The 288,358-nt window shown below is 43.4% G+C and overlaps 3 protein-coding genes and 1 long non-coding RNA gene across 4 annotated transcripts; all 4 read left to right on the top strand.

The window, feature by feature from the left end:
- Positions 1–20,312: 20,312 nt before the first annotated feature.
- Positions 20,313–80,445, top strand: LOC143785928 (uromodulin-like). The gene is made up of 18 exons (XM_077275072.1): positions 20,313–20,464; positions 20,555–20,584; positions 21,435–21,479; positions 23,086–23,241; positions 25,172–25,410; positions 26,899–27,021; positions 28,168–28,345; positions 28,425–28,562; positions 31,851–31,865; positions 31,994–32,794; positions 33,767–33,871; positions 70,150–70,358; positions 71,282–71,439; positions 71,667–71,912; positions 74,014–74,176; positions 74,296–74,374; positions 76,979–77,011; positions 79,137–80,445. Exons 1-18 carry the CDS (start codon positions 20,413–20,415, stop codon positions 79,202–79,204), a joined length of 2,838 nt encoding a protein of 945 aa, XP_077131187.1. The 5' UTR covers positions 20,313–20,412; the 3' UTR covers positions 79,205–80,445.
- Positions 80,446–104,430: 23,985 nt separating this feature from the next.
- Positions 104,431–145,061, top strand: LOC143785930 (pancreatic secretory granule membrane major glycoprotein GP2-like). Its single transcript, XM_077275074.1, has 16 exons — positions 104,431–104,472; positions 117,536–117,691; positions 120,815–121,053; positions 122,008–122,130; positions 124,468–124,645; positions 126,878–127,015; positions 128,817–128,831; positions 128,989–129,780; positions 131,802–131,906; positions 133,732–133,940; positions 135,176–135,333; positions 136,667–136,912; positions 141,290–141,452; positions 141,564–141,642; positions 142,106–142,141; positions 144,540–145,061. The coding sequence occupies exons 2-16, from the start codon at positions 117,577–117,579 to the stop codon at positions 144,605–144,607; spliced, it is 2,664 nt and encodes an 887-aa protein (XP_077131189.1). The 5' UTR covers positions 104,431–104,472; positions 117,536–117,576; the 3' UTR covers positions 144,608–145,061.
- Positions 145,062–176,922: 31,861 nt separating this feature from the next.
- On the top strand, positions 176,923–263,693 carry LOC143786238 (uromodulin-like). The gene is made up of 13 exons (XM_077275514.1): positions 176,923–177,075; positions 178,162–178,400; positions 178,964–179,086; positions 180,682–180,859; positions 196,590–196,727; positions 200,666–200,680; positions 200,836–201,636; positions 229,524–229,628; positions 237,340–237,548; positions 238,212–238,369; positions 262,088–262,333; positions 263,453–263,615; positions 263,670–263,693. Exons 1-13 carry the CDS (start codon positions 176,961–176,963, stop codon positions 263,691–263,693), a joined length of 2,514 nt encoding a protein of 837 aa, XP_077131629.1. The 5' UTR covers positions 176,923–176,960.
- Positions 263,694–263,737: 44 nt separating this feature from the next.
- Positions 263,738–268,224, top strand: LOC143785933 (uncharacterized). The gene is made up of 3 exons (XR_013218160.1): positions 263,738–263,816; positions 265,401–265,436; positions 268,019–268,224. It is a non-coding gene; the product is annotated as an uncharacterized LOC143785933 (long non-coding RNA).
- The last annotated feature ends 20,134 nt before the right edge of the window (positions 268,225–288,358 follow it).

The following is a 288,358-nucleotide window of genomic DNA, read 5'->3' as shown; positions in this document are numbered from 1 at the left end:
GGAGAGTAATATTGCCCTTTCAGCTTGTGTGCCAGTCTTCACTCCTGGGTGTGCCACCTCTGTCCCTCTCATTCAGTGGGCCATAGAAAGCCTTGTTTTTTTTTTTTTTAATATTATTTGGTTTCTAAAGTCTCCCTGAAAATAAAAAAAAAAATACATAAAAAAACAGTGGGAGAGTAATATTGCCATTTCAGCTTGTGTGCCAGTCTTGACTCCTGGGTGTGCCACCTCTGTCCCTCTCATTCAGTGGGCCATAGAAAGCCTTGTTTTTTTGTTTTTTTTTAATATTATTTGGTTTCTAAAGTCTCCCTGCAAATAAAAAAAAAATACATAAAAAAACAGTGGGAGAGTAATATTGCCATTTCAGCTTGTGTGCCAGTCTTGACTCCTGGGTGTGCCACCTCTGTCCCTCTCATTCAGTGGGCCATAGAAAGCCTTGTTTTTTTTTTTTTTTTTTTTAATATTATTTGGTTTCTAAAGTCTCCCTGAAAATAAAAAAAAAATACATAAAAAAACAGTGGGAGAGTAATATTGCCATTTCAGCTTGTGTGCCAGTCTTGACTCCTGGGTGTGCCACCTCTGTCCCTCTCATTCAGTGGGCCATAGAAAGCCTTGTTTTTTTGTTTTTTTTTTAATATTATTTGGTTTCTAAAGTCTCCCTGAAAATAAAAAAAAAATACATAAAAAAACAGTGGGAGAGTAATATTGCCATTTCAGCTTGTGTGCCAGTCTTGACTCCTGGGTGTGCCACCTCTGTCCCTCTCATTCAGTGGGCCATAGAAAGCCTTGTTTTTTTGTTTTTTTTTAATATTATTTGGTTTCTAAAGTCTCCCTGAAAATAAAAAAAAAAATACCTAAAAAAACAGTGGGAGAGTAATATTGCCCTTTCAGCTTGTGTGCCAGTCTTCACTCCTGGGTGTGCCACCTCTGTCCCTCTCATTCAGTGGGCCATAGAAAGCCTTGTTTTTTTGTTTTTTTTTTAATATTATTTGGTTTCTAAAGTCTCCCTGAAAATAAAAAAAAAAATACATAAAAAACAGTGGGAGAGTAATATTGCCATTTCAGCTTGTGTGCCAGTCTTGACTCCTGGGTGTGCCACCTCTGTCCCTCTCATTCAGTGGGCCATAGAAAGCCTTGTTTTTTTGTTTTTTTTTTAATATTATTTGGTTTCTAAAGTCTCCCTGAAAATAAAAAAAAAATACATAAAAAAACAGTGGGAGAGTAATATTGCCATTTCAGCTTGTGTGCCAGTCTTGACTCCTGGGTGTGCCACCTCTCTCTCTAATTGTGGGCCATAGAAAGCCTTTTTATTTTTTTCCTTCATTTGTGTTTTAAAATCAACCTCAACACAAAAACACTACATCAATCAGTGGGAGAAAAATATTGGCCTCAGTCAGGGCTTGTGTGCCACTCCTGTGCGTGCCATCTCTCATTCAGTGGGCCATAGAAAGCCTTGTTTTTTTTTTTTTTTTTTAATATTATTTGGTTTCTAAAGTCTCCCTGAAAATAAAAAAAAAAATACCTAAAAAAACAGTGGGAGAGTAATATTGCCCTTTCAGCTTGTGTGCCAGTCTTCACTCCTGGGTGTGCCACCTCTGTCCCTCTCATTCAGTGGGCCATAGAAAGCCTTGTTTTTTTTTTTTTTAATATTATTTGGTTTCTAAAGTCTCCCTGAAAATAAAAAAAAAAATACATAAAAAAACAGTGGGAGAGTAATATTGCCATTTCAGCTTGTGTGCCAGTCTTGACTCCTGGGTGTGCCACCTCTGTCCCTCTCATTCAGTGGGCCATAGAAAGCCTTGTTTTTTTGTTTTTTTTTTAATATTATTTGGTTTCTAAAGTCTCCCTGAAAATAAAAAAAAAATACATAAAAAAACAGTGGGAGAGTAATATTGCCATTTCAGCTTGTGTGCCAGTCTTGACTCCTGGGTGTGCCACCTCTGTCCCTCTCATTCAGTGGGCCATAGAAAGCCTTGTTTTTTTGTTTTTTTTTAATATTATTTGGTTTCTAAAGTCTCCCTGAAAATAAAAAAAAAATACATAAAAAAACAGTGGGAGAGTAATATTGCCATTTCAGCTTGTGTGCCAGTCTTGACTCCTGGGTGTGCCACCTCTGTCCCTCTCATTCAGTGGGCCATAGAAAGCCTTGTTTTTTTTTTTTTTTTTTAATATTATTTGGTTTCTAAAGTCTCCCTGAAAATAAAAAAAAAAATACCTAAAAAAACAGTGGGAGAGTAATATTGCCCTTTCAGCTTGTGTGCCAGTCTTCACTCCTGGGTGTGCCACCTCTGTCCCTCTCATTCAGTGGGCCATAGAAAGCCTTGTTTTTTTGTTTTTTTTTTAATATTATTTGGTTTCTAAAGTCTCCCTGAAAATAAAAAAAAAATACATAAAAAAACAGTGGGAGAGTAATATTGCCATTTCAGTTTGTGTGCCAGTCTTGACTCCTGGGTGTGCCACCTCTCTCTCTAATTGTGGGCCATAGAAAGCCTTTTTATTTTTTTCCTTCATTTGTGTTTTAAAATCAACCTCAACACAAAAACACTACATCAATCAGTGGGAGAAAAATATTGGCCTCAGTCAGGGCTTGTGTGCCACTCCTGTGCGTGCCATCTCTCATTCAGTGGGCCATAGAAAGCCTTGTTTTTATTTTTTTTTTTTAATATTATTTGGTTTCTAAAGTCTCCCTGAAAATAAAAAAAAAAATACCTAAAAAAACAGTGGGAGAGTAATATTGCCCTTTCAGCTTGTGTGCCAGTCTTCACTCCTGGGTGTGCCACCTCTGTCCCTCTCATTCAGTGGGCCATAGAAAGCCTTGTTTTTTTTTTTTTTAATATTATTTGGTTTCTAAAGTCTCCCTGAAAATAAAAAAAAAAATACATAAAAAAACAGTGGGAGAGTAATATTGCCATTTCAGCTTGTGTGCCAGTCTTGACTCCTGGGTGTGCCACCTCTGTCCCTCTCATTCAGTGGGCCATAGAAAGCCTTGTTTTTTTGTTTTTTTTTTAATATTATTTGGTTTCTAAAGTCTCCCTGAAAATAAAAAAAAAATACATAAAAAAACAGTGGGAGAGTAATATTGCCATTTCAGCTTGTGTGCCAGTCTTGACTCCTGGGTGTGCCACCTCTGTCCCTCTCATTCAGTGGGCCATAGAAAGCCTTGTTTTTTTTTGTTTTTTTTTTAATATTATTTGGTTTCTAAAGTCTCACAGAGAAAAAAAAATAAATAAATTAGGTGGGAGATTAATATTGACATTAGTGCTTGAGTGACAGTCCTGCGTGTGTGTCATCTCTGTGATTTGGTGTCACAGAAAACAGAGTGTGTAACATTGTGCCTGATTTTCCTTGTGGTCTCACCAACCTGTTAAGGGATATTGAAATCATACTGAAGTTATAGCTCACCGTGTAAGTTGTTTGACAGCAACAAATAAAGTTAGTTTGGTTACGATTTTTAAACAATGAGGAAGTCTGGTGCAAGAGGTCGTCGTGGGCGTTCATTGTCAGCTGGTAATGATGGTAGTGGTAGTGGAGCATCAGGTGGTCGTGGGGATAAAAATATTCCACCTAAGTCTGGAGTTGTGGAGCCAGTTTCGTCGTCAGGCTACACAAGGCCTCGAACGCTCTCTTTTCTGGGAGTAGGAAAACCGCTTTTAAAGGCGGAGCAGCAACAGCAAGTTTTGGCTTACATTGCAGACTCAGCCTCTAGCTCTTTTGCCTCCTCTTCCGAAACTGGTAAATGTAAAAGCAGCACGTCGCTTGTGGATGTTCACGGTCAGGGACAAGTCGCTTCCTTGTCCTCCTCAGCAAAAACTACAACAAGAGAGAAGGATGCAGCAGGCGACACAACGGGTCACTCCATGGAGCTCTTTACACATACCGTCCCTGGCTTAGAAAGTGAAACATTTAACAGGCCATGCCCATTACAAGTAGATTCTGACATGGAGTGCACTGATGCACAGCCACAGCCAGAGTACTATGCTGCTCCTTTGACTCAGACCACCACATTGCCCTCTCAGGGTACAGATCCACAATCAGACCCTGATGAGACTATGTTGCCCCGCCACGAACGCTATACCACCGACCGACACAGTGACACAGACGAAGTTGCACACGAGCTCGAAGAGGAGGTAATAGATGACCCAGTTATTGACCCCGATTGGCAGCCATTGGGGGAACAGGGTGCAGGCGGCAGTAGTTCAGAAGCGGAGGTGGAGGAGGGGCCGCAGCAGGCATCAACATCGCAACAGGTTCCATCTGCCGGGCCCGTATCTGGCCCAAAACGCGTGTCAAAGCCAAAACCTGTTGGAGGACAGCGTGGCCATCCGGTTAAAGCTCAGTCTGCAATCCCTGAAAAGGGATCCGAGTCTAGGAAGAGTGCAGTCTGGCATTTTTTTAAACAACATCCAACTGATCAGCGCAAAGTCATCTGTCAAAAATGTTCAACTAGCTTAAGCAGAGGTCAGAATCTGAAAAGTCTAAATACTAGTTGCATGCATAGACACTTAACCACCATGCATTTTCAAGCCTGGACTAACTACCAAACGTCCCTTAAGGTTGTAGCACCCTCGGCCAATGAAGCTAGTCAGCAACGCAACATCCCTTCCGTCACTGTAAGGCCACCATTTTCCGCACCACCGGCAGTATCTGTGCAGGTTTCTTTGCCAGCCAAAAGCAGTCAGGGTCAGGGAATCACCAGTTTAGTAGGAGGAAATATTGCATCTAGGGCACCGGCGGAAACAATACCGTCTCCAACCGTCTCTCAGTCTGCCATGTACACCGGCACACCCGAAAGTTCCACGATCTCCTGCTCTCCAGTCCAGCTCACCCTACATGAGACTCTGGTTAGAAAAAGGAAGTACTTATCCTCGCATCCGCGTACACAGGGTTTTAACGCCCACATAGCTAGACTAATCTCGTTAGAGATGATGCCCTACCGTTTAGTTGAAAGCGAAGCTTTTAAAGCCCTGATGGAGTACGCTGAACCACGATACGAGCTACCTAGTCGACACTTTTTTTCCAGAAAAGCCATCCCAGCCCTGCACCAGCATGTTAAACAGCGCATCGTCCATGCACTTAGGCAATCTGTGAGTACAAAGGTGCACCTGACTACAGATGCATGGACCAGTAGGCATGGCCAGGGACGTTATGTGTCCATCACGGCACACTGGGTGAATGTGGTGGATGCAGGGTCCACAGGCGACATCAATTTAGGGACAGTTGTGCCTAGCCCACGGTCTAGGAAACAGTTGGCTGTAGGCGTTCGCACCCCCTCCTCCTCCTCCTCGTCCTCCTGCAGAAGCTACAGCTCTTCCACAGAACGCAGTCGGCCAACCACTCCATCGGCAGATGACACTGTTGCACACCAGTTGTCCCATTATGGGCCAGCTACTGCCAAGCGTCAGCAGGCTGTATTGGCTATGAAGTGTTTGGGCGACAACAGACACACCGCGGAAGTTCTGTCCGAGTTCTTGCAACAAGAAACGCAGTCGTGGCTGGGCACAGTAGATCTTGAGGCAGGCAAGGTAGTGAGTGATAACGGAAGGAATTTCATGGCTGCCATCTCCCTTTCCCAACTGAAACACATTCCTTGCCTGGCTCACACCTTAAACCTGGTGGTGCAGTGCTTATTGAAAACTTATCCTGGGTTCTCCGACCTGCTCCTCAAAGTGCGTGCACTTTGCTCACATATCCGACGTTCGCCTGTACACGCCAGCCGTATGCAGACCTATCAGCGGTCTTTGAACCTTCCCCAGCATCGCCTAATCATAGACGTTGCAACAAGGTGGAACTCAACACTGCACATGCTTCAGAGACTGTGCGAACAGAGGCGTGCTGTTATTTATTTGTGGGAGGATACACGGGCAGGCAGTAGGATGGCAGACATGGAGTTGTCAGGTGTGCAGTGGTCGAAGATACAAGACATGTGTCAAGTCCTTCAGTGTTTTGAGGAATGCACACGGCTGGTTAGTGCAGACAACGCCGTAATAAGCATGAGCATCCCCCTAATGCGTCTGCTGATGCAAAGTTTGACGCACATAAAGGAGCAGGCGTCTGCACCAGAGGAAGAGGGAAGCCTTGATGACAGTCAGCCATTGTCTGGTCAGGGCAGTGTACAGGACGAGGTAGCGGGCGAAGAGGAGGTGGAGGACGAGGAGGATGATGGGGATGAGTATATTTTTAATGCGGAAACTTTCACGGGGGCACAGGAAATTGGTTGCGTGTCACGGCCGGGTTCTGGTTTTTTGAGGGACACAAGTGACGTAGATTTGCCTGCAACTGCCCCTCAACCAATCACAACCGGAGATTTGACAACTGGAACTTTGGCCCACATGGCGGATTATGCCTTACGTATCCTAAAAAGGGACACACGCATTACGAAAATGATGAACGATGACGATTACTGGTTGGCCTGCCTCCTTGATCCACGCTATAAAGGCAAATTGCAAAATATTATGCCACATGACAACTTGGAACTAATATTAGCAACCAAACAATCAACTCTTGTTGACCGTTTGCTTCAGGCATTCCCAGCACACAGCGCACGTGATCGTTCTCACACGAGCTCCAGGGGGCAGCAGACTAGGAGTGTTAGGGGTGCACACATCAGAAGTGGCGTTGGACAGAGGGGTTTTCTGACCAGGTTGTGGAGTGATTTTGCTATGACCGCAGACAGGACAGGTACTGCTGCATCAATTGAAAGTGACAGGAGACAACATTTGTCCAGTATGGTTACTAACTATTTTTCATCCCTTATCGATGTTCTCCCTCAACCGTCATTCCCATTTGATTACTGGGCCTCCAAATTAGACACCTGGCCAGAATTGGCAGAATATGCATTGCAGGAGCTTGCTTGCCCGGCAGCAAGTGTCCTATCAGAAAGAGTATTCAGTGCTGCAGGGTCAATATTAACCGAAAAAAGGACTCGTCTGGCTACCCAAAATGTTGACGATCTAACATTCATTAAAATGAACCACAACTGGATTTCAAAATCTTTTGCCCCACCTTGCCCGGCCGACACCTAGCTTTCCTATGAAAAGCTCTTGCCTGTGAATTACTTTTCTAATGTCTAATTTGCTGCTGCAGATTGTACAGCATACGACATGTTTACACCTCCCTAAATGGCCAAACTCCCCACACGGGGCCGTGGTATCGCGACTTGGCGCAAGCACCCGTGAGACTGCTGTTTGTCTGAAGAGGTGGGTGTGCTCGCTTTTGGTTGACGGCATTGCTACTGGGTCCCTCATAGTACAATGTAGTGTCTCTGGCGGTGGTGGTGCGCACCCAACGTCAGACACACCGTTGTAACATGAGTGGCCCTGGGGCGGTCCCGCCGGCCTCAAGAGAGTTCCCCCCTACCCCAGCTCAAACTGGGCTCTACCACGTGCAAAATTATGTCGCACAGCTCCACCAATCTTTAGTCTATTCGCTGACATCATTCAATGTCTGGCACTGACAATACAAATTTGTAGACATCTATGATGCAACTTAAAGTAGTCTGTGTCTGTGTCCTATATTGGCACCATTAAATAGTTACTGCCAAATTACTATGTCAGAAACACAGCAGATGAGCCCACCCCTGTACCTAAGTATGCCACCTTTTTTTTTGTTTTGGTTGTTTTGCGAGACATTAACATCTATTTATATTTTGGGAGTACTGGGACAGACACTCCTTGCACTACTCCTCCACTCAGCACCAAGCTGCCTGCCCGTGTATCCATGTAACCGCTGTAAAACTGCCATGAGCCTATTGTTTGTTATTTTAGGCCTTTGAAGCCTTTCTGCGCTCCCTCCTTCCACTAGTCCTCCACTGACCAGACCACTGCTGCCCGTGTACCCCTGGAACCAATTTTAAAGTGCCTACAGCCAGCCCATTTTATTGTGTTAGGCCTTCGAAGCCTGTCTGCGGTCCCTCCTTCCACTAGGCCTCCACTGACCAGACCACTGCTGCCCGTGTACCCCTGGAACCAATTTTAAAGTGCCTACAGCCAGCCCATTTTATTGTGTTAGGCCTTCGAAGCCTGTCTGCGGTCCCTCCTTCCACTAGGCCTCCACTGACCAGACCACTGCTGCCCGTGTACCCCTGGAACCAATTTTAAAGTGCCTACAGCCAGCCCATTTTATTGTGTTAGGCCTTCGAAGCCTGTCTGCGGTCCATACTTTAAATACTCCTCCACTCACCACCAAGCTGCCTGCCCGTGTATCCATGTAACCGCTGTAAAACTGCCATGAGCCTATTGTTTGTTATTTTAGGCCTTTGAAGCCTTTCTGCGCTCCCTCCTTCCACTAGTCCTCCACTGACCAGACCACTGCTGCCCGTGTACCCCTGGAACCAATTATAAAGTGCCTACAGCCAGCCCATTTTATTATGTTAGGCCTTTGAAGCCTGTCTGCGGTCCCTACTTTAAATACTCCTCCACTCACCACCAAGCTGCCTGCCCGTGTATCCATGTAACCGCTGTAAAACTGCCATGAGCCTATTGTTTGTTATTTTAGGCCTTTGATAGCCTGTCTGCGGTCCCTACTCCTCCACTGACCACCAAGCTGCCTGCCCGTGTATCCATGTAACCGCTGTAAAACTGCCATGAGCCTATTGTTTGTTATTTTAGGCCTTTGAAGCCTTTCTGCGCTCCCTCCTTCCACTAGTCCTCCACTGACCAGACCACTGCTGCCCGTGTACCCCTGGAACCAATTTTAAAGTGCCTACAGCCAGCCCATTTTATTGTGTTAGGCCTTCGAAGCCTGTCTGCGGTCCCTCCTTCCACTAGGCCTCCACTGACCAGACCACTGCTGCCCGTGTACCCCTGGAACCAATTTTAAAGTGCCTACAGCCAGCCCATTTTATTGTGTTAGGCCTTCGAAGCCTGTCTGCGGTCCATACTTTAAATACTCCTCCACTCACCACCAAGCTGCCTGCCCGTGTATCCATGTAACCGCTGTAAAACTGCCATGAGCCTATTGTTTGTTATTTTAGGCCTTTGATAGCCTTTCTGCGGTCCCTACTCCTCCACTGACCACCAAGCTGCCTGCCCGTGTATCCATGTAACCGCTGTAAAACTGCCATGAGCCTATTGTTTGTTATTTTAGGCCTTTGAAGCCTTTCTGCGCTCCCTCCTTCCACTAGTCCTCCACTGACCAGACCACTGCTGCCCGTGTACCCCTGGAACCAATTTTAAAGTGCCTACAGCCAGCCCATTTTATTGTGTTAGGCCTTCGAAGCCTGTCTGCGGTCCATACTTCCACTAGGCCTCCACTGACCAGACCACTGCTGCCCGTGTACCCCTGGAACCAATTTTAAAGTGCCTACAGCCAGCCCATTTTATTGTGTTAGGCCTTCGAAGCCTGTCTGCGGTCCCTCCTTCCACTAGGCCTCCACTGACCAGACCACTGCTGCCCGTGTACCCCTGGAACCAATTTTAAAGTGCCTACAGCCAGCCCATTTTATTGTGTTAGGCCTTCGAAGCCTGTCTGCGGTCCATACTTTAAATACTCCTCCACTCACCACCAAGCTGCCTGCCCGTGTATCCATGTAACCGCTGTAAAACTGCCATGAGCCTATTGTTTGTTATTTTAGGCCTTTGATAGCCTGTCTGCGGTCCCTACTCCTCCACTCAGCACCAAGCTGCCTGCCCGTGTATCCATGTAACCGCTGTAAAACTGCCATGAGCCTATTGTTTGTTATTTTAGGCCTTTGAAGCCTTTCTGCGCTCCCTCCTTCCACTAGTCCTCCACTGACCAGACCACTGCTGCCCGTGTACCCCTGGAACCAATTTTAAAGTGCCTACAGCCAGCCCATTTTATTGTGTTAGGCCTTCGAAGCCTGTCTGCGGTCCATACTTTAAATACTCCTCCACTCACCACCAAGCTGCCTGCCCGTGTATCCATGTAACCGCTGTAAAACTGCCATGAGCCTATTGTTTGTTATTTTAGGCCTTTGAAGCCTTTCTGCGCTCCCTCCTTCCACTAGTCCTCCACTGACCAGACCACTGCTGCCCGTGTACCCCTGGAACCAATTATAAAGTGCCTACAGCCAGCCCATTTTATTATGTTAGGCCTTTGAAGCCTGTCTGCGGTCCCTACTTTAAATACTCCTCCACTCACCACCAAGCTGCCTGCCCGTGTATCCATGTAACCGATTTCAAACTGCCATGACTGCCTACTGTTTGTTATTTTAGGCCTTTGTGAGCCTGTCTGCGGCCCCTACTTGCAATACTCCTCCACTGACCACACCAATGCTGCCCGTGTACCCCTGGAACCTATTTAAAAGTTCATAGAGCCTAGTTATATATTTTATTTACTATTAATAAGGCCATGATGGACTACGCTGTACCACGCTACAAGCTAACCAGTCGACACTTCTTTTGCGAGAAAAGCCATCCCAACCCTCCACCAGCTTGTAGAAGACCGCATTGTCCATGCACTCTGGCAATCTGTGAGTACAAAGGTGCACCTGACAACAGACGCATGGACCTGTAGGCATGGCCACGGAAGATTACGTGTCCATTACGGCACAATGGGTTAATGTGTTGGATGCATGGTCCACAGAGGACAGCCTACTAAGTATGTCTGCAGTCCATAATTCAAATTGTCCTCCACTGTCTAAATCGGAGCTTCCACCTTCTGGCTTTCGGCCTATAGTATCAGAAATTAAACTGCATTTGGCCTTCAACTTTGGTTACGGCCTACTAACGGCTTCTGCCCCTCCCTGGTGTTGCCCACAACTAAATAAAGCTGAGCTTCAACCTTCCGGCTCTCATTAAGTGGTTTTGAAAAAACAAAATGGTGGATAGGGCCTACTAACGGCTTCTTCCCCTCCCTGGTGTTGCCCTCAACTAAATAAAGCTGAGCTTCAACCTTCCGGCTCTCATTAAGTGGTTTTGAAAAAACAAAATGGTGGATAGGGCCTACTAACGGCTTCTGCCCCTCCCTGGTGTTGCCCTCAACTAAATAAAGCTGAGCTTCAACCTTCCGGCTCTCATTAAGTGGTTTTGAAAAAACAAAATGGTGGATAGGGCCTACTAACGACTTCTGCCCCTCCCTGGTGTTGCCCTCAACTAAATAAAGCTGAGCTTCAACCTTCCGGCTCTCATTAAGTGGTTTTGAAAAAACAAAATGGTGGATAGGGCCTACTAACGGCTTCTGCCCCTCCCTGGTGTTGCCCACAACTAAATAAAGCTGAGCTTCAACCTTCCGGCTCTCATTAAGTGGTTTTGAAAAAACAAAATGGTGGATAGGGCCTACTAACGGCTTCTGCCCCTCCCTGGTGTTGCCCTCAACTAAATAAAGCTGAGCTTCAACCTTCCGGCTCTCATTAAGTGGTTTTGAAAAAACAAAATGGTGGATAGGGCCTACTAACGGCTTCTTCCCCTCCCTGGTGTTGCCCTCAACTAAATAAAGCTGAGCTTCAACCTTCCGGCTCTCATTAAGTGGTTTTGAAAAAACAAAATGGTGGATAGGGCCTACTAACGGCTTCTTCCCCTCCCTGGTGTTGCCCTCAACTAAATAAAGCTGAGCTTCAACCTTCCGGCTCTCATTAAGTGGTTTTGAAAAAACAAAATGGTGGATAGGGCCTACTAACGGCTTCTGCCCCTCCCTGGTGTTGCCCTCAACTAAATAAAGCTGAGCTTCAACCTTCCGGCTCTCATTAAGTGGTTTTGAAAAAACAAAATGGTGGATAGGGCCTACTAACGACTTCTGCCCCTCCCTGGTGTTGCCCTCAACTAAATAAAGCTGAGCTTCAACCTTCCGGCTCTCATTAAGTGGTTTTGAAAAAACAAAATGGTGGATAGGGCCTACTAACGACTTCTGCCCCTCCCTGGTGTTGCCCTCAACTAAATAAAGCTGAGCTTCAACCTTCCGGCTCTCATTAAGTGGTTTTGAAAAAACAAAATGGTGGATAGGGCCTACTAACGGCTTCTGCCCCTCCCTGGTGTTGCCCACAACTAAATAAAGCTGAGCTTCAACCTTCCGGCTCTCATTAAGTGGTTTTGAAAAAACAAAATGGTGGATAGGGCCTACTAACGGCTTCTGCCCCTCCCTGGTGTTGCCCTCAACTAAATAAAGCTGAGCTTCAACCTTCCGGCTCTCATTAAGTGGTTTTGAAAAAACAAAATGGTGGATAGGGCCTACTAACGGCTTCTTCCCCTCCCTGGTGTTGCCCTCAACTAAATAAAGCTGAGCTTCAACCTTCCGGCTCTCATTAAGTGGTTTTGAAAAAACAAAATGGTGGATAGGGCCTACTAACGGCCTCTGCCCCTCCCTGGTGTTGCCCTCAACTAAATAAAGCTGAGCTTCAACCTTCCGGCTCTCATTAAGTGGTTTTGAAAAAACAAAATGGTGGATAGGGCCTACTAACGACTTCTGCCCCTCCCTGGTGTTGCCCTCAACTAAATAAAGCTGAGCTTCAACCTTCCGGCTCTCATTAAGTGGTTTTGAAAAAACAAAATGGTGGATAGGGCCTACTAACGGCTTCTGCCCCTCCCTGGTGTTGCCCACAACTAAATAAAGCTGAGCTTCAACCTTCCGGCTCTCATTAAGTGGTTTTGAAAAAACAAAATGGTGGATAGGGCCTACTAACGGCTTCTGCCCCTCCCTGGTGTTGCCCTCAACTAAATAAAGCTGAGCTTCAACCTTCCGGCTCTCATTAAGTGGTTTTGAAAAAACAAAATGGTGGATAGGGCCTACTAACGGCTTCTTCCCCTCCCTGGTGTTGCCCTCAACTAAATAAAGCTGAGCTTCAACCTTCCGGCTCTCATTAAGTGGTTTTGAAAAAACAAAATGGTGGATAGGGCCTACTAACGGCTTCTGCCCCTCCCTGGTGTTGCCCTCAACTAAATAAAGCTGAGCTTCAACCTTCCGGCTCTCATTAAGTGGTTTTGAAAAAACAAAATGGTGGATAGGGCCTACTAACGACTTCTGCCCCTCCCTGGTGTTGCCCTCAACTAAATAAAGCTGAGCTTCAACCTTCCGGCTCTCATTAAGTGGTTTTGAAAAAACAAAATGGTGGATAGGGCCTACTAACGGCTTCTGCCCCTCCCTGGTGTTGCCCACAACTAAATAAAGCTGAGCTTCAACCTTCCGGCTCTCATTAAGTGGTTTTGAAAAAACAAAATGGTGGATAGGGCCTACTAACGGCTTCTGCCCCTCCCTGGTGTTGCCCTCAACTAAATAAAGCTGAGCTTCAACCTTCCGGCTCTCATTAAGTGGTTTTGAAAAAACAAAATGGTGGATAGGGCCTACTAACGGCTTCTGCCCCTCCCTGGTGTTGCCCACAACTAAATAAAGCTGAGCTTCAACCTTCCGGCTCTCATTAAGTGGTTTTGAAAAAACAAAATGGTGGTTAGGGCCTACTAACGGCTTCTGCCCCTCCCTGGTGTTGTCCTCAACTGAACAAAGCTGAGCTTCCACATTCTGCCTTTCGCCCTATACTATCAGATATTAAACTGCATTTGGCCTACTAGTGTGGTTAGGCCCTTGAAACAGTGTCTGCTGCTCTTGGGTTTGCTACTCCACTGAACAAAGCAATGCCGCCTGTTTAGTCCTGTTACCAATTTTGAACTGCATTTAGCCTACTTTATTCTTTGGCCCTATATCTGTTTCCTCCTCATCCTGCCCATTGCCCAGCCACTGCTAAATGAGTCTGCTGGTACATTGACCTAGACCACTACATTCCCCTTGTACTCTACACAGCCAGAATCTGACCCTGCTGAAAGTAAGGTTCCCCTTCTCGCATGTTATACCACCTTACACAGGGACAAAGAGGAAGGTGCAGATGAAAGTGCAGGTTCCTTCATCAGGTGGGGGGGGCATACTCGTTGGCGACGTCACTGGCACAGGGCCCCTCAGAGTACGCAAAAGTGTCGCTGCTGGTGGGAGGCGCCCCCGCCATGCAAACACACCGCCGTACTTTGAGGGGCCCTGTGCCAGTGCCAATGCGAACGAGTGGGCCCCCCCCTGCTTGCTCAGGATCACAGCACTTGCAACGTTTAAATACTTACCTTTCCCTGCAACACCGCCGTGACGTAGTCCGCATTTCCTGGGCCCACGAAAAAATTGAGCCAGCCCTACTCCCCCCACAACTTTTGCCAAATGACCCCCAATTCCCTATGCCCAACTATTATTATAAAGTTAATTACGATTGGCAAGCTTCAGAAACAAGAATGGATGTTTTTGGCATTAAAATGGGCACTGTAGGTGTTTTCCTGGCCTCCACTCACTGCCGACTATGCTTCCCCATTGACTTGCATTGGGTTTCGTGTTTCGGTCGATCCCCGACTTTTAGCGATAATCGGCCGACTGCACTCGACTCGACTCTGGACAAAATCGGGTTTCCCAAAACCCTACTCGATCTTAAAAAAATGAAAGTCGCTCAACCCTAGTAACAACAAATACTTGAGAGTAGCTAAACATTTTATAGCATCACACAAAGGTGATTTAAAAAGTTTAATCTGTCATGGGATAGAAAGGTTACATGTCTAGAGGGAGGTCTAGCACCTAGCTCAGCAAAGGGGTCAAGCCTCAAAAGGCTGTGAGTGACAAATTTCACATAGTTAGCCAGCTAAGCTTAGAACAAAAGCCTTGCTTGCAAAATAGAAACCATGGGGTCTAACTGCTTTGCTGAGGCAGCAATGAATTTATAAGGAGAATATGGACTTATCATACAGTATATCCTGGTCACAGACCAGTTACATTTTTGAGATCTCTAGACTGGACCAAACACCTTACAGGGTCTTGATTCGTTCTAACATAGCAGTGTGGGTAGATACTTAAAATGGCTTGCAGAAGCCAGAAAGCAAAGCTATGTTTGGTTTCAACGTTTAGCATCAAAATCACGTCCCTAAGATCATATGCAACACCCGCTAGGGCCGTGGGGTACTCAGAATCGGGTCGCAGGCTCTTAAAGGGGTGGTCAAGGCAGCGGTGACCCGGTCCGTGGCCCTGGGTGAGCAATAAAAGTGATGAGGGGAATGGGAATAAAGTTTGTATAGGGAAAGGGGGATTGTTCGTGACGTCACCTGTGGTGTTCGGCCATAAATGGCTGACGCTGCTTAAGGAGACCGCTGGGGCTGATGGTGATGCAGCTGGGATAATTCTGCTCCCCACAGGTGGAGCGGGGCCCCAGGGCTACCGTTGCAGTTCTTTAAGGGAATTGTGGACGTGGGGTGCAGGACTGAGGGTGCCGGAATAACTAGAGGACACAAGGGTTGCAGTTTCTTTACCTTTAATCCCAGATTGAAGGTGCAGTCCAGGGCACAAGTCACAGCTGGTGATGGAGATTCAGGCAGACTAGAATCAATTCATAGTCCCCCTAGCCAGGTGGGGTAGGAGGCCTTCCTACTGCCCTGTTCTCTGGGTGCTTGGTGCTTTTAGTTTTCCTCAAGTCACTCTCTCAGTCTGTCCACTAAGTGAAACACTACCTGCATGGCAGGCAGCTTTAGCCTGTTTCAGGTGTCACTCCCTCGTGGTGACTCCGGGCTCTCTTATGCTGCTGTGCCTTCGGGTGTCAGCTGGGGCCAGGAGACCTGCAATCTCCTGTCCTCCGGATTTGATTGTGGGGCCTGAAGTTCCCTCACAAACATGGACTCCGGTGTCCAATCTTCGGCGCTTAGTCCTGGGGTGAGCTCAGTCGCAGCTCCTATCCCCAGATTCTCCTCACTTCTTGCCTCTTCCTCTTTCACTGTCTGTTCTCTCACACTGAAATGACAAACCCCACCTCAAGGCCAGAATTTATAGGGAAGTTCACTTAAAACAGGTGTTAGAGCTCCCTCTTCTGGTCTGGAGTCAGGAAAGGTGTTGTATGCTGATTATTTTAACTGCTAAGGGGATCCCTCCTGCTTCCAGGCATGGCATCACCCCCCCTGAGGAAGGCAATGCCACTGTGGCAACCGGACTCCTGGGGTGCCACACATCCATTAAGGAGTTATGACCCATCTTCGGTTTTGGAGTTTTTAGCTGCTAGGGGCAAGGGGAGGCAATTTAGGTTCAGACCAGAGGACAGGAGGGGAATGACCCAAAGGGCATAAAGGCTAGTGTAAGGCCATGTGGGCTCTCTGTCTGTTATGCTTGCGGTTCGCTTCCAGGTGGAAGCCATGTCAAGTAATGTGCTGTGAAGGACCTAGGAGCCAGCTGGCAGCTCATGACCCTGCGATAAAGTGCACATATGTTCTATCATCAAAACGGTAATTGATATGATCCATCTGCTTATATCTTTTGTGTTACCACTATTTGTATTTGCATATCTGACCATTGTATATGTATAAGCATCGAGTATATAGCATATGGTCTAGAGTGCACTTAAGGCAATTAAATATTATAATTTAGCTTTGAGCTGCTCTTTTATCTCCATCCACGAATCCACACGTCTGTTTCTCGGTTTAACTTTCCATGCTACCGGTGCTAATTTCTGGCCAGATAGAATCCTGTTAACGGACCACAATTATATCTAACGAGGAATTAGTGGCAGTCCTACGGGGCTGATCAGGCACTGTTTCTCTACTGGTGCAAGTGAAAGGGGCCTCTCAGCCTGTCAGGGTTGTGAGCGAGTGTGGCGCCATCTCAGAGACGGCGTGTGCCACATCCTCTCACTCACCATGCCTTCCTGGGCCCGTGTTGACAGGGGGGTCTCTGTAAAACTGTGCAAAGCTGACCTTACGTGTCCCCAGGGAGTGCGGAGCATCACATTGGCGAAAGTGGGGAGACCGCATTACATAATCCCTATGACGTAATAGTGATGTCAGGCGGGGTGGCGCAGTGCAGGTTCATTACAAGGGGATAGTACTAGTTTTTTTTTGGAGTAACCCTTTAATCCCTTCACAACATGTGCCATATATATGGCACATGTCATCTCTCCCCCTTTGATGCAGGCTCAGACGCTGGGCCCGCATCTTCCTGCACTTGACAGCTGATCTGATCTGATCATCTGTCATGTGCCCCTAACAGCTTCGGGTGGGATCGCGATCCACCTGCAGCTGTTAACATGGTGAATGCTACTGTCAACCTCTGACAGTGGCATTTAATATGCATACGTCATTAGCTCCACCCATCGACCCCTGTCACATGGTTGCGGGGTGCCAATTGGGTGGCATGACAACCCGGGGTCTGCAGGCGACCTCTATGGTTGTTATAGCCAATCTCATAGCAGATAAGTGTTTCTGCTACATATAGCTGAAGTCCTGCTATGTGTAGCACAAGCAATCAGACGATCGCAGCTTCAAGTCTCCCATGGAGACTATTCAAGGCAGTAAAATGTGAAAAAACGTTTTTTAAACTATTACATTTAAAAAAATATATATAAAAGTTCAAATCAATCATTTTTTGCCCTATTCAAAATAAAACAATGAAAAAATTACAAAAATACACATACTTGGTATCACCACATTCAGAAACGACCGATCTATCAAAATATAAAAATAATTAATTTGATCAGTAAATGGCTTAGGAAAAAAAAAATCAAAACTCCAGTATTAAGTTTTTTTGGTCGCCTCAACATTTAAATAAAATGCAATAACAGATGATCAAAACATCGTATCTACCTCAAAATGGTATTGATATAAATGCAAGCCCGGCACACAAAAAATAACTCATCACCCAGCCCCAGATCTAAAAAAATGGAGACCCTGCATATCTCGGAAAATGGCAACATTTTTTTTTAACAAAGCTTGGATTTTTTTTTTTCACCACTTAAATAAAAAAGAACCTATACACGTTTGGTGTTTATGAACTCGTAATAACCTGGAGAATCATAATTGCTGATCACTTTTAGCATTTAGTGAACATGCTAAAAAACAAAAACAAAAAACATTTGTGGAATTGTACTATTTTTGCAATTTTAACGCACTTGGAATTTTTTTTAACGTTTTCCAGTACATTATATGGTAAAATCAGTGGTGTCATTCAAAAGTACAACTCATCTAGTAAAAACAAGCCCTCACATAGCCATATTGACAAACAAATATAAGACTTAAAGCTCTGGGAAGAAGGGGAGCAAAAAATCAAAACGCAAAAATGGAAAATGGCCCAGGGGTGAAGGGGTTAATATACTTTGCCAGCCAAGCCAGTTTCCTTAAAACTATCTCTCATTTTTGTAAGGCTCCTTTATATTGGGAATAGGGATGCAATAATTGTATGTAGCATCTGTAACTGATGCAATAATTCATTGAAATCATTTATGTGATATGGAACAAAATACAGCCACGATGAATAAAGTCTACTGGGTAAATCGGACATTGTTCCTCGACAATTTTGGTCACGTAGATGGTGCACTAATTTGCCTCCTTAGCACTTGACGTATTGTTGACTGTATCTATGGACTGGACACAAATAGAACTGTCCAGGAAGCTGAATAGTCTCAGAGATTAACTGCCAGAATTTCCACATGCTGACGGGAGTATTAACTCAAGCTGAGTCATGCTCAGACTTCTTTTACCTGGGGCTATGATTATATCTATCATATATCTGTATGTAAATACATTGGCAAGAACAAAGAGGCAGGTTGGCATTCTCCCTGGTATCCCTTCACATCACTCCTGTAAGGCTACTTTCACGCTAGCGTTGTTTGCTGTACGCCGGAATGCGTCGTTTTGGAGAAAAAACGCATCCTGCAAAGTTGCCCGCAGGATGCGTTTTTTTTCCATAGGCTTGCATTAGCGACGTATGGTCACACGTCGCATCCGTCGTGCGACGGATGCGTCGTGTTTTGGTGGACCGTCGGCACAAAAAAACGTTACATGTCACTTTTTTGTGCGTCGTGTCCGCCATTTCTGACTGCGCATGCGCGGCCGGAACTCCGCCCCCTCCTCCCCGGACATTACAATGGGGCAGCGGATGCGTTGAAAAACTGCATCCGCTGCCCCCGTTGTTCCTAATTAACACACTGTCCGTCGGTACGTTGGGCCGACGGTTTGCGACGGCCCGTACCGACGAACTAGTGTGAAAGTAGCCTAAGTCGAATATATGCCAAACCTCCCAACATCTATGTATTGTATGTAGCGTGGATGGTATTATAAGTTAAAATGGTGGTCTGAAGTCCAAAGTAATTTTCCTCCTAATACCCTATCCATTCAGTGCCATAAGTTAAACTATTTTCTAATATACTCAAATTAAAAATTCCCTATCCTTCCCTAACTACAAAATCTAACTGCTTTTCTCTTTCTTTTTCTCACTTGATTTTTGATGATTCTTCATTTGATAATCCTAGTGTAGGCTGGGATACTCAAATAAAGCGTAATTAGTGGAGAGAGACTGTCCTGTCGCTAAAACAAAGCATGATCAGTGACGCTTATTTCAGGGGCTGGGCTAGTCTCTGCAAGCTGTACACAGTACAATGCGCACAATGGCAGTGCACTCTCCTTCTGGCTCAGATCAGCGATAGCGAGCCAGCAACACAGCAGTGTCACAATTCCCCCTTTACAGAGACTAGGTCCACCCGTGCAAGTGACATCACTGATCTCTGCATGCTGGGTATTCCGACATCGTGCTCTGTTGCAGGCTTGCTACTGCTGATCTGAGCCTGCAAGAGAGCACACTGCCATTGCACAGCACATAGGGATGAGCACAGTCCCTGAAACAAGCATTACTGATGACATTTTGTTTCATGGAGGGAGCTGGGCTTGCAGCAATGACCACAGCCTCTGCCCCGATGTCTCTTCATTTGAGTATCTCACCAGGCATAAAAAAGGAAGTGAAAAAAGAAAAATAGAAAAGCAGTTAGTGTAGTTAGGGGACAAGATAGGTGTTAACTTGATGTAGATCTTCACTATTGGATCATCTAATGATCCCACGCAAGTGCCTCATCAGTGCCCTGTTTGAATTAAATAATGGTCCTGCATGAGCCCCACTGCTTCATTCATTTCTGATGGCTCAGATAGTTTTGAGCTAAATTCAGGAGACCTGTAGACAATAAATGGAATGGTAGGATGCATACTGGGATTAATGAGGGGTCCTCTGGCACGACTCAATTCCATCTTGAACCTACTTCTAAACATGACTTTCACACTGTGAAATCCAAGGAGAACATACAGTAAGTGAACAAAAGAGTGAGTGACACTGAAGTCAACATTATTAATCAGGAAGTTGTCAGAGCTACAGGACAAAAGCAGCCGTTGGCTTATCACTTTGTAAAGCATTTGGAGAATGCATATTAGTTCAAGAAAACTATTTATTATTGGCACTAAAAGCACTGATGTCTTTGATTCAAATTCTTGGGTGGACACTAATTCAAAAGACAATATTATCATAGGGAAATTAGGACACAAGGAAATGGATGTAAAAAAATATGATTGATATCTGTCTTCGGACTGTTCACTCCCTTTCTAAACTTTATAAAACCAGGGCAAGAGACATCTTCCATAGAGTAGACCTCACGGGACCTATCAAGAAACTATCAATTGTTCATGACAGTCACTGGATAATATAATCATGTATCCACTTTATCTGACCTTCATTTTTCTACTCGCGAGAGGATCAATAGGTGGGTGGAAAATATGGAATTAATTGTTGGTGTCTCAAAAATCGTTATGATACATCTTCTCTGCTGAACTTTATTTTTCACCCTTTCCAGGAGACGCTACATCAACAACATTCTCGTACAGTAAGTGTACAATCTGTAGAACAGATCTTCGAAAAAACTGCACAGAAAAAAAATGTTCATGTCTTGATAATCTTATAAACGTGCTCCTATAATGGCTGTGTCTGTACAGGAACATGGTCAGCACATACCACAGCTGCTGGCCATGCGAGGAATAATAAGTGATTATGCAGAAGACATAGCAGTGACTTGTAGCTGCTGCTTTCTGAGAGGTAAAACTTTTTTTTTGCTGCCTGTTTTATCACAGGAGGGAGTTTTGCCTCAACTCCAACCCTCTGAGCTCATCATCTGGCTGCCACTGATTTAATTTATGATGAGCTCAGAGAGCTGGTGCCATGGCAGAAACTTACACCTGTCATAAAACAGGCAGGGAAATGTTTAACCTCATGGAATAATCAGTTGTGATCCCATGCTGACTTGTCTGTATACTCTCTTTTTCTTCCTCCCCTGCCCAGTAGATGTGGTATGATTAGACCATGTTCCAGCATGGTCAGACACCGCCATTACACAGTACACAGCAGGGGCAGATTTATAAGATTATCTCAGCACAGGAACATTTTTTTTAACACATGTAATTGTAGAACTTATTATTATTCCAAGATCTATTGATTAAAATGTTCTTTTGCTAGTGGAACATCCTCTTTAATAATACCTGCGTCTTATGCAACAAAAGCTTTGAACTCCTCATGCACCACTTCTGATTAAGACAGCTACTTCGTCTCTCTAAGTAGCTACCTCCATAGATAGATTCATACCCCACATGTATATCGATAGATTTGTGTGTATCCTTGAGATTATGTATATATTTGCTTATACATGGTAATAACAATCATCATTTTTAATAAATTTACAGCTACTGACATTACAGATGGTGAAAAACATTGTTCTTCCCAAACCGGTAAGAATTGGACAGAATTGCATTAAAGTATTTGTGGGTTCACAAAATAAGACAACTTATTAGAGAGGGAGGTAGAGAGACAGGGAAAGGGGTAAAAAGAGAGAGAGGTGGAGAAAGAGGGAGAGAGAAGGAGGAGAGGGATGGAAAGAGGGAGGGAGAAGGGGAGGTAGGGGAACAGAGAGAGTGTGGAGGACAGGGAGAGAGGGAGAGAGATGGGGAAAAAGAGAGAGAGGTGGAGATAGAGGGAGAGAGAAGGAGGAGAGGGATAGAAAGAGGGAGGGAGAAGGGGAGGTAGGGGAACAGAGAGAGTGTGGAGGACAGGGCGAGAGGGAGAGAGATGGGGAAAAAGAGAGAGAGGTGGAGATAGAGGGAGAGAGAAGGAGGAGAGGGATAGAAAGAGGGAGGGAGAAGGGGAGGTAGGGGAACAGAGAGAGTGTGGAGGACAGGGAGAGAGGGAGAGAGATGGGGAAAAAGAGAGAGAGGTGGAGATAGAGGGAGAGAGAAGGAGGAGAGGGATAGAAAGAGGGAGGGAGAAGGGGAGGTAGGGGAACAGAGAGAGTGTGGAGGACAGGGAGAGAGGGAGAGAGATGGGGAAAAAGAGAGAGGGGTAAGAAAGAGGGAGAGAGGAGGAGACAGTTGGGGAGAGGGAGAGGGGCAGAGATAAGAAGAGGGAAAGGGTGAAACGGAGATATGGAGAGGGTCAGGAAAAGGGAGAGGGAGATACTGTGTATTGAGTACTGGTGATAACTTCAAATTCTGCTTCAAGCATATGGAAATCAATCAGTTAAGGAAACCCCCAAACAGAACGACACTCTATATATGACTAACAATAAAGTGGATGTCGTTGAGTTGACATGAATTTGCCAATTTTATTTATTCAACGTTTCCCTCCTATAGAATCTCAGAGTGCAGCTTTATTTTGTTAGTCATATGCAGAGTGGCTCTGTTACCTTGCACCTGTTCACATTTGTCTTTCTTTTTGGTAGTGATGATCAGTTTTTGATACTTACTACATGTAACACCCAGGAATATGGTCAGTGGTTTCTTGTCATCTTGAGTTCTTTACTGTTATGCCTTAATTCTTGAGCTTTTGAAAACAGTTCACTTTGTTTGCCAGTTGAGTCCCGAATTCTGATGACCTTGTGGGCTAAGTAAGAAAGATTATTTTCACTCCTGATGATGAGGATAGAGAGTTCATTACTGCCCAGAAGGATTTTTTTTTTCCTTTTACTATAGAAAATACTGTTAAGAAGGTGGAATGTTTATTATTTGCTGCTATGAATTCATCACTTACATTTAGAACAATGAACTAAACTAAAATTGTAACTAATAACGAGCAATTCCTAACCTTTGTTGTAAAACAATAGCCGTCACAAGAAAATACGGAAACTTTCCAACCTAGAGATGCGGAATAATACAACATATTGTACAATACACTTCACTATAGTATTATCAGATTATTATTCTTTTGGATTTCATGAAAATAGACTTCACAAGGCTAGCAATAGTTTTAAGTAATATTAAAGGGAACACTTCCAAGAGCCCCTGATCTATAGGATGTCGCTTGGTGTATGAAGTCACTATTATATTCTTTTATTTCCTCCAGAATCATCATCCCTGACTTACCTGGTGGACACCACAGGGTCGATGTATGATGATTTCATAGAGCTGAAGGCTGTAAATAGTTGGCTCCTGGACCGGGTGACCGCCCGATTCCCTTGCGGTGTTCGCCAATATACCATGGTGGAGTTTAATGATCCAAGTATGTTACCATGACTGTAATTGGGCTTACAATGCAATACTGGATTTACAAGCACTTTTTATACTATGAATTGAATATTTGCAGGTTGTTATCATTACTTTATTAAAAAAGTTAATTCAAAATGTTTAGAGCATTCTTACAGTATACATTGTAGTACTTTTGAAACAATATAGGAAAATTCCACAAAACTGCACAGTACATTTACCAAAAATTATTAATTTCCATACATGAGAATCTTCTAAGTATAGAGATGAAAGACCATTGATACAGTATTAATAAAAGTGCAGAGAGAGAAAGCACAAAAATTAAAAGTATCTTTGCATTTTATCACTCCTACAGTGGTGTGAAAAGATATTTGCCCCCTTCCTGATTTCTTATTCTTTTGCATGTTTGTCACACTTAAATGTTTCGGGTCACCAAGCAAAATTAGATATTAGACAAAGATAACCCAAGTAATAAAAAAATGCAGTTTATAACTGAAGGTCTTTATTATTAACCCATTACTTGCCAAATTAAAATTTTTACAAGTACGGATTTTTCAGAAAAGGGCATCCTGATATTCAATTAAAAATGACAATGACATGATTTCCTATTTTGAAAACATTCATTTTACAAACACAACACGTAAAATTGGACCTAATTATAAAAATTATAAAATATTAGTTGCTAGAAGCTAAAGATTAGGCGTCAAAAAAAGGACATTGGTAGATAATGGGTTTTAAGGGTAAAAGAAATAGAGCTTTATAGCTTTATAGAGAATTTGCTTACAGAGGACCTGTCAGCAGGATTTTGCTAAGTAAAGTCATATTGGTGGTGTAATACTGATTAAAATGATACCTACGATGAAGAAATCTATTTGGAGGTTTTTGTGCAATCTTTTTGTGAAGTTTTCATTTAACGATATATTTGTGCATCGGGGTGGGTTTGTGCGCAGGGTCTTTTCTCATTGCTCTGGTGACTTATTCATCGTCCTGCTTGAATGACAGGTCATTGATCCATCAGTCTCCTATTTCAACATTTTACCGTCACAGTACTTGTTGTGTTCTTTAAAAAATCATTGTCTTCAACAAAATGGTACACACAGTGTTCGTGCTGAAGAGAAGACATGTATTGACTCAAAAACATCTAATTAGTGAAGGCAGTGGACGGCGCATGCGCAGATTAAGATCAAGGAGGATAACTTGGAGCTACGACCACGCATGCGCCACAACGCCATTTATTTTGAGACAATGGTTTTTTTTTAGGGGCCAAGACCTCAGCAATTATTATGCTGGTGTGATATTTGAAATAAGAGGCAGTTCACCAATGGATCTGACCTGTTATTCAGTCAGGAGGATGAATTAGGGACCAGAGCACAAAGAAAACACAATTTGTTATTTCAAGAACCGTTGGTGTATAGTCCTAAACCACCAAACTAGTATTGAGCATCTGTAGAGCTCCCAGTCCTATCTGTTTTTTGTACAATATTTCTTTAAGTGACAAATGACCATTAAATTGATCCGGTCACATTGTGCATGGAATCCGATCTGTAGACAGCACGGTATACAGTAGAGAAGAAAAAGCTGATTGTTTTTTATTTATTTCTGTCTAAATTGTATTTTATTCATTTAAATCCCTGGTGCTTGTATATATAGGAGTCCAGTGGGCGGTCCTTCTCAAAGATTGACAGCTATGTGCAGGCACTGTTATACAGGGAAGACTGTCAATCTGTGAATAGGACCGCCCACTGGAATCCTATTCATACAAAACACACATGGTATTTCAATGAATATTTTTGGGAAACTTTTCATAGGAAATATATATTTATCTCCAGCCTATTGATCAGATAGCAATTTCCAATCACATGTTCCCTTTAATTATGACAGAGACCAACTTGTAAGAAGCTGGGAAACTTCTTTAATAATATTATTTTTCCTCATTTATGTTGCAGCTGTTGGGCCGGTGAGGATAACATCGTCCAAGGATGAGTTTAATTATTTTTTCAACAGTCTGGTGGCCAACGGAGGTGGTGATTGTCCAGAGTTGGCCATGCGGGGACTTCAACTAGCATTGCAAAACTCCCCACCCAACTCTTTCATCCTGGTACTAACAGATGCATCTGCTTTGGATTACTGGGATACGGCCCTGGTAAACAATATCTACTCACTAATAGCATCGACGCAATCCCAGGTATGAAAAATAGAGGAATAATAATATAGTTATCAGATGTTGATGATAATGAAATTAACGGATCATTATAAATAAAAAAAATGGCAATCCCTCCTTAGATAGATTTGTATTCGGTTATGTGCAGTAAGGGATGTTCAAAATCACCCGCAGTATTACTTGCTTATGCTTTTCTTTCCCTTATAAAGGGAATCACATATTGAACATGGTATCTGATCTGCAGGTGGGATGCTATAGAGCAGGAGGAGCTTATATACATTTTTATGTTACTACTATGCAGGAGTCAAGTGGGCGGTCCTATTTAGTGATTGACAATCTTCCCTGTATGAATGTTCATGAAGATATCTGTCAATTACTGAGTAGGACCGCCCACTGTAACGCTATGCATGCAAACTCTCGCACTCTGTTGTCGGATTACATGGGGCCAGGGGCTCCTTCCCTGTCCCTAATGTTAGGGGCTCTTTAGCTATCCCTGCTCCCAGGTTTACTTCTGATGGTGAAGACGCCGGGGCCACATACCTTGCTGAACTCCTCAATAAGCTCTATATCTGTCCCCCTTCCCCACCCAAGGAAGTGGGGAATAATAATGTATGTATATACACAAACCAGACTAACAAGGGATGACATACAGGGATAAATGAAAATACCAATCAAACAAATATTCACTCACGGACAAAAGAGAGGAATATTGGGGAGAAAAGGAAGGAAAACTAGGAAAGGATGAGAATTTGCACAAAGTCGAAACACTAAGCAACAATCACAGATCAACACTCCAAACACCTCTACCAACAACCAACACCTCCACTCCACAACAGGCATTACAAGAATGCACTTCTATCAGAAACCTGTACAATTTAATATGAAGGATAAATGCTTCTATTCAATGCAGGCGTATGTGAAATCAGACGCTGCTGTCTTCTGTCCCCTCTCTGTAGTGGTAAAACTGTGACACAAACACTAGCGATTTCAATAAATAAATGCAAGTTATGCAATATTTTTTTTTTCCAACAAAATTATATTTATTTCTGCTCAGCTTCTCCTTTATTCTGTGCTGTCCACAGATCGGGCAGCATGTATAATAGGGCAGGTTCCTATTATTTTACCCTAGGTAGGCAGACTGTACCTAGTATGAGGTTGTGCTGTGTGCTTCGATGAATCAGTGTACTCCCCCAATTATTCCTCTCACAGCATGAGCACAGCCCTACTTATTTCAGTTGCAATACCACATTGAACCCATTTACAGGAGTGTTTTTGTTTCTAGTAGAAATCTTCTTTGTTTTTCTAATTTAGTGCAAGTCGTGGTGAGAAAAGGCAAGTGTAACCTTGAATGGCTGGGCATGGATTGCCTTTGTTGCCAAGTGATCCCTGTACATCGGTGGCAAATATATTTGAAGATCATATTTTTTAGACGTTGAGGAAATGAATAAAATCAGTTACAAATAATAGAATCTCTAATGAATAATTTTACTTTATTATTATATTTCCTTTCAGATTTACTTCCTTATAACCGGCCTCTGCGGAAGCATATATGATGCAGATTTCATTGTCTATCGAAATATCGCTGCTGCCAGCTTCGGACATGTTTTTCAAGTTTCTCTTTCAGACCTGAATAAAGTAAATGACTTTTTATAAGTTATATTCTGTCTAGATCATGTGTTGTATTCTACATTCCCTTAAAAGTTATCAGTCCCAATCAGTCATTTCCTTTGCCTTTCATTTTTCATTTTACATTTTAATTTTTCATTTTACATTTTCATTTTTCATTTTTCATTTTACATTTTCATTTATGTGCTCGCCTGTTTTTTTTTCTTCTTTTTTGCTTTGTGGGTAGACTTTAGCGATTTCACATGTTTTTGCCGGATTCATCAATTGCGACTTTTTATAAAGTTTCACAATTTGATGCAGCGCCACTCCAGTTCCCCCCCGATGGAATTTTGAGTATGGCAGTATTTTGCGGCATTTTTGCCCATTTTGCAAAACGTATGACTTTTGGCACCAAAAACTATTCTTCATTCCCATGAGTATTGATTCATGCTGTTGATTTGTCAGCACCATACAGGGAGAAGTGCATGTACTCAGAGAAAATTACATACATACACGATTCATCAGCACACTGCGATTAATAAATACACGAACACCACTATTGCTGTAAAAGTTAATAACGTAAGGTACTTAGTGTTTTTTGATCAAAGGGCACAAAAGCCGTGCAACCGTATCTAGGTATACCTAAACATGGATGCTCCCTATCACTTATTTCCTATCTCATTAACTTGAGGAAGACTCATTTAGAGTCGAAACATTGCTGCCTGTTTCTTGCAATGGACTATTGTATTGGATGGCTGCGCTACACCCTTTTTCTATACATGAGTTTGGGACTTATTGTTCTCAGCCTGACATCACATGTACTCCATTTTGATATTTGGCTGCCTGGCTTCTGTCGTTTGGACAGGATTACACAGTGCTGCTTTTTTATTGTTTACTAATGTCCTACCTCTTCATGTGCCAAACAAGGCCCCATCTGAATTGGGGAAGCGAAAGGAAACCAAACCAGTCATTGCTTGCAATTATATCCTTGTCTCACGAAGATGGGTGGGTAAAAGTGCTGAACCCGGTAGGGCCCCGCCAATGTTTTTTTTGGTGTTATTTTACCTAAGATGTGGACAACCAATTTAAGAAAAATCCTTCTGGTCTTATGCCCAACCTGGTTTGGTGGAGCTGCCTGTTATAAACACTTTGAACTATAATGTTCTTCATTTTTAGGTCTTTAAATACTTGGACTTCACACTTTCAAGGCCATCAAACAGCTCGGTGCGGCTCTTCTCTGGGGAGTATAGTGAAGGATATAATTCTACAAACTTTGCCGTAGAAGACAATTATACGGCCCTAGTGATAACCACAGATGGGGTGATCTATTCCATACAAGTATTGGGGCCTGACTGTAGGTACCATAATTACAGACATAATATGAACCTCACTCACTTGATGTATAGTTATATATCTATTTCTCTTTTCTGTAGCTCTTGAACTTCCACTAAAACAGATAGTATCAGAACTTTGGGGCTCAATGTATTTGCTGAAAAACCCAGGAAATGGAGTATGGACCATAGTGATATATGCAGGAAGTCGATATTCTTTACGAGTGGAGGGGTTCACAGGTAATTTACTATTGGCAATCGTTGTCTATTCAAACTTTATCAACTGGTGTAATATTTCAGGTGCCGGATGCCTGCCGTGTAGTGTTGATATGCAAAGGTATCGGTATCGGATTGGATCGGCCGATACCCAAAAAATATCGGATATCGCCGATACTGATACCCGATACCAATGCATATCAATGGGACACAAAATATCGGAATGGTTCCCAGGGTCTGAAGGAGAGGAAACTCTCCTTCAGGCCCTGGGATCCATATTCATGTATAAAATAAAGAATAAAAATAAAAAATATTGATATACTCACCCCTCGGACGGCCCCTGGCTCTCACCGGTCCAAGCGTCTGCCTCCGTTCCTAAGAATGCAGAGTGAAGGACCTTCGATGACGTCGCGGCTTGTGATTGGTCGCGTGACCGCTCATGAGACCGCTCACGCGACCAATCACAAGCCGTGACGTCATCGCAGGTCCTGTACACTCACTGCATTCTTAGGAACGGAGGCTGCCGGTTACATCGCTAAGGTCCAGGGTCCGCCGGAGGGGTGAGTATATCCATATTTTTTATTTTTATTCTTTATTTTTAACATGAATATGGATCCCAGGGCCTGAAGGAGAGTCTCCTCTCCTCCAGACCCTGGGAACCATACACTGGGAACTTCCGATTCCGATTTCCGATATCACAAAAATATCGGAACTCGGTATCGGAATTCCGATACTGCAAATATCGGCCGATACCCGATATTTGCAGTATCGGAATGCTCAACACTACTGCCGTGTGGTCGATCCATGAGCGGAAATGATTCCTATCTCAGTATTTAACAATTACATTATACAAAGAAAACTAGAGAGAATATTGATATTTACCTATATAATATTTTGGATTTTTTTGTAACCCACCAATCTACAATTTAACAGATGGCTTAATAATATAATAATGATAATTTTATTTATATAGCGCCAACATATTCCACAATTAAGCGGAGACATGTACAGACAATAAAGACATCACAAAGTAACACATAGTTCAACAGTTACCGGAGAAATGAGGACCCGACACACTATAAATTTAATTACATGTATATATACTGTACCTGCCATCCAACCAATCACACTCATCTTTTACATTCATCCATTACTTAGACATATATCAGTACATTAATAGGGATGTTATTATTATTATTATATTACTAGGGATGAATTATATTATACAATACAATCTATACTCGTTCAATACATACAGTCCCAGAAACAAAACACACATATACTGTATATATCAGGGGCAGATGTAGACTGAAGGAGGCCCGTGTGCAAGAACAATATGTGGGACCTTTGGAGTCTATGTCCGTTGCGATTATATATATATATATATATATATATATATATATATATAGCACATGAGGACTGCATTACAGCTCCACGACAGGGCATACTTTTCTTTAATGGGACCTTAAAACTAATACTTACTAAGTAAATAGGTAAATAGAAACCAACTCAGGTTTAGGCGTATTGAAGCAGAGTATTCCATAGGACCAAAAATGTAGAAGTAGAAGTGAAAAAAAATTCCAACTTCATGAAATGCTAAATTTTATTAGAAAATAGGTTTGCGGGATTTCATATCACGATAGACATTGGAACTTATGCTGCAATCTTTATCAAAGTCTTTGATAAAGAACACAGCATGCGTTCAAAACACGTTGCTTGTGTCTATCGTGACATGGAATCCTGTAAACGTATTTTCTAATAAAATTTCTCATTTCATGAAGCTGGATATTTTTTCACTAACACTTATTAAACATGCCTCTCAATGTATAATTGGGGGAGAAAGGTTGACCTTGATGGACCTGAGTATTTTTTCTACCTATGTAACTATGTAAAAATTGAGCAGTTTGGACTGTTGGTCTGAAATTAGAAGAAAACAATCTTTGAAACTGATTCATCCTTGAATTTGCATCTTTCATCCGGAATAAAATCTAATACTAACTTTTATGTTTGTTCAATATTTTAATTTGCACCTTTTTTCATCTTTGGTTTCATCTGTTTGTATTTTTTGTCCCGACATTGTGGATGTGTTTTTTTAATCTAGATGTTGTAATTTAATTTGTAATTTTTTTAAATATCGCAAATTATTTGAACAATTGTACTCCAGTTCTATATAAAGTGCTTGTGATTACCAGTGCATTTAATAAAATGGCACAATCTCACCCAATTGTCATCTCCTGATTCTCCAAGGGTTCATATGGCGTCAGGATGTGTGAGACCAAAATATAGAAGGAGGACGGGGGGGGGGGGGGAGAATTTGGGGCCTACTTTCCCTGTCGTGCCCTCTGCAAAAGACTCCCGCCCATTTTATTAAACGCACTGGTAATCACGAGCACTTTATTTCTTGACTGTTAATGGTTTTAGGTATACATATTAAATGTTAAGTTTTAAATAGTTTAGTAGCTGGCTATGCTGTATTGCGTAGAATCATGTAACGTTTTGCTCTAAAAAGGGGCAAAAAAAGTTAAAAGACAAGAAAAAAAGAGCATGTTTACTTTTGCACAAAATTCATTAAAACACGTGAGTCATTTTAAAGAATTTGGCACAAAAAATATCACGAGACAAAAATGAAAATTTACTCAAAATCAAAATTGAGCATTTTGTTATGTTTTTGACTGCGGACGTTTTTTGAGTGCTTTAACAGCATTTATTACTGGTGTTTTTTGGATTCTTTTAACTTGATTCAACAATGAAGACGTTGCTGCCAGTTTTTACATCAAAAACACTTGTAAAATGCCTGAAAGATGTGTCTAAACAAAAATGTTTTTAGCCTTCCTATTGACTGATATTAAAAAATATAATATATAGAGCACCTGCAGAGCAGAAGTTGCCTGAAAAATGGTCAGATCACTTTTTTCAATCACTAGAAAACCTGAAGTGGTTAAAAGACGCCTAAAATTAGAAGTCATTGAAATGTATTTGTTCATTATTTTTAGCATCCATGTAATGCTTTTTCAGGTGGTTTTCAGAGCAAAATCCACCTGAAAAAGATGTTGCATGCACAAATCCTTAGGATAAAACATTGAAAGCTTATTTATTTATTTTTTTAAGGGTTTGTATACTGGAGGCTAGACATGGCTGGCCTTTCACTCTTCGTACATGCACGCTTTGTGCTCTTTCAGATGTAGTTGGAATGTTTAATTTGCCATTTATACAGATATAGACTGGGAAGTCCATAAAATTGTCAAGAACGTTCTCACTTTTGATAATATGATCAGTTTACTTAGTTAACATTGTTCTTTTGTTCTTTTTCAGCTGTGAATATTTCATGTAAGTATCCCATTAATTTACCATGGTGGGGGGGGGGAGGATTATAGGAGGAGATGGGTATTCTAGATATTTCTTTTTGGTGTTTACCTATAGAGTAAAAAAAAATCCTTAATTTCTTTTTATAACAGCTGCAGAGAATTGTTCCAAATGTCACCCAAATGCTACTTGTGAAGAATATTTTGACTACGTGCAATGTAACTGCAAGGACGGATTCATTGGAGATGGTTTCACCTGTTCTGACATAGATGAATGTGCCTACTCCTGGTCAAATAATTGCTCTTATGGCATATGCCAAAATACCTTTGGCTCCTACATTTGTGTTTGTGCAAGTGGTTTCAATTACAGCTCAATGGGCTACTGTGTTGATATAGATGAATGTGCCAGTCCAGAACTAAATCGTTGTAATTCTTCTGCATCATGTATTAACTACTACGGCTCCTATTCCTGTGTCTGCCCATACGGGTATTTCGGTGATGGTTTCCATTGCGAAGTTGATGAATGCAAAAATGGAGTTTGCGGCCTGGGGACTGAGTGCATAAAATCTCTCGGGTCTTACCACTGCTCTGATCCATGTTCAGACCACACTGTTCTCGATGAGCCCTGGAGAAGTACAACCAATATGTACGATTACCGGTATAACTGTGACAATTACAAAAGCGGATGGTATCGCTTTATTGGCAGTGGAGGTGTTCGCTTGCCAGAAAGTTGTGCCCCAGAATATGGTTGTGGTACCCTTGCCGGAATGTGGTTGAATGGCAAACATCCAATGCAAAGTGATGGAACTGTGAATCGCACTGTTTGTGCTAGCTGGAGTGGATACTGCTGTTTATGGTCATCATCTGTCCAGATAAAAGCCTGTCCTGGAGGATACCATGTATATAAACTGGAAGGAACCCCAAATGGCTATTGCCTTTTATCCTATTGTACAGGTATTTAATTTAAAGTACATTGCTATTTGTATTAAAAATCCTTAAAACTCTGACTGACTACACATGGGATTGTAAGATGATTTGCTGACTTTACACACCAATTTTATTTTTTTAGGAAGCAAAGATATGGGGATTAGGTGCTAAGATGCTCACACTGGTGAGATAATGGTTACAACCCCACCAGCCCCACCTCTGATTGGAAAGTCTGCCCCCAATACTATTGGAAATGCTCTCCGACCCCCCCCCCCAAAAAAAAAAAAAAAAAAAAACACTAGCAAACCAAATCTCCCAAGGGCCAGGAGTCCTGGAAATCTGGGACAGTTGGCAACTATGGTTGCAGCTGATTTTATTGTCCTAGTTCTGATTCTTGGAATGCTCCTATAAAATACAAAGAATGTTGGATATCGATGCACTAGAAGGGACCAGTTATTATAGGGACTAGCCCAAACAGACGTGGCCATTTAATAAGACATGAACAGCTGTTGTCAAGCAGAATTTGTATTAGATGAAAAGATTTGTCTACTTTTTCTTCAAGACACAGTGCTCCACTTTTATCTATAGGCTATCTCTGGGATTGAAGCTTTGGGCTACTTAAAGTGATGGAGCAGTAGACAAGTTCAATGGAAAAGATTGACACTGGTTCTGGGAAACAAGAAAATCTTTTCCCCCTATAGATTTGGAATTGAATGTAGTACAATGATACCACACTTTCGCACAATTAAGGACTTTGCTGCTTGGGATATTTTCACTTGTTTGATGTTGATGGATTTTATTGGGATCATGAATTATTACCACATTATTGAGTGAATGGTAACAAACAAGCGCCATAAATTATAGCTATGTTGCTAATGGGAATCACTGTAATATCTAAACATATAAGATTTTCTGTAAAAGGCACATGCAATGCAGTCATTGACGCTTTGATGGTCTATCTGATAATAACACACATAATTTTCCTTTTCTTATTATCAGATCCTTCCACAACAAATAACACAAATACCTGTGCAGCAGATGAAGATTGGAAAATGAAAGATGGCGTTTATGGGTGTCACTGCAAAAGCCAATATGAAGTCGCTGGTATGTTTGTTATAGAGAATATGATACATGTGCTTCATAGATAAACAGTAGGATGAGAAAACACCAAGTGTTTCATATAATTGACACATTATCACAAATCCAAAAATGTAAAAGGTTATTGAAATATTAATGTTTTAATAGACGTGCATCTAATACTATCTAATGATTTACTCATTTCAAAAATTCCCCATACAAGATTAACTGACATTGTCACCAACCAATATATAATTTCATGACAAGCCAATCAATATCCCAATAGCAGGAAAATAACATTCAGTGTATCACTCCTGTAATATCAACCTTCAAAAGAGTATGTATACCACCGGTAATATACAAGCAGTATGAGCAAAGGAAATATCATATTAGAGTGAGAGGTGGATGGTACAAGTCACAGTTCAAAAAAGAAGGTTTTTCTACATGATAACTATATACAATGTATACTATTGTATGAAAAATCCCACCTTGTTTCTTCAACTCTTCTCATAGTATTGGTCCATCCCTAATCTTCAGCTATATCCCTACTTCTCTCTGGAAGCATTCATATACACTGTGTGCAGAATTATTAGGCAAGTTATATTTTAGAGGATTATTTTTATTATTGATCAACAACTATGTTCTCAATCAGCCCAAAAGACTCATAAATATCAAAGCTTAATATTTTTGGAAGTTGGAGTGGGTTTTTTTTAGATTTGGCTATCTTAGGAGGATATCTGTTTGTGCAGGTAACTATTACTGTGCAGAATTATTAGGCAACGTAATAAAAACCAAATATATTCCCATCTCACTTGTTTATTTTCACCAGGTAAACCAATATAACTGCACAAAATTTAGAAATAAACATTTCTGACATGCAAAAACAAAACTCCAAAAAATTTGTGACCAATAAAGCCCCCTTTCTTTATGATGACACTCAGCAGCCTTCCATCCATAGATTGTCAGTTGCTTGATCTGTTTACGAACATTGCGTGCAGCAGCCACCACAGCCTCCCAGACACTGTTCCGAGAGGTGGACTGTTTCCCTCCCTGTAGATCTCACATTTTATGAGGGACCACAGGTTCTCTATGGGGTTCAAATCAGATGAGCAAGGGGGCAATGTCATTATTTTTTCTTCTTTGAGACCTTTACTGGCCAGTCACGCTGTGGAGTAGTTGGAGGCATGTGATGGAGCATTGTCCTGCATGAAAATCATGTTTTTCTTGAACGATACCGACTTCTTCCTGTACCACTGCTTGAAGAAGTTGTCTTCCAGAAACTGGCAGTAGGTCTGGGAGTTGAGCTTCACTCCATCCTCAACCCAAAAAGGTCCCACAAGTTCCTCTTTGATGATACCAGCCCATACTAGTACCCCACCTCCACCTTGCTGGCGTCTGAGTCGGAGTGGAGCTCTCTGCCCTTTACTGATCCAGCCTCTGGCCCATCCATCTGACCCATCAAGAGTCACTCTCATTTCATCAATCCATAAAACCTTTGAAAAGTCAGTCTTAAGATATTTCTTGGCCCAGTCTTGACATTTTATCTTATGTTTCATGTTCAAAGGTGGTCGTTTTTCCAGCTTTCCTTACCTTGGCCATGTCCCTGAGTATCGCACACCTTGTGCTTTTTGTTACTCCAGTAACGTTGCAGCTCTGAAATATGGCAAAACTGGTGGCAAATGGCATCTTGGCAGCTTCACGATTTTCCTCAATTCATGGGCAGTTATTTTGCACCTTTTTTGCCCAACACGCTTCCTTTGACCCTGTTGTCTATTTGCCATGAAACACTTGATTGTTCGGTGATCAAGCTTCAAAAGTTTGGCAATTTCAAGACTGCTGCATCCCTCTGCAAGAAATCTCACAATTTTGGACTTTTCAGAGCCCGTCAAATCTCTCTCTTCTGACCCATTTTGTCAAAGGAAAGGAAGTTGCCTAATAATTAAGCACACCTTATATAGGGTTTTGATGTCATTAGACAACACCCCTCCTCATTACAGAGATGCACATCACCTGATTTACTTAATTGGTAGTTGGCTCTCAAGCCTGAACAGCTTGGAGTAGGACAACATGTATAAAAAGTATCACGTGATCAAAATGCAACTTGCCTAATAATTCTGCACACAGTGTATGTACAAGGACTTGTCACTATTAGGGTTGAGCGACCTTTAGTTTTTTAGGGTCGAGTCGGGTTTTGTGAAACCCGACTGTCTTACAAGTCGAGTCGAGTGAAATCGGCCGACCACCGTGAAAAGTCGGGTTTCGGCCGAAACACGAAACCCAATGAAGGAATTTAAATTTTTCTCTCTCTCTCTCTCTCTCTCTCTCGTCCCAGCACAGAAAATTTCGTATTGCACATTCCAAATCCCTGCTGCGCACAAGCGATAACATGACGATAGGCGTTCACTCCCCTAAGACCTATGTCATCACTCTGCCCACGCTCATTCATTGGCTGAAAAAATGGCGCTAAACGCGTCATACGAAACGCGACTTTGGCGCCAAGATCGCGTACCGCATGGCCGACCCCACACAGGGATCAGGTCGGGTTTCATGAGACGCCGACTTTGCCAAAAGTCGGCGACTTATGAAAATGCACGACCCGTTTCGCTCAACCCTAGTCACTATCTTTAAATCTGTTATTTTGTATCTGGTTTCAATATTGCTATATATACACTGCTCAAAAAAATAAAGGGAACAATTAAACAACAGAATATAACTCCAAGTAAATCAAACTTCTGTGAAATCAAACTGTCCACTTAGGAATAGTGTTGAGCATTCCGATACCGCAAGTATCGGGTATCGGCCGATACTTGCGGTATCGGAATTCCGATACCGAGTTCTGATACTTTTGTGGTATCAGAAATCGGAATCGGAAGTTCCCAGTGTATGGTTCCCAGGGTCTGGAGGAGAGGAGACTCTCCTTCAGGCCCTGGGATCCATATTCATGTAAAAAATAAAGAATTAAAATAAAAAATATGGATATACTCACCCCTCCGGTGGCCCCTGGACCTTACCGATTGTAACCGGCAGCCTCCGTTCACCGGATGGGTGAGTATATCCATATTTTTTATTTTAATTCTTTATTTTTTACATGAATATGGATCCCAGGGCCTGAACGAGAGTTTCCTCTCCTTCAGACCCTGGGAACCATCCAGGATACCTTCCGATACTTGAGTCCCATTAACTTGTATTGGTATCGGGTATCGGTATCGGCGATATCCGATATTTTTCGGGTATCGGCCGATACTATCCGATACCGATACTTTCAAGTATCGGAAGGTATCGCTCAACACTGTTGTGAAATTGGATTTTGGGCTCCCCCGGTGGCCACTGGTGGAATTGAACTGGTGTGCATCATCCCCTCTGTTCACCTGTTTCCATCAGGATGTGGGAGTCGCTATTTAACCTTGCTCCTCTGTCACTTCCATGCCGGTCAACATTGTAATCAGAAGCCTTTCTGTGCATGTTCCTGCTACTAGACAACTCCCAGCTAAGTTGGACTTTAGTCCTCGTTTGTTTTTGCATTTTGTTCCAGTTCACAGCTGTAGTTTCGTTTCTGTGTCTGGAAAGCTCTTGTGATCTGAAATTGCCACTCTGATGTTATGAGTTAATACTAGAGTCTTAAAGTAATTTCAGGATGGTATTTTGATAGGGTTTTCAGCTGACCATGAAAGTGCCCTTTCTGTCTTCCTGCTATCTAGTAAGCGGACCTCAATTTTGCTAAACCTATTTTCATACTACGTTTGTCATTTCATCTAAAATCACCGCCAATATATGTGGGGGCCTCTGTCTGCCTATCGGGGAAATTTCTCTAGAGGTGAGCCAGGACTATATTTTCCTCTGCCAGGATTAGTTAGTCCTCCGGCCGGCGCTGGGCGTCTAGGGATAAAAACGTAGGCAACGCTACCCGGCTACTGTTAGTTGTGCGGCAGGTTTAGTTCATGGTCAGTTTAGTTTCCATCCTTCCAAGAGCTAGTACTTATGTTTGCTGGGCTATGTTCTCTTGCCATTGAGAACCATAACAGTTTGACCGGCCCAAAAGGGTTAAATTAATTGACAGAGAAAGGAGAGAAAAGAGAAGTCTGCTGAAGATTTTTTTTTTTTTTTTTTTCCCTTCCCTTCAGTTCTGAGTGTGTTTGTAATTGAATCTCTTGCAAGTCTGCCTATATTGCAGCCTTTCTCTCTCTCTCTCTCCTTCTAATCCTGGAATGGCTCTGTGTTCACCTGTTTAAAATGGATATTCAGAGTTTAGCTGCAGGTTTGAATAATCTCACCACGAAAGTTCAAAATTTACAAGATTTTGTTGTTCATGTTCCTATATCTGAACCTAGTATTCCTTTGCCTGAATTTTTCTCGGGGAATAGATCTTGCTTTCAAAATTTCAAAAATAATTGCAAGTTGTTTTTGTCCCTGAAATCTCGCTCTGCTGGAGATCCTGCTCAGCAGGTCAGGATTGTGATTTCCTTGCTCCGGGGCGACCCTCAGGATTGGGCTTTTGCATTGGCTCCAGGGGATCCTGCGTTGCTCAATGTGGATGCGTTTTTTCTGGCCTTGGGGTTGCTTTATGAGGAACCTCAGTTAGAGCTTCAGGCGGAAAAGGCCTTGATGTCCCTATCTCAGGGGCAAGACGAAGCTGAAATATACTGCCAGAAATTCCGTAAATGGGCTGTGCTTACTCAGTGGAATGAGTGCGCCATGGCGGCGAATTTCAGAGAGGGTCTCTCTGATGCCATTAAGGATGTTATGGTGGGGTTCCCTGTGCCTGCGGGTCTGAATGAGTCCATGACAATGGCTATCCAGATCGATAGGCGTCTGCGGGAGCGCAAACCTGTGCACCATTTGGCGGTGTCTACTGAGAAGACGCCAGAGAATATGCAATGTGATAGAATTCTGTCCAGAAGTGAACGGCAGAATTTAAGACGAAAAAATGGGTTGTGCTTCTATTGCGGTGATTCAACTCATGTTATATCAGCATGCTCTAAGCGTACTAAGAAGCTTGATAAGTCTGTTTCAATTGGCACTTTACAGTCTAAGTTTATTCTATCTGTGACCCTGATTTGTTCTTTATCATCTATTACCGCGGATGCCTATGTCGACTCTGGCGCCGCTTTGAGTCTTATGGATTGGTCCTTTGCCAAACGCTGTGGGTATGATTTGGAGCCTCTTGAAACTCCTATACCCCTGAAGGGGATTGACTCCACCCCATTGGCTAGTAATAAACCACAATACTGGACACAAGTAACTATGCGGATTAATCCGGATCATCAGGAGATTATTCGCTTTCTTGTGCTGTATAACCTACATGATGTGTTGGTGCTTGGATTGCCATGGCTGCAATCTCATAACCCAGTCCTTGACTGGAAAGCTATGTCTGTGTTAAGCTGGGGATGTAAGGGGACGCATGGGGACGTACCTGTGGTTTCCATTTCATCATCTATTCCCTCTGAGATTCCTGAATTCTTGACTGAATATCGTGACGTTTTTGAAGAACCTAAGCTTGGTTCATTACCTCCGCACCGGGAGTGCGATTGTGCCATAGATTTGATTCCGGGTAGTAAATACCCTAAGGGTCGTTTATTTAATCTGTCTGTGCCTGAACATGCTGCTATGCGAGAATATATAAAGGAGTCCTTGGAAAAGGGACATATTCGTCCTTCGTCATCTCCCTTAGGAGCCGTTTTTTTCTTTGTGGCTAAGAAAGATGGCTCTTTGAGACCATGTATTGATTATCGGCTTTTGAATAAAATCACGGTTAAATATCAATATCCGTTGCCACTGCTGACTGATTTGTTTGCTCGCATAAAGGGGGCCAAGTGGTTCTCTAAGATAGATCTCCGTGGGGCGTATAATTTGGTGCGAATTAAGCAAGGGGATGAGTGGAAGACCGCATTTAATACGCCCGAGGGCCACTTTGAGTATTTGGTGATGCCTTTTGGTCTTTCAAATGCCCCTTCAGTCTTTCAGTCCTTTATGCATGACATTTTCCGTGATTATTTGGATAAATTTATGATTGTGTATCTGGATGATATTTTGATTTTTTCGGATGACTGGGACTCTCATGTCCAGCAGGTCAGGAGGGTTTTTCAGGTTTTGCGGTCTAATTCCTTGTGTGTGAAGGGTTCTAAGTGCGTTTTTGGGGTTCAAAAGATTTCCTTTTTGGGATATATTTTTTCCCCCTCTTCCATCGAGATGGATCCTGTCAAGGTTCAGGCTATTTGTGATTGGACGCAACCCTCTTCTCTTAAGAGTCTTCAGAAATTTTTGGGCTTTGCTAACTTTTATCGTCGATTTATTGCTGGTTTTTCTGATGTTGTTAAACCATTGACTGATTTGACTAAGAAGGGTGCTGATGTTGCTGATTGGTCCCCTGCTGCTGTGGAGGCCTTTCGGGAGCTTAAGCGCCGCTTTTCTTCCGCCCCTGTGTTGCGTCAGCCTGATGTTGCTCTTCCTTTTCAGGTTGAGGTCGACGCTTCTGAAATCGGAGCTGGGGCAGTTTTGTCGCAGAGAAGTTCTGATTGTTCCGTGATGAAACCTTGTGCCTTTTTCTCGCGTAAATTTTCGCCCGCCGAGCGGAATTATGATGTTGGGAATCGGGAGCTTTTGGCCATGAAGTGGGCTTTTGAGGAGTGGCGTCATTGGCTTGAGGGGGCTAGACATCAGGTGGTGGTATTGACTGACCACAAAAATCTAATTTATCTTGAGTCCGCCAGACGCCTGAATCCTAGACAGGCGCGCTGGTCGTTGTTTTTCTCTCGGTTTAATTTTGTGGTGTCCTACCTGCCGGGTTCTAAGAATGTTAAGGCGGATGCCCTTTCTAGGAGTTTTGAGCCTGACTCCCCTGGTAACTCTGAACCTACAGGTATCCTTAAGGATGGAGTGATATTGTCTGCCGTTTCTCCAGACCTGCGGCGGGCCTTGCAGGAGTTTCAGGCGGATAGACCTGATCGTTGCCCACCTGGTAGACTGTTTGTTCCTGATGATTGGACCAGTAAAGTCATTTCTGAGGTTCATTCTTCTGCGTTGACAGGTCATCCTGGAATCTTTGGTACCAGGGATTTGGTGGCAAGGTCCTTCTGGTGGCCTTCCCTGTCTCGAGATGTGCAAGGCTTTGTGCAGTCTTGTGACGTTTGTGCTCGGGCCAAGCCTTGTTGTTCTCGGGCTAGTGGATTGTTGTTGCCCTTGCCTATCCCGAAGAGGCCCTGGACGCACATCTCGATGGATTTTATTTCGGATCTTCCTGTTTCTCAGAAGATGTCTGTCATCTGGGTGGTGTGTGACCGTTTCTCTAAGATGGTCCATTTGGTTCCCCTGCCTAAGTTGCCTTCTTCTTCCGAGTTGGTTCCTCTGTTTTTTCAAAATGTGGTCCGTTTGCATGGTATTCCGGAGAATATCGTTTCTGACAGAGGAACCCAATTCGTGTCTAGATTTTGGCGAGCATTCTGTGCTAGGATGGGCATAGATTTGTCTTTCTCGTCTGCTTTCCATCCTCAGACAAATGGCCAGACCGAGCGGACGAATCAGACCTTGGAGACATATTTGAGGTGTTTTGTGTCTGCAGATCAGGATGATTGGGTTGCTTTTTTGCCTTTAGCGGAGTTTGCCCTCAATAATCGGGCCAGCTCTGCCACCTTGGTGTCTCCTTTTTTCTGTAATTCGGGGTTTCATCCTCGATTTTCTTCTGGTCAGGTGGCATCTTCGGATTGTCCTGGAGTGGATGCTGTGGTGGAGAGGTTGCATCAGATTTGGGGGCAGGTAGTGGACAATTTGAAGTTGTCCCAGGAGAAGACTCAGCTTTTTGCCAACCGCCGGCGTCGGGTTGGTCCTCGGCTTTGTGTTGGGGACTTGGTGTGGTTGTCTTCTCGTTTTGTCCCTATGAGGGTTTCTTCTCCTAAGTTTAAGCCTCGGTTCATCGGCCCGTACAAGATATTGGAGATTCTTAACCCTGTGTCCTTCCGTTTGGACCTCCCTGCATCTTTTTCTATTCATAATGTTTTTCATCGGTCATTGTTGCGCAGGTATGAGGTACCGGTTGTGCCTTCCGTTGAGCCTCCTGCTCCGGTGTTGGTTGAGGGCGAGTTGGAGTACGTTGTGGAAAAAATCTTGGACTCCCGTGTTTCCAGACGGAAACTCCAGTATCTGGTCAAATGGAAGGGATACGGTCAGGAGGATAATTCTTGGGTGACTGCCTCTGATGTTCATGCCTCCGATCTGGTCCGTGCCTTTCATAGGGCTCATCCTGATCGCCCTGGTGGTTCTGGTGAGGGTTCGGTGCCCCCTCCTTGAGGGGGGGGTACTGTTGTGAAATTGGATTTTGGGCTCCCCCGGTGGCCACTGGTGGAATTGAACTGGTGTGCATCATCCCCTCTGTTCACCTGTTTCCATCAGGATGTGGGAGTCGCTATTTAACCTTGCTCCTCTGTCACTTCCATGCCGGTCAACATTGTAATCAGAAGCCTTTCTGTGCATGTTCCTGCTACTAGACAACTCCCAGCTAAGTTGGACTTTAGTCCTCGTTTGTTTTTGCATTTTGTTCCAGTTCACAGCTGTAGTTTCGTTTCTGTGTCTGGAAAGCTCTTGTGATCTGAAATTGCCACTCTGATGTTATGAGTTAATACTAGAGTCTTAAAGTAATTTCAGGATGGTATTTTGATAGGGTTTTCAGCTGACCATGAAAGTGCCATTTCTGTCTTCCTGCTATCTAGTAAGCGGACCTCAATTTTGCTAAACCTATTTTCATACTACGTTTGTCATTTCATCTAAAATCACCGCCAATATATGTGGGGGCCTCTGTCTGCCTATCGGGGAAATTTCTCTAGAGGTGAGCCAGGACTATATTTTCCTCTGCCAGGATTAGTTAGTCCTCCGGCCGGCGCTGGGCGTCTAGGGATAAAAACGTAGGCAACGCTACCCGGCTACTGTTAGTTGTGCGGCAGGTTTAGTTCATGGTCAGTTTAGTTTCCATCCTTCCAAGAGCTAGTACTTATGTTTGCTGGGCTATGTTCTCTTGCCATTGAGAACCATAACACAACACTACTTAGGAAGCAACACTGATTGACAATCAATTTCACAATTTGTTGTACAAATGGAATAGACAACAGATGGAAATTATTGGCAATTATAAGACAAACTCAATAAAGGAGCGGTTCTTCGGGTGGGTGTTAGGGCTGGCGGAACGCACCGAGTAAATCTAACTATAGTGAAGGTGCGTTCGCAGCCCGAGGTCCACCGTGCAGGAGTGGAACCTGCTGCTAGGTAAAGGCGGCACTATATGGCAGTACTACACCAGAATAGACACAGGTTCCATCACCCGGTCTGTACAGAAGCGAGCTCTGTTGCTTCACAGAGTCGCAGGGAATCAAGGAAATGCTGTGCCCTGTTAGCTGTCACAGGGAGCAGCAAATGAATACTAGTGGGATCCCTGTAATTCACCCCCACTATGCTGGTGCTTGATCCCGCTCGAGCGGGAGTTCCCACCCTACACTGACCGATTGTCACGAGTAAGAGAAGATAGCCGCACAAAGTGCGTACTGCACCACACTGGCGGTCACTGCTGGTTAGACACAGTACAGATCGTGCTCTTGTGCATAGATTAGCCCTGTCAGGCGCTAGTTAACGCCAACATTCGTGAGCATTCAACATCACTAGGAATGGGAATGATTAAGGAGCAATCACCAGGACAGACATACAACCACACACACGATAATAGGTTTATACTAGCGCATGGCCGTGCTGCCATGCGAACCTTTTATAGCTGTAGCTCTCCAGGACCTTCCTAGTGGACCAATAGGAGCTGCTACAGGACCTGAGCGTGTGACTCCCGACCTCCAATGAGAGGTCTTCCCTTGGGCATGCTCAGAAGGAGAAAAGCAGGACTTAGTCCCATGAGCGCCTGCTCGCCGCTGAACAGTACTGGTTATAATGGCAGAACCTGGAAAGCCAGCAGTAACCAAATGCGCAATATCTGTCCGAGCCAGGTGCTGGGACTGACGTCTCTGCAGAGCAGGCTTCACTGCGGCTGGAGGAGAATGAGAGACCGCAGTGGAGGTGGTTCGAGATTTCCCCTGTGCAGCAGCGGGAACTCGACACCTAACAGTGGGGACCACAGACCACATCTCAGTACCAATTGTTTCTGGCTGATGTTTTGGTCACTTTTGAATGTTGGTTGTGCTTTCACACTCGTGGTAGCATGAGACGGACTCTACAACCCCCACAAGTGGCTCAGGTAGTGCAGCTCATCCAGGATGGCACATCAATGTGAGCTGTGACAAGAAGGTTTGCTGTGTCTGTCAGCGTAGTATCCAGAGGCTGGAGGCGCTACCAGGAGACTGGCCAGTACACCAAGAGATGTGGAGGGGGCCTTAGGAGGGCAACAACCCAGCAGCAGGACCGCTACCTCAGGCTTTGTGCAAGGAAGAACAGGAGGAGCACTGCCAGAGCCCTGCAAAATTACCTCCAGCAGACCACAAATGTGCATGTGTCTGCACAAACGGTTAGAAACCGACTCCATGAGGATGGTCTGAGTGCCCCACGTCCACGGATAGAAGTTGTGCTCACAGCCCAACACCATCCAGGAGGCTTGGCATTTGCCACAGAACACCAGGATTGGCAAATTCGTCACTGGAGCCCTGTGCTCTTCACAGATGAAAGCAGGTTCACACTGGGCACATGTGACAGACGTGCAGGGCCGGACTGGGACTAAAATTCAGCCCTGGCATTTGAAGTTACACAGGCCCACTTGTCACATGGTGACTGTATAATATCTTTGTACACTTGTAGGCAGGGCCGGTTTTAGGCAAAGTGGGGCCCTAGGCAAAGTTTAAAATGGGTCCCCAAATGCTAACATATTGCACATCACACAGAAGCCTTTCTGTTGTATTTACGTGCGCTGAGTTCAGGCCGCTAAACGAGTTTGATCGACAATACTGAAGTTGTTCAACGCTTGTTTCCCGGCCTCTTTCCACCAGCTGAGGAATAATGATGAGACAGAACGATCACTAATAGATCACCATACAGTATCATGTTTTCAGCAGCACATCTACAGTTTACACTGGCAATGTGCTGCTGACAACAAGGCTTTTTGTTCCAGCAAAAACAATCCGAATATGCAGCATTTTACTTGTTTAGTAAAATACACCCCATAGTCCTCCATATATTATAATGTGCTCCATAGTCCTCCATATAGTATAATACACTCCCTATAGTCCTCCATATATTAAAATACACTGCTCAGTCCTCCACATAGTATAATACACTCCTCATAGTCCTCCATATAGCATAATACAATCCTCATAGTCCTCCATATAGCATAATACAATCCTCATAGTGCTCCATATAGTATAATGCACCGCCACAGTCATCCATGTAGTACAATTCACTTCCCATAGTATAATGCACCCCATAGTTCTTCATATAGTATAACGTATTCCCCATAGTCCTCGATACAGTATAATGCAGCCCACATATAGTATAATGCAGCCACCCCAGAGTATAATGCAGCCACCCCAGAGTATAATGCAGCCACCCCAGAGTATAATGCAGCCACCCCAGAGTATAATGCAGCCACCCCAGAGTATAATGCAGCCACCCCACAGAGTATAATGCAGCCACCCCAGAGTATGTAACCCCCATAGAATATAATACAGCCCACCTCCCCATAATATATAATGTAGCCCCCCATAGAATATAATGCAGCCCCCCATAGTATATAACGCAGCCTCCCCCATAGAATATAATATACCCCCACAATAGTATATAACACAGCCACATAGTACATAACATGGCCTCCCCCATAGAATATAATATACTCCCCATAGTATATAGCAAAGCCCGCATATTATATAGCACAAACCGCATAGTATACAGCACAGCCTGCATACTATAGCACAGCTCGCGTAGTAGATAACACAGCCCACACAGCAGTATTCAGCACAGACCACACAGTAGTATACAGCACAGCCCACACAGTAGTATACAGCACAGCCCACGTAGAAGTATACAGCACAGTCCACACAGTAGTATACAGCACAGCCCACAGAGTAATATATACAGCACAGCCCACAAAGTAATATATACAGCACAGCCCACAAAGTAATATATACAGCACAGTCCACAGAGAACTATATACAGCACAGCCCACAGAGAACTATATACAGCACAGCCCACAGAGAACTATATACAGCACAGCCCACAGAGAACTATATACAGCACAGCCACAGAGTAACTATATACAGCACAGCCCAGAGTACTATATAAAGCACAGCCCAGAGAGTACTATATACAGCACAGCCCAGAGAGTACTATATACAGCACAGCCCAGAGAGTACTATATACAGCACAGCCCACAGAGTACTATATACAGCACAGCCCACAGAGTACTATATACAGCACAGCCCACAGAGTACTATATACAGCACAGCCCACAGAGTACTATATACAGCACAGCCCACAGAGTACTATATACAGCACAGCCCACAGAGTACTATATACAGCACAGCCCACAGAGAACTATATACAGCACACAGTAGTATACAGCACAGAGCACAGCCCACAGAGAACTATATACAGCCCACAGTAGTATACAGCACAGAGCACAGCCCACAGAGAGCTATATACAGCCCACAGTAGTATACAGCACAGAGCACAGCCCACAGAGAACTATATACAGCCCACAGCAGTATACAGCACAGAGCACAGCCCACAGAGAACTATATACAGCCCACAGCAGTATACAGCACAGAGCACAGCCCACAGAGAACTATATATAGCACAGAGCACACAGTAGTATACAGCACAGAGCACAGCCCACAGAGAGCTATATACAGCTCACAGCAGTATACAGCACAGAGCACAGCCCACAGAGAACTATATACAGCCCACAGTAGTATACAGCACAGAGCACAGCCCACAGAGAACTATATACAGCCCACAGCAGTATACAGCACAGAGCACAGCCCACAGAGAACTATATACAGCCCACAGCAGTATACAGCACAGAGCACAGCCCACAGAGAACTAAATACAGCACAGAGCAGTATACAGCACAGAGCACAGCCCACAGAGAACTATATACAGCCCACAGCAGTATACAGCACAGAGCACAGCCCACAGAGAACTATATACAGCCCACAGCAGTATACAGCACAGAGCACAGCCCACAGAGAACTATATACAGCCCACAGCAGTATACAGCACAGAGCACAGCCCACAGAGAACTATATACAGCCCACAGCAGTATACAGCACAGAGCACAGCCCACAGAGAACTATATATAGCACAGAGCACACAGTAGTATACAGCACAGAGCACAGCCCACAGAGAACTATATACAGCCCACAGCAGTATACAGCACAGAGCACAGCCCACAGAGAACTATATACAGCCCACAGTAGTATACAGCACAGAGCACAGCCCACAGAGAGCTATATACAGCCCACAGCAGTAAACAGCACAGAGCACAGCCCACAGAGAACTATATACAGCCCACAGTAGTATACAGCACAGAGCACAGCCCACAGAGAACTATATACAGCCCACAGCAGTATACAGCACAGAGCACAGCCCACAGAGAACTATATATAGCACAGAGCACACAGTAGTATACAGCACAGAGCACAGCCCACAGAGAGCTATATACAGCTCACAGCAGTATACAGCACAGAGCACAGCCCACAGAGAACTATATACAGCCCACAGTAGTATACAGCACAGAGCACAGCCCACAGAGAACTATATACAGCCCACAGCAGTATACAGCACAGAGCACAGCCCACAGAGAACTATATACAGCCCACAGCAGTATACAGCACAGAGCACAGCCCACAGAGAACTAAATACAGCACAGAGCAGTATACAGCACAGAGCACAGCCCACAGAGAACTATATACAGCCCACAGCAGTATACAGCACAGAACACAGCCCACAGAGAACTATATACAGCCCACAGCAGTATACAGCACAGAGCACAGCCCACAGAGAACTATATACAGCCCACAGCAGTATACAGCACAGAGCACAGCCCACAGAGAACTATATACAGCCCACAGCAGTATACAGCACAGAGCACAGCCCACAGAGAACTATATATAGCACAGAGCACACAGTAGTATACAGCACAGAGCACAGCCCACAGAGAACTATATACAGCCCACAGCAGTATACAGCACAGAGCACAGCCCACAGAGAACTATATACAGCCCACAGTAGTATACAGCACAGAGCACAGCCCACAGAGAGCTATATACAGCCCACAGCAGTATACAGCACAGAGCACAGCCCACAGAGAACTATATACAGCCCACAGTAGTATACAGCACAGAGCACAGCCCACAGAGAACTATATACAGCCCACAGCAGTATACAGCACAGAGCACAGCCCACAGAGAACTATATACAACCCACAGCAGTATACAGCACAGAGCACAGCCCACAGAGAACTATATACAGCCCACAGTAGTATACAGCACAGAGCACAGCCCACAGAGAACTATATACAGCCCACAGCAGTATACAGCACAGAGCACAGCCCACAGAGAACTATATACAGCCCACAGCAGTATACAGCACAGAGCACAGCCCACAGAGAACTATATACAGCCCACAGTAGTATACAGCACAGAGCACAGCCCACAGAGAACTATATACAGCCCACAGCAGTATACAGCACAGAGCACAGCCCACAGAGAACTATATACAGCCCACAGCAGTATACAGCACAGAGCACAGCCCACAGAGAACTATATACAGCCCACAGTAGTATACAGCACAGAGCACAGCCCACAGAGAACTATATACAGCCCACAGCAGTATACAGCACAGAGCACAGCCCACAGAGAACTATATACAGCCCACATCTCTTCTCTTCCTCCCCTCACCTCCTCCGAGAATGGCCCCACAGTCCAGAAAAAAAAACAACTCTCCTCACCTCTCCTCGTGCCCAGCGTTGCTTCCTGGTTCCTGCTCCTGTCTCAGCAGCTGCAGTCTGCCCGGGACACAGCAGGTGCGCGATGATATGACGTCATCGCGCACCCGCAGTGTCAGAGGCAGAGCGGGGAATGATGGGAGAGGAGCGTCTGTAGACGCTCTCTCCTCCATCATTGCATTCAACTGTACCGGCGTCTATACGCCGGTATAGTTGAATGCGACGGCGGGGGCGGCGGATTGAGCGGCCCACCACTGGCACCGGCCCTTCTGGCATTTGCCAGAAGTGCCCTATGGCCAGTCCGGCCCTGCAGACGTGACATAGTCTGGAGACGCCATGGAGACCGATCTGCTGCCTGCAACATCCTTCAGCATGACCGGTTTGGCAGTGGGTCAGTAATGGTGTGGGGTGGCATTTCTTTGGAGGGCCGCACAGCCCTCCATGTGCTCGCCAGAGGTAGCCTGACTGCCATTAGGTACCGAGATGAGATTCTCAGACCCCTTGTGAGACCATATGCTGGTGTGGTTGGTGTTGTAAATTCCGTTCTTGGGCTCCATCCTGTGGTTACGAATGGTATTTTTGGGAGTTCTGCTCTTGGGCTCCCTCTGGTGGTTTCGAGTGGAACTTAGCAGCTGCTTTCACTAATCGGTTCCCTGGCCTTGTTATTTAACTGGGCTTTTGGCTGTAGTTGATGCCAGCTGTCAATGTTTTTCCTGTGGATTCAGTTCTTTCCTGGAAGTTCTCTGTTGGCCAGTTCATTTCAGCTTAAGATAAGTTCTGCTTGTTTTGGGGTGTTTCCCTGCTTATGACCTTCTGTTCAGTTTAAGTTATGTCTCTTTTGTCCAGCTTGTCATTATGAAATATTCCGGCTAGTTGGAAGCTCTGGGGTCGCAGATTTGCCCCTCCACACCGTGAGTCGGTGTGGAGGTTATTTTTGTAAACTCTGCGTGGACATTTCGTTTTTATACTGACCGCACAGTAGCCTTTTCTATCTCTGTCCATTTAGATAGTATTGGCCTCCTTTGCTAAAATCTAGTTTCATTTCTGAGTTTGTCATTTCCCTCTCCACTCACAGTCAATATTTGTGGGGGGCTATCTTCCTTTGGGGGTTTCTCTGAGGTGAGATAGTTTTCCGTTTCCATCTTCAGGGGTAGCTAGTTCTTAGGCTGTGAAGAGGCATCTAGGCAGAGATAGGAACGCTCCACGGCTATTTCTAGTGTTGGTGTTAGGAGTAGGGATTGCGGTCAGTAAAGCTACCACCTCCTCAGAGCTTGTACATTATTTGTTTTACCCACCAGGTCATTTCAGTGCTGCTTCGTAATCACTAGGTCATATCAGTGATTTCTGTCTGTGGAGCTGCCACCTCCTCTGAGCTTGTCCATGATTGGTTTTACCCACCAGGTCATCTCAGTACCGCTCTGTAACCACCAGGTCATAACAGGTTGGTCCTGGGTTCTTCTTAATGCAGGACAATGCCAGACCTCATGTGGTTGGAGTGTGTAAGCAGTTGATGCAAGATGAAGGCATTGAAGCTATGGACTGGCCTGCCCATTCCCCAGACCTGAATCCAATTGAACACATAATGTCTCGCACCATCTACCAAAGTCACGTTGCACCACAGACTGTCGAGGAGTTGGAGGATGCTTTAGTCCAGGTCTGGGAGGAGATCCCCCAGGAGACCATCCGCCTCCACATCAGGAGCAAGCCCAGGTGTTGTAGGGAGATCATACAGGCACGTGAAGACCACACACACTACTGAGCATCATTCCCTTGTCCTGAGGCATTTCCACTGAAGTTGGATCAGCCTGTAACTTCATTTTCCACTTTGATTTTGAGCATCATTCCAACTCCAGACCTCCGTGGGATATTAGTTGTGATTTATGTTGATCATTTTTAGGTTTTATTGTTCTCAACACATTCCACTGTGTAATGAATAAAGATTTACAACTGGAATATTTCATTCAGTGATATCTAGGATGTGGGATTTTAGTGTTCCCTTTATTTTTTTGAGCAGTGTATACTGTGGGTGAAATAAGTGTAAATCTATTTTTTGGAACAATAAGGTTATGAAGGTCTTGAGACAGCTCACTGGTTTTACCCATCATAAGATGTTTCTTGTGTGGCACCTTGGTAATGAGACAGCTTTTTATAGGCCATCAGCTGAATCAGCTGATATTGTATGTCACTAAGTGTCAAGATTGCTTTCTAATTACTGAAAGATTTCAGCTGATGTCATGACTTTCTATTGATTTTTGCACCTCTCTTTCTTCATATGTTCAATACTTTTTCCCTGTGCCATTTCTCATTTTTAAACATAACTTAATTTTTGGTCATTTATGTTTTGATTTCTTTGTGTGGATTGGATGGGTTGTTACAGACATCTGGTGAGAATTTCATGTCAATAGAACTTTTAGAAATATATTTACTTGGTGACTTATTCAATACTTTTTTCACCCACTGTATATTTGTCAAGTGAAAGGTTTTCTTTAATGAATTCATTTTTCATAGGGATCACAGGGTGTCAATACAAGGAAAATGAAGCACTGCATGATTCATGCTAAAATCAAAGGGCTGTCCTTTAATTAATGACTCCAACTTGGAAAAGACAATCCTTCTAAAGTCTTCTTGCCTTCTGAAATGATTTACAGTACATTTATGGCCTTGTGACATGCAGTGGACCTCCTGCTGCAACAGCAGGGAGTTTGATCTTATCCCCGTTATTTAATTCCTTAGATGCTGTGCTAACTGGTTATATAAGGAATATAACTGAGGGAAAGGGCTCCCTTTGTCAACCTATAAGAGTCCCCACAACTTAATTTTAGGGTGCTGACAGGATGCTCGTTGAATAGAGGATGACTGTAAGTGAAATACTGATAGACAGGCATAATACCCTTCACAATGCAAGTACTGCAGTGTATTATCTAAAGATCACATTTTAAAGACTTGTAAAATAATAAACTAAAAAATCTTTTGAGGCCTAATTAAAAAAAGAATAACTATGTAAAATTATTAAAGCTGCTTTCATGCATCTGACCCAGAGGTGTAGCTAGTAGGGTTGAGCGACTTTCATTTTTTTAAGATCGAGTAGGGTTTTGGGAAACCCGATTTTGTCCAGAGTCGAGTCGAGTGCAGTCGGCCGATTATCGCTAAAAGTCGGGGATCGACCGAAACACGAAACCCAATGCAAGTCAATGGGGAAGCATAGTCGGCAGTGAGTGGAGGCCAGGAAAACACCTACAGTGCCCATTTTAATGCCAAAAACATCCATTCTTGTTTCTGAAGCTTGCCAATCTTAATTAACTGTATAATAATAGTTGGGCATAGGGAATTGGGGGAAAGTTGTGGGGGGAGTAGGGCTGGCTCAAGTTTTTCGTGGGCCCAGGAAATGCGGACTACGTCACGGCGGTGTTGCAGGGAAAGGTAAGTATTTAAACGTTGCAAGTGCTGTGATCCTGAGCAAGCAGGGGGGGGGCCCACTCGTTCGCATTGGCACTGGCACAGGGCCCCTCAAAGTACGGCGGTGTGTTTGCATGGCGGGGGCGCCTCCCACCAGCAGCGACACTTTTGCGTACTCTGAGGGGCCCTGTGCCAGTGACGTCGCCAACGAGTATGCCCCCCCACCTGATGAAGGAACCTGCACTTTCATCTGCACCTTCCTCTTTGTCCCTGTGTAAGGTGGTATAACATGCGGGAAGGGGAACCTTACTTTCAGCAGGGTCAGATTCTGGCTGTGTAGAGTACAAGGGGAATGTAGTGGTCTAGGTCAATGTACCAACAGACTCATTTAGCAGTGGCTGGGCAATGGGCAGGATGAGGAGGAAACAGATATAGGGCCAAAGAATAAAGTAGGCTAAATGCAGTTCAAAATTGGTAACAGGACTAAACAGGCGGCATTGCTTTGTTCAGTGGAGTAGCAAACCCAAGAGCAGCAGACACTGTTTCAAGGGCATAACCACACTAGTAGGCCAAATGCAGTTTAATATCTGATAGTATAGGGCGAAAGCCAGAATGTGGAAGCTCAGCTTTGTTCAGTTGAGGACAACACCAGGGAGGGGCAGAAGCCGTTAGTAGGCCCTAACCACCATTTTTTTTTTTAAAAACCACTTAATGAGAGCCGGAAGGTTGAAGCTCAGCTTTATTTAGTTGAGGACAACACCAGGCAGGGGCACACAGACAGACACCTTTAGTAGGCCGGAAAAGCCTATTGCATTTTTTAAAATGGTAATTTGGAGCAGAAGGTTGAAGCTCAGCTTTATTTAGTTGAGGGCAACACCAGGCAGGGGCACACAGACAGACACCTTTAGTAGGCCGGAAAAGCCTATTGCATTTTTTAAAATGGTAATTTGGAGCAGAAGGTTGAAGCTCAGCTTTATTTAGTTGAGGACAACACCAGGCAGGGGCACACAGACAGACACCTTTAGTAGGCCGGAAAAGCCTATTGCATTTTTTAAAATGGTAATTTGGAGCAGAAGGTTGAAGCTCAGCTTTATTTAGTTGAGGGCAACACCAGGCAGGGGCACACAGACAGACACCTTTAGTAGGCCGGAAAAGCCTATTGCATTTTTTAAAATGGTAATTTGGAGCAGAAGGTTGAAGCTCAGCTTTATTTAGTTGAGGACAACACCAGGCAGGGGCACACAGACAGACACCTTTAGTAGGCCGGAAAAGCCTATTGCATTTTTTAAAATGGTAATTTGGAGCAGAAGGTTGAAGCTCAGCTTTATTTAGTTGAGGACAACACCAGGCAGGGGAACACAGACAGACACCTTTAGTAGGCCGGAAAAGCCTATTGCATTTTTTAAAATGGTAATTTGGAGCAGAAGGTTGAAGCTCAGCTTTATTTAGTTGAGGACAACACCAGGCAGGGGAACACAGACAGACACCTTTAGTAGGCCGGAAAAGCCTATTGCATTTTTTAAAATGGTAATTTGGAGCAGAAGGTTGAAGCTCAGCTTTATTTAGTTGAGGGCAACACCAGGGAGGGGCAGAAGCCGTTAGTAGGCCCTAACCACCATTTTTTTTTTAAAAACCACTTAATGAGAGCCGGAAGGTTGAAGCTCAGCTTTATTTAGTTGAGGACAACACCAGGCAGGGGCACACAGATAGACACCTTTAGTAGGCCGGAAAAGCCTATTGCATTTTTTAAAATGGTAATTTGGAGCAGAAGGTTGAAGCTCAGCTTTATTTAGTTGAGGGCAACACCAGGCAGGGGCACACAGACAGACACCTTTAGTAGGCCGGAAAAGCCTATTGCATTTTTTAAAATGGTAATTTGGAGCAGAAGGTTGAAGCTCAGCTTTATTTAGTTGAGGACAACACCAGGCAGGGGAACACAGACAGACACCTTTAGTAGGCCGGAAAAGCCTATTGCATTTTTTAAAATGGTAATTTGGAGCAGAAGGTTGAAGCTCAGCTTTATTTAGTTGAGGGCAACACCAGGCAGGGGCACACAGACAGACACCTTTAGTAGGCCGGAAAAGCCTATTGCATTTTTTAAAATGGTAATTTGGAGCAGAAGGTTGAAGCTCAGCTTTATTTAGTTGAGGACAACACCAGGCAGGGGCACACAGACAGACACCTTTAGTAGGCCGGAAAAGCCTATTGCATTTTTTAAAATGGTAATTTGGAGCAGAAGGTTGACGCTCAGCTTTATTTAGTTGAGGGCAACACCAGGGAGGGGCAGAAGCCGTTAGTAGGCCCTAACCACCATTTTTTTTTTTAAAAACCACTTAATGAGAGCCGGAAGGTTGAAGCTCAGCTTTATTTAGTTGAGGACAACACCAGGCAGGGGCACACAGACAGACACCTTTAGTAGGCCGGAAAAGCCTATTGCATTTTTTAAAATGGTAATTTGGAGCAGAAGGTTGAAGCTCAGCTTTATTTAGTTGAGGGCAACACCAGGCAGGGGCACACAGACAGACACCTTTAGTAGGCCGGAAAAGCCTATTGCATTTTTTAAAATGGTAATTTGGAGCAGAAGGTTGAAGCTCAGCTTTATTTAGTTGAGGACAACACCAGGCAGGGGAACACAGACAGACACCTTTAGTAGGCCGGAAAAGCCTATTGCATTTTTTAAAATGGTAATTTGGAGCAGAAGGTTGAAGCTCAGCTTTATTTAGTTGAGGACAACACCAGGCAGGGGCACACAGACAGACACCTTTAGTAGGCCGGAAAAGCCTATTGCATTTTTTAAAATGGTAATTTGGAGCAGAAGGTTGAAGCTCAGCTTTATTTAGTTGAGGACAACACCAGGCAGGGGCACACAGACAGACACCTTTAGTAGGCCGGAAAAGCCTATTGCATTTTTTAAAATAATAATTTGGAGCAGAAGGTTGAAGCTCAGCTTTATTTAGTTGAGGGCAACACCAGGCAGGGGCACACAGACAGACACCTTTAGTAGGCCGGAAAAGCCTATTGCATTTTTTTAAATGGTAATTTGGAGCAGAAGGTTGAAGCTCAGCTTTATTTAGTTGAGGGCAACACCAGGCAGGGGAACACAGACAGACACCTTTAGTAGGCCGGAAAAGCCTATTGCATTTTTTAAAATGGTAATTTGGAGCAGAAGGTTGAAGCTCAGCTTTATTTAGTTGAGGGCAACACCAGGGAGGGGCAGAAGCCGTTAGTAGGCCCTAACCACCATTTTTTTTTTTAAAAACCACTTAATGAGAGCCGGAAGGTTGAAGCTCAGCTTTATTTAGTTGAGGACAACACCAGGCAGGGGCACACAGACAGACACCTTTAGTAGGCCGGAAAAGCCTATTGCATTTTTTAAAATGGTAATTTGGAGCAGAAGGTTGAAGCTCAGCTTTATTTAGTTGAGGGCAACACCAGGCAGGGGCACACAGACAGACACCTTTAGTAGGCCGGAAAAGCCTATTGCATTTTTTAAAATGGTAATTTGGAGCAGAAGGTTGAAGCTCAGCTTTATTTAGTTGAGGACAACACCAGGCAGGGGAACACAGACAGACACCTTTAGTAGGCCGGAAAAGCCTATTGCATTTTTTAAAATGGTAATTTGGAGCAGAAGGTTGAAGCTCAGCTTTATTTAGTTGAGGGCAACACCAGGCAGGGGCACACAGACAGACACCTTTAGTAGGCCGGAAAAGCCTATTGCATTTTTTAAAATGGTAATTTGGAGCAGAAGGTTGAAGCTCAGCTTTATTTAGTTGAGGACAACACCAGGCAGGGGCACACAGACAGACACCTTTAGTAGGCCGGAAAAGCCTATTGCATTTTTTAAAATGGTAATTTGGAGCAGAAGGTTGAAGCTCAGCTTTATTTAGTTGAGGGCAACACCAGGGAGGGGCAGAAGCCGTTAGTAGGCCCTAACCACCATTTTTTTTTTTAAAAACCACTTAATGAGAGCCGGAAGGTTGAAGCTCAGCTTTATTTAGTTGAGGGCAACACCAGGCAGGGGCACACAGACAGACACCTTTAGTAGGCCGGAAAAGCCTATTGCATTTTTTAAAATGGTAATTTGGAGCAGAAGGTTGAAGCTCAGCTTTATTTAGTTGAGGACAACACCAGGCAGGGGCACACAGACAGACACCTTTAGTAGGCCGGAAAAGCCTATTGCATTTTTTAAAATGGTAATTTGGAGCAGAAGGTTGAAGCTCAGCTTTATTTAGTTGAGGACAACACCAGGCAGGGGAACACAGACAGACACCTTTAGTAGGCCGGAAAAGCCTATTGCATTTTTTAAAATGGTAATTTGGAGCAGAAGGTTGAAGCTCAGCTTTATTTAGTTGAGGACAACACCAGGCAGGGGAACACAGACAGACACCTTTAGTAGGCCGGAAAAGCCTATTGCATTTTTTAAAATGGTAATTTGGAGCAGAAGGTTGAAGCTCAGCTTTATTTAGTTGAGGGCAACACCAGGGAGGGGCAGAAGCCGTTAGTAGGCCCTAACCACCATTTTTTTTTTTAAAAACCACTTAATGAGAGCCGGAAGGTTGAAGCTCAGCTTTATTTAGTTGAGGACAACACCAGGCAGGGACACACAGACAGACACCTTTAGTAGGCCGGAAAAGCCTATTGCATTTTTTAAAATGGTAATTTGGAGCAGAAGGTTGAAGCTCAGCTTTATTTAGTTGAGGGCAACATCAGGCAGGGGCACACAGACAGACACCTTTAGTAGGCCGGAAAAGCCTATTGCATTTTTTAAAATGGTAATTTGGAGCAGAAGGTTGAAGCTCAGCTTTATTTAGTTGAGGACAACACCAGGCAGGGGAACACAGACAGACACCTTTAGTAGGCCGGAAAAGCCTATTGCATTTTTTAAAATGGTAATTTGGAGCAGAAGGTTGAAGCTCAGCTTTATTTAGTTGAGGGCAACACCAGGCAGGGGCACACAGACAGACACCTTTAGTAGGCCGGAAAAGCCTATTGCATTTTTTAAAATGGTAATTTGGAGCAGAAGGTTGAAGCTCAGCTTTATTTAGTTGAGGACAACACCAGGCAGGGGCACACAGACAGACACCTTTAGTAGGCCGGAAAAGCCTATTGCATTTTTTAAAATGGTAATTTGGAGCAGAAGGTTGACGCTCAGCTTTATTTAGTTGAGGGCAACACCAGGGAGGGGCAGAAGCCGTTAGTAGGCCCTAACCACCATTTTTTTTTTTAAAAACCACTTAATGAGAGCCGGAAGGTTGAAGCTCAGCTTTATTTAGTTGAGGACAACACCAGGCAGGGGCACACAAACAGACACCTTTAGTAGGCCGGAAAAGCCTATTGCATTTTTTAAAATGGTAATTTGGAGCAGAAGGTTGAAGCTCAGCTTTATTTAGTTGAGGGCAACACCAGGCAGGGGCACACAGACAGACACCTTTAGTAGGCCGGAAAAGCCTATTGCATTTTTTAAAATGGTAATTTGGAGCAGAAGGTTGAAGCTCAGCTTTATTTAGTTGAGGACAACACCAGGCAGGGGCACACAGACAGACACCTTTAGTAGGCCGGAAAAGCCTATTGCATTTTTTTAAATGGTAATTTGGAGCAGAAGGTTGAAGCTCAGCTTTATTTAGTTGAGGACAACACCAGGCAGGGGAACACAGACAGACACCTTTAGTAGGCCGGAAAAGCCTATTGCATTTTTTAAAATGGTAATTTGGAGCAGAAGGTTGAAGCTCAGCTTTATTTAGTTGAGGACAACACCAGGCAGGGGCACACAGACAGACACCTTTAGTAGGCCGGAAAAGCCTATTGCATTTTTTAAAATGGTAATTTGGAGCAGAAGGTTGAAGCTCAGCTTTATTTAGTTGAGGGCAACACCAGGGAGGGGCAGAAGCCGTTAGTAGGCCCTAACCACCATTTTTTTTTTTAAAAACCACTTAATGAGAGCCGGAAGGTTGAAGCTCAGCTTTATTTAGTTGAGGACAACACCAGGCAGGGGCACACAGACAGACACCTTTAGTAGGCCGGAAAAGCCTATTGCATTTTTTAAAATGGTAATTTGGAGCAGAAGGTTGAAGCTCAGCTTTATTTAGTTGAGGGCAACACCAGGCAGGGGCACACAGACAGACACCTTTAGTAGGCCGGAAAAGCCTATTGCATTTTTTAAAATGGTAATTTGGAGCAGAAGGTTGAAGCTCAGCTTTATTTAGTTGAGGGCAACACCAGGCAGGGGAACACAGACAGACACCTTTAGTAGGCCGGAAAAGCCTATTGCATTTTTTAAAATGGTAATTTGGAGCAGAAGGTTGAAGCTCAGCTTTATTTAGTTGAGGGCAACACCAGGCAGGGGCACACAGACAGACACCTTTAGTAGGCCGGAAAAGCCTATTGCATTTTTTAAAATGGTAATTTGGAGCAGAAGGTTGAAGCTCAGCTTTATTTAGTTGAGGACAACACCAGGCAGGGGCACACAGACAGACACCTTTAGTAGGCCGGAAAAGCCTATTGCATTTTTTAAAATGGTAATTTGGAGCAGAAGGTTGAAGCTCAGCTTTATTTAGTTGAGGACAACACCAGGCAGGGGCACACAGACAGACACCTTTAGTAGGCCGGAAAAGCCTATTGCATTTTTTAAAATGGTAATTTGGAGCAGAAGGTTGAAGCTCAGCTTTATTTAGTTGAGGGCAACACCAGGCAGGGGCACACAGACAGACACCTTTAGTAGGCCGGAAAAGCCTATTGCATTTTTTAAAATGGTAATTTGGAGCAGAAGGTTGAAGCTCAGCTTTATTTAGTTGAGGGCAACACCAGGGAGGGGCAGAAGCCGTTAGTAGGCCCTAACCACCATTTTTTTTTTTAAAAACCACTTAATGAGAGCCGGAAGGTTGAAGCTCAGCTTTATTTAGTTGAGGGCAACACCAGGGAGGGGCAGAAGCCGTTAGTAGGCCCTAACCAAAGTTGAAGGCCAAATGCAGTTTAATTTCTGATACTATAGGCCGAAAGCCAGAAGGTGGAAGCTCCAATTTAGACAGTGGAGGACAATTTGAATTAGGGACTGCAGACAGACTTAGTAGGCTGTCCCCTGTGGACCATGCATCCACCACATTAACCCATTGCGCCGTAATGGACACGTAATCTTCCGTGGCCATGCCTACAGGTCCATGCGTCTGTTGTCAGGTGCACCTTTGTACTCACAGATTGCCAGAGTGCATGGACAATGCGGTCTTCTACATGCTGGTGGAGGGTTGGGATGGCTTTTCTCGCAAAAGAAGTGTCGACTGGTTAGCTTGTAGCGTGGTACAGCGTAGTCCATCATGGCCTTATTAATAGTAAATAAAATATATAACTAGGCTCTATGAACTTTTAAATAGGTTCCAGGGGTACACGGGCAGCATTGGTGTGGTCAGTGGAGGAGTATTGCAAGTAGGGGCTGCAGACAGGCTATCAAAGGCCTAAAATACCAAACAGTAGGCACTCATGGCAGTTTTACATCGGTTACATGGATACACAGGCAGGCACTCCAGGCAGCATTGTGGTCAGTGGAGGAGTATTGCAAGTAGGGGCCGCAGACAGGCTATCAAAGGCCTAAAATAACAAACAGTAGGCAGTCATGGCAGTTTTACATCGGTTACATGGATACACAGGCAGGCACTCCAGGCAGCATTGTGGTCAGTGGAGGAGTATTGCAAGTAGGGGCCGCAGACAGGCTATCAAAGGCCTAAAATAACAAACAGTAGGCAGTCATGGCAGTTTTACATCGGTTACATGGATACACAGGCAGGCACTCCAGGCAGCATTGTGGTCAGTGGAGGAGTATTGCAAGTAGGGGCCGCAGACAGGCTATCAAAGGCCTAAAATAACAAACAGTAGGCAGTCATGGCAGTTTTACATCGGTTACATGGATACACAGGCAGGCACTCCAGGCAGCATTGTGGTCAGTGGAGGAGTATTGCAAGTAGGGGCCGCAGACAGGCTATCAAAGGCCTAAAATAACAAACAGTAGGCAGTCATGGCAGTTTTACATCGGTTACATGGATACACAGGCAGGCACTCCAGGCAGCATTGTGGTCAGTGGAGGAGTATTGCAAGTAGGGGCCGCAGACAGGCTATCAAAGGCCTAAAATAACAAACAGTAGGCAGTCATGGCAGTTTTACATCGGTTACATGGATACACAGGCAGGCACTCCAGGCAGCATTGTGGTCAGTGGAGGAGTATTGCAAGTAGGGGCCGCAGACAGGCTATCAAAGGCCTAAAATAACAAACAGTAGGCAGTCATGGCAGTTTTACATCGGTTACATGGATACACAGGCAGCTAGGTGGTGAGTGGAGGAGTATTTAAATTAAGGACCGCAGACAGGCTATCAAAGGCCTAACATAACAAACAATAGGCTCATGGCAGTTTTACAGCGGTTACATGGATAGACGGGCAGGCAGCTTGGTGGTGAGTGGAGGAGTATTTAAAGTAGGGACCGCAGACAGGCTATCAAAGGCCTAACATAACAAACAATAGGCTCATGGCAGTTTTACAGCGGTTACATGGATACACGGGCAGGCAGCTTGGTGGTGAGTGGAGGAGTATTTAAAGTAGGGACCGCAGACAGGCTTCAAAGGCCTAACATAAGAAAATGGGCTGGCTGTAGGCACTTTATAATTGGTTCCAGGGGTACACGGGCAGCAGTGGTCTGGCCAGTGGAGGACTAGTGGAAGGAGGGACCGCAGACAGGCTTCAAAGGCCTAACATAAAAAAATGGGCTGGCTGTAGGCACTTTATAATTGGTTCCAGGGGTACACGGGCAGCAGTGGTCTGGCCAGTGGAGGACTAGTGGAAGTAGGGACCGCAGACAGGCTTCAAAGGCCTAACATAAGAAAATGGGCTGGCTGTAGGCACTTTATAATTGGTTCCAGGGGTACACGGGCAGCAGTGGTCTGGTCAGTGGAGGACTAGTGGAAGGAGGGACCGCAGACAGGCTTCAAAGGCCTAACATAAAAAAATGGGCTGGCTGTAGGCACTTTATAATTGGTTCCAGGGGTACACGGGCAGCAGTGGTCTGGTCAGTGGAGGACTAGTGGAAGGAGGGACCGCAGACAGGCTTCAAAGGCCTAAAATAACAAACAATAGGCTCATGGCAGTTTTACAGCGGTTACATGGATACACGGGCAGCTTGGTGGTGAGTGGAGGAGTAGTGCAAGGAGTGTCTGTCCCAGTACTCCCAAAATATAAATAGATGTTAATGTCTCGCAAAACAACCAAAACAAAAAAAAAGGTGGCATACTTAGGTACAGGGGTGGGCTCATCTGCTGAGTTTCTGACATAGTAATTTGGCAGTAACTATTTAATGGTGCCAATATAGGACACAGACACAGACTACTTTAAGTTGCATCATAGATGTCTACAAATTTGTATTGTCAGTGCCAGACATTGAATGATGTCAGCGAATAGACTAAAGATTGGTGGAGCTGTGCGACATAATTTTGCACGTGGTAGAGCACATTTTGAGCTGGGGTAGGGGGGAACTCTCTTGAGGCCGGCGGGACCGCCCCAGGGCCCCTCATGTTACAACGGTGTGTCTGACGTTGGGTGCGCACCACCACCGCCAGAGACACTACATTGTACTATGAGGGACCCAGTAGCAATGCCGTCAACCAAAAGCGAGCACACCCACCTCTTCAGACAAACAGCAGTCTCACGGGTGCTTGCGCCAAGTCGCGATACCACGGCCCCGTGTGGGGAGTTTTGCCATTTAGGGAGGTGTAAACATGTCGTATGCTGTACAATCAGCTGCAGCAAATTAGACATTAGAAAAGTAATTCACAGGCAAGAGCTTTTCATAGGAAAGCTAGGTGTCGGCCGGGCAAGGTGGGGCAAAAGATTTCGAAATCCAGTTGTGGTTCATTTTAATGAATGTTAGATCGTCAACATTTTGGGTAGCCAGACGAGTCCTTTTTTCGGTTAATATTGAACCTGCAGCACTGAATACTCTTTCTGATAGGACACTTGCTGCCGGGCAAGCAAGCTCCTGCAATGCATATTCTGCCAATTCTGGCCAGGTGTCTAATTTGGAGGCCCAGTAATCAAATGGGAATGACGGTTGAGGGAGAACATCGATAAGGGATGAAAAATAGTTAGTAACCATACTGGACAAATGTTGTCTCCTGTCACTTTCAATTGATGCAGCAGTACCTGTCCTGTCTGCGGTCATAGCAAAATCACTCCACAACCTGGTCAGAAAACCCCTCTGTCCAACGCCACTTCTGATGTGTGCACCCCTAACACTCCTAGTCTGCTGCCCCCTGGAGCTCGTGTGAGAACGATCACGTGCGCTGTGTGCTGGGAATGCCTGAAGCAAACGGTCAACAAGAGTTGATTGTTTGGTTGCTAATATTAGTTCCAAGTTCTCATGTGGCATAATATTTTGCAATTTGCCTTTATAGCGTGGATCAAGGAGGCAGGCCAACCAGTAATCGTCATCGTTCATCATTTTCGTAATGCGTGTGTCCCTTTTTAGGATACGTAAGGCATAATCCGCCATGTGGGCCAAAGTTCCAGTTGTCAAATCTCCGGTTGTGATTGGTTGAGGGGCAGTTGCAGGCAAATCTACGTCACTTGTGTCCCTCAAAAAACCAGAACCCGGCCGTGACACGCAACCAATTTCCTGTGCCCCCGGGAAAGGTTCGGCATTAAAAATATACTCATCCCCATCATCCTCCTCGTCCTCCACCTCCTCTTCGCCCGCTACCTCGTCCTGTACACTGCCCTGACCAGACAATGGCTGACTGTCATCAAGGCTTTCCTCTTCCTCTGGTGCAGACGCCTGCTCCTTTATGTGCGTCAAACTTTGCATCAGCAGACGCATTAGGGGGATGCTCATGCTTATTACGGCGTTGTCTGCACTAACCAGCCGTGTGCATTCCTCAAAACACTGAAGGACTTGACACATGTCTTGTATCTTAGACCACTGCACACCTGACAACTCCATGTCTGCCATCCTACTGCCTGCCCGTGTATCCTCCCACAAATAAATAACAGCACGCCTCTGTTCGCACAGTCTCTGAAGCATGTGCAGTGTTGAGTTCCACCTTGTTGCAACGTCTATGATTAGGCGATGCTGGGGAAGGTTCAAAGACCGCTGATAGGTCTGCATACGGCTGGCGTGTACAGGCGAACGTCGGATATGTGAGCAAAGTGCACGCACTTTGAGGAGCAGGTCGGAGAACCCAGGATAAGTTTTCAATAAGCACTGCACCACCAGGTTTAAGGTGTGAGCCAGGCAAGGAATGTGTTTCAGTTGGGAAAGGGAGATGGCAGCCATGAAATTCCTTCCGTTATCACTCACTACCTTGCCTGCCTCAAGATCTACTGTGCCCAGCCACGACTGCGTTTCTTGTTGCAAGAACTCGGACAGAACTTCCGCGGTGTGTCTGTTGTCGCCCAAGCACTTCATAGCCAATACAGCCTGCTGACGCTTGGCAGTAGCTGGCCCATAATGGGACAACTGGTGTGCAACAGTGTCATCTGCCGATGGAGTGGTTGGCAGACTGCGTTCTGTGGAAGAGCTGTAGCTTCTGCAGGAGGACGAGGAGGAGGAGGAGGAGGGGGTGCGAACGCCTACAGCCAACTGTTTCCTAGACCGTGGGCTAGGCACAACTGTCCCTAAATTGATGTCGCCTGTGGACCCTGCATCCACCACATTCACCCAGTGTGCCGTGATGGACACATAACGTCCCTGGCCATGCCTACTGGTCCATGCATCTGTAGTCAGGTGCACCTTTGTACTCACAGATTGCCTGAGTGCATGGACGATGCGCTGTTTAACATGCTGGTGCAGGGCTGGGATGGCTTTTCTGGAAAAAAAGTGTCGACTGGGTAGCTCGTATCGTGGTTCAGCGTACTCCATCAGGGCTTTGAAAGCTTCGCTTTCAACTAACCGGTAGGGCATCATCTCTAACGAGATTAGTCTAGCTATGTGGGCGTTAAAACACTGTGTACGCGGATGCGAGGATAAGTACTTCCTTTTTCTAACCAGAGTCTCATGTAGGGTGAGCTGGACTGGAGAGCTGGAGATCGTGGAACTTTCGGGTGTGCCGGTGTACATGGCAGACTGAGAGACGGTTGGAGACGGTATTGTTTCCGCCGGTGCCCTAGATGCAATATTTCCTCCTACAAAACTGGTGATTCCCTGACCCTGACTGCTTTTGGCTGGCAAAGAAACCTGCACAGATACTGCCGGTGGTGCGGAAAATGGTGGCCTTACAGTGACGGAAGGGATGTTGCGTTGCTGACTAGCTTCATTGGCCGAGGGTGCTACAACCTTGAGGGACGTTTGGTAGTTAGTCCAGGCTTGAAAATGCATGGTGGTTAAGTGTCTATGCATGCAACTAGTATTTAGACTTTTCAGATTCTGACCTCTGCTTAAGCTAGTTGAACATTTTTGACAGATGACTTTGCGCTGATCAGTTGGATGTTGTTTAAAAAAATGCCAGACTGCACTCTTCCTAGACTCGGATCCCTTTTCAGGGATTGCAGACTGAGCTTTAACCGGATGGCAACGCTGTGCTCCAACAGGTTTTGGCTTTGACACGCGTTTTGGGCCAGATACGGGCCTGGCAGATGGAACCTGTTGCGATGTTGATGCCTGCTGCGGCCCCTCCTCCACCTCCACTTCTGAACTACTGCCGCCTGCACCCTGTTCCCCCAATGGCTGCCAATCGGGGTCAATAACTGGGTCATCTATTACCTCCTCTTCGAGCTCGTGTGCAACTTCGTCTGTGTCACTGTGTCGGTCGGTGGTATAGCGTTCGTGGCGGGGCAACATAGTCTCATCAGGGTCTGATTGTGGATCTGTACCCTGAGAGGGCAATGTGGTGGTCTGAGTCAAAGGAGCAGCATAGTACTCTGGCTGTGGCTGTGCATCAGTGCACTCCATGTCAGAATATACTTGTAATGGGCATGGCCTGTTAAGTGTTTCACTTTGTAAGCCAGGGACGGTATGTGTAAAGAGCTCCATGGAGTAACCCGTTGTGTCGCCTGCTGCATCCTTCTCTCTTGTTGTAGTTTTTGCTGAGGAGGACAAGGAAGCGACTTGTCCCTGACCGTGAACATCCACAAGTGACGCGCTGCTTTTACATTTACCAGTTTCGGAAGAGGAGGCAAAAGAGCTAGAGGCTGAGTCTGCAATGTAAGCCAAAACTTGCTGTTGCTGCTCCGCCTTTAAAAGCGGTTTTCCTACTCCCAGAAAAGAGAGCGTTCGAGGCCTTGTGTAGCCTGACGACGAAACTGGCTCCACAGCTCCAGACTTAGGTGGAATATTTTTATCCCCACGACCACCTGATGCTCCACTACCACTACCATCATTACCAGCTGACAATGAACGCCCACGACGACCTCTTGCACCAGACTTCCTCGTTGTTTTAAAATCTTAACCAAAGTAACTTTATTTGTTGCTGTCAAACAACTTACACGGTGAGCTATAACTTCAGTATGATTTCAATATCCCTTAACAGGTTGGTGAGACCACAAGGAAAATCAGGCACAATGGTACACACTCTGTTTTCTGTGGCACAAAATCACAGAGATGACACACACGCAGGACTGTCACTCAAGCACTAATGTCAATATTAATCTCCCACCTAATTTATTTTTTTTTTTTTCTCAGGGAGACTTTAGAAACCAAATAATATTAAAAAAAAAAAAAAAAAAAAGGCTTTCTATGGCCCACAATTAGAGAGAGAGAGGTGGCACACCCAGGAGTCAAGACTGGCGCACAAGCTGAAAGGGCAATATTACTCTCCCACTGTTTTTTTAAGTTTTTTTTTTATTTCAGGGAGACTTTAGAAACCAAATAATATTAAAACCCCCCCCCAAAAAAATAGCCTTTCTATGGCCCACTGAATGAGAGAGAGAGGTGGCACACCCAGGAGTCAAGACTGGCACACAAGCTGAAAGGGCAATATTACTCTCCCACGGTTTTTTTATGTTTTTTTTTTTTTTTTCAGGGAGACTTTAGAAACCAAATAATAAGAAAAAAAATAAATAAATAAATAGGCTTTCTATAGCCCACTGAATGAGAGATAGCACACACAGCAGTGGCACACAAGCCCTGACTGAGGCCAAAATTTTTCTCCCACTGATTGATGTAGTGTTTTTGTGTTGAGGTAGATTTTAGAACACAAATCAAGGAAAAAAAAAAAAATGCTTTCTATGGCCCACTGAATGAGAGAGAGGTGGCACACCCAGGAGTCAAGACTGGCACACAAGCTGAAAGGGCAATATTACTCTCCCACTGTTTTTTTATGTATTTTTTTTTTTTTAAGGGAGACTTTAGAAACCCAATAATATTTAAAAAAAAAAATAAATAGGCTTTCTATGGCCCACTGAATGAGAGGGAGAGAGGTGGCACACCCAGGAGTCAAGACTGGCACACAAGCTGAAAGGGCAATATTACTCTCCCACTGTTTTTTTATGTTTTTTTTTTTTTTAAGGGAGACTTTAGAAACCCAATAATATTTAAAAAAAAAAAATAAATAGGCTTTCTATGGCCCACTGAATGAGAGGGAGAGAGGTGGCACACCCAGGAGTCAAGACTGGCACACAAGCTGAAAGGGCAATATTACTCTCCCACTGTTTTTTTATGTTTTTTTTTTTTTTTTCAGGGAGACTTTAGAAACCAAATAATATTAAAAAAACCAAAAAAAAAAAATAGCCTTTCTATGGCCCACTGAATGAGAGAGAGAGGTGGCACACCCAGGAGTCAAGACTGGCACACAAGCTGAAAGGGCAATATTACTCTCCCACTGTTTTTTTATGTATTTTTTGTTTTTTAAGGGAGACTTTAGAAACCCAATAATATTTAAAAAAAATAAATAAATAGGCTTTCTATGGCCCACTGAATGAGAGGGAGAGAGGTGGCACACCCAGGAGTCAAGACTGGCACACAAGCTGAAAGGGCAATATTACTCTCCCACTGTTTTTTTATGTTTTTTTTTTTTTTTCAGGGAGACTTTAGAAACCAAATAATAAGAAAATAAATAAATAAATAAATAGTCTTTCTATAGCCCACTGAATGAGAGATAGCACACACAGCAGTGGCACACAAGCCCTGACTGAGGCCAATATTTTTCTCCCACTGATTGATGTAGTGTTTTTGTGTTGAGGTAGATTTTAGAACACAAATCAAGGAAAAAAAATAAAAATGCTTTCTATGGCCCACTGAATGAGAGAGAGGTGGCACACCCAGGAGTCAAGACTGGCACACAAGCTGAAAGGGCTCTCCCACTGTTTTTTTATGTATTTTTTTTTTTTTAAGGGAGACTTTAGAAACCCAATAATATTTTTTTTAAAAAAATAAATAGGCTTTCTATGGCCCACTGAATGAGAGGGAGAGAGGTGGCACACCCAGGAGTCAAGACTGGCACACAAGCTGAAAGGGCAATATTACTCTCCCACTGTTTTTTTATGTTTTTTTTTTTTTTAAGGGAGACTTTAGAAACCCAATAATATTTTAAAAAAAAATAAATAGGCTTTCTATGGCCCACTGAATGAGAGGGAGAGAGGTGGCACACCCAGGAGTCAAGACTGGCACACAAGCTGAAAGGGCAATATTACTCTCCCACTGTTTTTTTATGTTTTTTTTTTTTTTTCAGGGAGACTTTAGAAACCAAATAATATTAAAAAAACCAAAAAAAAAAATAGCCTTTCTATGGCCCACTGAATGAGAGAGAGAGGTGGCACACCCAGGAGTCAAGACTGGCACACAAGCTGAAAGGGCAATATTACTCTCCCACTGTTTTTTTAGGTATTTTTTTTTTTTCAGGGAGACTTTAGAAACCAAATAATATTAAAAAAAAAAAATAAATAAATAGGCTTTCTATAGCCCACTGAATGAGAGATAGCACACACAGCAGTGGCACACAAGCCCTGACTGAGGCCAATATTTTTCTCCCACTGATTGATGTAGTGTTTTTGTGTTGAGGTAGAATTTAGAACACAAATCACGGAAAAAATAAATAGGCTTTCTATGGCCCACAATTAGAGAGAGGTGGCACACCCAGGAGTCAAGACTGGCACACAAGCTGAAAGGGCAATATTACTCTCCCACTGTTTTTTTAGGTATTTTTTTTTTTTTCAGGGAGACTTTAGAAACCAAATAATATTAAAAAAAATAAATAAATAAATAGGCTTTCTATAGCCCACTGAATGAGAGATAGCACACACAGCAGTGGCACACAAGCCCTGACTGAGGCCAATATTTTTCTCCCACTGATTGATGTAGTGTTTTTGTGTTGAGGTAGAATTTAGAACACAAATCACGGAAAAAATAAATAGGCTTTCTATGGCCCACTCAGTGAGAGATGGCACACACAGGGATGGCACTGTAGCAGAAATGCCAATCTTAATCTCCCACAAAAAAAACAAAAAAAAACCAGGGACTGTCCTACAATTACTATCTCCCTGCAGTAATCTAAGCCAGGTATGGCAGGCAGCAATAGGAGTGGACTGATGCACAAATTAAATAAAAAGTGTGGACAAACAAAAAAGATAGCTGTGCAGAAAGGAAGGAACAAGAGGATATGTGCTTTGAAAAAAGCAGTTGGTTTCCACAGTGGCGTACACACAGCAGTACAGCTATCACGGAGCCTTCTAGGGCAGCCCAATGAGCTACAGCGCTGAGGGGAAAAAAAAAAAAAAATAGCTTCCACAGTCCCTGCACACCGAAGGTGGTGTTGGACAGTGGAAATCGCTGCAGCACAAGCGGTTTGGTGGTTAGTGGACCCTGCCTAACGCTCTCCCTGCTTCTGACGAAGCGGCAGCAACCTCTCCCTAAGCTCAGATCAGCAGCAGTAAGATGGCGGTCGGCGGGAACGCCCCTTTATAGCCCCTGTGACGCCGCAGACAGCAAGCCAATCACTGCAATGCCCTTCTCTAAGATGGTGGGGACCAGGATCTATGTCATCACGCTGCCCACACTCTGCGTTCACCTTCATTGGCTGAGAAATGGCGCTTTTCGCGTCATTGAAACGCGACTTTGGCGCGAAAGTCGCGTACCGCATGGCCGACAAGCATAGGGGTCGGATCGGGTTTCATGAGACGCCGACTTAGCCAAAAGTCGGCGACTTTTGAAAATGATCGACCCGTTTCGCTCAACCCTAGTAGCTAGGGTTTTGTTTCAGGGGGCGAAGCTTCTGAGTGGGCCCCTAACCAAGTAACCTTGATTATAACTGGGTGACACGCTCTAAGGCTATGTGCACACGTATGTGCGTGCGCCGATGCAGTTACAGTAGCGTAGCTCCGGGTGGGCCCCCTCAGAGCGCGGGGCCCAGGGCTATGGCCCCCTCTGCCCCCCCCCCGGTAGCTACACTACTGATCTGACCTCTTTTATGAAAAAAAAATATTTTTTTTATTTTGCAAGTTACACAGTCATTGAAAAAAAAAATTCCAAAATGGTTTGTTTTATTTTTAACAAAAAGGAATATAAATTTATTAAAAATATGTATATACCTCAAAATAGGACAAATGATACAAACAATGCTTATATAGCTCAGTCGATGGAATTATAAAAAGTTACGATTCTCAGAATATAATCTGTAAATTGTATCTCGAAATTGCGGAACTGAAAATTCACACTCATCCTGTTAAAAAACAAATCCTTATTCAGCTACATCAGTAGAAAAATAATGTCTTTAGGAATGTGCTAATAAAAAATACATAATTAATATTTTTTCTGGTACTTTATATTGATGACTTATCTTTATGATTGGTCATCAATATAAAATTTTGGGTGCCCAACTCTCAGGACCTACACCGATCAGCTATAACCTACGGTGATGACCCGTTGTAAATATCATACGGAGTGGAACATTGTGGCTCCATACAAAATACCTCCTAGTCTAGATGACTTTAGGTTATTATCATGTTTGATTAATGAGCCTCATTATGGCCTTGACATAAATACTTTTCATGGCTGAATGTAAAGTAATTAACATTTTTTGTGCTTCATATTGCAGCTCTTGCAGACATCCGTCCTGACCTGACCTGTGATGTCTACGACATGAGAGCTTCCTTTCATAAATGTCAGCTGACGAGCCAGAATATCAATGCCACTAATATTAACCTGAGAGATGCCGGCTGTTTTGGAATTCGTGATGATTCGAGCACAAACACATTTACTGTATCATCTCCACTTCAAGCAGGAGTATGCGGACTTCAGATAACGGTATGTGACAGTCTTTTATCATTATATTCTTTCCACACATTGAGCAGATGGCCCATATTGTATTTATTTTACATGCTTAAAAAGTGCCATGCATTACACAGCGCTTTACAGACTTCATCATCGCTCTCGCCACTGGGGCTCACAAGATACATTTCTGTCACAGTGGCACTGTTTGTGGAACAGCCTACAAGACTTGCTGGTTTCGTATCTTTCTGATCCAGTTGTCTAGCCATCACAATTTTGTCATTGTTGAAATTTCTATTCTGGTCTATTCTTCTTGAAGAACTGACTAATGACTCTCCAATATTTCCCACTCCTTATGAGGTGCCATTGTAGTGATATAATCCATGTTATTTTCTTTACTTGTGTATGGTGGTATTATTATGTCTGGTTAAAGGAACATAATATGAGCCATCACAAAATATTCCTAAAAATTATATTCTCCTCTGCTCATCCGTCGTCTGGTCAGCAGAGGCTCTTCTCTTCGCGAGGCACATCTCTGGGCCTATTCATTTTAGGCTGCGATTTCCAAGAGGAAGAGGTCTAGAGTGAGAAGGCCAAGAGATGTGGCTGGTGGTGGGGGAAAGGGGAGGAAGCTTTGAAGGCTGGACAGTGGCCAGCGAGCATAGGAGGGGCTGAACAGGTGAGTATTATTTTTCTGTTTGTTTTCAACATCTTACCTTTATTTTGCTCTGGAATCTGAGGAAACAACATTGCATAATTAGGGACATTCAATTCGCGAAGAATAACTTCACTGCAATTCTAAATTTCTGAGAAAATCTGCAATATTTGGCGAATTTCAATTTTGTCAGGTCCGCTTATCTCTGGTTGATATTTATGTCTATGTAGTACTTTACTGCTTTGTAAGTCTCTGGTACACTTCATGCAATGGACAAAGTCTTTTTTATCTTATATCTATTTAGAAAAATGCAACTCATGCAATTTACGAGAACACATTGTATCTTACGATGGAATCTTCTGGTATAATTGTCAGAGATGAAGAACTGACTGTGAGAATATATTGTGCTTACGCACTGGACATGATGATCAGTCTGAATTTAGCAGTGAATCCAATATTTAGGTAAATCATTTATTTACATCTTTCCTACATATCCATGGTGTGATCTCTTTGTCGCATGTAAAAAGGGTCACCAGACTGGAGTTTCCCTATGAGCCTTGTTATTTATCATCCATTGGCTAAATGTTTGTCAGTGTGACAGATACTTCACCCAATTTTTTGAATATTGCTTTTTTCGCACTTAGACATGGTAGAACACTACTTACAAATAAGTCTTTTCGTATCTACAGCTCAACGAATATCACTGTTGGAGGGACGGGACAATTCACAGCATACATGGCTCTTTATCAAGACAGCAGCTATATTACTCCATATGAAGGATCACAAGTTGTGCTTCCCGTTAAGTCAATGATGTATGTTGGTGTCTTCGTTCAGGGAGGAGACTATTCTCAGTACAGTCTTGTAATGAAGAACTGTTATGCAACACCTTCAGCAAACTCAGATGATCCCTTGAAGTATTACATCATTAAAGACAGGTACAGACCAATAGTCTCTCAGCTAGTAAGTTCTGAAACTGATTTACAAAGGATTATTTTTATATTACCTGATATAATATTAATGCTATATTGAGTATTATTAAAATTAGAGGGGGGAAAAAGCTGGAAAAGTAAATGGTATATAATATAACCAGCGAGAAAGTAGACCCCTAAAATATAGATTTTAATAATTATCTTTAAAACTAACAATGCTCTAAAAAAAAACACATTCCGAAGTTTAAAAATTATAGAGGTGTAATTATCCATAAGTGGAGCATATCGGACCCATGAAAAATATTTTGGTAGGACATTGGGGAAGGGGGTGGGAACTAATAATTCCCTATCATTTTCTAAAAACCACTCCTACAGTGCTGCGGAGGTTGGCACCCTAACAATTACAATATGGCAAGTGTGTATAAAAAGAGCATGTTAGAGTAGAGAAGCAGAGACTCTCAGAAGCAAAGATTGTCAGAGGTTCCCCAATTTGTGATCAACTGCATCTAAGAACTGCGGAATTATTTCAAAACATTTTCCTCAACATAGGATTGCAAAGACTTTGAACAGCCTACCTTTTACAGTACACAATAGCATTGAAAGGTTAATAAATTCTGTAGAAATTAATGTGCAGAAGGTTAAGGCCGAAGGTCAATATTGGTTGTTTGTGTTCTTCAGGTCCTCAGGCAGCACTGCATCAAAAATTTTCATGATTCAGTTAAGCAAATCACTGCATGGACTGGATATATTCTGGAAGAATACTTCCAGAAATCATTATCTGTAAAAACAGTTCAATTTGTAATCAAGATATGCAACTTAAAGTACTATCATGCAAAAAAGAAGCCATATAATTGTAACTCAGTGTGTAGGAAAGACTGAGTGTAACATGAAGGGAAAAGGGGAAGGGAACCCAACACTTGAGAAGGGGGGAGTGGAGACCCCTAGGCAGAGCTAAGACCACCCTTGTCTGCCCTAACGTCCCTAAATAGGTTCTGCACCTATCGCCGAGCATGATACCTAAACCCTGCCTGACAATATCAGTAAGCCCTGCATAGGGAAGGACAGGATAATCACTATTCAATCCCCACTACAACTAAAAACAGTTTGGATACACAAGCAAGGGGAACACTTAGCTTGAGTAGACTCAGAGAGAAACACAGACATCCTCCAAACAACAAAGATGAAGATAGCCGACTGCTATAGCTAAAAGCCTCAACAGGGAAATGGAAATTGAAATATCACTGGCAACTCCCAGCAGCAAGCTGGGAGTTATAAACACCCTGGTCCAGGTGTGCCAACTAGAGCAAGGAGAAGGTTGCCACTGGGTCATAGAGTCGAAGGACCAGGAAAAAGTCTGAAAAGCAAACTGCTGAGACCATCTGCAGTCAGATGCAGAGCAATGGTCTGCAGCCTTTGACGCACCTGTGATAGTACCCCCCTTCTACAAGGGGTCTCCAGACACTCAGGACAAGGTTTCTTAGGATAAGAGGTGAGGAATGAATGAACCAACTGGAGGGCGTTCACCTCTGATGCAGAAACCCACATCTTCTCCTCTGGACCATAACCCTTCCAGTGCACCAAGTATTGTAGGGAACAACGTTGGAGGTTAGAATCTACAATCCTCAAATTTTGAAACTCTGGGTTTCCATCAACTATTATTAGGGGAGGTGTTAAGGGTGAGGGCTCAATGGGTTCCACATATCTCTTGAGCAAACAACATACGACATACAAATACGTCATGGGTCGTGAAGGGGTTGAAAGCCTTGCTTCGTTACTTAGGAAAGAAGCGCGATACACGTGTGTGCAAATATAGTGTACGGTTTGGCTTTTATCCTAAGTCATGTGGTAAGGCCCTTTAAAGAGTCGATAATGACTTTTAGGATTGCTACTTTCTGTGGTTGGTCCTAGGGTTCCCACTCCTTTCTGAATGTTTGCATTCTCAGGGGAACGTTGCATGGCCTATAAGTCTCCCTATTCTCATGTAGTGTTCTCCACAAGGAGAATCTTCACCTCTTAGAATTATTTAGACATGTAAAAACTTCATACTGACTTTTGTAGATGTTGACTGCATTACTGTAACTTGCGTTTATATTATTTTCCTCTGTAGCTGTCCTAATAAACAAGACTCCACAATCAGTGTACTAGAAAATGGCGTCTCAAGAAAAGGTCGCCTGTCTCTGCAAGTGTTTAAATTTGTTGGCAATTATAACTCTTTCTACGTTCACTGCGCTGTAAGTCTGTGTGACGTCACTGCTGGATCCTGCGCCCCTGTAAGTACGGCTGTGCATTTTGGTGTTTTTTTTACATTATGTTGCTTTATCTCAGTTTATATTTTGTAAGGCTTTACAAAGTACAGTTTTCTTACAATGATATCATTGCTTTATTGCAGTCGTGTTCAGGAATTTCATCCCGAAGTGCAACAACTGAACAAAGCTATATGCTAAACGTTGGTCCAATAGGTATTAAGGGTAAGAATCCTGTTTATATATATATTTTCACAGACTTAATGCATTTAGACCAAATACAATTGTGCAGTGATAACCATTCTAATTATGCTCTCCAGTAATAGAAATAAACCAATAATAAGAATAATAACCATATATTTGCTTATAACGGGTTGCCCGGGACTGATGTATTGATGCCTTATCCGTAGAATAGGTCATCAATATGAGGCTGGTGGGGGTCCAACACCCAGCACCTGCACTGATTATCTGAAATTTTCTCCTGTAGGGAGATGGGCATATTGCCCTTTTCCCTCTTGAAGACACCAATGTTATTGTGATATGTCATATTTAATGACATGTGACTTAATGATTTGTGAAGTTGATGTATTGTAATGTTTTGCACTGTACTGCAAGAAAGCTGAGTTCTGCCTAGCGACAGTGAGTAGGGACAGTTAGAGTTAATGTTTGGGATCAGCCCATAGTGGGAGGGGATAGTGCAAGGGACAGACACAGTTTCCTGCTAGCATATTAGAAAGCGAGCAGAGTGTGCAGACAAAGGACCTAAGGTCTAGTGTGAGCAGTGCCACATGCATTGGGTGTTCTGTGGCAAGAGAGAAAGGAGATCGGGACAGCAATAGCGTGATTTTGAGGAACAGATGGAGAGAGTTAAAGATCGAAGAGAGAAGGTCAGTGCCAGCTCAGAGGCCTGATCAGAGAGCAAAGAAAAAGAAAAATAAGACGTGTGTAGAGGTTTCCTTATATTCATATCCAGATGAAAGCTATAACCAGCCATGAATTGATAAAGCATACATTCTGACCGGACAGGACGGCTCCTATAATCCTTTTGGTCCTACATAATCCAAGGTCTTAGGGTACTGTCACACAGTGCAATTTTCGTCGCTACGACGGCACGATCCGTGACGTCGCAGCGTCGTATGATTATCGCTCCAGCGTCGTAGACTGCGGTCACACTTTGCAATCACGGCGCTGGAGCGACGCCGAAGTCCCCGGGTAACCAGGGTAAACATCGGGTTACTAAGCGCAGGGCCGCGCTTAGTAACCCGATGTTTACCCTGGTTACCAGCGTAAACGTTAAAAAAACAAACAGTACATACTCACATTCCGGTGTCTGTCCCCCGGCGTCTCAGCTTCTCTGCACTGTGTAAGCGCCAGCTGGAAAGCAGAGCGGTGACGTCACCGCTGTGCTCGCTTTCCGGCCGGCAGGCGCTCACAGTGCAGAGAAGCTGAGACGCCGGGGGACAGACACCGGAATCTGAGTATGTACTGTTTGTTTTTTTAACGTTTACGCTGGTAACCAGGGTAAACATCGGGTTACTAAGCACGGCCCTGCGCTTAGTTACCCGATGTTTACCCTGGTTACAAGCGAACACATCGCTGGATCGCTGTCACACACAACGATCCAGCGATGTCAGCGGGTGATCAAGCGACAAAAGAAAGTTCCAAACGATCTGCTACGACGTACGATTCTCAGCGTGATGTCTGATCGCAGTAGCGTGTCAGACACAGCGATATCGTAACGATATCGCTAGAACGTCACGAATCGTGCCGTCGTAGCGATCAAAATTGCACTGTGTGACGGTACCCTACACTAGTCACATCACAACTGTGTACAGAAGATCTGGTGACACTCTATGGGCGGATATGGCCTTGTGATGACTGGTTGAAGACTTTTTATGGGGTGTGTGTGGAGAATGTATAGGGTTAAGGAGATCTGCGGAACAATTCTGTATTTTCAGGTAGCCTTCATTATTACTATCTTTGGTTGTGACGTTCATATAAATTTCATATTAGAAAAAGTAATTTAGAAAAAATTCTTGTAATGTTTATCCAGTCTGATCCCCATTTGGAATTGGGGGAACATATCTGTCCATTTTGAATTGATTGATTCATCCTTTATGTTCTTTTTTTTACTTGCTTCTGCATCTATAGAAGGGTCTAAACAAAGGTATATCAACACCCATTCTCTTAGTTCAAGTCTTTTTCCATCCTCAGGTTGAAATTAACCATCCACTTCAAGAAAGAGCAATTTTCCCCCTTTCCTAACAAGGGTCATTGAAATTATTTTTTATACAAGTGGTTTTAAAGTGCATCTATCAGCAGGATTTAACCACCCCCCAAACTATTCTTGTAGCTCTTTCAAAGACAAGTCCAACAATACTTTTACATGGCCGGTCTGTTCCTCTGGGAAATCAGCGTTCAAATTGAAATGCAAATTAGGATTAGAAGCCTCTGTCACTCCAGCTCTATTCCCGCCCAGGGCCGCCACTTCCTTCTTGACTGAAAGCTCCTTTGCCTGAAGTCACACAGTGGCTGTCAGTCAAGCAGGAGAAGGGTAGCTTTTTATTTTTACTTGGTCATTCAAATAATTTTGCCTTCTTTTTCATGATATGTGAGGTCAAGTTTTTAGGCCCTTTTTATATTTGATTTTTTTTTCTGATATGGTAAAAATGTGACTAAAGTAAATATGCCCGTTTTTCACATTTTTTCACTAACAACAATAATTCAGTTTGGTAGTAGTGGTAATTTAGTAGGCAGTAATAAAGTTCTGTCTTCTGTATAGCCAGTATATGTATATCCTGATTATTCTTCATATGTATTCTTTTACAGATTCTTTAACAACTTCTACTTCCGGCTGCATTGGTAAGTTCGGCATTTATTGGTACATATTCAATCATTAGTGATGTGAAGCAGTGGTGTACTATGGTAATACAGAGATTACTAAATGTTTAATGGTAATGACATCCTGATTTCATGGTGCCTGCCCTTTTCATGTGAAATAATGAAATAAACATTATTATTATTATTATTATTATTATTATTATTATTATTAAATGTGCCGAGATAACAGAAAACGACAAACGACCAGGTTGTCAATTTGATAGACAGACCACCATTGAAAACTTTAGGACCCCTACAATTTGATTGGGACAGTATTTGACTATCTCCAGCTGTAAAACAGATAAATAAATGCACCACTCCAGCATTTTTTCCAGCTCTGGAGTGGCGCTTTAGAGTTAAGTCCCCTGCCCCTTTGTCCTTTGCTCTCCCTACGGGTTCTTCATCGTTTTCCGGCCCCACTCCGGTCCCGCGGTGCCATCTTGTGAGTGCAGCTTCTGATTGGCCGGAAGTCACAAGGTCTTAATACAATATGAGAGACGAAACACGGCTCTCATAGAGATGGATTGAAAAGTGACCTCTGCTCTGCTCCATGAAATACTAGAGCTGCCGACGGGTCACTTTTTGCTGGAGACTGACAGGAGAGACGCTGGGAAGTGATGAAGACGGTGGTAGGTGATTATAAGACAGTGTACAGGGGAATTATGTTTAAAGCACCACCCCAAAGGTGCAATACAAAAAACTGGTGGAGTGGTGTTTTAATGGAGTGATTCTTATTCTGCACCAATCAGACATGGTACTGTGGAGCTTTATTCTCAAGACTGACATCCCAATTATGTGCAAATGATCACCTACGTTAGCTTCATACAATCTCTTTGAGTAATTAATGTCTATTCTTAAATATTTTTTCTACCCATCTGAGAGCAGCATAATGTAGGGACAGGGACCCGGATTCAAGCAATCTTTCACCTACTGGGCCGTTTGCTTTGTTTGCTATGTTTTTTTTAAATTACTATTTTATCTGCTGCAAATCTAGCAGTTCTCTGAATGCTGAGCTCTGTATAACCCCGCCCACACTTCTGATTGGTAGTTTTCTGTGTACACTGTGCATAAGCAGAAAGCAGCCAATCAGTGATGTGGGTGGGGTTATACTGAGCTCATGAATATGGAGGACTACAGGGCAGCAGGTTTACTCGTGCTCTAGTGATAATCTCCTGCTGATAAATCAGTGATTTTTAATCAAAACTACAACAAGCAGCCCAGTAAGAGACACATCGTCGGAATTAAGATGTCTGCCTTTACATATAAGTGATAACAAAATGGTACTTGTCACAATAACTGTCTATCTCAGCTTTAGACCATCCCCACCGAAGCATTAACAAATATTTGATTTACTAGACATTAAACTATGTGTTATAAAATACAATATTTTATGTAATGTTACGGGTTGAGAAATATTTCACAATACAGATTCAAAAAGCATAAAAAAATATTCTCAGCCAGAAGCATTGCTATGCCTACTTCTCCATCAATAATATTGAAAGAATCAAAAAATAGTGGACAAATATGCCATACCACCAAAAGATGAGTACAAAGTACTCACAGACCACTATGACACTGACAATATAAACCTTTGTGAAATTGTTAAAAATAAATAAATGCTTACCCATTCTTAGTTAGAGTGCCACTGCAAGGAACGCCCCGACGCGCGTTTCGCCCACGTGCTTTCTCAAGGGGAGTGTATGAGAAAGCACGAGGGCGAAAGGTTTCCCTAATGTTAAAGTTCTCATCATCCGGGCAACAATATATTAAATGATGACCTTAAATGATGGTTTGTGAGCCGCATATGGGATAAGCACTTTTATAAATATAAATTTACAATGCTTTGTGATAGGTGCTGATAAGTTACCACTGCTATATATGGAATTTTGACTGAGTCTTTTTGAGATCCTCACTTGGTATAATATGTGTTTTAGATGTATTTTCAATAAACTTTATTGATTTTTTATTGTCAGTGTCATAGTGGTCTGTGAGTACTTTGTACTCATCTTTTGGTGGTAGGGTTGAGAAATATTGTATTATTTTGGAAAACACTTTTAAAACTGAATTAATTATTTAAATTCTTTTTCAAAATGTTCTTCTTTTCCAGGTGTTCACGCATCTTCTTCTCTCCTTGGCCTTGTCCTCTTTTTGATGACCCAAGTTTGGTCTCTGTAGACCATCAGTGGAGTGACATCCATATAATCAGTATCTATTATCTTCAGTATATTTATCTCCTATAGTAGTAACTTTATATAACCGCTATGTCTTGTACAGCATGGACTTCATTGTTGTTGATAGTTCGGCTGTATTGGATCATTTGTTGCCAGTTCTTAGAAGCAGATGTAGATGACATCAGAAGCAAAAAATGTCTGGTATAAATAGCTTTACTCATATAATTTATGCAAAATTAGTACTTTTTCCATATATTGTATATTATGCATAATATACGCTATAGTCAGGGGAAGACTATATATCCTGTAATAAAGCATATGGACATCCTTCAAGATCCCTGCTGAGGGCTCTCCTACATGAGCTAGAACAAAGTGATAAAAGATTGGTCAGTAGGTGTCTATTTGTCATGGTGTTGATTGGTCCTGTCTAGCCAGACTCTCTAAAAGAGTTTGCCCTTTACCGGTACATCTCTTGTAGCCCCCCTTGTAAAATAACAAGACCATATATTCACCTCCCATACCATTCCAACATGTCAGTGCCGGGTCCCCAGGGGCTCACATGACATTATTTTGTCCCGCGAGCCGTGGAGTCAATCAATGGCTGCTATTGGCCGTTATACTTTCGTTACTTGTGATTGTCCAAGGTTCACGCCTTCATATAAATCTCAGACCAGAGGAAGTAAAAAATACACAGCAGCCCAATAGTGGCCGAAATACTTTCCCAGCACTTGAGTAGTCAAGTAGAGTCTCCTAATTCTCACCATCACAAGACAAGGCTTCATATATGAAAGTTCTGCAGATGAAAACTAGAGCGATAGTTTGTAGGAACTAATCAATCACTATTTCATTTTCCAAAATGCCCATATCTGCTGTATCTTAGAGGCGTAACATAAGCGATTACTCTACAGTAGACGATCTGTTGTGTCTACTTTTCTCAATTATATCTTGTAAATAGAAATAAAGTCCATGAAGCAAATTATTGAGTTCTGATTCAGTTCATCATCTGTTGATATTCATTTATATAAATAGGCGTCCAGCCTTGCACTGTGCCCCTGGTGACAGCTGCCTTTGTAGACCATATAATCAAGTAACCTGCCGTCATCTGCCACTGGTGGCGAAATCCATCGCAGTAGCTGTCCATCCCTGTTAGCAGTATAAATCTAAGTAAACTGTGGATTATATCATTACAATTGAGCATAGCATAACATAACATTGCATAGCCAATAAATATTTGCAAAAATCAAATGGTTGTTTGTATTTTAATTACACTGACCAGTGCATTTTACAAATAATGTTGATCCAAGGTTTCAACCAATTTGTTATTTTTCAAGAATATCTGTACAAACTGTAGGAAAATGTTATTTATAAAGCGAGACAAAGCATCTGGAGGTATATACAATAAGTGAGCAATATAACCATTATATTCTAAAGCATAAACATATAAGCAATGTGAGGACACAGCATTTGTATCTTAATTAGCAAGATGTCTATTTTCAGCACGCCAGGAAGAATAGACTGTTAACTATATGTTGACTTTTGAATTTATGAGTTTTTTTTCTTTAGTTGGGCAAGATTCTGAAATGCTGACTCTTCTTTAATGCATGGTCATTGAATAATGATGTTAGCTGATATGCTGATTATACATTGTCCAGGCCAGCTAGTTTGTTGACTTTTAAATTAGAGGAGGAAAAACTATGCAAATGGATTAAATAATCAAATATTACGACTTGATCACGTCACAAGTACTAAATTGAAAAGCAATCAGTGGATTATCAGAGAGTATGCGAATCCTGCAAAAGTAAACATCACAATAATAAAAATGAGTTTAATATGAGTGTTGAATAAATCTAACACATGCAATGGTTAGATGATGGACTTTAATGAGAAATGGCATATAGTAATAGAATTGAAAATAGCCATGTACAGTAATAGCAACAGTTACCCATAGAGACAAAGTTAATGTTTGCAGATAGGAATGAAGATCAATTTGTGCAATGTATTTGAAAAGGTGAATGGGCTATACTGTAAAATGGTGAGTGGGGTGGGAAGAATGGCAACATTTTGGCAAAATCTCATGCAGTGCACCAAAATTCTAAAACACAAGCAATGCTAGGAGCAACAGATTCCATTGCGTGCACTTTGTCATAGGTATTTTTGCTTAATTCTGAGCCCCGCACAAGAGGTAAACAGGAGGGACAGGAGCAAAAGGCTCTACAATAGAAGGGCAATCTAAAGGATAACTTATACAGTGACATATAAAAGTTAGGGCACCCCTGGCCAAAATGACTGTTATTGTGAATAGTTAAGCAATTTAAGATAAAATAATCTCTAAAAGGCCTAAAGTTAAAGATAATAGAATTCCTTTGCATTTAGGCAAAACAAATATGTCTTCATCTTTTAAATTGTAAAAGTTACAAAAAGGAAAATGGGCCGATACAAAAGTTTGGGCACCCTGCATGGTTAGTACTTACACAGCACAAAATTTATACCAGATGTCTGGTATTAACACCCGGCACAAACTACAAGTAACACATAATTGATAATAAAATCATTATTTTTTGTTTAGAAAAATCAATTTTAAATATTTTTTTATATAAAATTTAGGATTAGATACTGGAAATAATGGAAGGCTAAAGCTCTAAAATGTTGATAGCAACGAAGGTATACAATAACAGTATGGTCGCGCAATTCAAAACAAAGTGGATAATTAATAGCAGAATAAGAATACAATTGACTGTTAGATCTGAGAAGTTTTTGCATTAAAGATACATTTATGGAATCAATAAAAGAACTGCAAGCTCCTAGTTTTATAAGGCTCTCAATTTCTACTTGTAACGTAAAGTATAGCTAAATGTAATTACTTAATGTTCCCAGCAGATGGCCCTAAACTAATTATAAAATGCTTATGCTTATAAAAACGTGACAGTGGTATGTAAGTTGTTGCCAGGGGGTCACAAGACCCCAGTAGTAACCATCTGACTCCAGCGATGATAATTGTGGGTCTCACAGGCTGAGACAGTGACTCACTAACTGCTCCCATGCACTGCAATACACGAGTACTGCAGTGTATGAGACCAGAAATCACAGTTAAAATAATACCCACAGTGGGACTAAGTTAAAAAAAAAAAAGTGAAAAAACTAAAGTTAAACATGCAAAAAGAGAAAAAAAATACACAAAAAAGGGGACACAAATCACAAAAAAAGTTTTGCCACTCAAAACGCAGTGTTTGTGACAAAATAAAAATTAAGAAAAAACGTACACATAATGTGTATTGCCACATCTACAACGACCTGTTCTATAAAAATGGCACATTATTTATTCCACTTGGGGAACGTCATGAAATTTTTTTAATAAACATGCCAAAAATGTCGCTTTTCCATCATAGTGACTTACAAAAAAGTTAATAAAAAGCGATCAAAAAGTCATATGTTAAAAAAGGCTATAAATGAAGACACCAAACCGTCCTGTAAAAAAAGAAGCCCTAGTGTGGCTCATTCGGCATAAAAATAAAGAAGTTACAGCTCTCAGAATGTGACTATGCAAAAACAAACTCATTTTCGTAAAATATAGTTTTTAGTGTGTAAAAATAGCAAAATATAAAAAAGCTGTATAAATCTGGTACCGCTATAATCATACCGACCCGACAAACAAATCGGTCTGTGTTTCGGCATTTTCCCATCATTTTAGGTTTCTTTTTATTGCACAACTCTGGGCGACCACAGATTTGTCCATGCATAAAAAGATGGATACCTCCGGAGCAGGCACCAAACGGAGTCCAAAGTGTCTCCATCTGCCTCATGGTGGGTAGTTCTGTTTGATGTTTCGTCTGAATCGCATTGTGCAACAAATTTTGGGGTCCATCATCTCCTGTTACCTTTGTAAAAATAACACATTTGGAGCTATAGTAAAATTTTAGTGAAAAAAAATGTAAATATTCATTATATATATATATATATATATTATATTCAATATATTCATTTTTTCCTCCCATATTTAGTTCCTGTGAAGCACCTGAAGGGTTAATAAACTTCTTGAATGAGATTTTGATCACTTTGAGGGGAGTAGTTTTTAAAATGGTGTCACTTTTTGGGGTATTTTCTGTCATATAAACCCCTCAAAGTCACTTCAAATGTGAGGTGGCCCCTAAAAAAGATTTTATAAATTTTACCGGAAAAATGAGAAATTACTGATCAACTTTTAACCCTTTCTAACAAAAAAAGTAAAAAAAAAAAAAGACGCAGATGTAAAGTAGACATGTGGGAAATGGAATTTATTAACTATTTTGTGTAACATAACTCTCTGATTTAAGGGCGTAAGGTTAAAAGTTTGACAATTTGTAAATTTGTAAAATTTTTGCCAAATTTCTGATAATTTCACAAATAAACGCAAGTCATATCAAATAAATGTTACAACTATCATAAAGTACAATATGTCACAAAAAAGAATCTCAGAATCAGTGGGATCCGTTGGAGCGTTCCAGAGATATTACCTCATTAAGTGGCAATGCTCAGATTTAAAAAATTGGCCTGGTGATTAAGGTCAAAATTGCCTTGGTCACTAAGGGGTTTACTCTATTGAGTAGGCAAAGAGACATATTGCTGGGTGAGCTCCCTACACCTCTTTTTTGTGCAGCGTATTATCAAATAGCTATACTTAAAATATATGCCTACTCAATAAATTTTAAAATAATAGCACATATAGGTGACATGCACGAATGCACTTTATACTTATGAAGTTCAAAGATGACGATACTTATGTTTAATCTTTAATCACATTGTTTATCTCGGCATTCTATAGTGATCTTCATTACTTGTGTCAAATAAGTTTTTTGTATAAGCGCAAGCACTTTATACTTAAAAAAGTTTTCTGCCATCTGCTGGCAACATTAAGCAATTACAATTGGCTATACTTTCTGGAGAGTTGCAAGTAGAATTTGAGAGCATTATAAAACTAGGAGCTTCCAGTTCATCTAGTGATTCCATAATTTATCTTTCATGAAAAATAATTCTCAGATCTAACAGTCGATTTTATGCGGAAATTAATTAGCCACTTTGTTGTGAATTGTGCGACCATACTGTTATCATATATCTGCGTTGCTATCACCATTTAGGAGCTTTAGCTTTACATTTTTTCCAGTACCTATTCCTCAATTTTATATATAAAAAAATGTAAATTGATTTTTCTAATTAAAAAATTATAGTTTTACTCTCAATTATTTGTCACTTTTAGTTTTTGCCAGGTGTGAATACCAGACATCTGGTATACGTTTTGTGCTTTATAGCTGAATAAGCAAGTAAAGAGGACAACTAGCTTTATAAGTGGTTAGTACCTACAAGCACCCCCTCTTTGAAAGTATGACAGCTTGTAAACACTTTTTGTAGCCAGTCAAGAGTGTTTCAATTCATGTTTGATCAATTTTCATCAGTTTTTCCTTGGAAAATTCTTCCAGTTCTGTGAGATTCCTTGGTTGTCCTGCATCCTCTGCTATTTTGAGGTCTAGTCAAAGATTTTCAATGATGTTCAGATCAAGGGACTGTGAGGGCCATTGTAAAACCTTCAGCTTGCGCCTTACACATATATAGGGCACCTGTACTGTATTTAGTATGTGAGATGTGAAGGGTCACAATTTTGCAGCCACATAGGAGTACCTGCAAACTTGCAGCATGAGATCAGACAATCCCATAGCTCCCAACCATCCCTCATTGTGCGGGACTGTCCCGGATTTGATGCTTTGCCCCGCAGTCCCGCACGGGACGCTCTGATCCCGCAGACAGCAGGAAATATAATAATTATACAGTATGGAGAACTGTGTGTGGCCATTATACAGTGTGGAGCATCATGTGCGGTCATTATACAGTATGGAGCATCATGTGCGGTCATTATACAATATGGAGCATCATGTGCGGTCATTATACAGTATGGAGCATCATGTGCGGTCATTATACAGTATGGAGCATCATGTGCGGTCATTATACAGTATGGAGCATCATGTGCGGTCATTATACAGTATGGAGCATCATGTGCGGTCATTATACAGTATGGAGCATCATGTGTGGTCATTATACAGTATGGAGCATCATGTGCGGTCATTATACAATATGGAGCATCATGTGCAGTCATTATACAGTATGGAGCATCATGTGTGGCCATTATACAGTATTGCGCATCATGTGTGGCCATTATACAGTATTGAGCATCATGTGTGGCCATTATACAGTATTGAGCATCATGTGTGGCCATTATACGGTATGGAGCACTGTGTGGCCATATTTTTTTGTTTAATTATTGTATATGAAACAGTGTGTTCAGCAGTGCTAAATGGGTGTGGTTGGGACGTGGATATGGGTGTGACTAATCATGAATGGGTGTGGTCAGAGGCGTGGCCTAAAATGTGTCCCTCTTTCCCATCTTCAAAAGTTGGGAGGTATGGACAATTCCTTTAAATAAAGTGCAGCTAGAGCCATGGTTATTCTATGAGGGCTTGCTATACCAAGGCTGTGTTTCCATGGTCATGAAACCTTCCGGATTTGCTGCGGATTGGACGCTGCGTACAGCCGCAGCATCCAATCCACAGCGTCCAGATGTTACATCATAGTGGATGGGATTTTATGAAATCCCGTGTCCACTATGTTTAAAAACACGCAGGTCGCAGACCTGCGTAACCGTACATGCGGCACATTTTTATAGACCGCAGCATGTCTGTTTATCTTGTGAAGACGCTCCGTCTCCACAAGATGAATAACCCAGTCTATGAATACGATGCGGTGATTCCGCCTGTGTTCAATGAACACAGGCAGAATCACCGCACGTACAGCAGGGGGCAGCACTTTTGGTGGAGCGGGGTATTTGCTGCATCCAAAGCGCAGGGAATCCTGAACGTGGAGACATATCCTAACAGCTGTAAATATAATAAGCCCCCTACATCCACCCAGACAACTCCATGAAAAGAAATATAGCAGGCAGGCCCCTACAGCGCCACCCACCCCCACTACCCTAACTCAACTCCCCCCTCTCCCTCTAACATTCACCCCATTCCCACAGTAGCATTACTAACATCATGTGCAGTGTCATTTGTGCTTTAATTTATTTAAAAGAAGTCGAACATTGCACTAATTTCCACAGTCAGCAGCCCTTACATTTATGAAAATGTCCGTCCTTATGACTCCTGTCTCTCTCTCCCGTCCGTCAGTTTGTCCAGGTGGCAGGCCAGGAACTATCTTGGGCTCCTGGCACAATAAGAGATGCTGCTGAGTGCTGACTAGGACCTGAGAACAGCGGACCAATAGGAGCAGCAGACCTGGGGTGGAGGCGGAGCTATCTGCAGCGCTGCCAGCCTGTCAAGATATTATCAGGTGAGCAGCGCTCCAGCTCCAGCCCGCATTGTGCGCTCGCAGTGAGACTCTGCTATTGGCTGCTGTGCAGCGTGCAGAGTCTCCAGCTGAGCAGAGACCAGGCAGCAGTGCGTCGCCATGTCTGGACTGCAGAGAGCCGCGGCCGCTTATTGCTTAACACTGAAGCAGCCGTGGCTCTGGATGGGCGGGTGGGCCCCTCCTGCATCATGTTACAAGGCCCGGGGCGATGCTGCAGCCTGCGCTCCTGCCTTCTCCTGTACTCTGAAACATCAGAGAGCCGCGGCCGCTTATTGCTTAATGACTAAAGCGACCGCGGCTCTGAGTGGGCCCCTCCATGTGACTGGGCCCGGGCCTTCCTTGCCCCCCCCCAGTAGCTACGCTACTGGATGGTCCAACTAAATGCAAACCGGATGGAATAGCATGACGCTGCATGATGCTGTGGTAGCCATGCTGGTTCAGTATGCCTTCAATTTTGAATAAATCCCCAACAGTGTCACCAGCAAAGCACCCCCACACCATCACACCTCCTCCTCCATGCTTCACGGTGGGAACCAGGCATGTAGAGTTCACCTGTTTTTACCATGAAGGCCTGCTGCACAAAGTCTCCTCTTAACAGTTGTTGTAGCGATGTGTCTGCTGCTAGACCTCTGTGTGGCATTGACCTGGTCTCTAATCTGAGCTGCTGTTAACCTGCGATTTCTCTTTTCTCCACTCACACAGAGTGACAGGAGATTTATCGGTTTTGACCGGACAACCAATTTAATGGCAACACAAAGACTTAGAACTTTAAACTATATGACATGAGCTTCCATGACCGATCAGATGTATGCAAGCCTTGTATCTCACAATGCCGAGCAGCAGATTGAGTGGTGTAAAGCCACCGTCACTGGATTCTGGAGCAGTAGGAACATATTCTGAGGAGTGAGGAATCACACCTTTCTGTCAGTCTCATAAATGCATCTGTATTTGATGAATTCCAGGAGAAAACTTCTCTCCTGACTGTACTGTGCCAGCTGTAAAGTTTGGTGGAGGAGGGATAATGCTATGGGCTTGCTTTTCAGGGGTTGGTTTAGGCATCTTAGGTCTTGTGGAAGGAAATCTTACTGGTTTAGCACAGAAGAGATTTTGGACAATTGTAGCCTGGTAAGTTTAATGAAGGTCTTTTTCTCTTTCCCATGACTCTGCCCTAGTGCAAAAAGTAAGGTAATACATGCAGATCGTCGCCGTCCGTCATTTGCTAGAATGGAAGCCTATGGTGCCGGATTACATTTTTTATCTGAGCATGCTCTGACTTTTTATGATCTAATTACCTGGATTAGCTAGTCAGATCCGGCGAAAAAACGGATCCGTTGCATCAGTTTTTCACAATCTGCGACGGATCCGGTTTTTTTCATAATTTGACGGATTGTGACTGATGGCAAAAAACTGATGTGTGAAAGCAGCCTAATTCCCACCGTGCTCCCTCCTATTCTAACTATTTGCTACAATGCCTCCATCTAGTGGCCAACTTGGGGTACTACTCCCCTAACACTATGCGGTCCCGGGGCACTTACTTTCCCTAACAACAGTGGTGCTCATGTGGCATATATATATATATAACAAGAGTAATATGCTTTATGCGTAGCAGTGCTCATTATAAGACACCATGTGTTAGGGGTCGAGTTCCCGCCACTGCACAGGGGAATCTCAAACCATGTCTGCTGCGGTCTCCCATTCTGCATCAGCCACAGTGGAGCCTGCTCAGTGGAGACATCAGTCCCAGCGTCTCACTCAGTCTGATACTGCCCACGGGAGAAACTCTCATTGGAGGTCGGGGGTCACACGCTTAGGCCCTGTAGCAGCTCCCATTGGACCACTAGGAAGGTCCTTGTCTGCTGCAGCTATAAAAGGTTTGCATGGCCGCACGGCCTTGCGCTAGTTGTTATGATCCTTTAGTGGCAGAGGATCACTAATAGACCAGCAAGTGATTTAACTTAGGACAAACTCTAGGGAGATGGTAACTGGACTGATCGCAAACCTGAACCTATCCAACACAACTAGAGGTAGCCGGTGAACGTGCCTAAAAAATTCCTAGACGTCTCGAGCCAGCCTGAGGAACTAGCTACCCCTAAAGAGAAAGAAAGACCTCGCTTGCCTCCAGAGAAATAATCCCCAAAGATATAGAAGCCCCCAACAAATATTAACGGTGAAGTAAGAGGAAGGCACACACATAGGGATGAAATCAGATTCAGCAAAAGAGGCCCACTAGGACTAGAAAGCAGAAAATAGAGCAGGGGTCTATGCGATCAATAAAAAACCCTTACAAAATATCCATCCTGAGATTTCAAGAACCCACGCACCAACTAACGGTGTGTGGGGAGAAACTCAGTCCACTAGAGCAACCAGCAAGCGAGGAAATCACATTTTAGCAAGCTGGACAAGAAAACATGATAAACACTGCTGATCAAAAAATGAGCAAACAAAACTTAGCTTGTCTTGGATGGACTGGGAGCAAGGTAGTCAGAAGGATTCTGAGTAGCACTGATTACATTGACAGCCGGCAACAAGTGGAAGTAAAACAGAGCTATATAGGCACCTCCCAGAGGATAACGAGACAGCTGACCTGCAGGATAACAAATAAGGCCACCAGGGGGAGCCCAAAGCAAAAGTCAAACCATACCACCTGTGACCACAAGAGGGAGCCTGAAAACAGAGTTCACAACAGTACCCCCCCCTTGAGGAGGGGTCACCGAACCCTCATGAACACCCCCAGGGCGATCAGGATGAGCCACATGGAAGGCACGAACCAAATCGGCCGCATGAACATCAGAGGAGACAACCCAGGAATTATCCTCCTGACCATAGCCCTTCCACTTAACCAAATACTGGAGCCTCCGTCTAGAAATACGAGAATCCAAGATCTTCTCCACCACATATTCCAATTCTCCCTCAACCAGCACCGGGGCAGGAGGCTCAACCGGAGGAACCACAGGCACCACATACCTCCGCAACAACGAGCGATGGAACACATTATGAATAGCAAATGATGCCGGGAGGTCCAGACGAAATGACACAGGGCCAAGGACTTCCAGAATCTTATAAGGACCGATAAACCGAGGCTTGAACTTAGGAGAGGAGACCTTCATAGGAACGAAGCGAGAAGACAACCACACCAAGTCCCCAACGTGAAGTCGGGGACCCACACAGCGACGGCGGTTGGCAAAGAGCTGAGCCTTCTCTTGTGACAGCTTCAAATTGTCCACCACATGATTCCAAATCTGATGCAACCTATCCACCACAACATCCACTCCAGGACAGTCAGAAGGCTCCACCTGACCCCAACAAATATTAACGGTGAAGTAAGAGGAAGGCACACACATAGGGATGAAATCAGATTCAGCAAAAGAGGCCCACTATGACTAGGAAGCAGAAAATAGAGCAGGGGTCTATGCAATCAATAAAAAACCCTTACAAAATATCCATCCTGAGATTTCAAGAACCCACGCACCAACTAACGGTGTGTGGGGAGAAACTCAGTCCACTAGAGCAACCAGCAAGCGAGGAAATCACATTTTAGCAAGCTGGACAAGAAAACATGATAAACACTGCTGATCAAAAAATGAGCAAACAAAACTTAGCTTGTCTTGGATGGACTGGGAGCAAGGTAGTCAGAAGGAATCTGAGTAGCACTGATTACATTGACAGCCGGCAACAAGTGGAAGTAAAACAGAGCTATATAGGCACCTCCCAGAGGATAACGAGACAGCTGACCAGCAGGATAACAAATAAGGCCACCAGGGGGAGCCCAAAGCAAAAGTCAAACCATACCACCTGTGACCACAAGAGGGAGCCTGAAAACAGAGTTCACAACAGCTAGTATAAACCTGTGTTATAAGCTCTGCTACTTGGTGGTCATGTCTGCATGTGGTCAGGGTTGGCTGAAATAAGCCCCTAGAATACCGGCACCTCCGATGAGGAGTTTTGTATGCTTGGATTCAGGGCCTGGCTGAAATAAGCCCCTAGAATACCGGCACCTCCGATGAGGAGTTTTGTATGCTTGGATTCAGGGCCTGGCTGAAACAAGCCCCTAGAATACCAGCACCTCCGGTGAGGAGTTGTTTGTGTGCTTTTATGACTGCATGACCACTCTTTGCTTTGCTCAGTTCGGTAGCTGTGATCCTCTGTGAGGTTAACAGGGCACAGCGTTTTCATATCTTTGCGATTCTGTGAAGTTAACAGAGTTTGCGTATGCCGCCATATAGTGCCGCCAATTACTTTGCAGCAGATATCTCTGCACGGTGGACCCCAGGCTGTGAACGCACCTTGTTGTTTCCTTCCTATACTCAGTGTGTTCCGCTAGCCCTAACACAGTGATAATACATTAAGTATGTAGCAGTATCACTTGGCAAGTGGGTTGAGGGGGAGGGGAACAAGGCATCGAACTATCACATCCCCTACACATGGTAAGGTTTTTAATATTAAACAGCGTAGTACCATCCCGATCAGGGTCACCTTGTCGACTGTGGGATGGTTTTTATGCTATTTTTCATCAAAAACAGTATTACTTTTGCTTTTTACTGATTTAGTTACTCCAGGGTTTTTGCTCATTTTGTTTCTTGTAGTTTTTGTATGTTTTATGGCCAATGCGTTTATACGTGCGTTTTTGTGCTGCATGTATACTAACTCAAACCAAGCTCAATTTTTGTGTTTTCTCCTATATTTTACAGTCGTTCCTCCACTCTATGTGTCCGCGGAAAAATATGACCGCAGTGTTATTCAATGGGCCTGCTCAGATTTTTTTATTTACATGGACCGAGTCTGTGAGTGTAGAACATAGCAGCATTCACTAGTTTCTTCTATTGCCCACTCAAATCTTTCCCCAAAAATATCAGATCACACACGGACCAACAGAATATTATCCAAATTGTATGGACCCATTGCCATTCTATTACACAGTAAACTGTATTTATCCTGTTAGTTTGGTGAATTTTACTAACTGCTGATGGTTAAAGGCAAATACTAATATAGATCAAAAAATGTCCAATTTTTCTTTATGAAAAATAATGATTTTTTTTATATAGACTTGCGTGAACCAGACAAAACGGGAAGGCATTTCAAGTAGTGGTCATTTGCATATACATATAGTGTGGGCCCCTTGAGTGAATGCTACCTGTGGTCCACTTGCACCCCAGTCTGACACTGTACAGTGTACACCTATAATGCGAATATGGTAATTTATTTTGGGGAAAACCCCTTTAGTATTTTCCTTTCTTGCTTGTTCTGGAGATGGAGGCAATTATTGTCATATCATATTTGATATCTAAACATAAATCTTTATGTTACTTATACAAAAGTATCTATAAAATAAAACACAGGCTAGAAGAGTAATAAGGAAAGGACCGCTACTAGAGGTGATTCTTCAGTGGGAAACCAATTTGAATAGAATTTTCTGAGTTTCTCACTTCCTTGTGAATTCAAACAATTTGTTATTTGATTTGTGTAGATGGGATCAAAAAATAAAAAATGCCTGGCGCCATTTACACACAGAACAGGCTAATGACATCAGGCGTTGCCAGAAGAGCTTCCCCGTACATTGCGGGTTTTTTTTTGCAATTGGTGAATAAAAGAAAAAAAAATTAAATTAAAAATTAAAGATAGAAGCCCAAAAAAGTTTAATTTGTTACAACAGTTTTGTTATTTACATTTCACAACTGTACTGATGGCTGTGGCGCAAATGACCTTGATTTTAACTTTTTACAAATCAAAAATAGAAATTCACTTATTCACACAATTTACTTTTTGCATACCTGTTAGGATATTCCAATTGGGGCTCCCTCTCACAAGTGTATAACATGGCCGAGTGCTATCTGATGGTTTCTGCACTGGAGCAAGCTGCAAGCAGCTCTTCAAATTGGATCACGCACACCCATTCAAGTCTGTGGGTGCATGTTAAACAGTGGACAGTTAAACTCGTGTGACCCCAGCCTTAGGCAAACATACACCACACACCTATACTTTTGCTGGATTTTCAGGCTGTGTTCCTACCTTCTAGATTCTGTTTTTATTTGTTCCATTGTTGGCAGGGGTAAGTTTGCTTTATTCCCTTAAGAACCGAGACCAAGCTTAATTTTTCAAATCTAACCAGTGTCATTTTATGTGGTCATAACTCTTGAATACTTTATATATCCCATTGTCTTTGAGAATGTTTTTTCATGACATATTGTACTAGATGTTAGCAGTACAATTAGGTCAATAAGTTTTTGTTTTTAGCAAAAATGTCTGAAACTTGTTGAAAATTTAGAAAAAATTGTGATTTTCAAACTTTACCAATGCATATATTATTAAGCCAGATAGGAACATCACACAAGATCTATATATAAAGCTAAGTATGTATATGTGTGTGTATTTATCAAGCCATGCCCACTCCACATAGCCACACTTACTACACATGCAAAGCCTCATCCACAGGGCCCATGTTGTTAGCGCACACAGGCGGAGACGCATTCACCTCGAATTCTACCCTGCAAAACTCAACGGTTGCGACATCCCAGCTGCTGCGAGCTACAATCAGGGCCGCTGCTTTTAGTGTATCAGCGGGCTGCAGGCACAGACCACATCTAGCTCCGTCATGTCTAGAATGGAGTTGCTCCTGTGAGGCATAACATCAAGGTAAAGGGAGGAGCCTCATGGATTCCACCACTGGGCTCATAACAGGAAGTTCCTGTGCACGTGTGAGGTGAACAGAGGAGTGAGGGGAAAATGAGTGGAGTGAGTGGAAAATAGTAGAGTGAGGGGAAAATGAGAGGTGTGAGGGGAAATGAGATGTGTGAGGTGAAAATGCAGAGGTGTGAGTGGAAAATGAGAGAAGTGAGGGGAAAATAGTGGAGTGATCGTAAAATGACAGGTGTGAGGTCAAAATGACAGGTGTGAGGGGGGAAAATGAGAGGAATGAGGGGAAAAATGAAATTCCACTCATTCCATCTGATTTGTCTTTTGATTTTAAATGCCTCCAGTTTCCAGTTTGACTGGCATTTGCAATGTCCATTAGCAAGGCTTAGGGACAGTCCTTGAAAGTAGTAGGGATCAATTTGCAAACTCCATGCTTTTCTCATGGTCAACTCTACGTGGCCTGTTCAAGAGTTGGAACTGCCAAAAATCTGTTCATCTTGTGCACTCTTGAATGAGTTGAAAATAAAATACTATCAATGCTTAGGTAATCATTTAGTTAACATGTGTTGCAAATCTGTAGTATTGAATATATGATGTGAAATGTTTTTTTTTCATGTGCACTATAATCATTCTACTTTGTTATAACTAACCACAGTTTGTTACTATGCCCAGGCAACACCGGGCTCTTCAGCTAGTAGTTAATAAACACTTCCCATTTGTCTTCTTTATGTCAGTATCATTTTTCAAATGTCCTTTTATTTTGGTATGATGTGAGAAAGGTTAAAATTTATCGGCAATTTATCATTTTTTTCTAGGAAACTAACTAACAAATCCAATTTTTTTACGGACCTATTAAGAATAAGTGGAATGAAAAAAAATGAAAAGTTATATTTTTTTTCCACTAAAATATTGCTTTAGCTGCAAATTTTTCATTTTTACAAGGAGTAATAGGAGAAAATGGACCCTAAAACGTATTATACAATTTAAGCCAGACGTGGAAATATCCCATATGTGGTCAAGCACTTTTTGCAATCTATTCCAGCCAAATTCGTGCTCCAAATAACAAACACCATGGTGCTGGAAGTGTTGAAAAGTCAAATGTGTCTTTGTTGTAAACTCTGCAGATGAGTTACGACTTGAAGAAGATTTTATGTCGGTCTGGCCCAGATGCAAACGATGGGAAAAGTGAATGACTCCTTCAAAAAGAACGTCAGCTGTAAGCCACATAAGTCACCATCTATAACTGTACTGTAATCACTTCTATGTTCTGCAGGACTATCATATGGTCACCATATAGCGATAACATCAGTGTTGGTCTTTGTATAGTGTTATTTTCAGTAACACCATGATCACCTACAGAGGTTCTCCTATACCCATGATGAGGGTGCGCCACACTGTAGCTGTAGACATGTACCTAGCTGGGGGCCCCAGAAGTTTCGCTCCCTCTGTGCCGAACCCCTAGCTATGCGTCTGGTTCCACCTAATGTTACAGGATACTTTTATATCTACATTTATAGATACATGAGATATCACTTATAAAACAACTTTTACCTGCTCATGATCTACAAGGTTTGCTTGATCACTGTGTACCTTGTACCATCCTTTGACATTTTTTTTTCTTTCATCTTTTACAGCCTAAGTATTTTGCACTCCTTTACGAAAGGCAATTGTCACTTATGCTGTCATGACATCTCTATAACTTGATTTATTTACTGTGCAATATTTGCATGTGGATTAGACTTCGCCCATGGTATTCTATAAATACATATACAACATAACATTTATCTGTGTCGCTTATTTATGTGCTCTGTGTAATTATTCATCACAGTACTTTTTCTTTATATAGTTCTATGTTTTATAAGTTTATGCACTATGTTTTGCCTTCATCATGGTCATAGAACATTTTTTTTTTGGGCAGGGGTCGATTCAAACATACTCCCTTGACGATAACAGGACCCATTATTTTTGCGCCCCGGCTCTACTGAGCATGCTCAAACACTTATAAAAAGTTTGTCACCACATTCAGTTGTCTATATTTATAGTTATAGTTGTTTATCATACTAAATTTTAATTTTCTATTATGTCGGTGCCTATCTATTACATATATTGGTTATCTTATCTATGGATGTTATCACGGACGCTCTAAGGAGATTTGACTTTTTAGATTCAGCAGTTCAGAGTGGAATAGCAATTTTATAGTTTTTATTTTTTACACTTTTTGTGCTCGCACCAAGCTCTTTTTCAAAAATCAAACTACATACCACCAACCTTTTTATTATTTTTATTATTTATTCCATGGTACTTTATATGGGAAAGGGACAAATATAGACAAGTACAATAAATATGACCAAAACAAGGCACACACAAGTGCAGAAGGAGAGAGGAGAGAACCTTGATATTTTTTTTAAAAAATGTCAACAATCGATGTAGTTTTTCCTTATCATCAAATATATTGATGAACTTTTTCATATGGAAACTAAATGAAAGGGTTTGTACCATGAACAAAATAGTTTTTAACCATCGGTCAGGCACATCTCTGGCACTCCCGAGTTCAGGCGCAGTGTAAGTGATAGAAAACCACTTATAATATCAAATGATCTCAATTTCTAGACTCTCAAAGTAATCAATGACCTTCATAGGGATGTATTAAAAGAGGGTACACAAAATCAGAGCAAAAAAAAATGTAATAAACATAATAAACCAAAAGTACCAAAAACTACCGTCAAATAGCCTCCACTTTTCAGGACATAACTATTACTAAACATTAACATTAGGAAAAAACTGAATTGTAAGGTATTGAGATGGTACTGGAGTGATATTCACTCAGATTCAGATGTTAAAAGTTTATCAGATGAAACACACTGGTAGAGAGAGGAAAGCAAGGTTGTCAGATCATATTATATCATATCGGAGATTACGTGTTTGGGCGCAATGTGTCTGAGAGGCCATTAAAAAAAAATACTCACCTCTGGTCGTTCACACGCTCCTCCGGTCTCTTCATTGTGTGTTCAGATCCTTTGCCCATCTCGGTACAGTGGGTGCATTGTAATGACGTCATCGCGCCTGTTGCGCTGGAGACGTCATACACAGAGGTAGAATTATGGCTGACGCTCCCTTCTTCATCATTGCTTTACACGTGCACCACTTCTGTATTTGTCACCCACTCCTGGTTTTGGCCTACAACTACTGAGGTAAAATACTGACCAAATATGTTTGAATGAGGCCTTATATTGGTACTTTTCATCTGTGATTTCGATAAAAAAGACATATCTCCCCTCTTATCTCCTCTTCCCACAATCGCATAAAAGATTTCTCTCGCGCATCCCCCCTACTGGAACTCTCTACCAAAACATAGACTCTCACCTACCATCGAAACCTTCAAAAAGAACCTGAAGACCCACATCTTCCGACAAGCCTACAACCTGCAGTAACCACCGATCCACCAAACCACTGCACGACCAGCTCTATCCTCACCTACTGTATCCTCACCCATCCCCTGTAGATCGTGAGCCTTCGCGGGCTGGGTCCTCTCTCCAGTTGTGACTTGTATTGTTCAAGATTATTGTACCTGTTTTTATTATGTATACCCCTCCTCACGTGTAAAGCGCCATGGAATAAATGGCGCTATAATAATAAATAATAATAATAATAATATCTCCTTGATTTTAATACAAACATGCAGTACACAAAAAAAGACATGACATGTAAACAGCCCGATAGACTATAATGGGTACATATTCCATCAGTGAAAATCACAGACAGGAAACCTATGTGAAACACAGACATCTGAATGAGGTCTACCCAATATAGATTTAAGGTGCTCCCATTTATCATTTCTATCACTATCTGATGTTTCCTGATACCAGTTAATGTTCGGAAGTGGATCCTGGAAAATTGGCCTTTTTAAAATTAATTGTTTTGATCTCCCTGCCTGAGTATGTTTTTTATATTTTAATAAAATGAAATGATACTGTGGTCATGGGTAACAAGTTTTTCTTGAATAGCATCATTTTCAACAAATTGCTAGAATTGTTTTACAACAAGCCGAAGAATTTTCTGCCTTCTGCACCTGAGACAAAACAATGACCCCAGTCCAGTACTGGGGAAGCAGAGGGTGTGTATGCCTCAATCCCCATTAGTTTGGGGACTAATGAGGGGCCTATTATACTATACAGTATTGAAGCTAATGTGGCACCCATTATACAGCATGGAAACTAATGTGGGGGCCATTATACAGTTTGGGGGCTGATGTGGGGCCCATTATACAGCATCGAAGCTTATTTGGTGCCATTTTACAGTTTGGTGGTTAAAGAGAACTTATCATCACGTTAATACATACTAAACTAAATGCATTGCCATAATGGCGCGGGTATACTGATTTAGTACATACTTTCAGTGAATAAATCCGTGGTCTGGTTTTTATAAAATTATCATTAGAAGTTTTGGACTTCATGTATCGGGATGGCCTGTGGGGCAGGACTCTGCCATGGCCCCTCTGCTGTCTATCTTCTTCCTTATTTAAATTCTGGTTTGGCGTCATCCTAGCCGCTGGCGGTGCTTGCTCAGATTGATCTCTCAATGGGCACATAATTAAAGAGATGAGCTGGAATGTAAGTTGGTGTGCATGCAGCATTCACACTGCTCTCTAAATAGACAAAACCCCAAATAAAAACATAATAAGCAACTACTCTTCAGTAAATAAACAGCAATAGTGCATGAAAATAATATGGGGTGCTTAGTTAACAATTTTGATAAAAAAAAATGTAAAAGCCATCCCACCATGTCATGGTGACCCTTTACAGTTTTAATATTAGAGGTCAGAACAGCACCAAATAGGGTCACCGTGACGTGGTGGGATGGCTTTTACATTTTTTTAATCAAAATTATTTTAACTAAGCACCAAATATTATTTTCATGCATCGGCACTATTTTCTCAAAGACTGCCAGAATGTCAATCTGTGAATGCGTCGTTATCAACGTCATTTTATTGAGGCCCATCGAGAGATCAATCTGTGCAAGCGATGCCCATGGCTAAGATGGTGCTGGCGTGGAATTTAAATATGGAAGAAGACAGGAAGTGGCGGGGCCATGGCGGACCTGAAGATCCTATTCACAGGTCCGCCCCCATGCACAAAGACCAAAACTTCTTATGATGATTTCATAAAAACCAGGCTACGAATTTCTTCACTGAAAGTATGTATTAAATCATTATATCAGCACCATCATAGCATTGCCTTTAGTTTAATATGTATTCCTCTGATGACAAGTTTTCTTTAACACAGTGGTCATTATACAGTTTGGGGGCTAAAGCTGCAACAATTATTCAGTTTGGGGGCTAGCATGGGGGCCATTACTATTTATTTATTATTTATTATACAGTTGGATTCTAATGTGGGGGCAATTATACAGCATGAAAGCTAATGTAGGGGCGATTATACAGTTTAGGGGTTAATATGGGGGCAATTATACAGTTTGGGGCTAATGTGAGGGCAATTATAAAGTTTTGGGCTTACTGTAGGGATCATTATTCAGTGTGGGAGCTATCACATTTGCCATTATACAGTTTGAGGACTAGTGTGGGGACTACTATGACAGCCGTTATACAATGTGGGGGCCATTATACAGTGAGGGTTCTGCTGTGGGGGCCATTATACAGTGTGAGGGCTTCTGTGGGGGTCATTATACTGTGTTTTGTGGGAGTAGTGAGGACATCATACTGTGTATAGATTAGCTGTGGGCCCATTATACTGTGTTTAGTGGAGTTGTGGGCCCACCATACTGTGTATAGGAGAGCTGTGGGGACATCATACTCTTTTTAAAGGAGATGTGGGCTCACCACACTGTGCATAGAGGAGCTGTACATTTGGGGACTGAGTGGATATCATTATATGTTAAGTGGGCACTGACGAAGCATTACTGTTATGAGGCACTCAGAGTATTGTGGCCGTCAAAGGGACAAAATGTGGACAATGTTTTCTAGGGCATTAATATTTTGTAGGTGGCAGTTTTATCATGGCGTGGCATGGCAGGCTCAAAGGAAGCATTATTATTATTATTATGTAATGGGCACAGTAGTAGGCATTACTATGTGGAGCAGTAAGAGGAATATGGTTATTGTGCCAAAAAGCAGGTGCAGTAAAAGAGACACATATGGCAGAATTTGCTGAGTATTGGGGTATCAGTAGGATGTTTGGAATAGATGGGGACCATGCTAGAATTGTGAGAAGTCAAATGTGTCTCTTGTAATTTCTGCAGGTGATTCCTGGCTGAAAGAAGTTGTCATGTTGGTCTGGGCCAGATGGAAAAGACGGGAAAAGTGAATGACTCCATCAGCTGTAAGTTACTATACATAACTTCATTGTAATCATTTGTATGATCTGCAGGACTGGTATCTACTAGTGATGAGATAGTGTACTCATTGCTCGGGTTTTCCCGAGCACGCTTGGGTGACCTCCGAGTATTTGTTAGTGTTCGGAGATTAAGTTTTCATTGCGGCAGCTGAATGATTTATATTCGCTCATCACTAGTATCTACCAATATATATCACCATATGGAGTTAATATCAGTGTGCCACCATAGTTGTAATCACGTTTGCCCGTTAGGGGCCCACTCAGATCTTTTGCCTCCTCTGAGCCGAACCTCTAGCTACGCTTCTGCCCCATTCCATATCTGATTAGTTAAAATCTCCCTCAATGGAAACACTTCCTGGTGACTCTCCTCACCAAGCAGAGATATCCAGCAATAAAGTCTGGCAAAGTGTTTGAATTTGCATGAAACCGCAAATTTCAGGACATTAGACTAGAACTTGATCTTCCACAGATTGATCCACTCATCTCTAGTTTCTATGTGACCCCTTTCTTATTAGACACATATGGTTTTACATACCTACAGCTCATTTACTCCATAGTGTAGTTATCTACTCTACACTACTGTATACGCATACCTCTGTAGTTCTGCTCACCCAATCTGTAGCGCAGTGGTGTATTTAGAGTCTGATGGGCAACAACGCAAAATTTGGGACTGGGCGCCCACCTGCATGTTTGTGAGCTGTACAGGACCTTGTAGCATTCCAGATCCTGTGACGACATACATGTTCTACCCACCTTGTAACAATGTCCCCCATCCTGTAATAATGTCCCTGATCCTGATACCTTCTTGTAAAAATAACCCCCTGTCCTGGTCCCCTCCTGTAATAATGTCAACCATCCCAGGACCCTTCCAGGTATAATGTTCTCCATCCTGGGCACTCAAGACTTGTGACGGGGTACCGGTTAGACAAAAGCGTAGTCATATTGTCGGAGGTCAGGGCAGGCATTATTATATGTCTCCCATTATGGTGTAATGCCCACAATCCTGGGCTCCTGACAGTACTACATGTCCCACAAATTGGTGTAATGCCACTCAAATTGAACCCATTCCAGAAATATATGTCCTTTATTCTGGTATAATTCCCCCATCCTGGGCTCCATCAAGTAATATATGTCCACCAACCTGGTATAATGTGCCCTATTCTTGGCCACTTCCAGTAATAAATTCCCTCCATTTTGGTCTAATGCCCCCCATCCTGAGCCCCTTCCAGTAATATATATCTCCCAAACTGGTGTAATGCCCCCATCCTGGACCCATTACAATAACATATGTACTTAATTTTAGTATAATGCCTCCCATCCTGAGCCCCTTGAAGTAATATATGTCACCCATCTTGGAATAATGCCCCCATTCTGGGTCTCTTCCAGAAAGATATATCCCACATCCTGGTATAATGCCTCCATTCTTGGCACCTTCCAGTAACATATGTCCCACATCCTGGTATAATACCTTCATCCTGGGCCCCAATCAGCAATATAAGTCCCCCATCGTGGCATAATGCCCCCACTCTGGGTCCCTTCCAGTAATATATGTCCCACATCCTAGTATAATACCTCCATTCTGGGCCCCCTTCAGTAATATATGTCCCACATCCTGGTATAATGTCTTCATCCTGGGCCTCTTCTAGTAATATTTGAACCCCCAGCCTGGTACAATGCCCCCATTCTGGGCCCATTCCAGTAAGATATGTCCCACATCCTGGTATAATACCCCCATTCTGTGTCCCATCCAGTAATATATTTCCCTCATCCTGCTATAATGCCTTCATCCTGGGCCCCTTTGAGTAATGTTTGTCCCCCAGCTTGCAACAATGCCCCCATTCTGGGCTCCTTCCAGTAATATATGTCTCACATCCTGGTATAAGGCCTCCATTCCGGGCCCCTTCCAGTAATATATGTCCCCCATCCTGGTACAATGCCCCCATTCTGGGTCCCTTCCAGTAATATGTCCCACATCCTGGTATATAATGCCTTCAAACTGGGCCCCTTCCAGTAATATATTCCCCCATCCTGGTACAATGCCCCCATTATGGGCCCCTTCCAGTAATATATTTCCCAAATCTTGGTATAATGCCTTCATCCTGGGCCCCTTCTAGTAATATTTGATTCCCATCCTGGTATAATGCCTCCATCCTGGGCCCCTCCAGTAATATATGTCCCCATCCTGGTACAATGTCTCCATCCTGGGCCCCTCCAGTAATATATGTCCCCCATCCTGGTACAATGCCCCCATTCTGGATCCTTTCCAGTAACATATATTCCCACATCCTGCTATTATGCCTGCATCCTGGGCCCCTTCTAGTAATATTTGTCCCCCAGCTTGGTATAATGCCCCCATTCTGGGTCCCTTCCAGTAATATATTTCCCACATCTTGGTATAATTCCTACATCCTGGGCCCCTTCCAGTATTATATGTCCCCCATCCTGGCTTAATGCCTCCATCCTGGGCACCTTCCAGTAATACAAGTCCCCCATCCTGGTACAATGCCTCCATTCTGGGCCCCTTCTAGTAATATTTGATCCCCCAGCCTGATACAATGCCCCCATTCTGGATCCCTTCCAGTATTATATGTCCCCCATCCTGGCTTAATGCCTCCATCCTGGGCACCTTCCAGTAATACAAGTCCCCCATCCTGGTACAATGCCTCCATTCTGGGCCCCTTCTAGTAATATTTGAACCCCCAGCCTGGTATAATGCCCCCATTCTGGGTCCCTTCCAGTAATATATATGTCCCCCATCATGATATAATGCTTCCATCCTGGGCCCCTTCCAGAATTATATAACTTCAATAAGCAGCTTATTAAGCTGATATCCTGGAGTGTGCTTCCTTACTGTGCACATACTACGTGTATCTCTTCACTGGATTGTTTTTCGACAGCAAGTGAGTGGCAAGCATTGCAATTTTTTATGACCAATGCAATGAATTTGGTATCTAGCGGTGGTACAACCCCTTTAATAAAAGTTGATGTTTATCCTTGATATATATGCAAATTTTTATATATAACATAGATTACATAGGTAATAAGGAAAGAAAACCTACTATAAATTGAAGATAAAATCAGACATTTAACCATATCCAGAATTCACAGCCACCGTGAATGTTTGAGATTTCACAGGTAAGACCTAAATTTTATTAATTTTGTGTTTCTAATGATAAATATTAGTGCTGGTTTGTACAATACATTTTCTAACTTATAGATCACTAGTTTTTTTTGTTAAATTTCTTCTTTTTTTTTTTGCGTAGATGAAAACATGGAAATGTTATTTTGTCTGCGAGTCAAGTTTTTCGTATTCTCTGTATTCCAATTGGGTCTTGCTTTCCCAAGTGTTGCACCAAGTAAGTAAATCTGTATTATATAAATTCAATATTATTGGGGGCTTAATATATAACATGGTTGTTTTCTTATGCAAAAATTCTGTATTAAAAACTATATTATTGCGTAAACTAACATCAAAGTACTGTTTTTGTAATTGAAGTTCAGCACTACTGTATTAAATAATATGAGCGCGAGCATTTACATAGAATTATTTTTTCTTTTACCTAAGTAAAATTTCTTTTTTTATCTCTCTCTATTCCAAAAAGCGAACCACTGAAAATAATGAAACACATAAAATTATGTATGAAAAGTTGAGGCAATAATTTTTAAAATAAAAATATATCTCCTTTTTTTTTTTATATTTTTTCGAAAGCGTAATTTTTTTACTTTACATTTGTGGATAAAAGAAATTGAAATTTGTAGTTTTGGAAAGTAATAAATTGTCCCCACAATGCACCGATGCAGCAAAAATAACCAAAAAAGAGGAAAATATGTGGCACAACAAAATATAATGCAGAAAAGAAGAAAAATTAGGGCCTGTGCACCATTAATATTAAATTAGTGCACAGGTGCACAAATACCCTATGTGGCCAATATACGTACTAACATACACGATACGTCAGCACACTGCGGCTAATGAATGCATGGACTCCAATATTTCTGCAAAAGGTTAAAAATGTAACGATATGCAAAAGCCATCCAACCACGTCAAGGTGACCTTTTAATATTGATGGTCCCTAGCCACTAAACGGCCTACCTCTCTATGTGCCAAAACAGCTTCATGTGAATAGGGGGTGAGAAGGAAACTAGGCATAGCTAGCAATTAAAAACTTATGTAGGAAGGATAAGGTTGCTGAGTCCTGGAGAGAGCTACACCCCTCAATATGTATGGCACAAAAACGAAAAAAATAGGGACCGCACTCCATTAGTATTAAATTAATGCAGAGGTGCACAAATGTGGCAAATATACTAACACATACATACATGTTGCATCAGCACACTGTGACTAATGAATACCTGAACATTAATAGATGTAACTGAGGAAATACCCACCAAAGAACTAGTGAGTGTTTCACTATTGCTTCATCAGGGGTGACGCTTAATCAATAGTGAAACGCGCGTCGGGTGTTTGGTGGGTTATTGATGATTTACATTTCTTACCAGTGATATCTGCCCTGGGTTTATTATTTATTGTCACCTTTGTGCAGACATTATGTTTTTATGTCTACATAACATTGAATACTTATTCATGTATACTGCTAAGCATTATATAAATCATATAATTATGTGATCTATACCTTTTACACTGTTGCTCACACACCAATTTCAGTCTTTTTCTGTACTGCTGGAATTACTGGCATTTCACTGTTTTTAAGGGTTTTTTTATTGGAATAAAGTTTATTAATTTTTTGATAACTTGGATCATTATATTTTGTCCTGTTAATGCTGATAAATATCTCTGTCCCTTAATATTTCAGCACCAATGAGAACACTTTTTTGTAAGTTTCTGGCATTAACCATTTTATTAACACTCTTACAGTTCCTGGCATTGCTGACAATAAAAGGAGTTGTGCCACGCAGACAGGTAAGACAAAGTTAGAACTGCTGTAATATTTTTTTTTAATTTACAAAATATGAAAATGGAGTAATGTTTTAAAGATGTGCCATAGGTGTAACAAGAGCTTTGACACCATTATAAGATGATAAAAGGGAAAAAACTACTTACTTACCCGTATAAAGATTTAGCCAAGATGCATGTCCTATAAAGATTATAATGGACAGAACAAAGCCAGCATCCAGATCTTAGACCGAAAATGGTATTTATTGAAACTCTTTAAAATTCACAATATCCAGCACCAATGAAAGTAGCAAGCGCGTTTCAGACAAACTCGTTAGTCGAATTGGGCAGAGTGGGAATGTCACCGGATAGGACATGTGGAAGTCGGATGGCAAAGTGATCCAGGAACTGGTTGGCTTTGCCTAGAGGGCGTTACACAACCAACACTCGCAAAGGAAAATTGTTTGAAGTATGGACCTCAAAAGAAGGAAATATAAGTGATGGTACAGGGGAAATAACCTGGAAAGCACATTGTGATGACAGGAGGAGACCAACACCTCCACCTTGTCTACTCTCAAGTCTGGTTGTAGATGAAAATTGTAGCCCACCATGCAAGACAGCAGCAGCTGCGCTAGCGTCCGACTGCTCAATCCAGGTTTTAGTAACAGTCAGACTAATTTTATTAACAGTCATAACATGGAGAATGTTTGATTCAGGTGTTATCCGAAGTGCCCATGGGCGTTCTAAAAATGTTTCTTTCTTCATGAGGCAAAAGTGGGTACTAGTAGTCTGAAGGTTTTCGATTTGCTATACTAATACTAGTAAGATAAAAGCTGACAAACATATTTTTTATCAGTTGTTAATGTGTATAACTATATATATATTTTTTTTTTTGAGGATCTGCGTTTTACTACAAGGGTCAGGAAATCTCCAATGTTATACAGTTGAGTTAAAACACGGGTTCATTCACATTTATAATTATCAATGCACTTGTGTTTAAAGCATTGGTTCATTAAAAATGACTTAGCAGTTTGAGGATCTGTATTCAGTCTGGTGTAGGTGTGAAGTGTCCAAGTAGTGAGACGTAAATCCAGATGTTAGATTGAGACCTTTTGTCAAAGACATGAACATCCTTTTTAGCTTGTATTTCAAAATTTTTCTTTCTTGGTCGTTTTTAAAATGACTTTTCAGTTGACTTTTAAATCTGTCATACTGAGAAAATGTTACCCCACAAGTGTGTCCAGCTCATTCCTCATTTATAGAGGATGTACAGAAGACATCCAGAATTTAATAATCTTGTTGATGGGTATACTGACTATGTTTGCGGGTAAGAGGCACAAAATCAAGCTGATATGGATGTTCAGGTCATTGATAAAAGTTCTCACCTGGATCTATGTCTCACTACATGGACCCACTTAACACATCCACCAGACCGACTCCTCATCACAAAAATCCTAAAACCTTCCATAAATATAAGGCTAATATTGGCCACTCCTGCCAAAAAAGATGGGTTCGGCCAACACTCCAATGTGTATGGGGTGCCGGCCAACTGATTGTCAGGGAAGATGTCAGTAAGGCATGTCTAATTTCGGAGTGTTGACCAATGATTGCTTTGCTCTCCTAGGGTTAGGTCACAGGCATAGATGTCTGATCGTAGCTCTCTCATGGAGAACACAGCGCTCAACTGAACAAAGTGAATGGGAGAGTCGGCTGAGATAGCTGTTACCAGAACGATCGGCTGAAGCATTGTTCGGCCGGCAACCATTTAATGTGTATTGTGGCCTTCACTCCTAGGCCCCACTACATCTGTAACATAATCCTCGGTTTTATGATATTGCCTTATGTTTAGGAGGCATCACCTCATCCACCCCAGGTACAAATTTCTTGTAACATTTTTTAAATGTTGTGATCTTTTCTCACTCATTCATTTGTAATACGTTTTTAAATAACAACCACACATTTTAAAGTTAACAGCACAATCATGTGCCAACAATATATATAGCGGTGGCAGGACTATTTCAACCCATCATCAAAACTGGATATATACTACACAAAGATGATATCAAGGTCGTTTGTTTAATTAGAAAAATACAGAAAACTTTATTAATTAAATATAGTGTATGGGGATACAGGAAACACAAATACAAAGTTGATCACATCATGAAATACAATAAAACACAATATGGCCACGCGAGAACCTAGTTCCATATACAGGGAATAGTAATAATCACAAATTTATATAATAAATCACCCTCCCTTACACCAAAACACCTCCTAATGAGGACAACCACTACTACTCAAAAGTGTCAGTATGACCACACTATTAGTGTTCCCAAGGCATAGGGTACTCTATCTAATAGTATCAAAGGTACGAGTCTCTACTAGTATTAAATTAGGCTGAGCGCTAAGTAACATATGGAGCACAAGGTAATCCAATATTTGCAGCTCAGTAAAAACACCCAGCCTATAGTATGATACGTAGCGGTTGTTTAGCAGATATTTACCAATAGGTTGTAGGGTGGTAAGTATGGACCGGTACCTGGCACGTCCGCCCCGACGCGCGTTTCAGACCTTCCTTCTTCGGGGGGCCTGTGTGTCACTGAATAGAAGCCTCTTTTATACTTCCGCCGCGGCTGTAATCACCCTAGCGCGGACCGGAAGTGACATACCACACCTCTTGTGACGCGTACCTCCCCATGACAACCACAATGCTGGACGGCGTCGGCGTCACATGACCGCAGGTCCTGGAAGGTCACTGCTGATCACGGCAAGACGCCGAGAGACGCCCAGGGTGGCGGCGGCAGGAGGAGATGCGCGTCTAGGTATGGGACACCTGCGATCACACAATACAGGGGCAAAGTGGCAGGCAGAGTACTGCACAATCGTGGCCGTAAGAGGAGACATATGTTGTGAATTTGGATTCTGGGCTCCCCCGGTGGCCGCTTGTGGAATTGGACTTGTCATCCTCTTTCCTGTTTCACCTGGTTCCATCAGTAGTGGGTGTCGCTATTTAAGCTCATTTCTCTGGTGGTTTCTTGCCGGTCAACAATGTTATCTGATGCCTCTCAGTGCTTGTTCCTGCTTCTAGACTACTACTAGATAAGTTGGACTTTTGTCCTTGTTTTGTTTTGCCTATTTGTTCCAGTTCACAGCTGAAGTTTTGTTACTGTGTCTGGAAAGCTCTCGTTGATCAGGGATTGCTACTCTGGCGTTATGAGTTAATGCCAGAGTTTAAGGTAATCTCTGGATGGTGTTTTGTTAGTGTTTTTTTGCTGACCATGAAAGTATACTATCTGTCTTCTGCTATCTAGTAAGCGGACCTCAAATTTGCTAAGACTATTTTCCTGCTGCGTTTGTTGTTTCATCTGAACTCACCGTCATTATATGTGGGGGGCTACTGTCTTCTTTGGAAATATTTCTCTAGAGGTGAGCCAGGTCTTATATTTCCCTCTGCTAGCTATTTAGGTCTTAGGCCAGAGCTGGGCATCTAGCGATAAATAGGAAATGCTACCTGGCTATTTCTAGTTGCGCGGCAGGCTTAGTTCATGGTCAGTATAGTTCCATCTTCCGAGAGCTTGTCCCTCTATAGGCTTGCTATGATCTCTGCCTGCAGAGATCATGACAGTTTGACCGGCCACTAAAGTGTTAAAGACCCAGGTTTAGAAAGGAGAGTTATAAGAAGTCTGCTGGAATTTTTTTTTTTTTTTTTTTTTTTTCCTCCAGTCTGCCTTGCTGCAGTCTTTTTTCTCTCTCTCCTCCTAATCTCTGTATGCTCTGTGTGCACCTGACAATAATGGATCTCCAGAGTGTAACTGCGGGTTTGAATAATCTCATCACGAAAGTACAAAATTTACAAGATTTTGTGGTACATGCTCCGGTATCTGAGCCGAGAATTCCTTTGCCGGAGTTCTTCACAGGGAATAGAGCTAGCTTCCAGAATTTCCGAAATAATTGTAAGCTTTATTTGTCCCTGAAGTCTCGTTCAGCTGGAGACCCTGCTCAGCAGGTTAGGATTGTGATTTCCTTGCTCAGGGGTGACCCTCAAGATTGGGCCTTCTCATTGCCAGCAGGGGATCCTGCGTTATGCGATGTGGATGCGTTTTTTCTGGCCTTGGGCTTGCTTTATGAGGAACCTCATTTGGAACTTCAGGCAGAAAAAACTTTGATGGCACTATCTCAGGGGCAAGACGAAGCTGAAGTTTTCTGCCAAAAATTCCGTAAATGGTCTGTGCTTACTCAGTGGAATGAGTGCGCCTTGGCGGCAACTTTCAGAGAAGGTCTCTCTGATGCCATTAAGGATGTTATGGTGGGGTTCCCTTTGCCTGCAGGTCTGAATGAGTCCATGACAATGGCTATTCAGATTGATAGGCGTCTGCGGGAGCGCAAACCGGTGCACCATCTGGCGGTGTCTATGGAAAAGACGCCAGAAAGTATGCAGTGTGATAGAATTCTGTCCAGGAGCGAGCGACAGAATTTTAGACGGAAGAATGGATTGTGTTTCTATTGTGGGGATTCTACTCATGTTATATCGGCATGCTCTAGGCGTACAAAGAAGCTTGATAAGTCTGTTTCCATTGGCACCATTCAGTCTAAGTTTATTTTGTCTGTAACCCTGATTTGCTCTTTGTCATCCATTGCCACGGACGCCTATGTTGACTCTGGCGCCGCTCTGAGTCTTATGGATTGGTCCTTTGCCAATCGTTGTGGTTTTGATTTAGAGCCTTTGGAGACTCTTATTCCTCTGAAGGGGATTGACTCCACCCCATTGGCTAATAATAAACCACAATACTGGACACAAGTAACCATGCGTATCAATCCGGATCACCAGGAGATTATTCGTTTCCTGGTGCTGTATAATTTACATGACGATTTGGTACCAGGGATTTGGTGGCAAGATCCTTCTGGTGGCCTTCCCTGTCACGAGATGTGCGAGTCTTTGTGCAGTCATGTGACGTTTGTGCTCGGGCCAAGTCTTGTAGTTCTCGGGCTAGCGGACTGCTGTTGCCCTTGCCTATTCCTAAGAGGCCTTGGACACACATCTCGATGGATTTTATTTCAGATCTGCCTGTTTCCCAGAAGATGTCTGTCATCTGGGTGGTCTGTGACCGTTTCTCTAAAATGGTCCATTTGGTTCCTCTGCCCAAGTTGCCTTCTTCTTCTGAGTTGGTTCCTCTGTTTTTTCAGAATGTTGTCCGATTGCACGGTATTCCTGAGAATATTGTTTCTGACAGAGGTACCCAATTTGTGTCTAGATTTTGGCGGGCATTCTGTGCTAGGATGGGCATAGATTTGTCTTTTTCATCTGCTTTTCACCCTCAGACTAATGGCCAGACCGAGCGGACTAATCAGACCCTTGAGACATATCTGAGGTGTTTTGTCTCTGCTGACCAGGATGATTGGGTTGCTTTTTTGCCATTGGCAGAGTTCGCCCTCAATAATCGGGCCAGTTCTTCCACCTTGGTGTCCCCGTTTTTCTGTAATTCGGGGTTTCACCCTCGATTTTCCTCCGGTCAGGTGGAATCCTCGGATTGTCCTGGAGTGGATGCGGTGGTGGAGAGATTGCATCACATCTGGGGGCAGGTTATGGACAATTTGAAGTTGTCCCAGGAGAAGACTCAGCGTTTTGCCAACCGTCATCGTCGTGTTGGTTCTCGGCTTTGTGTTGGAGATTTAGTGTGGTTGTCTTCTCGTTTTGTCCCTATGAGGGTCTCTTCTCCTAAGTTTAAACCTCGGTTCATCGGCCCTTATAGAATATTGGAGATTCTTAATCCTGTTTCTTTCCGTTTGGACCTCCCTGCGTCCTTTTCCATTCATAACGTTTTTCATCGGTCGTTATTGCGCAGGTATGAGGTACCTGTTGTACCTTCAGTTGAGCCTCCTGCTCCGGTGTTGGTTGAGGGTGAGTTGGAGTACGTTGTGGAGAAAATTTTGGACTCTCGTGTTTCCAGACGGAAACTCCAGTATCTGGTTAACTGGAAGGGTTACGGCCAGGAGGATAATTCTTGGGTCAATGCATCTGATGTTCATGCTTCTGATCTTGTTCGTGCCTTCCATAGGGCTCATCCTGGTCGCCCTGGTGGATCTGGTGAGGGTTCGGTGCCCCCTCCTTGAGGGGGGGGGTACTGTTGTGAATTTGGATTCTGGGCTCCCCCGGTGGCCGCTTGTGGAATTGGACTTGTCATCCTCTTTCCTGTTTCACCTGGTTCCATCAGTAGTGGGTGTCGCTATTTAAGCTCATTTCTCTGGTGGTTTCTTGCCGGTCAACAATGTTATCTGATGCCTCTCAGTGCTTGTTCCTGCTTCTAGACTACTACTAGATAAGTTGGACTTTTGTCCTTGTTTTGTTTTGCCTATTTGTTCCAGTTCACAGCTGAAGTTTTGTTACTGTGTCTGGAAAGCTCTCGTTGATCAGGGATTGCTACTCTGGCGTTATGAGTTAATGCCAGAGTTTAAGGTAATCTCTGGATGGTGTTTTGTTAGTGTTTTTTTGCTGACCATGAAAGTATACTATCTGTCTTCTGCTATCTAGTAAGCGGACCTCAAATTTGCTAAGACTATTTTCCTGCTGCGTTTGTTGTTTCATCTGAACTCACCGTCATTATATGTGGGGGGCTACTGTCTTCTTTGGAAATATTTCTCTAGAGGTGAGCCAGGTCTTATATTTCCCTCTGCTAGCTATTTAGGTCTTAGGCCAGAGCTGGGCATCTAGCGATAAATAGGAAATGCTACCTGGCTATTTCTAGTTGCGCGGCAGGCTTAGTTCATGGTCAGTATAGTTCCATCTTCCGAGAGCTTGTCCCTCTATAGGCTTGCTATGATCTCTGCCTGCAGAGATCATGACAGACATAGAAGTGAGAGCATACATAGACCACAATCACTGAAAAAATAGTATAAAATTACAGACCAAAACCAAAAATATGAGGCCACAATTAAATATAAACACAACGTCTTAGAAGAATATAATTTCTCCGGTAGGTCCTATATTCGATAGTCTCCAACGGCATCGCGTATGCCAGATGATCTTTATATCTTTATAATAGAAGGAGCAATTGGCTCTTGATGTTCAAAGGCTTGCAGAGCGTGACGAACACAACAACAAATTCACATAACACTATAATTAAAAAGAATAGAAGAGAGATAGATACTTAGTAAAATACTGCATTAACACGTTGATCACAACAATGTAAGTGTCCAGGCACCAGAGAATATACGAATAATCATGACGGATAGCTGATCATAGAAATGGGGTAAAACTTATATTTTCATTGAGTCCAGATGGATGGACCGTATCAAGGGTCCAAATCCATCTGGACTCCATTTGTGCCAACCTTCTTGACGCATCCCCACCCCGAATCCCAACTTCCAACATATCAATGGCACGAAACCTCAGGAGGTTCCCATCACAGTTATGGTACTCCCTAAAATGGCGCGGTAGAGTCTTCAACATGGAAATATCCTCCTGGGTCGCTGCAGCTTCAATACCCCTAACGTGCTCCCTGATACGTATTTTAAATTGTCTTGTGGTCAAACCGACATAAATTTTTCTACAGGGACAAACCGCATAGTAGATAACATATTTATCAGAACAAGAGATCTTCTTCCTAATTACAAATTGCCGGGAGCCACTAGAATTTGTAAATGTACTACAGGCATCGACGTTGGGGCAAGCTATGCAGCGACCACAGGGAGCACAACCAATTCTCTTAGCCCTAGTGTCCAAAAAGGTGGTTTTGGGCTCCCCCACGTAATGGCTATGAACCAAATAATCATGGAGGTTTTTTGCTCGTCTGGCCGTGATGGATGCCTTCTCTGGCAGGAACTTGGCCACAATAGGATCGGCTCTAAGAATATGCCAGGATCTTTCCAACGCTCTTCTCATATGGGGGAAATGAGAATGGAAATTAGTCACAAAACGTACTATGTCTCGATCCTCATTATCCCTCCTTCCATATAGAAGAGAAGCCCTAGACGTATGCCTAGCCCTATTGTACGCTTTTTTTATTTGTCGATTACTGTAGCCACGTTCCCTCAGTCTATGTTTGAGCTCCTCGGCTTGTGTCATAAAGTCACTGTCCATAGAGCACAATCTACGAAGCCGCAGAAATTGTCCGGTGGGGACCGACTGGATCATATGGCCAGGATGGGAGGAGGTCGCGTGCAGAAGTGAATTAGTGGAAGTAGGCTTGCGGAAGATATTGGTTTGTATTTCTCCCTGCCCGTCGCGTTTGAGCATGACATCTAAAAATTCTATTCCTCCTTCATCGCATTTATAGGTAACAAAAATATTGCGATTGTTGATATTCAAAGATGACATGAAGTCTTTGAGTTGTTTCAGTGAACCCTGCCAGATCAAAAGAATGTCGTCGATGTACCGCATCCATGAAAGGACGCGGCCCACCGACGACAGTTGATCTGGCAGAGAGAGGTCCCTCTCCCACAGCCCCAGGAACAGGTTGGCGTAGGCAGGGGCAAAAGACGCCCCCATGGCTGTTCCCTGGAGCTGCAGGTAGAAGGACCCCTTAAAAACAAAAAAGTTATGAGTCAAAGTAAACCTCAGCAACTCAAGTACCAGTTTTCTGATTGTATGAGGCAAATCAGAAGTCTCCAGAAAAAACTCCACTGACCTAAGGCCATCCTCATGCCTAATGCTTGTATAAAGCGATTCAATGTCTGCGGTAACAAACATTGTATCCACATCCAAGCATATACCATCAACCTGTCTCAACAGATCCCCAGTGTATTTGAGGAATGACGGTAAAGTCCCGACCAAAGGCTGTAATTTCTCTGGACTCAATGAAAATATAAGTTTTTCCCCATTTCTATGATCAGCTATCCGTCATGATTATTCGTATATTCTCTGGTGCCTGGACACTTACATTGTTGTGATCAACGTGTTAATGCAGTATTTTACTAAGTATCTGTCTCTCTTTTATTCTTTTTAATTATAGTGTTATGTGAATTTGTTGTTGTGTTCGTCACGCTCTGCAAGCCTTTGAACATCAAGAGCCAATTGCTCCTTCTATTATAAAGATCATCTGGCATACGCGATGCCGTTGGAGACTATCGAATATAGGACCTACCGGAGAAATTATATTCTTCTAAGACGTTGTGTTTATATTTAATTGTGGCCTCATATTTTTGGTTTTGGTCTGTAATTTTATACTATTTTTTCAGTGATTGTGGTCTATGTATGCTCTCACTTCTATGTCTCCTCTTACGGCCACGATTGTGCAGTACTCTGCCTGCCACTTTGCCCCTGTATTGTGTGATCGCAGGTGTCCCATACCTAGACGCGCATCTCCTCCTGCCGCCGCCACCCTGGGCGTCTCTCGGCGTCTTGCCGTGATCAGCAGTGACCTTCCAGGACCTGCGGTCATGTGACGCCGACGCCGTCCAGCGTTGTGGTTGTCATGGGGAGGTACGCGTCACAAGAGGTGTGGTATGTCACTTCCGGTCCGCGCTAGGGTGATTACAGCCGCGGCGGAAGTATAAAAGAGGCTTCTATTCAGTGACACACAGGCCCCCCGAAGAAGGAAGGTCCGAAACGCGCGTCGGGGCGGACGCGCCAGCTACCGGTCCATACTTACCACCCTACAACCTATTGGTAAATATCTGCTAAACAACCGCTACGTATCATACTATAGGCTGGGTGTTTTTACTGAGCTGCAAATATTGGATTACCTTGTGCTCCATATGTTACTTAGCGCTCAGCCTAATTTAATACTAGTAGAGGCTCGTACCTTTGATACTATTAGATAGAGTACCCTATGCCTTGGGAACACTAATAGTGTGGTCATACTGACACTTTTGAGTAGTAGTGGTTGTCCTCATTAGGAGGTGTTTTGGTGTAAGGGAGGGTGATTTATTATATAAATTTGTGATTATTACTATTCCCTGTATATGGAACTAGGTTCTGGCGTGGCCATATTGTGTTTTATTGTATTTCATGATGTGATCAACTTTGTATTTGTGTTTCCTGTATCCCCATACACTATATTTAATTAATAAAGTTTTCTGTATTTTTCTAATTAAACAAACGACCTTGATATCATCTTTGTGTAGTATATATCCAGTTTTGATGATGGGTTGAAATAGTCCTGCCACCGCTATATATATTGTTGGCACATGATTGTGCTGTTAACTTTAAAATGTGTGGTTGTTATTTAAAAACGTATTATCTAATCTCTACTGTGTTTTGCACAGGTATTTTTGGTAACATGGACTTTAAAGCCAAAGAGCAAACATGGCTTTCTCAAATTGATAAGGTGTTTGGGGGTGACGGGCCAGGGAACAGCCATGGGGGCGTCTTTAGCCCCTGCCTACGCCAACCTGTTCCTGGGGCTGTGGGAGAGGGACCTCTCCCTGCCAGATCAACTGTCGTCGGTGGGCCGCGTCCTTTCATGGATGCGGTACATCGACGACATTCTTTTGATCTGGCAGGGTTCACTGAAACAACTCCAAGACTTCATGTCATCTTTGAATATCAACAATCGCAATATTTTTGTTACCTATAAATGCGATGAAGGAGGAATAGAATTTTTAGATGTCATGCTCAAACGCGACGGGCAGGGAGAAATACAAACCAATATCTTCCGCAAGCCTACTTCCACTAATTCACTTCTGCACGCGACCTCCTCCCATCCTGGCCATATGATCCAGTCGGTCCCCACCGGACAATTTCTGCGGCTTCGTAGATTGTGCTCTATGGACAGTGACTTTATGACACAAGCCGAGGAGCTCAAACATAGACTGAGGGAACGTGGCTACAGTAATCGACAAATAAAAAAAGCGTACAATAGGGCTAGGCATACGTCCAGGACTTCTCTTCTATATGGAAGGAGGGATAATGAGGATCGAGACATAGTACGTTTTGTGACTAATTTCCATTCTCATTTCCCCCATATGAGAAGAGCGTTGGAAAGATCCTGGCATATTCTTAGAGCCGATCCTATTGTGGCCAAGTTCCTGCCAGAGAAGGCATCCATCACGGCCAGACGAGCAAAAAACCTCCATGATTATTTGGTTCATAGCCATTACGTGGGGGAGCCCAAAACCACCTTTTTGGACACTAGGGCTAAGAGAATTGGTTGTGCTCCCTGTGGTCGCTGCATAGCTTGCCCCAACGTCGATGCCTGTAGTACATTTACAAATTCTAGTGGCTCCCGGCAATTTGTAATTAGGAAGAAGATCTCTTGTTCTGATAAATATGTTATCTACTATGCGGTTTGTCCCTGTAGAAAAATTTATGTCGGTTTGACCACAAGACAATTTAAAATACGTATCAGGGAGCACGTTAGGGGTATTGAAGCTGCAGCAACCCAGGAGGATATTTCCATGTTGAAGACTCTACCGCGCCATTTTAGGGAGTACCATAACTGTGATGGGAACCTCCTGAGGTTTCGTGCCATTGATATGTTGGAAGTTGGGATTCGGGGTGGGGATGCGTCAAGAAGGTTGGCACAAATGGAGTCCAGATGGATTTGGACCCTTGATACGGTCCATCCATCTGGACTCAATGAAAATATAAGTTTTACCCCATTTCTATGATCAGCTATCCGTCATGATTATTCGTATATTCTCTGGTGCCTGGACACTTACATTGTTGTGATCAACGTGTTAATGCAGTATTTTACTAAGTATCTGTCTCTCTTTTATTCTTTTTAATTATAGTGTTATGTGAATTTGTTGTTGTGTTCGTCACGCTCTGCAAGCCTTTGAACATCAAGAGCCAATTGCTCCTTCTATTATAAAGATCATCTGGCATACGCGATGCCGTTGGAGACTATCGAATATAGGACCTACCGGAGAAATTATATTCTTCTAAGACGTTGTGTTTATATTTAATTGTGGCCTCATATTTTTGGTTTTGGTCTGTAATTTTATACTATTTTTTCAGTGATTGTGGTCTATGTATGCTCTCACTTCTATGTCTCCTCTTACGGCCACGATTGTGCAGTACTCTGCCTGCCACTTTGCCCCTGTATTGTGTGATCGCAGGTGTCCCATACCTAGACGCGCATCTCCTCCTGCCGCCGCCACCCTGGGCGTCTCTCGGCGTCTTGCCGTGATCAGCAGTGACCTTCCAGGACCTGCGGTCATGTGACGCCGACGCCGTCCAGCGTTGTGGTTGTCATGGGGAGGTACGCGTCACAAGAGGTGTGGTATGTCACTTCCGGTCCGCGCTAGGGTGATTACAGCCGCGGCGGAAGTATAAAAGAGGCTTCTATTCAGTGACACACAGGCCCCCCGAAGAAGGAAGGTCCGAAACGCGCGTCGGGGCGGACGCGCCAGCTACCGGTCCATACTTACCACCCTACAACCTATTGGTAAATATCTGCTAAACAACCGCTACGTATCATACTATAGGCTGGGTGTTTTTACTGAGCTGCAAATATTGGATTACCTTGTGCTCCATATGTTACTTAGCGCTCAGCCTAATTTAATACTAGTAGAGACTCGTACCTTTGATACTATTAGATAGAGTACCCTATGCCTTGGGAACACTAATAGTGTGGTCATACTGACACTTTTGAGTAGTAGTGGTTGTCCTCATTAGGAGGTGTTTTGGTGTAAGGGAGGGTGATTTATTATATAAATTTGTGATTATTACTATTCCCTGTATATGGAACTAGGTTCTGGCGTGGCCATATTGTGTTTTATTGTATTTCATGATGTGATCAACTTTGTATTTGTGTTTCCTGTATCCCCATACACTGTATTTTATTAATAAAGTTTTCTGTATTTTTCTAATTAAACAAACGACCTTGATATCATCTTTGTGTAGTATATACTCATTCATTTGTAGCCTGATGAATGGGTCTCTGTGCGACAAAGCTCGCAAATATATATTTTTTCTTGTTAGCCAATAAAGTTATACCTTCTAGATTAATTTTGTCTTTTTGGCATACAAATATTTCCAAATCATTTTCTGGTTAAAATAGTATCATAATATAATTTTTTATTTTATATCTTCAGAATAATATTAAAATTGCTAAAATAAAATATCAATTCTAAGAGATCAAGAGATCTAGATGACAACATTGTGTTTTTGCAGTATAAATTCACCATTGTATTCTATTGTTTTCTCCAGAATCATCATCCCTGACTTACCTGGTGGACACCACAGGGTCGATGCATGATGATTTCATAGAGTTGAAGGCTGTAAATAGTTGGCTCCTGGAACGAGTGACTGCCCAATTCCCTTGCGGTGTTCGCCAATATACCATGGTGGAGTTCAATGATCCAAGTAGGTTACCATGACTGTAATTGGGCTTACAATGCAATACTGGATTTATATTCTTATTTACATCATATGTTTGCAGCCAGTTTATTATTATTATTATTATTATTATTATTATTATTATTATTATTAAAAGAGTTTAACACCTTCATGACATATGACATATTGTACATTTACATCATATGTTGTGCCCCTTACTTTTATGCGGGCTCACACACTGATCCTACATCTTTTCCGACACCTGATTAAATCAGTCGCCATATCCCTTTAATAGCCGCGGATGGATTGGTGCTCCATGCGCTGCTGTTAACCTGTTTATTTTTGCTGTCACTCTCTGACAGGGGTATTTAACAGCCAATAGGAGTGCGCATCATTCTACGCTCCCATCAGCACGTCCATGACGTGATAGCGGGGTTGTGATGGATTGTGATGACAGCCGAGGTCTGCTGTTGACCCCAGCGTCTGTCATAACAATCCTCCTGTGAACGCTGGCTCATTTTTGGCGTTCATAGGAGATCGTGATTTCTGCTGTACATAGCAGTGATGAAGGGCTACTATGAATAGCACAAGCGATCGGACTATGGCAGCTGCAAGCCCACTAAGGGGATTATTATTTAAAAATATGAAAAAAATTAAAAAAAACACAAAAGTTCAAATCACTTCCATTTTGCCCCATTGAAAATAAAGCAATAAAAAACCCAAAACACATATTTGGTATCGCTACATTCAGAAACGCCCAATCTAACAATCGGCAAATGGAATAACAAAAAAAAAATCAAAACACCAGAATTACTTTTTTTTGGCCGCCGCAACATTGTAATAAAATGCAATGAGAGGCGATCAAAACATCGCATCTACTCCAAAATGGTGTCAGTAAAATTGTCAGTTCAGGGTGCAAAAAAATAAGCCAACCACAAAGCCAGAGGTCACCGGATGAAGCCCTGGAGTTGAGCCATGACACAAGCCCTTAACTATAGGGTGATTCACTCGTTACTTTACCTGAAAAGTTTCTGGAACTTCTCAAAGAGCTTATCGACCATACTGAAATTTGGACTGTACATACTTTGGGACATGAGAAGTGAGAGTGCAATGAACCTCAGCAATGAGAAAAATCCTCACGCTGAGTGGTCTTGCTGACTGGTCGCTCTGCCTGTCGTCTCTACTACGAAATTGACTTGCTGCGCACCTTTCTGCGCATCGGTAGTTTGTGCGGTGGTTGCATTTCACTCCTGCCGAATTCCTTCTTCATTTGCTATAAATTTACAGATACAGTTTGGAGGAGCGTGTTTTCATTGCGAAGATTTATTAGAAAACTGAATCCTTAAACAGGTACCAAAGTGAGTTTCTAAAGAGGTTTGGAGGTCGAAATCCGCCATCCAAACCATGTATTCTGTCATTGATGAATGAGCTGGAATGTACAGGAACATTAACGGATAGGCTTGATGGAGTATGTCCAAAAATGTCTGAGGAAACAATTCAAGATGTGAAACAGCGATTTTTGGCATCTCCACGTAAATCGTTGCTCATCCTTTCTCAGGAGACAGGCATGTCGCTTCCCATATGTCAGCAAGTGGCCAAGAAAGGTCATGTTCCCGTATAGAGTCACTGTCATTCAGAAATTAAAAGGCTCAATCAAGAGAAAGAATTAGTTATTGCAGTTTTTGGCGCCATTTCAAGAATCAGGTGTACAGTAATAAGCCACGAACATAACAGGCACTCTGAGAGAACATACAGCGATAAATTCAGGCTTTGACCCCAGATGTCCTGTGGAATACATTCACTAATATGGACTGGTGATTGCAGGTTTGGATGCGAATGGTGGACATTTTCAACACCTGCTTTAAAACAGCAGTCCAAATTTCAGGACAATAGATTGTCTTTTTTAGAACTTACAGAAATTTTACAGAGAAAAGTAGCAAGTAAAGCACCCTGTGCTATCTTGATAAAACAGTGCAAAAGAAGGCATGAAAGTGACTGCTGGGCCTATGCGAAGCCCTTAAAGGGAACCTGTCACCCCCCAGGCGTTTGTAATTAAAAGAGCCACCTTGTGCAGCACTAATGCTGCATTTTGACAAGGTGGATCTTTTAGTTCTTGTTCCTGGCACTGCTGAAATAATTGTTTATGAAATTTGTCCCTCATATCTTGAAATTGTCCTGGGGCAGGTCTTTCCCCCCAAAACCGATGCACCACAGCCGTCACTTATGGTCTCTGCGCGCCGCCTCTTTAGCGTTTTTTAATTGTCCCGGCACCTGTGCTGTCATCTTCAGCCTTGGACATACTCAGTTAGCGCTGCCCTTAAACTGACATCACTTGATGTCTTTGTTATTGCGCCTGCGTGGACGCGCGGCTCGAGATCCCACCCCACAGTCTCTTCTGGTTTAGTCACACTGCGGGGCTGAGATTCTGAATTTCTTAGGCATGCGCAGTACTTATCTGCAGTTCTCCCCTGTCTCCCTCAGCCTCTTTCCTACTGTGCAGCGTCATAGGAATCTGATGATTCTGACGATTCCTATGACGCTGCACAGTAGTAAAGAGGTGGAGGGAGATGGGGGAGAACCGCAGATAAGTACTGCGCATGCCCAAGAATCCCAGAACTGAAAATGTGAATAAATCAGAAGAGACTGCGGGGTGGGATCTCAGGCCACGCGTCCACGCAGGCGCAATAACAAGACATCAAGTGATGTCAGTGGACGGGCAGCGCTAACTGCGCATGCCCAAGGCCGAAGATGACAGTGCAGGCGCTGGGACAATTCAAAAACGCTGAAGAGGCATCGCCCGGCGTGCAGAGGCCATGAGTGATGGCTGTGGTGCGTCTGTATTGGGGGGAAAGACCTGCCCCCAGGACGATTTCAAGGTATGAGGGACAAATTTGATAAACGATTCTTTCAGCAGTGCCAGGAACTAGAACTAAAAAAGCCACCTTGTCAGAATGCAGCATTAGTGCTGCACAAGGAGGCTCTTTTAGTTACAAACGCCTGGGGGGATGACAGCTTCCCTTTAATAATATCTACTTCACTGCGGGATCATTTTATGTGACCATCAACAACTTTCAGATGAGTCAGATACAATTTGTGCATGGTGAGATTCCTCGTATTGATATAATAATTTTTTTCTAATTTATTCTGCAGCTGTTGGGCCTGTTAGGATAACCCAATCAAGCAAAGAATTTGATGAATTCTTTAACAGTCTGGTGGCCACCGGAGGTGGTGACTGTCCGGAGTTGGCAATGCAGGGACTTAAGCTGGCATTGGAAAACACGCCACCCAATTCTTTCATTCTGGTACTAACAGATGCATCTGCTTTAGACTACTTGGATACAGACCTGATAAATCATATATACTCACTACTAACATTCTCAAGATCTCAGGTACCATAATAATTTAATATTACATTGTCGATAATAATAGATTTGATCTATCTTTATAAAACAAATTACAATCCCTCTTTAGATAAGTAGAAATGTATTAGATAAGGTTAAGTTAGGAATGTTGTACATGAGCTTCTATCCTCAGTCTCTTTGTTTTATATTCATTTTCTTCAGCTGTGGGTGGGCTTCTCCTCTTTGCTTTGATCAGTTAGATGACCCTCCTCTCCACTCCCTCAATGCTCCTCTTCCTCTCATAGCATGAGTCTCACACACAGGCTGAAGTATAGAGACTAGAGTTGAGCGAATATGTTCGGAAATGGTGGCCGAATGTGAATTTGACATCTTCGTCCCATATTGTACCCTCTTTGTGCCGAATTTATGTTTGACGATCGGTTCCAAACATATTCGGTCATTTCTACTTCCAATCACTCCAATGACGCTCGGCTGTGTTCGGCGAATACTGCATAAACAATATTTGCCGCCGATCATAATCGGAACCGAATTTTGAAAAATTTGCTCAACTCTAATAAAGACCATCACTTCTCTCGCATCTTTTTTATGTCTTTATTAGAAGGCTTGTATATGGATTTAAAACACATGACTGCTTTCTTTCATAAACAGTGACACTTCTGTCCATAAATTGTGTCTAGTTCAATGGAGGTAAGATGTAATACCTGACCCAACCTATGGTGCTTTTTTGGAAGAAAGCTGTCCAATTTTTCCAATTTTGTAAATCTCTTTTCAAACATCAGATGTGGGTGGATTGTCATTGTGGACTATTGACCACTAAAAATGGGCAGAATTGAAATTTATATATCATGCCGCTGATGATTTTTTACAGTAGAAGAATAAAGATCAGCGCTAAAAACTGAAATTATAAGGGTTTACAAATATAGGGCTTTTATAATTTTATAAATTATGTTTATAAAACTCTTTAAATATTTTTCTTTTCAGGTTTTCTTCCTTATAACCGGCCTCTGCGGATCCATAAATAGTCCAGATTTCCTTATCTATAGAGATATTTCTGCTGCCAGTTTTGGACATGTCTTTCAAGTATCTCTGTCAGACCTGAATAAAGTAAGTCATCAACTTATAAATAATATTCGGTATGGGTGATTTAGGCGCCTGTCACCTTTCCCTTCAGATATTCCATTTATCTGTTCCATTTTAGGGACAAATGGGATCAGTGATCAGTTGCATCAGTTATCCAAATGGAAGCATTGGGGCCACATTGTTTATTATGGAACCTATTTGGTATCTGTTTTTTAGAATGGAAAACAAAGTTCTGCTTTAGTAGACTGTGTATAAATAATTAGATCCAAGCCACATATGAGTCCATGAATGGACAAAACAAAAACTCCCCAACAATATATATAATAATCCGAAAAAAGGAGTCATAGAGTTGTCATTGAAGGTAGAAAAAAGTAACATATTTATTCAACCATTTTATATTAAAATGTCCACAATAAAGTACACTAACAAGGTCATAATGGAATAATATTGTGAATACGGAAACAGGTAACAACAACCACATAACACACCTCCAGTGCACGACTAGAGACCCAGGTTCACTAAACAAAGTACATGTAAGGCAATAGTTCCCTACTTGTCCCACCAGCGATCCCTGTATAGTGGGAGTCTAAGGAAATATAAAGGACTGGGTCTCACCCATATTAGTCGTGGTGTGTGTCCGTGGTACCGCCAGCCCCTACGCGCGTTTCGCGTAGGCTTCTTCGGGGGGCTGTCCAGCGTGTGTCACAAGATGAAATATATAAGGGGTTACCACACCTGACATGAATGATGAGACTCAATCAACGGCGCACGTCCAAGTGACGTCAGCGCCGGAACCAGCATCGCCGCCCGGCTATCCGGACGTAGCGGTAAGGCAGGGAGCCGTTACCACGGCAACCATGCCTCACACGCCAGGACCAATGGCCACCAGCGGCGATGCACCGTCACGCTGACGTCACAGACATGCGCACAAGTCCCAGTGGGAAGAGGTAAAGAAAGCGGATCCCAATATGTGTTACTGATTAATACAAAAGTATAAAGTGTCAGTGTGCTAAAGTGCAGTGCAAGAAAAAATCTCTTGTAAAAGCACGTCGGTGATTTAGTACGCAAAATGCACATGTGACCTTATCTATATAGGGCTCACAACCAGGGAGCTGCGTGTGAGAACACGCAAGCACGTGAGAGAGATCATAGCTGCAAAGGATGAGAACGAGGTGGGAGAAGCCTACGCGAAACGCGCGTAGGGGCTGGCGGTACCACGGACACACACCACGACTAATATGGGTGAGACCCGGTCCTTTATATTTCCTTAGACTCCCACTATACAGGGATCGCTGGTGGGACAAGTAGGGAACTATTGCCTTACATGTACTTTGTTTAGTGAACCTGGGTCTCTAGTCGTGCACTGGAGGTGTGTTATGTGGTTGTTGTTACCTGTTTCCGTATTCACAATATTATTCCATTATGACCTTGTTAGTGTACTTTATTGTGGACATTTTAATATAAAATGGTTGTTAATAAATATGTTACTTTTTTCTACCTTCAATAACAACTCAATGACTCCTTTTTTCGGATATTTAGTAGACTGTGTGTAGCACTGACAGTGCTTTCTTCTCTGGACCCATTAAACATATGACACTTGAGAATGGGAGGAGAACAGGAGCTGCTAGGACCGAGGATACCAAGTTAGATCTGCTATCTAGGCAGGAGGCCGAATTTCTACTGTAACTGGGTCAAATATAAAAGACTCAGTTACAGAGAAAATCAGCAGTAAAATATTAAAATATGTGAAAAATATGTTAAAATGCCTTGCAAAAGGTCTTTTAAGACCTTATAGGGGCACAGAAGTGGGGGAAAATGGCTTGAACTGATTACTACACATAGCAATTTCCTCAAAATTTGTAGCATACATGTAAAATAAGTGTAATACAAACCTGATTGTACATTCACTTTAAGCCTCATTGAGACATGTCTATCATGGTCGGTGTAAGGGCACAGAGTGACAGTGGCCGGGTCACCTGACCCAAACTTGACAGCTTCATTAGCATATATGAGACTGTCAAGTTTGGGTCAGGATACCCACAACCAGTCCGAGAAAGGACCATGATACACGGACGTCTGAATGAGGCTTTAAAATTCTTGTTTAACAAACACCTATTGACCTGATGACCAACTTTAGCTAAGCCGCCTATTAGACCACGTGCACACGTTGAGTATTTGGTAACAAGTCAAAACCAGGAGAGGAACAATGAGAGGGAAAGTATAATAGAAACACGTCACCACTTCTGTATTTATCACCCACTCCTGGTTTTGGCTTACAAATCCTGAGGTCAAATACTGACCAAATACTGAATGTGGCCTTATTCAAACTTGACCTCACTCTTTAATGTGTCTCATTTTCAGGTCTTTCACTACTTGGACCTTACCCTTTCAAGACCATTAAACAGCTCGGTGCGACTCTTCTCTGGGGAGTATACTGCTGGATATAATTATGGCATCTTTGCTGTAGAAGACAATTTTACGTCCTTAATAATAACCACAGATGGGGTAATCTATTCCATACAAGTACTAGGGCCTGACTGTAAGTACCCTAATTATGGACATGTAAAAATACAACAACACATGTACAGCACTATGTATTTATGGTGTTCTAGAAGCAAATATTAACAAAAATAATGATAATGTACAGACAGAGACTCTGATTCCAGTGATGTATCACTTAGTGTGCTGCTTCTGGTAGTTTTGATAAAATCATTGTGCATAATGCTGATCACCAATGGGAAAGCAAAAACCTCTTGACAAGTTCCCTTTAAAGATTTGGCTGGGGACTATAGTCATATAGTCAGAGATTAGAATAGTCAAGATTAACTGCTTTCATCAATGTCATATCCAGCTATTTCCTCATGTGTGATCTTCATTATATTACACTTTGCATGTTTTGCACTATGCACTTTGTATTATTTGACTGATTATACGCATATGAATCCTAGTTATTATTCCATTGGGTATTATATGGTACAGTCTTGTATTGCATGATTACATCTAACCACACCTATAAAGGTTAATCCTATAAAGCTACATCCTGCGCATTTCTCTTGCTAATCATTGGGTATTGACATAGACATATGTATTATGACTCTACCCAAATGTTGCACTAAGGTGTCACTGCCCTTTGAATTTTAAAAATTTGTACTTAAGTTTCTTTATTTTTTCATGTAAAATTATTATAATAAAGTTACATTTATTTGTTATCCATTTCTTTTGGTTACGTGTTCTTCCTAAACACATCAATGAAATGGAGGTCGAAACAGCTTTTCAGCACAACAATGCCAGGCTACAAGTTACGTGTTCTACTTTGAGCAGCCTAACCTTGCTACCATGGCCTGAAGCATCTCCCGACTTGTCTTACACAGCTGGGAAGTCACTGGTTGACAATCACAAGGAGAGCTGCCATCAGTGGATCTTGATGAGTTGTTAAAGTGCATTCAGAATGGCAGAACATTTCTCAGACAAACATTAATAACCTCATTGATAGCAGCCAAGGTTGTGAGCGCGGAGATTTCTCTGTGACACTCATACGCCATAATGAATTTGCAGATTATTAACATGTTTAACCATCCTGTGATTTTCATATTTCCTTCTTGGATTTACAATTTCAATCTTGAGAAGTGTATGTTAGGTGTCGCCGCTGCACAGGGGGAATTTCGAACCATGTATGCTGCGGTTTCCCATTCTTCTCCAGCCGCAGTGGAGTCTGCTCAGCAGAGATGTCGGTCCCAGCATCTGGCTCAGGCTGATACTGGACGACTGGTTACTACTGTTCTTCCAGGCTCTGTCATTGTAGCCAGCAATGTTCAGCAGTGAGCAGGTCTTTCTGGGACTAAGTCCCGCTTTTCCCATACTGAGCATGCACACGGGACGACCTCCCATTGGACGTCGGGGGTCACACACTCAGGTCCTGTAGCAGCTCCTATTGGACCACCAGGAAGGTCCTTGTCTGCTACAGCTATAAAAGGTTCGCATGGCCGCACGGCCATGCGCTAGTATCAACCTATGTTTTGAGCCTTGCTACTGTGTAGTCATGTTTGCATGTGGTCAGGGTTGGCTGAAATAAGCCCCTAAAATACCGGCACCTGCGGTGAGGAGTTTTGTGTGTTTGGATTCAGGTCTTGGCTGAAATAAGCCCCTAGAATACCGGCACCTCCGGTGAGGAGTTGTTTGTGTGATATGCTGACTGCATGACCACAGTTTTGCTCTGTTTGATAGCTGTGTTCCTCTGTGAGGTTAACAGGGCACAGCGTTTCCCTATCCTAGCGATTCTGTGAAGTAACAGAGTTCGCTAATACCACCATATAGTGCTGCCAATTGCTAGCAGCAGGTTCCTCTCCTGCAGGGTGGACCCCGGGTTGCGAACACACCTATTATTACATATATTTATACTCTGTTTGTTCTGCCAACCCTAACAGTGTATCTGTGCTATTGTTGTGTGATGAAAGAAGTAACAATTGTCTGCTTTAGAGCTCATGCAGATGTCCATGCTAGTCTATCCAATCTTGGACCGCAATGCACTGACTGGACAAGGCTCTCCCAAACCAAAACGTGACAGCCTCTTAGAAATATATGAAAGTGTGATGCTTGGGTTGGAAGAGCTGCGGCCAATCTGTGCATTGTGGTCCAAGATTGGACAGACATGCAAGGACATCTGCATGAATCTTTAGACAACAGGGTATATAATTAATTCTTTTAGAGCGACTACTCTTTCACAGAGAAAATACTTGCTGTACTGTTGCATATCTATTTCTTTTATGTGCAGCTCTTGAACCTCCACTAGAACCGATCATTTCAGAACTTTGGGGATCAATGTATCTGCTGAAAAATCCAGGATATGGAGTATGGACTATAGAGATATATGCCGGAAGTCGATGTTCTTTACGAGTGGAGGGGTTGACAGGTATTTTACTATCTTTTTCCATTAACTATAAATCCATCCATCTCTCTATGTCCTCACTCCTTACATTTATAAAAATTAGGGAAAAACATTTTTATTGTATAGAAACCATGCTACAATTGTCAAAGCTACACAATGAATATTTGATGTGTGAATCCAGTTTTAGCATAGTTTTATACTGTGAATTGATATTGCTCGCATACTAGTGAGTAATCAAATGTATTCAGATTCTAATTTAGCAAATATTCTGCATATATCGCACATAAGATTCAATCAAATTAGGGTGACTTTGTCAAGATGATTTTACTACTGAAACTGATGACAAGATTGTACAAGGCTACATTCCAACAATAAGCTTTTGGTGAGTTATTGATGTTGTGTATTTTTGAAAAATTTTACTGAATAGGTCCAAAAATGGTGCAGAAAATCTACAACAATAAAAGCTCACCAGTAGCTCATAGTAGGGAATGTAGCGCTAGTCGTACTACAGCAATAAAAACTATGTCTGCCTTGTAGTAATCTAATGTGTCGGAGCTGAGAAATCAAGAATTGAAAATAAATATAAATGAATAAAATCTTCCTGACAGATTACATTTAAGGGTATGAACAAGAAGACTTTTTCAGCTGGATTATGCCTGGAACATACCTAAAAAAGCACTGAATAAACGTTAAAAAAAATCAAAACACGTACAATGAACAATGAACACATGTACAGCCCTAGTCAAGCCCTAACCCTAACCCTAGCTCTAACCTTAACATTAACCCTAACCCTAACCCTATCTTCCATTTTTTCTAACTTCTTTAAACCGCTTAATGTTTCTAAAGCCTTGTAGAGGCTAAAAAAGTGATTGGATAATTATTTTTGCTTGGCAACTGATAATATCTTATATACTAAAGGAAAAACAAAAGACATAGATGGCAAAGCCACCACAAAAATGACAGAAAAGATGACAAAGAAGGGTTATGCTCTTTAGAATATGTGCACGCGGTGTCATAGATGCCAGTATGATGTTGATGCAGATGACATTTCAGAAAAATTCTGGTGGAGTTTCTCCTGATGCATCTTTTTGTCTCTGTTATTTTCCTCATCATTTTTGCAAATTGTGATGTCTTTTTTTAGATTTTATATATGATAGTGTTGGCGTTTGAGTGGAAGCCACCTGAAGAATGGTCAGGTCAGTTCTTTTAGATGCTTCACAGCTTTCGAAGCCTGAAGCAGTTAAAAGAAGTTACAAATGATGGGACATGTGCACAGAAAGTCGTTTTTACACTGCTGTGCAAATGTTCTTTATTTTTAGGGTTAAACACTTCTTCAGGTAGAATCCTCATCAAAAAGATATTGCGGATAGGAATGAGCAAATATGATAGGAAAACAATTGCCGAATCTGAATTTGCCATATTCATGCCATATTGGTACCCTATTCATTCTGAATTTTCGTTTCTGAACATATTTGCTCATCTCTACACCCATGGACTCCAATGGAGTTTGGCTATGTTCGGCGAATATTGCAAATATGCCGATCGTAATCCGAACCGGATTTTGAAAAATTCGCTCATCTCTAACTGTGGGGACATACCCTAATACTGTGATAGCAACCCATGGACAAGGGTGGAGAATATTCATGGAAAAAAATGCCAATTTTTTTAACCCTAGATAACAAGTCTGCATGTTTACCATCTATTTAAAACAGGTAATGCCTACAGTTGCCAAGGCTATGTTCTGTTCCTCATACAGTATATTTATCATATTATACACTAACATACCTAGATGTACTGAATATTGTTCTTTTTGTTTCTTTTTCAGCTGTGAATATTTCATGTAAGTATCACAATTATTGACTTTAAGAATCAGGGCATAGATAAGAGGGAAGATGGGGGGATGGAGGAGGCGTAAAGGGGGTGTTCTACATATTTTCAATTTTGGTTAACAGCGGTACACTAAAGTGATTTTTTTGAATTTGTCTTATTTCTAACAGCTGCAAGAGATTGCTCCGAGTGTCATTCATATGCTAATTGTGAAGAATATTTTGGCTCCGTTGAATGTAACTGCAGAGATGGATTCATTGGAGATGGATTCACATGTTCGGATGAAGATGAATGTGCCTACTCTTGGTCAAATAATTGCTCTACAGGCACATGCCAAAATACTTTTGGCTCCTACATTTGTGTTTGTCCGAGTGGTTTCATTGACAACTTAATGGGCCACTGTGTTGACTTAGATGAATGTGTCAGTCCGGAACTAAACAGTTGTCATTCATCTGCATCATGTATTAACTACTACGGTGCCTATTCCTGTGCCTGTAAGGACGGTTATTTTGGTGATGGTTTCCATTGTGAAATTGATGAATGCAAAAATGGAGCTTGTGGCCTGGGGACTGAGTGCACAAAATCACTCGGGTCTTACACCTGTTTTGATCCATGTTCAGACCACACTGTTCTCGATGAGCCCTGGAGAAGTACATCCAATATGCATTACTCCCCAATTAACTGTGACGATTCCAAATACGGATGGTATCGCTTTATTGGCAATGGGGGAGTTCGCATGCCAGAAAGTTGTGCACCACAATATGGTTGTGGCACACATGCCGCCATGTGGTTAACTGACAAACATCCGATGCTAAGTGATGGTATTGTGAATCGCACAGCTTGTGCCAGCTTTGGATCCTGCTGTTTCTTGTCATCATCGGTCCAGATAAGAGCCTGTCCTGGAGGATATCATGTATACAAACTGGAAGGAACCCCCGCATGTTTTTTATCCTATTGCACAGGTAGGTATTAGTCCCTTTTTTCTTTCAAGATTGTGAGATGATTCTTTAAGGTGTTTATACCATAATTTTGATGTGAAACACTTTAATAAGTCACAATATTTTTGGCCCATCTTGGAAGTTGTACAACAATAATTGTGACTTTTGGCATTTTCAAGCTTAGACACCTAGATCAATACGGGTGGAGCATTTATTGGCGGGTGGGAGTTTGCATGCCAGAAAGTTGCGCACCAGAATGGGGTTGTGGTACAAATGCTGTAATATGGTTAAGCTTCACATATTCAATGCTAAGAAGTGGTGTTGTAACTCAATCAGTGTGTTCCAGCGTATGGTCATCAACTGTCCACATAAGAGCCTGTCCTGGAGGATAGCATGTAAATAAGCTGGAAGTAACCTCAAATAGCTATCTCACTTTATCCTATTGCACATGTAGGTGATAGTTCCTTTTTTCATAACAAACAATTTGGCTTTGATTCATCATTGCCTTTTTGCCTGTTTTTTTGTCTGGTTTTGTCCTTTTTTTTTGTTTCACCCAATTTGTTATTCCATCTGCATCTTTTTTTTAAGCCTATTTTATATATGCTCAGCTTTTATTTATTTTTTCCTGCTATGTAGGTGGAGTCTAGAAATTCCTGCTGTTGTAGTCTGATTCATCAATTGTGACTTTATTTTAATAACTCTAATTTTTATAAAATTTTATAAAATTTTACAATCCGAAATGAAACAAAACAATCACAATTTGGCTTAAAAATTAGAGGGTCAGAAAGAATGGAGTACAATTAGAATGAACTCTTGGAAGATGTTTCCCCCAGTGACATCAAAACATATTGTGCAATAGAACAGAAAAAGACAAAGTCCACAGCAGTTCTAAATTATGCCAAGTTAAGATGACTCCACCATATTCCAATTTTTATAAAACCACAATACGAAATAAGATGTTCCTAACTGTTGTTTTTGGCCCTAAAATAGTCCCTGGGAGCCCAGACGGTCTCAAATCTGTCAAAACTCGCATTCAATAAGGCTGTCATGTGCTCCATACTGCGGGTGTTGGCTATTCTATCCAAGACCTTCTGATAAGAGGGTGGGAGTAGTCTGTCTCCAATGAAGGGCAATCAAACATCTAGGTGCCGTCAACAGATGTATCAGCAGTTTTGCTGAATTCTTCCCCATCGAACTAGGGGAAACATTTGGTAGATATATAGCAGGGTCCAGCTCAACCTCCACATATAGAACCTTTTGTATTAAGGTTTTCACCTTTTCCCAAAATCCAGCCAGCACACAGCAAGACCAGAAAATGTGGAACTGAGAACCCGGTGCTGAACAACAATGCCAGCAAATATTTGGGAGCTGGTGGTTCTATAACAATACCAAAAGAAGTCACTTAAAAACTACTAATGATAATTTTTGGGTCGAAATTTGTCTGTTTATTTTATGCAGTTGAAGACTAACATGCAACATTTTACGTTTTTCATGTAACTTTTTCCTTTAAAAAGGCTTAAAAAAGGTAAAAGACCAAAAAAGAAGCATCTTCGACTTTACAAAATTTTTCAAAATTCTTGCAAACTTTTGAAGATTTTCGTGCAAAAAACAGCAAGGAATATCACAAGACAAAAATAAAAATAAAAAAATTAAAATAATGAATCAGCGCCTTTATATATTTTCTTAAGAGGCTGTAAAGGACTAGACAAACATGACTTATTTCAAGAACAGCATTACACCGATCCTTATATTTTGTCTGGTAGCACAGCTCAGCTGTTCACAGTTGCAATACCAGACACAACTCCTAGACAGGTTTGGTGCTTTTTGTTTCTTCTTTTTAACAAAAACAGCAGCTTTCAATATCCAGGAAATGCTATTAAACGGACTTTGCGCGCTAAACAATATCATTGCATGCAATTTCCCTATTTGAAAGATCCCACCACTGTCTAGAGGCCAATGAAATTTGTAAAATTGAGGCACCAATGTTAGTGTCATCTTACCATCCCCACTAATCAGCAACCTGAAGACAATTTTTCTTTTTTTAGATCCATCCACATCATTAAATACCTCGATCTGTGCGGCAGATGAAGAATGGAAACCAAAAGATGGAGTCTATGGATGTTACTGCAAAGATGAATATGAAGTAGCTGGTAAGTCTATCATTGAGAGAATGATACATGTACTGTATATGATTGATATACATTTCCTCTCCCCTCCATAGTATTGTAAACCCCCGAGCCACTGATATAATTGGCATAATGATAAAAAATCTCTTGAAATAATTACAATTTATTTTAATGTTGCATTTTTATTGATTTTAATACACCTGGGTCCTTGACAAATATTCTAAGGATCCTATAGTACAGGGGTGTCAAATGTGTATGCATGCATATGGCAACCAAAGTGATTTTTGCTGCCCACACTCAATGACGGGCTGGGCATGGTGGCAGCTATCAGCTGGGCTGGCAGTGAGTCTTTAAATGGGCCAAGAGTTATCCTGGCAGTATTACAGAGTAATAGATGCATCTGCTAAATGACAGGACAAAATGGGCTTGATGCTTCCTGTACCCACCAAAAAGGAGATCCAAGCAACAGGGATGGACAGGAGGTGAGTTGTGGGGGCTAAGCGATATGGGGGGCATTTTATTGTATGGAGGGCCATTACTGTGTATTGGCGTTGTGAGGTCTTTATACTTTATAAAAGGGGCTGTCAGGCCATCATTCTGTATGAAGCGAAGCTGTGGGTTCATCATTCTGTATGTGGGGAGCTGCAAGTCCATCCTTCTGTATGAAGGGAGCTATGGGGCCATCATACCGTATATAGGGGGATATGGGGCCATCATTCTATATCTAAGAGGACTAGGAGATCATCATTCTATTTATAGAGGAGCTGTTGGGCCATCATACTGTATATAAGGGGCTTTATGGCCAGGATATTGCATACAGAGGGTTGTGGGGTCATTATACTCTATGTAGGGGGCTGTGGGGCCATCATACTATACAGTATATATGGAGCTGTGGGGACCATCATACTTTATGTAACGAAGCTGGTGGGCCATCATACTGTATACAGGGAGACTATGCACCCATCATACTGTTAATAGGGGGGTCGCAATGCACTAGGTATCACAATGTGACCCTATTTGCTTATATGTCACCTTGATGTAGCAGTCACGGAGCTACATTCATGACCTAGGTGCAAAATATGATTGATCAAGAGAGAAATTTCCAAGAACAGGTGACTCCTGGTAAAACAGTGATTTTACATGTTTGAATATACTATAGGAACAATTATTTTTCCTTATGGATCATTGGGTGTCTGTGGTGGATCACTGGATGTCTAGGGGAATACCTTGATAAAATGAAACACGACACATATGACTGTTCATTTATTGCTGGCTCTTCCAGAGGAAAACATGAACTTTGAGAGATAAATGTAATGCTAATGACTGGTTATCTGCCAACAATACTCACCATTCTAAAACAGAATCAGCTAATATTTTAAAGTGGTATTATAAAGTTCTTTCTTCAGGAGCCCATCGCTCCTCTGACTTTCAGCTTCCTGATGGAAAGGGTGGTGGGCTTCTAAGGACCGACAGTTCAGACCAGTAGCATGGTCGCCCCACTGGTCACAGCTGACCTCTGTCCTAGGCTGAGAACAGGGGCAGTTTTGCCTCTGCAGCATGGGAGAAGTATGAGTGGTCTGAAGAGGCAAATTGCAAAGTTTCTTAATTTTACAATCACTTTTTATTTTTACCCAGCTTACAATGTGAGACAACCCTTTAAGTTTGTATTTTGTTTATTAGATTCAAGCTTTTTTTACTTCCTATTAGCATTCAGAACATTTCCGCACCCAGGTCTGTATAATTCCAGATCATTATAATGTTTGATCGAGGATCCTCATTGTTGCTTTGAAAAGAAAGCATTTCACGGCTGAATGGAAAGTAAATAACATTTATGTGTTTCATGTTGCAGCTCTTTTAGACATCCGTCCTGAGCTGACCTGTGATGTCTACGACATGAGAGCTGTTTTTCAAAAATGTCAGCTGACGAGTCTGGACTTCAATGCCAATAGTGTTACCCTGAATGATGCCAGTTGCTTTGGATTTCGTGATGATCCGAGCATGAACACCTTTACTGTAACATCTCCACTTCAAGCAGGAGCATGTGGGCTTCAGATAATTGTATGTGACCATCCTATTAACTTTTTTTTTCGTTCCTCACAGTGAGCCATGAGTTCATACTGTCCTCATCTAGTCTAGGGAGAATTGTTGATTGCTAAACCCCCTAATACTTATATCCCATGTAAAAAGACAGTTTGGTAGTGATGAGCGAGTATACTCATTGCTCAGGTTCTCCCAAGCACGCTCAGGTGTCCTCCGAGTATTTTGGCATGCTCAGAGATTTAGTTTTTGTCGACACAGCTGCGTGATTTGTGGCTGCTGGACAGCCTGAATACATGTGGGGGTTGCCTGTTTCTTAGAGAATCCTCACATGTATTCAGGCTGCCTAGCAGCCGCAAATAATGCAGCTGCGTTGACACAAACTAAATCGCCTAGCACGCCAAAATACTTGGAGGACACCCGTGCATACTCGGGAAAACCCGAGCAAGGAGTGTACTCGCTCATCACTACAGTTTAGCTTTCAGTGAATGAGCTACACTGCTTCCGTAACTCCAATACAAAGCAATAATTTTCTGAGTCACAGCAGCCGAGAAGCTCAGCCACAGTTGGCTGTTCTCATTGCCTCACCTCCTTTAGCCAGAACCTGAACAGAGTTATTCCTGTCTCAGCTATGAAAGGCTGAGATGGTAATCACTGGGATTATTTCCATCTTCAGAAGGTATTCCTTATCTGTAGGATAGAAGATATCTTGCTGATCAGTAGAGGTCTGAACAGTGATCCTGGAGAACCTCATCGGAATGGAGAGGTGGTAGGCCATGTGCAACCTCTATGGTACTGCCGGAAAAAGCTGAGTGCTGTGTTTGGCTATCTCTAACAGTCACATAGAGCACTATTTCTCAATCTTCAGTCCTCACAGCCTCCAATACGTCAGGTTTTCAGGATTTCCTTAGTGTAGCACAGGTGATGGAATTATTATTAAGTAGTGATGAGCAAAAGTGCCCGGATAAGACATAATCCAAGCATGCTCATGTGCTAACTTAGTGTCTTCGGTGTGCTCGAAAAATATGTTCAAGTCCCCGCTGCTGCATTTATCGTGGCTGTTTGTTTCGTGCAGTTTTGCAAAAATCTGAGTTATTAATTACTGAGTTATTAATTATGAAATACTGAGTTATTAATTTACCGTTTGCTAGTTTATTATAATAAAAATGAGTTAACTATGGGTAGAGTATATTAGTATTTTTCTCTGTTGTATAAACTTATGAGTCATTTGTTGGTTATATCTTATATTTCTGTAGATAAATGGAACCCATGTAACTTATAAAAGCACAATGCAACTTTTGTTGGAATCTACTGGGTTAATAACGAGAGATGAAGAACTGACTGTGACAATATATTGTGTGTACCTGCTGGATATGATGGTCAGTCTGAACATGGCAGTGAATCCATTCTTTAGGTAGCTCATTTACTACTTTTCGTTATTTTGACGTATTTATTTGCATGTGGTCCACTTAGTGTAAGTTAAGGATATAGTCAAACATTATGGTTGAGGTGACTGCATCTTTTTGGGGGGATTTGCCTAATTTTTGTAGTGCAGTTTCCATAATTTAGTACTTTGTAAGTCAAAAAAATTGAAGCGAAATGTGTTCAGTCTGGGTAGGCTGCATAACTAACAAATCAACCAGAGAAGATGTCTTCTGGAATTAGAAATTGCAAATCTTATGCTGGCAATACACATGCATAGGGAATGTAAAATGGCTAGTGATGAGCGAGTATACTCGTTGCTCGGGTTTTCCCGTGCACGCTCGGGTGGTCTCTAAGTGTTTGTTAGTGCTCAGAGATTTAGTTTTCGTTGCCGCAGCTACATGATTCACGACTACTAGACAAGCTGAATACATGTGAGGATTCCCTAGCAACCAGGCAACCCCCACATGTACTCAGGCTGGCTAGCAGCCGTAAATCATGTAGCTGAGGGGAGGAAAACTAAATATCCGAGCACTAGCAAATACTCGGAAAACCGGAGCAATGAGTATACTCACTCATCACTAAAAATGGCTTATCTCTTACGGGAACAAAAGATCCAGAACATTAAATTCCACCTTGCCCAATTGTGTGATTGTATATGGCCATGCAGAAACATGATCTAATCCTATCACAGCTTCTGGGCACGGGAGGGAGCAAAAGAGAGCATACAGACAGGACAACACAGGATCACAACTGATTTTTTTTTGTGAGGCAAAACATTTCACTGCCTGTTTGTAAGCAAAGTTTTACCTCACTGAGAATAGAAGCCGTGATCCCCTGCTGTAATGTCTGTATACTCTGTTTTGCTTTCTCCCCTACCCACGAGCTGTGGTATGATCAGACCATGTTCCTGTATGGTCAGACACAGACATTACACAGTAGACAGCAGGGGCACATTTATAAGATTATCTCAGCACAGGAACATCTATTTTAAACACATCCAATTGTGTGAATTATTATTATTCAAAGATCTATTGAGTAAAATGTTGATTAAAATAAGTTTGTTCATGGGAAAACCACTTTAAAAAAGGATCTCGGAAAGAGTATGCTTTTTCCAGAAATAGTTCTATTTTTCTCTATGTCCTTGTCTCCAATTAAAATTCTAGTATGTCTGTCTGAAATGCAAAACCACCTGCAGGTCATAAATAAAAAGTTGTGCTGTTTCTAAAAAAAACCCACACTTTTTTAATTTTTATATTTCCATTATTGTTTTAAAGCATTTACACATTTTTAGAACTCACATATTAACGTTTTCACATCTACAGCTCCACAAATATCACTGTTGGAGGGACGGGACAATTCACAGCATACATGGCTCTTTATAAAGACAGCAGCTATACTACTCCATATGAAGGAACAGAAGTTGTGCTGTCAACCAAGTCAATGCTGTACGTTGGAGTCTTTGTTCAGGGAGGAGATGCTTTTGACTACGTTCTTGTAATGAGGACCTGTTATGCAACACCTTCACCAAACGCAGATGATCCATTGAAGTATTACATCATTCAAGACAGGTATTGACTGATAATCTATTGATTAGATAATTGAATATTGCAGAAAATGATTAGTTTACATTACTTGAAGGGGGTCTCTGGAAATAGAATAAAATAAATAACTAAACGAAGATGTCTATACCTTGTATCATTCAGAAAGACAGGGTGGACAGCAGTGTGAGCAGCCTCTTCTTACCTCAGCACCCCTTGTATCTCCAGTACTAGATCAGAAAGATAGGGTGGGCAGCAGTGTGAACAGCTTCCTCTTAACTCATCGCCCTTGGTATTTCCGGTACTAGATCAGATAGACAGCAGTGTGAGCAGCCTCGTTTTGCCTCAACGCCCCTGGTATCTTAAGTATTTGATCAAATAGACTGGGTGGACAGCAGTGGATAAGTTAGACAGAGGTGGAACTGGCCTTTTTTTTATCTCAGTACCCGTGGTATCATCAGTATAAGATTGTATTGACATGATGGAGAGCAATGTCAGTGGTCTCTTTTTACCATAGTTCCACTGGCATCTAGAGTATTGATTAAAAATACAGGGTGGACAGCAGTGTAAGCAACCTCTTCTTTTCTCATCTCTCTTAGTATCTCCAGTTTTGATCAGAAAGACAAGGTGAATAGTAATGTGAGCAGACACTTTTTACCTCAGCACTCCTGGGATCTCCATATATTAGATAAGATAAACAAGGTGGACAGTAGTCAGAGCAGCTTTTTGGTACCTCAGTGACCCTGGCATATCCAGTATTAGGTCAAATCGACAGAATCAGCAGCAGAGTGAGCAGCCTCTCTTTATCTCAGCTGTTCTGGTATCTCCACTAATAGATCAGATAGACAAGATGGACAGCAAAGTGAGCAGACTCTTCTTACCTCAGCACTCACAAAATTTCCATTTTTAGTTAAGAAAGAAAAGGTGGACAGCAATGTGAGAAGACTCTACTTAGCTTAGCACTCCTGAAATCTTGAGTATTAAATCAGAAAGACAGGGTGGACAGTAGTATGAGCACCATTCATTACCTTAATACCGTTGGTATTCCAAGTGTTAGGTAAAAATAAAAGGGTGAACAACAGTGTGAGCAACTTCTTCTTACCTTGGCAACCCTGCTGCCTCCATAATTTGATCAGAAAACAGGGTGGAAAGCATTGGGAGCAGCTTATTTTCACCTCCGTACCCCCTATATCTCCAGTATTACATCACAATACCACAGTAGGCATATCAACTTTCTACAAATTAAGTGAGGGGAATACAATTGCTACTCAGCAGCTCTGGTATCTCCAGTATTAGATCAGATAGACAAGGTTGACAGCACTGTGGGAAGCCTTTTGTTATCTCAACACTTCCAAAATGTCCATGTCATGTCGGACGCTATTCACTCTAGGGCGTCCGACAGACAGCGGTAATTCCGCATTCGTCCACTATACGCTCAGTGGCGCTGGCTAGACTTTATCTAGGTTGTCTGGGGTTAATCTAACTGGTAATCAGATTGGAGGCTGGGTCACGCCCGTGGCCTTTAAATAGTTCTGCTGGACTTTGGGCATCGCCGATTATTGCTTGTGTCTTGTGCCTGGTGATCTCGGTCTAGAGTGGTGGTCTAGGAGAAGAAATATCGTATCTGGTGGTGTATTATCCTTTGTCATACTTCTCCTTCCTATATTTGTGTTTGTTTTGCCCTGTGCACATTATAGTGTTTTCCTGTGTGTCTGCGGCGTGGTGCACTTTTAGTTTTCCCTGTCTGTGCTTTCTGTGGAGGTTGGTGTGTGGTCTAATCACTGGGTGGCGGGTGGAGGTTTCAGCACAGGGCAGAAATAGGAGTCAGGGTCAGGCCTGGCGGCCCAGACAAGCACACCATCAGTGTAAATTCTGGGAGAGGGACAGACAGGGTTTTCCCTAGTCTGAGGGATATCGCAGGGGCCCGGGTAATCAGCTGTAGTCTACCCAGTACCCCCGTGACAGTCCATTACTAGATTATAAAGATAGGGTGGACAACAGCATGAGCAGCCTCTTCTTACCTTAGCACTTCTGAAATCTTGAGCATTAGATCAGATTGACGGTCAACAGTAGTAGAAGCACCACTCCATACCTATGCAGCCTATATTTCCAGTATTGGATAAAAAGGGTGGACAACAAAGTGAACTGTCTTTCCTTATCTCAGCAATCACTTGTATCTCCTGTCTTAGATGAAAAGAAAGTGTGGACAGCAGTGTGAGCAGCCTCTTCATACCTCAGCATCCCTGATATCTTCATTATTACATCAAAATATAGGAAGAACATCATCTTTCTATAAACGAAGGGAGGGGAAGGCACTTCCCACTGCACAAGCTCACAGACTCCTGTCCTAACATTCTAGGACAGGCTTCTATCAGTGTCACAAGGCAGGAGCAATTTTAATTTTAAACTGATTACCACGCTAGATAAAACAATTATGATTTGTTAATTAATGGTATTTAGGAATTAATTTACAATGACATTTCCTTAAGCTATTATTTTTTCTATTCCCAAAGAACCCCTAAAAGGCATATTCCAATTGTGGATATATATGTAAAGATTGAGGGAATATGTCGTAAATGTCTCATAGATGCCTTTCTCACTGGTGGGTCCCATATTTTTCAAGAGAATGGGGCCTTATATTGCGTTGCCAAGAGGATGAGATGGATGTGCATGCTCATCTGTCACCTTTTACCCATATGGGAATTTCAATATTTATCTGAAAAGTAGATTCCGGAATACCTCCTTATCAAACACCAAGCGCATATGCAGTATAAAGGCTGATTGAGGTTGCTGTTGCAGGTTTCTGTTGCAGCTTTGAAAGAATGGAGGCCAGCCCTAGTTATTTCATCTATTTGCTATTAGATGGTGAGATCCTGTGTAGGACTATTTTTAGGGGAAATGCACTGTGGCAAGCAAGGGTTGGATATTGGCAAACACCATGATAACATGTGCTGGATGCCAAAACTGGGCACCATAATTGAGTGCTTATTACAAGTTAAAAGAACCCTTTGATCAGAAAGCAATATTTTGTATAAACAAATATATAAAGAAAATATATATATTTTTACAATTTTTGGCTGTATTTATTTTTAATTTTTGCTGTAGTACACATTTGCAAATTAGATATTTTTCCCCTAGCAGGAGTCAAAAAGAAATATAAGTCCCTAAAGTGACAACATTATTATACTGGGTGAAGGTTTTGAATGGTTGACTGAACTAAAGCGTTATTGATCTCTTGATTAAGCTAAATAAGCTCGATAGGGAAAAGATGAGTGAAAAATGTAAAAGACAAAAAACAAAGAATCAACACAAAAAAAGTCTAGGAGGTTAGAACAGAGAAGTTGAATGTTACGGCTGGTGGAACGCACCGAATAGATTAACCTTTACCAGGTAAAGGTGTGTTCGCAGCCTGGGGTCCACCGTGCAGAGATGGAACCTGCTGCTAAGTAATAGCGGCACTATATGGCGGTACTACGCCAGAGTAAACTCGGGTTCAGACACCCGGTAAGAACTAAAGCGAACTCTCTTGCTTCACAGTGTCGCAGTGAAACAAATGAAACGCTGTGCCCTGTTAGCGAACACAGGATGCAGCAGACGAACGCTAGTGGGATCCCTGAGACTCACCCACACTAAGCTGGTGATTGATCCCGCTCTGACCCTCAGTGGCTTTTGAGCCCGCGCCTGAGGACGCCCCAAGTCAGATGCAGAGATCAAGTGGGAGTTCCCACCCTACACTGCCCAGTTGTCAGGATAAGTAAAGATTGCATGCGTGCAGTGCCGTCCAGGCGGACACTGCTAGTTTGACGTAGTACAGATCGTGCTCTGGTGTAGGATAGCACTAGGTAGCTCCAACATTCGCAAACATTCAACAACACAAGGAATGGGAATGATTAAGGAGCAGTCACAAGAACAAGCACACATCCACAGACACACCATAATAGATTTATACTAGCGCATGGCAGTGCGACCATGCAAACCTTTTATAGCTGTAGTACTCAAGGACCTTCCTAGTGGTCCAATAGGAGCTGCTACAGGACCTGAGCGTGTGACCCCCGACCTCCAATGGGATGTCGTCCTGTGGGCATGTTCAGTATGGGAAAAGCAGGACTCAGTCCCTGAAACGCCTGCTCGCTGCTGATCAGTGCTGGCTACAAAGGCAGAGCCTGGAAAGGCAGCAGTAACTAAGCGCACAGTATCAGCTTGAGCCAGACTCTGGGATCGACGTCTCCACTGAGCAGGCTCCACTGCGGCTGGAGGAGAATGGGGGACCGCAGCGGAGATGGTCCGAGATTCCCCCTGTGCATTGAGCAGTCCTAAGAGACATAATGGTTTAGACATATTACATGTTCAGAATGACTTTTGTAGATATTGATTGTATTACTCGTATTGTATTATTTTCCTCTGTAGCTGTCCTAACAAACAAGACTCAACCATTAGTGTACCAGAAAATGGCGTCTCAAAAAAAGGTCGTTTATCAGTTCAAGTCTTTAAATTTGTCGGCAATCATGACTATGTCTACATTCACTGCGCTGTCAGTCTGTGTGACGTCACTGCTGGATCCTGCGCCCCTGTAAGTACACACTGTACATTGCTGTGTCTTGCATTGTTTTGCCTCTTTGTACAATTTGCATAATTTTATGACATACAACTGCCTTGTAATAATATAATGCTTTTATCACAGTCGTGTTCTGGAAGTCGGTCCCGAAGTTCAGCAGCTGAAAAAAGCTATCAGCTAAGTCTGGGTCCAATTCGTCGTGAAGGTAAATATCCCAGTTGTGTGATGATAAAAAATGGTCAAATGCTATAAAGTGTTGATTCCGCTTAAAAAGGTATTTTTGTGCTACTTTACACAATTACCACTACAATGAGACATAGTATAAATGGAAGGTGTGCAGAACGTAGAATGGGGAATGCAGTCTTGTGAAAGCTGAAGAAATGTTTTCCATATATTAGTGTTAGCCAAGGAATGAACAGAGTCTAGGGATCAGCTAATCAGTTTTATTATGTAAAAATATGTTTGATAAAATTATTTACATGGGCGTCATCTAATCCACCAAAAAAATAAAAATAGGCTTCAATAGCGAAATGTCAGAACATATCATGAAGAAGGAGCCTTCAGAAGTCAACTTTCTTCTAGGAGTTCTCTGTCCCGATACAAAGGTCTTTTCAATTCACTGGTCACTTCTTTCTCATGTTTGGTAACTTATTTCCATTGTTTTACAGATGAAGTAATAGTCACTCCACCTTCCGGCAGTATTGGTAAGTATGACATTAAGTGGTACATATTCATGAAGAATATATGCACTTTTATTACTAGTTTTATGACCAGTTTCTGTTTGTTACCGTAAAGTAAGTATGTATACATTTTTCCCCTCTTCTTGTTAAAGAAAATGTGTCATTAAGAAATTACTTCCACATCTCCTCCGGGACTTGCTCCTGCGATGATCGCTTCTGTCACTAGGAGCCTCCGGTAGCACTGGAGATAGAGATGTTTTAGCAGAAGCTCTGGATGGCTTTGGCTCTGGCCAGCCACTTAGATTTGGCTAGCAGGGATCTGCAGTGCTTTCCAGTATGGCAGTATGGGGGTGTGTTCTTGTCCAGCTGAAGTTATCAGCCCCCTAGTCCAGCCAATTGGAGAGCAACATACCATACTTAATCTTCCAGTTTACTGCTGGAAGCTGCCAGATATAGCTTTGTGCTTCCCTGGTTTGATCTGTGGTTTCTGTTCCTGTGTTGTTTTTGTAAATTCCTGTTTTGACCTCGGCTTGTTTATTGACATTTCTCCTGCCTGATAATTTTTTACCTTTGTGGCCCTCTTGGTTTTGACCCAGCACCTGACCTTCCTACTAGCCAGCTTGCACAATCGAGCAGCAGCTGACTGTGTCCCTTGCCCAGGGACCCCTGTGTAAGTCCAGATCCCTGTATAGGGGTTAAAGAGTGAAGGCCAGAGAATCCCCAGGGCTCTGGTTAACGGAATAGCTTGTGCAATCCTGATCATGGTAGACATGTTAGGGCTGCCAGGAAGCACTCACAGAGCCTCATGACAATTACTTACTGTTTAGGTAATTTTTTTTATTTATGCGTATTTTAAAAAATAATATTTTTTTATATATCCTTTATATTAGTATGTCAAAAAATTTGAAAATCTGTAAAAAAAAATAGCAATAGACTGTCTCATACCCCATGTATTGTATATAAGCCTTCTAAGCTTCTAGTCTAAGCATGCTCCAACCTGGACAAAGGTCAGTGTGAATAGTGGATCCTGTGTTATCTACTGTATATAGACGTGTCATCTTGTCTGCTGTGCTAATGAAACTGTTAGGGTATGTGCACACGTCAGGATTTCTTGCAGAAATTTCCTGAAGAAAACCGGAAATTTTCAGCAAAAAATCCGCATTTTTTTTTTAGCATTTTGCAAGCGTAATTAGCTTGCAGAATGCAAAAGTTTTCCAAGCGATGTGTAGCATCGCTTGGAAAACTGATTGACAGGTTGGTCACACTTGTCAAACAGAGTATTTGACAAGTGTGACCAACTTTTTACTATAGATGCAGCCTATGCAGCATCAATAGTAAAAGATAGAATGTTTAAAAATAATAAAAAAAATAAAAAAAATGGTTATACTCACATGCAGACAGCCGATCTCCTCAGCGGCGTCCGTTCCTATAGATGGTGTGTGTGTGCAGGACCTTCGATGACGTCGCTGTCACGTGACCGCGACGTCATCCGCGACGTCATCGCGAGTCCTTCACACACACCATCTATAGGAACGGAAGCGGCAGCGTGCACCGATGAGAAGCGGGAAGACTCCGGGGGCCATCGAAGGTGAGTATATGACTATTTTTCATTTTAATTCTTTTTTTTTTTACCAATTATATGGTGCCCAGTCCGTGGAGGAGAGTCTCCTCTCCTCCACCCTGGGTACCAACCGCACATGATCTGCTTACTTCCCGCATGGTGGGCATAGCCCCATGCGGAAAGTAAGCAGATCAATGCATTCCTAGGTGTGCGGAATCCCCGCAATTCCGCAAATTTAATGAACATGTTGCTTTTTTTTCCGCCATGCGATTTTTTAGTGGAAAAAAATGCAACATTTGCACAAGAAATGTGGAATACACTGAAAATAAAGGGAGGCATATGTAAGCGGTTGTTGTTTTTTTTTTTTCGCTTTTTTATCACGTTTTATAGCGAAAAAACGTGAAAAAAACGCGAAAAATACTGAACGTGTGCACATGGCCTCAGAAAGTATTCTGGACAAAATAAAGAGTGTGAGTCTAGCATAAGGTCTAGAGGCCAGTGTAAAAATTATACGATTTCTTATTTTTTTCTTTAATAATATGTATAGTGATATGAAAAATTGAAAAGAAAAACAATTTAAAAATGCATATAAGATAAAACCTCCCTTATTTTCTGATAATACATTAGGGATTAACTCCTGAGTTCAGGATCAGATTATAACCAAGGTTTGTTTATAGTCGGTAGCCATGAAGACTTGTAGGTCTTCATAGGCGCTGCACACAAAATATACTTGGATGCTTTTACCCAATGTAATATTTTGTCATATTACGGATAGACAAAAAATGGATTTTATTGGCAAACACATCTGAAGATGAATTGGATGTTACAATTCTTATTAAAAAAAAGGGTTTTTTTTTCCAGGCACACATGAATCTTCTGCACTCGTTGGCTTTGTCCTCCTGCTGATGACCCAAGTTTGGTTTTGTTAGATCTTCAGATGAATCATTGATTGGGGCGACAACTATATTCTCGCCATGTATAGTACACTTACAGTATGTTTTATAAAAGAACCTTTATATTATTGCTATGTACTAGTCTGGGATAGCATTTAATTTCTTTGGATCATCTGAACCCAATATTTGTTCGCCAGTTGGAGATTTTGCTTTGAGGCACGTGAGCTTCAAGTTCCACCACTGATGACCATCACGAGACAAGGCGTCATGGATTTTAATTTCCAAAATGCTTTAGTAAATCTGTGACCCAAATCTTTTATTTTCAGCTGATACTATGCAGTGTCAACTTTTCCAATTCTTAAGTTGCTAATAGAAATAAAAAGTAAGCAGCAAATTATGGGATTTTGTTTCGGTGTATGATTATTTTGTAAATGTGACACATTTTAAAATGTAAAATCTGTTTTTATGACTAATAAACTTTTGTTGGGTTAAATAATTGAGTTTTCTTTATTGGAAATACTGACCTTGTTGGTTTACAACCTGACACAGGGGTGGAAGGAGCAAAAGGCGTTAATGATTGCAGAATAAAACAGAATCAAAGAAAAGAGAATAATTAAGGAAGAATTGGTTGGATAATGTTTTCCTTTTTGTGTCACCATTAATTAGTCTATTATGGGAGCAAAATCATCTGTAACATTATCTCTCTAGTTTGATGACCCTACACAACATCTCCCATATCTGTGTCAGATTTCTAAAGTTGGCCATACACTAAAATTTGCCTTAACACACCAATATTATGATTGGACTTAACACCTTGAACCGCTCTTTCCAACACTAAATAAGCCATTGCGAGATATGTCTGGTAACGGCCACCTATTCATCTCCACCTATTGACATAAAGTGCATTTGGTCCTGAGCCTGAAAAGTCCCATAGACTAACCTATTTCTGCCTTCAAAATGTAAAAGCTACCAACATAAACCAAGTGCTATGCATAGAAAAAGCTTTAGCTGATCAGAAGGGTTGCTGGAGAGGGGGAGGGATATAAGGATATGCTGTAGAAAGGTAAAGCACACAAAAAATGGAAAAATTCAGCATTATTTTTCTAATCTTGGTCAACCCCTTTAAAGGAAATGGTGGTGGGCTGTGACCATCCCCTAATTTGAGTGGTGGATCCCGTTTTATGTACTGTATAAAAGTTTGTTACCTCTCATTCCCTGGCAGATACAATCAGAAACTGGCCCCTGTGCAAAAACAATATATGGGCCCTTTGCAGACCAGTAGCTCATCATAATGCACAATTCCACTTGCCTTGGAGGTAGTAGAGCCCCCCTTACATCTTGGACCTCTGCTGTTGCACCATGATTTGTCCACCCCTGCTCTCAATGTGATTCTGTCTAATAATAATGATAATAATGAGACTACTTTAAAGTCTTCTATAAGAACAGGAAGTTCAAAGCTAGTACTGGGCTTCATAGATAGTGCGATAATGGCAACATTTCTGATTTTTTTTTTAATATAGAGATATGCAAAATTGAAAAAAAAAACACTTATAATTTTTTAAGTATCCTTTATGTAAAAAACTTTAAACAGTAGGACAAAAAAATCCCTCATTAACCAGGGAACCACCAGAATTCATTTCACTAAATTTTGCGGCATTGTTGAAGACTCTCATATCAGGGAGCGTGGCGATGCTTGGTGACCTCCTGTGTGAGTTTGCGACAAGCCACACTGCGTGCCTCTTTCTATTGATCTACCCTCCCTTTTAAACATCCCCTTCCCTGAGTGATGCCGCCCCCTGATGAAGACGCCGAAATGTGCGTAGACCTCAGCACGTTACAGATAAAGGGGTGTTGGGAGTGTGCATGTGCAACAGTACTTTGAATTCTGAGATCTCCACAGTCCACTCTGATGCACTTGGTCCAAGTTCAACCCTTGAACCCAAACCCGATTTTACAAACAATGTCCGTTTTATGCATAGCCAAACTGGTGAACAGAGAGTTACAGGTTATGCATTCTCCATAGCCTTCCATACAATACACCGGCTCCTTCCCCAGAGTTACAGCTAGCTTATTGTTCCTGGGAACAGGTACAACAAAGGAAAAGGTGGACATTTGGAACGCCTGCATTTTCCTGGGTTTAGGGTCATACCACTCCTGGTGTGTCGCTATGAACCTCTTTCCCCGTTTCTTTGCATTTTCTAGCCCTTAGAGTTGTTGATCCCCATGTCAGTACCCACATCAGGGTGATACCTTTTCCATTAAGGTGAACATTCTGTTGGACAGTACGATTTCCTGAATTATAAGCCTTTTCCTTGCAGGAGTTACCCACTTGCCTGTGATGTCCTGCCGCCTCTGTTACTATTCCATCTTCATACTGAGCGCCGTATATCCCTCCACCGGTCCATCTGTCCTTTCACTTCACTTCCTCACAAACACTACTATCTCTCGGAACTAGTCTCCTCTCTATGCCCAGTCACTCTTCCCCTCTCTGGGTGTTAACCTTCTCATCCCTAAACACAGGATCCTTCAACCTATAGGGAAATCTAAACCTATCAAAGGGAAGACAACATAACAGGTACATAACATGACTACAATACAATAATGTTATTAATGTCTTCACGGGGAAATATGACAACCCGACTACCTCTTACAAGAGCATTTTCATTTGGATCACTTAGGGGTACCTCATAGTTTCTTTATGTATCCATATTCAGCTCAAGTAGTGTCTGTAGATTTCTGGAAGCTGCTTTAAAATGTGTTGTAGTTGAGAGAGGTCATGGAGTGATGCCTACAGTGGTTCCTCTTGTAGACAGTGGTTGGTCATGTTCTGTGTGTATTCTGACAGGCTGAAATTTAGAGCTCTGTAGTTCTCCACACTGCCTCCAGACTGTCTCCTTACTTCTTTTATCCATATAAGAGTTCATCTGCTCCTTCATTACTCCATACTGGGATGAAAAGTTGTTTTTCTGTGTTCCTTCTACTTATTTTCTTTCTCACTATCATCATAAGTAATACAGGTAAATACGCATGACAAATGGATAGCGTTTTTTTAAAGCACTGATTGACTCGTAATGGGTGAATCTCATCCAGAATATGGATCAACGCAGTATATGCTGCAATTGTTTACACGCAAACCATCAGTGTGTCAAAACATTTATCTGAACTAGCATATTAACTTGCATTTGTAATTGTGCTGCCCATATGCATAGGCAGATTATAATGAGTTCAATGGCCAGATTGTCCTCATTATAATGCTTTGTGCGCCATCTGTTATGTGTCTGTGCGATCATGTCATCATTGCATTGCACCTGCATGTGTGTGCCAGCCACGAGAAGTGGAGCTGCAGAGGACATTATATTCTAATTCATTGAAGAGGGGACATGTAATTATAAAGAATCGGGGGTGACGTAATTATAATGAATTGATTGATCTCTATCATACACTTTTCTGGTGCGTCACCATCAGTCTCCTATTTGTCACTATGTCACAATAACAATAACAGTACAAGCCCTAACGGGAGTCAGTGGTACTACTCTGTTAGGCCGCAAGTCTCTTAGCGATCAGTCGCTTCAGCGATGTGTTTACTCTGGCCACCTCCATCTCCTGAAGCACGGCCTCAGTCCCCTCTGTACTGTAATTTACGCTGAGGTCACAGCTCACATGATTGCTCCTATTCGTCTCTCTGGTGGTCTCTCACAGTTCTGGTTCCGCTTACTTGTCTCTGGTTGACTCTAGTTTGTCCTGTGCTAGTAATTATGACTATAAATCAGCTCAGCTGTTTTTATACCTCTGCACTAATAGAGGCTCAGGCATCGACTCCCCTCCTTCTCTGCCCTCCTGGGCTTTTTATAATTCCTAACTGTGACACAGCTAACACCTGGCCTGGTGTCTCCCCTAGTCTGCCCCCCTCAGGGAACTTGCCCTTCTCTCATCAGTTCCTGCCCATGCAATTATCTGTGTTTTCCCCTTTCTTGTAATCTTTGACCAGCAGATCGTGGTATTCGCTTGCAGACACTCTGTTATATACTAACTGTGCAGTCTTCTCACTTTTCCGTCTTCTCACAGGTGAGTTACTGGATGTAAATATTTATTCCGTATAGGGGTACAAATCTGTGATTGTCTTTGCGCTTCACAAAGCGACAGTTGAGGAGAATATTCTAAGACTGTATTCCATTGACCCTCAGCCAAAGAGCCAAAGTCCTTCTTCTATTTACAGTAGGTTTAATTTGGCTCAAATTTTCTATCAAAGATTAGTAAATAAAAAAATTAAATCCTTGTCTGCAAATGATAAGCGTATCTGAATAGTGAGGATTTATTGAGTTGACTATGGGTTAAACTAAAGTCACTTTGTAACTGTTCAAATCTTTTAAAGGTTCCCTCATTTATGATATACACAGACTGCCCAGCGGCACAAAATATTCACCAAGCAGTAAATCATTACTGATCGGCAGTGGTCTGTCTGTTTAAGCAGACTATTAATTGGGTGGTCTGAAACTACATTTTATTTTCATCCTAAACTCTATTTAATGTAGTAATCTAATCTTTTCTCTAATAAACTTTAATAAAAAAAATTCCTAATCCTTCCCTAACTACACTATCTAACTGTGTTATTTTTTTTCTACTACTTCCTCTTTGATAATGCTTTGTTTAAAGCATGCTGGTATACTCAAACGAAGGGTCATCAAGGGACACAGGCTGCGGTCACTGTTGCAGCTCCCTGAAATGAAGTGTTTTCAATGACCTCCATTTCAGGGGCTGGACTAGTCCCTGCCCTACTTAGTATGTGTCATTTTTCAGTTTTGATCTATGCTCAGTAGATTCATTGTCACGTCACGTCACTATAGGGGGTGGTGCTGGTCCCTACTTGCTCGTTCTCTACCTGCACTGTGTAATGACAGTGCGCTCTGTTGTCGGCTGGTCACTTCTGATCAGAGCTGGCGAGAGACTGTGTTGTCACTATGCACTGGTAAGAACAGGGCAATGTGAAGGGAATCTACTGAGCATCCATCAGAATTGACGACCAGCACATATTCAGTAGAGCAGGGACTAGCTCAGCCCCTGAAATTGACCTCACCGATTATGCTTACTTTCAGAGTGGGGGCAGCTGCTTTGGCAGAGACCATAGCCTCTACCTCCTGATGACAACTCGTATCCCACTTTTCATGCTAAGAGTCAAAGAGGAGGTTGTAGAAAAAAACCCAGTTAGATTATTTAGGAAATGATTGGGAGTTTTTAATTAAAGTATATTAAAAAAGATATTAGATTATGACATTAAATAGAGTTTAGGATGAAAATATAATTTTGTTTCGGACCACCCCTTTAAACGTTGAGCCAGGAGTGGGTGATAAATACAGAAGTGGTGACGTGTTTCTATTATACTTTTCATCTGATTGTTCCTCACCTGGTTTTAGCTTACAAATACTGAGGTAAAATACTGACCAAATACTGAATGTGTGAATGTAGCCTAAATGTAATTCACAGAGTCAAGCACCTGGGCTTACAAGGCCAATATTGATGGCATAAAAATGAGAAAAAAAAAGTGCTTTCAAACATATATAAATTACTTGAGGTATTGGTCGATATTATGGCCAAAATACACATGCTCGTGACCCGCTACTAGATTAATGCCAAGCAAAACACAGCAAAAGAAAAAAAAAAAAAAAAAAACATCGCTGAAAAAAGGTAACCAAATTTACAGTACCTACAGGATGCTGCAGCCCCATTATAAAAGTGAAGGCAACACAGGTGCAAAATACTGCTGAAACCATCACTCACAACCTACCAGTTCATGGAATGGGTGGTTGCCATGCTACATTGTGAAAATGCCTTTTCTTTCTCAGTCAACAAAATTGCTTAATAAATCAATTTTTGGCAGGTTTTTTATGCCATACAACACGGTGGATCAGTGGTTACCACTGTTTCTTTGCAGCTTTGGGGTCCTCGTTTCAAATCCCACCAAGGACAACAACTTGAAGAAGTTTGTATGTTCTCCTCAAGTTTGTGTATCTGTCTGGTTTTCCTCTGGTTTCCTCTCACATGCCAAAGACCATACTGAAATGGAATTTAGATTATGAGCCCCATGGGAAAAGTAAGGATGATATCTGGAAAGTGCTATGGAAAATATAGTGCTATATAAGCCAGTACAAATAATATATAATGTTGGGGATGGAGGTTTCGGAATGGTGAGAGTGGTGTCACCTTGAGCTGTGGGGGCTTTTCCTTGCAGCATGGAAGCTTTGTCAACTGCTTGTGCACTGTGAACTCAGTGGTGGTCAGTGTATTGTAATGTGGGGAACGATAGCCGTGGCGTGCATGATCCGCGGTCGCCACTCTACAAGAAAATGAGGGTCCTAGCCTGGTGTATGTGCTGCTGTTACCTTGGCAATACACCGTGACAGACCACATGCTGCCGCTTGATTTAGGAGGCCAGGACCCTATAAGATGTGGCAGATGTGAATAAGGTAGACCAGAGTCCAAAAAGAAAATTTTTACTGAACATTATGTTGAGAAGTATAAATATCATGTAGCAGACAGAACACTTTAAGAAAATATCTTCTACGCAATCCAGAAGCAGGAACGGTACGGTTACACGTGGCAGTACATTATTTCAATTACATGTTGCATAAGTTCAGCAAACCATTATGGGAAGCTTTATCTTCTCCTTCGAGGAACACATGGGTCAAGGAGTGCGATAGCAGCACCTCACAGCTTGTCTCAATTGATTTGTGAGGACCTCACTGGCTTAGGCTTCTTTCACACTAGTGTCGGCCCGACGTGCCGACGCGCGTTCTGAAAGTGATGCCCGACGTGGGCAGCGGAAGCAGTCTTACGACGCTTCCGCTGCCCCATTGTAAGGTCCGGGGAGGAGGGGGTGGAGTTTCGGCCGTGCATGCGCGGTCGAAAATGGCGGACACGACGCGCAAAAAATGTTACATGTAACTTTTTTTGTGCCGAAGGTCCGCCAAAACATGACGCAACCATCGCACGACGGTTGCGACGTGTGGCCATACGTCGCAATGCGTCGCTAATGTAAATCTATGGGGAAAAAACGCATCCTGCGGACAACTTTGCAGGATGCGTTTTTTCTCCTAAACGACGCATTGCGACGTACCGCAAACAATGCTAGTGTGAAAGTAGCCTTAGATAAGTCAGCCTAGGCTACACTCTAGTTTCTTATCTAGTATAGATAATAGTTTGACTAAACCTTGATTTCCTGAAATAAGGAGTCCTTCCTTCAGCTTTTTTCTTGCTTTAGGACTCATGTCCTGAGATATGGAACCTGTCCTCCTTTTATGATGCTTTCGGGGTTCGGACGCATGTGCTGACAGTGCCATATACTATAATGGTGATGGCGAACGTGTGCTTTACCCTGCATCATTTTCGGGAGTGTATGCCTACAGGAGGAGGACACTCAGATGCAGTCTACTACGCTTTACTGGGATTCTGATGTATTCCCGTCGGGGCCACCAAATGGGTACCCGAACGCAATGTGAATGTACCCTAAGTCCTTGCTAGGCCCTTTGCCTGAGATACAGAATCCATCTGCCATTTAATCCTTGCTTTTCTTCAGAACTTGCTATCCAATGTGGCTTCCTTTCTTGGGAGAAGAACACCCATTCACAAGCAGGTCTGCGTGAAACAAGACCACAGGTCTACTCATTGCTTTCCCTATCTATCAGATAACAGAAAATTGCATTCTGTTGTGCCCATTTAGCTCATCCCATCCTGGGCTGGTCCCAATAATTAATCCTGTCAGTAACTAACACACTGCTGCAGAAAACAAAACAGGTCAAGGACTCACTGAGAGGTTCATCATGATGTGGTAGTGGGCTTCATACAGTTTGACCAGAACATTAAAACTTAGAACCTCATGTTCTGTTTTGTAAATTATTGCTTAGCCACAATAGATCAACGTATAATTTTTTTGATGGTCGGTCCATGCCTTTTTCTGCAGTTATAACACAACCTACTGTACCTGCAGCTTTGATATATGTTCCCTACCCCCATCCACTTAGTTATTGATTCTGAGAGACAAGTTATGATACCCACGTGTTAGGTGTTACAACTCCCCCAGAGATATTATAATTTTATAATTGCTCTAATTCAATTTTGGCTTATTGTGTTTTCATAGGAGGGACTCAAAAAGCTATGAAGTTTATTGAAATACCTCAATGGTATTAGGAGTATTGTGATTTATGCATTATATAAAAGCTATGTCATCAGTATCATTTTAATTAAATAGCCCCTACCTATAACACACATAACCAATTTGCACCAGATGTTTATCTTGGTCACAAATTTATCTAATAGTGGGGCAAGATTTTAATCAATATAATATAAATTTAATACTGCGGTCTCTTTGTAATGTTAATTCCCAAATATTTTAATTTCTTAACCACCTTTATCTGTGAATATGCCATAAAAGCCAGTTCAGATATTGAATCCACCAGGGGTAACAGCGGCCATAGAAAGACTTCTGAATATCTCCAATATAAAGCAACATGCTGTTGGCATAAAAATAACCTCATTTCTCTATATTGCCACAGCTACTGTAAACCTGACAGGGTAATTAAATGTTTGATCAAACATTGGAGGCTACATTTCAAGTTGGTAATTTTGTTTGGCCAACGTATGATGATATAAATATCCCAATGTCCTCTAGCGGGAAAAGATACCCCACTCCTGCTCTAAACTATTGGAGAAACATGTCCACCTCCCATCTAACTCTCTTTTTGACTGGCTATTAGGAACAACTTGCCACAAGTTATACTAAAAGACTGGTTTTCTTCCTATCAGTAACCACCAAGCTCGGTGCCACCACTGATGTGTTACTGCCAGGTTCTGTGCCCTGATTTTGATCCATTTTTAACTGTGTTTATTGATTTAAAAAAGGGGAGGGATGTGGATGTGGAAAAGGGAAGGAAACAAGGAAGTGGGAGGAGGGGGTGGTATAACTGGAGGGGGAGGGAAGGGAAACGGGAGGAAGATGACAATAAAAACTAGAAAATTCCAAAGATACACAATTCAATCGCATTTGTATATGGAATTAAAGCAAATATAGAATGTATCTATCTTACAATTATATTATGATTTAGCAGTTCTTAATGACCAGTACATTGACGTAAACCGGGATTAAAAAAAAACACAAAATACAAAAATGATGTGTTGACCCGATCGGCAAGTAATGTCTATCAGCCAGACATTGACTCTAAGTGTCAAGAATCAGTTTGAACACCAAAATATATCTTAGGTTTAGGCAATAGCGAAAATTGATTTCCATTTATCCCATTTTTTAGACTGTTTTTTAACTAACGTTAAAAATAGCAAAGCGTGACTCTAATGAGTAGTGTAATGATATTTTTTCCAAAATGTCTGAGAATTTTGGTACGCCTACTCTTTTCCAATACAATGGCTGATTTTGTTCTGTGACCCGTAAGCATTGTATCATTATTTGTTGTGTGACCCCCAAACTTTGTACCACTATTTAGTGTATAACTGTCAAGTTTACCCCTGTTTGACAGACTATAATTGCTACAATGACTTGCTGCTCAAGTAGACACCACTAAGCTCACTGATTGGCTTCAGAGCTATCAAGATGGTGTTAGCTCTGCAAAATATTACAGAGACCAAAGATCTAGGAAGATGAGAAAAGAACAGTGTGGGTTTTTTAAACAAACGGTGCCTGGAAACGCAACTTTTCTGAAAATGGAAAACCCCTTTAACCAGTGCTGGATTACCAATTAATCATAGCAGACACCAGCCTATGGGCCTGGTATTCTTTGGGGCTCCTGAGCATTGGATGAAATATAATAAAGATTTGATATTAAAAGAAACTTACTATGAGCGTGCTGACGTGCTGACGTTTCTGACATATAGGATTTTTTACTGCATGACTCCATATTGAATGGCACTGCAGAAAAAAATACAGAGAAAAAACAGCCTGACAGATGGCAAAAGGACAGTCTTAGTACCTTGAATTGGTAAGGCTATGTTCACAAGTTGCATTTTTGCAGTGTTTCTTTTTTTTCTGTGCTTTTTTATGCAGTTATTCAGAAATCTCATGCACATGCTTGTTTTTTCACCCGACTTTGAAATCTGCAACATATCAATTCTTTCTGTCTTTTTTGCAGTTTTTTTTTTCGCTCATAGAAAGCAATGAAAAGGAGAAAAAATGCTGCAAAAAAAGCAACAGCTTCTTTGGGTCTTCGTAACTCTGGGATAGGATTCCCACATCCCTTTGGTTATTTAGGTGTTCACTGTCTCTCTGCTGTATCAGCATGTCTCCTTCCTTTTTAGTCTTCCTGTTGTTGTCATTTGGCATGCTTATTCCTAAAATAGTTTTTTTTATGATTTTATGATATTTAAATAAATATTTGATTTTCTGTTTTATTGGTGGTGCTTCTGCACTCCGTTCTTCTCTGTATACATCGGTTTGGAGTATTCCACTTTATTCACTATGTGCTTTGGTGAATTTATGTTGGGAGAGGGGTGTTTTCCTCTTTCGGCCCATAAAAAAACTGGTTATATGACTTTTGTTTGTAAAAGTGGTTTATTGTCAACGTGTTTCAAAGTCAAACCGACTCCTTCTTCAGGACAACTACTTGTAAATTGACCAATGAAAATGCGTGCAGTTAAATACATAAAAAAATCAAATAAAGACTCCAAAATTAAAGTGAAGGGGAAACAGTCACATGAGATGTACGTCAGTTTTTTGCAATCGCTTTACACACGTCTTCATTAATAAATGTGTTAAAATCAATTTGCTTTAATTATTTTTCTGCTAACTCTTTTCCATACTGTATTGATTTTACTAGTCCTATTTTTTTATGTATTTAGCTGCACTTAATTTAACTTGTCTCTTTACAAGTGGCAGTCCTGAAGAAGGAGTGGGTTTGACTTTGAAACGTGTTGACAATATACCACTCTTATCCACCCTCGTCCTCGGTTCCTGTCTTTTGGTCTTCCAGTAGTGCAGAACAAATACAATTCTCCTGGTATATTAGATGTTGAATTTTCACGGATGCTGCAGCAGCTGTTATCTTTACACTATTACTGGTTGTGTCACACACAATCCCACAAGGGGGAGTATACCATATGTTTACCCACCTTGCATAACCTGGATAAGACCCTATTTGATGTTTGCGTTTCTTTCTTGTTTCATACACTCTACAGGAGAGAGGACTTCGCTGACCATAACAGCTTACATTCTACAGGAGAGAGAGGAGACCACTGACCATAAGAGCTTACACTCTACAGGAGAGAGAAAGGACCCCACTGACCATAAGAGCTTACACTCTACAGGAGAGAGAAAGGACCCCACTGACCATAAGAGCTTACACTCTACAGAAGAGAGAGGACCCCACTGACCATAAGAGCTTAATATTAGGGTTGAACAATTAATATAAATGTTCAATTCTCTAGTTGCCTACTCCTGGCCTAATGGATATTGATCATGTGCACTAAAGAAATACACCAGACACAGTCAGCTGTAACTCTCCTTGATCAATGTGTGGCTCAGCTCCAAGAAGGGCTTTTATTAGTGAAAACACAATGTTATATATCTCCTGTAAGGGGGCTCGGTTAGCTCTAAAATGGGAGTGATCGGATGTATTCCATTGGTTAGTGGGTTGGGCATGAGCAAGTCCATGGGCGGATCCATGAGGTCATCTAGGTGGGTTGGTCCGTGAGGTCATCAGAGTGGGCGTCGCTGTGGGTGGATCCATGAGGTCATCAAAGTGGGCGTCATCTTGGATACCAGACCGCATGGTCTGCTGAAACAGGAAATGGTGGCCATCTTCAGTGTCTTCATTGTTCATCTTGGATACCAGACCGCATGGCTCTGGTATAGGAGATGGCAGCCATCTTAAGTGTCTTACTTTGTCTGAGGAAAACTTATGTAAGGTTAAACAATACATGTTATAGGTTGCTTCCCACAATTACCTTATGTGTTGAGGTTAATTAAGTATTTGATCTTATGGCTCTCCTCAACAGTCCCCCCTAAATACTTTATTAACCTTTTCTTTTATCTTGATCCCACCGTGGTTCCCTAACCCATCGATGTTAAGTGTTATTATGACATCAGAGGCTTCATGACAATATGGATGCTATAGACACCAGAGAATGTGTGACTAATTATGGGTATACTGAGGAGGTATATCGGAGCGTGTTACCAGTGTCCTCGGGACTTCCCAACCTGCTGGATCTATTACTCTCCAATCTCCCATCTCCATGGTTACTTAGAGTAAAATACACATGCGACTAACCCTGTTGTACACATCCTAGATCTGACCGTCTTGCCCGGGAGGGGGAATTGGAGTTTTCACCAGTTTGAGACAAGTTTTCCCTTGTGGAAAACCTCCCTTTGTAGCTGGACTTTGACAAGCAGGTCAGATCCTACTCTGTCCCTAACTGTCTAACAAGTTTATAATGTGAGAGATGGATCCAGGAGGCGCTCAGCAATCCTGACCGAAGTAGGAGTAGTCAGGAGCACTTGGTAGGGACCCTTAAATCTCGACTCCAGGAATGTCTTTTCTGATGAACTTCTTTACAAGCACGTAGTCACCAGGTTGGAAAGCATGGGTACCTTCACTGGAATCTGGACCTGGAATGGATGATAAAACTCGTACATGTGTTACTGACAGTTCTTTAGTAACAACAATTAACAACAATTACAGAATTTACCAGAGTATCACTTCCCAAGGCTAGCTGTTGTGGAAAATATTGACCCAATCTTGGAGGCCCCCCAAAAAGAATCTCGTATGGTGTGAGTTTAATGGGACCCCTTGTAGTGTTTCTGACTGAGTATAAGGCAACGTGCAAAATGTCTGTCCCAAGTCTGACCTCCTAACTGGCTTTCAGTATTTTATTTTTCAAGGTGCCATTCAGTGTTTCTACTTTCCCACTGCTGTGTAGGTGATATGGAGTATGTAAACCCAAATCCGCTCCCACTAATGTTCATAGTTCCTTAGACAGTGCTGCAATGAACGCAGGTACTTGGTCACTCTCAATTACCTCTGGGACCCCATATCTGCAGACTACTTCAGTCATCAGTCTCTTAACAGTCACTCTGGCAGTCATGTTTATTACTGGATAGGCTTCGGGCCATCCTGAGAACATGTCAGTCACTACCAGTACATACTCGTACTTCCCTACTTTTGGCATTTGAATGTGATCAATCTGAATCCTCTGAAAGGGATAAAGTGGTTTAGCCAAATGTTTCTGAGTAACTTTCTGAGGCGGTGCTGGATTGCATGTTGCAGTATTTTTGGGTGACAGTAGAAATCCCAGGTGCCATGTAGGTCTTCCAAATCAGGTCATTCATCCGATTCTTGCCTCTGTGGGTGATACCGTGTGCCCATTCTGTCACTGAGGGGTACAGATTACAGGGTAGACCTTTGTGTTCACCCTCCAGACTCCATCTTCATCCTTTTTTAGCTCCTCCTTCTTGCCATGACTTATTTTCATCATCTGATGTCTTGTCTTGATGTAGATGGATAATCCTCATAAGAGAGGCTTTAGTCCCTTCTTCAGTGTCTTGTGACACGTACACCGCTGCTTTCTCTTTCCTAAATGGATCCACAGCATAGGTTTTTTCTGTTTTGTCAGCAAAGAAGTTCCCCCTTGCTTCTGGAGAATCCAATCTCCCGTGAGCTTTGATCTTGATCACTGCAACCTCTGAAGGTAGATTCAGAGCGACCACAAGTTCTTGTATGATAGCAGCATGTTTTACAGGAGTTCCACTGGACGTTAGGTATCCTCTGGCTGCCCAGATACTGCCGAAGTCATGAGCCACTCCAAAAGCGTATCTTGAATCCGTGTAGATGTTGACCACCTTCTCCGTCGCTTCCTGACAAGCCAACGTCAAAGCTTTAAGTTCCGCTTCTTGTGCAGACATGTGCGGTGGTAGCGATCCAGCTGAGATGACCTGGTCATGTGTAACCACGGCATACCCCGTATGGAATCTTCCTGTTTTATCTGCAAATCTGGAACCATCAGTGAAGAACGTCAGGTCAGCATGTGGGAGTGGGTCTTCAGACACGCTTTTCTGGGAGGCTACTTCTTCATGCATTTGTTCGAGACAGTCATGATCCTCTGAGTGTGTAGAGGCATCTTCTCCGAGAGCATCAGTATCATCCACATCCCCCCTGGAAAGAGGAAGCAGCGTGGACAGTTTGAAGATGCTGCAGCGGACAAGAGTGACATTATCCGGAACCAAGAGCGAACATTGGAGTCTCATATGATGCTGCACCAACAGATGTTTAGGTTCCAACAAAGCAATTATGTCGTGTGGAGCCATTAAGAGAACTGGATGTCCTCAGATGATATCAGAAGTTTTGTCCAGAAGCATATGTGCAGCATGAACAGCTCTGAGGCAAGTCGGGGAAGCTTGAGACACAGAGTCCAGGCGGGCAGAGTAGTAGCCGATTGGTCTTGTTCTTCCCCCATGTTTTTGTGCTAGGACTCCGAAAGCATGTCCTGCTACTTCATTGACAAACAAGTAAAAAGGTAGTTGATAATTTGGGATTCCAAGAGCTGGTGCAGACTGTATGGCCTGTTTAAGAGCTTAGAAAGCTTCCACGGATTTGGTACATAGTGGAAACGCTGACGTCTTGAGGTCATCGTACAATGGCTGCATCAGCTTTGAGGCATCTGGAAACCTTTGGCAACAATAATAATTGATAGGTCAGCCAACTCATCCGAGGCCCTTGTCTTAGGTTCTTGGCAGAACTCAACACCAGAGTCCCATGTCTCGTCATGCTCCTGTAGAAAGGCATCGGCTGTTTTTCTGGATCTAGAACTTGGTTCAACAGAGTAGCAGCGTGCCGGGGTGTAAACTTGACACAGATGGTGGGCTCCTCAGACATGAGCATTGGCACTGTTGGCGGTGGCACCTGAAGCGGGAGTAGAGATGTAGTCCCTTGTGTATGAGGAGCCGGAGGAGGTAACAGTCCTGGAATGCAGGGCTCTATTTGGGCAGCTCCAGTATCATGGTATGGGCTCCAGGTGACGCAGGCAGTCTTAAAAGCTTTAACAGTCCTGTCCTCATTAATGCGAGTTATTGCTGCACGAAGTTGTTGAGCACTAACGTCTGGATGAATAGGGTCATAAGTAGGGGTCACAGTGTGTATGATCATTCTACATGGAAGATTGCCAGCTTTAGTCACCGCTATGTCCCCAACAGCTATCTGACCACGTGACTCAACAATGATTTTACTGTCAGCTTGAATAGTCACCCCTCCTGCTTCCACTATAGCTCTAGCTACACCTCCATTGTGCTCTAACCGAGAATTGGCAGCATTAACAATAGCGTCTGTCTCCATTGTTGTTATGTCACCCTTTCCCACCACTAACAAGGGTCCCTCAGGAAGTTCTTTTTCAAAAATAGGTTGCCAACATTCCCTCCCCTTTGTGCTTCCTGTGCTATTGGTATCCCCCTCCCACATTGAGCCCCCCCCTTGATACAGTCGCCACCGTCCCATACAGGTGTGCGCTTGGCTGCGAGACAGCCTGTGAGGTACTGGGCATAGGGTTATGTAGGCTGCGTGAGAGTGCTGTTGTGGAAGCATTGGGAGGAGAGGCCGCTGCTTGGAGCATCTCATGTGGGTGTGCGGCTAAATTGGCAGTGGAAGTGACAGTAGAAAGGGTAGGTGCTGGGGACGATCCAGGTGGGAGGACTGCTGGATTCACAACAGGAGTGATAGAGGAAAGGGTTGGTGCCCCATTGGAAACAACAGAGATAGGAAACATGGGTAAAGCCTGTTCACTTCCCGAAGGAATATAGTATTGGCCGTTAGTGGTCATTACTGGGTAACAAGGATTTGGTGATGTGGCGTGTAGCCTTAATCTGAGATGTTCACCACCAGGAGCAGCACATTCGCCATCCACAACATGGCTGCCTTCAGAATTAACACCTTTGCCATCCACAACATGGCTGCCGTCAGAATTATATTTACCACCACCAAGATGGCTGCCATTAGAATTATATTTACCACCACCAAGATGGCTGCCATTAGAATTATATTTACCACCACCAAGATGGCTGCCATTAGAATTATATTTACCACCACCAAGATGGCTGCCGTCAGAATTATATTTACCACCACCAAGATGGCTGCCGTCAGAATTATATTTACCACCACCAAGATGGCTGCCATTAGAATTATATTTACCACCACCAAGATGGCTGCTATTACATTTAACACATTGGCCATTAACAAAATGGCGACCATTACATTTACCACATGGCTCTGAGCCACCATTTTGGCTGCTATCACATTTAACACATTGGCCATTAACAAAATGGCGACCATTACATTTACCACATGGCTCTGAGCCACCATTTTGGCTGCTATCACATTTAACACATTGGCCATTAACAAAATGGCGACCATTACATTTACCACATGGCTCTGAGCCACCATTTTGGCTGCTATCACATTTAACACATTGGCCATTAACAAAATGGCGACCATTACATTTACCACATGGCTCTGAGCCACCATTTTGGCTGCTATCACATTTAACACATTGGCCATTAACAAAATGGCGACCATTACATTTACCACATGGCTCTGAGCCACCATTTTGGCTGCTATTACATTTAACACATTGGCCATTAACAAAATGGCGACCATTACATTTACCACATGGCTCTGAGCCACCATTTTGGCTGCTATTACATTTAACACATTGGCCATTAACAAAATGGCGACCATTACATTTACCACATGGCTCTGAGCCACCATTTTACGGTGGTGGCCGCTCACAAGATATATTTTTGTAATACACAACTCAAAACTCTATTCGTTCTATTCCTTTTCTCTTCTACCCAATTTCCAATTTTTCCTTTTTTTTTTTTTTTTTTTTTTTTTTTATATACAGACTTTCAGAGACTCTTTCTCCTGCCCTAGCAATAGACAACAATCCATTATCTTCTAGGATACCTTTTCTTTTTTTTTTTCAAGACAAGCTTCCACTCCAGGGGCTGTAACCATCCCCCTTCTGGCATTCCACACAATTTCCACTAATGTGCATGAGTCTAACTTGCCATCTGAATTTGGCTTAGTGCCCATACGGCAGAACTGCATTACTTTCTCCATCTTTCTATAGATATACAGTATATATATATCTATCTATCAAGATAACAAACACCAAACAAACAATAAGACGGGGGAGATGACTCAAACCTGAGATTCTAAAAGGGAACTGAGTCTGCAGTACTCAGCTCCTATGCCTTCTTGTCACGTGGTCCCTGTCTGACTTCCGTGCTCCGTACTTTACAAACCAATTATTCCCTACTTTGTCAAATTGCTCCCTAACTCACCAGTCCCCGTGCAGAGTCACTCACTCGATGTCACGGGGCAAAAAAAGAAACACTATAAATTTAATTGGCTCAAGCTGAGTCAATCACTCCAAGCTTTGATGAGCCGCTACACAATTTATTATGCCCGAACTGAGCCAATCGCTCCAAGATTTACCGGGTCCCCCTAGGCCGAGTCAATCACTCAAGGTCCTAGTCCTCATGTACAGAACTGAAAATCTTATCACAGGCGACAACCGTATACCACAGACAAAAATTATTTTATTTTTTTTCTACACTTGCTTTCTTTCCTTCTCTATAAAAAAAAAACCTGCTTATCCCGTTCTACCACATGCTTTTCTTTCTGTAAACAAACCTGTTTATTCTTTCCTAGTAACCTGCTTTGTTCCAAACACAATGCTTTTCTTTAACTACCAGTACATACCCTGTTTTTCCTGTTTTATCACTTGCCTGTAGCCCTCTGTAAACACTTCTATTTGTCATCTCCCCTCTCCACAACATGTAACAGGCAGTAGGCAACTAAAACGTGACGGTTCTTGCAATTAAATGACCAGCAGCGGAGATACCCTTTCTGCCGTCTTACAGATACCAAGAAAACCGGACACGGTCAGGCAATCTGCACAGGATACCCCGAAAGACACAGGTAAAGACTACAGATTATAAAAAATCAGCAGACTTACCGTGTTCTGTTAAAGAGGTGATCAGTCTCCAGATTCGGGGTACTCAGTGCATCCAGCCGTTCCACTCGCCGGTTTTACAGGGTTCAGGGCTCTTCCTCTGCTGGCCCCCCGTTGGGCGGCCAAATATTAGGGTTGAACAATTAATATAAATGTTCAATTCTCTAGTTGCCTACTCCTGGCCTAATGGATATTGATCATGTGCACTAAAGAAATACACCAGACACAGTCAGCTGTAACTCTCCTTGATCAATGTGTGGCTCAGCTCCAAGAAGGGCTTTTATTAGTGAAAACACAATGTTATATATCTCCTGTAAGGGGGCTCGGTTAGCTCTAAAATGGGAGTGATCGGATGTATTCCATTGGTTAGTGGGTTGGGCATGAACAAGTCCATGGGCGGATCCATGAGGTCATCTAGGTGGGTTGGTCCGTGAGGTCATCAGAGTGGGCGTCGCTGTGGGTGGATCCATGAGGTCATCAAAGTGGGCGTCATCTTGGATACCAGACCGCATGGTCTGCTGAAACAGGAAATGGTGGCCATCTTCAGTGTCTTCATTGTTCATCTTGGATACCAGACCGCATGGCTCTGGTATAGGAGATGGCAGCCATCTTAAGTGTCTTACTTTGTCTGAGGAAAACTTATGTAAGGTTAAACAATACATGTTATAGGTTGCTTCCCACAATTACCTTATGTGTTGAGGTTAATTAAGTATTTGATCTTATGGCTCTCCTCAACACTTACACTCTACAGGAGAGAGAAAGGACCCTACTGATCATAAGAGCTTACACCCTACAGGAGAGAGGACTTCGCTGACCATAACAGCTTACATTCTACAGGAGAGAGAGGAGACCACTGACCATAAGAGCTTACACTCTACAGGAGAGAGAGGACTCCACTGACCATAAGAGCTTACACTCTACAGGAGAGAGAAAGGACCCTACTGACCATAAGAGCTTACACCCTACAGGAGAGAGAGGACCCCACTGACCATAAGAGCTTACACTCTACAGGAGAGAGGACCCCACTGACCATAAGAGCTTACACTCTACAGGAGAGAGGACCCCACTGACCATAACAGCTTACATTCTACAGGAGAGAGAGGACCCCACTGACCATAAGAGCTTACACTCTACAGGAGAGAGGACTTCGCTGACCATAACAGCTTACATTCTACAGGAGAGGAGACCACTGACCATAAGAGCTTACACTCTACAGGAGAGAGAGGACCCCACTGACCATAAGATCTTACACTCTACAGGAGAGAGAAAGGACCCCACTGACCATAAGAGCTTACACTCTACAGGAGAGAGAGGACCCCACTGACCATAAGAGCTTACACTCTACAGGAGAGAGGACCCCACTGACCATAAGAGCTTACACTCTACAGGAGAGAGAAAGGACCCCACTGACCATAAGAGCTTACACTCTACAGAAGAGAGAGGACCCCACTGACCATAAGAGCTTACACTCTACAGGAGAGAGAAAGGACCCTACTGACCATAAGAGCTTACACCCTACAGGAGAGAGGACGTCGCTGACCATAACAGCTTACATTCTACAGGAGAGAGAGGAGACCACTGACCATAAGAGCTTACACTCTACAGGAGAGAGAGGACTCCACTGACCATAAGAGCTTACACTCTACAGGAGAGAGAAAGGACCCTACTGACCATAAGAGCTTACACCCTACAGGAGAGAGAGGACCCCACTGACCATAAGAGCTTACACTCTACAGGAGAGAGGACCCCACTGACCATAAGAGCTTACACTCTACAGGAGAGAGGACCCCACTGACCATAACAGCTTACATTCTACAGGAGAGAGAGGACCCCACTGACCATAAGAGCTTACACTCTACAGGAGAGAGGACTTCGCTGACCATAACAGCTTACATTCTACAGGAGAGGAGACCACTGACCATAAGAGCTTACACTCTACAGGAGAGAGAGGACCCCACTGACCATAAGATCTTACACTCTACAGGAGAGAGAAAGGACCCCACTGACCATAAGAGCTTACACTCTACAGGAGAGAGAGGACCCCACTGACCATAAGAGCTTACACTCTACAGGAGAGAGGACCCCACTGACCATAAGAGCTTACATTCTAAAGGAGAGAGAGAGGACCCCACTGACCATAAGAGATTACACTCTACAGGAAAGAGAGAGGACCCCACTGACCATAAGAGCTTACACTCTACAGGAGAGAGAGGACCCCACTGACCATAAGAGCTTACACTCTACAGGAGAGAGAGGACCCCACTGACCATAAGAGCTTACACTCTACAGGAGACAGAGGACCCCACTGACCATAAAAGCTTACACCCTACAGGAGAGAGAGGACCCCACTGACCATAAGAGCTTACACTCTACAGGAGAGAGAGGACCCCACTGACCATAAGAGCTTACACTCTACAGGAGAGAGGACCCCACTGACCATAAGAGCTTACATTCTAAAGGAGAGAGAGAGGACCCCACTGACCATAAGAGATTACACTCTACAGGAGAGAGAGAGGACCCCACTGACCATAAGAGCTTACACTCTACAGGAGAGAGAGGACCCCACTGACCATAAGAGCTTACACTCTACAGGAGAGAGAGGACCCCACTGACCATAAAAGCTTACTCCCTACAGGAGAGAGAGGACCCCACTGACCATAAGAGCTTACACTCTACAGGAGAGAGGACCCCACTGACCATAAGAGCTTACATTCTAAAGGAGAGAGAGAGGACCCCACTGACCATAAGAGCTTACACTCTACAGGAGAGAGAGAGGACCCCACTGACCATAAGAGCTTACACTCTACAGGAGAGAGAGGACCCCACTGACCATAAAAGCTTACACCCTACAGGAGAGAGAGGACCCCACTGACCATAAGAGCTTACACTCTACAGGAGAGAGAGGACTCCACTGACCATAAGAGCTTACACTCTACAGAAGAGAGAGGACCCCACTGACCATAAGAGCTTACACTCTACAGGAGAGAGAAAGGACCCTACTGACCATAAGAGCTTACACCCTACAGGAGAGAGGACTTCGCTGACCATAACAGCTTACATTCTACAGGAGAGAGAGGAGACCACTGACCATAAGAGCTTACACTCTACAGGAGAGAGAGGACTCCACTGACCATAAGAGCTTACACTCTACAGGAGAGAGAAAGGACCCTACTGACCATAAGAGCTTACACCCTACAGGAGAGAGAGGACCCCACTGACCATAAGAGCTTACACTCTACAGGAGAGAGGACCCCACTGACCATAAGAGCTTACACTCTACAGGAGAGAGGACCCCACTGACCATAAGAGCTTACATTCTACAGGAGAGAGAGGACCCCACTGACCATAAGAGCTTACACTCTACAGGAGAGAGGACTTCGCTGACCATAACAGCTTACATTCTACAGGAGAGGAGACCACTGACCATAAGAGCTTACACTCTACAGGAGAGAGAGGACCCCACTGACCATAAGATCTTACACTCTACAGGAGAGAGAAAGGACCCCACTGACCATAAGAGCTTACACTCTACAGGAGAGAGAGGACCCCACTGACCATAAGAGCTTACACTCTACAGGAGAGAGGACCCCACTGACCATAAGAGCTTACATTCTAAAGGAGAGAGAGAGGACCCCACTGACCATAAGAGATTACACTCTACAGGAGAGAGAGAGGACCCCACTGACCATAAGAGCTTACACTCTACAGGAGAGAGAGGACCCCACTGACCATAAGAGCTTACACTCTACAGGAGAGAGAGGACCCCACTGACCATAAAAGCTTACACCCTACAGGAGAGAGAGGACCCCACTGACCATAAGAGCTTACACTCTACAGGAGAGAGAGGACCCCACTGACCATAAGAGCTTACACTCTACAGGAGAGAGGACCCCACTGACCATAAGAGATTACACTCTACAGGAGAGAGAGAGGACACCACTGACCATAAGAGCTTACACTCTACAGGAGAGAGAGGACCCCACTGACCATAAGAGCTTACACTCTACAGGAGAGAGAGGACCCCACTGACCATAAAAGCTTACTCCCTACAGGAGAGAGAGGACCCCACTGACCATAAGAGCTTACACTCTACAGGAGAGAGGACCCCACTGACCATAAGAGCTTACATTCTAAAGGAGAGAGAGAGGACCCCACTGACCATAAGAGCTTACACTCTACAGGAGAGAGAGAGGACCCCACTGACCATAAGAGCTTACACTCTACAGGAGAGAGAGGACCCCACTGACCATAAAAGCTTACACCCTACAGGAGAGAGAGGACCCCACTGACCATAAGAGCTTACACTCTACAGGAGAGAGAGGACTCCACTGACCATAAGAGCTTACACTCTACAGAAGAGAGAGGACCCCACTGACCATAAGAGCTTACACTCTACAGGAGAGAGAAAGGACCCTACTGACCATAAGAGCTTACACCCTACAGGAGAGAGGACTTCGCTGACCATAACAGCTTACATTCTACAGGAGAGAGAGGAGACCACTGACCATAAGAGCTTACACTCTACAGGAGAGAGAGGACTCCACTGACCATAAGAGCTTACACTCTACAGGAGAGAGAAAGGACCCTACTGACCATAAGAGCTTACACCCTACAGGAGAGAGAGGACCCCACTGACCATAAGAGCTTACACTCTACAGGAGAGAGGACCCCACTGACCATAAGAGCTTACACTCTACAGGAGAGAGGACCCCACTGACCATAACAGCTTACATTCTACAGGAGAGAGAGGACCCCACTGACCATAAGAGCTTACACTCTACAGGAGAGAGGACTTCGCTGACCATAACAGCTTACATTCTACAGGAGAGGAGACCACTGACCATAAGAGCTTACACTCTACAGGAGAGAGAGGACCCCACTGACCATAAGATCTTACACTCTACAGGAGAGAGAAAGGACCCCACTGACCATAAGAGCTTACACTCTACAGGAGAGAGAGGACCCCACTGACCATAAGAGCTTACACTCTACAGGAGAGAGAGGACCCCACTGACCATAAGAGCTTACACTCTACAGGAGAGAGAGGACCCCACTGACCATAAAAGCTTACACCCTACAGGAGAGAGAGGACCCCACTGACCATAAGAGCTTACACTCTACAGGAGAGAGAGGACCCCACTGACCATAAGAGATTACACTCTACAGGAGAGAGAGGACCCCACTGACCATAAAAGCTTACACCCTACAGGAGAGAGAGGACCCCACTGACCATAAGAGCTTACACTCTACAGGAGAGAGAGGACCCCACTGACCATAAAAGCTTACTCCCTACAGGAGAGAGAGGACCCCACTGACCATAAGAGCTTACACTCTACAGGAGAGAGAGGACCCCACTGACCATAAGAGCTTACACTCTACAGGAGAGAGAGGACCCCACTGACCATAAGAGCTTACACTCTACAGGAGAGAGAGGACCCCACTGACCATAAGAGCTTACACTCTACAGGAGAGAGGACCCCACTGACCATAAGAGCTTACATTCTAAAGGAGAGAGAGAGGACCCCACTGACCATAAGAGATTACACTCTACAGGAGAGAGAGAGGACCCCACTGACCATAAGAGCTTACACTCTACAGGAGAGAGAGGACCCCACTGACCATAAGAGCTTACACTCTACAGGAGAGAGAGGACCCCACTGACCATAAGAGCTTACACTCTACAGGAGAGAGAGGACCCCACTGACCATAAAAGCTTACACCCTACAGGAGAGAGAGGACCCCACTGACCATAAGAGCTTACACTCTACAGGAGAGAGAGGACCCCACTGACCATAAGAGATTACACTCTACAGGAGAGAGAGGACCCCACTGACCATAAAAGCTTACACCCTACAGGAGAGAGAGGACCCCACTGACCATAAGAGCTTACACTCTACAGGAGAGAGAGGACCCCACTGACCATAAGAGATTACATTCTACAGGAGAGAGAGGACCCCACTGACCATAAAAGCTTACACCCTACAGGAGAGAGAGGACCCCACTGACCATAAGAGATTACACTCTACAGGAGAGAGAGAGGACCCCACTGACCATAAGAGCTTACACTCTACAGGAGAGAGAGGACCCCACTGACCATAAGAGCTTACACTCTACAGGAGAGAGAGGACCCCACTGACCATAAAAGCTTACTCCCTACAGGAGAGAGAGGACCCCACTGACCATAAGAGCTTATACTCTACAGGAGAGAGAGGACCCCACTGACCATAAGAGCTTACACTCTACAGGAGAGAGAGGACCCCACTGACCATAAGAGCTTACACTCTACAGGAGAGAGAGGACCCCACTGACCATAAAAGCTTACACCCTACAGGAGAGAGAGGACCCCACTGACCATAAGAGCTTACACTCTACAGGAGAGAGAGGACCCCACTGACCATAAGAGCTTACACTCTACAGGAGAGAGAGGACCCCACTGACCATAAAAGCTTACACCCTACAGGAGAGAGAGGACCCCACTGACCATAAGAGCTTACACTCTACAGGAGAGAGGACCCCACTGACCATAAGAGATTACACTCTACAGGAGAGAGAGAGGACCCCACTGACCATAAGAGCTTACACTCTACAGGAGAGAGAGGACCCCACTGACCATAAGAGCTTACACTCTACAGGAGAGAGAGGACCCCACTGACCATAAAAGCTTACTCCCTACAGGAGAGAGAGGACCCCACTGACCATAAGAGCTTACACTCTACAGGAGAGAGGACCCCACTGACCATAAGAGCTTACATTCTAAAGGAGAGAGAGAGGACCCCACTGACCATAAGAGCTTACACTCTACAGGAGAGAGAGAGGACCCCACTGACCATAAGAGCTTACACTCTACAGGAGAGAGAGGACTCCACTGACCATAAGAGCTTACATTCTAAAGGAGAGAGGAGACCGCTGATAATAAGATCTTACACTCTACAGAAGAGAGACTTACCCAGTGACTCTGGAGATGGAAAACGACTCTGTCATATAAACTGTGCTTTGCAAGGAACAGCTGATCTGAGATGGCCCTGGTACTGACCTCCGCTGTACTAGGTATGATAATCCCTAAGATGTCATAGCTGCAAGACATCATGGGGAGGCTTGCGCAGCAACACAAAATGACATTGCCCCACTTTCTGGTGTTTCAGCGGTGTGGGAAATGATGCTGAGCAAGTTTTTTATTAGCAAACTGCAAATCGAATCTGGAAATGTTTGAATTTGCATGAAGCCATGAGTTACATTAAATTTAACGCAAGACGATCCTTTGCAAATCAATCCGCTCAACTTTAGTCTGCAGTTGTTGTAATTACTCCCAAGTACAGGCTAAGTTTTCTTTACATTTTCCCAAACATTTTGAGAAATGGAGTTCTTTATAAATACGCTCTTGATGAATAATGTTATAGCCCAAACTGTTTCTTGTTTTACTGATGCTGATATAGCTTCAATAAAACAAATCATTAAGATAAAATCCTTTGCGTAAAGATCATAGGTTGGCTTGTTTTTCAACAGTGAGTTGGCAAATATTGCTAATTTTTTTTTGCAATGATTGCAATAAATTGGTTTTCATAAGAGGGTTGTTTTTCTTGGATTTTTATGCAAATTTTGATATATAATGTAGATAAATACAGTAATAAGGAAAGAGCCACTATTATATATTGAAGTTAATAGCACACAGCTAACCATATCAAAAATTTACAGCCACCCTGAATATTTGAGACCTTGTAGGTAAGACCTGAATTTAATTATTATCATAATGATAAACGTCAGTGTTGCTTTGTACAATTCGTTTTCTAACTCAGGGTATGTTCATATGTGGCGTTTTTGCAGCATTATTTTTCTATCTCATTCACACACTGCTTTTTTTCTTGATTTCTTTTACATGCCAATTCTTTCATCCTTTTTTCAGTGTTTTTAACCCATTCCAATATATGGAAAAAATAGCATGCGAAAATTAGACGAAAATGTGCATTTTTTTTTGGCCACGAGTGTTTACATCTTGAATTTTTACAGCTTTTTTTTCTGCAACAAATCCCTAGTGGTAGCATGAAAAAATGTTTACAATAAATGCAGTTTTGTCTCACTTTTGCCACATTTTTATGTCCGTTTTTGCAGCATTTTTATTTGCATTTTTTTCCCCATGTATTAGTATGGTTGAACAACACTGCAAAAATGCTAAAAGCATTGACATGCTGCAGATATCAACAAATGCTAGCAGCTCAAAAAATTGACAGGAAAAAAAGAACAAGCATGCACATGAGAGTGTTTAAATCTCATTCATTGTGCTGGTATTGTAAAATGTTTTTGCTGTAAAAAGAAAAAAAAAAGAAACAAAAAATGCTGGAAAACCTTTATAGATCACTGTAGTTTTTTTTAATATAGTGCTTTTTGTTTTATTTTTTATTTTTTCCGTAGATCAAAAGATGGAAATGCTAACCCGTCTGCAAGTCATGTTTTTCCTATTGTCTCTGTTCCATTTTGGTCTTGCATTCTCAGGTATTAAAACAAATAAATAAAATAGTATTTTTAACTAAATATTATTGAGTGCTTATCATGTAACCTTGGTGTCACATTGTGAAAAAATTATCCGATTTACAATTATTATTGAGTAAATTAACACAAAAGCACAGCTTTGTAATTAAGGTGCAGCACTAAAGTATTAACGTTAACCTGTCATCAGGATTTTGCTCAGAAAACTACAGACAGTGTCAGGTCGGCGCCGTTATACTGATTAAAATGATCCCTTGGTTGATGAAATCTGTCTTGTGGTTCTTGTTTAATCTTTATTTGTAGTTTTCAGTTAATGATATTCATGTGCACTGGGGTCGGCTGTGGGGGGGCCTTCATTTGGTGCTCTGTTGACATATTCATACTTACAGGCTTAACTAACAGGTCACTGATCCCTCACTGACCTGCCTCCTGTTTTAAATACTGCATATAATAGTGTTGGGTTTGAAGAAGAAAATTACCTCCAGAAAAATGGTGCCGAGGGTGGTGCCTACTCAGTAGCATCTATCGGTTAGTGATAGATGCTTCTGTGCATGTACCGCCGCCTTCTTGCTGCAGACAATTTTTTTTTTTCGGCGGCCCATGTGCAGCACCATCTATCTCTTACCGATAGATGCTACTGCACAGGCGATAGCTCCAGCGCCATTTTGCTGGAGGTAATTTTTTTTTTTCTAACCTCACAAAATTATATGCATTATGTAAAATAGGGGGCAGGTCATTGAAGGATCAGTGAGTTGTCAGTTAAGCCCATAAGGATGAATATGAGAACATAGCACCACATAAAGCCCCGTCCACAGTCCCACAGGCCGTCCCGAAGCACCAGAATCTCATTAACTGAAAACTGCAAAAATAGATTAAACAACAACCACAAGACAGATTTAATCATCCAAGATATCATTTTAATCAGTGTAATGGCGCCAACCTGACAATGCCTGTAGTTTACTTAGCAAAATCCTGACGACAGGTTCGCTTTAAATAATATAGTAGCAGGTACACTTATTTTTTCTTTTGATTTTTTTTTCTTTGTGCCAAAAAGTGAACAATTGAAAATGACTTAAATATATAAAAAATGTATGAAAAGGTGAGACAATCATCCTTAAAATAAAAAAATAATTTATCTTTTTTCTTTTGTTAGATGGAAATGTTTTTGTTTTACCTTCATATATAGAACCATAGATCACTGATAGATATCTAAGTTCTAATACTAATACATTTCATAAAGAATATTTTTTTGTAAGTTTATGGCATTCACCATTTTATTAACACCTTTACAGTTCCTGGCATTGCTGACAATAAAAGGAGTTGTGCCACGCAGACAGGTAAGAGAAGTTTAGAATTGCTGTAATGTATTTCTTAATTTACAAACTATGAAAATGAAGTAATGTATGTAAAGATGTTCCATAGGTAGACATAAGGCGAGAAATGACAGAAGGAACATAATGAATAGAACAAATCCAGCATCCAGGACTTCTTCTAGAAATGGTATTAATTGAAAATATTTAAAAGCCACAATATCCAGCACCAATGAAACACATTTCAGACAAATTCTTTAGTTATGGTCTTTAGACTCGACTTTGTCTGAAATACCTTTGCTATTTTCATTTATGTGGAATATTGTGGCTTTTGAAGAATTTAAAAAAACATTTTTTAGAAGAAGACCTGGATTTGGATTTGTTCTATTCTATATAAGTTGATCTCTATACTTGTTAAAACTAATGATAAGTAAATCTTTATTGTGACCCTGGTGACTATTTGCAATAAAACTTTTGATGGTTCTGGCACATTATGGCACATCAGGGGCTCTCCAAACACGACATGATGTCCGCTAATTATTTCAGAAAATTTTTCATTCAAAAAGACACTTGGCGCTCCTTCCCTTCCGAGCCCTGCTGTGCGCCCTAACAGTGTTTTTCCCCATATGTTGGGAATCAGCGTGCTCAGGAGAAATAGCACAACACATTTTGCGGTCCATTTTTTCCTCTTACCCTTGCAAAAAGAAAAATATTTGGGTCTAAAGTACATTTTTTCGTGAAAAAAAAGAAAAAAGTTTATTTTTCCTTCCACATTCCATTAATTCCTGTGAACACCTGAAGGGTTAAACAGCTTCTTGAATGTGGTTCTGAGAACCTTGAGGGGTGCAGTTTTTAGAATGGTGTCACTTTTGAGTATCTTCTGTTGTACAGCCCCCTCAAAGTCACTTCAATTGTGAGGTGGTCCCTAAGAAAAATGGTTTTGTAAATTTTGTTGGAAAAATTAGAAATCGCTGATCAACTTTTAACCCTTATAACGTCCTAACAAAAAAAATTAAGTATCAAAAATTGTGCTGATGTAATGTAGACATGTGGGAAATATTATTTATTAACTATTTTGTCTGACTCTCTGATTTAACCCCTTTCCGACATCGGGTGTTATAGTGCGCCGATGTCGGACTCCCTCCCTTTAATATGGGCTCCAACGGTGAGCCCACATCTTTCCCAGTACATCAGCTATTTTGAATAGCTGACATGTGCTTGGAATAGTCATGGATGGAATCGCGATCCACCCGTGGCTTTTAACTCGTTAAATGCCACTGTCAAACGGTGAAATTCTGGGCATCGGGCCGGAAATCTGCCCACCGGCGACCCCCATCACATGATCGCGGGTCACCGATTCATTGGCATGAGGTCTCTTGGCTTGTCATTGCCGAATTGCTGTGAGCTCCACCCATGTTTTACTTTTTGGATACCTTTTTTACTAGTCCAATTTAGCTACCAAAAAACTCATGACAATATTGTGGACTGTTGCTACATTTTTATATATCGGTATTTTTTGTTACAGCTTTTTTTGTCACCAGCAAGAATAGTTTTACAAAATAATTAGAAAAAAAATAAAAAAATACACCACTTCTGGTGATGCCCCTCATCTTGGCAGCAGTACTACCAAACATGGGTTAATATTGCTTCCAGCAAGCATATTAGGGGTGAAGAATAGTGTTGAGCATTCCGATATCGCAAGTATCGGGTATCGGCCGATACTTGCGGGTATCGGAATTCCGATACCGAGATCCGATACTTTTGTGGTATCGGGTATCGGTATCGAAACAACATTAATGTGTAAAAGAAAGAATTAAAATAAAAAATATTGCTATACTCACCTCTCCGACGCAGCCTGGACCTCACCGAGGGAACCGGCAGCGTTCTTTGCTTAAAATGCGCGCGTTTACTTCCTTCCGTGACGTCACGGCTTGTGATTGGTCGCGTGCCGCCCATGTGGCCGCGACGCGACCAATCACAGCAAGCCGTGACGTAATTTTCAGGTCCTTAATGCCTAATTCTAGGCATTCAGGATTTGAAAATTACGTTCCGGCTTGTGATTGGTCGCATCACGGTCACATGGGCGACGCGACCAATCACAAGCCGTGACGTCACGGGAGGCAGGAAACGCGCGCATTTTAAAATTACGTCACGGCTTGTGATTGGTTGCGTGCCGCCCATGTGACCGCGACGCGACCAATCACAGCAAGCCGTGACGTAATTTAAGGTCCTTAATGCCTAATTCTAGGCATTCAGGATTTTAAAATTACGTTCCGGCTTGTGATTGGTCGCGTCGCGGTCACATGTGTCCGCGACGCGACCAATCACAGCAAGCCGTGACGTAATTTAAGGTCCTTAATGCCTAATTCTAGGCATTCAGGATTTTAAAATTACGTTCCGGCTTGTGATTGGTCGCGTCGCGGTCACATGTGTCCGCGACGCGACCAATCACAGCAAGCCGTGACGTAATTTAAGGTCCTTAATGCCTAATTCTAGGCATTCAGGATTTTAAAATTACGTTCCGGCTTGTGATTGGTCGCGTCGCGGTCACATGTTTCCGCGACGCGACCAATCACAAGCCGGAACGTAATTTTAAAATACTTAATGCCTAGAATTAGGCATTAAGGACCTTAAATTACGTCACGGCTTGCTGTGATTGGTCGCGTCGCGGTCACATGGGCGGCACGCAACCAATCACAAGCCGTGACGTAATTTTAAAATGCGCGCGTTTCCTGCCTCCCGTTACGTCACGGCTTGTGATTGGTCGCGTCGCCCATGTGACCGCGACGTGACCAATCACAAGCCGGAACGTAATTTTAAAATCCTGAATGCCTAGAATTAGGCATTCAGGACCTGAAAATTACATCACGGCTTGCTGTGATTGGTCGCGTCGCGGCCACATGGGCGGCACGCGACCAATCACAAGCCATGACGTCACGGAAGGAAGTAAACGCGCGCATTTTAAGCAAAGAACGCTGCCGGTTCCCTCGGTGAGGTCCAGGCTGCGTCGGAGAGGTGAGTATAGCAATATTTTTTATTTTAATTCTTTCTTTTACACATTAATATGGATCCCAGGGCCTGAAGGAGAGTTTCCTCTCCTTCAGACCCTGGGAACCATCAGGGATACCGTCCGATACTTGAGTCCCATTGACTTGTATTGGTATCGGGTATCGGTATCGGATTAGATCCGATACTTTGCCGGTATCGGCCGATACTTTCCGATACCAATACTTTCAAGTATCGGACGGTATCGCTCAACACTAGTGAAGAAGTGTCATAATAGAATTGATGGCACATAAATCATCTCAGTCACAGCAGGATGATGTTACCTCTGACAGTGAAACTGTCAGGTGAGTTTGTTATGCACAGTCCACCTCATCCACCACCATCACAGTTAATCTTTTACATACCAGGCTTTCAATTTCATCAATAGCACTGGATAACTTGGCATCCAAGGGTGGTGTGAGTTGGGGGACTACATTGAAATAATTGAATACATAATTTTTTAATATGTAAAAGAAACATGGCACTTCATTTATAGGCTGGTGCTCAAGTAAGGTCCCAAAATATAAACCGCTCTGCTGCCGACTTCTTACTATGTAGTTAAGCAGACAGAAGACCGGATGCCGCGTTCATCGCAACAGGCGCTGAAAGAGACCGCACATGGAGGAGACACTGCATAAAGGAGAAGACATTCTGGTACAGCAAAGGGACAGAACAGCCCCTGAAACAAGCGTCACTGATGACGCTTCGTTTCAGGGAAGGGGCAGCAACTGGGACAGGGTCAGCAGCCTCTGTTCCCTGTTCTAATAACGCTTTGCTTGAGTATCCCAGCATGCAAATTACCCATGCTTTATTCTGTACATCCTCCAGTGTGGTGTACATGATACAGTGTACAGTGGCATGTAAAAGTTTGGGAACCCCTGGTCAAAATTACTGTTATTGTGAACAGTTAAGCAAGTTGAAGATGAAATGTAGTGATGAGTGAATAGCATTGTGCTCAGGTCTCCTCGAGCATGCTCGGGTGATCTCCGAGTATTTTGTAGTGCTCGGACATTTAGTTTTCCTCTCCTCAGCTGCATGATTTACAGCTGCTGGACAGCCTGAATACATGTGGGAATTCCCTAACAAACAGGCATTCCTCACATGTATTCAGGCTGGCTAGCAGCCGTAAATCATACAGCTGAGGAGAGGAAAACTAAATGTCCGAGCACTACAAAAAACTCGGAGATCACCCAAGCATTTTTAAATGTTGTGCTCTTGTCTCAATCATCCATTTATAAACTTGAAAGTTGAAGGTGTCTACAAAAGCTTGCAAATATAATTTTCCTGGTTAGCCAATAAAGGTAGAACTACTAGAACGCTTTCTTTTGGATTTTTGGTGTAAAAATATGTGCATATGTTTTGCCCCAAAAAACATTTTTTATTGTATATCTTTATAAAAATACTAAAATTGCTAAAAACAAAATATCAATTCTAAGAAGCGATCAAGATATTTCAATGAAAACATTGTTTCTTTGATAGTATGAATTCACTATTATATTCTTTTTTTTTCTCCAGAATCATCATCCCTGACTTACCTGGTGGACACCACAGGGTCGATGTATGATGATTTTCTAGAGCTGAAGGCTGTAAATAGTTGGCTCCTGGAACGAGTAACAGCCCGATTCCCTTGTGGTGTTCGCCAATATACCATGGTGGAGTTCAATGATCCAAGTATGTTACCGTGGCCGTCATTGGATTTGCATTGCATTGCTTAATTTACGTTTATGTTTAGATTATAAATTTGCAGCCAGGTTATTATTCATGTTAAATAAGTTTAAAAAAAGCGTATAAAGCATAGTTGAAAATATTTTAATCAGAAGAAGAGAGGACGATCCCTCAAAGATTCATAATACCAATGTACATTTACAAATAAAAGGGGTGGTGCGAAACAGAAATTAATTTTCATCCTAAATCCCTATCTATTCAATAATAACAATCTAATCTATTTTCTAAAATACTTTAATTAAAAAGTCTCTATCCTTTCCTAACTACACTATGTAATTGCTTTATTTTTTTTTTACTACTTCCTTTTTTATGACGCTTTGTTTGAGAATCCCAGTGCCTGAAGGGATATTCAAACAAAGCATCATCTGGGGGAAGAAGCTGTGGCCTCTGGTCCCTCCCTGAAATGAAGATTCATCAGTGATATTTGTTTCAGGGGCTGGGCTAGTCCCTGCTCTACTGAGCATGTGTCAGTTGTCAATTCCAATTATTCTTGTCACTGTTCAGTGTGAGCAATGACAGTGCACTCTCTTGCTGGCTCAGATCAGAAGTAACAAGCCAGCAACTGAGCGCACTGTCAATACCACAACTACTAATTTGAAAAAAACATTGAAAAGACTGCATGGAAGTGGCAGCGCGATGGCTCATTGGTTAGCACTGTAGTTTTGCAGTTCTGGGGTCATAGCTTTAAGTCCCAGAATGGACAACCTCTGCAAGGAATTTATATGTTCTTTCAATGTTTGGATGGGTTTTCCCCCACACTTCAAAGACATATTGATTTTGAGATTGTGATTCCCATTGGTGATGATGCTGATGATGTCTATAAAGCCCTATGGAAATAAATGGTGCTATATAAGCGAGTAAAACAAATAAATAAAAGTGATTGTTGAATCTATATAGAGGAATTAATTATATCTATTTCACTGCAATATCACTCACGTGACAGACCACATGTAGATGTGTCAGATACAATTTGTACAGGGTGGGGATCCTCGTAATGATATTCTAATTGTTTTTTTCTCATTTATTCTACAGCTGTTGGACCTGTTAGGATAACCCAATCCAACAAAGAATTCGATGATTTCTTTAACAGTCTGGTGGCCACCGGAGGTGGTGACTGTCCGGAGTTGGCCATGCAGGGGCTTAAGCTGGCATTGGAAAACACGCCACCCAATTCTTTCATCCTGGTACTAACAGATGCGTCTGCTTTAGATTACTGGAATACTGACCTGATAAACCGCATCTATTCACAATTAGCATCCTCAAGATCCCAGGTACAATACTAATAACATAGCATTTAATTGTCGATAATAAGAAAATTAGATGTAACTTATCTTTAGAAATTACATTCCTTCCTTAGATATGTAGATGTGTATTAGATGTTCACTTGCTCCAGGCTTGGGGGGACTTATTCTACTATGAATCTCGATAGTTGCTTTATGTACTTTGATTAATTAGATGACCCTGTCCACTCTCCTGATGCTCCTCATCACTCTCACACACAGACGGACACACGGGTTCCGACTCTTCTCTCTCTTCTTTTCTGTGTCACAGCTGGACGTGAATTTTCATTGTTGGTCACTGACCATTAAAAATGGGCAGAATTTGCATATATATACTGTATATATATATATATATATATATATATATATATATATATATATATACATACAGTAGATTGTGCCACTGATGATTTTTTACATCAGAATAATAAAGATTAGTGACAACCACTACAATGCTACGGATATTCCATCAGTATAAAAAATTGGATCTTCTATAATGTAATTATTTCTATTTATAAAACTTTTAAAATATTTCATTTTTATTTCCTTTTTAGGTTTTCTTCCTTATAACCGGCCTGTGTGGAAGTATAAATGACGCAGATTTCCTTATCTATAGACAAATTTCAGCTGCCAGCTTTGGACATGTCTTTCAAGTCTCCTTATCAGACCTGAATAAAGTAAATCATTAGTTTATAACTTTTATCCTGTATGGGTGATTTAGACGTGTTTGTTCAGATATTCCGTTTGTCCGTTTCATTTTAGAAACAAATGGAAATGGAAATTAGAAATATTGCAATTTTCTCACTGGCCACTAGGGCTATTACAGCAATCCACATGAATATTAGCAGGAATAGAAAGACTCTGACCCTATCTTTTGCATTGAAGCATCTAATAAATGTCTTCAAAGTTAGTTATGAAGGGAGCTGGAGTGGAGGAATTGTGAAATCAAATATTGTGATTTGTGGATCTTGTGTTATTTTCTGTGTATAGAGATATTATTGCAATCTTGCCTCTGAAGATAATGAGCATGCTCAAAACTTTTCCTGAAAAGACAGAAGTAAAAACAGCCCAAGTGGCCGCTGTGAAAATTGCAAGATTACCAATTTTGTTTTTAAAGTAGTCCATGGACTTTAACCATCCAGGTTGTCTGCACTTTTCTGTGCATTAACATCCTAAAATGTCAAAACAAAGCAAGAATAATGCACCCCCATAATCCTCCATATATTATAATGCACCTCTATAGTCCTCCATATGGTATACTGCACCCCATAATCCTCCATATAGTATAGTGCTTGTTATAATCCTCCATATAGTATTATGACCTCCCCATAGTCCTCCATACAGTATAGTGGGCTCAACATTTCCTTCCATATAGTATAATGCAGCCTCATAGTTCTCAATATAGTATAATGCACTTCCCATAGCCCTCCATACATTATAATGGGCCCCACATTGCCTTCTATACAGTATAATGCAGTCCCCATAGTCATCCATATAGTATAATGCACTCCCCATAGTCTTCAATTTAGTATAATGCTCCCTATAGTCCTCCATAAAGCATAATGCACCCCATAGAACCCCATAAAGCATAATGCACCCCCATAGTCCTCCGTATAGTATAATACACCCCATAGTCCTCCTTATAGTATAATGCACTCCCCATAGGACTCCATACAGTATTCTGACCAGCACAATGTACTCATTGATAAAAAAAATACAATACATCTTCTCCTCGCTCCCCGCTGCAGGGAGTGTTGTGAAGCTTCTTGTTCACTGCTCACCACAGCAGGTGCAATTAAATAATGTCATCAAGACGGCTGCGCTGAGACATCATATCTCAGACGCCGAGGGAGAATGATGGAGGAGGGAGAGGATGGATCCCCGTTTCCTCACCACTTTCAACTGTATCAGCATCGAGGATGCTCATGCAGTTGAACATGCGAAACGGGGCAGGGGACGCTGACATTGAGCCCTCCCCACCTCACGGGCCCCTGCACCTCATGGGCCCTATAGTGCCCACATGGTCATACCCCACTGGTCTTCTGCCAAATTTTATAGTATACACTCACTAAGGAATGCTGGCTACTGACATTGACGCATATCAATACCGCATCCTATACCTTCACCTCAATCCTGCAAATCGCACTGCGCATGCCATGCATTATGGCGGGTACATAGTCTGCGATACACAGACATCTGTACATCAACTTGGTTTGGCTAAGCTTCTTCCTATCTGTACTTGACGTTCCCCTTTAATGTGCCTTGTTTTCAGGTCTTTCACTACTTGGACCTCACCCTTTCAAGACCATTAAACAGCTCGGTGCGACTCTTCTCTGCGGAGTATACCGAAGGATCTAATTCTGACTTCTTTGCTGTAGATGACAATTTTACGTCCTTAATAATAACCACAGATGGGGTGATCTATTCCATACAAGTATTGGGGCCCGACTGTAAGTACCCTAATTATGGACATACTGTATAAGGGGTGTAGGCATTTTACTCTTTCCTTTATAGCTGATCTGTGATGATTATTGCTTTGTACCTGTAATGTAAAGTCTGTATCTATATATAACAGATTAAAAGGGAACTGTCAGCTGATTCATGTAGCCCAAACAACACCGTTGCAGCCAGGTATATTTTTCGATAGCGTTTCAGAGTAAATATGCTTTGAAAGGAATCTATCGCCAGGTTTTGTCACCTAATCTGAGAGCAGCATAATGTAGAGACAGAGACCCTGATTCCACCAATGTATCTCTTACTGGGCTGCTTGCTGTAGTTTTGATAAAATCACTGTTTTATCATCAGGAGAATATCATCAGAGGACTTGTAATCCTGCTGCCTGTAGTCCTCCATATTTATGAGCTCTGTATAACTCCATCCTCACTACGGATTGGTAGCTTTCTGCCTATGCACAGTGTACACCAAAAGCTGCCAATCAGTGATGTGGGGGGGGGGGGGGGTTATACACAGCTCAGCATTCAGAGAACTGGTATATCCGCAGGAGAAAAAGCAGTGAATTTATTAAAAGTACCACAGCCCAGTAAGTGACACATCGCAGGAATCAAGGTCTCTGTGTCTACATCATGCTGCTATCAGCAAAAACCCGATGATGGATTCTCTGTAAAGATTTAGCTAGGGACCACAGCAAAAGACGAGACTAGACTGGAACCAGCCCCCCCCCGGTTAAAGATGATTGACAGGTTTCTACCTGTGTACACACATGAGAGAGACCTGTCAATCGCCTGGAGCAGTGCAGGGAGAAGCTAGCCAGGGGCTGCGAAGGAATAGTCTCATTTGCAGCTATTGTCGCCTCAAATCTTTAAAAGGTATTTTCTCTAAAATGCTGCGTGTTTCAATGAAAAATATACACTATACAGTTATATGAAAAAGTTTTAGGCACCCCTATTAATCTTAAGCTTAATGTTTTATAAAAATTGTTTTTTTTTGCAACAGCTATTTCAGTTTCATATATCTAATAACTGATGGACTCAGTAATAGTTCTGGATTGAAATGAGGTTTATTGTACTAACAGAAAATGTGCAATCTGCATTCAAACAAAATTTGACAGGTGGATAAGTGTTGTGAATTCTGTTTTTGGCTCCCTCTGGTGGCTACTGGTGGTACTGACTGACTTTGGTCTGTGCACCTGTTTTCATCAGGAAATTGGGAGTTTCCTATTTAGTCTGGCTTCTCAGTCATTCTAGTGCCGGCAATCAATGTTATCAGAGCACCTCTGTTGCTTGCTACCTGCTCCAAGTCTGCAATTCAGCTAAGTTGAATCTTTGGCTTTTTTGTGTTTGTTTTGTCCAGCATGCATTTATATTTCCCATGCTGCTGGAAGCTCTAGTGATCTGAAATTGCTACTCCGGTGTCATGAGTTGACAACGGAGTCAAGGTAATTTCAGGATGGCTGTTTAGGGTTTTGAGGTAACCGCGAAGTCCTCTTTTGTATTTTCCACTATCTAGTTAGAGGGCCTCGCTTTGCTAAATCTATATTCATACTGCGTTTGTGTTTTCCTCTTGACTAACCGTTATTATATGTGGGGAGCTACTGTCATGGTTCCCAATGGCAGGGGAACGTCAGAAAACATAAATAACGGACTAGCTCTTGGGTGATGGAATCTCAAGCTGACCGTGAGCTAAACCTACCACACAACTAATAGTGGCCGGGGGGCGTGCCTACGTTTTATCCCTAGACGTCTCGCGCCAGCCGGAGGACTAACTAACCCTAATAGAGGAAAAACAGACCTGGCTTACCTCTAGGGAAATTCCCCCAAAAAGGAGACAGAAGCCCCCCACATATATTGACGGTGAATTCAGAGGAAAAGACATACGCAGTATGAAGGTAGGTTCAGCAAAGCGAGGTCCGCTTACTAGATAGTAGGAAGATACAAAAGGGAACTGCACGGTCAGCTGAAAACCCTTTTAAAATACCATCCTGAAATTACTTTAAGACTCATGTGTCAACTCATGACACCGGAGTGGTAATTTCAGCCCACAAGAGCTTCCAGCTACAGAAAATAACATTACTGTGAACTGGAACAAGAAATGCAAAACAAACTTAGGACTAAGAGTCCAACTTAGCTGATCAGTAGACTAGGAGCAGGAACATGCAACAGAAAGGCTCTGGTTACATTGATGGCCGGCACTAGAATGACTGAGCAGCAAGGCTAAATAGGATACACCCATATCCTGATAGAAACAGGTGAACAGAGAAAGTAAAGCACACAAGTCCAGTACCACCAGTGACCACCGGGGGAGCCCAAAAACCAAATTCACAACAGTACCCCCCCTCAAGGAGGGGGCACCGAACCCTCACAAGAACCACCAGGGCGATCAGGATGAGCCCTATGAAAGGCACGGACCAAATCAGAGGCATGAACATCAGAGGCTGTCACCCAAGAATTATCCTCCTGACCGTAGCCCTTCCACTTGACCAGATATTGAAGTTTCCGTCTGGAAACACGGGAGTCCAAGATCTTCTCCACAACGTACTCCAATTCACCCTCAACCAACACCGGAGCAGGAGGCTCAACGGAAGGCACAACCGGTACCTCATACCTGCGCAATAATGACCGATGGAAGACATTATGGATAGAAAAAGATGCTGGGAGGTCCAATCGAAAGGACAAAGGGTTAAGAATCTCCAAAATCCTATACGGGCCGATGAACCGAGGCTTAAACTTAGGAGAAGAAACCCTCATAGGGACAAAACGAGAAGACAACCACACCAAGTCCCCACCACGAAGACGAGGACCAACACGACGACGGCGGTTAGCAAAACGCTGAGTCTTCTCCTGGGACAACTTCAAATTGTCCACCACCTGTCCCCAAATCCGATGCAACCTATCCACCACAGTATCCACTCCAGGACAATCCGAAGATTCCACCTGACCGGAAGAAAAACGAGGATGAAACCCCGAATTGCAAAAGAAAGGAGAAACCAAAGTGGCAGAACTAGCCCGATTATTGAGGGCAAACTCTGCCAACAGCAAAAAGGCAACCCAGTCGTCCTGATCCGCAGACACAAAACACCTCAAATAAGTCTCCAAGGTCTGATTAGTTCGCTCAGTCTGGCCATTAGTCTGAGGATGGAAGGCAGACGAAAAAGACAAATCAATGCCCATCCTAGCACAGAACGCCCGCCAAAATCTAGACACGAACTGGGTCCCCCTGTCAGAAACGATATTCTCCGGAATACCATGCAAGCGAACCACATTTTGAAAAAACAGAGGGACCAACTCGGATGAGGAAGGCAACTTAGGCAAGGGTACCAAATGAACCATCTTTGAAAAACGGTCACACACCACCCAGATGACAGACATTTTCTGAGAAACAGGGAGATCAGAAATAAAATCCATAGAGATGTGAGTCCAAGGCCTCTTCGGAATAGGCAAGGATAACAACAATCCGCTAGCCCGAGAACAACAAGGTTTGGCCCGAGCACAAATATCACAAGACTGCACAAAAACTCGTACATCTCGAGACAGGGAAGGCCACCAGAAGGACCTAGCCACCAAATCCCTGGTACCAAAGATTCCAGGATGACCTGCCAACGCAGAAGAATGAACCTCCGAGATGACTCTACTGGTCCAATCATCAGGAACAAACAGTCTACCAGACGGGCAACGATCAGGTCTATCCGCCTGAAACTCCTGCAAAGCCCTGGTCTGGGGAAACAGCAGATAATATCACCCCATCCCTAAGGATACCTGTAGGTTCAGAATCACCAGGGGAATCAGGCTCAAAACTCCTAGAAAGGGCATCTGCCTTCACATTTTTAGAACCTGGTAGGTATGAGACCACAAAATTAAACCGAGAGAAAAACAACGACCAGCGCGCCTGTCTAGGATTCAGGCGCCTGGCAGACTCAAGATAAATCAAATTCTTGTGATCGGTCAATACCACCACCTGATGTCTAGCCCCCTCAAGCCAATGACGCCACTCCTCAAAAGCCCACTTCATAGCCAAAAGCTCCCGATTACCAATATCATAATTTCGCTCGGCGGGCGAAAATTTTCGAGAAAAGAACGCACAAGGTCTCATCACGGAGCAGTCGGAACTTTTCTGCGACAAAACCGCCCCAGCTCCGATCTCGGAAGCGTCGACCTCAACTTGAAAAGGAAGAGTAACATCAGGCTGACGCAACACAGGGGCAGAAGAAAAGCGGCGTTTAAGCTCCCGAAAGGCCTCCACAGCAGCAGGGGACCAATCAGCAACATCAGCACCCTTTTTAGTCAAATCAGTCAAAGGTCTAGCAACATCAGAAAAACCAGTTATAAATCGACGATAAAAATTAGCAAAGCCCAAGAATTTCTGAAGGCTCTTAAGAGAAGAAGGTTGCGTCCAATCACAAATAGCCCGAACCTTAACAGGATCCATCTCAATGGAAGAGGGGAAAAAAATGTACCCCAAAAAAGAAATCTTTTGAACCCCAAAAATACACTTAGAACCCTTCACACACAAGGAATTAGCCCGCAAAACCTGAAAAACCCTCCTGACCTGTTGGACATGAGAGTCCCAGTCATCCGAAAAAATCAAAATATCATCCAGATACACAATCATAAATTTATCCAAATATTCACGGAAAATGTTATGCATAAAGGACTGAAAGACTGAAGGGGCATTTGAAAGACCAAAAGGCATCACTAAATACTCAAAATGGCCCTCGGGCGTATTAAATGCGGTTTTCCACTCATCCCCCTGCTTAATTCGCACCAAATTATACGCCCCACGGAGATCAATCTTAGAGAACCAATTAGCCCCCTTTATTCGAGCAAACAAATCAGTCAGCAGTGGCAGAGGATACTGATATTTGACTGTAATTTTATTCAAGAGTCGATAATCAATACACGGCCTCAAAGAGCCATCTTTTTTAGATACAAAGAAAAAAACGGCTCCTAAGGGAGATGAAGAAGGACGAATATGTCCCTTTTCCAGGGATTCCTTAATATATTCTCGCATAGCAGCATGTTCAGGTACAGATAGATTAAATAAACGACCCTTTGGAAATTTACTGCCCGGAATCAGATCTATGGTACAATCGCAATCTCTGTGAGGAGGTAGTGAACCAAGCTTAGGCTCCTCAAAAACATCACGATAATCAGATAAAAATTCTGGAATCTCAGAGGGAATAGATGACGAAATGGAAACCAAAGGTACGTCCCCATGAGCCCCCTGACATCCCCAACTTAACACAGACATTGCTTTCCAGTCAAGGACTGGGTTATGAGATTGTAACCATGGCAATCCGAGCACCAAAACATCATGTAGATTGTACAACACAAGGAAGCGAATCATCTCCTGATGGTCTGGATTCATACGCATAGTCACTTGTGTCCAGTATTGTGGTTTATTACTAGCCAATGGCGTAGAGTCAATACCCTTCAGAGGTATAGGGACTTCCAGAGGCTCTAGATTAAACCCACAGCGCCTGGCAAAGGACCAATCCATAAGACTCAAAGCGGCGCCAGAGTCGACATAGGCGTCCACGGTAATTGACGATAATGAACAAATCAAGGTCACAGATAGAATAAACTTAGACTGTAAAGTGCCAATTGAAATAGACTTATCAACCTTTTTTGTACGTTTAGAGCATGCTGATATAACATGAGTTGAATCACCACAATAGAAGCACAACCCATTTTTTCACCTAAAATTCTGCCGTTCGCTTCTGGACAGAATTCTATCACATTGCATATTCTCTGGCGCCTTCTCAGAAGACACCGCCAAATGGTGCACAGGTTTGCGCTCCCGCAAACGCCGATCAATCTGAATAGCCATTGTCATGGACTCATTCAGACCTGTAGGCGCAGGGAACCCCACCATAACATCTTTAATGGCATCAGAGAGACCTTCTCTGAAATTCGCCGCCAGGGCGCACTCATTCCACTGAGTAAGCACAGACCATTTACGAAATTTTTGGCAGTATATTTCAGCTTCATCTTGCCCTTGAGATAGGGCCATCAAGGCTTTTTCAGCCTGAATCTCTAAATTAGGTTCCTCATAAAGCAACCCCAAAGCCAGAAAAAACGCATCCACATTGAGCAACGCAGGATCCCCTGGTGCCAATGCAAATGCCCAATCTTGAGGGTCACCCCGCAGCAAGGAAATTACAATCCTAACCTGCTGTGCAGGATCTCCAGCGGAGTGAGGTCTCAGAGAAAGAAATAATTTACAATTATATTTGAAATTCAGAAAACGAGATCTATCCCCGGAGAAAAACTCTGGTATAGGAATTCTAGGTTCAGATATAGGAGCATGAATAACAAAATCCTGTAAATTTTGAACTTTCAAGATTATTCAAACCTGTAGCCAAACTCTGAGGATCCATTTTAATCAGGTGAGATCAGAGCCATTCAAGGATTAGAAGGAGAGAGAGACAAAGGCTGCAATTAGAGCAGAAATGCAACTGAGTCAACTATAGAGCAAGCTCAGAGGGAAAAAAAAAAAAAAAAAAATCTGCAGACTTCTTTTTCTCTCCTTTCTTCTGCCAACAGTTTTAACACTTGGCCGGCCATACTGTCATGGTTCCCAATGGCAGGGGAACGTCAGAAAACATAAATAACGGACTAGCTCTTGGGTGATGGAATCTCAAGCTGACCGTGAGCTAAACCTACCACACAACTAATAGTGGCCGGGGGGCGTGCCTATGTTTTATCCCTAGACTTCTCGCGCCAGCCGGAGGACTAACTAACCCTAATAGAGGAAAAACAGACCTGGCTTACCTCTAGGGAAATTCCCCCAAAAAGGAGACAGAAGCCCCCCACATATATTGACGGTGAATTCAGAGGAAAAGACATACGCAGTATGAAGGTAGGTTCAGCAAAGCGAGGTCCGCTTACTAGATAGTAGGAAGATACAAAAGGGAACTGCACGGTCAGCTGAAAACCCTTTTAAAATACCATCCTGAAATTACTTTAAGACTCATGTGTCAACTCATGACACCGGAGTGGTAATTTCAGCCCACAAGAGCTTCCAGCTACAGAAAATAACATTACTGTGAACTGGAACAAGAAATGCAAAACAAACTTAGGACTAAGAGTCCAACTTAGCTGATCAGTAGACTAGGAGCAGGAACATGCAACAGAAAGGCTCTGGTTACATTGATGGCCGGCACTAAAATGACTGAGCAGCAAGGCTAAATAGGATACACCCATATCCTGATAGAAACAGGTGAACAGAGAAAGTAAAGCACACAAGTCCAGTACCACCAGTGACCACCGGGGGAGCCCAAAAACCAAATTCACAACAGGCTACTATAACTTTTGGGGTTTCCCTGGAGGCAAGCCAGGTCTGTGTATTCCTCTAATAGGGGTAGTTAGCTCTCCGGCTGGCGCGAGGTGTCTAGAGATCAACGTAGGCACACCCCCTGGCTACTTTTAGTTGCGTGTTAGGTTCAGCATCGCGGTTACCTAAGATACCATCTTCCTAGAGCTAGTCCCAATGATTCCATTGGGAATCATGACAGTATTGCCGGCCACAATTTATTTAGGTATTGGCTGAAGAAAGAGAGGAAAAAGAAGTTTCTGACACTTTTTTTTTTTTTTTTTTTGCTCAGAAGTTCTGTCTAGCCATAATTGCAATCTGCTGACTTTTTTTTTTTCCTCTCCTCTTAACCCCTGAATGGCTCAGATTTCAGCTGTTGAAAGATGGATATCCAGAGTTTAGCTTCTAATCTAAATACTCTTGCTTCTAAGGTTCAAAATATCCAAGACTATGTTATACATGCTCCTATGTCTGAACCCAAGATCCCTATACCTGAGTTCTTTTCTGGAGATAGATCTCGTTTTTTGAATTTTAAGCACAATTGTAAATTGTATCTTTCTCTGAGATCTCGCTCCACTGGAGACCCCGCTCAGCAGGTTAAAATTGTTATTTCCTTGTTGCGGGGTGACCCCCAGAATTGGGCATTTGCATTGGCACCAGGGGATCCTGCGTTGCTCAGTGTGGATGCGTTTTTTCTGGCACTGGGGTTGCTCTATGAGGAACCTAATTTGGCGATTCAGGCTGAAAAGGCCTTGATAGCCCTCTCTCAAGGGCATGATGAAGCTGAAATATATTGTCAAAAATTTCGAAAATGGTCTGTGCTTACTCAGTGGAATGAGTGCGCCCTGGCGGCGAATTTCAGAGGAGGTCTCTCTGACGCCGTTAAAGATGTCATGGTGGGGTTTCCTACGCCCACAGGTCTGAATGAATCCATGACTATGGCTATTCAGATTGATCGGCGTTTACGGGAGCGCAAACCTGTGCACCATTTGGCGGTGTCCTCTGAGCAGGCACCGGAGATTATGCAATGTGATAGAATTCTGTCCAGAAGTGAACGGCAGAATTATAGGCGTAAAAATGGGTTGTGCTTCTACTGTGGTGATTCTGCTCATGTTATATCAGCATGCTCTAAGCGCACAAAAAAGGTTGCTAAGTCTTTTGCAATTGGCACCTTACAGTCTAAGTTTATTTTGTCTGTAACTTTGATCTGTTCATTATCAACTATTACTGTGGATGCCTATGTGGATTCTGGCGCTTCCTTGAGTCTTATGGATTGGTCCTTTGCCAGACGATGTGGGTTTAGCCTAGAGCCTTTGGAAGTTCCTATCCCTCTGAAGGGTATCGACTCCACACCTTTGGCTAGGAATAAACCACAATTCTGGACACAAGTGACTATGTGTATGACTCCTGACCATCGGGAGGTGATTCGCTTCCTTGTGTTGCATAACTTGCATGATGTCTTAGTGCTTGGATTGCCATGGTTGCAAACTCATAATCCAGTTCTTGACTGGAAAACAATGTCTGTGTTAAGTTGGGGATGTCAGGGGGCTCATGGGGAAGTACCTTTGGTTTCCATTGCTTCATCTACTCCCTCTGAAGTTCCGGCATTTTTGTCTGACTATTGTGATGTTTTTGAAGAGCCTAAACTTAGTTCTCTTCCCCCTCACAGGGAGTGTGATTGTGCTATAGACTTGATTCCGGGCAGCAAGTTTCCCAAGGGTCGTTTGTTCAATCTGTCTGTGCCTGAGCATGCTGCTATGCGAGAGTATATTAAGGAGTCCTTGGAAAAGGGACATATCCGTCCATCCTCATCCCCTTTAGGAGCAGGTTTTTTTTTCGTGGGTAAAAAAGATGGCTCCCTGAGGCCCTGTATTGATTATCGCCTGTTGAATAAGATTACAGTCAAATACCAGTATCCTTTGCCACTATTGACTGATTTATTTGCTCGTATTAAAGGGGCAAAGTGGTTCTCTAAGGTTGATCTTCGGGGTGCGTATAATTTGGTGCGGATTAAGCAGGGAGATGAGTGGAAAACTGCATTTAATACGCCCGAGGGCCATTTTGAGTATTTGGTAATACCTTTTGGTCTTTCTAATGCCCTTTCAGTCTTTCAGTCCTTTATGCACGATATTTTCCGTAAATACCTGGATAAATTTATGATTGTGTATTTGGACGATATTTTGATTTTTTCGGATGACTGGGAGTCGCATGTTCAACAGGTTAGGAAGGTTTTTCAGGTTTTGCGGTCAAATTCTTTGTTTGTAAAGGGTTCAAAGTGTATCTTTGGGGTTCAGAAGATCTCCTTTTTGGGGTACATTTTTTCCCCTTCTTCTGTTGAGATGGATCCTGTCAAGGTTCGGGCGATTTGTGATTGGACGCAGCCTACTTCCCTGAAGAGTCTTCAGAAGTTCTTGGGCTTTGCTAATTTCTATCGTCGATTTATAACTGGGTTTTCAAGTGTTGCTAAACCTCTGACTGATTTGACTAAGAAGGGTGCTGATGTTGCCAACTGGTCCTCTGCGGCTGTGGAGGCCTTTCGGGAGCTTAAGCGCCGCTTTTCTTCTGCTCCTGTGTTGCGCCAGCCTGATGTTTCGCTCCCTTTTCAGGTTGAGGTTGATGCTTCCGAGATTGGAGCGGGGGCGGTTTTGTCGCAGAGAAGTCCAGATTGCTCAGTGATGAGACCATGTGCATTCTTCTCTCGAAAATTTTCGCCCGCCGAGCGAAATTATGATGTTGGTAATCGGGAGCTCTTTGCCATGAAGTGGGCATTTGAGGAGTGGCGTCATTGGCTTGAGGGTGCTAGACATCAGGTGGTGGTCTTGACTGATCACAAGAATCTGATTTACCTTGAGTCTGCCAGACGTCTGAATCCTAGACAGGCGCGCTGGTCATTGTTTTTCTCCCGGTTTAATTTTGTGGTTTCATACTTGCCGGGCTCGAAAAATGTGAAGGCAGATGCTCTTTCTAGGAGTTTTGAGCCTGACTCCTCTGGTGATTCTGAGCCTACGGGTATCCTTAAGGATGGAGTGATTTTGTCTGCTGTCTCCCCAGACTTGCGACGTGCTTTGCAGGAGTTTCAGACTGATAGGCCTGATCGTTGTCCGCCTGGGAGATTGTTTGTTCCAGATGAGTGGACCAGTAGAGTCATCTCAGAGGTTCATTCTTCTGTGTTGGCAGGCCACCCTGGAATTTTTGGTGCTAGAGATTTGGTGGCCAGGTCCTTCTGGTGGCCTTCCCTGTCCCGGGATGTGCGTACCTTTGTACAGTCTTGTGATGTTTGTGCTCGGGCCAAGCCTTGCTGTTCTCGGGCTAGTGGACTGTTGTTGTCCTTGCCTATTCCGAAGAGGCCGTGGACGCACATCTCTATGGACTTTATCTCGGATCTCCCGGTTTCTCAAAAAATGTCCGTCATTTGGGTGGTGTGTGACCGTTTTTCTAAGATGGTTCATTTGGTACCCTTGCCCAAATTGCCTTCTTCATCGGAGTTGGTTCCTTTATTTTTTCAGAATGTAGTTCACTTACATGGTATCCCGGAAAACATCGTTTCTGACAGGGGATCTCAATTTGTGTCTAGGTTCTGGCGAGCGTTCTGTGCCAGGATGGGCATTGATTTGTCTTTTTCGTCTGGGTTCCATCCTCAGACTAATGGCCAGACGGAGCGGACTAATCAGACCTTGGAGACTTATTTGAGGTGTTTTGTGTCTGCTGATCAGGATGATTGGGTCGCCTTTTTGCCGTTGGCAGAGTTTGCCCTCAATAATCGGGCCAGTTCTGCCACTTTGGTTTCTCCTTTCTTTTGTAATTCAGGGTTTCACCCTCGTTTTTCATCTGGCCAGGTGGAATCTTCGGATTGTCCTGGAGTGGATACTGTGGTGGATAGAATGCACCGGATTTGGAGTCATGTGGTGGACAATTTGAAGTTGTCGCAGGAGAAGACTCAGCAGTTTGCTAATCGTCATCGTCGTGTGGGTCAGCATCTCCGTGTTGGAGACTTGGTGTGGTTATCTTCTCGTTTTGTCCCTATGAAGGTCTCTTCTCCTAAGTTCAAACCTCGGTTCATAGGTCCTTATAAGATTTTGGAGATTCTTAATCCTGTATCTTTTCGTTTGGACCTTCCAGCATCTTTCACCATTCATAATGTCTTCCATCGGTCGTTGTTGCGGAGGTACAAGGTACCGGTTGTTCCTTCTGTTGAGCCTCCTGCTGATGTGCTGGTGGAGGGTGAATTGGAGTATGTTGTGGAGAAGATTTTGGACTCTCGCATTTCCAGATGGAGACTTCAATATTTGGTTAAATGGAAGGGATACGGTCAGGAGGATAATTCTTGGGTGACTGCCTCTGATGTTCATGCCTCTGATTTGGTTCGCGCCTTTCATAGGGCGCATCCAGATCGCCCTGGTGGTTCTCATGAGGGTTCGGTGCCCCCTCCTTAAGGGGGGGTACTGTTGTGAATTCTGTTTTTGGCTCCCTCTGGTGGCTACTGGTGGTACTGACTGACTTTGGTCTGTGCACCTGTTTTCATCAGGAAATTGGGAGTTTCCTATTTAGTCTGGCTTCTCAGTCATTCTAGTGCCGGCAATCAATGTTATCAGAGCACCTCTGTTGCTTGCTACCTGCTCCAAGTCTGCAATTCAGCTAAGTTGAATCTTTGGCTTTTTTGTGTTTGTTTTGTCCAGCATGCATTTATATTTCCCGTGCTGCTGGAAGCTCTAGTGATCTGAAATTGCTACTCCGGTGTCATGAGTTGACAACGGAGTCAAGGTAATTTCAGGATGGCTGTTTAGGGTTTTGAGGTAACCGCGAAGTCCTCTTTTGTATTTTCCACTAGTTAGAGGGCCTCGCTTTGCTGAATCTATATTCATACTGCGTTTGTGTTTTCCTCTTGACTAACCGTTATTATATGTGGGGGGCTACTATAACTTTTGGGGTTTCCCTGGAGGCAAGACAGGTCTGTGTATTCCTCTAATAGGGGTAGTTAGCTCTCCGGCTGGCGCGAGGTGTCTAGAGATCAACGTAGGCACACCCCCTGGCTACTTTTAGTTGCGTGTTAGGTTCAGCATCGCGGTTACCTAAGATACCATCTTCCTAGAGCTAGTCCGTTTTTGCCTGTGTCCCTGCCATTGGGAATCATGACAGATAAGTATGGGCACCTCAACAGAAAAGTGACATTAATATTTTGTAGATCCTCCTTTTGCAAAAATAACAGCCTCTAGTCGCTTCCTGTAGCTTTTAATGAGTTCCTGGATTAAGGTATTTTTGACCATTCCTCTTTACAAAACAATTCCAGTTCAGTTAAGTTTGATGGTTACCGAGCATGGACAGCCCTCTTCAAATGATCCCACAGATGTTCAATGATATTCAGGTCTGGGGACTGGGATGGCCATTCCAGAACAGTGTAATTGTTTCTCTGCATGAATGCCTGAGTAGATTTGGAGCGGTGTTTTGGATCATTGTCTTGCTGAAAGATCCATCCCCTGCGTAACTTCACTTTGTCACTGATTCATGAACATTATTGTCAAGAATCTGCTGATACTGAGAGGAATCCATGCGTCCCTCAACTTTAACAAGATTCCCGGAGCCGGCATTGGCCACACAGCCCCAAAGCATGATGGAACCTCCAACAAATTTTACTGTGGGTAGCAAGTGTTTTTCTTGGAATGCTGTATTTTTTGGCTGCCATGCAATAACGCCTTTTTGTATGACCAAACAACTCAATCTTGGTTTTATCAGTCCACAGGACCTTCTTCCAAAAAGAAATTGGCTTCTCCAAATGTGCTTTTGCATACCTCAGCCGACTCTGTTTGTGGCGTGCTTGCAGAAACGGCTTCTTTCGCACCACTCTCCCATACAGCTTCTCCTTGTGCAAAGTACGTTGTATAGTTGACCGATGCACAGTGACACCATCTGCAGCAAGTTGATGCTGCAGATCTCTGGAGGTGGCCTGAGGATTGTCCTTGACTGATCTCACCATTCTTCTTCTCTGCCTTTCTGATGTTTTTCTTGGCCTGCCACTTCTGGCCTTAACAAGAACTGTACCTGTGTTCTTCCATTTCCTTACTATGTTCCTAACAGTGGAAATTGACAGGTTAAATCTCTGAGACAGCTTTTTGTATCCTTCCCCTGAACAACTATGTTGAATAATCTTTGTTTTCAGATTATTTGACAGTTGTTTTGAGGAGCCCATGATGCCACTCTTCAGAGGAGATTCAAACAGGAGAACAACTTGCAAGTGGCCACTTTAAGTAGCTTTTCTCATGATTGCATACACCTGGCTATGAAGTTCAAAGCTCAATGAGGTTACAAAACCAAAAAAAAGGGCTTTAGTAAGTCAGTAAAAAGTAGGTAGGAGTATTTTAAACAAGGAAATGATAAGGGTGCCCATACTTATGCACCTGTCAAATTTTGTTTGAATGCAGATTGCACATTTTCTGTTAGTACAATAAACCTCATTTCAAGGCAGAAACATTACTGTGTCCAACAGTTATTAGATATATGAAACTGAAATAGCTGTTGCAAAAAAAAACAATTTTTATAAAACATTAAGCTTAAGATTAATAGGGGTGCCCAAACTTTTTCATATAACTGTGTATGACAGCAAACATGCAGCCAGGATCTTATGCATGATGTTTGGGCAATATAAATCAGTTGACAGGTTCCCTTTAAAGTACACGGTACAATATGGCGAACTAATCTCAGGATTCACTCCTTTGATTAATGATATAACAGTTTTTTTAAAGGGAATCTGTCACCAAGTTTTTGCTACCTCATCTGAGAGCAGCATAATGTAGGGAAAGAGACCCTGAATCTAATAATGTATCATTTAGTTTACTGGGTGCAGCATTTGTGACACAATCAAAGTTCTTAGATGTAACACGAAGCAGAGCTGAGAAAGCTAACCCCATCCACACCACTACTATTTGTGTACATTGTCTATTGACAGTAAACTGTTGGTCGGACAATGGCTCACATGTCACCCTAGTTACAGCAATGATAATGTCCTAGTGATAAAACCTTCATTCATTATAAGTAGGAATGAGTTGCCCCATGGAAGATTAGGTTTGTCAGATTCAGCCAAACTGTGGTCCAAAGTTCAGTTTGGGTACCAGAACTTGACCCCGAACTCAAACCCCATAGAAGCCAGGGGGAAATTGAACTGCAGAAAAATGTCTGTAAAATAGTTGTGGTAAGGAGTAGGGGGCTGCAAAAGGAAGCAAAATGGGGGTATGAGCAGGACAATTGCCCTGCAAGCAAATGGGGATAGGAAAGTGGTGGATATACAGAAAGAATAGAGAGGATAGATGTTCTGTAGATATTTAATGTCACAAGCCCCCTACATATAATAAACTAGCACCCTTTAGTTCATTTGATCTGGCACGAAAGAGTGTTTTTATTCTTATTCAACCTAATAAATGAATAAATAAATAAAATGAGGTGGAGATCCCCCCATTTTTAATAACCAACTAAGGGAAAGCAGAAAGCAGTGGGCTGGTATTTTTAGATAGAAAAAAAGCATGAGCAGTCTAATTAGTATCAGCCTGCAGCTATCTGCTTTGCCTTTGCTGGTTATAAAAAATAGGGGCAGCCCTAAAAAAATGACATGGTGTCCCCACCCATTTTTGATAACCAGCAATGGCAAAGTAGACAGCTGCGGGCTGATATTGATAGGCTGAGGAGGTCCATGGTTATCTAGACCTTGATAGCCTTAGAATACCAGCCTAGAGTCACCCCAAAAGTAGTGCATCCATTAAATGTACCAATTCTGGCGCTTGGCCGTGGCTCTTCCTGATTACCCTGGTGCATTGGCAATTGGGGTAATGGTTTTGGGGTTGATGTCAGCAGTTGGCGCTAACATCAAGCCCAGGAGTTAGTAATGTAGTAACCCAGTATTAAAAAGATAAAAACACACACAAACAACAATCTTTATTAATAAAATAAACTCCAAAACAATTTCCCTTTTTCACCCATTTATTAAAAAGAAATAATCCCAGTAGGTCCGCCATATTCCAAATGGATGTCTCACGATGATCCTCATCTTCTTGATCCAGCGGATGGAGCCACATTCAGAGAACGAAGCTCCACAGACTGGAGCAGCAGCCACAGCCAGGTCTCACACTCTACTCCACGAGACCCATCAGCTCCGAACTGCGGTGACGTCATCAGGCTACATAGTGAAAACCTGCTGACAGATTCAGTTGAAGGGTGCCTACGCTCAAGGACTTTCTATTGAGCCGGTACACCGCTTTATGTGCACACTAGAAAGAAAATGCGCTCCTGCTATTTTTTTAGAAACACTCAAGTGACAAGTGTATTAGCCAGCACAGTCTGCAATTATTTCTTTAAGAGTAACTATCTTCTTATAGAGAAAATGCTTGATTTATAGTTACAGTACATATCTATTTCTTTTATGTGCAGCTGTTGAACCGCCACTAAAACCAATAGTTTCTGAACTTTGGGGCTCAATGTATCTGCTGAAAAATCCAAGACATGGAATTTGGACTTTTGCGATAAATGGAGGAAGTCGATATTCTTTACGAGTGGAGGGGTTGAAAGGTATTTTACCATTATCTGTAAATCTATCTATCTTTCTATAATCATCTATCTAACTATCTATTATCAATCTATCTATCTATCTATCTATCTATCTATCTATCTATCTATCTATCTCCTATCTGTATCAATCTATTATCTATCATCTATCTATCTATTATATGCCTATCTATTTATCTATCTATCATCTATCTATGTATTTATCTATCTCATATCGATCTATCTAGTATCTATCTATCTATCTATTATCTTTCTATCTATTATCTATCATCTATTTATCTATCTGTCTATCTATCTCTCTCTATTTATCTGTGGATTTTTTGTCTTTGACCACTAGAGCATGACTAAATGATAGAGCAACCGATTCACATGCCCGTGAGCTACTGGGAATGGTGTAATGAGAGGACATAGCAATGCCAGTTTACTCCTTTTATTGTGCACGTTCTTTACTATTATATTATTACTAGATGGTGGCCCGATTCTAACTCATTGGGTATTATAGAATATTCTGACTGACAGAACGTGTTCAGTGAACGTGACTGAACTATGTGGCACTGTGACTGACAGAACTTCTTCAGTAAACGTGAGTGAACTATGTCGCGCTGTGACTGACAGAACGTGTTCAGTGAACGTGACTGAACTATGTGGCACTGTGACTGACAGAACTTGTTCAGTAAACGTGAGTGAACTATGTGGCACTGTGACTGACAAAACTTGTTCAGTAAATGTGACTGAACTACGGCCGGACTGCGCCTGTCGATGATTGGTCACAGGCGGCTGGCGTGACCAATCAGCGACGTGGGATTTCCGTTACAGACAAACAGACAGAATTAAACGATTATGTAGTAGATGATTATCTTTTAAGGGGCTAATGCCATCAGATTTTCTCTTTTTGGAATTATTCAGAAGATTTGTTGGACCTATTTTAATGTTGCTGGCAATTCGTGTTTCTGTAGATATCTTTCCTAGCTTGATTTCTTTGTTACATTTCCTATTGAGATCTTTAGTTTATCTTCAGATACACTCCATTTATGTTCAGTATCTCCAGTTATCAGGACACTCTCTTAGTCTACAATACAAAGCTCTTAACGTAAAGTAGCACTCACATCAGCATTTGTATCTTCTTAATAAATTGCAATCATCATATTATACAGCACTGTGTACTTACAATTGCTCATTTTGCCTTTCTACCCAGCAAATTCTTCTCTTTTCCATTAGGCCTGTGACATCACATGATTAAAAATCAACAAGCTGACTCCTTCTAAGCTCTATGTAGAAACAGGAGGTCAATTTTCCCTGTATGAGTCATAGGTGACTGCAAAAGGCACTGGCAGGTGGAGGAGTTGAGCAGCTTGGTCAGGAGTTGAAGAGGGGGATGATAAATGCAGGGACTAGAGACTTCCTTTTTCTACACAGAGCAGAATTAAGAGAAGAATTATCTAGGTAGAAAGAGAAAATGAGCAATTGGAAGTACACAGTGCTGTATAATATGATGATTGCAATATATTAAGAGGATAAAAATTTTGATGTGAGGAGGAGGAGCGCTTCTTTAATTGAGTGAACTTAACTTTACCTAAAGTTCCATGTTTTCATATTTCTCCTTTTGTAATATTTTGTTAAATATTAAACTGGAACTTAAATATTGTTGTCGCTGCTACCGAAGTACTCCTGGACCTGTAGATTTGATATTGCATGTGGTCTATTTGACTTAGATATTATAAATGTTCTAGCAATAATCCAGCTCCAGCTCATCTATCTGGTTCGTTAAGAGTCACTCTCATTCTATCAATCCAAAAAACTTTTGAAAAATCTGTTTTCAGATATTTCTTGGCCCAGTCTTGAAGTTTCACCTTCTGTGTCTGGTTCAGTGGTGGTTGGGTTTTGACCTCCTCACCTCAGCCATGTTTGTGAGCACTGAACACCTTGCACTTCTGGGCCCTCCAAGGAGTTAATGGCTTCCTAGTCCCTTCATATTTAATTCTTCTCAAATCTTTTGCAGTTAATTTGCGTCTTTTTTCTCAACATTCTTTTTGACCCCATTGACTATTTGCAACAAAAGTTTTGATGGTTCTGTGATGACGCCCCAATATCTTAGCAATTGCAAGAATGCCAAGTCAGTTAAATCTTGTTTTGGCTCATTTTGCCTGATGAAAACAAGCTGCCTAATAATTGTGCACACCTTGATAAAGGGTGTTGAGTCTCTTATGCCTCACCCCCCTCCTTACACAAATACACATCATGTGATAAGATTTATCCAATAAACATTCAAGTTTCTGCAGCGTGGAGTTGGAAAATCTGCATAAAATTGATGATATGGTGAAGGAGAAACGTTACCCCTTAGACCCCACTCCAGAGCCTCTCACCTAGCCAAATCAGTTCTCATGCTTCGCACTGACGAGGGCCAACAGCCCGAAACACCGTGTCTACGAATTGAGATACTGAATTGGCTTTTATCCTAAGTCATATTGCACGACTCGTTAAAGGGTTGATTGTGACTTGTAGGATCGCTACTTCCAATAGGTGGCGCTATAGAGTTAAGTCCTCTTTTTCTCAGAAGAGGCAATTTGCATATGATATGGTGAAAACATTCACTTGTCTGAATAATTGTGCACAGTGTAGCTTAGTAGCTATTCTGCACAGGAAGAAACTGTTAAGATGACTTTACAAGTGAGCAAAACACTAGTGTTCTACTATAGTGTTTTAGCGCTAGTGGTTTGATTGTGTAAGTCCTATTACAACAATAAAAATTATACTTTTTTGTAGCAATCTGAAGTGACAGCACTGAGAAATCAAGCACTGAAGCCACATGTTAATTAATAAATTCTCCTGAAAGGCAGCGTCAGAGTGCAATGGCAAAGTCCCACCAGTAACATTGACTCTGGGGTCCCACTGTTCACTTACAAGGAAATATTACATGACCCTCATAGAAAAATGTACATGTCATGCACAGTGTGGGAAGACTAAGTGCAACCCGAACAGGTGAGGGGAAAGGAAACCAACACTAGGGAAGGGGGGATTGGGACCCCTAGGCAGATTCACCGTGTCTGCCCTAAATGTCCCTATATAGGTTCCGCACCTATCGCCGAGCAGGAACCTAATCCCTGCCTGACCCTGGCAATAAGCTCTGCTTAGGGAAGGATGTGGCAAGCACTAGTCAATCCCCACTACAACTAAATACAACCGGGATAGACAAACAAGGGAAACACTTATCTTGAGTAGACTCAGAGAGATAACACAGATGTCCTCTAGCAGCACCAAAGAGGAAGATAGCCAACTGCTAAAGCTCCAAGCCTCAACAGGGGAAAATGGAAATATCACCGGCAATTCTCAGAAGCAGACAGGAAGTCTATAAAAACCCAGCCCACGTGTGTCAATTAGAGCCGGGGGGAGGTTGCTACTGGGTCCAAAAGTCAGAAGGATTAGAAAGGCGTCTGCAAAGCCAACCACAGAGTCCTTCTGCAGCCAGATGCCGTTTGACCATCTCTGCTGCCTCTGACACACCCGTGACAGTACCTTTCTTCTATATAATAAAAAACTGGGGAGATTGTTAAATGTTGGATTGGATGCTCCCTTGTCTGTATGTAGTGATTCAAGTGTATTCTGCCAATTATTGCTCATATACAAAGGATGGGGAGCCCACTCCTGCACAGTGGTCCACTGGGATATTCACCTGTTTTCCCGTGGCCCAGTCGTAGTCGGCTGACAGGTTATCTTTAATACTGCAGTAACAACCCATGGACAATGATGGAGAATACTCATGGAAAAAAATGAACACTTTCAGACTCCAGACCACAAGTCTGCGTATTTACAATGTATTTAACATAGACAGCCAATAAATTTGTCAAGGCTGTTTTTAATTCCTACTATATTTATTATATTATTATACATTGATAAAACTTGATGTACTAAATAAACTAAACTTCTTCTTGTTTCTTTTTCAGCTACGAATATCTCATGTAAGTATTACAATAACTGACATTTAGAGTCATGGCATAAATAGGAATGAAGATGGAGGAGAATGGTTTGAGGTGGCGTAAGGAGGTCATTCTACGTATGTTCCTTTCTGGTGAATAGAGGTGCGCTAAAGTTTTGTTTTATTTTTTTGTTACAGCTGCAGGAGATTGTTCCAAATGTCATCCAAGTGCTACATGTGATGAATATTTTGGCTCCATGGAATGTAACTGCAAGGACGGATTCATTGGAGATGGTTTCAACTGTTCGGATATAGATGAATGTGCCTACGCCTGGTCAAATAATTGTTCTACAGGCATGTGCCAAAATACTATTGGCTCCTACACTTGTGATTGTCCAAGCGGTTTCATCCTCAGTTCAGAAGGTTGCTGTGTTGACTTAGATGAATGTGCCAGTCCTGAACTAAACAGCTGTCATTCATCTGCATCATGTATTAACTACTACGGCTCCTATTCCTGTGTCTGTCCGAATGGTTACTTTGGTGATGGCTTCCATTGTGAAGTTGACGAATGCAAAAATGGAGCTTGCAGCCTGGGGACTGAGTGCATAAAATCTCTCGGGTCTTACCGCTGCTCTGATCCATGTTCAGACCACACTGTTCTCGATGAGCCCTGGAGAAGTACATCCAATATGCATTATTACCTACCTAACTGTGATGATTCCAAATATGGATGGTATCGCTTTATTGGGAGTGGGGGAGTTCGCATGCCAGAAAGTTGTGCACCAGAAAATGGTTGTGGTACCCATGCCGGAATATGGCTGAGTGGCAAACATCCAATGCAAAGTGATGTTATTGTGACTCAATCAGTGTGTGCCAGCTGGAGTGGATCCTGCTGTTTATGGTCATCATCGGTCCGGATAAAAGCCTGTCCTGGAGGATATCATGTATATAAACTGGAAGGAACCCCAAGTAATGCATGCTCTTTGTCTTATTGCACAGGTGGGTAATAATTACTTTTTACATAAAGACTATTAGGTATTTGACTACTTCCCTTTTCCCATCTCACATCAGGTTTTCCAATGTAAAAAAAAATACAGATTGGGCTTTTTAAGGGAACATAGAAATACAGTGGTGTGAAAAAATGTTTGCCCCCTTCTAAATTCCTATGGTTTTGCATGTTTGTCACACTTAAATGTTTCAGATCACCAAACAAATGTAACCACTTCACCCCCAAGGGTGGTTTGCACGTTAATGACCGGGCCAATTTTTACAATTCTGACCAATGTCCCTTTATGAGGTTATAACTCTGGAACGCTTCAACGGATCTTGGCGATTCTGATATTTTCTCGTGACATATTGTACTTCATGATAGTGGTAAAATTTCTTCGATATAACTTGCGTTTATTTGTGAAAAAAACGAATATTTGGCAAAAATTTCGCAATTTTCCAACTTTGAATTTTTATGCCCTTAAATCACAGACATACTGTATGTCACGCAAAATACTTAATAAGTAACATTTCCCACATGTCTACTTTACATCAGCACAATTTTGGAACCAAATTTTTTTTTTGTGACGGAGTTATAAGGGTTAAAAGTTGACCAGCAATTTCTCATTTTTACAACACCATTTTTTTTTAGGGACCACATCTCATTTGAAGTCATTTTGAGGGGTCTATATGATAGAAAATACCCAAGTGTGACACCATTCTAAAAACTGCACCCTCAAGGTACTCAAAACCACTTTCAAGAAGTTTATTAACCCTTCAGGTGTTTCACAGGAATTTTTGGAATGTTTAAATAAAAATAAACATTTAACTTTTTTTCACACAAAATTTATTTCAGCTCCAATTTGTTTTATTTTACCAAGGGTAACAGGAGAAAATAGACCGCAAAAGTTGTTGTACAATTTGTCCTGAGTACGCTGATACCCCATATGTGGGGGTAAACCACTGTTTGGGCACATGGCAGAGCTCGGAAGGAAAGGAGCGCCATTTGACTTTTCAATGCAAAATTGACTGGAATTGAGATGGGACGCCATGTTGCATTTGGAGAGCCCCTGATGTGCCTAAACATTGAAACCCCCCACACGTGACACCATTTTGGAAAGTAGACCCCCTAAGGATCTTATCTAGATGTGTGGTGAGCACTTTGACCCAACAAGTGCTTCACAGAAGTTTATAATGCAGAGCCGTCAAAATAAATAATCATATTTTTTCACAAAAATGATCTTTTCGCCCCCATTTTTTTATTTCCCCAAGGGTAAGAGAAGAAATTAGACCACAAAAGTTGTTGTGCAATTTGTCCTGAGTACGACGATACCCTATATGTGGGGGTAAACCACTGTTTGGGCGCATAGCAGAGCTCGGAAGGGAAGGAGCGCTATTTTACTTTTCAATGCAAAATTTACTGGAATTAAGGTGGGATGCCATGTTGCGTTTGGAGAGCCCCTGATGTGCCTAAACATTAAAAACCCCCACAAGTGACACCATTTTGGAAAGTAGACCCCCTAAGGAACTTATCTAGATGCATTTTGAGAGCTTTGAACCCCCAAGTGTTTCACTACAGTTTATAACGCAGAGCCGTGAAAATAAAAATTCTTTTTTTTTTTCACAAAAATGATTTTTAGCCCCCAGTTTTGTATTTTCACAAGGGTATCAGGATAAATTGGACCCCAAGCGTTGTTGTACAATTTGTCCTGAGTACGCTGATACCCCATATGTGGGGGGGAACCACTGTTTGGGCGCATGACAGAGCTCGGAAGGGAAGGAGCGCCATTTGGAATGCAGACTTAAATGGATTGGTCTGCAGGCGTCACGTTGCATTTGCAGAGCCCCTGATGTACCCAAACAGTACAAACCCCCCACAAGTGACCCCATATTGGAAACTAGACCCCCCCAAGGAACTTATCTAGATGTGTTGTGAGAACTTTGAACCCCCAAGTGTTTCACTACAGTTTATAACGCAGAGCCGTGAAAATAAACATTCTTTTTTTTTCACAAAAATGATTTTTTAGCCCCCAGTTTTGTATTTTCACAAGGGTATCAGGATAAATTGGACCCCAAAAGTTGTCCAATTTGTCCTGAGTACGCTGATACCCCATATGTGGGGGGAAACCACTGTTTGGGCGCATGACAGAGCTCGGAAGGGAAGGAGCGCCATTTGGAATGCAGACTTAAATGGATTGGTCTGCAGGCGTCACGTTGCATTTGCAGAGCCCCTGATGTACCCAAACAGTACAAACCCCCCACAAGTGACCCCATATCGGAAACTAGACCCCCCAAGGAACTTATCTAGATGTGTTGTGAGTAGTGTTGAGCGATACTTTCCGATATCGGAAAGTATCGGTATCGGAAAGTATCGGCCGATACCGTCAAAATATCGGATCCAATCCGATACCGATACCCGATCCCAATGCAAGTCAATGGGACGAAAATATCGGAATTAAAATAAACCCTTTATACACTTGTAGGTTCATTCTACATGAAGGAAAACAACTAAGAATAATGTAGGATGTATTGGGGGACGTGGCGGAGACATTAAAGGCACAGAGGTTTAGCCCAATGTAATAGAATAGCAGGATTTTTTTTTTTTTGGATGACGTTCGGCGTTAGAAAGAATTTGACTATGTTAATTTTTTTTTTTTTTTTATGCCACATATTGATGTTTCACTACTTCAACGCCCTTCACCTTCTTTTTTTCTTCTCCCACGCTTTCTTCTTCATTATCCTCATCATCAGCTTCTTTGACATCAACTTCTTCACCTTATTCATCTTCTTCATCTTCTACCTATTATTTTTTGGGTTACATTGTTCATATTCTTTTTATTTTACTATTATCTTCATCATATTCTACTTCTTCATCATATTCTTATTTGTGACAGGCATTCCTGTAGTTGTTATCTATAAAAGTTTGAAGATTACACCTTCCGTTCTGCCTGTCACAAAACAGTTACATTTGTCCGCGTTCAGTTTGGCCTGCAGCATCAGGCTTTATCCAGGGGCACCACGAGGAGGAACGGACTCACCCCCATACACTGCTTAGTCTTCTTCTGCTTATAATTTAGATAATATTTTTTGCTCTGATATTTAGTGTTATGCTTAATGTTCTTCTGCTCTTTGTTCTGCAGCCTCTTGTTCTTCTGCTTCTCGGTCTTCCAGGTCGTCGTCGTCTCCAGGGTCGTCGTCTCCAGGGTAGTCGTCTCCCGGGTCATCGTCATCGGGGTGGTCTTCAGGGTCGTCGTCTCCGGGGTCGTCGTCATCACGGTGGTCTTCAGGGTCATCGTCTCCAGGGTCGTCGTCATCACGGTGGTTGTCGTCTCTGGTGTCGTCGTCATCTTAGGGGTGTTCTTCCGGGTCATCGTGTTTAGTCTCTTGAACTTGGAAATGTAGCAGAAGGTACAAGAAGGCTGAGAAAATGCCGAGAACCAGCTGATGGAACTGGAACTCGGATGGCTACCCGAAGGTCCAAGAGCCAATGGAACTACCGAGGACCAGCTGACGTTACTGGAACCCGGTTACTAAGCAGGAGGTACCCGTGCCTGAAAGCACTACCAAGGACCACCTGACGTTGGTGGAACTCGGATACCCAGAGGGAGGCACCTAAGCCAAAGGCTCTGCCCGGAACCAGCTGACGGTACTGGAACCAGGATGGGGAGCAGAAGGTACAAGAGCAAAAGACAGTGCCGAGAACCAGCTGACGGTGCTGGAACCCGGATGGGTAGCCGAAGGTCCAAGAGCCAATGGAACTACCGAGGACCAGCTGACGTTACTGGAACCCGGTTACTAAGCAGGAGGTACCCGTGCCTGAAAGCACTACCAAGGACCACCTGACGTTGGTGGAACTCGGATACCCAGAGGGGGGCACCTAAGCCAAAGGCTCTGCCCGGAACCAGCTGACGGTACTGGAACCAGGATGGGGAGCAGAAGGTACAAGAGCAAGTGTCTGCGTGGCTTTTGCAGGACACGATGCCGGCTGCACAGCAGGGGAACAGCTGGCGGTGCTGAACCCCACTGACACATTGGCTGGTGTTTTTCTCTGTGCAGCTAGCAGTACCGGGCCCCAACTGGCGGTGTTGGAGCCCGGGGTCAGCAGGAGGAGGAGAGGGAGCAGAGTGTAGGCCGAAGCCTGCACTGGCGGCAGCTTTTGGGTCTGTTGTGCCTGCGTGGCAGTTGCAGGACACGTTGCCGGCTGCACAGCAGGGGAACAGCTGGCGGTGCTGAACCCCACTGACACATTGGCTGGTGTTTTTCTCTGTGCAGCTAGCAGTACCGGGCCCCAACTGGCGGTGTTGGAGCCCAGGGCTCTGCAGGGGGAGCAGAGTGTAGGCCGAAGCCTAATCGAACCAATTTCAAAGGTAACCTTTAACCCCCCCTCAGGGGTTACAAAGTAGAAGAGCCACAGCTTATGCAGCAGTAGTGCTGCACAAGTCAAAGGTTGCTCTTTTAATTTCGCTCCTTGCACACGCTGAGTGAAACACGTATAACATTTAGCCCTTTATACAGTCAAACTGTGTTGGAGGCGCGAGTTCCCTTTGTAATGAGACGCAGCACAGATGTCAAGAATCCCACCTTGGTGCTGGGTGCAGCCTCCTGAGCGTTGTTATTTGCTGTACAGGAGTCTGCGCTGTCGTGTTATCCCCTGGCCTAGCGCTGTTAGCGCTGCCCATGTTCTGGCATCATTTAATGTCGGCCGGTGCGTTTCGCGATGACCATGAATCCCAGCCCCGCAGTGTCTTAACATTGTTAAAACACTGCGGGGCTGGGATTCAGGGCCTGGCGCAGCACATATGTTCGCCTCTCACACTCGGGTCCTTACACCCGCTTCAGACTGTGCGGCGTCATCTGATCCCTTATCGCATGCCACGGCCATGAAGCCGCACAGTCCGCAGAAGGCGGAAGGAGATGAGGGACAGGCGAACTGATGCACTGATCATGCCCATCAATCACACCCTCGCAGTCCCAATAACTAAGACAACGAGGGGCGTTGTGTGGGTCAGGGCGGCCGCAGAGGCGCAGGCAGCCAAACCATGATGCCAGAAGACGGGCAGCGCTACCAAGGGGGTTGCAGCGTGTCATTACAAAGGAAAGTCACACCACCGGGACGGTTAAATGGTCACACAGAGGACACATTTTAGACGTGTTTTCAGTTCCACATGTGCGAGGAGAATACGTTTATGAGCCACCTTGCACACATGCAGCATTACCGCTGTACAAGGTGGCCTTTAAAACGTACAAACGCCTGGGGGAGGGGGGACAGGTTCCCTTCAATTTCAGTTCTTGTGTCTGCGTGGCTTTTGCAGGACACGATGCCGGCTGCACAGCAGGGGAACAGCTGGCGGTGCTGAACCCCACTGACACATTGGCTGGTGTTTTTCTCTGTGCAGCTAGCAGTACCGGGCCCCAACTGGCGGTGTTGGAGCCCGGGGTCAGCAGGAGGAGGAGAGGGAGCAGAGTGTAGGCCGAAGCCTGCACTGGCGGCAGCTTTTGGGTCTGTTGTTCCTGCGTGGCAGTTGCAGGACACGTTGCCGGCTGCACAGCAGGGGAACAGCTGGCGGTGCTGAACCCCACTGACACATTGGCTGGTGTTTTTCTCTGTGCAGCTAGCAGTACCGGGCCCCAACTGGCGGTGTTGGAGCCCAGGGCTCTGCAGGGGGAGCAGAGTGTAGGCCGAAGCCTAATCGAACCAATTTCAAAGGTAACCTTTAACCCCCCCTCAGGGGTTACAAAGTAGAAGAGCCACAGCTTATGCAGCAGTAGTGCTGCACAAGTCAAAGGTTGCTCTTTTAATTTCGCTCCTTGCACACGCTGAGTGAAACACGTATAACATTTAGCCCTTTATACAGTCAAACTGTGTTGGAGGCGCGAGTTCCCTTTGTAATGAGACGCAGCACAGATGTCAAGAATCCCACCTTGGTGCTGGGTGCAGCCTCCTGAGCGTTGTTATTTGCTGTACAGGAGTCTGCGCTGTCGTGTTATCCCCTGGCCTAGCGCTGTTAGCGCTGCCCATCTTCTGACCTCATTTAATGTTGGCTGGTGCGGTTCGCGATGCCCATGAATCACAGCCCCGCAGTGTATTTACATAGTTAAAACACTGCGGGGCTGGGATTCATGGCCTGGCGCAGTACATATGTTCGCCTCTCGCTTGGGTTCTTACACCTGCTTCAGACTATGTGGCGTCAGCTGATCCCTTATCGCATGCCACGGCCATGAAGCCGCACAGTCTGAAGAAGGCGGAAGGAGATGAGGGACAGGCGAACTGATGCACTGCTCATGCCCATCAAACACACCCTCGCACTCCCAAGAAATAAGACACCGAGGGGCGTTGTGTGGGTCAGGGCGGCCGCAGAGGCGCAGGCAGCCAAACAATGATGCCAGAAGACGGGCAGCGCTACCAAGGGGGTTGCAGCGTGTCATTACAAAGGAAAGTCACACCACCGGGAAGGTTAAATGGTCACACAGAGGACACATTTTAGACGTGTTTTCCGTTCCACATGTGCGAGGAGAATACGTTTATGAGCCACCTTGCACACATGCAGCATTACCGCTGTACAAGGTGGCCTTTAAAACGTACAAACGCCTGGGGGAGGGGGGACAGGTTCCCTTCAATTTCAGTTCTTGTGTCTGCGTGGCTTTTGCAGGACACGATGCCGGCTGCACAGCAGGGGAACAGCTGGCGGTGCTGAACCCCACTGACACATTGGCTGGTGTTTTTCTCTGTGCAGCTAGCAGTACCGGGCCCCAACTGGCGGTGTTAGAGCCCAGGGTCAGCAGGAGGAGCAGGGGGAGCGGAGTGTAGGCCGAAGCCTGCACTGGAGCAAGTTGAAAGGAAACCTTTAACCCCCCCCCCAGGCGTTTGTAGCTGGAAGAGCCATCGTGTACAGCACTAATGCTGGAAAAGGTAAACTTAGCTCTTTTAATTATGGTCCTTGCAGATGCTGAACCTAACACTTATGAAATGTGTCCCCTCACAGCGTTCAACCGTCCGGTAGGTGGAACTTTCCTTTGTCATGTGACGCAGCACAGCCGTCATTTTTACCCCCTTGTCGCCGTGCGCCGCCTCCTCAGCGTTGTTTGAATCTGTCCCGGAGCCTGCGCTGTTAGGTTACCCCTTGGCCATGCACACATTTTGCGCTGCCCGTCTTCTGACATCATTTGCTGTCAGGCTGGCTGCGCCTGTGCGGGTGCGCTGTCCGAGATTCAGCCTCGCGGTGTCGTCTAATGTAATCCCACCGCGGGCCTGGGATCCGTGTCCATGCGCAGTGCATATCCTCGCCTCTCACTCCCCTCCCTACGGCTTCTTAAGACTGTGCGGTGTCACGGCCGTGGCATGCTATTAGGGATCAGCTGACACCGAACAGTCTTTAGAAGCCGTAGGGAGGGGAGTGAGAGGCGAGGATATGCACTGCGCATGGACACGGATCCCAGGCCCGCGGTGGGATTACATTAGACGACACCGCGAGGCTGAATCTCGGACAGCGCACCCGCACAGGTGCAGCCAGCCTGACAGCAAATGATGTCAGAAGACGGGCAGCGCAAAATGTGTGCATGGCCAAGGGGTAACCTAACAGCGCAGGCTCCGGGACAGATTCAAACAACGCTGAGGAGGCGGCGCACGGCGACAAGGGGGTAAAAATGACGGCTGTGCTGCGTCACATGACAAAGGAAAGTTCCACCTACCGGACGGTTGAACGCTGTGAGGGGACACATTTCATAAGTGTTAGGTTCAGCATCTGCAAGGAGCACCACGAAAAGAGGCACTTTTTCCCTTTGCATCATTACTGCTGCACAAGGTGGCTCCTTCAGTAACAAACGCCTGGGGGGGGGGGGACAGGTTCCCTTAAATTTAACTTGTTGTGCCTGCGTGGCGGTCGCAGTACACGTTGCCGTATACACAGCAGGGGAACAGCTGGCGGTGCTGAACCCCACTAACACATTGGCGAGGTGTTTGGCTCTGTGAGTACAGCACTTCTGGACGGCAACTGGCGGTGTTGGAGCCCAGGGACAGGTGGAGGAGGAGGAGGTTGGAGGAGGTAGGAGGGATTGCCACACACACAGCAGGGGAACAGCTGACGTTACTGAACCCCAATAACAGAGGAGGGACTGTTGACTGTGCGTACAGCACTACCAGGCAACAACTAGCGGTGTTGGAGCCCAGGGACAGGTGGAGGAGGAGGAGGTGGAGGAGGTAGGAGGGATTGCCACACACACAGCAGGGGAACAGCTGACGTTACTGAACCCCAATAACAGAGGAGGGACTGTTGACTGTGCGTACAGCACTACCAGGCAACAACTAGCGGTGTTGGAGCCCAGGGACAGGTGGAGGAGGAGGAGGTGGAGGAGGTAGGAGGGATTGCCACACACACAGCAGGGGAACAGCTGACGTTACTGAACCCCAATAACAGAGGAGGGACTGTTGACTGTGCGTACAGCACTTCTGGACGGCAACTGGCGGTGTTGGAGCCCAGGGGCAGGTGGAGGAGGAGGAGGTGGAGGAGGTAGGAGGGATTGCCACACACACAGCAGGGGAACAGCTGACGTTACTGAACCCCAATAACAGAGGAGGGACTGTTGACTGTGCGTACAGCACTACCAGGCAACAACTAGCGGTGTTGGAGCCCAGGGACAGGTGGAGGAGGAGGAGGTGGAGGAGGTAGGAGGGATTTCCACACACACAGCAGGGGAACAGCTGACGTTACTGAACCCCAATAACAGAGGAGGGACTGTTGACTGTGCGTACAGCACTTCTGGACGGCAACTGGCGGTGTTGGAGCCCAGGGACAGGTGGAGGAGGAGGAGGTTGGAGGAGGTAGGAGGGATTGCCACACACACAGCAGGGGAACAGCTGACGTTACTGAACCCCAATAACAGAGGAGGGACTGTTGACTGTGCGTACAGCACTTCTGGACGGCAACTGGCGGTGTTGGAGCCCAGGGGCAGGTGGAGGAGGAGGAGGTTGGAGGAGGTAGGAGGGATTGCCACACACACAGCAGGGGAACAGCTGACGTTACTGAACCCCAATAACAGAGGAGGGACTGTTGACTGTGCGTACAGCACTTCTGGACGGCAACTGGCGGTGTTGGAGCCCAGGGACAGGTGGAGGAGGAGGAGGTTGGAGGAGGTAGGAGGGATTGCCACACACACAGCAGGGGAACAGCTGACATTACTGAACCCCAATAACAGAGGAGGGACTGTTGACTGTGCGTACAGCACTACCAGGCAACAACTAGCGGTGTTGGAGCCCAGGGACAGGTGGAGGAGGAGGAGGTGGAGGAGGTAGGAGGGATTGCCACACACACAGCAGGGGAACAGCTGACGTTACTGAACCCCAATAACAGAGGAGGGACTGTTGACTGTGCGTACAGCACTTCTGGACGGCAACTGGCGGTGTTGGAGCCCAGGGACAGGTGGAGGAGGAGGAGGTGGAGGAGGTAGGAGGGATTGCCACACACACAGCAGGGGAACAGCTGACGTTACTGAACCCCAATAACAGAGGAGGGACTGTTGACTGTGCGTACAGCTCTACCAGGCAACAACTAGCGGTGTTGGAGCCCAGGGACAGGTGGAGGAGGAGGAGGTGGAGGAGGTAGGAGGGATTGCCACACACACAGCAGGGGAACAGCTGACGTTACTGAACCCCAATAACAGAGGAGGGACTGTTGACTGTGCGTACAGCACTACCAGGCAACAACTAGCGGTGTTGGAGCCCAGGGACAGGTGGAGGAGGAGGAGGTGGAGGAGGTAGGAGGGATTGCCACACACACAGCAGGGGAACAGCTGACGTTACTGAACCCCAATAACAGAGGAGGGACTGTTGACTGTGCGTACAGCACTTCTGGACGGCAACTGGCGGTGTTGGAGCCCAGGGGCAGGTGGAGGTGGAGGAGGTTGGAGGAGGTAGGAGGGATTGCCACACACACAGCAGGGGAACAGCTGACGTTACTGAACCCCAATAACAGAGGAGGGACTGTTGACTGTGCGTACAGCACTTCTGGACGGCAACTGGCGGTGTTGGAGCCCAGGGACAGGTGGAGGAGGAGGAGGTTGGAGGAGGTAGGAGGGATTGCCACACACACAGCAGGGGAACAGCTGACGTTACTGAACCCCAATAACAGAGGAGGGACTGTTGACTGTGCGTACAGCACTACCAGGCAACAACTAGCGGTGTTGGAGCCCAGGGACAGGTGGAGGAGGAGGAGGTGGAGGAGGTAGGAGGGATTGCCACACACACAGCAGGGGAACAGCTGACGTTACTGAACCCCAATAACAGAGGAGGGACTGTTGACTGTGCGTACAGCACTACCAGGCAACAACTAGCGGTGTTGGAGCCCAGGGACAGGTGGAGGAGGAGGAGGTGGAGGAGGTAGGAGGGATTGCCACACACACAGCAGGGGAACAGCTGACGTTACTGAACCCCAATAACAGAGGAGGGACTGTTGACTGTGCGTACAGCACTACCAGGCAACAACTAGCGGTGTTGGAGCCCAGGGACAGGTGGAGGAGGAGGAGGTGGAGGAGGTAGGAGGGATTGCCACACACACAGCAGGGGAACAGCTGACGTTACTGAACCCCAATAACAGAGGAGGGACTGTTGACTGTGCGTACAGCACTACCAGGCAACAACTAGCGGTGTTGGAGCCCAGGGACAGGTGGAGGAGGAGGAGGTGGAGGAGGTAGGAGGGATTGCCACACACACAGCAGGGGAACAGCTGACGTTACTGAACCCCAATAACAGAGGAGGGACTGTTGACTGTGCGTACAGCACTACCAGGCAACAACTAGCGGTGTTGGAGCCCAGGGACAGGTGGAGGAGGAGGAGGTGGAGGAGGTAGGAGGGATTGCCACACACACAGCAGGGGAACAGCTGACGTTACTGAACCCCAATAACAGAGGAGGGACTGTTGACTGTGCGTACAGCACTACCAGGCAACAACTAGCGGTGTTGGAGCCCAGGGACAGGTGGAGGAGGAGGAGGTGGAGGAGGTAGGAGGGATTGCCACACACACAGCAGGGGAACAGCTGACGTTACTGAACCCCAATAACAGAGGAGGGACTGTTGACTGTGCGTACAGCACTACCAGGCAACAACTAGCGGTGTTGGAGCCCAGGGACAGGTGGAGGAGGAGGAGGTGGAGGAGGTAGGAGGGATTGCCACACACACAGCAGGGGAACAGCTGACGTTACTGAACCCCAATAACAGAGGAGGGACTGTTGACTGTGCGTACAGCACTTCTGGACGGCAACTGGCGGTGTTGGAGCCCAGGGACAGGTGGAAAAGCAGAGGAACACAATGTAGGCCGAAGCCTGAGAAAGTCGAAAGGGAACCTTTAACCCCCCCCCAAGGCGTTTGTAGCTGAAAGAGCCAGCTTGTGCAGCACAAAAGATGCAAAAGGAAAAGGTGGCTCTTTTCATCATGCTCCTTGCAAACACAGAACTAAACACTTATAAAATGTGTCCCCTGCAACCGTAAAACCGTCCCGGAGGTGGGACTTTCCTTCGTAATGTGACGCAGCACAGCCGTCATTCCTACCCCCCCGGCGCCGCGCACCGGCTCCTCAGCGTTGTTTTATTCCGTCCCGGAGCCTGCGCTGTTATGTTATCCCGTGGCCAGGCACACTTAGCGCTGCCCGTCTTCTGGCATCATTTGGTGTCAGGATGGCTGCGCCTGTGCGGCCGCGCTGGCAGAGAGCCCGCCTCGCAGTGTCTTCTGATTTAATCCCACTGGGGGCCTGGGATCCATGGACATGCGCAGTGCATATCCTCGCCTCTCACTCCCCTCCCTACGGCTTCTTAAGACTGTGCGGTGTCACGGCCGTGGCATGCTATTAGGGACCAGCTGACACCGAACAGTCTGAAGAAGCCATAGGGAAATGAGTGAGAGGTGGAGGTTCAGATATGCACTGCGCATGTCCATGGATCCCAGGCCCCCAGTGGGATTAAATCAGAAGACACTGCGAGGCGGGCTCTCTGCCAGCACGGCCGCACAGGCGCAGCCATCCTGACACCAAATGATGCCAGAAGACGGGCAGCCCTAAGTGTGCCTGGCCACGGGATAACATAACAGCGCAGGCTCCGGGACGGAATAAAACAACGCTGAGGAGCCGGTGCGCGGCGCCGGGGGGGTAGGAATGACGGCTGTGCTGCGTCACATTACGAAGGAAAGTCCCACCTCCGGGACGGTTTTACGGTATCAGTGGACACATTTTATAAGTGTTAAGTTCTGCGTGTGCAAGGAGCTAAACAAAAATAGCTACCTTTTCCTTGTGCAGCATTACTGCTGCACAAGGTGGCTCTTTCAGTAACAAACGCCTTGGGGGGGGGGGGGACAGATTCCCTTACATTTCAGTTGTTGTGTCAGCGTGGCGGTCGCATGACACATTGCCGGCTACACAGCTGGGGATCAGCTGACGTTACTGAAACCCAATAACACTGGGTCGTATGTTTTGACTGTGCAGACGGCACTTCTGAGCCTCAACTGGCGGTGTTGGAGCCCAGGAATTTAAGTTCAGGTGGTAGAAAGATGAACACAACAGGAGACCTGGATAACGTATACAGTGACCTAATTATTTAATCAGGAGGAGGAGTGGCAAATTCCTGCGAGATCCAGGCCTTGTTCATTTTCAGGAAAGTAAGCCGGTCAACGTTATCGGAGGATAGTCGCATGCGACGGTCAGTTAGTACACCACCTGCAGCACTAAAGACACGTTCCGATAATACACTGGCCGCAGGGCAAGACAGCACCTCCAATGCATACTGGCTTAGCTCTGGCCATGTATCCAGCTTTGAGACCCAAAACTTGAAAGGGGAAGAGCCGTCTGGGAGTACAGCAAGAGGGCAAGACATGTAGTCTGTCACCATCTGACGGAACCGTTGCCTCCTGCTGACTGGAGCCGTCTGTGATGGTGTATGTGGAGAAAACACCGTGTGCACTGCTATAATAGGTGCAGAGACTAGGTACCCAACTCCTTTACAAACAGAACGAAAAAGTCTCGCACTCAACTTAAGTGTTTTTGCTGATTTTATTAGGTGCTAATGTAGCACTGGGGAAACGTTTCAGCCTCAATTAGGCTTTCGTCAGTCACGTATAGTGTCTTTTTTCTTTCTTTTTAGACACCTACAATCGTTTGTATACTGATCAGAGTTGTGCAGCAAGTTATTGCTTGTTTAGAGCATGCGGAAATAGCGGAAGCAAAATCACTCAAATGATTGTATAGCTCTTTGGTAAGCAGGCCCATGTAACCGGAGACATGCGCCAGGTATAACCGGCTGGAGGGTCCCTGGGCTGAGGGAGCGCGGCTGCAGGGTGAACCTGATCCAGGCAGACGCGGTATCCACCGCTTGTCTGGGCTTTTTTGATCAAGGAGCCATTTTAGAGAGATAATGGAAAGACATTGTATCAGAGCATAGCCGTATACAGTATTCTCGCTCAAAAAACACATGATTAATTGTGAAGGAGACATATTTATGGGAGTAACACATACCGTATAGTGTCTTTTTTCTTTCTTTTTAGACACCTACAATCGTTTGTATACTGATCAGAGTTGTGCCTAGATGAGCGCAATAGGAGAAGGTGAGACAAAGCGCGCAATGGTGCAAAACATGATGGACCGTAGTGATATGTGGGGTAATATATCAGGTGAAGCAGTGGTACTTACAGCAAGTTATTGCTTGTTTAGAGCATGCGGAAATAGCGGAAGCAAAATCACTCAAATGATTGTATAGCTCTAAATGGGGAAAGAGGGAAGAGTGTGAATCCATGTCTATAATCCAATATGTTGGATAAAAAAACCGGTGACCCTGTGTTGATATATATACCTTTGGTAAGCAGGCCCATGTAACCGGAGACATGCGCCAGGTATAACCGGCTGGAGGGTCCCTGGGCTGGGGAAGACATAAGTAGGACTCAGTGTATCTATGAATACCGGGAGCGGTGTATCTGGAGCACAGGTGTGCACATACCTGAGGGAGCGCGGCTGCAGGGTGAACCTGATCCAGGCAGACGCGGTATCCACCGCTTGTCTGGGGATCGTGTTGCATGCGGCGCTGTTTTTATCTCCAGTGTGCGTCTGACCGGAAATGACGTTCTAAGATGGCGGCCGAACCGGAAGTGCCCGGCTCTGTATGTTAGATGAATGCTTGCGTTGCACGGTTACTATGGAGATGCGTGCCCATGAAAATTAGCGGTGTAATTGCTAAGAGGAGCCGTTAGTGTTAGTCTGTACCCCGAATAGTATTGTTTGGAGCTATCTTTTTGAGTGATATGCATGTGATGTAATAATAGAATATACAGGTGGTAACCTAGCCAAGCGGGCAGTTCCATATATAGAAGCTGTAGGTGACCATGGGCTATAGGTTAAATGTGTTTAACCCCGCTGGGTGGATGAGAGACAAAAAAAGAGAACAAAGAGAAAAGAAGAGAAAAGAAAAAAGAAGAAAAGAAAAGGGGGGACTGTAAGGAGGGACAAAAGTAATGGGAACCTGTCCTACTTACAAAAACTGCAGTAGTGAAAAATGGGATACTGTAGGTGTGCCAAGGTGGTGTTGTGACCATACCTATGCATGGGTGATACATATTAGACCAACCGAGTGCTATGAGTGGCACATATATGAAGCAGAGTATCGATAGACGGATTTCGACGTAGACATTGGTGAAAAGTGGCTTAGTGAATGGTGCCCGATCCAGTGAAGACACGTGCTGTGGCAGTCATCATCAATATAGTCGATTCTATAGAATGAGAAAAAATATATCAGTACATACCAGACACAGATCATATAAAATTACAATAATGCAGTGATCGTCCTAGTATATTGGATAACCCTTTTTTTCAAATAAATGCCGATATCTCGTAGTCCCTGTTAAGTCCTTTAGGGGATAATGTGTCCAAGGAGTGAATCCAATACGCTTCACGTTTTTTAAGCATAAGTATACGATTACCCCCCCTGCGTTGTATGGGAACATGTTCAAGAACCTGAAATTGTAGTTGCGATATATTGTGTCCTGATGTGTGGAAGTGATGGGGTAATGGTAATAGGAGATTATTGCATCGTATGGTAGATTTGTGCTTGGATATGCGATCCCCCTTCCCTTGGGGTGCCGAAAAAGCTCTGTTTCTTAGTAATTTTGGTACCAATGTCCGCTTTTACTAGATTGTCCCTCAAACTGGGAGCCCTTTTAAAACACGGGAGAAAGGGTTGTTGGAACTCTTTTACTTTGGGAAAGGCCTGGGACAGAATAGACCAGTTATTGCGTATTGCCCTGTGGAGTTTGTACATATACGGATGGAAGGAATGTACGAAGGGGATGCGTAGTGATGTGTCCATCCTAGGTCTGCTCCCTGTAATTCTGGAGGTTTCTAACAGAGATGAGGGATAACCCCTGGCCCTAAATTTCTCCGTCATTTCTTGTGTGCGCAGTTCTCTTGTATTGCTATTGGAGACTATGCGTGCTACTCTCTGGTATTGTGCCTTGGGTATGGATCTTTTTGTGGATGGAGGGTGGAGACTTTGGTAGTGTAGGAGACTGTTCCTATCTGTGTTTTTGGTATATAAATCTGTACTGAGGTAACCATTGGGATCCTTCACTACCATGGTATCCAAAAAATTCATTTCCCACATGTGACTGTTCATGGTGAAGGTGATACCTGGCCATGAGGTATTGAGGAAGGATAAGAAGGTATGGAGGGCCTCCTCTGTACCTCGCCATAGACAGAAGACGTCGTCTATGTATCTCTTCCAAATAATGACATTTTCTTGAAAGAGGGGGTTAGAGTAAATGCAACTCTCTTCAAAATGGACCATGTACGCATTTGCATATGGTGGGGCTGCGTGTGACCCCATCGCGGTCCCCCGTTTTTGCAGGTAAAATGTATCCTCAAAAAGAAAAAAATTTGAGGTGAGTATGACCCTTAAGAGGTCGATACACAATGAGGTATGATCTATGTCAATATTATTGTCTTCCAAAAGGTGACGGACAGAATGGATGCCTTCTTCATGGGGGATTGACGTGTATAGGTCCCTCACATCTAGGGTCACCAAAAGAGTATTAACTGGAACTGAATCAATTTCACGGATCAATTGTAGAAATGATCCTGTGTCCAATAGAAAGGATCTGGACACCTGAATTAAAGGGGTGAGTATACGTTCAACATACCTGGCCAGAGGGGATAGAATCGAATCCGTGGAGGCCACTATGGGCCTTCCAGGTGGATTGTCTAGATTCTTGTGAACCTTAGGCAGTGTATAAAATACAGGAATAATCGGGTTAGGGTTCATCAGGAAACTACATGTCTTGTCATCTAGGACTCCTAGATCAGTATATTTGTGAAGGATGATTTCAATGGTATGGCGGATATCATGTGAGGGATCTTTCTCTAATGTCTGGTAAATAGAGTTATCCCCTAGTTGTCTCATGATTTCTGTCAGGTATTTGGACTTGTCCATGATCACTAGTGCCCCACCCTTATCCGCCGGTTTCATAATAATGGACTGATCACCCTGGAGATTTTTTAGAGAATGCCTTTCTTCTATTGTCAAATTAGGTGGATAAAACAAACTACCTTTTTCGATGTCACCCCTAAGGGATGTAAATGCATCCTGTATGAAATGGATAAAAGTCTCGACCGCATGAGAGGATTGTGGAGGTCTGAAATGACTTTTATTTCTCAGACCCAAGCTGGATGAGGTAACAATTTGGGATCACTCTCAATAGAGGTAGTATCTACACCTGGTGGAATAGTAGAGAAATATGCTTTTAATCTGATAGAACGAAAAAACCTCTGGAGGTCCATGTCAAGTTCGAAGGTGCGACACCTGTAGGATGGGCAAAATGATAATCCCTTTTGTAAGAGTGAGTGTTCAGCCACGCTTAAAGTGCGGGAGGAGATGTTTATAACTAGATTGTCCATACCTTGGGTTGAGTAGTTCTGTAGGTTTCTTGATTCCTTCTTGTGTTTCTGTCCCCGTCTCGTCTTCTTGTGGGATAACGTCGTTGTCCTAAAAAAGGAAAGCTTGACATTGCTGTAGACTGTAAAAGCCCAGACAAGCGGTGGATACCGCGTCTGCCTGGATCAGGTTCACCCTGCAGCCGCGCTCCCTCAGCCCAGGCACCCTCCAGCCGGTTATACCTGGCGCATGTCTCCGGTTACATGGGCCTGCTTACCAAAGAGCTATACAATCATTTGAGTGATTTTGCTTCCGCTATTTCCGCATGCTCTAAACAAGCAATAACTTGCTGCACAACTCTGATCAGTATACAAACGATTGTAGGTGTCTAAAAAGAAAGAAAAAAGACACTATACGTGACTGACGAAAGCCTAATTGAGGCTGAAACGTTTCCCCAGTGCTACATTAGCACCTAATAAAATCAGCAAAAACACTTAAGTTGAGTGCGAGACTTTTTCGTTCTGTCTGTGATGGTGTAGACTTTTGTGGGGGGCACAGAAAACTGTGCCACAGTTTGGCCATACTGGTCTTGCCTTGGGCAGAGGCACTGCTTCTGCTCCCTCTTTGTGCAGAGCCTCCTCCACTGCCTGGACGCACTGAGCTGCTTTGTAATGCACTAGCAGCACTTCTCTCAGTTGGAATGGAGAAGATGATGGAATTGACCAGTGTGTCTTGGTACTCCCGCATTTTTCGCTCCCGGTTCAACGGTGTGATGAGGCTTTCTACGTTGTCCCGGTAGCGAGGATCGAGGAGGGTGAACACCCAATAATCAGACATGTTGAGAATGTGGGCGATGCGGCGGTCGTTTCTCAGGCACTGCAGCATGTAATCCACCATGTGCTGCAGACTGCCAACTGCCCAAGAAACGCTGTCCCCTGCTGGAGGCGTGATCTCTGCCCGCTCGTCATCACCCCACCCTCGCTGTACACACTGAGTACTGGACAATTCGGTAACTCCCTCCTCTGGACGGACGTCTTCCTCCTCCATTGACTCCTCCTCATCCTCCTCACAAACTGTCCCCTGCCTACGCGTTTGTGAGGAACCACGTGGCGCTGACTGTCCAGAAGATGATGGAAATGGTGAATCCTCATCCTCCACCTCTTCCACAACATCATCCCTTAGCGCTTGCAGTGATTTTTCAAGCAGGCAGATAAGGGGGACAGTCATGCTGACTAGTGCATCATCTGCACTCGCCATCCGCGTGGAATAATCAAAGGGACGCAAAACCTGGCAGACATCATTCATAGTGGCCCACTCTGTGGTTGTGAAGTCTGTACGGCGCTGACTGCGACTTTTTTGCGCCTGAAGCAGCTGGTACTCCATTACAGCTTGCTGCTGCTCACACAACCGCTCCAACATATGTAACGTGGAATTCCACCTGGTAGGTAGGTCACATATGATGCGATGTTCCGGCAGGCGGTGTCGGCGCTGCAGAGCCGCAATGCGCGCTTTTGCCGTGCTGGAACGCCGCAAGTGAGCACACTCTAGGCGGACCTTGTGCAGCAGTGCATCAAGATCCGGATAGTCCCTCAAAAAGCTCTGCACGACCAAATTGAGCACATGTGCCAGACATGGGATGTGAGTGAGGTTGCCGAGGCCCAGAGCTGCCACCAGATTTCGGCCATTATCACACACTACCATGCCTGGCTGGAGATTCGCTGGCACAAACCACACATCGCTCTCCTGCTTGATGGCATTCCAGAGCTCCTGCGCTGTGTGGCTACGATTCCCCAAAAAAATTAATTTCAAGACGGCCTGTTGACGTTTGGCCACGGCTGTGCTCATGTCGGTCGTAACAGGTACACGTTCATCACGGGTCCATGTGGAGGTGGACTGTGACGGCTCCTGCAGCGATGATTCTGAGGAACTGGTGTAAGAGGAGGAGTCAATGCGTACAGAATGGATTCCTGCAATCCTTGGAGTGGGCAGGACACGTCCTGCGCCACTCGCACGGTCTGTACCTGGCTCAACAACATTAACCCAATGGGCAGTGAGGGAAAGGTATCGCCCCTGTCCATGTTGACTGGTCCACGCATCGGTGGTGAGGTGGACCTTGCTACTGACGGCGTTCAGTAGCGCGTGTTTTATGTGTCCCTCCACATGCTTGTGCAGGGCAGGGACGGCTTGCCTGCTGAAGTAAAAGCGGCTGGGCACATTGTACTGTGGGACTGCCAATGACATCAAGTCACGGAAGCTGTCAGTCTCCACCAGCCTGAATGACAGCATTTCCAGTGACAGAAGTTTGGCAATGCCTGCAGTCAGAGCCTGTGCTCGTGGGTGGTTTGACGAGAAAGGCCGCCTTTTCTCCCATGCCTGTACTACCGATGTCTGTAGACTGGGCTGGGAGTGTGTGGATGACTGGGAAAGTGGCGCTGCGGGTGGAATTACAGCGGGTCTCTGGACAACAGGGCCAGAGGTTCTTCCACGGCGATCCTGGGAGGAAGCCGAACCAGCTGCGTGTGAGCTAGAGGAAGAGGCAACACGAGCTGAAGAGGTGGTAGCTGCCGCTGTTGGTTGGCCTACCTCTTCAGTGTGTTTTTCTAACTCCGCCGGGTGCCTGTTGCGCACATGTTTCCACATGTTGGAGGTATTGAGGTTGCTGACATTTCGACCTCTTTTGACTTTTTGATGACACACGTTGCATCTGACATAGCAAATGTCATCTGCAACTGTGTCAAAAAAGGACCAGGCACTGCAAGTCTTGGGAGCGCCCTTTTTGGCTTTTGGAAGAGACATGCTCCTAACGGGTGCCAAAGCGGAGGCTGCAGGATCCGCAGTCTTCCCCCTCCCTCTCCCTCTTTGGGCCGTACGGGGAATCTCTTCCTCAGAGCTGCTCCCACCACCTTCCTGTCCCTCACGCCAAGATGGGTCGAGGACCTCATCATCTACACTACCCTCTGCCCCCAACTGCTCCTCCTGGGTAGTCTCAGCAGCAGAGCACGCACCAGTAAGTGGCACCTGAGTGTCATCATCAGCTGATGCGGCCTGCGATGTGGTGACCGGAGCCACTGGCCCACCCGCCTCTTCAGAGGAAGACAGAAAAAGCTGTTGGGCATCACTGCACCCTGCCTCTTCTTCCATTTCTCCAATGCTGCTTGGCTGGCCCCCTGTTTCCAAGCCAAGAGATTCAGAGAACAGAAGTAGAGACGGCTCCTGTCCTGGGCTCTCTGTCTGCCTGGGCAATTTGGCAGGTGGTGAAGAGACAGATGGCTGCTCTCCAGTGCTCTGTGTCTGAGAGGATGTGGCACTAATGGAAGTTGATGCATTAGCTGCCATCCATCCGACAACAGCTTCAATTTGGTCTTCACGCAGCAGCGGTGTACGGCGCTCTGACACAAAGCTGCGCATGAACGACTGTTGCCTGGTGAAAGTGGGTGCTGATGAGTCACCGGTGCCCGCAGCAGGCACAGAATCCCCACGTCCCCTCCCTGCTCCGCGCCCACGCCCACGCCCACGTGCCTTACTCACTGCCTTCTTCATCTTGGTTGACTGATAAAGATAAGCAGAAAAGTACTAACGGATTTGTGTGCTTATTCCTGAGCAACTCCTCCTAACAGGTATAAGAAACACTAATTTTCTAAAGTGTGGACTAGACTTTAATATGAGCTAATGTGGCCTACAGAAATGTAAAGTGGTGTAACTGGTGTGTTTGGTGAACTTTATTATTTATTTCTTTTTTGGGGGCTGAACTGACAACAGATAGAGCTGCAGTCACACGGAGACCGTGCAGACAGACGTAAACGGCGCTGCAAGGCCCAAAAACCCTCCTCTACGTTATCCTATGTAGTGTTTTTCCACAAATTAGCTGGAGACGGGTGGAAAGACACTAATAGGATTTTTTTAAATTAATTAGCAGCAGACTACACTACTTGAAAAAAAATTAAAATTGATTTGGCGGTATGACGCAGTGAACAACCCTGAGCTGGAGACAACCAGGCTACGGCTGCTCACAGACTACAGGGCGAGCTGCAGTCACACGGAGACCGTGCAGACAGCCGTAAACGGCGCTGCAAGGCCCAAAAACCCTCCTCTACTTTATCCTATGTAGTGTTTTTCCACAAATTAGCTGGAGACGGGTGGAAAGACACTAATAGGATTTTTTAAAATTAATTAGCAGCAGACTACACTACTTGAAAAAAAATTAAAATTGATTTGGCGGTATGACGCAGTGAACAACCCTGAGCTGGAGACAACCAGGCTACGGCTGCTCACAGACTACAGGGCGAGCTGCAGTCACACGGAGACCGTGCAGACAGCCGTAAACGGCGCTGCAAGGCCCAAAAACCCTCCTCTACTTTATCCTATGTAGTGTTTTTCCACAAATTAGCTGGAGACGGGTGGAAAGACACTAATAGGATTTTTTTAAATTAATTAGCAGCAGACTACACTACTTGAAAAAAAATTAAAATTGATTTGGCGGTATGACGCAGTGAACAACCCTGAGCTGGAGACAACCAGGCTACGGCTGCTCACAGACTACAGGGCGAGCTGCAGTCACACGGAGACCGTGCAGACAGCCGTAAACGGCGCTGCAAGGCCCAAAAACCCTCCTCTACTTTATCCTATGTAGTGTTTTTCCACAAATTAGCTGGAGACGGGTGGAAAGACACTAATAGGATTTTTTTGAATAAATTAGCAGCAGACTACACTACTTGAAAAAAAAAAAAAAAAAAAAAAAAGAACAGTATGAGGCAATGAACCACCCTCCCTGAACTGAATACAACCAGCTATGGATGGCCTATGTGGCTGCACTCAGACTAGAGAGTGGGCTGCACTCACACACACACACACACAGACCTTGCAGATCGCTGTGAAAACAGCGCTACAAGGCAAAAGCAAGGTGAATAGTAGGTGAACACAGCGGTTGCTAAATTAGCCTTTGGAAAGCACAAAGAAGCAAATCGCTATCTCTAAACTGTCCCTCAGTCAGCAAACAGCGTCCTGTCACTAACTGAATTCACAGCAGAGTGATCGCAAAATGGCGCCAGCGACTTTTAAACTGCATCATGACATCATTTCAGCAGCCAATCACAGCCTTGCCAGTAGTTTCATGCCCTCCATGCTAAACAGGATGTGCCCACACTTGGAATCATTCTCATTGGCTGAATTTCGGAATTTTGAATCTGGGAACTTCCGATTCCGGTATCCGATACGCGGCAAGTATCGGAATCCCGGTATCGGAATTCCGATACCGCAAGTATCGGCCGATACCCGATACTTGCGGTATCGGAATGCTCAACACTAGTTGTGAGAACTTTGAACCCCCAAGTGTTTCACTACAGTTTACAATGCAGAGCCGTGAAAATAAAAAATCTTTTTTTTCCCACAAAACTTATTTTTTGGCCCCCAGTTTTGTATTTTCCCAAGGGTAGCAGGAGAAATTGGACCCCAAAAGATGATGTCCAATTTGTCCTGAGTACGCTGATACCCCATATGTTGGGGTAAACCCCTGTTTGGGCACACGGGAGAGCTCTGAAGGGAAGGAGCACGGTTTTCCTTTTTCAACGCAGAATTGGCTGGAATTCAGATCGGATGCCATGTCCCATTTGGAGAGCCCCTGATGTGCCTAAACAGTGGAAACCCCCCAATTATAACTGAAACCCTAATCCAAACACACCCCTTACCCTAATCCCAACAGTAACCCTAACCACTCCTCTAACCCAGACACACCCAACCCTATTCCCAACCGTAAATGTAATCCAAACCCTAACCCTATCTTTAGCCCCAACCCTAACTGTAGCCCCAACCCTAGCCCCAACCCTAGCCCTAACCCTAGCAATAACCCTAGCCCTATCACTAGCCCTAACACTAGCCGTAACACTAGCCCTAACCCTAGCCCTAACCCTAGCCCTAACCCTAGCCCCAACCCTAGCCCTAACCCTAGCCCTAACCCTAACCCTAGCCCCAACCCTAGCCCTAACCCTAACCCTAGCCCTAACCCTAGCCCCAACCCTAGCCCTAACCCTAGCCCTAGCCCTAACCCTTGCCCTAACCCTAACCCTAGCCCTGACTCTAGTCCTAACTCTAACCCTAACCCTAACCCTAATGGGAAAATGGAAATAAATACATTTTTTTATTTTTTTATTTTTCCCTAACTAACGGGGTGATGAAGGGGGGTTTGCTTTACTTTTATAGCGGGTTTTTTAGCGGATTTTTATGATTGGCAGCCGTCACACACTGAAAGACGCTTTTCATTGCAAAAAATATTTTTTGCGTTACCACATTTTGAGAGCTGTAATTTTTCCACATTTGAGTCCACAGAGTCATGTGAGATCTTGTTTTTTGCGGGACGAGTTGACGTTTTTATTGGTAACATTTTCGGACACGTGACATTTTTTGATCGCTTTTTATTCCGATTTTTGTGAGGCAGAGTGATCAAAAACCAGCTATTCATGAATTTCTTTTGGGGGAGGCGTTTATACCGTTCCGCCTTTGGTAAAATTGATAAAGCAGTTTTATTCGTCGGGTCAGTACAATTACAGCGATATCTAATTTATATCTTTTTTTATGTTTTGGCGCTTTTATACGATAAAAACTATTTTATAGAAAAAATAATTATTTTGGTATCGCTTTATTCTCAGGACTATAACTTTTTATTTTTTTGCTGATGATGCTGTATGGCGGCTCGTTTTTTGCGGGACAAGATGACGTTATCAGGGTACCATGGTTATTTATATCAGTCTTTTTGATCACGTGTTATTCCACTTTTTGTTCGGCGGTATGATAATAAAGCGTTGTTTTTTGCCTCTTTTTTTTTTTTTTCTTACGGTGTTTACTGAAGGGGTTAACTAGTGGGGCAGTTTTATAGGTTGGGTCGTTACGGACGCGGCGATGCTAAATATGTGTACTTTTATTGTTTTTTTTATTTTATTTAGCTAAAGAAATGTATTTATGGGAATAAGATATTTTTTTTTCTTTATTTAGGATATTTTTTTTATTTTTTTTTACACACATGTGGGGAATTTTTTTTTTACTTTTTTACTTTGTCCCGGGGGGGAAATTACAGATCATTGATCTGACAGAGTGCACAGCACTCTGTCAGATCGACGATCTGCTGTGCAGGGCTGCAGGCTTACCAAGTGTCTGCTCTGAGCAGACACTCGGTAAGCCACCTCCCTCCCTGCAGGACCCAGATGCCGCGGCCATCTTGGATCCGGGACCTGCGGCGAGGAGGGAGGTAGGAGACCCTCGGAGCAACGCGATCACATCGCGTTGCTCCGGGGGTCTCAGGGAAGCCCGCAGGGAGCCCCCTCCCTGCGCGATGCTTCCCTATACCGCCGGTACACCGCGATCATGTTTGATCGCGGTGTGCCGGGGGTTAATGTGCCGGGGGCGGTCCGTGACCGCTCCTGGCACATAGTGCCGGATGTCAGCTGCGATATGCAGCTGACACCCGGCCGCGATCGGCCGCGCTCCCCCCGTGAGCGCGGCCGATCGCGTATGACGTACTATCCCGTCGGTGGTCATACGGGCCCACCCCACCTCGACGGGATAGTACGTCAGATGTCAGAAAGGGGTTAAATATTAGACAAAGATAGCACAAGTAAACACAAAATGCAGTTTATAAACGAAGGTCTTAATTATTAAGGGAAAAAGAAATCCAAACCTACAGGGCCCTGTATGAAAAAGTGATTCTGGGGTGGCTGTAGGTTGCTATTTTTAGGCCATGGCCCCTTACCAGCCTGAGAATACTAGCCCCCAGCTGTCTGCTTTAGCTTAGTTGATTGTCGAAAATGGGGGGACTCCGTATTTTTAAATAATTTAACGTATTTTCTGCTGTATAACACAACTGGGCGTATAAGACGACCCCCAACTTATCCATATAAAATATGGAATTTGGGATATACTCGCTGTATAAGACGGAGGTCATCTTATATGCCCAGTCATCTTATACGGCGTGTGCGGTGCGTATGGTTCCCAGGGTCTGGAGGTGAGGAGACTCTCCTTCAGGCCCTGGGATCCATATTCATGTAAAAAAAAGAATAAAAATAAAAAATATGAATATACTCACCCTCCGAGGGCCCCTGGCTCTCAGCGGTGCAAGCGGCGGCCTCCGTTCCTAAGAATGCATTGAGCGTAGGGCATGCGATGACGTCGCGGTCGCGTGACCGGTCGCATGACCGCGGCGTCATCGCAGGTCCTACGCCCAATGCATTCTTAGGAACGGAGGCTGTCGCTTGCACCGCTGAGAGCCATGGGCCGTCGGAGGGTGAGTATATCCATATTTTTTATTTTTATTCTTTTTTTTTACATGAATATGGATCCCAGGGCCTGAAGGAGAGTCTCCTCTCCTTCAGACCCTGAGAACCATCCAGGATCGCTCCCTGCACACGCCGTAAGATGACCCCAAATTTTGAGACGATTTTCAGGGGTTAAAACGTCATCTTATACGCCGGAAAATACGGTATTTAAATAATTTAAAAAAACTACATGGCGACCCCTCTATTCTTGATAACCAGCCATGCTAAAACTAACAGCTGAGGGTTGCAGCCTGTAGCTGTTAGTTTTGCCTGGCTGGTTGTCAAAAATACCGGGGAGCCCACGTCATTTGTTTTTTAAATTTATTTATTTAAAGCGCAGGCGCCGGATGATGAATACCCCCATCAGCGGCACCTGCTCTCACTGTTTTCAGTGACAGCAGGTGTAGGCTGATGGTAGTAGTAGTCCCATTAAACTTTTTACCTCCGGTCACAGCTGTGAACTCACGTTGTCATCTGACAGCATGGGAACCGCAGCTCTCTCACAGGCGGTATTAATCTTACCACTGATCAGAGGCAGTGTTTACCATGCTGTCATGCACATGACAGCATGGCAAACACTGGATGTTTGCCCCCCCCATTCATGTGAATGGGGTCAGGGTTCAGGTACAGTTCTGGTACTCGAACCAAACTTTTTTAACTGTTTGGCCGAACCCTATGGACCTGAACATCCAGGGGTTTGTCCATCACTAATCCTAACGGCCCCACAATTTTCTTTTAGTCCTATTGATACCTGTTATCTAGCTTATTTATTTCCAGCATGAGGACACTGCCAACCTTCCCTCCACTATCTGTGTCCTTAATGACTAAAAGTGGCCATACAAATAAGGCTACATTCACACATCCAAGTCCATTTCATACCGTGTTTTTATCATGCATCATTTTTATTGCCTCTGTGTTGCATCTGTTTTCCCCATTGAATCTGAAAGGGAATTTGTCAGCAGATTTTTGCTATTTAAGCTAAAGGCATTATGAGGTAGGGGCTGAGACACTGATTTCACCAATGTGCTACTTATTAGGCTATTTGCTGATATTTCAATACAATAAGTGGTTTATCAGGAGATTATCAATACAGGACAAGCTGCCCAAGTGCATTCTGGTCCAACTCCCCCCACCACTGATTAGCAGCTTACTGTCCATATGCAATCTGCACAGAAAGCTCCTAATCAGTGGGTTAACTTTCTGAACTCTGCTACATGCTACATCAAAAAACTTGTATCACAAATAAACTAAGTGATACATCACTGGAATCGCTTTCCATACATTATGCTGTTCTCATAACAGGTAGCAAAAAACCTGATGACAGATTTCCTTTAACAGTGGACCAGCTAAAAACTGATGAAGCAAGGAAGGAACAATGACGTACAAAATATGTCTTCCATGTGTCATACGTTTTGCATGTTATTTGACGGCAGCATGATGGAAGGGTTGAGAGCCAGAGTCCAGCAATGTGTCACTTAGTTTACTAGGTGCAACAGTTTTGATAAAATCCATGATTTTCTGCTATAGATGCTATAGATCTAGCAGTTCTCTAAATGCTGAACCCTGTGTAACCCCGCCCCCACCACTGATTGGTGGCTTTTCTGTGTACTCTGTATATTAACAGAAATCTGCCAATCAGTGGTGAGGGTGAGGTTGGACTAGGAAGCATGAGACACCTAGTCCTTTAGTAATAATCTCATGCTGATAAAACACTAATTTTATTGAAACACCACACAGTCCAGTAAATTATATATGCTGCTCTCAGATTACATAGCAAAAACCTGCTGACAGATAACCCTTTTTAACTATAATTTTATAACTTTTTATGATCACATTTTGGGGGTATAGCTTTTTTTCTCCATATATTTGAGTCTGATTCATCAATTGTGACTTTGAAAAGTTAAGTCGTTAAATTTCTACATAGAGTTTGTTTGTACACTTGAAATTTTTGCTCAAATTTTCCAAATTTTAACAGACTAAACAACTGTTTGCACTAAACAGGTGCAAAATAGTAAAAAACAAAAGTGAAGAGCATTCTTGAATTTGTACAAATTTCATAGATCTGCATTCGCCATATTCAAGATTTTGACACAAAAAACAAATACCACAATACAAAAAAACAAAAAACAAAATGTTACTTAAAAACCCCCACAAATGATGATTTGGGCCTAAAAGTTTTTACAAAGTTGAAGATATCCAATATTTTAAAGGATCTTGCGATTTGTTTTGGCTTTAAAAAGGCAAAAAAGGGGAAAAAGACTAAAAAAAGAGCTTTGGTTTTTGAAAAATTTGGTGCATGAAAAGGCAAAGATTTCCAAAAAACAGAAATTGAAGGTCACGTAGAAAAAAAAAACAGCCAATGATGAATCGGGGCCTATGTGTTTTTTTTCTTAAGGAAATGTAAAGGATAAGATAAATGCGGTTGCTTTCAAAAACAGCATTATACCCATCCACATAGTATGTCAGATATCACAACTCAGCCGTATTGAGCTCAGTGGCTTTAAGCTTTAACACCAGACACAACTCGGCAACGTATTTGGTGCTGCTGATTTTACAAAGAAACCGCATTCGAAAAATCTCACCATGGTCCAATCATCAATTAAATCTCCAAAATTCATGAAACAAGTACCTTATAGTGTCAGTCATTTTATAGTTTTCACCAATCACTAATCTGAAGAATGTTTGATGCAAAATTTTTCTTTTCTTTAGATCCATCTACAGCAACTAATAACTCGCTTTGCGCAGCAGATGAAGAATGGAAAATAAAAGATGGAGTCTATGGATGTCATTGCAAAGATGAATATGAAGTCACTGGTAGGTCTGTCATTGAGAATATGATACACTAGCTGTTTCCAGCCAGCTAATGCTCAGCACGCTCATTGCTATCTAATCAATGCTGCTAGTGATTAAAGTAAATAATGACAACATTCAATAGTGCTTACGCAAGTGGTAAATTAACTTAAAATGAAGTTAATAGCAATAATTATCATTAAAAATGTGTGGGGATGAAGCCTCGTGTGGTAATGTGGAGGGACGGAGCCTCGTGTGTTAATGTGTGATGACAGAACCTCGTGTGGTAATTAGTGTTGAGCATTCCGATGCTGCAAGTATCGGGTATCGGCCGATACTTGCTGTATCGGAATTCCGATACCGGGATTCCGATACTCTTGTGGTATCGGGTATCGGGTATCGGAACAACATTTTATTTTAATTCTCTCTTTTACACATTTTAACATTGTTAAAATGTGTAAAAGAGAGAATTAAAATAAAAAATATCGCTATACTCACCTGTCCGACGCAGCCGGGACCTCAGCGCAGGAACCGGCAGCGTTGTTTGTTTAAAATTCCCGCTTTTACATGGTTACGCGAACTCCCGGCTTGTGATTGGTCAGGGCGCCCATGTTGCCGGGCCGCGGACCAATCACAGCAAGCCGTGACGAAAATACGTCACGGCTTGCTGTGATTGGTCCGCGTCCCGGCAACATGGCCGCCATTAACCAATCACAAGCCGTGACGTCACGGGAGGCTGGACTTGCGCGCTTTTGAAAAAGCGCGCGTGTCCAGCCTCCAGTGACGTCCCGGCTTATGATTGGTTGCGCCGCGATCAACCAATCACAAGCCGGGAGGCTGGACACGCGCGCAATTTTAAAATGCGCGCTTGTCCTGCCTCCCGTGACGTCACGGCTTGTGATTGGTTAATGGCGGCCATGTTGCCGGGCCGCGGACCAATCACAGCAAGCCGTGACGTATTTTCGTCACGGCTTGCTGTGATTGGTCCGCGTCCCGGCAACATGGCGCCGTGACCAATCATAAGCCGGGACGTCACTGGAGGCTGGACACGCGCGCTTTTTCAAAAGCGCGCAAGTCCAGCCTCCCGTGACGTCACGGCTTGTGATTGGTTAATGGCGGCCATGTTGCCGGGACGCGGACCAATCACAGCAAGCCGTGACGTATTTTCGTCACGGCTTGCTGTGATTGGTCCGCGGCCCGGCAACATGGGCGCCCTGACCAATCACAAGCCGGGAGTTCGCGTAACCATGTAAAAGCGGGAATTTTAAACAAACAACGCTGCCGGTTCCTGCGCTGAGGTCCCGGCTGCGTCGGAGAGGTAAAGTATAGCGATATTTTTTATTTTAATTCTTTATTTTACACATTAATATGGTTCCCAGGGCCTGAAGGAGAGTTTCCTCTCCTTCAGACCCTGGGAACCATCAGGAATACCGTCCGATACTTGAGTCCCATTGACTTGTATTGGTATCGGGTATCGGTATCGGATTGGATCCGATACTTTGCCGGTATCGGCCGATACTTTCCGATACCGATACTTTCAAGTATCGGACGGTATCGCTCAACACTAGTGGTAATGTGTGGGGACGGAGCCTAGTGTGGTAACGTGTGGGGACGGAGCCTCGTGTGGTAATGTGGAGGGACGGAGCCTCGTGTGGTAATGTGTGAGGACGGAGCCTCGTGTGGTAATGTGTGGGGACGGAGCCTAGTGTGGTAATGTATGGGGATGGAGCCTCATGTGGTAATGTGGAGGGACGGAGCCTCGTGTGGTAATGTGTGAGGACGGAGCCTCGTGTGGTAATATGTGGGGACGGAGCCTCGTGTGGTAATGTCGGGGGACGGAGCTTCGTGTGGTAATATGTGGGGACGCAGCCTCGTGTGGTAATGTGGTGGGGGGTGGAATTATCTGGGGTAATGTAGTGGGGGTGGGATTATGTGTTGTGATGTGGTGGAGGGTGGGATTATGTGTAGTGATGTGGTGGGGGGCTGGATTATGTGTGGTGATGTGGTGGGAGGCAGGATTATGTGTGGTGATGTGGATGGGGGGCGTGATTATGTGTGGTAATGTGGTGGGGGGCGGGATTATGTGTGGTAATGTGGTGGGGGGCGGGATTATGTGTGGTAATGTGGTAGGGGGCGGGATTATCTGTGGTGATGTGGGGGGGCGGGATTATGTGTGGTAATGTGGTGGGGGCGGGATTATGTGTTGCAATGTGGTGGGGGGGGCGGGATTATCTGTGGTAATGTGGGGTGGCGGGAATATGTGTGGTGATGTGTTGGGGGCGAGTTTATGAGTTTATGTGTGGTAATGTGATGAGGGGCGGGATTATGTGTGGTAATGTGGTGAGGGGGCAGGATTATGTGTGGTAATGTGGTGGGGGGCAGGATTATCTGTGGCAATGTGGTGGGGGAATTATGTATGGTAATGTGGTGGGGGGCGAGATTATCTGTGGTAATGTGGCGGGGGGCGGGATTATCTGTGGTAATGTGGTGGGGGGCGGGATTATGTGTAGTGATGTGGTGGGGGGCGGGATTATGTGTGGCAATGTGGTGGGAGAGGGCGGAATTATGTGTGGTAATGTGGTGGGGTGTGAGATTATCTGTGGTGATTTGGTGGGGGGGCGGGATTATGTGTAGTAATGTGGTGGGGGGGCAGATTTATCTGTGGCAATGTGGTGGGGGCAATTATGTGTGGTAATGTGGTGGGGGCGGGATTATCTGTGGTAATGTGGTGGAGGTGGGATTATGTGTTGTAATGTGGTAGGGGGCGGGATTATGTGTGGTGGGGGGGCGGGATTATGTGTGGTGATGTGGTGGGGGGCAGGATTATGTGCGGTAATGTAGTGGGGGTGGGATTATGTGTGGTAATGTGGGGGCGGGATTATCTGTGGTAATGTGGTGGGGAGCGGGATTGTGTGTGGTAATGTGGTGGGGGCGGGATTGTGTGTGGTAATGGGGTGGGGGGTGGGATTATGTGTGGTGATGTGGTGGGGCAGAGCTACTGTGCAGGGGGTGGGATTAGCGAGTGTGATGTGGTGGGCGGCGAGATTATGTGTGGTGATGTGTTGGGGGTGGGATTATGTGTGGTGATCTGGTGGGGGGTTTGATTATGTATGGTGTTGTGGTGGGGGGCGGGATTATGTGTGGTGATCTGAGGGGGCAGGATTATGTGTGGTGATGTGGTGGGGGGCCGGATTATGTGTGGTGATGTGGTGGGGGAGCGGGATTATGTGTAATGATGTGGTGGGGGGGCAGGATTATATGTGGTAATGTGGTGGGGGGGCGGGATCATGTGTAGTGATGTGGTGGGGGCAAAATTATGTGTGGTAGTGTGAGGGGGCGGGATTATGTGTGGTAATGTAATGGGGGGTGGGATTATCTGTCGTAATGTGGTGGGGGGAATTATGTGTGGTAATGTGGTGGGGGCGGGATTATCTGTGGTGATGTGGTGGGGGGGCGGGATTATATGTGGTAATGTGGTGGGGGCGGGATTGTGTGTGGTAATGTGGTGGGGGCAGGATTGTGTGTGGTAATGGGGTTGGGGGTGGGATTATGTGTGGTGATGTGGTAAGGGAGCGGGATTATGTGTGGTGATGTGGTGGGGCGGGATTATGTGTGGTAATGTGGTGGGCGGGCGGGATTATGTGTGGTGATGTGGTGGGTGGGTGGGATTATGTGTGGTGATGTGGTGGGCGGGCAGGATTATGTGTGGTGATGTGGTGGGGTGTGGGATTATGTGTGGTAATGTGGGGGCAGGATTATCTGTGGTGATACGGTGGGGGGATTATATGTGGTGATGTGGTGGGGGGGCGGGATTATGTGTGGTAATGTGGGGTGGGATTATCTGTGGTAATGTGGTGGGGGATTATGTGTGATGATGTGGTGGGGGGGGCGGGATTATGTGTGATAATGTGGGGGGGCGGGATTATGTGTGGTAATATGGCGGGGGGTGGGATTGTATGTGGTAATGTGGTGGGGGCGGGATTGTGTGTGGTAATGAGGTGGGGGCGGGATTATGTGTGGTGATGTGGTGGGGGCGGAGCTACTGTGCAGGGGGTGGGATTAGCGAGTGTGATGTGGTGGGGGGGTGAGATTATGTGTGGTGATGTGGTGGGGGGGCGGGATTATGTGTGGTGATGTGATGGGGGTGGCATTATGTGTGGTGATGTGGTGAGGGGAAGGATTATGTGTGGTGATATGGTGGGCAGGCGAGCTTATGTGTGGTAATGTGGTGGGGGCGGGATTATGTGTGGTGATGTGGTGGGCAGGCGAGCTTATGTGTGGTGATGTGGTGGGGGGCGGAATTATGTGTGGTGATGTGGTGGGGGGTGGGATTATGTGTGGTGATGTGGTGGGGACGAGATTATGTGTGGTGATGTGGGGGGCGGGATTATGTGTGGTGATGTGGGGGGCGGGATTATGTGTGGTGACGTGGTGGGGGGCGGGATTATGTGTGGTGATATGATGGGGGTGGGATTATGTGTGGTGATGTGTTGGGGGGGCGGGATTATGTGTGGTGATGTGGTGGGGGGCGGGATTGTGTGTGGTAATGTGGGGGGGCAGGATTGTGTGTGGTAATGTGGGGGCAGGATTGTGTGTGGTAATGTGGGGGCAGGATTGTGTGTGGTAATGTGGTGGGGGCGGGATTGTGTGTGGTAATGTGGTGGGGCGGGATTGTGTGTGGTAATGGGGTGGGGGGCGGGATTGTGTGTGGTAATGGGGTGGGGGGCGGGATTGTGTGTGGTAATGGGGTGGGGGGCGGGATTGTGTGTGGTAATGGAGTGGGGGGCGGGATTGTGTGTGGTAATGTGGGGGCAGGATTGTGTGTTGTAATGTGGTGGGGGCGGGATTGTGTGTGGTAATGTGGTGGGGGCGGGATTGTGTGTGGTAATGGGGTGGGGGCGAGATTGTGTGTGGTAATGTGGGGGCGGGATTGTGTGTGGTAATGTGGTGGGGGTGGGATTGTGTGTGGTAATGTGTTGGGGGGTCGGGATTGTGTATGGTAATGGGGTGGGGGCGGGATTGTGTGTGGTAATGTGGGGGCGGGATTGTGTGTGGTAATGGGGTGGGGGCGAGATTGTGTGTGGTAATGTGGGGGCGGGATTGTGTGTGGTAATGTGGTGGGGGCGGGATTGTGTGTGGTAATGGGGTGGGGGGCAGGATTGTGTGTGAGGATGTGGTGGGGGGCAGAGCTGCTGTGCAGGGGGCGGGATTAGCGAGTAATCATGATGCCTCTTATATATATAGATGTGGAGGATATGTCCTGAATATTAATTTGCACCATAGGATGGGAAACAATGGAGCCAATGCTATAATTGGCATAATGATAAAAAAAAAATCCTGAAATAATTACTAATATTTTTGAAGCATGAAATTAAAATAACAACAGGACTACATTTTCAGACCTTAAAAAGACCACAAATCTATTGCCTTATTGTCCAATCACAATTAACAAACCAAATAACATTTAGTATGTCATTCAGCAACAGGCATCCTCTATACACCCCTGATATTTCTCATATTATATGACTAAAAATCACATCATATGGGGAGATGGCGCGGCTCACAGTTCTGGGAAATGTGATGCCTGCACAATGCTTACATACGTTCACATTTATATAAAAACTTGCACCCTTACTACCAGCTATGTCCACACCTCTCCAATGCTTGTGCTACAGAGACCTTCGTATATGTACAATATCTGTGGCGTCTACGTGGGAGAGTCATTGACACTGTGACATTTGAGTAGTGGGTTGTGCCAAAAATGGAAGTGATCTTTTGATGGTGTGGAATGTACAAAGGGGTGTGACTAAATATATTTAAACTCCAAAATTGATATTAAACCCCAGACAAGACTGTTTAATTAATATCAGACAAAGATCAAAACCCTTAAAGGGGTGGTCCAGTACCTAAAATGTCCTTCATGAATATATTTCTATACACTCTAGCATTTTTGTCATGTACTTATTAGAAAATCTCTATCCTGCTAATCCCTAAATGTTTTTTTTTTTTATTTACTTTCTGTGATGATTTGTTTGGGAGGGGTCTCAATTGGGATGCTACAGGATGCCGGGGCTGCACTCACATCTATGTAGCGTGAATCACCTCGCCTGGAACAGGACATCATCAGACAGCAGTTACTTACTACAGTTTTTTTCATAACTGGCCTCTGAGAATGCCCTGGATCCATGGCATTGATGGAAACTGCTGGAAAGGCGAGTGCAGCGCTGGCAGTCTGAATCTATCTCTGCCACCGCAGATTCTGTGAAATGAGATAACGTGGTGATAGGAGCAGGACGAATGATGCCAGCATCGCCCCATCGCTTCTATCACTGATCTCAGACGAATCGTCATCAGAAGTTTGTGTTGGTGTCACTCACCCTGCGACTACCACCGACCCCTGATGACGATTAATTTGGGGTGGTGACAGAAGAATAACCTTGTGTTCCCAAACACCAATACTGTGTATAGCATAACATTGGGAGCAGCTGGATAGAAAAAAATCTCTGATCCCAGAACAGGCAATAGTTAACTGGCACAAAAACTAACAAAAAAAAAATGTAGGATGCTTGTGATTCACTGCTACAAGCTAACTTCATAATGTAGATGCAAAATAATATAATTGACCGAATGAGAACGAAAGAAAACTCCAAGAGCAGGTGACTCCAGCTAAATAGGTGATTTGACATGTCTAAATATACTATACGAGCAAAGTCTTTTTCCTTTTGGATCAATAGGTGTCTGTGGGAATACCTAGGAACATGCCTTCCTCTGCAGCTCCATCGCAGGGAAAATGAAACAATATGCCATTTGTACCTACGTCAAAGTAGTGTCCCTTTATTGTTGGGTCCAACAGTGAAAAAGACGTATTTTGAGTAATAAATGTAATGATAGTGGCAGGTTATTTGACAACAATACTCAGGATTCTAAGACACAAAGATTTTTAAAGGGTTATTCTCAAGTTCTTTCTTCAGGAGCCCATTGCTCCTCTGTGTCCTGACTTCTTGGTGGCCGGGGGCGGTGAAGATGGACAGTTCGGAGTCGGACTAGTGGCCTGGTCGACCCACAGGTTGGAATGAATTCCCTACGAGGCTGATATATAAGATGAAGCATTTCTTGTGCAGCATAGAAGCGGTGCAGAGGGACTGAAGTTGGATGGATCAATGAACAATCTAGTCAGCTTCAGAGCGACATATGCAGGCTACAAGGCATAGAGCCTAGCGGTACACACTCCTTACCTAGGAAACTAGCTACTCTGAGGTGGTCACTAACCTAAGCACTATACTATATACACTATAGAAATATAAAACCTTCCCTTCTTGAAAGTGGAGAGGATTTTTAATAAAAGGTAAATTGCAAAGTTGTATATTTCAGGCACTTTCCATTTTTACCCAGTTCACAGCATGTGACAACAACCCCTTTAAGTTTGCATGGTTTTAATTATTATGTTCTTGCTGCATTTCCCTTCCTATCAGCATTTTGGATCATTCCAGCCTCCAGGTCTAAATAATTTCAGATCATTATAATATTTGATTAAGGTTACGTTCTGATGATGAGTTTTTGAAAACATGCAAGTAGCCTCTATTATTTAATGGGTGCACAGAAGTGCTGCATGAAATCTTCAACATCAAAAGTTTAACATGGGAATATAGTGTAAGGATCCTCATTGTGGCCTTAGAAAGAAAAGGTTTCATGGCTGAATGGAGAGTTAATAACATTTATGTGTTTCATGTTGCAGCTCTTGCAGACATCCGTCCTGAGCTGACCTGTGATGTCTACGACATGAGAGCAGTTTTTCAGAAATGTCAGCTGACGAGTCTGGACTTCAATGCCAGTAGTGTTACCCTCAGAGATGCTGAATGCTTTGGATTTCGCGATGATCCGAGCATGAACACCCTTACTGTAACATCTCCAATTCGTGCAGGAGCATGTGGACTTCAGATAATTGTACGTGCCAATTAATTACTTTTCTTTTCGCTCATTGACCAAATAGCTCATACCGTCCTATTTCCATGTTTAGGAGGCTGGTGATTGGTTCATTTCTAGTCTAGCTTTCGGTCATCCCTGCCTCAGTTGCTCATGATGCATTGCCTTAAAACAGTGGTGGGGAAACTCAAGCCCGTAGCTGTTTATGACCTTTTCTCCAGCTCCGAAACAAATTCCTAAGGATCGGCAGACCAATTTTGCCGGCCCTCAAACTCCTTCTCGCACTGTTCACTACCGAGCGGCAAAAACCAAGCTGAAGCACAAAATAAACACGACCCTTTGGGAAAAACAGCAAAACAAAACAAAAAAGTAGAACTAAGTACAGTCCTTGCATTAGCGGGGATCAGCCCTCTCGGGCTTAGCCAGACCCAAAATGTATGATGATACAAATTCATTTTCATACAAATTGAAGACCAGGTAGTTTTGTACAAATATGGGAAGGGGTACAACTAAATGTGGAAAGTTATTATTTTTAGCTGTTATCTTCTACTGGGATATTGATTTTATCTATAACTTTATTATAACAAATTGTGTTAAATATGGGAAAAGTATATTAGCTCATCTAACATTTCACTGCTGTATAAGCCTCTCATTCACTTTTTTATATATCTTATATTTATGTAGGCAAATACAACTCATGTAACTTATATAAGCGCACTGCATCTTATGCTGGAATCTACTGGTATAATAGCAAGAGATGAAGAAATGATAGTGACAATATATTGTGCGTACCTACTGGACATGATGGTCAGTCTGAATATGGCAGTGAATCCATTCTTTAGGTAACTCATTGACTACCTTTTCTCTATATTCTAAAAATTCCACACCTGCGCTCTAGTTGGTGACAAAAGTAAAATAACGAAGCTGTACACAAAAGAGAGACCTAGCAATATCACACCTGCATGTGCGGTAATGTATATGTGTTCGGCAGATTGTGTGTGTTATATAGCTGCTTACGGTATGAACTGCCTATAGAACATTGCCTGTATATACATATACACTTACTCGTATTGGTGATGTAGGTGGTTGTGAAGAACGGAGAATGTCCAAAGGAGTCCTTCTTACTGAGCGCACTGTGTTACAGCGTGCAGCTGAGGAGGAGAAGTGTCCACGTCTGCTATCCCCAGATAGATGGCTCACCGATAGGTATCCGGATGGGCAAATGCCGCCAACTCCTAGCGTGCCCCGGCCGGAAGCAACGCCGGAGCAGTAGCGGTGTGTGCGGGGGGCGTGGCTAAAAAAGTGACGTCACAGGGTGGGCGGGCGCGTGTCAGGGGAACCAATCCAACGCGTTTCGAAGGAGGTACTCCTTCTTCGTCAGGGCTGGGATTCCCTGATGGGCCCGTCCTAATATAGCCACTGCCCCCTGATTTGGACCTACCCCTATGGTGAGCGGAAGGTGCCGTTGTTATGATCACTTATAATAAAGCTTCCACTATAATGTATATTAGGTATTATAAAGTGGTATCCGCAAGGCTAATAGACAAGTCTGAAATAAAAGGGGGCACTTGATGGGGCATTAGTAGTTTAGATAACCTATGTGCTGTACACTTATGGACAAAAACTAACACATGGGACCAGAACAGGAGAGAAAAGGGCTAGGAGGGACAGAGGGAGGGGGAAGCTGTGCATGGATCCGATACATGGAGATTAAAACACTACTTTATTTTATTTTAATTAGGCTAAAACATACATATCCAAAATAAATAATAAAAAAGGTTAACATGTTTTAAAAGAATAAATTTAAAAAAGTCATGGTTTATCAACTAAGAACCCCATAAGGTACTGGCATATATCCTTGTACCTCTATTTGACTTATATGAAACATCCTGTACTTGACTAATCTATTATAAAAAGGAGAGAATTAAAATTGTATAAATATATAATAAATATATAATATAATAAACTATTGAAACGCATATAACTCTATTTCTTGATTGAGCCCCTTAGGGGCCAGAGTGTCCAGTGTGAAAATCCACTTGGATTCAACTCTAGACATCATTTTTAAAAAATCCCCTCCCCTGGAATTTTGTTTAACTGTTTGAATGCCGCAAAAACGGACATTTTTGTAAGATCGGTTATGCTGCTCAAGAAAGTGGCGAGAAAGGGGGTGACCTTTAAAACCTTTCTGAATGTTATCCAGGTGTTCTTTAATTCTGACCTTTAGGGGCCTTTTAGTTCTGCCAACGTATATTTTATTACACGGGCAAGTGAGTATGTAAATAACCCCAGCTGTTTCGCAGGAAATGATGTTTTTAATAGAAAAACTCCTGGTGCCACTTGAATTTGGAAATATGGTTTGGGTACATCTTTTGCGGGATGTACGAATGCAACAGGAACACTGTCCACACGATGTGAACCCCATAGGGCGGCGATCAGCCGTTGATGTGGGTGCTTGTTTTTTCACCATGATCGGTTTTGTAGTAGGTGCTACCATGAGACCCAGATTTTGTGCCTTTGTATATACAAATCTTGGATGCTCAGATAAGAGATCTCCGATAATCTTATCTGTTTGTAGGATGGGCCAGTGCTTCCTAACTATATTGGTAAATCTCTTATACCCTGAATGAAACTGAGTTACTATTGGCAAACTATGGATTTGTTGCCGTATATCTTGGGGAGGGTTATTTTTACCTCCTTTGTGAACCAAACTCTCCCTGGATATTTGGCTAACTTCCTGCCTGGCCTTATTCAAAAATTGCAAGTTGTACCCCTTAGCTTCGAACTGTTTAGTAATGTGTGTCGTTTCGTCAACATAATCTTTCAAGTCAGTGCAGTTCCTTCTAATGCGAGTATATTGGCCCTTTGGGATGTTCGTGAGCCAAACTGGGAGGTGACAGCTGTTAATATGTATATAACTATTTGAATCAACCTCCTTGTGGAAACATTTAGTTTTTAGTATGTTGTTTTCCACATAAATTGTTAAATCTAGAAAATTGATTTCGGAACTGCTTATGGTAGGTGTGAATTCCAAGCCAAATTGATTATTATTTAGATTAGAAATGAAAGAATTAAGTTCGGTGGTTGTACCCTCCCAGATAAACAAAATATCGTCGATGAAGCGACGCCAGAGTTTTAAACCAGTGTGTAGACAACCATCCTTAAAGATATATTGTTGTTCCCAGTTGCCTACATATAGATTGGCATAACTGGGCGCAAAACGCGTGCCCATTGCGGTGCCCCACGTTTGCAAATAATACTGGTTCTCATACTGGAAATAATTGTGTTTGAGTATGAACTCTATGCTCTCCAAAAGAAATTTAATTTGGGGTTCCTTATAAATGCCTAGGGAGCATAAGAATAGATGTGCTGACTCACAGCCCTTTTCGTGGTTTATTACCGTGTATAAGGACCTAATATCCAAGGTTCCTAAGATAAAGTGATTTTGCCAAATAATGGGTTCCAAAATTTGTATAGTGTGAGTGGTGTCCTTGAGGTAAGCCGGAATTAGTGGCATGCATTTTTGGAGATGTACGTCTACATATTTTGAAAGATTGGCAGTGAGACAATTGATGCCTGAGATGATGGGGCGACCTGGTGGGTTTACCGTGTTCTTGTGAATTTTTGGTATATGATAGAAAATGGCTATTGTTGGGGTGCGGTTATTAATGAAATTGAATTCCTTTCGGTTTAGAATCCCCAATGTTTTTCCTTTTGAGGCAAGGCTGTTGAGTTTGTGAATATAATTGGTAGTAGGATTAGAAGTCAATTTTTTGTATGTTATTGTGTCATTGAGGAGCCTCAATGCCTCATTATGGTACATCGTGCGATCTAATACAACGATACCACCCCCCTTGTCAGCAGGGCGGATGACAATGTTGTGGTTGGCTTGTAGATCTAAAATGGCTTTCTTTTCACTAGCACTTAGATTATGAGGGGTATATTTAGAGTGACTTGTTTTGAGCTTTTTGATATCTGTGATGACTAAGGTCTCAAAAGACCGGAAGGCATTTGAATGTTCATTCATAGGATTGAATGTGGATTGCAGTGCCAGATTAGTATGAATGTATTCCGTAGTAGTGATAGAATGAGTATCGTTTATGTTAGTGCCCTTCTTTAAAAAATGTTTTTTTAGGGCCAAATTCCGCATGAATTTCTTTATACTAATAAATAAATTAAATGGGTTCGCTTTAACTGTAGGAGCAAATTTCAAACCTTTTTGTAAAAGATTCTCCTCACTTTGGGTGAGTTGATGTGAACTAAGGTTAAAAATTTTTTGAATATGGGTTTGTGATTTATTACTTCTGTTTATGTTTTTGTTTTTCTTTTGGGCGAGTTTCCCCCCCCTCTTACCTCTTTTGGTTTTGAGCTTTGAGGGTGGAAAAAATCCCGCTTAATAGTGGAGTGCACAGTAGGTTTTATACTTTTTATTTTAGCTGTATAGTTTTTGTTTGTTGCATAGTTTTTACTAAAAACCTTATTTAGGATCCCCCTCTGGTTGGTACTGGGATTTGTGCCTCCTATTTGTTTGTTTATCAAACTAGCTTGGTTGGTGGGTTTGCTTTTAGGTTTACTTGCTGGCAATTGGTGTGGTAGATGAATGTTTGTACTTGTGGTGGGAGTGGGTTCATCCCATTCTGAAGTGGTTTCCACGTCCTCCCCCATCAGGGAGAAATGGGAAAACCGATTCGAGGTAGAGATTTGAATGTTTTCCCCAATATTGAGGTCCCCAGGTGGGGGACTGACCTCCTCGGTAAGTATGTCTGGAGAATCAATGATACTTGGGGATTCTCTACATGTTGCTCCCCCATTGGTGTTGGTCCGAATTGACATTGGGGTGTACTGCGTTGAATTTGTATTGGTGTAAGTAGAGAATACTAAGGATACATCTTCCAAATGATTGATTGGAGATGAATTATATTCATCTACTGTTACGAATTCATTCCTAGGACTGGACATGGGTTCATTTCTGTTGGGCACAATATTTTCAAATGGTAAATTATCCCTGGCAAATTTTTTCATTTTTTTATTAATAATATCCTTTTCCTTTTCCTTTATTCTATACATAATTCTAGGAATGAGGTCATGAAGATCCTCAATATGATTGTATACATTTAATTGATCAAATAATTCTGTAATGGATTGATTAATTTTAGAAAGGTTTATACGTCGTTTTTCTATTATAAATTGGAGAGCTTTGTTAGAAAAAGATTTAAACAAAGCATCCCACTCGTTCTGAATTACGGGATCTCCAAAATCGCCTGCGAGGGTCTTCTGGATCACCAGCCCTTTAGGGACGATATCTGCTTCTGCATACCTTTCTAATGATGCAATCTCCCACAGATTGCGCATTTCATTAACTAGTTGTTTTTCCAGTGATCTCAAAAGGGGTTTGACCTGGTCTAGTTCATTTATCGGTAATTTGTGTTGAGAAAATTGAGTCTGAATAAATTTCCGTCTAAAATCCCTGTCCGTTCTTAGTGCATCCAAAGCCATGGCGCAGCTGCCCTAGTGTAATGGCACAGAAAAATAGAGAATGAAACAATAGAAAACACTGGCGCTGCACTGCTTCGGCAATGGGACAACAAGGGATAGGGAAAGAAAAGGAAATAATAGCTGCTGGTGAGGTGGCAAAGTCTGTGCTATACCTTGTCTGAATAAGTATAAAAATTCTAAAAATTCCACACCTGCGCTCTAGTTGGTGACAAAAGTAAAATAACGAAGCTGTACACAAAAGAGAGACCTAGCAATATCACACCTGCATGTGCGGTAATGTATATGTGTTCGGCAGATTGTGTGTGTTATATAGCTGCTTACGGTATGAACTGCCTATAGAACATTGCCTGTATATACATATACACTTACTCGTATTGGTGATGTAGGTGGTTGTGAAGAACGGAGAATGTCCAAAGGAGTCCTTCTTACTGAGCGCACTGTGTTACAGCGTGCAGCTGAGGAGGAGAAGTGTCCACGTCTGCTATCCCCAGATAGATGGCTCACCGATAGGTATCCGGATGGGCAAATGCCGCCAACTCCTAGCGTGCCCCGGCCGGAAGCAACGCCGGAGCAGTAGCGGTGTGTGCGGGGGGCGTGGCTAAAAAAGTGACGTCACAGGGTGGGCGGGCGCGTGTCAGGGGAACCAATCCAACGCGTTTCGAAGGAGGTACTCCTTCTTCGTCAGGGCTGGGATTCCCTGATGGGCCCGTCCTAATATAGCCACTGCCCCCTGATTTGGACCTACCCCTATGGTGAGCGGAAGGTGCCGTTGTTATGATCACTTATAATAAAGCTTCCACTATAATGTATATTAGGTATTATAAAGTGGTATCCGCAAGGCTAATAGACAAGTCTGAAATAAAAGGGGGCACTTGATGGGGCATTAGTAGTTTAGATAACCTATGTGCTGTACACTTATGGACAAAAACTAACACATGGGACCAGAACAGGAGAGAAAAGGGCTAGGAGGGACAGAGGGAGGGGGAAGCTGTGCATGGATCCGATACATGGAGATTAAAACACTACTTTATTTTATTTTAATTAGGCTAAAACATACATATCCAAAATAAATAATAAAAAAGGTTAACATGTTTTAAAAGAATAAATTTAAAAAAGTCATGGTTTATCAACTAAGAACCCCATAAGGTACTGGCATATATCCTTGTACCTCTATTTGACTTATATGAAACATCCTGTACTTGACTAATCTATTATAAAAAGGAGAGAATTAAAATTGTATAAATATATAATAAATATATAATATAATAAACTATTGAAACGCATATAACTCTATTTCTTGATTGAGCCCCTTAGGGGCCAGAGTGTCCAGTGTGAAAATCCACTTGGATTCAACTCTAGACATCATTTTTAAAAAATCCCCTCCCCTGGAATTTTGTTTAACTGTTTGAATGCCGCAAAAACGGACATTTTTGTAAGATCGGTTATGCTGCTCAAGAAAGTGGCGAGAAAGGGGGTGACCTTTAAAACCTTTCTGAATGTTATCCAGGTGTTCTTTAATTCTGACCTTTAGGGGCCTTTTAGTTCTGCCAACGTATTATAAGTGATCATAACAACGGCACCTTCCGCTCACCATAGGGGTAGGTCCAAATCAGGGGGCAGTGGCTATATTAGGACGGGCCCATCAGGGAATCCCAGCCCTGACGAAGAAGGAGTACCTCCTTCGAAACGCGTTGGATTGGTTCCCCTGACACGCGCCCGCCCACCCTGTGACGTCACTTTTTTAGCCACGCCCCCCGCACACACCGCTACTGCTCCGGCGTTGCTTCCGGCCGGGGCACGCTAGGAGTTGGCGGCATTTGCCCATCCGGATACCTATCGGTGAGCCATCTATCTGGGGATAGCAGACGTGGACACTTCTCCTCCTCAGCTGCACGCTGTAACACAGTGCGCTCAGTAAGAAGGACTCCTTTGGACATTCTCCGTTCTTCACAACCACCTACATCACCAATACGAGTAAGTGTATATGTATATACAGGCAATGTTCTATAGGCAGTTCATACCGTAAGCAGCTATATAACACACACAATCTGCCGAACACATATACATTACCGCACATGCAGGTGTGATATTGCTAGGTCTCTCTTTTGTGTACAGCTTCGTTATTTTACTTTTGTCACCAACTAGAGCGCAGGTGTGGAATTTTTAGAATTTTTATACTTATTCAGACAAGGTATAGCACAGACTTTGCCACCTCACCAGCAGCTATTATTTCCTTTTCTTTCCCTATCCCTTGTTGTCCCATTGCCGAAGCAGTGCAGCGCCAGTGTTTTCTATTGTTTCATTCTCTATTTTTCTGTGCCATTACACTAGGGCAGCTGCGCCATGGCTTTGGATGCACTAAGAACGGACAGGGATTTTAGACGGAAATTTATTCAGACTCAATTTTCTCAACACAAATTACCGATAAATGAACTAGACCAGGTCAAACCCCTTTTGAGATCACTGGAAAAACAACTAGTTAATGAAATGCGCAATCTGTGGGAGATTGCATCATTAGAAAGGTATGCAGAAGCAGATATCGTCCCTAAAGGGCTGGTGATCCAGAAGACCCTCGCAGGCGATTTTGGAGATCCCGTAATTCAGAACGAGTGGGATGCTTTGTTTAAATCTTTTTCTAACAAAGCTCTCCAATTTATAATAGAAAAACGACGTATAAACCTTTCTAAAATTAATCAATCCATTACAGAATTATTTGATCAATTAAATGTATACAATCATATTGAGGATCTTCATGACCTCATTCCTAGAATTATGTATAGAATAAAGGAAAAGGAAAAGGATATTATTAATAAAAAAATGAAAAAATTTGCCAGGGATAATTTACCATTTGAAAATATTGTGCCCAACAGAAATGAACCCATGTCCAGTCCTAGGAATGAATTCGTAACAGTAGATGAATATAATTCATCTCCAATCAATCATTTGGAAGATGTATCCTTAGTATTCTCTACTTACACCAATACAAATTCAACGCAGTACACCCCAATGTCAATTCGGACCAACACCAATGGGGGAGCAACATGTAGAGAATCCCCAAGTATCATTGATTCTCCAGACATACTTACCGAGGAGGTCAGTCCCCCACCTGGGGACCTCAATATTGGGGAAAACATTCAAATCTCTACCTCGAATCGGTTTTCCCATTTCTCCCTGATGGGGGAGGACGTGGAAACCACTTCAGAATGGGATGAACCCACTCCCACCACAAGTACAAACATTCATCTACCACACCAATTGCCAGCAAGTAAACCTAAAAGCAAACCCACCAACCAAGCTAGTTTGATAAACAAACAAATAGGAGGCACAAATCCCAGTACCAACCAGAGGGGGATCCTAAATAAGGTTTTTAGTAAAAACTATGCAACAAACAAAAACTATACAGCTAAAATAAAAAGTATAAAACCTACTGTGCACTCCACTATTAAGCGGGATTTTTTCCACCCTCAAAGCTCAAAACCAAAAGAGGTAAGAGGGGGGGGAAACTCGCCCAAAAGAAAAACAAAAACATAAACAGAAGTAATAAATCACAAACCCATATTCAAAAAATTTTTAACCTTAGTTCACATCAACTCACCCAAAGTGAGGAGAATCTTTTACAAAAAGGTTTGAAATTTGCTCCTACAGTTAAAGCGAACCCATTTAATTTATTTATTAGTATAAAGAAATTCATGCGGAATTTGGCCCTAAAAAAACATTTTTTAAAGAAGGGCACTAACATAAACGATACTCATTCTATCACTACTACGGAATACATTCATACTAATCTGGCACTGCAATCCACATTCAATCCTATGAATGAACATTCAAATGCCTTCCGGTCTTTTGAGACCTTAGTCATCACAGATATCAAAAAGCTCAAAACAAGTCACTCTAAATATACCCCTCATAATCTAAGTGCTAGTGAAAAGAAAGCCATTTTAGATCTACAAGCCAACCACAACATTGTCATCCGCCCTGCTGACAAGGGGGGTGGTATCGTTGTATTAGATCGCACGATGTACCATAATGAGGCATTGAGGCTCCTCAATGACACAATAACATACAAAAAATTGACTTCTAATCCTACTACCAATTATATTCACAAACTCAACAGCCTTGCCTCAAAAGGAAAAACATTGGGGATTCTAAACCGAAAGGAATTCAATTTCATTAATAACCGCACCCCAACAATAGCCATTTTCTATCATATACCAAAAATTCACAAGAACACGGTAAACCCACCAGGTCGCCCCATCATCTCAGGCATCAATTGTCTCACTGCCAATCTTTCAAAATATGTAGACGTACATCTCCAAAAATGCATGCCACTAATTCCGGCTTACCTCAAGGACACCACTCACACTATACAAATTTTGGAACCCATTATTTGGCAAAATCACTTTATCTTAGGAACCTTGGATATTAGGTCCTTATACACGGTAATAAACCACGAAAAGGGCTGTGAGTCAGCACATCTATTCTTATGCTCCCTAGGCATTTATAAGGAACCCCAAATTAAATTTCTTTTGGAGAGCATAGAGTTCATACTCAAACACAATTATTTCCAGTATGAGAACCAGTATTATTTGCAAACGTGGGGCACCGCAATGGGCACGCGTTTTGCGCCCAGTTATGCCAATCTATATGTAGGCAACTGGGAACAACAATATATCTTTAAGGATGGTTGTCTACACACTGGTTTAAAACTCTGGCGTCGCTTCATCGACGATATTTTGTTTATCTGGGAGGGTACAACCACCGAACTTAATTCTTTCATTTCTAATCTAAATAATAATCAATTTGGCTTGGAATTCACACCTACCATAAGCAGTTCCGAAATCAATTTTCTAGATTTAACAATTTATGTGGAAAACAACATACTAAAAACTAAATGTTTCCACAAGGAGGTTGATTCAAATAGTTATATACATATTAACAGCTGTCACCTCCCAGTTTGGCTCACGAACATCCCAAAGGGCCAATATACTCGCATTAGAAGGAACTGCACTGACTTGAAAGATTATGTTGACGAAACGACACACATTACTAAACAGTTCGAAGCTAAGGGGTACAACTTGCAATTTTTGAATAAGGCCAGGCAGGAAGTTAGCCAAATATCCAGGGAGAGTTTGGTTCACAAAGGAGGTAAAAATAACCCTCCCCAAGATATACGGCAACAAATCCATAGTTTGCCAATAGTAACTCAGTTTCATTCAGGGTATAAGAGATTTACCAATATAGTTAGGAAGCACTGGCCCATCCTACAAACAGATAAGATTATCGGAGATCTCTTATCTGAGCATCCAAGATTTGTATATACAAAGGCACAAAATCTGGGTCTCATGGTAGCACCTACTACAAAACCGATCATGGTGAAAAAACAAGCACCCACATCAACGGCTGATCGCCGCCCTATGGGGTTCACATCGTGTGGACAGTGTTCCTGTTGCATTCGTACATCCCGCAAAAGATGTACCCAAACCATATTTCCAAATTCAAGTGGCACCAGGAGTTTTTCTATTAAAAACATCATTTCCTGCGAAACAGCTGGGGTTATTTACATACTCACTTGCCCGTGTAATAAAATATACGTTGGCAGAACTAAAAGGCCCCTAAAGGTCAGAATTAAAGAACACCTGGATAACATTCAGAAAGGTTTTAAAGGTCACCCCCTTTCTCGCCACTTTCTTGAGCAGCATAACCGATCTTACAAAAATGTCCGTTTTTGCGGCATTCAAACAGTTAAACAAAATTCCAGGGGAGGGGATTTTTTAAAAATGATGTCTAGAGTTGAATCCAAGTGGATTTTCACACTGGACACTCTGGCCCCTAAGGGGCTCAATCAAGAAATAGAGTTATATGCGTTTCAATAGTTTATTATATTATATATTTATTATATATTTATACAATTTTAATTCTCTCCTTTTTATAATAGATTAGTCAAGTACAGGATGTTTCATATAAGTCAAATAGAGGTACAAGGATATATGCCAGTACCTTATGGGGTTCTTAGTTGATAAACCATGACTTTTTTAAATTTATTCTTTTAAAACATGTTAACCTTTTTTATTATTTATTTTGGATATGTATGTTTTAGCCTAATTAAAATAAAATAAAGTAGTGTTTTAATCTCCATGTATCGGATCCATGCACAGCTTCCCCCTCCCTCTGTCCCTCCTAGCCCTTTTCTCTCCTGTTCTGGTCCCATGTGTTAGTTTTTGTCCATAAGTGTACAGCACATAGGTTATCTAAACTACTAATGCCCCATCAAGTGCCCCCTTTTATTTCAGACTTGTCTATTAGCCTTGCGGATACCACTTTATAATACCTAATATACATTATAGTGGAAGCTTTATTATAAGTGATCATAACAACGGCACCTTCCGCTCACCATAGGGGTAGGTCCAAATCAGGGGGCAGTGGCTATATTAGGACGGGCCCATCAGGGAATCCCAGCCCTGACGAAGAAGGAGTACCTCCTTCGAAACGCGTTGGATTGGTTCCCCTGACACGCGCCCGCCCACCCTGTGACGTCACTTTTTTAGCCACGCCCCCCGCACACACCGCTACTGCTCCGGCGTTGCTTCCGGCCGGGGCACGCTAGGAGTTGGCGGCATTTGCCCATCCGGATACCTATCGGTGAGCCATCTATCTGGGGATAGCAGACGTGGACACTTCTCCTCCTCAGCTGCACGCTGTAACACAGTGCGCTCAGTAAGAAGGACTCCTTTGGACATTCTCCGTTCTTCACAACCACCTACATCACCAATACGAGTAAGTGTATATGTATATACAGGCAATGTTCTATAGGCAGTTCATACCGTAAGCAGCTATATAACACACACAATCTGCCGAACACATATACATTACCGCACATGCAGGTGTGATATTGCTAGGTCTCTCTTTTGTGTACAGCTTCGTTATTTTACTTTTGTCACCAACTAGAGCGCAGGTGTGGAATTTTTAGAATTTTTATACTTATTCAGACAAGGTATAGCACAGACTTTGCCACCTCACCAGCAGCTATTATTTCCTTTTCTTTCCCTATCCCTTGTTGTCCCATTGCCGAAGCAGTGCAGCGCCAGTGTTTTCTATTGTTTCATTCCTTTTCTCTATATATTTCACCTATTAACCTCGGATGTGGTCTACTTAGTTGAAGTTAAGTGTGGTCACACGTTATGGTTGAGGTGACTGCTTACATTTTTCTAGGTTTTACTTTGTAGGCAAAAACGTTTAATCTGTAGAGACTGCATGCCCAATAAATCGAGCAGACTAGATGTCTTCTGGAATTAGAAATTGCTAATTTTATATTATCCATCCACGTGAATAGGGAATGAAAACGGGCAGCTGCTTATCTCCCAGAGGAACAAAGGATTGAGTGTTATGATCCCAATGGTAGAGGATCTCAGGGTTTTCAGCAAAGTCTGCAAACATAAAAAACCAGCTCATAGGGAGGTGGTAACTGAGCTGACCGCATACCTGGTCCTAGCCCACAACTAATAGCAGCCGGGGAACGTACCTACGTTGGTTCTAGACGTCTCGCGCCAGCCGGAGAACTAACTAACCCTTTCAGAGAAAATCAGACCTCACTTGCCTCAAGAGAAAGGTACCCCAAAGTAGATACAGGCCCCCAACAAATAATAACGGTGAGGTAAGAAGAAAGGACAAACGTAAGTATGAACTAGATTCAGCAAAGAGAGGCCCACTATATAATTAGCAGAAATATAGAAAGCGGACATATGCGGTCAGCGAAAAACCCTACAAAAATATCCACGCTGAATATCCAAGAACCCCCGCACAGACTAACGGTGTGGGGGGAGAATATCAGCCCCCTAAGAGCTTCCAGCAAAAACAGGAATCACATTATGAACAAGCTGGACAAAAAACTGAACAATACAAATGAACAAAAATAAGAAAGCAGGACTTAGCTTATCTTGCAAAAATCAGGACCAGTAGACAGGAGCAACCAGACAAGGACTGATTAAATTGATGCCAGGCACTGGACTAAGAATCCAGGAAGTTTAAACGAACCAGGTGACTACAAACCTGGGGAAAGAATATCCAAGTGCCATACCGCTAGTGACCACAAGAGGGAGCCAAAAAGTATAGTTCACAACAGTACCCCCCCTTTAAGGAGGGGTCACCGAACCCTCACTACGACCACCAGGGCGATCAGGATGGGCAGCGTGAAAGGCACGAACCAAATCAGCCGCATGATCATCAGAAGCGACCCCCCAGGAATTATCCTCCTGACCATAGCCCTTCCATTTGACCAGATACTGAAGCCTCCGTCTAGAGAGACGAGAATCTAAGATCTTCTCCACCACGTACTCCAACTCGCCCTCAACCAAGACCGGAGCAGGAGGGTCAACAGCAGGAACCACAGGCACAATGTACCGCCGCAACAAAGACCTATGGAACACATTGTGAATGGCAAACGATGCAGGAAGATCCAAATGAAAAGACACCGGATTAAGGACCTCCAAAATTCTATAAGGACCAATAAAGCGAGGCTTAAACTTAGGAGAGGAAACCTTCAGAGGGACATACCGAGAAGACAACCAAACCAAATCCCCAACACGAAGTCGGGGACCCACACCGCGGCGGCGGTTGGCAAAACGCTGAGCCTTCTCCTGTGACAATTTCAAGTTGTCCACCACATGATTCCAAGTCCGCTGCAACCTATCAACCACGGAATCCACCCCAGGACAGTCAGAAGGCTCAACATGACCTGAGGAGAAACGAGGATGAAAACCAGAGTTGCAGAAAAATGGCGAAACCAAAGTAGCGGAACTAGCCCGATTATTGAGGGCAAACTCAGCCAATGGCAAGAAGGTCACCCAATCATCCTGATCCACAGAAACAAAACATCTCAAATAAGCCTCCAGCGTCTGATTAGTTCGCTCCGTTTGGCCATTAGTCTGAGGATGAAAGGCAGACGAGAACGACAGATCAATGCCCATCTTAGCACAAAAGGATTGCCAGAATCTGGACACAAACTGGGATCCTCTGTCAGACACGATATTCTCAGGAATGCCGTGCAAACGAACCACATTCTGAAAAAACAAAGGAACCAGATCGGAAGAGGAAGGCAACTTAGGCAAGGGCACCAAATGGACCATCTTGGAAAACCGATCACACACCACCCAGATAACAGACATTCCCTGAGACACCGGAAGATCTGAAATGAAATCCATGGAAATGTGTGTCCAAGGCCTCTTCGGGACGGGCAAGGGCAAAAGCAACCCACTGGCACGAGAACAGCAAGGCTTAGCCCGAGCACAAGTCCCACAGGACTGCACAAAAGAACGCACATCCCGTGACAAGGAAGGCCACCAAAAGGACCTAGCCACCAAATCTCTGGTACCAAAAATCCCAGGATGCCTGTCATGATTCTCAATGGCGAGAGAACATAGCCCAGCATATATGAGAACTAGCTCTTGGAAGATGGAAACTATACTGACCATGAACTAAACCTGCCGCACAACTAGAAGTGGCCGGGTAGCATGCCTACGTTTTTTTATCCCTAGATGCCCAGCGCCAGCCGGAGAACTACCTAATCCTAGCAGAGGAAAAGACAGTCCTGGCTCACCTCTAGAGAAATTTTCCCAAAAGGCAGACAGAGGCCCCCACATATATTGGCGGTGATTTTAGATGAAATGACAAACGTAGTATGAAAATAGGTTTAGCAAAAATCGAGGTCCGCTTACTAGATAGAAAGAAGACAGAAAGGGCACTTTCATGGTCAGCAGAAAACCCTATCAAAACACCATCCAGAAATTACTTTAAGACTCTAGCATTAACTCATAACACCAGAGTGGCAATTTCCGCTCACAAGAGCTTTCCAGACACAGTAACGAAACAGCAGCTGTGAACAGGAACAAAATGCAAAAACACACAAGGACAAAAGTCCAACTTAGCTGGGAGTTGTCTAGTAGCAGGAACATGCACAGAAAGGCTTCTGATTACATTGTTGACCGGCATGAAACTGACAGAGGAGCAAGGTTATATAGCGACTCCCACATCCTGATAGGAGCAGGTGAACAGAGGGGATGATGCACACAAGTACAATTCCACAAGTGGCCACCGGGGGAGCCCAGAATCCAATTTCACAACAGTACCCCCCCCTCAAGGAGGGGGCACCGAACCCTCACCAGAACCACCAGGGCGATCAGGATGAGCCCTATGAAAGGCACGGACAAGATCGGAGGCATGAACATCAGAGGCAGTGACCCAAGAATTATCCTCCTGACCGTATCCCTTCCATTTGACCAGATACTGGAGTTTCCGTCTGGAAACACGAGAGTCCAAGATCTTTTCCACAACGTACTCCAACTCACCCTCAACCAACACCGGAGCAGGAGGCTCAACGGAAGGCACAGCCGGTACCTCATACCTGCGCAACAATGACCGATGAAACACATTATGAATCGAAAAGGATGCAGGGAGGTCCAAACGGAAGGACACAGGGTTAAGAATCTCCAATATCTTGTACGGGCCGATGAACCGAGGCTTAAACTTAGGAGAAGAAACCCTCATAGGGACAAAACGAGAAGACAACCACACCAAGTCCCCAACACAAAGCCGAGGACCAACACGACGACGGCGGTTGGCAAAAAGCTGAGTCTTCTCCTGGGACAACTTCAAATTGTCCACCAGCTGCCCCCAAATCTGATGCAACCTCTCCACCACAGCATCCACTCCAGGACAATCCGAAGATTCCACTTGACCGGAGGAAAATCGAGGATGAAACCCCGAATTACAGAAAAACGGGGACACCAAGGTGGCAGAGCTGGCCCGATTATTGAGGGCGAACTCCGCCAAAGGCAAAAAAGCAACCCAATCATCCTGATCCGCAGACACAAAACACCTCAAATATGTCTCCAAGGTCTGATTAGTCCGCTCGGTCTGGCCATTAGTCTGAGGATGGAAAGGAGACGAAAAAGACAAATCTATGCCCATCCTAGCACAGAATGCCCGCCAAAATCTAGACACGAATTGGGTCCCTCTGTCAGAAACGATATTCTCCGGAATACCATGCAAACGAACAACATTTTGAAAAAACAGAGGAACCAACTCGGAAGAAGAAGGCAACTTAGGCAAGGGAACCAGATGGACCATCTTAGAGAAACGGTCACACACCACCCAGATGACAGACATCTTATGAGAAACAGGCAGATCCGAAATAAAATCCATCGAGATGTGCGTCCAAGGCCTCTTCGGGATAGGCAAAGGTAACAACAATCCACTAGCCCGAGAACAACAAGGCTTGGCCCGAGCACAAACGTCACAAGACTGCACAAAGCCTCGCACATCTCGTGACAGGGAAGGCCACCAGAAGGACCTTGCCACCAAATCCCTGGTACCAAAGATTCCAGGATGACCTGCCAACGCAGAAGAATGAACCTCAGAGATGACTCTACTGGTCCAATCATCAGGAACAAACAGTCTACCAGGTGGGCAACGATCAGGTCTATCCGCCTGAAACTCCTGCAAGGCCCGCCGCAGGTCTGGAGAAACGGCAGACAATATCACTCCATCTTTAAGGATACCTGTGGGCTCAGAATTACCAGGGGAGTCAGGCTCAAAACTCCTAGAAAGGGCATCCGCCTTAACATTCTTAGAACCCGGTAGGTAAGACACCACAAAATTAAACCGAGAGAAAAACAACGACCAGCGCGCCTGTCTAGGATTCAGGCGCCTGGCAGACTCAAGGTAAATTAAATTTTTGTGGTCAGTCAATACCACCACCTGATGTCTGGCCCCCTCAAGCCAGTGACGCCACTCCTCAAAAGCCCACTTCATGGCCAAAAGCTCCCGATTCCCAATATCATAATTCCGCTCGGCGGGCGAAAATTTACGGGAAAAAAAAGCACAAGGTCTCATCACGGAGCAGTCGGAACTTCTCTGCGACAACACCGCCCCAGCTCCGATTTCAGAAGCGTCGACCTCAACCTGAAAAGGAAGAGCAACATCAGGCTGACGCAACACTGGGGCGGAAGAAAAGCGGCGCTTGAGCTCCCGAAAGGCCTCCACAGCATCAGGGGACCAATCAGCAACATCAGCACCCTTCTTAGTCAAATCAGTCAATGGTTTTACAACATCAGAAAAACCAGCAATAAATCGACGATAAAAGTTAGCAAAGCCCAAAAATTTCTGAAGACTCTTAAGAGAAGAGGGTTGCGTCCAATCACCAATAGCCTGAACCTTGACAGGATCCATCTCGATGGAAGAGGGGGAAAAAATGTATCCCAAGAAGGAAATCTTTTGAACCCCAAAAACACACTTAGAACCCTTCACACACAAGGAATTAGACCGCAAAACCTGAAAAACCCTCCTGACCTGCTGGACATGAGAGTCCCAGTCATCCGAAAAAATCAGAATATCATCCAGATACACAATCATAAATTTGTCCAAATAATCGCGGAAAATGTCATGCATAAAGGACTGGAAGACTGAAGGGGCATTTGAAAGACCAAAAGGCATCACCAAATACTCAAAATGGCCCTCGGGCGTATTAAATGCGGTTTTCCACTCATCCCCCTGCTTGATTCGCACCAAATTATACGCCCCACGGAGATCAATCTTAGAGAACCACTTGGCCCCCTTTATACGAGCAAACAAATCAGTAAGCAGTGGTAACGGATATTGATATTTAACCGTGATTTTATTCAAAAGTCGATAATCAATACACGGCCTCAAAGAGCCGTCTTTCTTAGACACAAAGAAAAAACCGGCTCCTAAGGGAGATGACGAAGGACGAATATGTCCCTTTTCCAAGGACTCCTTTATATATTCTCGCATAGCCGCGTGTTCAGGCACAGACAGATTAAATAAACGACCCTTAGGGTATTTACTACCCGGGATCAAGTCTATGGCACAATCGCACTCCCGGTGCGGAGGTAGTGAACCAACCTTGGGTTCTTCAAAAACGTCACGAAAGTCAGACAAGAATTCAGGAATCTCAGAGGGAATAGATGATGAAATGGAAACCAAAGGTACGTCCCCATGAGTTCCTTTACATCCCCAGCTTAACACAGACATAGCTCTCCAGTCGAGGACTGGGTTATGAGATTGCAGCCATGGCAATCCCAGCACCAAAACATCATGTAGATTATACAGCACCAGAAAGCGAATAACCTCCTGGTGATCCGGATTAACACGCATAGTCACTTGTGTCCAGTATTGTGGTTTATTACTAGCCAATGGGGTGGAGTCAATCCCTTTCAGAGGTATCGGAGCCTCCAATGGCTCCAAATCATACCCACAGCGTTTGGCAAAGGACCAATCCATAAGACTCAAAGCAGCGCCAGAGTCGACATAGGCGTCCGCGGTAATAGATGACAAAGAACAAATCAGGGTCACAGATAGAATAAACTTAGACTGTAAAGTGCTAATTGAAACAGACTTGTCAGGCTTCTTAGTACGCTTAAAGCATGCTGATATAACATGAGTTGAATCACCACAATAGAAGCACAACCCATTTTTTCGTCTAAAATTCTGCCGCTCGCTTCTGGACAGAATTCTATCACATTGCATATTTTCTGGCGTTTTCTCAGTAGACACCGCCAAATGGTGCACAGGTTTGCGCTTCCGCAGACGCCTATCGATCTGAATAGCCATCGTCATGGACTCATTCAGACTCGCAGGCACAGGGAACCCCACCATAACATCCTTAATGGCATCAGAGAGACCTTCTCTGAAAATCGCCGCCAGGGCGCACTCATTCCACTGAGTAAGCACAGACCATTTGCGGAATTTTTGGCAGTATATTTCAGCTTCATCTTGCCCCTGAGACAAGGACATCAAGGCCTTTTCCGCCTGAAGCTCTAAATGAGGTTCCTCATAAAGCAACCCCAAGGCCAGAAAAAACGCATCCACATTGAGCAACGCAGGATCCCCTGGTGCCAATGCAAAAGCCCAGTCTTGAGGGTCGCCCCGGAGCAAGGAAATTACAATCCTGACCTGCTGTGCAGGGTCTCCGGCAGAGCGAGACTTCAGGGACAAAAACAATTTGCAATTATTTTTAAAATTTTGAAAGTGAGATCTATTCCCCGAGAAGAATTCAGGCAAAGGAATTGTAGGCTCAGACATAGGTGCATGAACAACGAAATCTTGCAAATTTTGTACCTTTGTGGCGAGATTATTCAAACCTGTAGCTACACTCTGAAGATCCATTTGAAACAGGTGAACACAGAGCCATTCAAGGATAAGAAGGAGAGAAAGAGAGGAAGGCTGCAGTATAGGCAGACTAGCAAGTGATTCAATTAAGAGCACACTCAGAACTAGAGGGAAAAAAAAAAAAAAAAAAAAATTGTAGCAGACTTCTTTTTTCTCTCCTTTCTCAGCCAGTAATTTAACCCTTTTTTTTTGGGCCGGTCAAACTGTCATGATTCTCAATGGCGAGAGAACATAGCCCAGCATATATGAGAACTAGCTCTTGGAAGATGGAAACTATACTGACCATGAACTAAACCTGCCGCACAACTAGAAGTGGCCGGGTAGCATGCCTACGTTTTTTTATCCCTAGATGCCCAGCGCCAGCCGGAGAACTACCTAATCCTAGCAGAGGAAAAGACAGTCCTGGCTCACCTCTAGAGAAATTTTCCCAAAAGGCAGACAGAGGGCCCCACATATATTGGCGGTGATTTTAGATGAAATGACAAACGTAGTATGAAAATAGGTTTAGCAAAAATCGAGGTCCGCTTACTAGATAGAAAGAAGACAGAAAGGGCACTTTCATGGTCAGCAGAAAACCCTATCAAAACACCATCCAGAAATTACTTTAAGACTCTAGCATTAACTCATAACACCAGAGTGGCAATTTCCGCTCACAAGAGCTTTCCAGACACAGTAACGAAACAGCAGCTGTGAACAGGAACAAAATGCAAAAACACACAAGGACAAAAGTCCAACTTAGCTGGGAGTTGTCTAGTAGCAGGAACATGCACAGAAAGGCTTCTGATTACATTGTTGACCGGCATGAAACTGACAGAGGAGCAAGGTTATATAGCGACTCCCACATCCTGATAGGAGCAGGTGAACAGAGGGGATGATGCACACAAGTACAATTCCACAAGTGGCCACCGGGGGAGCCCAGAATCCAATTTCACAACAGATGCCCTGCCAACACCGAGGAATGAACCTCGGAAATAACTCTGCTGGTCCATTTATCAGGAACAAACAGTCTGTCAGGTGGACAAGGGTCAGGTCTACCAGCCTGAAATCTCTGCAACACACGTCGCAAATCAGGAGAAATGGCCGACAAGATTACTCCCTCTTTAAGAATACCAGCCGGCTCTGAGACTCCAGGAGAGTCAGGCACAAAGCTCCTAGAGAGAGCATCAGCCTTCACATTTTTCGAACTAGGCAGGTATGAGACCACAAAGTCAAAACGGGAGAAAAACAATGACCAACGAGCCTGTCTAGGATTCAGGCGTTTAGCAGACTCGTGATACATCAGATTTTTGTGATCAGTCAAGACCACCACACGATGCTTAGCTCCCTCGAGCCAATGACGCCACTCCTCAAATGCCCACTTCATGGCCAACAACTCCCGATTACCAACATCATAGTTCCGCTCAGCAGGCGAAAACTTCCTGGAAAAGAAAGCACATGGTCTCATCACTGAGCAACCAGAGCCTCTCTGCGACAAAACAGCCCCTGCGCCGATCTCAGAAGCATCCACTTCAACCTGAAAGGGAAGTGAGACATCAGGCTGGCACAAAACAGGCGCCGAAGTAAACCGACGCTTCAGCTCCCGGAAGGCCTCCACGGCCGCAGGAGCCCAATTAGCAACATCAGAACCTTTCTTGGTCATATCCGTCAGAGGTTTAACAACGCTAGAAAAGTTAGCAATAAAACGACGGTAGAAATTAGCAAAACCCAAAAACTTCTGAAGACTCTTAACAGACGTGGGTTGAGTCCAATCATGAATAGCTCGGACCTTGACTGGGTCCATCTCCACAGCAGAAGGGGAAAAAATAAAACCCAAAAAGGAAACCTTCTGCACTCCAAAGAGACACTTTGAGCCCTTCACAAACAAAGCATTATCGCGCAAAACCTGAAACACCATCCTGACCTGCTTTACATGAGAATCCCAATCATCAGAAAAAACTAAAATGTCATCCAGATAAACAATCACAAATGTATCTAGATACTTCCGGAAGATGTCATGCATAAAGGACTGAAACACTGAAGGAGCATTAGAGAGCCCAAAAGGCATCACCAAGTACTCAAAATGACCTTCGGGCGTATTAAATGCAGTTTTCCATTCATCTCCCTGCTTAATGCGCACAAGGTTGTACGCACCACGAAGATCTATCTTGGTGAACCACTTGGCACCCTTAATCCGGGCAAACAAGTCCGACAATAGTGGCAAAGGATATTGAAATTTAACCGTGATCTTATTCAGAAGCCGATAGTCTACACAAGGTCTCAAAGATCCGTCTTTCTTGGCCACAAAAAAGAATCCCGCACCAAGAGGGGAAGAGGATGGACGAATATGTCCTTTCTCCAAAGACTCCTTTATATAAGAACGCATCGCGGCATGCTCAGGTACCGACAGATTAAATAATCGTCCCTTAGGAAACTTACTACCAGGAATCAAATCTATAGCGCAGTCACAGTCCCTATGAGGAGGAAGAGCACTGGACCTGGACTCACTGAATACATCCTGATAGTCCAACAAATACTCAGGAACTTCTGAAGGAGTGGAGGAAGCAATAGACACTGACGGGGAATCGCAATGAATACCCTGACAACCCCAACTTGACACAGACATAGCCCTCCAATCCAAAACTGGATTATGGGCCTGTAACCATGGCAGACCCAAAACGACCAAATCATGCATCTTATGCAGAACAAGAAAACGAATCACCTCCCGATGTTCAGGAGTCATGCACATGGTCACTTGTGTCCAATACTGCGGTTTATTCTCCGCCAATGGCGTAGCATCAATCCCTCTAAGAGGAATAGGATTTTCTAAAGGCTCCAGGACAAAACCACAGCGCTTGGCAAACAACAAGTCCATAAGACTCAGGGCAGCACCTGAATCCACAAACGCCATAACAGGGTAGGAAGACAATGAGCAAATTAAAGTCACAGACAAAATAAATTTAGGCTGCAAGTTACCAATGGCGACAGGACTAACAAACTTTGTTAGGCGTTTAGAGCATGCTGATATAACATGTGTAGAATCACCACAGTAAAAACACAACCCATTCTGACGTCTATGATTTTGCCGTTCAGTTCTAGTCTGAATTCTATCACATTGCATTAAGTCTGGTGTCTGTTCAGACAACACCGCCAGAGGATTAGCGGATTTGCGCTCCCTCAAACGCCGATCAATTTGAATGGCCAGCGTCATAGAATCATTCAGACTTGTAGGAATGGGGAAGCCCACCATCACATTCTTAATGGTTTCAGAAAGGCCATTTCTGAAATTTGCGGCCAGAGCACACTCATTCCACTGAGTAAGCACGGACCATTTCCGAAATTTTTGGCAATACACTTCAGCTTCATCCTGGCCCTGAGAGATAGCCAGCAAAGCCTTCTCTGCCTGAATTTCAAGATTGGGCTCCTCATAAAGCAATCCGAGCGCCAGAAAAAACGCATCAATATTTGCCAATGCCGGATCTCCTGGCGCCAATGAGAAAGCCCAATCCTGAGGGTCGCCCCGCAAGAAGGAGATAACAATTTTAACTTGCTGAGCTGAGTCTCCAGACGAACGAGATCTCAAAGATAGAAACAATTTACAATTATTCCTAAAATTCCTAAATTTAAATCGATCTCCAGAGAACAGCTCAGGAATAGGTATCTTCGGCTCTGACATAGGACTGCTAATAACAAAATCCTGAATGCCCTGCACACGTGCAGCAAGCTGATCCACACTAGTAATCAGAGTCTGAACATTCATGTCTGCAGCAGAGCTTCAAGCCACTCAGAGGTAAAGGGGAAGAAGAAAAAAAAACAAAAAAAACTCAGAACTTCTTTTCTTTTAATCCCACTTCTGCAATGCATTAACTATTCACTCGGCCTGGCATTCTGTTATGATCCCAATGGTAGAGGATCTCAGGGTTTTCAGCAAAGTCTGCAAACATAAAAAACCAGCTAATAGGGAGGTGGTAACTGAGCTGACCGCATACCTGATCCTAGCCCACAACTAATAGCAGCCGGGGAACGTACCTACGTTGGTTCTAGACGTCTCGCGCCAGCCGGAGAACTAACTAACCCTTTCAGAGAAAATCAGACCTCACTTGCCTCAAGAGAAAGGTACCCCAAAGTAGATACAGGCCTCCAACAAATAATAACGGTGAGGTAAGAAGAAAGGACAAACGTAAGTATGAACTAGATTCAGCAAAGAGAGGCCCACTATATAATAGCAGAAATATAGAAAGCGGACTTATGCGGTCAGCGAAAAACCCTACAAAAATATCCACGCTGAATATCCAAGAACCCCCGCACCGACTAACGGTGTGGGGGGAGAATATCAGCCCCCTAAGAGCTTCCAGCAAAAACAGGAATCACATTATGAACAAGCTGGACAAAAAACTGAACAATACAAATGAACAAAAATAAGAAAGCAGGACTTAGCTTATCTTGCAAAAATCAGGACCAGTAGACAGGAGCAACCAGACAAGGACTGATTACATTGATGCCAGGCACTGGACTAAGAATCCAGGAAGTTTAAATAGGAACACCCAGGGTCTAACGAACCAGGTGACTACAAACCTGGGGAAAGAATATCCAAGTGCCATACCGCTAGTGACCACAAGAGGGAGCCAAAAAGTATAGTTCACAACAATTGAGTATATTACATGTGACCATAGACAATCTTTCCTTTCTTTGACATCTGCTGTCAGAGGACAGTCGTGAGGTCTACATCAATGAGTTCTGAAGATTTTTTGCCTAATGTGTATGGCCAGCTTAAGAAAAGATCTCCTAAGGAGTTTGCTTTTTCCAGAACCAGTTCTGCTCTGCTATTTGTCTAGAAATATTTAGCATATTGGACTGAGCTTAAATGCAGGCCATAGACTCATATATTCACATTTTCATATCTACAGCTCCACAAATATCACTGTTGGAGGGACCGGACAATTCACGGCATACATGGCTCTTTATAAAGACAGCAGCTACGTGACTCCATATGAAGGAACAGAAGTTGTGCTGTCAACCAAGTCAATGCTGTACGTTGGAGTCTTTGTTCATGGAGGAGATGCTTTTGACTACGTTCTTGTGATGAGGACCTGTTATGCAACGCCTTCACCAAACGCAGATGATCCATTGAAGTATTACATCATTCAAGACAGGTATTGACTGATAATCTCTTAGTTAGATAATTGATTTAAGTGAAGGTAATGACTAATTTACATTACTTCAGGAAATTCTCTGGGAATAGAAAAAATAAATAACTGAAGTTAGATATCTATCTTGTATAGTCGTTCAAAAAGACAGGCAGGACAGCAGTCTGAGCAGCCTCTCCTTACTGCTCCAGGATTAAATTAGACAGGGTGAACAGCAGTGTTAGCAGCCTCTTCATACTTCAGCACTATTGGTACCTCCAGTATTAGATTATATAGACAGGGTGGACAGCAGTGTGAGCAGCCTTGTCTTACCTCAGCACTCCTGGTACCTCCAGTATTAGATTATATGGACAGGGTGGACAGCAGTGTGAGCAGCCTCTTCTTAACTCAATACGCCTGGTAACACCAGTATTAGTTCAGAGGGACAAGGTAGACATCAGTGTGAGCAGCCTCTTCTTACTTCGATACCCATGGTAACACCAGTATTAGATCAGAAAGACAGGGTGGACAGCAGTGTGAGCAGCCTCTTACCTTGATACCTCTGATAACACCAGTATTAGATGAGAGAAACAGGGTGGACATTTGTGTGAGCAGCCTCTTCTTACCTCAATACCCCTGGTAAAACCAGTATTAGATTAGATCAGAAAGACAGGGTGGACAGTAGTGGGAGCAGCCAGTAACAATAATTTTTAAGCCAGTTTAAAAGCCAGATTATATAGTCATTTATTTTTAATGCAAAATGAAATTTACTGTTTTAACATTTATTTATTTATTATTTTTTGTGCAGCCATTTGGGGTTGCCATTTGTATTTGCCAGTGAGTAAAGTATTTATTGAGTCACCAGTCCTATCTCCTCCCTAGTCAGACATAGTTGAAGACACCATGGGCATTAAGTAATTTGCAATGATGGCAAAAAATGTCATGGCAATTTGCAAGCTGCATGCTAAAGGTGGGATAACAAATTTTGGTGGAAGTGTTCATTTAAGTTTCTTCTCTTCTTTGAAAGCCACAGGAAATGGTCCTAACTAAGGGGCATATCGGTTTAGACATAGTAAGTCTTCATATTGACATTTTTCAGATTTTGATTATTACTGTAACTGTTGTTTGTATTATTTTCCTCTGTAGCTGTCCCAACAAGCAAGACTCAACCATTAGCATACCAGAAAATGGTGTTTCAAAACAAGGTCGTCTGTCCCTGCAAGTGTTTAAATTTGTCGGCAATCATAGCTATGTCTACATTCACTGCGCTGTAAATCTGTGTGACGTCACTGCTGGATCCTGCGCCCCTGTAAGTACACACTGTGCATTACTGTGTCTTGCAAAGTTTTGCCTCTTTGCACAGTTTGCATTTTGTATGAGTTTATAACCAACAATTACCTTGAAATTATATCCTCTTTATTATTTTTGCTGTCGTGTCCTGGAAGTCGGTCCCGAAGTGCAGCAGCTGAAAAAAACTATCAGCTAAGTCTAGGTCCAATTCGTCGTGAAGGTAAATATCCCAGTTGTGTGATGATAAAAAATGGTCAAATGGTATAAAGTGTCGATTCCCCAGGAAAGGTCTTTTTATGCTACTTTGCAATTATACTTCAATGAGACATAATACAAAGGAAGGGTGTGCAGAATGTTGCACAAGATGAAATATTGTAGAAGAAATCCAGCTCAACGGTATAAAATCCTCAACTTTAGTTGTATCTGATTAAAACATCTCCACATGCATCATTAGTCCATAGATAAGAACATCTATGAGTTTCCAGTGCACTTAGCACCCTTACTCATGATGTCATAAAGATTTTATACCATTGAGCTAGATTTCTTCTACTACATTCTAATTATCATCATCGGTGGCATCAAAGTTTATTCCTTGATCCGGAGGAACGAGGCGATTTTTCCAAAGTTAAAAGGATATCAATGGTTTAGTTATGTTCATGATGAAAGCAGAATAATTTTTATAAGGATTGCAGATATTTGTTCTCACTCAGCTGCGGTTGAGGTAGGCACTGGAAGCGGTATTGCTGAAATGTCCAGGCAGGTTTATTTTAACTTCATAAACTGCTCAGGATGGCAAAACAGAAGAACAGCCTTTTCCAGCACAAAGTGAAAACACAAAATGAAAAGTACATGCAGTATAGCTGGTCCGCCCGCTCAGGATAGTGTCCGGTTCTTTAGGCCTTAGCAAAGACCAACACACAGGAGATCCAAAGATCTCCAGGTCCAGACACTGAATGGAGACATTTGGTCTCCATGTTATCTGCCATACCACGCCCCTGGGGTTGGGATATGGGAGCAGTCATTCCCACCCATCTCTTATGACTGCTAGTAAAACCCGGCCCTGGAATAGCCTAATAACTTTCTCAGCACTATATGTGGTGGAGCATGCTTCTGAGTTCACATCACCACAGCTAATAACCGCGATGACCCATATCTCTACTCAAGGACCCATCCATCTTACAGGATGTTTTATGAATTACATTTTACTAATGAGAGTATCTGGTGGAAACCAGAACCAAATATGGTGCCAAAGCATATCTAATAACATAACTTTTACTTCTGGGTCCCAATTCGAAATCCATAGCAGGGTTCCCTGTAACTATTATGTGAAAGAAAGGCCCTTTAATAGACAGTGCCCACATGTGACTGCTATCTCTGCAACCACTATATCTTCTCTTGTTCTTCACAGAGGTCAGATCATCACTGTATAATTGATCTGGTGGCAATCTATTGGTGAATGCTGTTGTGTGAAAACTGAAGACATGTTTTCCACATACTAGTATTAGCTGAGGGCTTAGCGGACAATACAGAGTCAAGGGATCAGCTAATCAGTTTTATTCAGTATAATTTTGCTTGATAAAGATATTTACATCGGCTTCATCTAATCCAGGTTAAATAATTAAATAATTCTTACTGGGAGAATGTCAGAATGTAATCACGAAGAAGGAGCCTTCAGAAGTCAACTTTCTTCAAGGAGTTCTCTGTCCAGATACAAAGCCCTTTTCAATTCACTGGTGATTTCTTTCTCATGTTTGGTGACTTATTTCGAACTCTCTGAATAATTCATGTATCTGTTATTTCACAGATGAAGTAATAGTCACTCCACCTTCCGGCAGTATTGGTAAGTATGACATTCGGTGGTACATATTCATGAAGAATATCTGCACTTCTACTACCAGTTTCTCTTTGTTGCAGTATGCAAAAGTATCTTTCCCCTCTTCTTGCTAAAAAGAATGAGTCAAGAGAAACTACTTTCTGTTTCAACGATTTAAATAAGAAAAATATCAATAGACTGGTGCAGACCCCATTTAGTGTAAGCCTTGTAATCTAGCTTCTAATCTAAGCATGCTCCAATCTAGGTGAAGGTCTAGATCGTTCCTTTGCCTTCGACACAGTTGACCACTCATTCCTATTACAGATCCTCTCTTCACTTGGCATCAAAGACCTTGCCCTCTCCTAAATCTCCTCATACCTTTCTAAATAAACATTTAGCGTCTCCCACTCCCACACTACCTCCTCATCTCCCCCGTTCTGCCGCTGTTCTTTAATGCATTAGAAAAAAACCCATTATACTCACCTCCCATCTGCTTACCCGCCAAGCGGCGTCGACTCCTGAAGCCAGCAGCTGACTTCAGCATGCAAGGGATGGGAGCGCGTGACGTCACTGCCAAGTGCTCCCAATCACGTGCACGTTGTCTTCAGTTTCTGTCCTCTGATTGGCCGGCAACAACTATTTCCGTGCACGGACCCCATGGGTCTTTGCGCCGCAATACACTTCAGCTGGATGTCCGAGGACGCACATCCAGTTAAAGTTTCTGCTGGCGTCGGCGGGCTCCATCCACATGGTCACCCACCTACAAAGGCCAAGTCATGACCTCTACGACCGCTGTCATTGTCCCTGGTGCTGATCACTGAGCCACTGTGCTGTAGTAGGTAATCATGGAGACATATACAGTGGGGCAAAAAAGTATTTAGTCAGTCATCAATAGTGCAAGTTCCACCACTTAAAAAGATGAGAGGCGTCTGTAATTTACATCATAGGTAGACCTCAACTATGGGAGACAAACTGAGAAAAAAAAATCCAGAAAATCACATTGTCTGTTTTTTTATCATTTTATTTGCATTTTATGGTGGAAAATAAGTATTTGGTCAGAAACAAAATTTCATCTCAATACTTTGTAAAATATCCTTTGTTGGCAATGACAGAGGTCAAACGTTTTCTGTAAGTCTTCACAAGGTTGCCACACACTGTTGTTGGTATGTTGGCCCATTCCTCCATGCAGATCTCCTCTAGAGCAGTGATGTTTTTGGCATTTCGCTTGGCAACACGGACTTTCAACTCCCTCCAAAGGTTTTCTATAGGGTTAAGATCTGGAGACTGGCTAGGCCACTCCAGGACCTTGAAATGCTTCTTACGAAGCCACTCCTTCGTTGCCCTGGCGGTGTACTTTGGATCATTGTCATGTTGAAAGACCCAGCCACGTTTCATCTTCAATGTCCTTGCTGATGGAAGGAGGTTTGCACTCATAATCTCACGATACATGGCCCCATTCATTCTTTCATGTACCCGGATCAGTCGTCCTGGCCCCTTTGCAGAGAAACAGCCCCAAAGCATGATGTTTCCACCACCATGCTTTACAGTACGTATGGTGTTTGATGGATGCAACTCAGTATTCTTTTTCCTCCAAACACGACAAGTTGTGTTTCTACCAAACAGTTCCAGTTTGGTTTCATCAGACCATAGGACATTCTCCCAAAACTCCTCTGGATCATCCAAATGCTCTCTAGCAAACTTGAGACGGGCCCGGACATGTACTGGCTTAAGCAGTGGGACACGTCTGGCACTGCAGGATCTGAGTCCATGGTGGCGTAGTGTGTTACTTATGGTAGGCCTTGTTACATTGGTCCCAGCTCTCTGCAGTTCATTCACTAGGTCCCCCGCGTGGTTCTGGGATTTTTGCTCACCGTTCTTGTGATCATTCTGACCCCACGGGGTGGGATTTTGCGTGGAGCCCCAGATCGAGGGAGATTATCAGTGGTCTTGTATGTCTTCCATTTTCTAATTATTGCTCCCACTGTTGATTTCTTCACTCCAAGCTGGTTGGTTATTGCAGATTCAGTCTTCCCAGCCTGGTGCAGGGCTACAATTTTGTTTCTGGTGTCCTTTGACAGCTCTTTGGTCTTCACCATAGTGGAGTTTGGAGTCAGACTGTTTGAGGGTGTGCACAGGTGTCTTTTTATACTGATAACAAGTTTAAACAGGTGCCATTACTACAGGTAATGAGTGGAGGAAAGAGGAGACTCTTAAAGAAGAAGTTACAGGTCTGTGAGAGCCAGAAATCTTGATTGTTTGTTTCTGACCAAATACTTATTTTCCACCATAATATGCAAATTAAATGTTAAAAAAACAGACAATGTGATTTTCTGGATTTTTTTTTCTCAGTTTGTCTCCCATAGTTGAGGTCTACCTATGATGTAAATTACAGACGCCTCTCATCTTTTTAAGTGGTGGAACTTGCACTATTGATGACTGACTAAATACTTTTTTGCCCCACTGTAGGTCATCAAAGGAGCTGCACATAAAACATAGTAGGATGTTTTAAAGCAATATGATATTTTGACATATTACATTATTGGAAAACACATTTAAAACTGAATTAGAGATTACAATTCTTATTATAAAAAGGGTTCTTTTTTTTCCAGGCACACATGAAACTCCTGCACTTGTTGGCTTTGCTCTCCTGCTGATGACCCAAGTTTGGTTTGGTTAGATCTTCGGATGAATAATTGATTGGAGTGACAACTATATTCTCATCATGCTCATATCTTATGCATAGTACACTTATGTTCTATAGTAGTAACTTTATATTATTGCTATTATACATTATTCATAGTACATATCATACTAATCAACCATTAAATTCATTAAAGAAAAACATTTTGGATGTAACTTTGCATAAACTGTTAGAATATAATTGAAGGGGTTTACACATGAAGAAATCCCTTTTCCATATTCTATAATAAAGCATATAAATAATATAAAGCAGTACCCCCTTCCTACTTAGAACCACGTTCTGTCTCATCAAATCTGAACTGAGAGACTTTGTAAGGCTGGAGTCACACTTAACGTATAAAAAATCGGTCCGATTTTGACAGCCGAGAATCGCACCAATGTTCTTCTCCGTATGGTTATCCGTGTGTAATCCGTTTGCAATGTGATGATGAGATTTCCTCACATCTAGTATCCATAGGACATCCATATGCCTGACCTGTGCTGAACTCTGGAGCGTGGGAAAATGAAAAGGCATTTTCCCACACTCCAGAGTTCAGCACGGGTCAGGCTGTGAGTCAACGCAGCATCAGTGATGGCGCCGCTAGTCACTGATGCTGCACCGGCAGCATCTCATTCATTCACCAGTGGTTTACAGCCGGGGCGGTCGCATCTTAGCACCGTCCTGGTTGTAAACTGTATATCCCCCAGACATGGATTACTGCATGGGACACAGCGACAGACAGATATGGTATATTGTTGTTTTTTTTATTTTATTTTTATTACAGGAGATGGAGGGCATCGCATGGATTAGCTGTATAATAAAGATGGGAAACTGTGTAGTGTTTTATTTCATTAAAATACTTTATTCTGGCTGTGTCTGATAGGGCTGGAGGAATGCACAGAGTATATTTAGATATTATTATTGGTGCGTTCGCAGCCCGGTGTCCACCGTGCAGAAGACCAACCTGCTGCTAGCAAATGGTGGCACAATATGGCGGTAGAAGCGAACTCTGTTACTTCACAGAGTCGAACAGAAGGGAAAACGCTGTGCCCTGTCAGCGTCACAGGGGAACACAGCTGCCTAACAGAGCAAAAGCAATCTGTGGTCAGGGAGTAGCAAGCACACAAACACCTCCTCTCTGGTGGATCCGGTGGATCAAAGCAAAAGTTGGCTACTTTGAAGTACCTAGAATATAAGACATAATTTCAGTTGTTTCACACTTTTTTGTTAAGTATATAATTCCACATGTGTTAATTCATAGTTTTGATGCCTTCAGTGTGAATGTACAATTTTCATAGTCATGAAAATAGAGAAAAATCTTTAAATGAGAAGGTGTGTCCAAACTTTTGGTCTGTACTGTATGTCATATAATACTCTAAAAATTTTTTCCATGAGCCTTCTGAAGCTTCTATTGGATGTCCCATGTGGTTCTCTTCATTGAAAGGAGACAACCCTCCTTTGGTTCAACTCCTTCAGGAGAACTTTTTTGTTTTTATTGTTATTGCTTTGTAATTTCCACAAGGAGCATATTCCAAGTTTTTATAGTTTTCCCTCTTTTGTGCCTACATTTGCATAACATACTATAACTACTGTTGTTTACGTAGTTTTTCAGTTTATTTTGGTATGCTTACAGTCTCCAAAACTTCATATCACTTAAGTTAGGACTTGTTTTGTTTCTATGTTTATGTTTATTTTTAGTGTTTTATCTGCCCACGAAATATAAACCTCCAACATGAGTTTCAAATTTCTTACATACAATGTAAGAGGTCTGAACAATCCCATGAAAAGATTTACAATTTGGACAGAGCTTAAAAACAGCCAAGCTGACCTAATCTGTCTACAGGGACCACATTTTGTAAATCAAAACACCCAAATTTCCAACATAAAGACTCCCCCTTTGAAGCTCTCAATACTAAAAAGAAAGGATGGGTAGCCACAATTGTAAAAAAAATACCCTCCCATTTGAAATGATAGAAGAACTAGGAGATGAGTTGGGAAGATTTCACATCCTAGTCTGCCATCTCAACAATTGTCTCTACACATTCGTTAATGTCTATGCCTCCAATAATTTTTTCAAAAAATTTCTGGACAAACTGATTTAAAAAGCAAAAAAAAAATCAGGTTAATATGGTTTCTGATAGTTATATTGACTCATCTTACTCAAAAAAGACTTTCTTACCCCTGTTTAGAAAAATATTTAGAATTGAGAGTCCTCAGTGGTTGATACCTTTTGCTGGCTAACACGGTACCAAGATATATTTCTTTCCTTTACCCCTGTTTAAACACTTGGTTAACAAAAACTGAGCTATTTGATGTCTTTCGTTGCATTAACTCATCTTCCAGAGAATACACTCACTATTCTGATGTCAATAAATCCTCGTCTAAAATCGACCTATATATTACAGATGTTTTCTCAATATGCAAATTCAAGGAGATCTCAATTTTGCTCAAATCCATCTCAGATCATTCACCGGTTTTGAGAACATTTCTGATGGGCCCTCATCCACAGAACAAGCAGCCATCAAAGGAATCTTGATGAACATCTAACAACAGGAAGTCTTAACAATCAGACAGGAGCTTGAAAATGAACTTCTCTCCACTTATGACTCATATATAAAATCTTGCAAATTTAACTCCTACTATTTTCTCAATAAACTCTCCAAATGCATGTCAAAGAGAATAAAACACATTAGATCCAGACAAAGAATAGACAGAATCCGTTCTCCTTCAGGAGTTAAAAACATCACCCCAAAGATATTGCTGATGCTTTTGCCGAGTATTATCGAATATTAACCTATGCAACCTTGATTCAGATCCCTCTATTATTCCCCCATACAAACAAACAAACAATTAACAAATTTCTTTAAAAAATTTCTTTAAAAAAAATGAACCTTCCCAAGATCAAACAATCACATATAGATTCCCTTAACCTTCCTTTTTCCACTGACAAAGTAATGGCGACAATACAAAAACTGAAACTTATGAAATATCCTGGTCCTGATGGCTTCATTAACCAGTATTACAGAAATTTTGATATTCCACTTGTTCTTCATCTCACAAATGTCCTTAACTTGGCCTCAGGTCAGGGCTCCTTCCCAATAGAGATGTTGGAAGCAATGATTGTTTTAATCCTCAAATCTAAAAGAAACCCTGTCCAGGTCAAAAATTATAGACCGATCTCGCTAATTAACTCAGATGTCAAAATGTATGCTAAGATCCTAGCAAACAGATTGGAAACTGTTTTACCAGCCATAATTAACAATGACCAGATAGGTTTCCTAACAAGTCGTCAGTCATCTGATGGAACCAGGAGATTTCTTAATATCATAAATAAGATTAAATCCACAAACCTCCCTTAAATCCTCCTCTCCTTGGACACTGAAAAAGCATTTGACAGACTAAATTTGACATTACTCAAACTTACACTTTCCAAATTTGGGTTCTGTGACTCAATGATGTCCTCCATTTTGGCACTTTTCCCCGAGAGCTGAGTTCTATGCAAACAACTACCTTTCAAATTCCATCCAGATATCTCTTGGCAACAGACAGGGCTGCCTCCTCTCGCCCCACCCCCCCCCATTGTTTGTCCTGGCTCTCAACTATTTGGCTCAATCTATTAGGGACAATCCCTCCATCAAGGGTATACAGTCCCCCACTAGGTACTTAAAAATTTAACTCTTCGATGATTACTTGATCCTCTCCTTAACTGACCCTGTAATCTGCATTAAAAAAACTGTTATTCTCTGTAAAAAAAAACCAAAAAACTTCTCAGAGGTCTCATACTTCAAAATTAATTAATTAAAAATCCAGATTCTCCAGTTAAATCTAAAAAGCACATCTATTGATGCTATAATTTTTTTTCCTTCATATGAATGGGTGGACAATGAGTTAACATATCTTGGGGTTATTCTGACCAAGAATTTGAAATCCTCTATTTAACCCCTTCACCCCCAAGGGTGGTTTGCACGTTAATGACCAGGCCAAATTTTACAATTCTGACCACTGTCCCTTTATGAGGTTATAACTCTGGAACACTTCAACGGATCCTGTTGATTCTGACACTGTTTTCTCATGACATATTGTACTTCATGATAGTGGTAAAATTTCTTTGATATTACCTGCGTTTTTTTGTGAAAAAAATGGAAATTTGGTGAAAATTTTGAAAATTTCGCAATTTTCCAACTTTGAATTTTTATGCAATTAAATCACAGTGATATGTCAAACAAAATACTTAATATGTATCATTTTCCACATGTCTACTTTACATCAGCACAATTTTGGAACCACAATTTTTTTTGTGAGGGAGTTATAAGAGTTAAAAGTTGACCAGCAATTTCTCATTTTTACAACACCATTTTTTTTAGGGACCACATCTCATTTGAAGTAGTTTTGAGGGGTCTATATGATAGAAAATTCTAAAAACTGCACCCCTCAAGGTGCTCAAAACCACATTCAAGAAGTTTATTAACCCTTCAGGTGTTTCACAGGAATTTTTGGAATGTTTAAATAAAAATGAACATTTAACTTTTTTCACACAAAATTTATTTCAGCTCCAATTTGTTTTATTTTACCAAGGGTAACAGGAGAAAATGGACCACAAAAGATGATGTACAATTTGTCCTGAGTACGCCGATACCCCATATGTGGGGGTAAACCACTGTTTGGGCGCATGACAGAGCTCGGAAGCAAAGGAGCGCCATTTGACTATTCGATGCAAAATTGACTGGAATTGAGATGGGATGCCATGTTGCGTTTGGAGAGCCCCTGATGTGCCTAAACATTGAATCTGCACATGTGACACCATTTTGGAAAGTAGACCCCCTAGGAACTTATCTAGAGGTGTGGTGAGCACTTTGACCCACCAAGTGCTTCACAGAAGTTTATAATGCAGAACCGTAAAAATAAAAAATCATATTTGTTCACAAAAATTATTTTTTTGCCCACAATTTTTTATTTTCCCAAGGGTAAGAGAAGAAATTGGACCCCAAAAGTCGTTGTACAATTTGTCCTGAGTACGCTGATACCATGGGGGTATGACAGAAAAAAGACTCGCACATCCTAACTAGTGTGAATAGGTGCATACCAGGAGCAGCTACCTCCATACATAAATATACAAAAAAGGTTGCACTCTATCGTGCCAAAGCATGTCTAATATGGAATACATGAAATTTGAATAGCAAAATGGCTTTTGAACATTAGAAAATTATTTAAGAGACACTTAGCACAGAATTTGATATAATCAAATAGTGTGTGCCCATCAACCGACGTCAAGGTGGTCTCATAAACTGATGGGTCCCTGACCTCCCTGTCCAAATGTGAACACTTACCAAAGGCCAATGTCTGTATGCCTGGGTGAATGTGAAAACCTCTGTTCAGCACAGCCTACATATGAGTTGGCCGGGACCAAGTGTGATGAGATGCAATTAAAAACCACATGGTGATGGGAGGAGTGCTCAGTCAATAAGCTAGCATTGAAATGACAGAAAAAAGACTCGCACATCCTAACTAGTGTGAATAGGTGCATACCAGGAGCAGCTACCTCCATACATAAATATACAAAAAAGGTTGCACTCTATCGTAAACCACTGTTTGGGGGCATGGCAGAGCTCGGAAGAGAAGGAGCGACATTTGACTTTTCAATGCAAAACTGACTGGAATTGAGATGGGACGCCATGTTGCGTTTGGAGAGCCACTGATGTGCCTAAACATTGAAACCCCCCACAAGTGACATCATTTTGGAAAGTAGACCCCCTAAGGAACTTATCTAGATGTATGGTGAGCACTTTGACCCACCAAGTGCTTCACAGAAGTTTATAATGCAGAGCCGTAAAAATGAAACAAAAATTTTTTCCCACAAAAATTATTTTTTAGCCCCCAGTTTTGTATTTTCCCGAGGGTAACAGGAGAAATTGGACCCCAAAAGTTGTTGTCCAATTTGTCCTGAGTACGCTGATACACCAAATGTGGGGGGGGGAACAACCGTTTGGGCGCATGGGAGGGCTCGGAAGGGATGGAGCGCCATTTGGAATGCAGACTTAGATGGAATGGTCTGCAGGCGTCACATTGCATTTGCAGAGCCCCTAATGTACCTAAACAGTAAAAAAAAAAACAAAAGTGACACCATTTTGGAAAGTAGACCCCCTAAGGAACTCATCTAGATGTGTTGTGAGAGCTTTAGACCCCCAACTGTTTCACTACAGTTTATAACGCAGAGCCGTGCAAATAAAAAATATTTTTTTTCCACAAAAATTATTTTTTAGCCCCCAGTTTTGTATTTTTGCAAGGGTAACAGGAGAAATTGGACCCTAAATATTGTTGTCCAATTTGTCCTGAGTACGCTGATAACTGATATGTGGGGGGAGGAACCACCGTTTGAGCGCATGGCAGAGCTCGGAAGGGAAGGAGCATCATTTGGAATGCAGACTTAGATGGATTGGTCTGCAGGCGTCACATTGCGTTTGCAAAGCCCCTAATCTACCTAAACAGTAGAAACCCCCCACAAGTGACACCATTTTGGAAAGTAGACCCCCTAAGGAACTCATCTAGATGTGTTGTGAGAGCTTTGAACCCCCAAGTGTTTCACTACAGTTTATAACGCAGAGCCATGCAAATAAAAAATATTTTTTTTTCAACAAAAATTAATTTTTAGCCCCCAGTTTTGTATTTTCCCAAGGGTAACAGGAGAAATTGGACACAAAAGATGTTCTCCAATGTGTTCCGAGTACGCTGATACCCCATAAGTTGGGGTAAACCCCTGTTTGGGCGCACAGGAGAGCTCGGAAGGGAAGGAGCACTGTTTTACTTTTTCAACGCAGAATTGGCTGGTATTGAGATCGGACGCCATGTCACATTTGGAGAGCCCCTGATGTGCCTAAACAATGGAAACCTCCCAATTATAACTGAAACCCTAATCCAAACACACCCCTAACCCTAATGCCAACGGTAACCCTAACCACACCTCTAACCCAGACACACCCCTAACCCTAATCCCAGCCCTATTCCCAACAGTAAATGTAATCCAAACCCTAACCCTAAATTTAGCCCCAACCCTAACCCTATCTTTAGCCCCAACCCTAACTGTAGCCTTCACCCTAGCCCCAACCCTAACCCTAGCCCTAACCCTCGCCCTCACCCTAGCCCTAACCCTAGCCCTAACCCTAACCCTAACCCTATCCCTAACCCTAGCCCTAACCCTAGCCCTAACACTAACCCTAATGGGAAAATGGAAATAAATACATTTTTTTATTTTTCTAATTTTTCCCTAACTAAGCGGGCGATGAAGGGGGTTCGATTTACTTTTATAGTGGGGTTTTTAGCGGATTTTTATGATTGGCAGCTGTCACACACTGAAAGATGCTTTTTATTGCAAAAAAATTTTTTTGCGTTACCACAATTAGAGAGCTATAATTTTTCCATATTTGAGTCCACAGTGTCATGTGAGGTCTTGTTTTTTGCGGGACGAGTTGACGTTTTTATTGGTAACATGTTTGGGCACGGGAGATTTTTTGATCGCTTTTATTCCGATTTTTGTGAGGCAGAATGACCAAAAACCAGCTATTCATGAATTTCTTTTGGGGGAGGCGTTTATACCGTTCCACGTTTGGTAAAATTGATAAAGCAGTTTTATTCTTTGGGTCAGTACGATTACAGCGATACCTCATTTATATCATTTTTTTAATGTTTTGGCCCTTTTATACGATAAAAACTATTTTATAGAAAAAATAATTATTTTGTCATCGCTTTATTCTGAGGACTATAACTGTTTTATTTTTTCGCTGATGATGCTGTATGGCATCTCGTTTTTTGCGGGACAAGATGACGTTTTCAGCGGTACCATGGTTATTTATATCCGTCTTTTTGATCGCGTGTTATTCCACTTTTTGTTTGGCAGTATGAGAATAAAGCGTTGGTTTTTGCCTCAGTTTTTTTTTTTTTTTACGGTGGTCACTGAAGGGGTTAACTAGTGATATAGTTTTATAGGTGGGGTCGTTACGGATGCGGCGATACTAAATATGTGTACTTTTATTGTTTGATATTTTTTTTATTTAGATAAAGAAATGTATTTATGGGAATCATTTTTTTTTCTTTATTTAGGATTTTTTTTTAATTTTTTTTTTTAAACATATGGAAAAATTTTTTTTTACTTTTTTACTTTGTCCCAGGGGGATACATCACAGATCGCTGATCTGACAGTTTGCACAGCACTCTGTCAGATCACCGATCTGAGTTCCAGCGCTGCAGGCTTACCAGAGCCTGGTCTGCACCTGGAAGTAATCCCTGCAGGACCCGGATGCAGCCCCACGGCCATTTTGGATCCGGGGCCTGCAGGGATAGGAGGTAAGAGACTCTCGCAGCAACACGATCACATCGCGTTGCTCCGGGGGTCTCAGGGAAGCCCGCAGGGAGCCCCCTCCCTGCGCGATGCTTCCCTGTACCGCCGGCACACCGCGATCATGTTTGATCGCGGAGTGCCGGGGGTTAATGTGCCGGGGGCGGTCCGTGACTGCTCCTGGCACATAGTGCCGGATGTCAGCTGCGATAGGTGGCTGACACCCGGCTGCGATCGGCCGCGCTCCCCCCGTGAGTGCGGCCGATCCCGCTGGACGTACTATTCCGTCCTTGGGAATTAGGGCCCACCCCACATGGACGGAATAGTACGTCCAATGGCAGAAAGGGGTTAAATTTGGATAAAATTACAACAGAGATCTCAAAAGACCTATCCTTCACAGGCTTCTCTGAATTTTCTTGGGTAGGCAGACAAATGGCTATCAAAACATTTATTCTCGCAAAAATGTTCTATATATTTAGTACTCTCCCCCATTTTGATACCTCAATTCTACCTCATTAAGTTACAAAAACTACTCGACTTTTTCTGGAGATCTAAAAAAGCAAGAATTGCAACTAATGTTCTCTACAAAAATAAGTTTCACGGAGGACTTAGGGTACCGTCACACAGTACCATTTTAATCGCTACGACGGCACGATCCGTGACGTCGCAGCGATCGTATGAATATCGCTCCAGCGTCGTAGACTGCGGTCACACGTTGCAATCACGGCGCTGGAGCGATGCCGAAGTCCCCGGTAACCAGGGTAAACATCGGGTAACTAAGCGCAGGGCCGCGCTTAGTAACCCGATGTTTACCCTGGTTACCAGCGTAAACGTAAAAAAACCAAACAGTACATACTTACATTCCGGTGTCTGTCCCCGGCGTTCTGCTTCTCTCCACTGTGTAAGCGCCATAGCCGGAAAGCACAGCGGTGACGTCAGACGTCACTGCTGTGCTCGCTTTCCGGCCGGCGCTCACACTGCAGAGAAGCTGAGACGCCGGAGGACAGACACCGGAATGTGAGTATGTACGGTTTGTTTTTTTTACGTTTACGCTTGTAACCAGGGTAAACATCGGGTTACTAAGCGCGGCCCTGCGCTTAGTTACCCGATGTTTACCCTGGTTACAAGCGAACACATTGCTGGATCGCTGTCCCACACAACGATCCAGCGATGTCAGCGGGTGATCAAGCGACGAAAGAAAGTTCCATACGATCTGCTACGACGTACGATTCTCAGCAGGATCCCTGATCGCTGCTGCGTGTCAGACACTGCGATATCGTAACGATATCGCTAGAACGTCACGAATCGTACCGTCGTAGCGATCAAAATGGTACTGTGTGACGGTACCCTTAGTCTCCCCAACCTTTCAGCATACTATTTTGCTAATCAAATAAAATAAAGAAATAGTTGGCTCAGTTCAGAACAAGCTCCAGCCTGGCTGGATCTTGAACTTGACGACAACAATTTCGACCCTGTTAGAGATCTCTTATTCAAACACTTTCTCTGTCCAAGATTACCAAATCACCCTATCTTTCAAGCCATCATCTTAGCCTGGAAAAAACTTGCCAAACCAAAGGTAAAATAGAAAACATTTGAACAATTCAAAAACCTCTCTCTTTCGTCGATTAGCTCCATTTTTAACTTTCAATTACCTCCCTCCTGGTCACAGATAAGTCTCAATAAAACCAAGGATATTCATAGTAGGATTGCTTTTACTTCTACCCTTTCATGACCCCAGCTTTTTTCGGTTTTGCGTTATCATTTTTCGCTCCCCTCCTTCCCAGAGCCATAACTTTTTTATTTTTCCATCAGTATGGCCATGTGAGGGTTTATTTTTGGCGGGACAAGTTGTACTTTTGAATGACATCATTGGTTTTACCATGTCATGTACTGGAAAACGGGAAAAAAATTCCAAGTGCGGTGAAATTGCAAAAAAAGTGTAATCCCACACTTGTTTTTTGTTTGGCGTTTTTGCTAGGTTCACTAAATGCTAAAACTAACCTGCCATTTTGATTATTTTTTATCTAAGTGGTAAAAAAAAATTCCAAATGTTGCTAAAAAGAAACTGCACAATTTTCCGATACCCGCAGCATCTCCATTGTTCGTGATCTGGGGTTGGGTGAGGGCTTATTTTTTGTATGCTGAGCTGACGTTTTTAATGATTCCACTTTTAATGCAATGTCACATCCACCAAAAAAAACGTAATTCTGGCATTTCAAATTTTTTTCTCGCTACACCCTTTAGCGATGAGGTTAATCTTTTTTTTTTATTGATAGATCGGGCAATTCTGAATGCGGCAATACCAAATATGTGCATATTTGACTTTTTTAATGTTTCATTTTAAATGGGGCAAAAGGGGGGTGATTTTAACTTTTATATATATTTAAAACATTTTTTTTTTTACTTTTGCCTTGCTTCAATAGCCTCCATGGGAGGCTAGAAGCTGGCATAGCTTGATCGGCTCTGCTACATAGGAGCAATGCTCAGATCTCTCCTATGTAGTAGAATTGCTGCATTGCTATGAGCGCCGACCACAGTGTGGCGTTCACAGCAATCCGGCATCAACAACCATAGAGGTCTTCAATAGACCTCTGGTTGTCATGCCGACGCATTGCTCACCCCCGATCACGTGACGGGGACAGCTATGAGCGCATTTCCGGCCAGAGGGCCGGAAGCGCTATTTAAATACCGCTGTCTGTGTTTGACAGTGGCATTTAACTAGTTAATAGCAGCGGGTGGATCGCGATTCCACCCACCACTATTGCGGGCACATGTCAGCTGTACAAAACAGCAGACATGTCCCGGCTTTGATGCGGGCTCACCGCCGGAATCCACATAAAAGCGGGGGTTCTGACCTCGGACATACTATCCCGTCTGAGGTCAGAAAGGGGTTAAACACCTAAAAAAGAGATTTACCCTTTCAATGACCAACTTATTATACTATATTTTTCTGAAGGATGTTGTGAGCTCCATATTATCCTCCAAAGCCCCTCTCTTTGAGGCCGCATGCAACCTAATAAATGATGGTGCTCCCAAGATTTTCTGGAGCACAAAATATCTCTACAACAGTTTCAATGATGATTCCTCGTTCATTAAAACTCCCTATATGTTTAAGTGGGAACCAGATCTTAATAAACCTTTTTCCGCAGAGCAATGGGAGAACATGTTGGAATACCTCTATTCCTCCAACATTTCCATGCTCCTTTATGAATCCCATTTTAAAGTCTCGGTCAGGTGGTGCTTCACTCCCATTAGACTAGCTCATTTTAATAGTCATTTCTTTTTGCTGTAGAAATTGCAGCCAACAAGGCACTCTCTTTCATATATTTTGGAGCTGTCAAAAAATCAAAAGGCTTTGGACCCAGATTTCTTTACTGATCTCAAAACTGTTAATAAATTTACTTCAAGCACAACTCTTAATCCACATTTTTCTTAAACTGTGAGATATAATCAAAAAGATCTCTTTTCATTGCTCCTTAGTACTCAGACTTGATGTTATCAACAACTATCTTACAAATCACTATAAAAAATTGGGTCGTTGGACCTCAAGCTTCCCCTAATTCTTTTTTTACATACCATAATCGATTTCTTAACTGTATCCATTTTTCCTTTCCCATATATTTGGTATTCTTGTGGGTAATATAAATATAACTATTCTTAATTATTTGGGTTTTTTTGCTGTTACCATAGTTATAGTTATTTTTATATTGTCTATTTAATCTACATAACTCAATATTATTTCCTTTGTACCTTACTATGTTGCAAACTAAGTTATCCCCGTTTTCCTCCTACTTTCCCTTACCTGCCCCTCCTTTATTGATAATGAAATCTTCATTATCTATTTCCCTTTATCCCCTCCCCTCCTCGCCTATGTTACGTTTTAAAAATCTCAATAGAAACTTTGAAAAACAATAATAATTTCGCCAGACAAAGGCATTGCCCTTTGCCCTCAACTGGCAAAATGTTACCCTTTAAGTTTTTATTATTTTGCATCGCTTGGTACATTTTATATGTTTACTTTTGGATTTGATTGCATAATAAAAGTTAAGCATTACGTTTGGGATCAAAAGAGATCAAGCCTCATAGGCTACTCATTGAGAAAAAATGCAGTGTCCTAGGGCTTCACAGTGTTGAAATATATTGTAACTCAATACACATACAACTCTGGCTAGACATAGCAACCCCAAAAGAAGGGCACTGTTATAAGAATCTAGTATTCTTGTATAAGTTTTTCTATACTTAAAATTCCCTTTATAAATGTCTATTTTTAATCCTTAACCACTTTAGCAATTTACTTTATTTTAGCGTACCTTACTCTTCCTCTCTATAGCTAATACTTATTACTACGTGACTGCAGACTTGTGCATCCTCACAGTGTGCACAATGCACACTGTCAGAATTCTCCAGTGCCAGCGCAGGGAACATGAGGTCATGTGACTGCAAGTATGTGATTTGCAGAAAGATATGATTTGAAGGCAGATAACAGGTCTAGAAGGATGTTATAGAGTATTGCCTTTTAGCAATGGTGGTTAGTAAGAAAATAAAGGGGAATAGCAGCTCACCCACCAGTTGGTTGAATCAGCACAGAAGCTTGTGATCAACGCCACTGCATGGTATGTGGTGAATGTAAGAGGAGAAGAAATGATCCAGCTTCCGATCAGGCGGGCCTGATCTAAAATTATGGGCCTTGGTAATAAGCCGGATGTAAGTCGGATGCTCTGCATTACCTGTGTGAATTATGCCGCATACAGATTGGAGATTTTTTTGTGTGCACTAGTATACTAAACAATCACCCCCTCTATGACTTGGTAGGCTGAGAGTGATTGTTCTATTGGTATTGCTGCACCTGTGTTGTTGCCATTAGGGTTGAGCAAAACGGGTCGACCATTTTCAGAAGTCGACGACTTTTGGCAAAGTCGGGTTTCATGAAACCCGACCCCTGTGTGGGGTCAGCCATGAGGTCGGCGATCTTCTGAATCTGGTATCGGAATTCCGATACCGAGTTCCGATATGTTTGCGATATCGGAAATCGGTATCAGAATCCACATTTAAGTGTAAAATAAAGAATTAAAATAAAAAATATTGATATACCCACCTCTCCGACGCAGCCTGGACATCACCGCTGGTAACCGGCATCTTCCGTTCCTAAAAATGGCGCTTGAAAGACCTTTCGAATGCTTCACAGCTTGTGATTGGTCACGGCGGCCCACGTGACCGCTCAGCGACCAATCACAAGCCGTGACTTAATTCTCAGGTCCTAAATTCCTCATTCTAGGAATTTAGGACAATGAGAATTACGTCACGGCTTGTGATTGGTCGCTGAGCGGTCACGTGGGCCGCCGCGACCAATCACAAGCTGTGATGTCATCGAAAGGTCCTGAACGCGCTCATTCTTAAGAAGGAAGGCTGCCGGAAAGAAGCAGGGCACGTCCGAGGGTGAGTATATACCTAATAGGAATATACTCACCCTCGGCTTCTTTCCGGCAGCCTTCCTTCTTAAGAATGAGCGCGTGAAGGACCTTTCGATGATGTCACGGCTTGTGATTGGTCGCGGCCGCCCACGTGACCGCTCAGCGACCAATCACAAGCCGTGACGTAATTCTCATTGTCCTAAATTCCTAGAATGAGGAATTTAGGACCTGAGAATTATGTCACGGCTTGTGATTGGTTGCTGAGCGGTCACGTGGGCCGCCGCGACCAATCACAAGCCGTGAAGCATTCGAAAGGTCTTTCAAGCGCCATTTTTAGGAACGGAAGATGCCGGTTACCAGCGGCGATGTCCAGGCTGCGTCGGAGAGGTGAGTATATCAATATTTTTTATTTTAATTCTTTATTTTACACTTAAATATGGATCCCAGGGCCTGAAGGAGAGTTTCCTCTCCTTCAGACCCTGGGAACCATAGTATCCCATTGCACTGCATTGGGTTTCGCGTTTCGGCCGACCCCGACCCCGACTTTTTTATAGGATTGGCTGATTTCACTCGACCCGGCTTTTGAGAAAGTCGGGTTTCGTGAAACCCGACCCGATCCTATAAAAATAAAAGTCGCTCAACCCTAGTGGCCATAATTGCTTGGGTCCACTGCATCCTGAACTGGAGGGAGGACTTGGGGTTATATCATAGGTACATAGATTATATCATCTTGGTCTGGAAGGGGACTAAAAGCAAACTAGACTAGTTTATTATGGCCCTTCATAATAACAATTTCCATTTGCAATTTACACCTACTGTTAGCAAATGTTCTGTTTTTTTTTTAGATTTAATGATATCAGTAGTTGGAAGACAAACTAGAATGCTGCAAATATCAAAAATAAGTGTCATCTACTGGTTATATTTTGTATTAAAGTTGTCATTTGTCCAAGTGGTTTTTAAATGTGCCATTTGGGCAACATAGACGTTAAAACACAACTGTACACAAGATAGTAAACTTGAAGAGGTTACAAAGATGACACAATCATTTAGAGAGAAATTATATCCTAACGACCTTCGTTCTGATACTGTTAGGAGATTAAACCTAGACAGAAAGTCTGTTTTTCAAAATTCTACAAAAACTGTCCAAATATTGAATAGCACTAACAGTAACTTGATATTACGTATTATACCCAATAGATAAGAGTAGATAAGATTATTAACAAACATTGTTGCCATTTGTTACATGACAAAATTATTGGGTGCAGTGCTACTTGAAAAATCACTATTTGTTTATTCTAAAACTCCATCTATGGCACTTAGAGTAGCTCCCACAGTGAAACAAATATACAAAAAGCCATCTAATACATGTTTTTCTATAAATAGGTTTTATAGATGTGAATGTTGCAATAATTGTAACTAACCAAATGTTCTAGAAAATAAATGAATGTTAGAACATCGGTCAATTTCTTTCAATTTAAAATTAAAGAACTTTTGACTTGTAAAGGTGAAGGAGTTGTCTATAAAGTTGTCTATATGATTAATTGTTCATGTCATAAACAGTACATTGGATGCACCATCCCTGTCCTCACACTTCAAGTATGCCCATTGGGTATCCAATTTATAGCATTAGGCCTTGTTTACACGTCAGTGTTACCAGTACGTGTAGTGACAGTGTTCATACGCACTGGAGACACTTACACACGTAGACACATTCAAATGAATGGGTCTGAGCATGTCAGTGTGTTTCCATGGACTATGTGTCAAGGGCAAAACATGCTGACATGTCCATTTTTTAACAGCAGCACAGGATGCCAAACATTGCACACAAATGCCGATTAAGTTCGGCAACCTTTATGGCATCATCGCTAGCACCGTGAGAAATTTCTGATTTTATATACTTTAGAAAAATAAAATTAGTATATTCGCCAAACTCTTAGAGAGCTGGAAATTCTCTCTGTGATGTTCCTGTTTTGCATTATTTGCCAACACTCTCGGTGGTGGGAATTTGCAGGTACAAGTGTGCTCCAAATATCTTTCATAGAATCTCACTTACACTAGCAACACTAAACTTGTACTTGAGCCAATCTGATTAAAATGATGCCATCAGCAATGTCTTCTCTCTACACAGTTTTTGTGTCTCTCACAGTTTAGCATGGTATAAAAAAAGGGGGTAAAACACAGTATCTGTGTTCTGTGGTGTCCTGATGAAGAAGTCTTGTACTTTGAAACGCGTTGAATAAATCCACCATTTAATGGCTACATGTTTAGACCTTGAATCATTCAGCAGTGCAGTTTAAATCCACGTTTTACCCCCTTTTTTATCTCTGGTTGGTCACGAGTGGATCGGTGGATCTGCTGCAGCAGTATATGTCTATGAGCCTGTTTTTCGGCTCAAACTGGTGAGTAGAATCTGATCTTTCTAATCAATTGTATCTTGGATAAGACCCTATTGAGCTCTTTTCTCCAGCAGTATTTATTAATTTAGCACAGTAGAAATTAGCAGATGTTTTGAAATTCGAACTCGCAAGCTTCTCTGAATTATCCCCCAAAATTAAATTTGCAGTGAATAAATTTACACGTGGGATAAAAGAATGAGAGATAAAGGACCTCTGCTAACCTTAAGAGCTAACACTCTTCAGGAGAGAGTGAGGACCCCAGTAACCAATAAAGCTTATTCTACAAAAAGGGAGAGGAATTTCCAAGCTCGTGACGAAGATCAGAAGATGCAGAAAGCACATGACAGGTGACAGTGAGGAGCACAGAGGCCGGAGGGTTGAGCGGTGAGAGGTGAGGTAGTTGCGGCGCCCCCACACTGCCGCAGGGCCGAGGGGTACCCGGTACCGGGCCTCTGAGTCTCTGCTCTGGGGTTGTCACAGTGGCTAGGCCCGGTCCGTGACCCTGCCGAGGGGCGCACAGTCAGTGATGAATAGTGATGAGTAGATGATGGTGCGGTGCAGTGGTGCGGTGCAGTAAATAACGAGAACACCAGGTTGCAGTCTCTTTACCTCTTTACTGAAGATCTCTGGGTCCTCAGTCCGGAATCCAGATCACCAGGCTGCGCAAGTCCGGCCGGTCCAATGGCACCTCCAGAGTTCCCTTAACAGGTGGAAATCTGTGCCTTCCTTCTAGCGCTATGTGTTGTAGTCCTTCCCTGCTGTGCTTACGGAAAGTCCCCACAACTGTTGTGTCTGTTTCTTAAGTTCCCTCACAACTCGATTAGATGATCTTCTACTAATCTCCGTCCCTCCCTGATGTTGCGGTCAGGACGGCACCCATTTGACGGGTAGGCTCGGAGCTCTTCCGGGACCCTAGAGTCGCCCCTCTCCACAAGTTGCCCCCCAAGACTGCATAGGTGATTAAGGTGAGACAGCCCGCCTGAGACTGACTGTCCTGCCGTAGGTTCGAAGTATTGCCTGAAGCTGTCTGTAGAAATACTTCCTTCGGCGTTCCGGCCACCGGTTGTTGCGCCTCAGTAGGATGTTGCCTCGGTCTTACAGCACGACCCCTACTAGTATTCTCCTTCTTGCTTTGATCTCGTTTCTCACTCAGCACAATCTATCTCGCTTCCAATCCCTTCTTGGGCACCGCCGCTATACTGTGCAGGCACGGTCCCGTTACGTTCGCTCAAGTTGCCAAGCCCCTGTCAGGATCCCACCCCTGACAGGGACCCTACTGAATCTTCTCCCGCAACACCCTCTGCCACAAGGTGTTGCCTGGTTCCCATCCAGTCAGCTTCTGTCTAACTTCCTGCCTGACCCCCAGTTTTACCAGTGTGTGGAGAGTGGCCTAGTAAATAGAACCCTTAGCTCCCCCTGGAGGCCCGGCGGTGAAATGTATTGGTGTCTGTGATACCTGATCAGATGAACTCCTTCAGTGCCATCAGACGTACCATAGCTCCCCTTAGTGGCGGAGCCACAGTACTGCAACGACCAGGACTCTGGGGCGCTGCACTCCCCCCCGGTTAAATCCAGTACTCCGGGACTGGGAAGAAAACAACAATACAGGTTAGCAAAAAGACATACAATTTGTTGAGTGCAAATAACAATAAGTATACTTGAACAGAGCTTCCCTTTATGGGAGGTGAGGACACTTGAACGTTACAAACGTGGTTAAATATCATAGCAACATGCTATAAATAACTTTTCTTACCCAACCGGGTATTCTACTTAGTACAAATTCTTGAACAATAATTTAACTTTGCCTTTAAGGATGCACACTCTAAATCCACTAAAGACCTTCTTATACACATTATAAGGCTTAAGCAACTGTGCTACATTCTCCTTCTTTAAATCTGCAGGACCGCCTGTCCTAACGGCGCCAGACCTACTGCCTCTCCTTTCTTACAGGACCGCTCCTTTCAGCCCGAGCCTTCTGTCTTTTCAACTACTATACATAGTATAGAACATAACATACTTTCAGTTTAGGAACACTGAGCCATCTTCATATGGCTCCTAGGAGGACTCAGGGTTCACCTTCTATCCTCGCTTTCTATCAACATTATCAAACATTTTCTATAAAACATTAAACTTTCTCATTACTTTCTTACTAGCAACTATGCAGGACACTATGTCTACCCCTACGGGCCTACTGCACCTTTCTTCTAGCTTTCACACTTTCTTCCAATGAACATTATCAGCATTTCTTCACAATTAACTGGTTTGGTACATATAACTTTTACATGTAAACGTTAGCATTTCTTTCTTTCATTAAAACATTACTGTTATCTGTCAGTCTTAGAGCACACGGTTCATCAGTGTAATACGCAAACATCCCCTTTAAGAGGGGACCAAGTCTTTATGAGGTAGCATATCTTCTCAGGCTACCAGTCCGTACTCAACAAAGGCTCCGGTGCGGTATCTTCGCAAAGAGTCTCTCTTTAAGTAAAACCAGTAGGGAGCGCCTTTAAGAAGGTGCAACTATATACAAGAAGTTTGTATCATGCACTGTTCATGATCCAGCAGTTCTTTCAGTGATGAATAAACAGGAAACAAAACAAAAAGCAGAAGAAGGGATCCCGGGTAAACAAAGGGATCCCTTTAAGAATAACCCAGGTCGGGTTTAAGGTAGCAAAAAGCAGGGAAACAAACAGTTAACTATGTACAGTTTCAGGTTTCCGAGGTTTAGTTGGACGGCTTCCAGGGCTGCACCTGGCACTTAACCCTTCTTGGCCTGGGCAAAGTGAGGTCCAGGGTTACACCCAGTGCTGGACAAACGCCGTTAATCCGTCTTTCATGTACGGTTAAATCATGCGCAGCAATGGAGATCTGCGCAGCTTGAATATGGGCATCTGCTGCAGCAGAGGTAGCGGCTGCTGCAAGTTCAGTCACTGGAACAGAGTCAGCAGCTGGGGCACTAGCAGTCGCTGGGGTGGTGTCGGTCATCAGGGCAGGGTCATCTTTCATACCTGCTTCAGATGTGGTCCCTCCGGTGCCGGTCTGCTCCGTCTGCGCTGGGGTCTGGAACGCTGGTTGCAGGGCCTTGTGCTGCGACGCTGTCATCTCTGCTTGCAGCACCTCGCTTTCCGGCAGGGCCTTGCTTTCTGGCTTCGGAGTGCTGGAACTTCTTTCTTGCTCCGGACCAGACGAGGCTGCCGACAGACGTCTGGCGAGGCTCCCGATGATGGTCTTCTTCCACCCGGCCTCAGTGCTCAGCTGCGTCTGCAGGGGTTGGTCGCCGAGCTTGTCCGCTCTGGCCTGCAGGAATTCAATATCAGCGGTGGAGGCCTGGTTGCGGTGTCCCTCCGGGTAGCTGGGGGAGTCCTCGGCTCCGACCCCACGCTCCGGCTCCGGGCGGCTGGCCATGGCGTCCTCCATGTTGCTCGCTTCTTCTTCCTGGTCTTTTTCCCGCTCTCTCCTTCGTGGGCTGTTCCGTTTTCTCTGTCTCCGCCCTCCATTGAGGATTAGGAGGCGGATCTCTGCTGCTGACGGACGCGTCCTCACCGTGCAGAAATACTTAGACTGGGCGGCCATTGTCCTTCGCGCTCTCCAGCTTGTCTACGCCCACTCCATGCCCCTCTTCTTCTCCTGCGCTTCTTCTCAGCGCTGCAATGGCGGCAGTTTTGGCGGTAAATGGCACAGCACAGTCTTTGCAATAAAGTACAGTCCAAGCACAATAAATCACAGTTCCAAGGCACACGTGACCTGATCCTTCAGGCTTAAGTAGATCCTATTCGTGACGCCAAGTTGCGACGCCCCCACACTGCCGCAGGGCCGAGGGGTACCCGGTAGTCTCTGCTCTGGGGATGTCACGGTGGCTAGGCCCGGTCCGTGACCCTGCCGAGGGGCGCACAGTCAGTGATGAATAGTGATGAGTAGATGATGGTGCGGTGCAGTGGTGCGGTGCAGTAAATAACGAGGACACCAGGTTGCAGTCTCTTTACCTCTTTACTGAAGATCTCTGGGTCCTCAGTCCAGAATCCAGATCACCAGGCTGCGCAAGTCCGGCCGGTCCAATGGCACCTCCAGAGTTCCCTTAACAGGTGGAAATCTGTGCCTTCCTTCTAGCGCTATGTGTTGTAGTCCTTCCCTGC

Source organism: Ranitomeya variabilis, chromosome 7, assembly GCF_051348905.1.
Source record: "Ranitomeya variabilis isolate aRanVar5 chromosome 7, aRanVar5.hap1, whole genome shotgun sequence".
NCBI lineage: Eukaryota > Metazoa > Chordata > Amphibia > Anura > Dendrobatidae > Ranitomeya > Ranitomeya variabilis.
This window is presented reverse-complemented; position numbering and strand designations above follow the sequence as displayed.

Bases quoted from the DNA above. Each gene is read 5' to 3' on its own strand.
- LOC143785930 (XM_077275074.1), top strand. From the start codon at position 117,577: ATGCATGATGATTTCATAGAGTTGAAGGCTGTAAATAGTTGGCTCCTG. The intron at 141,453-141,563 runs GTAAGTACACAC...CTTTTATCACAG, and splicing joins CTGCTGGATCCTGCGCCCCT to TCGTGTTCTGGAAGTCGGTC. The intron at 141,643-142,105 runs GTAAATATCCCA...ATTGTTTTACAG, and splicing joins GGGTCCAATTCGTCGTGAAG to ATGAAGTAATAGTCACTCCA.
- LOC143786238 (XM_077275514.1), top strand. From the start codon at position 176,961: ATGTATGATGATTTTCTAGAGCTGAAGGCTGTAAATAGTTGGCTCCTG. The intron at 237,549-238,211 runs GTACGTGCCAAT...ATATTTATGTAG, and splicing joins CATGTGGACTTCAGATAATT to GCAAATACAACTCATGTAAC. The intron at 238,370-262,087 runs GTAACTCATTGA...TCATATCTACAG, and splicing joins GCAGTGAATCCATTCTTTAG to CTCCACAAATATCACTGTTG.
- LOC143785928 (XM_077275072.1), top strand. From the start codon at position 20,413: ATGTATCCACTTTATCTGACCTTCATTTTTCTACTCGCGAGAGGATCA. The intron at 23,242-25,171 runs GTATGTTACCAT...TTTATGTTGCAG, and splicing joins GGTGGAGTTTAATGATCCAA to CTGTTGGGCCGGTGAGGATA. The intron at 71,440-71,666 runs GTAAATCATTTA...TCGTATCTACAG, and splicing joins GCAGTGAATCCAATATTTAG to CTCAACGAATATCACTGTTG.